At 54.8% G+C, this 282,218-nt stretch overlaps 2 protein-coding genes across 6 annotated transcripts; both read left to right on the forward strand.

Moving 5' to 3' along the window:
- The first annotated feature begins 6,756 nt into the window (after positions 1 to 6,756).
- On the forward strand, positions 6,757 to 237,972 carry ZMIZ1 (zinc finger MIZ-type containing 1). 5 transcript variants are annotated; one of them, XM_033129777.1, is made up of 25 exons: positions 6,757 to 7,323; positions 54,472 to 54,590; positions 73,112 to 73,202; positions 94,128 to 94,208; positions 130,513 to 130,621; positions 136,609 to 136,722; positions 143,935 to 144,040; positions 203,488 to 203,632; positions 212,434 to 212,548; positions 213,545 to 213,762; positions 214,770 to 214,968; positions 215,930 to 216,220; positions 218,841 to 219,023; positions 219,942 to 220,019; positions 220,693 to 220,867; positions 221,359 to 221,500; positions 223,004 to 223,214; positions 224,326 to 224,431; positions 225,369 to 225,529; positions 226,605 to 226,672; positions 226,980 to 227,048; positions 227,526 to 227,770; positions 229,069 to 229,235; positions 232,629 to 232,886; positions 234,382 to 237,972. In XM_033129777.1, exons 5-25 carry the CDS (start codon positions 130,562 to 130,564, stop codon positions 234,487 to 234,489), a joined length of 3,219 nt encoding a protein of 1,072 aa, XP_032985668.1. In that variant the 5' UTR covers positions 6,757 to 7,323; positions 54,472 to 54,590; positions 73,112 to 73,202; positions 94,128 to 94,208; positions 130,513 to 130,561; the 3' UTR covers positions 234,490 to 237,972. The 5 variants fall into 5 exon arrangements, with proteins under 5 accessions (XP_032985668.1, XP_032985667.1, XP_032985671.1 ...); XM_033129776.1 differs by lacking the exon at positions 73,112 to 73,202; XM_033129778.1 differs by lacking the exon at positions 73,112 to 73,202 and having other exon boundaries at positions 6,758 to 7,323; positions 215,948 to 216,220.
- Positions 237,973 to 269,740: 31,768 nt separating this feature from the next.
- PPIF (peptidylprolyl isomerase F) lies at positions 269,741 to 276,651 on the forward strand. Its single transcript, XM_033131182.1, has 6 exons — positions 269,741 to 270,029; positions 271,297 to 271,327; positions 271,871 to 271,959; positions 273,619 to 273,715; positions 274,279 to 274,354; positions 275,626 to 276,651. Exons 1-6 carry the CDS (start codon positions 269,838 to 269,840, stop codon positions 275,759 to 275,761), a joined length of 621 nt encoding a protein of 206 aa, XP_032987073.1. The 5' UTR covers positions 269,741 to 269,837; the 3' UTR covers positions 275,762 to 276,651.
- Positions 276,652 to 282,218: the final 5,567 nt, after the last annotated feature.

The following is a 282,218-nucleotide window of genomic DNA, read 5'->3' on the forward strand; positions in this document are numbered from 1 at the left end:
ACAGCCCTCCCAAGTGGCATCTGATTTTTGCAAAGAGGGTGAAGGCAGCAGGAGGCTCAGAACCGGGGCCAGGGAGGCAGGTGCAGAGGGTGCCCATGGAGGGGCCACAATGACAGCCCGGGCCTCCAGTGGAAAGCAAAATAGAAAAGCCCTGTGTCAGCAGCCAGGCCCCTGGGCAGCCGGGCTCTCGGCTCCATTCTGTTCCGTGCGATTCTAGTTGGCACCAGCTGCAGTTAGGAACAATGCCTGGATTTCTTTCTTTCTTCTTTTTAAAAAAATTTTAATAGAGGGGAGAGAAGGACCAGAGCCACTCATTGAAGAGCTCAGCATCGCGGAGGCGTCTGGGCCCATGTGTCCTTGAAAAAGAGCACAGCCGCAGGAGCCCCACAGCTGACTGCAAGGTGCAAGAAGGCGCAGCACACTAACTGCCTGCGTCCCAACCTCTCTGCTACCTCATACTTGCTGTGTGACCTCAGGCAAGTCCATGCCTCACTCTGGTCTGTTTCCGCATAGTCCCCACCAAGTTTGTGGTCCACAGCCCACTCGATGCCAAACCCTCTCCTCCCCCAAAGATGCCCCCCACCTGGCATTTAGTGTGGGCAGCCAGTGAGCTCCTGGAAGACTGGGTCTGGTTCATCCTCGTGTGACCCCTGCACCTCCCAATGCACTTGACCATTTATCAGTGATTCAGGCACCATGCTGGGTGATGGGACAGAGGGAGACATCCTATGCCTGCCGTCTTGGTGGGGGTAGGGGAGGGGGGGGCATACCAAAATAACCTCCTGGACTAGTGAGGTGTCACGCTGGGTAAATAAAACTCCCTCTGCCTCATTTTCCTCCTGTGTAAAATGGAGAAGTTTCTACTACTATTAATTAGCTCGTATGAAGATTAAAGGAGTTCCTGTGTAGGAGATACACCTGGCACATAGTAAGAGCTTAATAAGTAATTACTATGATGATAATGATGATGCCAGAGGCAGGGACAGCAGCATATGGGGGTTGAGACCAGGTAGACAGCACATCTGCTAGAGTTATCAGGGTAGGCTTCCAAGCAGGTGGCTGTAGAGGTGGCTTTGAGGCTGGGAGGGGTATGTACCAGGAGGCAGGAAGAACATGAGGAAGTAAGAGCATGTGTACTGTATTTATATATGTCTGTGTTTGTGTGTGTGTATGGATGTGGATATATGTATGTATGTGTGTATATATATATATATATATATATATATATGTATATATATATATATATATATATATATATAGAGAGAGAGAGAGAGAGAGAGCCAGAAAAATGTATGCACATTTTAAGAAAGGAAAACCGTATTAAAATTGTAATAATCAATATATGCCAATAACAAAAGATGAATACAAGTCACGTTTGACTTCTGCAATTACAAGAGGTGCTCAAAGTGGTTACCATCAGTGTCTGGACACTTCTGATTATGGCGAACTACTGCTTGCACAACGCTGACCAAAGCGTCCACTCGTATACATTTTTTGGCACCCTTGGTGTATAGATATCTCTGGCAATTATGGGAGCCACCCAAAAGGGCTGCATGCCAGCGTCAGGGCAAGGGGGGATGAGCCTTGAGGTTGGAAGACTGCTGTCTAGGTGAGGAAGAGAGATGCTGAGGCTATGAGAGATTCTGCCACCCTCTCCAATGCCAGAGAGGAGGGACCCTCCCTTCAGGGTGCAAGAACTGTCAGGACAGAGGAAGGAGGCTTGATCCTCCCCTGGCCACTTGTTCCAGACTTAGCCCCAGCAGTGCTGGAGGTACTGGCTCTCAGATAGCTTCTCTGGCAGCGCTGGTACAGGGGAGAAGGTGATGGATTATGAGACCTGGTTCTTGTTCCAACTCTGGTACTTCCATTTGTGTGGACATGGGAAAGGCACCACCTTCCTTTGGGGTTCAGGTTAATCACCTATAAAAGGGCCGCTGTGAGGCTCAAAAGATGAGAGGTACACCGTGAAGCAAGGCGTTAGGGTCCTTACCTATTCCTAGTCCTGGACAGCCATAGTCTTGCACAGCACCCTCTGTGTACCTGTTTTCCCGTCCCTACCTGGCTAGCGGCTCTGAGGGCACGCCCCAAAGCAGGGCCTCCTCATGCCCTGAAGTTCACTGTACTTCAGTCCAAGTGTTGAAGGCTCAGACCTATACAGGCACAGGGCAATCAGAGGCAAAAGTGCCACTGGACGTCCCTTGTGTGTCCTGTACTCTCTCACTTGGCACACGGAGAAACAGAGGCACAGAGAGTCTGTGCTGTGCTCAAGACACACTGACAGTCAGGCAATGGTAGGCTGGGAGCAAGTGTCCCAGCTCCTGAGGCACTCTGTCAGTCTACTCTTTGGGACCTCCCCTTGGAGGAAGAGGGTGGTCTGGGACCTATGAGAAGATAGCATGCTTGGAGGAAGTGGCTGGGAGAGCCAAGGCCAGGAGGCTGGGAAGGCGTGACCTCAGAGAATGGAGGGGCGATGTGATTGGGATACAGGTAGCCGGTGGACCAGGGCAGCCGGATGTGCTGAAGGGCACGTCCACTTTTGGCTGGACCCAGCCCCCTACCCTGGGAGGCAAAGGCCTCCAAGCTGGGCAGCAACCGTATATCTTCTCCTGGATCTACCAGGGTTAACCCCATTACCATGGAAGGGGGCCCCGATCATTCCCTGGGAGGTGAGCGTGGGTCTTTACTCTACCCCAAAGTACTCAGATCATCTTGTCTGCAACATAGCTGGTGCTGAGATGAAGGCAAGTCCCCATTCTGAACACTGAGGCCCAGCCCAGACCTGGACCAATCCTGGCTCCAGCCAATGAATTGCTGTGAGATCCTGAGGAGGTCACTTAATCTCTCTGAGCCTCTTTCCTCAGGAGGGAATTATACTTTCTGGCTCATGGAGAGGACAAATGAAAGAATATTTCCAAAGTGCTTGGTGTACTGTGAGCACTCAAAAAATGTAACTTTCCTTTAGCCCCTTCGTCCTCTGACTCCCTTTTGGAGAGTGAGGGGTGGAAAGTGGAGACAGAGAGGCAGTTCTGGAGAGGCAGGAATCTACCCCCATGTGTGCCAATCCCCCGCCCTCCATCCCACTGACACCCCACAGGCCGAGGAGGCCATACTCACTGCACCCTGCACAGGTCCTCTGCTTTGCCTCAGGACCACTGCCTTCTTCCTCACACCCTGGACTTCCCGGCTCCCTGCTCCCCAGGGCCCAGGCCTACCAACAGCCAGCTTCCCCACTGAGAGCTCCCAGAATGCAAACTAATTAATAGCATTTGAGTCTGCTTTCCGAAAGTGGGTGTGGGCCAGGCCCTGCATTAATGCCCACAGGCCAGCCCCATACAGCCTGCCCCGTCCTGATGGGCACTGAAGCTCTCTGGAGCCAGGTGATTTATAGGCCTATACTTGCTGAGTAGGACCCATCTTCCAACTCTCAGTGGCTGGGAAGTAAAAGCACTTTCCTCTCTGCTCAGACCTCCAGGCCCACAGAGGCCAGGGCCAAGAAGCTTGGGGCTCACGACAGACAATCCCCAGAGAAGCCTGACCATGGTCATAGACCTTGCCTTTGGTTTACAGAAGCCCAGAGAGGTCTAGCAACTTTCCTAGGACCACACAGAGAGTCTATGGATGAGGATTCAGAGCTGGGGCTGGAGAGGCCAACAGAAAACCTTGTTAATGAGAGACTGAGTTTGAATCCTGATTGACCTTAGGCAAGCCACTCACAGTGCAGTTTTCTCTGAAGGGTGGATAGTCATAAAACCTAATTCCAGGCAATGTGAAAATTCCAGGCAATGTGAACTCTAATGCTAAGAGGCCCTCACCACAGTACACAGCACACAGTAGGTACTAAATAAATCATAGCTTCTTCCAAGGCCCCACAGGGATCCAATCTGTCTTGTTATTTTCCTGAAAGATGAATAAAGACAGCAAGGGCCTGAGTCCCAAGGACTGGAGCCCAGGGTCCCCAAGAGGCCTGGGCCCAGGTGAGATTTCTGGGACTTGCTGCCATCAAGTGCCATGTTTGCCTAGCTGGGAAGAGCTGAAATTCCCCCTGGCTCCATGCTACTGAGTTGCGTCTGATTTGTGTGCTGAGCGTGGCTCCTTGGCCCTCTGCAGTAGCTTCCTAGTTTTCAAAGGTAAAGGAAACTGAGTGGGGTGGGAGTCCTCTGGACAGGAGCTTTTGAAATGACTGGTCACCCCCAAGGTCACCTGCATCCTCCACTTCCTGGAAGTGGTGAGCCCTTGCCATCCACTGAGTAATGTTCAGGGGATTGAGCATCCTGACCTAGGTGGTCATCAAGGCAATCGGAACTGGCCTAGTTCTTGGCTGAGGCTGCATTCTTACTCTCCAGGTCCTTAAACATCAGGAACTCTGCCCTGAGGTTTTGGACCTAAGAGGGGGGTGGCTTTGTGGCTGCTGCAATGCTATGGATTCCTGGAGGTGTGGAGGAGGGCTGGGGTAGCTGTGGCTCCAGCCACCATTTAGCAAGCTGAATTCCCACCTTCCAGCTCTGGGTCAGGACTTCAAGGATTTCTCAGGTTGCCCCACTTAGGAACCTGGGCCACCCAGATGCTGAGGTGGAGGGGATCCTTCCCACAGGGATGTGCTGGGACCAATCCTTTCTGGTGTCCCTAGAGGTCTAGAAGTGCTGTCATACCATCCATCCTCCCCAGGGATGCTCAGCTGCCACCTGTGGGGGAGCAGCGTGATAATAGTCCATGTGACAGGTCAAAACACTGAGGCCCAGAAAGGAGTGCCTTCCCTTGCACCTAATGGCATAGGGAGGCAGAATTTCCCCAGGGAAAATCAACCAGACTCCCGGTTTCCCCACGCCCCCCACGTCCCCGTGGACCTGAGCTGCAGTCCTCTGAGCCCTCAGGAATCCAGGCTGAGTTCGCTGGCTGTCAGACTAGTGCAGCTTTGAGAATGAATTCGGGGCTGGCAAATTCATTTTGCCTCCTCTCTCTTGGTGGTGGAAGGAGTGATCTCGCCGGCCCTAAAGGAGTTCAAGCCGAGGTCAGAGAAGCCCTCTAAAAGATGTTCTAAAATGAGGGTGAGGGGGGTAGTCCGGCTTGCTCCCCGCGTTGGCCCAGCGTCGGCGCGGATCACTACCAAGGAGGCCGGAGACGATCCGCGAGTCTGCGTGGCACGTCCGCTCTCCCAAGCCGGCCTCGTCAATCAGGCAGCGGCCCTGGCCAAGCCGGGACGTCTTCCGCTAGTCTCAGGCCCCGGGGGAGACCCCCGCCCCTGCTGCCTCCTGGTGTCCGCCTCCGGCGGTGTCATTGTTCTCTGACGTCACGCTGCGGCCCCGCCTCTCGTCCCCCCCCCCCCTCTCTCCCCCACCTCGGGCTCCTGGCGCCTGAGACCCTGCAGCCTCCAAAGCTCGGGTCGAGTAGGGCTCCCCCCGCCGCCCGGCCGGGGCTGCGCCCCCTTGCGCTCTCCCCAACTTGCCTTTGTTATTCCAGCTCCCTTCCTCGCCTCGCCTCCAACACCGCGGCGGACTGCAAAACACGGAGCGCGGAGCCACCGCCACACCTGGAATCCGCAGCGGGCGCCCGGCCGAAGCCTCCCCCGTCTGTGCCGCAAGGGGAGCGCGTGCGGGCGCGCTTGTGTGTGTTCAACCATGCTGCGCGAGTGCTGATTATGATTTGGGACTGAGGGTGCCGCAAATCATGAGTGGTGGGCTTGAGGAAGGGGTGTGGAAAAAGAAGGGAGGAGGACGTGTGTGCTTGTATGTGTACGTGAACGTGAGGATTTAGTGCACAGGGTAATGTTTTGTGTTTTGAGTGTATGTGCGGTTGGTTGTACAGTGATGTGTGTGCGTAATTGCATGTCTCTGTGAGAGTGCTTGCTATGGCAGTGTACACGCATATTTGGGAGGGCAAGTGTACGTGTTTGTGTGTGTGTGTGTGTGTGGAAGCATGTTTGTAATACTGAGTGTGGGCGCGAATGTGTACGCTGTTTGTGTAGGAGTTTCCGTGTGAGTGGCAGTGGACCTGAGCCAAGGTGGGCGCGCACTTAGATGCTATCGGGGGTGGGTCTGCGAGGGGAACGCCGCGAGTGGGCGCACTCAACTGTGCCTCGTGAGTGTCTTCTCTCTGAGCGACCCGTGGGGCAGCGCCCAGCTCCGGCACTGGGCCCTGGTTGGGCCGCCCCCACCCCGCCCGCGCGGTTTGGGGCCAGGGCGCTCGCCGCCAGGGCTCGGAGAATCCGTGCGCCTCTGGAGGCACGCGTGCTGGGGACAGACCCTGCGCACCTCTCCTTCCCAGCCGTCGGTGTACCTCGCTCCAGCCTCCACCAACATCGCCCTTGGTGGTGGGGGTGGAGGGTGGGGTGTCCTCTGTTCGCTTTGGGAAGAAACCCAAAGCCCCCCCCCCACACACAGGGCGAGGCTTTGACGATCCTGTTAACAACTCGCTTACACCCAATTCGGGTACCTGACCGCGTTCGCAGCCCTAAGTGCACTCCCGTCGCGGGCATGCGAACTAAGGAGGGCATCCAGTGAGCTGGATGATTTTAGCCCCCTCCCCAACGTGATCCCTTCCAGAGCTCGGCATTTCTCTCCTACTCCAAACTTGCTGGGTCGGAGGGGGCGGTCAGAGAGCGGGGGGGGGGGCGGAGAGCGGGTGGGGGAGAACAGAAGAGGGAGGTGAGTGGCGGGGCTGGGGTTGACGCGCGAAGCCCATCACAGCCAGAGAGGGGAAAAGCTTGGAGAGGGTCCAGACGGAGGAGCGGGGAAGAAAGAAAGCAAAGGAAGAGAAAGGAAAGGCGAGGAAAGAAAGAGGAGAAACGGAAAGAGAGAGAGAACGGTGAGATTGCAGAGAGCGCGCGAGCAGAGCCCAGCCAAGCGCTGGTGGCGGCGGCGGCAGCGGCGGCGGCGGCGGCGCTGTGCGCCGCTCCGTCCGTTACTCCGCACCGGCTTTTGCAGGCGGCCGGCGGCGCGGGGCCCTTTGGAAATAGAATAGCCAATGTAATCTGACACTTCAACTTGCTCGGCTCCGGGCGAGTTGATTCACTTACTCACCCCCTAACGCCGAGTTCCTTTTCACTGTCTGTGGACATTAAAAAAGCGAGCGGCGGCGGGCGCCCGGGAGAGCGAGCGGCCGGGCGGCGGGCAGGCGAGCAGCGGTCCGGCGGCTAAGCGAGCTAGCAGCGCCAGCGCAGCGCGGTGACCCCAGCCCCGGTCGGCGTGGAGCAGGAGCAGGAGCCGGAGCGGAGCCGTTCTCGGCGCCCTCGCAGCGCTCCTCCCGGCCCGAGCCAGCCCTGCCCGGAGGCGGCGGCGGCGGCAGCGGCGCGTCCTCCAGCGGCGGCAGCGGCGTTCGCAGCGCCTGGTAAGTTTGGGGCCAGACCCGGGATCCCGCTGGCCCTGGGCCTTCCACCCGCTCCCCCTGGACTCTCGGGGTGCGAGCATGGGACACCGGGTGCTGGGGCTTTTTCCTTTAAGCGTCCAGCGGGGCCCCGCAAGCTGGGCGAGTGGCCGGCGACGGGGCTCCGCTGCGCTCCCCTTGGTGGCAAGGGGCCGAGGCCCAGGCAACCGGAGAACGCCAGGCTGCGCGGAGCCGGCTTGGGCTGCGCGTGGGGACCGGGGCTCGTCGGGTGTGCGGGGCGTGAGTGCGGTCGTGCGCGCGCGGACCTGCTGTCCGCCTCCTGCCGGTGCGCCTCCAGCCCTCGTTCTGTACTCTGGGGGCCGGGCAGGACCGGGATTCGGGGAGGGAGGGAGGGAGGGAGGGAGGGAAGGACCCGGCTAGGACCACCTCGGTCTCCTTCGCCTCCTTTGGGGAGACGCGAAGTTGTGCGCCTGTGTGTACGAAACCGCCAGGGACGGCGCCGGATTTCTGGTGGCAAGGGGTGGTGGTGTTAAGTTGAGCATCTGAATTTTCAAGGAAAACACACACTTTTGTAAATGGGAGGTGGGGGGCGCGGTTAAGTTGTTTGTGTGTGAATTGCCCCGGGAGACGCGGCGCAAGGTACGAGCGGGGAACACCGAAAGGTGTGCGTAGGGGCTTCCTATAGGTCTTTAGAAGGTGGAGGGGCGTTAAGGGCAACGCCTGCACCCGGCTGCCCCGGCCAGGAGGGGAGCCGGGAGGGAAGATGTGCGTGTGTGTGCGCGCGCGCGCGTTGCAAATACGAAAGTAATTTCCCCGTGTTCTTTCTTCCTCTTAGTCTCCGGCGGCGGCGGCGGCGGCGGCGGCCCCGGGGGAGTGGGAGGCCCGCCGTGGTGGAGGTTGGGGGGCCGGGCCGGGGCTGGAGCTGGGGTGGGGGGGCGGGCTCTGGGAGCTCGTTTCACATTCCTGGCGTCTAGGCTGGGGAGAAAACAGTGGGGAGCGCGGCCTCGATGTCTGGGGCGCGGGCAGCGGCTCGCGACGCCCCCTCGCCGGGGACATCTGTCCAGGAAGCCAGCCGGGCGGCGAGAGGGCGCGGTGCGGAGGGCAGGTTCCCCGCCCGGCAGCAACCGGGGCGCGGGCGAGGGGCGGCCGCCTTCCTGGCTATTGTGCGCCAGCAGATTTTCACGGGAGACTGCCCCAGAGCCGCTGGAGAAGGCCGGGAGCCGGCCTCAGCCCCGGGTTTAAAAGACACTCCAGGAATGTAAACAACCCGGGCGGGAGCGCGCCAGGGCAGTCGGCCCGGGTCCCCCACCCCTCCCCGGGGGACAGTCTGACGGCGGGGCCGCCTGGACCTCCCCCTCTACCTGCAGCAAACTTTTTCTTCCTCTGCTTCCCTTCCCACCTCGCCCCGCCGGCGGGGTACAGAGCGAGAGCCTGTCTCTAGGCGCGGACCGAGGGCATCTGGCACTCGGTGTGGGACCCCGGAACCCTGGAGGTCTGGCCCCTGCCTGGGTGTCCGGAGTCCCGGCTGCGCCTGCCTGGGAGCAGCCTGCATCCTGGGCAGGCAGTGCCCGAGTAACTGGGGCTCCGAGAGCCTGCTCGCCTACCTCCCTCCCTCCCTCCCTCCCTCCCGCTGCTCCTTCCCCCGCTCTCCCCCTTCTCCTCTCCTCTGACTGCTTTTCCAATGCCCTGACATGAGGGAGGAAGATTTAACTTGGCAGCCCAAACAAATGTTCTCTCAGAGGTCCTCCAAGAAGCTGGCGGCTGGGCTGGCAGGGTGAGGGCACTGCTCCGCCAGCCTTTTCCTCCTCCCTGCTCTGCCATGGTCATTTGGAGCCTCCTGAGAGGACAGCCCAGGGCCTGGGAGAGTAGGGCCCAACCCCACAGATTTAAAAGGACAGTGGGAAGGCACCTATGGAAGCTTCTGGCTTGGCTCTAGGCAAGACCAAGGGTTTTCTGTAGGACTTTTTTGAGCAACAGTTTGTCTCCCTGCTGCAACCCCAGGACAGGGCCTGGTAGACCTGAGGGCTAAACCGTGCGGACTCCTCCCCCTGTGGGTGTGAGGACAAGCTGGTTACACAGGGCAGGGCAGGAGGCCAGAGGCTGTTCCCAGAGGTGCCTGGGTTTGCTTATTTTTGTTTTTTTGAAGGTGGAGATAAAGAGGCAGGCACTGTGGCTGCAGAATGGGTAGCTTGGTTGGTGATGAACTCTGACTTGCCTTCCCTGGCATTTGTATGGTCCCAGGAATTTAAAAGTTGCTTGTAAGCTATCTGGGAAATTTAGAAGAGGGAGCAAGCCCTTAACTTTCTCTGTCCTGGCTGCCTTTAGAGGGGGTCCAGAGTGGGCGGAATTCCTGGCCCCTTGCTTGCCGGCTGCCTGGCCCTGGTGGTGTGGTTTGTGAATGCCCCAAGCCTTGTGCTGACCTTTCTTTCTTCAAGTTGAGGATGTTGAAACACCAGCATCAAACAAAAGACACATTGAAAGCTGTATCTGCCACAGAGCACGTGTGACTTTGGGGCCAAGGGAATGCATTTGGAGGGAGATGGTGTTTTCTTCTGAGTTTTTATGATTTCAGTTGGGTTTTGTTTTTCCCAAAAGGACAGAAGCATCTCCTTGTCCCAAGTCACGAGGTTATGAAATGCTGTTTTCACATGTAAATCTCCAAACTTTAGACTTCTAAGGGTTGGTGGCAGTGACTTTGGGGGGCCTAGGGGGAGCTTTAGGGAGATTTCAGAAGTTTTAAATGGTTTTTGGATTGAGTTTTGAGTTATTCAGGGTATGGCTCACAGAGGAGTTGGAAATAAGAAATTGCTGGACTTAGGGGAAAGTTTGATAACTAGCCCTGCCTAGGCAGAAAAGGATTGCTGGCTTCTTTGTGGGGACAAAATGTCCCTTTTTCCTCCTAAGGAAGGAGGGAAGGCGGATCCTCCTTTTCACAGCCAGGAGCAAAGTGAAGAAAGGTCCAGAGACTGGGGTTTGGCCACGGAACCACAGTTTCTCTCTCTCTCTCTCTCTCTCACACACACACACACACACACACACACACACACACTTTCTCCCTCTCCCTCTCTCCTTCTCTCCCCCCTCACCCTCCCTTACCTTCCCTAGTGACAGTCACACAACATTGTGTCCATTCCTGGCCCCCAGAGATGTGCCCCAACTGGACAAGTGTCCACTGTCAACTCATCCTAGAAAATTGCAGAGGGAAGGACCCAACTGAGAAGAGCTGCAGACTTCACTTTTTTCCTGATTGACAGAGATGGGAGGTGGATAAAGAAGGAAAACACTTTGAGGCCTGCTGTGTCCAGAGAATTTTGTCAAAACGGTACCTGTGTGTGAAGTCACCAATGCTGAGTTCTCTGTGGCCAGCATCCAACAGGCAGCTGTTACCCCAGTCTTAGGGAGAGATGTTGCTGTAAGAAATCCGGGCACCTACAAGTTAATTTCCGGAAGCTTTTCTGGGCACTCTGTCACGGAACCAGGAAGCAGGGCCTGCCAGGCCGCCACTGGTTCCCATACGTTTTCATTCATAACTTTGCCCCCCGGGGCCCTTGCCTGGCTCCTATCACTGCCTCATCTTTATGAGGTTCCTTAGATTTTGTGTGGACAACAAAGGCCGGTCTGCTGTAATTACCCTGGACACTGCTACAGCCTTGCCTCGTGATTACTCTGACCTCTCAGCAGGACACAGTGGCCTCAGCCCCCACATTGGTGTGGGGGGCTCTTTGTCCCTAGAGCCCCTGAGTTTGGGAGGAGGCAGAGCCTGACCGGGCTGTAAGCTCTACAGCTTCTGAGGTTGATTCTGAGGTTGGGCCCTGCCCTCAGAGAGAATGAAGGGAGGCTGAGAAAACCAGGCACAGGCTTTGGGAAGAGTCCAGAAATCCATCATGATTATGTGGGTCTTCCCATTACCTGAGGAGATGAGGGAGAGGTGTCAGGAGGCTGTAGCTGGCTGGCTGCTTTGGGCCAGTAGATGCACTGTGTTGGGCCTCTGTCTCCTCGTCTGTAAAATGGGTCCAAAGGCAGAACCCCTCCTATCCACTTGGTTGCTGTGATGATGAAGCAGATGTTACGAGAGCCCTCGGCATGTGTCCCCTAAAGGCCTGGCAGGCTCTGGGCACAGAATGGATTGAACACAAAGGGGTTGGATTGGAGGTGCTAGAAGCATTTTCCAGAAGCTGCTCTCCCATCCAAGCCTACCTCCCTGACAGCTTACTGCCCTACCTTGACTTGCATGCCCCCCATGACAGGGTACTCACTACCTATGGGCAGCTTCTGCCTTCTTTGGACAGCTGGCTGTGAGCATGCTCTACTGCATGGCAGACTTTCTGGAAATCAACCTCTCCTGATCCTCACTCTGGTCGTGAGGTACCGGAAGTCCTCTCGACCAATGCTCGTTCTTTCCTGAATGATCACTGAAGATCAGTACTCCCATACTGATGCTGGACGGGGGTATACCCTCCAAGTGGCTACTTCCAGACCTTATTGGGAGTGACCTATGGGGACTGGGGAGGGGCTGCCTGAGGGGCTCACCATGGTCTGTCTTTGTCTGCTGGGTTCACCTCTTGGCACTTGCTCTCCTTGGATTGGGTATGAGGAGAAGGAAGGAGATACATAATGGGGTGAGGTGGGGTCTGGGGCCCATTCCTGAGAGTCCACAGTATGAGGACCATGGCCTGTGAGAGACCCAGAAATGTATAAGACAGTTCCTGTACCTTAGGAGTGTACAGTTCAGTCAGAGCAGGAAGAGCAGTCCAAATAAATAATTAACCACCAGCATCTGGCCGCCTGCCATGGGGCGGGCACACAGTGACAGTAATAACCAGCACCCCTCGCCTTTGGGTAGCACTTGGTGTATTTGGAAGCACTCTCCAACTTTTTTTTTTAACCCCACTAATAACAGTGTACGCTAGCTACGATTTGGAATTACCCCATTTAACAGAGGAGAAAACTGAGGTTCACAGATGTGAAGTGACTTGTGGCTAAGCCAGGACTCACCCTCAGTCCTTGCAGATGCCAACACGGGGCTGCCGCCTTCCCAGTCCACCAACAGAGGACAAATGGATTGTTAAGGATTGTTACAATACAAGCTCTTTGTACTTTCAGTGTCATTTTTTGGTGTCTGACAAAAGTGGAAACTGCACCCACCCCCATTCTTTCTACCCCCCTTATCATTTCCCAACAACTCCATGGACCCTGAGAATGAGGATGGCTGCCTGAGGTTAGGGAGGAGGCGCTGTGCCCAGGAAGGGTCACAGATGGGCTCTCCCTGTCCCCGTTCCCCCTCCCAATTTTGGCAGCACATGACCCACACCTTTCAGCAGCTGTGCCCCCTGAGCTTGCTCTGAGCCCCAAATCCTGCCATGACTTCCTGGGCACACATGTCTGTACATGGGCCTTCACCCCCATCCCTGGCCCTGGAGCAGGAAGCAGAGATGTTTCTAGGCCCCAGGTTCCTGTGCAGCCCAAGGCTCTTCCCTGGGCTGCAGTGGTTTCTATAGATACAGACATTGACTCAGCCTGCCTCTCCTCTGGCTGAGTCAGTACCCGGGCTGTGTGGAGTAGCCGCCCTGTGCGGGGCCCTTGAGTTCCTTCTGCCCCTTGACACAGCCCACCTGCTGCCCATGATCTGTGCCTAGGTTTCTGAAGCTCACCTGAGCTCCACCCCAGGACAAGGCTGTAGCTCGTAGGGTCCAGAGCAGGGAGCAGCTGGGCTGGCTGAGCTGGCACCGCCCCAGGAAGCCTGGCCCAGCCTGGCACACCTGTGCAGGTAATGACTGTAGCCTGGGAGGGCCCCAAGTCCCGCCTGTCAGGCCCAGCTGCCGGGGTTACTGCAGGATCGTGCTGGGGGAGGCTGGGGTGTCTGAGCTAATTAGATTTCTTAGATTTCAATGCGCCCCTAATCCTGTTAGCCTGGCTGTAATTGTAACCACTTGAAGGTTTCAGCCGTGGCAGGCTGTTGAGGACAGACGGTGTAGGGACTCCACTCTGCCCCAGCCCAGCCTTAGACAGCCGGCTGGGGACTGGGGACTCCCTTCCCAAACCTCTGGGGTGGGGGCCTGAGTGATGGTAGGTGGTGTGCTTTTCTGTAGAATCTTGGCATCACGGACGATCAGAGCAAGCACGGCTCTCAGAGATCATTGGCTCCAACCCTTCACTGGGCATATGGGGAAACTGAGGCCTACAGAGAGGCAGGGACTGGTCCAGGACTTCGATGGCTGGTAGAGGCAAAGTGTCAGGGACTTGTGGTAGAATGACTTTGTGATTTTTGCCCCTGGAGACTTCAGGGCAGGTCTGGAATTGCCCAGGGACTGGTGAACCCTCCAAACATGTCTTCCCCCAGAAATACGGGCTCGGGACTTCATTTGTCTGAAGCCTACTCCCCAGTTGGCATTACCTCTCTCTCTTCTCTCTCTCTCTCTCTCTCTCACACACACACACACACCCTGGAATTCTGGGGCCCACAACCTGTGCTGGCCAGGGTTTCCGCTGAGGACAGACACCTGCCTCCCCCAGGACTCCCAGACATGGAGGTTTTGTCCCTCCTGCCCCACCAGTCTTTCCCAGATTCTTGATTTCTTGGAGGGTCCAATTCAATGCAGATGATTGCTTTGCCAGAAAATGTCCAAGTTATTCTGATGGGGGGTGGGGGGTGCAGATTGTTAAAATACCAATCTCTTTGTGTTTTCAGTGGCTCTTCCAACATCATTTTTTGGTGTTTGACCCAAATGGAAACTGCGCCCACTCCCATTCCTTCTGCCTCCCTTATCGTCTCCCAACAACTCCAGGTGTCCGCCCACAGAGGTTGGCGCTTGCGGGGCTTGGGGAGTGGGGGTTGGGACGGCTGTGCCACTTTCAGGACCCCTGCCCAGGAGGGTCCTACCCAGCAGTCACATCCTGTCCTCTTCGCTCTGGAACAGTGGGGTGAGATGTTTGAAGCCTCCTTCCAGTCCATAATGTCCCAGGCTTTGTGTTTTGCCCCCCCTAATCATGTAGTGTAGAATTGGGAGGCCACAGGCTTTACCTCGTCTGATTGATCCTTTTCTAGCCTGAGAAACCAAACTATGGGAAGAAACAATGGGACGTATTCAAGGGCAGCAGCGACTTAGTGACAGAGCCAGGCCTGGAACCCCGTCTCTCCAGCCCATTAGTTCATTAAACATTTATTGAGCATGTACTGTTGGCCAGGCGCAGCCCCGTTAGCCACCCTTCAGAGCTCATAAATAAATGCTGTTCTGTCTTTGACTTGGGAAGGGCCAATGGAACCTGGGGTAGGGGGGGAAGCAGGGCCCAGTCTGAGCTCTCAGGGTAAAGAATAGGATGGGATGTTTGTAGCAGTACCCACAAATCTATGCAGCATTAGAGCCCCAACCCAGCGGCATATTTCTTGAAAGGTAATAGTAGGTTGGTTGTATTGCAGATTTGAGGGAAGTAAAACTGAAACCCTCTAGGTAGCGTGAAAGGTTTCTCATCTGCCCAGGCCTGTTTAGTCCAAGAAGATGGGTGCCTCCTTCTGCCTGCGCCCTACCCCCACCCAACCTTCTACATGCTGTCTTTTGTCCTTTGCAGGGCTCAGGGCCCCTGCTGCCTTGTTCCTGCAATCACTTCCTCTGTGGATGGAGAAGCAGGGAGCAAGCCCTCTTGCTCTGCCCTGGGAATCACCTGCCTCAGGCCCAGGTGACGGCATGTGAGGAAGAGCCAGCAGGCTCTGGACAGGATGAAGGAGGAGATGCCAGGTGCCTGGACCTTGCCCAGTCTGCTGGCTCTTGCCCAAATTCCCACCCTGCTCCCTGGTGGATTTGACTGAAGCTGGGAAAAGGCAGCCGGCTCCGACCAGCCAGCACCCTGGTTGAGGGACAAACGGGGCACAGAAACCTGTGGGAAAGCGTCCTGAACCCCTTACTTGGCATTTGCAAGTGGGGAGGGCCCTTCCAGGCTCTCTGTCCAACCATCTTGTTTTGCAGGTGGAGAAACACAAAACCCAGAGAGGTGAAGGGACTTGCCTCAGGTCACACAGCAAAAGAGCTCCCCTGTACCCAAGTGTCTCACCAAGGAGGACTGAGTGGTCTGGGTGGGAAGGGGTAAAATGTTCTGTTGATGTGGTGCTTTGAGGCTCCTGTTGTTGTTTATATTTTTTAAACAACTTGCCAAAGTCTACCATAACTATCACAATAGCCAGAATTTCTTGGGCAACTAATTTGTGTTAGGCTCTTCTTAGATTGCCTGGGTTCAACTCTCAGCTCTATCCTTTGTGATCTCTGATTTGAGGCAAGTTATGTTTAACTTCTCGAACTTTGGTCTCTACATCTGCAAAACAGGCTTACTAGTAGTATAAAAATAGCATACTGTCTTCCCCATAGGTTGAGAAAATGGAGTAGAGACAGTGCCTGGCGCATAGTAGGTGCTCAAGAAACGGTAGTGTCAGTCATTATCCTGACCATTGCTCCCATGATGCCTCGTGCAGCTATTAGCATTGTATTACCTCCAACTTATAGATGAGGAGACTCAGGGCAAGTGGATGGCCCAGTGCCACCTGGTACCTCAGCACCAACCACAGCCAGTCCTGGGATCCAGGCTTTCCTGAGCCCTAGCCCCTGCCATGATCCGATTTCCCCTTTTAGCTGGAAGGGCTGGCGGGTTGTCTCTGATAGGCCCCTCCTCCACCCCTGTGATAACCCAAGTTCATTTTAATTCAACCTATCCTTGAAGCCTATTCCCCTTAGAGAGGTGTTCAAAAGGGGGAGATTGGCATCTGGGTTCCTGCCTCACAACTCTGTTTTCCTCACCTGGAAGTTGAGGCTAATGATTATACCTCCTTCTCAGGCTCTTCCTTTGGGGCGCAGAGGAGAGCACGGGGGGGCCAGGCCTTGTCAACCATAAAAAACTGTTGTGCAGAATCGCTGTGAACAAGAACTGATTATGGGACCTTAGGGTGGCCACAGACTCCTCTGGGCCTCAGTTTCCTCATCTGAAAATCGTGAGCCGAGACCACTGCAAGGTTTCCCCGAAGTGGGCTCTCAGCCACACCATCCCACTTCTGGGAAATTGCCAACCCTGTGCCTCACCCAGCATTTCCCAAACGATGGGACACTCCTCCTACCTCCCTTTTTTATGCAAAGTAACTACTGAAGGTACCAGTGAAACATCTTGGGAACTGTCAGGCTAAATGATCCCTTCCAGCTCTGGCATCTATGGTGCTGTCTAGTGAATGCTTTCCCTAAGAACCACCTTCCCAGGTGGGACTGCTCCTGCTGGAGAGGACGAGGACAGCTTCCATGTCGACACACGTGTCCCCCAGCCTACTTTCTTGGCAGTTCTACCTGACTTCTACCCCCCTCAAGCCTGCAGTTCTCTGTCACTTTCTCTGGCCTCCTTTTTGTTTATTGTTACCAGACCACAAATCTTTTTGTGGTTGGGCAGTCCTAAAAGCAAGGGCAGCTTGGCAGAGGGGTGGGTCCTCTGCCATGTCCCGAGAGATGGGCCTCCAACACTTGTCGGCTGTCAGATCAGGAAGAGCCTTGAACCCAGCCTGCAGGGGCCATGAGCCCCTGAACCTGTGTGCACACCTTGGCAAGCATGTATTTATTTGGAGAGATGGCCCACGACTTTATTGAAATCCTTCGATCAATTTGGATGCCTGAGAGCAGTGTGAGAATCTTGGCCTTCATCCAATGGTCTAAAATTACCCTGGCCCTGAGTGGAACAGGGCTGTTGTGTTGTCTTTCCCCACCTCCTGCCCACAAACCTTTCTGGCCCAACTCACTTGTGTCACCCCCCTAGCCAGGGAGGCCCTGTGTTTATAACTCCTGCTTCTACTCCAGCTGGACGTGGGCTAGTGAGGAAACTGAGCCCAAGGGACACTGAGGCCGAAGGACCTGATCAAGGTCACTGACAGCGGTAGGCTCCTGGGACACACGCCCAGGGAATTGCCTCCTGTGCTGGCTGAGCTCACTGCTGAAACCATTCAGTTTCGTCCTCTGTGAGATGTACTGGAGCATCAGGATCAAACCTCCTGAGCAAGAGCTAGGTAGGGATTAGGGTAAAGGGAGGAAGTTCCTGCCCACTCCCTCTTCTAGGCAGGCGGGGCAGGACTGGTTTAGGGCTGACCTCCTCTGGGTCAGGAGGCCAGTTTCAACCCTGCTGACTGCACTGCCTCTTCATCCTGCTCCGGTTAATGTTTCGTCCTCTGGGCTGTGGCACCCACTGGCATTTACACACAGAGGAGCGCTCAGTAGTGGTGGTACGAATCAGCTGTGAGCCCTTAGCTGGGGTGGCGTGCCGCTGTTAGAGACAGCCTGGGGCCCTGAGGGGAGCTCTGTCCCGAGCTGGGTCGCCATCCTGGCAGACCCACTGTGTGACTGTGGATGAATCACTTCACCAACCTGGCTCCCAGTCCTCACATCTGATTTTCTGGGATTCTGAGGAGTGGGCTCTGTGGGAGTGGGCCTGGGGACTCCTTGGTCATCAGCCTTCCTGCCCAGTTTGCTCAGCCCCCTTGAGCCCCAGGACCCCTTCCTTTGTGCTTCCAGTTCTGGAAAAAGGACCTCAGGTGTGATTTCTTGCCTGGTGTTTGGCGGTAGGGCTCCGGCTGGGAAAGGAGCTTCCTTGAATCTGTGCGTTCAGTACTGATTTATTTCTTGCACAAGGATGCTGACTCCTCCCACCCAAGCCTGATTGACAGCTTCATTTTTGCCTGTGCTTCATCCATTTAGGCAGAAGGAGTGGAACTGCTTTGAGGGTTGGAATCCTTGTGGGCCCCAGAATCCTCAGAGCTTTCTGCTTTGTGGACGGCTGCCCTCCTAGCCAGCTCCTTAGAGGTGGCTGGGCCAGCATGATACCAACTCTTCCCGCCCTAGTCCCCAACCCAAGGGCTCCAGATACTACTATTCCTGGTATTCACGGGACCTTTGATTCTCAAGATCACAAGGGAGCTTGGTGGCCACCTCATCTAATGCCTGTAACGTAGCATCCCCACAGAGCACCTTCCGGTGTGGACTTGCATGCCTCCAGGGACAGGCTGCTTCCTGCCTCCCAGTGATCCCCTTCACCTAAGAGGTTCCACCTTCTGTGGAGCTGGAAAGGATGCCTCCCCCTAGTTCTCATCTCAGGACCGTGTGGAATATGGTGAACTCGGGTCTCGGGAATCCCCTTCCTTACTCTACGTCAAGGAAGTATCCCAGAGGCCTCTCCTCTCTAGGCTGAATCCAAGGCTGGAGTGGGCAAAGTGGACTACCTGGAGGAGGCGGCCTTCTTCTATCCCCTTATTATCTCTGCCTCTAGTAAGAGCCTGGGCAGCTTGGAGACCTCAGGCCTAACCTAGACACGGTCTAACCCAGGTCATCAAACACGGAAGTAGGCTGTGGAGATCCTAACAGTGGCTCATTGGGGTCCAAGAGAAGGAAAGTAGCCTGGTATCTGTTTGTCAGGTAGGGTCAGACATGCTGGAGGGTTCAAGAAGGCAGTCTTATCTTCTTGCCTCTCCCAACATGCTCACCTGCCACTGGAACTGGGGTCCCTTGCTAGGAGGGGAACCAGGGAGCTTTAAGTAGTACTCCTTCCCCGTCTGTCTCCACTCACCTCCTTCCTGAGCCCCTCTCTGTCCGACTTTGCTCCCTGCCACTCTGTCAGGGAACATCCTGCCTGTGTGTCCTGAGGCCCCAGAGACCTGGGATGTCTGCAAAGAGCACTGGATTTGGAGTCAGAACTGGTGGCGCTGCCTCTCACGGATGGTCTCCCTCGGGGCTGTTGCAGGAGTCAGAGGGGAGGGCCCACATTTTGGATGCCACACAGTGTCTCGGCGGCAAGGAGTGTAATGTTTTATTACCGTGTGCGGTGATGATAACGTCAGCACAGGGAGACCATCCAGGCCAACCCTCTCATTTAGCAGCTGAGTCTGACCCCAGAGGGGACAGAGGCCGCCCCAAGGTCGCAGGGCAAATCCATGGCAGAGCTGGAGCTGAAACTCAGGCATTCTGACCAGCCCCTGTCTTGTCATTGGACAGAAATCCTTTGCTGGAGTGAGACACAGGGAAGTGCCTGTATGGCTGTGGCAATGGTGCTTGACTGGCTTGGGCCTTCCTGTCTGCATCTCACAAAGGATCTGGGCCTTACGCCCTGGCTGTGCTCATGGAAGTGCTAGGCCCGGGGTGGGAGGCTGGCAGGAGTTCCCTGGGGTCCCCATGAGACAGCTAGCTCCCCCAGCCTGGGCCCCACTGCCTGAGGCCCCTGCCCTATGTCAGGGCACCCCCTTCACCTCTTGGCTCAGACTGGGCTGCCTTGTACTCTGCCAACTATGACTGTGGATGGGAACAGGGTCTCTAGGATCCTGCCTGAGACCCCTACCCAGATGTCTGGCCCAGCTGAATGCACAATGTTACCCTGGCCTGGGACTGTGGCTTGAATGTGTGGCCCTACTTTCAACCTGGTGTGACCCCTCCCAGGACTCTGAAGATCCAAAGGTGCCCGGGCAGTAGGAGTAGGAAGGACCTAGGCAACCAGCTGTTCTCATCCCCATTTCTCAGACTAGGGAACTAAGGCCCGGAGAGGGAAGGAAGCCAGCTGCAGAACCAGCATGATACCAACTCCTCCTGCCCTAGCCAGCCTGGCCTCCTTCCATCTCCACTCCCTGAGGTTGATTCCTTGGATGTTCCGGCCTAATGTGTATGGAACAGGGACACTGGGCAGAACAGCAACTGCTGCTTTTCCTTCAGGGCTCCTCTAGTCCCTCAGGCCAGGCTCTGATTCCCTTCCAGGTTGGGGAGGTATGGGGAGGAGGGCACCCCTGGGAGGGCAGGACGTTTCCTGCAGGTGGGTCCTTTTGCCAGCTTGAGAACAAAGTTTTCTGTCTGGTCTGGAGGTCCCAGTGTTCTGCCCCTAGGATCCTTCTGGACCTCCCCTGGCCCAGCTCCCCCATTTATCAAGTTGATCAAGCATCTACTATGTGCCAGGCACTGTTCCAGGCCCTGGGGATACTGTAGTGAATTTGACAGAAGCCCTGCTTACGTTCTCGTAGGTGAGACAGTCAGTAAGTCCACAACTTAATGTGTGATGTCATTCTGAGTTATGACTAGTATTTTAAAGAAAAATAAATCAGGATAAGGAGAGATGGGTTCGGGAATTGGACTTCTTTAGATGGAACAATCAGGGAAGGCTTCTCTGAAGAGGCTGCATTTGAGCAGATAGATAGATACCTCAGAGAGGTAAGAGGGTAAACCTATGAACATTTGGGAGAAGAGCACTCCAGACAGATGCACAGCACGTGCAAAGGTCCAGTGACAGGAGCATATTTGGCATGCGCTGAGAAAGACAGGGAGGCTAGTGTGGCTGGATGGGGGAGAAGGAGGACGATGGAAGAGTACGTGAGCAAGGTAGTGAAGGACCAGGCCACAGAAGGCCTTATGGAGCATGGCAAGGGCTTCTGACTTCATGCTTCGTGATTTAGAAGCCACTGGAGGATTTTAATTACAGGACCGAGACTATCTGATGTGCTCTCTAGCCAGGTCCCTCTGGCTAGTGAGCTGAGAATAGACTGTAGGGCACAAGGGTGGAAACGAGGAACCAGCTGGGCAGCTTTTCCAGTAACCCAGATGAGGATGCCAGTGGCTTAGACCAGAGTGCCCAGATCCGGGATGTATTTTGAAGGTTTATAAGGTTATGCCCAGAAGCCCATGGGGAGCGCCTGTCTACCTCCGCAAAGCAGGCTGAGAAGTTGGGGTTGGAGAGCTGGCCTAGGTCTCCAAAGTCCTGTGGGTCAGAGCACTTTTCCTTTTATGCCTGTCACCTCCCATGTAGCCATAGGCTACTCTGTCGTAAGGTGTCCATTTAACAGCTGGACAAATAGAGGCACAGTGAGGTGTTCCTCATACCCTAGTCTACACTTGTAATTTTGCCATTCTACATTTGGTCTCCGTCATGAATCTCTTCCATTCTTCTCCTACATGTTTATATCCTCTATTCCATGCACTATTGTTTTCTCACATGCTGGCACTCTCAAGCCCTGGGGACTTTGCCTATGTCAGTTTCTCCATCCACACAATTCTATCTGGTTAACTCCTATGCGTCCCTAAGAGCCCAGCTCAAAAGCCGCCACCTCTGTACTCTCTTCCCTTGTTACTCTCAGGCACGGGGGATTTCTTCCTCCACTGAAAATTCTCTGGTTTCTCTCCCTTTTGCCCTCCATTGCTTGGGATCAACCGGAACGGAGGCTTGGTCTGTGCCTCCCTTCACACCCCCTCTTTCTTTCCGCTCTGTGTCCTCCCAGCCTGGCTCAGGGCCGCCACAGAGGAGGGAACAAAAACATTTAGTGTATTCCTGGAGCAGTAGCTAGTTACTATAGAAACAAGGAAGTGTTGCAACTTCCCTCACTTTTGAGGTCGGGGTCACAGAGGGCAGCTCTATGGTGGCCCCACAGGATGAACCCAGGATGACCATCCTAGGGTTCTGACTGATTCAAAATCAGCTTTGCCATCCCTGGGCCTCAGTTTACCCATTAGTAACATGAGGGGCATTGGGATTGCTTGGCTCTCTAAGGTTGTTTCCAGCTCTAACGTGCCATGTCTCTGTGTCTCTAATCCTACATACATAACCCTCGGCCTTCTCCGAGCCTCTGTTTCCCCATTTTGTTCATCTCTCTCCAAGAAGATACCTGTCTGAGGCAGGCCAACTCTAGAATCCCAGAGTTTCAGAAGCCAGGTGGCCCTTGGTAACTAAACTGGCATTCTTGTGACTTGCAGAGGCACAAAGAGGGAAGTCCTGCTTCTCAGGTGGTAGCAGGGGGGTACAGGAAAGTGGGTTGGTGGGGAGAAGCCAGGCCAGCTCGCTCTGGTCTGAACCTGCACAGGCCCTTGGGTTTCTCCTTCCCTCACCTTGAAGGTGGCTGGAGCCAGTGTTTGCTGGGTGGGTCTTCCCTCTGCTGGACGCTGTCCACTCGGCATTCTGGTGCTGAGCAAAGGAGCTGCCCCGAAGGCTGCCCACAGCGGTGAAGCTGAGTGGGTGGGCAGTGCCTTCTGGCTGTGTCTCTTCTCTCTCCACTTCATTGCTCAGAAGCCAAGAGTTAACCGAGCACAAAACCACAGCAGGGCCGCTGGCACCCTCCACAGCCCTGCAGCACCCAGGCAGGGTGGTTCTGCGCACTCCACACTAGCCACACAGCGCTCAGACTGGTGAGGCCAAGGGTCTGAGATGCCCAGCATGGGGCCAGACCCTGAGCCGAATCCCCGCCTGCCATTTGCGCCTTCCATTGGGCTCAGTGGGCAGAGGCCTCAGCCTGGTACACTCCACCTGAGTCCCGCCTGGCGCTTAGGAGTGGTTAGCCGTCCCCACCAAGCCGAGAGAGTGACTGGGGATAAGAAGGCCTCTGGGGTGCTCGGGACCTGCTTGCTCCTCCGTAAAATGGGTGGGGCGTGCCTGCCACCAGGGCTGCGGGGCGGGGCGGGGAGGCTGAGGAAGGCAGTGTGTGCCCTATAAAAACACTTGTGAGGCTTGCCAGCTGGAGGTGAGCACAGGCCTCCGCCAGAGGATGCCCCTGTGGACATCTTGTTCGTGAAATGAAAATCCGAACCATTTAAGAATGAAAATCTGGCTCTGTGTATGAGAAGTACCTCCTGCTCTGTTCTGAGCAGTTCCCAGTGGCCAGGGACCCAGGTAGCCATCCAGCTGTGCTTTCCCTGCCTATCACTGCTCCTTTTGTGTTGCGTGTTGGGCTGAATAACACCCCCTGGGCACTGGATAACAGCAGCCCTGGGCACTGGAAGGGGCCTGGCCAGGGTCAGGAGACCCACTTGCCATCTGGAACACGGTTCAGCTTCCTGACTTGATCAAGCCCCTGGCTCTCTCTGCCCTCAGTTTCCCTATGTGTGCATTGAGGCCCCTTCCAGCCGGGACTCTTCATGGAAGCCTATGTGAGCAATTTTACTTCCCGGTGAGGGCCTTCCTCCTCCAGGCCCTCAAGATCAAATGTTGTCTATCTCACCTCTGCTCACCAAGTTCTCACTCTGTTCCGCCGGGGGCTGCCAGCTGTCACCAGGGCTTTGGCCTTCAGCATGTGGACAGTGGCCTGAGTCTCTCAGTCCCTCCTCACCAGCGTGCCTCAGTTTTGTCAATGCCTCCTCCTGGGGCCTCTCAGGTGTCCCCCTCTGTACTCACCCAGGCTGCTGGATTCCCCCCACTGGACTGTCCCCTCCTTGAGGGTACCAGCTGAGTCTTATTCCTGTATCCAGATGGCAGAGCAGAGGTGTTCAAGAAAGCCCCGATAGCTAAATGATGGAATGGAAACCCTCAGCTCTCCAGGTAGTTCCAATTTTCTCAGCACATGGGTTTCACTCTGCTGTGTTCACTCGCCTGGAGTTTTGTTCAGTCTATAGGATCTTTTCTTAAAAAATCAATTTTTTAGTTCGCTCCAAGGCCAGAACTGCTTTTCTCTACTTTTGGCCAATCCCCATCTTTCAAAACAGGTGCGCTTTCTGACTTGCATTTTTGCATTTCCTTGATTTACCTGTTTTGAGCAGCTATGTTTTCCTTCTTGGATTCCATATAGTAAATAATGCCGCTTCTCCTTTATTCAGATTTGTCATGCTCCAAAGTCAGGGAGGGTGAGTAAACATTCTGCTTTGCTTGTTCTCTGCTTTGTTGTGTTTTTAGCTTTGTGTACTAGATTTTTATCTGCCTTTTCTTCCTGCGTGAACCCCAGGCCTCCGACAGACACTCCATCTTCCCAATGCTTGTTCAGTGGTACTGTGCCTGCGAGGACCGCCAAGTGGGATAGTGCAGGGACACACTGTACAACGTGGGGGACACCGACGCTGCAGGTCCCATAGGTTATACGTTTTACATAAGCTCCTGGCGAATGGTGGCGAAGTATTTTGAGGAAGGCGAGCCTTGTAAAGCTACGGTGAGGACCAGCTTCATAACTGCCGCTGGCACACTGCCCCAGCTGAAACTTGGGAGTCATCCTTAACTCCTCCCCAGGACTGCAGCCCGTGACCTCGGGTTTCCATGTCCCCACTGCCCTGCCCGGAGCCTGGCCATGGGAGGCCACAGTCAGCGAACTGATGCCTCTCCACTCCACCTTCCACAGGTTTCCGAAGGCACCTGTCCTCTCCACCCCATGCAGCAGCCTTTTCCCTCAGCTGTCGGCCTTCAGCCTCCCCTCTCCTGTCCTCCCCTCTCCTGTCCTCCCTCCACTGGGCCGGCTGCCAGTGTGACCTTGATAAAAGGCACCTCTGATCCTGTTACCTCCTTTGCTCTACTTAAAACTCCTTCGTGGCTCCCGAAGACCTGCAGCCGTCACCCAGGGCCCTTTGCTGTCTGGCCCAAGCTGAACTTTCACTTGTGTGCTTCGCACATTCTGTTGTCTGCTCTGTCTGCCTGGTGAGCTTCTAGGCAGCCTGCAAAGCCCTGCTCAAGCCTTGGCTTATCTTTGTGCACCAGTCAGATAAGTGGGTTGGTCTCTGCCTTTGCCCCAGTTCCCCCAGCACTGTTTTCTGACCACTGTTGCCGTCCTCCTCTGGCAGGATCACAGCTCCCTTCAGGGTATCCCGGCCAAAGTTAAGCTCTGACTCCCTGGCACCTAGCTCCATGCTTGGTATCTAGCAAACATTTCAAAATGCTTGTGGAATAGGTGAATAAATAAATTATAGCTACACTTTACATAGAGCTGGTAGGTTTTGTGATTTGGATATACCAGGGGTGCCAAAAAAATGTGGACACTGGTCAGCGTTGCTCAAGCAGTAGTTCGCCGTGATCAGAAGTGTCTGGACGCTGATGGTAACCACTTTGAGCACCTCTTGTGATTGCAGAAGTCAAACGTGACTTGTATTCATCTTTTGTTATCGGTATATATTGAGTATTACAATTTTAATAGTGTTTTCCTTTCTTAAAATGTGTATACATTTTTTGGCACCCTCTGTATATATATTTGCACTCTAGATGGCTGCCTTGGAAGCCACACTGTGCTTGAGAAAGAATTAAAAACTTGAGTCCCGGAGTCACAGCTGCCCGTGTACGTGGTCTGAGCCCTTGGCCCCTTCTTTTGCCCTTCACCCACCCCCTCCCCAGTTAAAACCAGAGGGATATCTGGACCGGCCCGATTTCCAGGAGCACCTCCTGGCAAGGGGCGTTTTGCCCAAAGCTACCGGGGTCTGAGGCGGCCTGGGCAACCTCTGTGCCTGTGATGCCACCCTCTTCAGCTTGGCTTTCTGGGAGAATTGGCTCAGCAGCAGGAGCCTAGCCAGGCCACAGGGCCTCTTGGGCAAGACTCCGTGGGCAGGGCCAGGGTCTGGAGCTTTGTAAGCACAGCCTACACACCAGGCGAGTCTAAGGGCAAATGGGCTCCAGCTTGCCACAGTGCAGGGGGAGGGCAGGAGGCAGGGCCACCCTTCTGTTGGGTAAACATGAGTGTTCAGGCCTGCCTAGGCACATCCCAGTGCTATATCGGTTAGAGACGCAAGACAGCATTTCCCTGAGCTGGGAGTCGCCAGGTGTCAGCCAGAGGGTGACAGGGAGGGACACTTGAGAGTCTCCACAGAACTTACCTAGGGCTCGGACTCTCCAGTCTTTGCTAGAAGCAGAGCAGAGGCTGCAGGAGTTTTGGGGTCCCCAGGCCAGTCTGATGGCTACCCTTCCCATCCCTGACGATCTTTTCTCCATGTCAACGCTGGCAGCTCCCCAGGACCTAGGAAGGGTAGGCAGACCACAAGCAGGTGACTTCACAAAGCCACGACTGAAATCAGAGCTCCTATCTAGCTGTCCCCACTGCAAATGCATTTTAATCTACGTCACTTGAGGCAAAGCTCACATCCTTGGGAACACCCACTGTGTACCAGGCAGGGTTCTTTGGGGTCTCATGGTTGTCACAACAGCCCTCAAGTGGGTGGTGTTACCCCATTTTAACCAGGAGGTAGCTGGAGCTCAAAAGGGTGAAGTTGCTTCAGGCCCCACAGCTACTAAAGGGACTCTGGTCTCTCTCTCCCTACATATGGCCCCTTCTCGATTTTTCTTTTTAAAGCCAAGCCCATTGGTGCAAATGAGTAACCCTGTGGCCATAGTTACCAGCCCTACTTCTGACTGAAGAGCCTGGTCAGGTTCCTGCTGCCCTGGAGGCAGTGGACGGCAGCTGTGGAGCCTGGAGCAGCTGGCAGAGTTCATTGTCGTTGAGGAAGGAGTCTCCGTGATCCATGGCTGGAACATTGGCACATCGTGTTAGTCTCACCTCACACAGCTGGAGCCGATGGGCCCGCTTCGGTGGACGGTGTTCCCTGTGCACTTGTGTCAGCACAGAGTGAGGGCCATGGCACTGACGGAGAACTCGAGATGCCACCCGTGAGCCCCGCCTACTGAGGGCAGGAGTGTCGCTCGCTTTCTTTCTCTGAGATGAACTTGGCTGAGGGTTTCTTGTCTTTTCTGACTTCCTATTGGAGTCCCTGCCTCATGCCAGGGACAGCAGCAAACGCCTCTCCATGGGCCCTGAAAGCCTAGGGCCTTGGAACTCTAGGCCTGTGATGTTTGATCAGACGGGAGTCAGGTTGCAGTTAGGGCCGCTGGACTCTGTGGGCACGTGGGGTGCGTGCGGCGAGCTCTCCAAAGGTGGAATCCCATTCAGGGCATGTCAGCCATAGGTGTCTTTATCTGTCAATGGGGATAACCCCTGGCTTTGGAGGGCTGCTGGGAACGTCACCTCCATAGGCTGCACCTGGAACAGGGAACCACTGGTCCTTCCCAGGACAGGGGCCAGACCTGCCTCCTCCTTTGTCCCTCTCCCACTGCCCATCGCTCCCCCCCAGCCCCACTCAGTCACCTGCACCCCTTTGCCCACGCACATGTCCACGTGTGCTCACATGAGTCTTCGGTGTTCGGAAGGGAAGGGCCAGGTTGTAGAGAGACAGGGTGAGCCCAAGTATAATTTTATTTCTGTGGCTCTTTCAAGCTGTCACAGTAAATCTATTTTACTTGTCACTTTGTAAATCATTATGCAGGACTAAGCCTGTAAGGCTTCTGCAGCTATCGACAACCTCACCTCTTCCCTATTCCGCCTTCTGAACGTCTGTCACTGGTCTGGGCACTGGACCTACCTTCGTCTCTTCAAGCATAGTTGGAATGAAAGTGGGGACCTGGGAGACAGCTCACCCATTTCCCACTTTACTGATGGGGAAACAAGTTCAGGAGGGACAGGGACGCCAGGCCCAGTGCCTGGCATTCTTGATTTTTTTTCTGATGCCCCTGAAGCAGTGGGGAGGGAAGCCACTGACAGAAACATGGGGCACTGCATTTGGAGGGTTTTTCCTCATCACCCATGGGGGCCTGGACCCACTACCCACCCTTGGCTGTGCCGGACTGCTCAAAACCCACAGAGAGCTCCAGCTTGGAAGAGGTTTTGAAGGGCAGGGTTAGGGTGGGCTGTCCCCATGTGCTTGGAGCCAGAGAAGGACCTTTTGCACCCTCCTGGGGTGCAGGGCCAGGGACACAAGCTTGGGTGACAGGGAGCTAGAGGTGACAGTGTGGTTGGAAACCACACTGGCATGTGGGAACCCAGTATTTATTTCTCCAGAAACCCATGCCCTTCTCCAGAGAAGGCTTCAGGATGCAAGAACAATGAAACCATTCGCTGAAATGTTCAGAGTTGCAGACAGTGGCCTGGGCCTGCTAGGCCGAGAGCCAGCAGTGTGCATTGGTGCGTTTCCCATTGCAGCCCATCTGGAGAGGCCTGCTCAGAAAAACAGGGGGAAGAAAGGCGCCCACCCTCAACACTGACACACATTTCGGGAGCTGAGGCTCAAGGAGCAGTGGCTCTGAGGGGCCAGGAATGGATGTCCCCCCCACCCCGCCCAGCCCTGGTGGGTCGGGGTCAGCCCTACTTCTCACTGCCGTTTCCTTCAAGGTAGACAGGCCTACCCCCCAGTCCAGGGGATTCATTCTCGTCACTCGGGTTCCAACACTTCCAGGTTCCAGTCTGATGGTGGAGGCCCGGCCATAGAGACCAACACTTGCCCAAGCTGCTTCCACTACTCCCCCACCCAGACCTCCTTTGTCTTGAAACCTGACAATCACTCGCCTATAATTTCAGTCCACCAGGAGGCCCGCTGGAGTGGCTTCTTGGGGTAGAGCCCTGTGCTTGGCACGGGAGGGCTCCCTATGGAGAACAAGAACCTGACTGGGCAACTTCAAGCAATGTTGAATGAAAGTGGGGACCTGGGAGAGAGCTCACCCTTTTCCTACTTTCCCTGTCACAGCCCCCACCGTACTGGGGGAGAGGGGGGCGGGGCAAGGGGCAACTGCCAATTTATTTTCCCGTTTCTAGACTCGAACTCTTAGAAGACCAGAGCCTTACCTCTTGTATCCCCTAGCAGGGGGGTGGGGGCACGGGGGCACACAGGCTAAGATCAGATTTCTTGAGTGGAAGGATGGTTAAACAAATTTCCTGAGACCCTGACTTAAAGGAGTTTCACAATGTAAATTGGAAACCGAGCCTTGGCTACTTGGCAGAATAGGCACGATACATACTAAAAGCACCAGAGAAATTGGCTAAGAAGTTCCAAAGAGAACATGAAAGAAGTGAGACATGAGAATGGGCTAGAGTGGTCAGGGAGGGCCTCCTGGAAGAAGCAGCCTTTAAGGGTGGGTGGTGTTAAAGATGGAGAGTCTTTAGCTAGAACAATGCAAGGAGGAAGTGAAGGAAAGGCACTACTGGGACGTGGAAAGGCCTGAACAAAGAAAGGGAAGTACCGTGTTTCCCCCAAAATAAGACCGAGCTGGGCAATCAGCTCTACTGTGTCTTTTGGAGCAAAAATTAATATAAGACCTGGTCTTATTTCACTATAACAGAAGACTGGATGTTTATACTATAATATAATGTAATGTAATATAATGTCGTATAATACAATATAATACCGGGTCTTATATAATATAATGTAAGACTGGGTCTTATATTAATTTTTGCTCCAAAAGACGCATGAGAGCTGATTGTCCAGCTAGGTCTTATTTTCGGGGAAACACGGTATGCCTACCAGGGTCTGGGGGAGCTCAGCCTGTGCTCATATCTCCAGGGGAGTAATCTGGGTGCAGCTTCCAGGGATGGTTGGGACCCCAGAGGGAAGGCAGGGTCAGGAGAGGACCCTTATACTAGACAGGGGAAGGGCATTGTTTTAGGAGATCAATCAGGCTGCAGCGGGTTCTCAGACAGGTAAGTGGAGCCCCTCAGGTGCACTTCAGGACCACCCACCTTGTGCTGGGTGGGAGGGCAGGCAGAGTGGCACTGAGGGGGCTGGCCGCTCCTCCCACCGGCCCCTCCATACTGAGTGGTGAGGAGTATGTGGGAGCAGCAGGGGTTTTGAAGGTCTGGGTGCAGGGTTGGCCCAGCTACTCCCCTGGTGACATGGCCCTGAGCCTCTGTCCTCAACCTGCAAAATGGGGAGATTTAACGCCCCCCACCCAGCCTGTCTGCCCAGCTGCTATGAGGAGTGAGGCACAGGGAAGGGACGGTTTTTGTGAGCTGACATTGTCAGGTTTCAGCCGGTTCTGGAAAATCGGTGGCCACCGTGACATGGCCATTTCATGGCTGCTGGCCTCCCTTAGTTCTCCAGATTGGAGGGGGCCTGGGCACCTGAGTTTTTTATTACCAACAAACCCTGTGACCTTAGGTCAGTCACTTCCCCCCTTCAGGCCTCAGTGTTCCTTAAGTTCTGCCTCCCTGGGTGCTAAGAGTCTTGGTGAGAGCGTGCTGAGTACACTGTGGCTGGGCGTCCCTCTGTGGGCAGGGCTCCACCCTGCCTGGCAAGCCCCGTTGTCACGACAGCATCGTGACGCCTCCTTCTGAGACTTGGAACCTCCTCCAGGATTTTCCCGTGCGTGTCTCTTGGTCTCCGGCGACTTCTGTGTCCATTGTGTGTTTCCCCTGCACTTCTGCCCACTCCCTGGAAGCCCCGTATTAGTCTAGTGGGCAGTGAGCCCTTATCGGATCCCCCCACCGCTCCCCACCCCACCTCCAATCCCTGAAATACTTGCACAAGTGATGCTCCTGGCTGTTTAGAAATCCTGACACCAGCTGGCAGAGGGGCGGTCAGGTAGCTCGCTTTCCTATAAGATGGGGTGGGGTTTTTTTTTTTTAGAACAGATTTCGTTTTTCTGATAAAAGAGCTCCTGAGAGAGTGAAGAGACAGGGTTCCTACTGGAAACAGCACCCCCAAAGCTGTTTGATTATGATGCAGGCAGTGGAGGCGCTGAAGCTACCAGCCAATAAGACAGGCTCCTGGGGTCTTTACCGTGGGGGAGACTAAGGCTCAGAGAGCTAAAGGGACCATCCTGAAACCTCCACCAAGAGCGACTGGTCGGCAGGTCCAGACTTCAGATAATAATGACGACAGTCATTTCGTTTTTCTTCACCACCAATGTTCTGGAGATTTACTAGGGTTTCAGCACTGTGCCCGGTCGTCCGTGCACATTATCTCATTTAATTCCCCAAAGAACCCTCCAGAGGAAGACATCATTTTTATCCCCATTTAACACATGCGTAAATGAAGTGGTGCTCAGAGAGATTAAGGTCACAAGGGTGGAACGTGTCAGAGGCAGAATTTGAACACAAGTCTCAGGCTCTAGAACCTTCTCTCCCACTGCCCTCCACAGACCCCCTCAGATTTCCCTGCATGCCTCACGGAGGGCCTCTCCCTGGGCCAGCCCTTGTGAAGTGTTGTGAAGACGGTTTCCTCTTTCTAGGAGGTGTGGGTGCAGAGGGCTTTCTGTATTGGGGAGATAAAAGAGCCCGTTTGGGATGATTTTATCAGCTTGAGCAAGCCAGTTTGACTTACAGGAAGAAGCCAATTTGCATTTTGGGAAAGAGCTGAGTGTAAAGGCCGTAGTGAGCACTGGGTGGATTTATAAATAAACAGTTGACCGAGGGCATTGTGTGTCCCCAGCTGTATAATGCTGGGCTCATATTGACACCACAGACCTGTTCTGCACGTCACAGCTGCCCTTTGGACAGAAAGGGCCTAATTGAGTAACAGCACACTGCTAGAAATGCCAAGCAACCGTCTTCCGACCTGGCTTCCCCGGGCACAGGCAAGCGGGGTGAGTCCGGCTGCAGCCAGTCCTGTGTTCCATGGCTGCTGGCATTGCAGGTCAGGTGCAGAGCCCACCTGTGATGACACGTGGGGACTCAGAAGGCTGGGCAGCCTCTGTTCTCCCCACAGCTGGGAGGGAGTCTCGAGAGCCAGGTTCCAGAAGTCTGGGCTGGTGACCAGACAGCCTCCAGAACTGGTCCAAACCCTCACTCTGCCACCAGCAGTCCTTTTGCTTTCTGGAGACTAGATTCCTTGGCTGTGAATTAAGTGAGGTAAAGTCAACAGTGAACTTATCAGTTGTCCTGGCCTTGCCCTGCGAAAGCTGGGTGCGTTGGGGAAAGTGCAAGGACTCCTGGGCTTCACTTTCCTCAGGAAAGCAATGAGTCTGGATGATGGTCAGGGGCCTGGGACCCTCCTGCCAGAGGCCCCACGGGGTCCAGGAGCTCCAGCGCCCAGTTCCCAGATCAGCTGGATTCACATTCTGCATCTTCCACCTGCGAGACCTCAGGAATTCCACTTCCCCCCCAACACCTCGGCTTTCATGGGTATAAAGTGGAGATAATGGAGCTTGTTAGGAGGGTGAAATATAATAATGAATGGTCAGTGCTTAGCATAGAGCCAGGTACATGGTAAATGCTCATTAATAAATTATGGCTGAAATACCTATTTCAGGGGAAAAATCCATTTTCAAATCAGAACATTATCTATCAAGACAAATACTCTGATTTGATTCCCGATAATGACAATAATAGCCATAATACCAATAGTTAGCAGACCGCCCCTGCACGACCTGTCTGTTCATCTTGCGTGCTTACAGAACTTCCACGGTAACCCCTGTTCACTGCCTGTCCAACTCTCTGAGAACTTCACCAGTTCTCACCTGGCCTTTCAGATTTTCTGGAGTCTAGCTCCTCTCTGCTCCGATAAGGATCATCACGCCGCCTCTTATCTGACTGCTCTGAGGGCAGATGTGTTGCTTCCCCTGCCCTCCGTGGGCCTGTCTGTTGCTTTGGTAATGGAACACACCGAACAAATTCCACTGCATGAACTAGGACCCTTGGGACTGGTGTGCCCAGAGACCCAGAGACACCGGCTTCTTGTCCCCGTTTTGCAGAGAGATAATCGGGCAGAACTTGGTGCAGTTCGTTAAATCTCCGCTTAAGTGGCGAGGTGGGCATTTGAACTTGGCTCCTGGACTGACCTCAAGCCCTCGGCTTCTCACTGGCCCTGTTGCCTCTGAGGGTTCCTGGAGGATGGGTTGTGAGAGGGGCAAGAGATGTGTGCTGATGGGCAAATGTTTGCAGAAGGAGCTAGAAGGGAGAGGGCTTCCCCAAACCTCTAGCCTGGAGGTCAGGGGTGGGAAGAGGAAAACCGGCCCTGAAACAACAGGCCATGTTCTTGAGAACTTCTTGACCCAAACGCTGCCTTCAGGGATTGACAGAAGCTGGCTCTTTCGGTCTCTGCCAACTCTCAGATGCATGTGTTCATTCCACATGTGGGCATGGGGGACCTGCAAGGAGGCAGCACTCCGTGAGGCTTTGGGACCATGACGGCGACCAGAACAGATGAGCTCCCTGTGTGCAGGGAGCCAGAGGGAGAAAACGTCAATAAGCTGATCAGCGCCTCTTTTATAAATTATGATAAGTGCTAAGAAAGAAACAAGTGGGATGCTAGCTGGGGGAACACTAAGGGGTCGGTGTGGGGGGCCTGTAGGCAGGAAACCTTTCTGAGCAGGGCCATGAGATGATGAGAGTGGGGAGGAGAGAACCTGCAGGCGGAGGGAACAGCCTGTGCAAAGGCAGGCCCTGACACTGGAAAGAACTTGGCATGTTCTAGAAACTGAAAGGAATCTCGTGTGGCTGGAGACAGTAGACAAGAGGTCAAGTGGCCTGAGAGGAGGTGGGCACCACCCACATCTTCCAGCTCATCCTGGGTCTTCCACTTGCCCCTGAATAGCCAGCGGAGCTGCCAGGCTTGTGTGGGCATGGGCCCACGTCTGCTCTAGAGTTCCATACGGGACTGGCCCCCTGCCCCAGCCAAGGGGCAGATGACAGACGACGTCAATAGCAGCTTCTGCGTCTCACCAACCACCTCCATCTTTGCTGCATGAATGGGAGGCCTGAGCTCTTGATCTGTCCTCGGCTCCTCTCTCCACGGGGATGACATCGTGCTTGCTACTGTCCACTACCTGGTGCTTCAGTGACCCTCCTGCTGTCATGGGGAGAGGAGAAGGTGGGGGTGGTGGCTGTCACCCAGGGTCCCCAGGACAAGCCCACGTTCTCCCACCTGAGGTCAGCCCTGGCCCTGCAACCTGTATTTACTTTGGTCCTCGCTCAGAAACTCTGGTAGCAAACTGCCTGGAATGAAATGTGAAGAACTCAAGATAATAATAAAATCAATTGGACTGTTTCCCCAGTAATTCTAGAGACTGATGCATCATTAATGTTGGTGATACAGTGTCTGTCAGATCACAAACTTCTCAATAAATGTGCAGCTGGCAAGCTCTGGTAGAAATTGGAGGCAAGCAGAGAATGAGATTTGGGGCCTTTGATATATGGGGTGTCAGCAGTGCGGTGAAGTTTTTATCAATTTCTGTCACTTTGGGCTTTTGTGCTCACTACATATGTGGTCTTCATGGCACCTCTCTGCGGGCTCCCTGGATGCTAACTGCCCCCCGAGTAGTGTGAAGAAGAAGAGCTGCTCGAGGGGCCTCAATGATCCAGTCTGGAACATTCCATAGGGCCTCGTTACCAAGGGCTTCCCAGGCAACCTGGCTGGATGGATGGGCAAAGCCAGAGGCCTTTTGGACCTGACCCCATGGGTCACTTAGTCACTCCACAAGCATTTATCAAGTCCCTGCTGTGTCAGAATACTACTGGGCTCTGCCCTTGTGGGTTCTAGGGCCTTTGATCGAAGCCTGTGAAGGGGGGGCAGGGGGAGTGGCCAAGGGTTCATTTCTACCTAAAGGTCAAGGGTCAGGGGAAACTGGAAGGAGTACCCGAGCTAATGTGGTAATCAGTGTCTGCCGAGCAGACCGGGGAGGAGGGTCTGTTACTCAAGCCCAGAGCATGATGCACCCTGGAGTTTATGGGGGAGCGAGGCAGTGGGCAGGGCCAGGCCCCAGCAGCAGTGCAGAGAAGGAGCCCCTTGGAGGCAGCAGAGCGTGGTGGTTAGTGCGTGGGCTCTGGAGCCTGACCGCTGGCGCTGAATCTTAGCTCCCCTACTTATCAGCCAGGCAACCTCGGAGAAGTGACTCAGCTATTGTGTCTCAGTTTCTTCGTCTGTAAAATGGAGGTATGGTAACAAAAGCACCTTACCTCGGACGGATCTTGTGAGCCTACATGAATGAATGCTGGTATGGAATTTAGAACAGGACCTAGTCCATTGAGAGAACACCTGACCAATACTGGCATTGCTTTTGCACAGGGATCTCGGTTAACCCTACAGTGACCTGAGAGCCATACAGATAGGCTTCAGAGAGCTGGAGAAAGGCACCCAAACTCACACCACTTGTAGGAAGCAGAGCTGGGATGCAAGTCCCACTGCTGCGGAGGCTGGGTTGGGCACAGGGAGAAGAGGTGGTGTGGGGCCAGGGCTGACAGTTCATTAGCAGGGAGGTTGATTAGCAGGCTGGGCAATGGGTGGGCTCAGGCTTTGTTTGTTGGTAGCTTCTGGGGGCTGGAGAAATTCTGGGACTCAGTACTTACTTTGGTGTGGAGCATCAGAGTTAGCTCCTGGGGTTCGCAGGAAAAGGTGGGCTCTAGCCGGCCAATGAGCCGAATGGGAAGCCCTATGTTAGCAGATCCCAGCAGTGGACTGGGGTTCAAATGCTCCAGCTGCCCCCTGCCTTGGAGCAGGCCCGGAGAGCCAGCAAGACCTGCAGCCTCCTTGACACCCACCCCAGAGCCATGGCCTCCTTGGAAACCAAAGCTGGCGGACCCCTGGGCCCTGGGGATGACCGGGGGCTTACAGTCTGATGCAGCCATGGCTGCCGCAGACCTGCTGGGGGCCCACCCTGAGGGCTGGGAGTTGAGTCACCTGTGCTGGGAGGCCAGTACTCCTTGGGCACTGGACACCCCGCCCCACTGGACAGGGGTCCTCCTTCCCCCTCCCCCTTCTTCCCCCCCTTCTCCCCCCGCCCCCCCCTTCATAGAAGAGAACATGGAGTTCTCTTCTGTGGCTGCACGGGAACTCCAGGATTTACTCACTGGTTCTTTATCTGTGTTTGCTTTGAAAGGAAGGCTGGTTGCGAGGCCCCATGGGGCCTCAGGAAAGAGGAAGCAATCTTGTTAGACTGGGGTGTGGAAAAGACAGAGGGGCCTGCACTGGGAGGTGGTGCCTGGGCCAGGTCTGCCCTAGGCTCTCTGCGTCTCTGTGATCCCTATGGGCTCTCCAGGTGCTGAGCCCGGGACACTGCGACTTGGTCTAGGTTAGGGAGGGTGGCTGGTCCTGCATTTCACAGGTGGCTTGCCTGAGAGGAATTTCTCTCCATCACCCCACCTCTCACCATGGCTTGGACTTGAAGGACGTGACCTCTCCCACCCAGAGAATGCTCAGGCCCCTGTGAGAGTGGGGGCTGGAGGAGACTGTGAGAGAAACTGCAGGCCCAATAGCTCCGGGGGCATTAGAAGGCGGAGCAGGTGGCCTTCTTTTCACTACCTGAACAGCCTGGTCCTGGAGGCAGGTAGAAACATGGGTGCTGGCTGGTTCTACCCCGAGTGGGTCCCACCACCACTGTTACAGGACCGGAACAACTCCTCAGCCCCTCTGAACTTCACTTTGCTCATTACCAAAGTGGAGGTCCTCATGCCCACCTGATTGTAGGTACGGTGGGCCGTGCCCCGTGGTGCCCGGAACACATCTGTGCGTGCCAACCCTGTACCAGGCTCTGAGTCACTGATCCTGGTTTCACCTAGGAGCTCAAAGCCTCACTAGGAAATAAGACAGGCCAGCAACTTCCTACAGCAGCAGAGCCTAGTGGCCATGCTGAGTGCTCTGCAGAGTAGAGCAGCTCAGGTCAGCCTGCTGGGAAGGGCATTTGGGGAGGGCTTCCCAGAGGAGGTGACCTTCAAGTCGCACCCCAAAGGATGAATCAGGGAATGCTCAATAGAAAGGAGACAGCAGAGGGCATCAGATCTGGGTAGGCAGGAGGTAAGGCCAGGGAACTCAGCGAGGGCCTGATCACATCTCAAAGGGCCTTAAATGCCACCTGTGCCTTAGAGTTTATCCTTGACACAGGGTCAATAAAAAATGATTTGGGGGTGAGGAGTGACATAGCCAGATCAGATTTATAGAATGGTCACTGTGGAAGCTGCTTGGAGGATGTTCTCAAGAGGCCCCGAGAAGTCCTGCCACGGTCCCGGAGAGAGGACGTGAGGTCCAGTGCTGGCAGTGGCCTAGGCACAGGGGCAGTGGGCCCAGCAGTGCTACATGGGGTGGGGGTGGTCAGCGTGGGTACAGGGTGCTGTGGTATCCGAGGGGAGTGAGTTCTAACTGCCTTGGGGTACGCTCGGCCCTCGGGGTACGCTCGGCCCTCGGGGCTTTTGCATACAGAACCTCCTGAGCTCTTGTTTAACCGTGCAGATCCCAGGCCGCACCCCAGCACATCTGGGCAGGTGTATTTAGAAACCTGGTTGAGAAGTGCGGGTCTGATGAGGAACACACAGGCTGGGACGCTGAGGGTCCCGAGAGGACAGGCGCCGCTGAAGGAAAGTGGTGGAACTGATTGCACATTGCAGAATCTTGAAGTGCTACATGGGGGTGCTGCAGGGGATGGACTTGGCCAAAGAGAGGAGAGGAGAGGACCGAGCCCTTCCCTTGAGTTAATTCAGCAGACAGTTAAAGAGCACCCTTCCTGTGCTGGCCCTATGCATGATCAGGGCAAGGTCCTTGCCCTGGGGTTGCTACTGACTGCCTAATAAAGGGGGGCACATAGCACTGTCAAAGTGCTGAACTCACTGCTGGAGGAGGCAATGGAGTGAGTCCTGTGGGATGCGAGGGAAACCCCCAGGCCAAGAAGTGAGAGAAGAGCACCTGCAGAAGCTCAGGGTAGCAACCGTTGTCAGAGGGGCAGAGTCCTTAGTCAGACCAGTGGGCGTGGACTTTGTTCGCATCTATGGGCAGCAAGTCAGAGAAGAAAAGCCAGGGGTTACCCTCTGGAGCCTGGGAGGTCTGACGTCCTCACCCAGTGGCCTTTTCGGGGTAAAGGGGAAAGTCAGAGCTGGCCAGGCACTGCCTGTCCTAGGAGGGTGACTACGGGATGTGCCAGACCTCTGACAGCCTGTATTTTTCTTCTTGGCACGGACACACTCACGGGAGCTGTGGGGTCAGAGAAGAGCCTGTTTATCCAGGAGGAGGGGCCCTCTCCAGGCAGGTGACTGGCACCTGCCCCTCCGGTGTTAAAGTCCATCTGGGTGAACCAGGCCAGGGAAGGAGGGAGGGAGGAGGGTGGCCAGGTGACAGCCATCCTGGCAAGTGTGCCCTGTCACCCCACATGAAACAAGCCATGGGGCCCCAGGGGCCAGTGCTGTTTCTTGCGCTGCTCTCCCTCCCCCCGCCACAAACACATACACACAGTGAGGATGGACCCTCAGCCCTCCACACTCTGGGGACACAATGTAAGAAATGAGGTATCAGTTATTGACCACCAGCTGCCACAACACAGAGAGGTGACTGGGGACCAGAGAGGGGAAGTGGCCTGCTGCCATTCACATACGTAGGGAGTTGGACCACCAACCAGCTCCCAGGCTCCCCCATGGCACCACTGTCCCCCAAGCTTTGGGATGCATAGGTTGGGCCCCCTCATGGCTCCGGATCTGGCCACCTTCTCTATAGCTCCTGCCTTTCTAGCATCTCTGATCCCCGAGAGGAGGAGCTATCTGCCAGCAGTAAGCTCTCTCCTCGTGAAATCACAGCTCAGGCAGCTTTCTTCACCTCCCTCCACCCAAAGAAACAGACCCTGAACGTCCTGGTCGTCGGCTATGTTGGGCCAGTCATTACCAGCCAAGTAGAAGATGTGCGGTGAGAACGTGGACATAGTGAAGTCCTGAACCCCTCCTGACAGGGAGGCAGAAACCCCAGCTCTGGAAGTGTGTAAACATGGTTATTTTTAGCCCTTGGAGGGCTGTGGGCACAGCAGCGTGACCTGCATTTGGCTCAGCCCCGCCTGCCCCACCCAGAAGAGGAGGCCTCCTTTGCCTCCCCCCCCCCCCCCCCCCCCCCCGCCCTGCCTTCTCCCCCATCAGCCTGGGGGGTACACCAGTGAATTCCAGACCCTCTAAGAGAAAGAGCTGGTGGGAGGTTCTCAGCAAGGCTGCCTATGGCCGAGCTGAGGCCAAGGCCAGCTCACCAGGGGCAGGATGTGGTTTTCAGAGAAGCGACATTTCAAGCTGCAAGAGAAATATTGGAGCCACACAGTTTCATGCGTTTTCCAGGGGTTCTTATTCCCTTAATCTTTGTACCTTAATCCCTGATCGAGGTGTCAGGAGGCCTGGTCCCGTGTGAATGTGCTGCCACTTTCACTGTTGTGTGAAACAGGAATGTGGGGGGCACCTCTCAGCGCCTCATCCGTGCCGTCCCCTGTGAAGTGGGGTAATGCCCACCCTTGCTGTTGAGGAAAAGGGGTGAGCTGATGAGATCATGGATGTTCACTCATCTGTTCATTCAACAAACACTTACGGGGCCTGGATTTTGTGCCCGACACTATTCTAACTATTGGATGTAAAGCAGGGAGCCAGCCTGACAAGGGACTGACCCTCCTGGGCCTAATCTCGGGAGCGAGAGACGGATCATAAGTCTATCCATAAATGATAATCATGTCACAGTACGTTCACTACAGGAATAACATGGAGTGGTATGTTATGGGGTGACTGGGGTAGGGAGGGGGCGTGCATTTTAGACCATCAGGAAGGACTCCCTGAGAGACTTAAATAAAACAGAGCCAGCCACAGTCGGGGGAGACGATGGTGAGACGGAAGCAGGTGCAAAGGCCCTGGGAGCAGGGAAGCCAGTGGGTAAGGAGGTTAGCAGTGATGGTAGAACAGGCAGTGTGCTGGGTGAGAAGAGCTGGGCTCAGATGCACAGGCTGTGTGGGCTGTGGGGGCTGCCTCGGGGAGGGCTATAAACAGGAAAAGATGTACTTTGCAGCTACAAGGAAGAGCAGGAGGGAAGTGAGAGTGGGAGGCCAGTGTGGGGCTGTTGCCATCGCCTAGGCGAAGGAACTGGCAAGAGGTGGGCAGCTTAGAGCACAGGAGGGGTGGACATGGAAGCGGCAGATGGCTTGGCTGAGAGGGAGCATCAGAATCAAGGATGATGGCTCCTTGACTTTTGGATTGGATGCCTGGATTGGGGGTGGCGGGGAGAAAATTGATGCGGAAAGGGCCAGTAAAGGGTGGAGGGAGACCAGGATCTGGACGACGGAGGCTATGCTGGACACATGCATGTGTGATATCTGTCAGCCTTCTAGTGAACAGGGTTGCTCAGGGCACTGGCCACAGGGGGAGCGCCAGGCCCCGGCCTGGCACAGCTCTCCTCTGGAGGCTCTCTGCCAGCCACAAGCCAGGCTGTGTGGGCGGGTGATCCTTTGGGGCCTGGCCTGGGGTTTGTCCCAGTGCATCATGGATGAGGGCCTTCTGGTCCCCTGGCTTGTAGGTGGGTGTGGGTGGGCGTGGATGGGTGGGGGTGGGCAGTGCCTGTAACCTTGGTGCAGAGGGGATCGAAGGCTCTGCCTGAAAGGCTAGGCTGGTCAGAGCAGAGGCGCTCTGCGGGGAGACATTGGCGAACCGTTTGCCTTTGGCTGGACCCAGGCCCTGGGTGTCACTACCAAGCTTCCTTCTCAGCTGGATTGTTGTGAAGTAGCAGTGATGGCTCCTCATGTATCAGGACCAGGGTGCCGAGAAAGGAGGGAGCTGCAACACGTTTGGGATTTTTAACAGTCAACTCTAGTTCCCTTCATTTTGTCTTCAGTCAGCTTTGTGACACCAAACATATCCCCTCCCTTGTCTGGGCCTTGGAATTCCCACTTGAGACCCCAGGATGGAGCAGAAGGTCCTCATGGTACTTCAGTGACTCTGCTTAAGACACTGCATTCTGAAGACAGGTTTGGCATTGAGAGTCAGGGTGTGAGAAAAGGCCTGCAGGCTGGACTGTGGAGGCACTTTGCAGGGCCATGGGGAGCAGATGGCATAGAGGCCACTTGAAGGGGGGTCACAGGAAATGAGGTGGGAATGCCAGGGTGCCTATGGAGGGTCAACAGGACCGGCTTACCATATAAGCAGTTGTGCCCTGGGGAAAATCTGTTGGCTTGTTATAGCCTCAGTTTTGCCATCTGCAAAATGGGAGTAAGAGACATCACTGACCTCAGATGGATGAATAACTACTGAGGTATAGTGAGGAGAGTGACAGGCTCAGTTCCTGCTCGTAGAATAACTTTGATTTCTGGAGATTAACTTCTCCCTGTCCTCACCAGTTTGCTGCTGGAATCCAAATTTCAGGGGGAGGGCTCATTTGCTGCTGGGGCTTCCTGTGAGAGCTGCAATCCTGGGCCTGGGAGTCCTGCCAAACCCAACCCTGGAAGCAGTGAACCTCACCGTGGCCTAGGGGACTGACCCACTGGCCATGGCTTTCTGAGCATGAGCCTCAAGTATGGCTAGCAGAGGCAGTGATGATCTCGCTGAAATCACACCAGTTTTGTGCTTTATTTCTCAAAGCTGGGCTTTGACTTCCTATCAGCATTGATGTAGTTGTTGATGTGTTGTTGTTGTGTGTGTGTGTGTGTTTTAACCGCTCTGGGCTTTAGAGCTGTGGTGGAAAGTGAGGAAAATAGCAGATGCTGTATCCATTTGCCACCAAACTGTCTTGAAATGCTATAAATATTTTCTAAAAAGACTAGCTTCCCCCGCCCGATGTGTTAGTTACCTCCTCCCTGAGAAACTCATTCCCGAAAATTAAGACAAATAACCTCTTAAATCACAGTTGTTAACCTCAGGTGTAAAAACCGTTACCATGCCAGCTGCGGGTCAGAGCGACTTCGCTCCGCCTAAGTGACTCCGTGTGGCATTGAGACGGCGGTGGCAGCAGCAGCAAGGAAAGAACCTTGTACTCAGTCAGGAGGCCTGAGTCAGATGCCTGGTTCGGCCACTTACTGCTATGTGACCTCGGGCTGGTGGGCCCACATCTCTGAGCCTCTTGTTTCTTCATCTGTGTAACAGAAACACGTTACCCGCCACCTCTCGGAGCCAACAAGCATCACCGAACTGTGCTCGTGTACCTCAAAGGTACACAAAGGTGCCTGTCAGAGGTTCGTGTGCTGCACTAATCATGACTGAGCAAAGTCCTCTGCCCCAGTCCCCTCTGCCCTCTGTCTGTGTCGAGGACAGCGTCCAGTGCCTGGGATGCTTGCTGGTCTCCATTTCGACAGAGAAAGCTGGTGTGGCATGGAGCTTCCAGCAGGCATGCACCAGAAAAATGCTGTTGTTTACTCTCCTGCGTTTGTTTTCATGTTTGACTTCTATTCATGGCGAGCGAGGCTAATTTTGTATTTAAGGTTATACGATAAAGTTTTGTAATAAATGTATTTTAGCAAAAATCGTGAATTGATTTTAAGAAAAATATTAACCAAATGCCAGTCTAGATGGCAGGAGGAAATGACAAAACCAGGAAGCTGGTTAGGGAAAGTGAGGGGCTCTGCAAACTAGATTTCCCTCTTCTTCTGTGAACCTCTGTGAACTTTTATCTCCTTCACCTTTTATCTCCTCATAGAGGAGTGAACAGGGAGGGACTCCTGGAAGGACATTTTGGTGAATTGTCTTCCGAAGGCACAATACTCAGAGGTGACACTACACCCCCTACCATGGGGGGCCTGCAGGAGTCCCACTGCCAGGGTCCAGGCCTTACCTCTGCCCAGTGAGACCGACCTCTGGCAGAGTATAGTAGTTGCCCTACTGACAGGGATGTCAAACACTATAGGTTTCGGAGTGACAGCCTAGAGTGCTGTTCAGAAAAGTGGTTCTGAGGTCACGTTCAGCTCTGAGTATAGGGATTGATTGGCAATGTCTGCCATGGGTGTGGGACGGAAGCTCGGTGACACACCTGCCTATCTGTCATTGGGGATCTCCCCCAAGCCTGTGGCTCAATTCTGTCCGCTTTACACCGGGCATGGTGGTCAGCCAGTGATGGAGCCAGAGCTCCTGTGTGAACGAAGCAGGTGCTCCTTGGGCGGCCCTTGCCCCTTATGTAGGGGGCATCCCCCAACCAGGTCACAGGCCCTGGAGGGTCAGCACCCTGCTCTGTGCTCTTGAAGCCCATCAGCTTCCCATGCACCCCACTACCATGGCTGGTCCAGGGCTGCACCCGGGATAGCTGCCCAGGTACGCTGACCAGACCCAAGAACAGTGGATGTCCTGCCAAGGTTTCAGATCCCTCGTTGGGGCCATTGTTCCCGGGGTCCCTGGCAGAGCAGCCCTGCAGGCATCTGGCTTGGAAATCCTGGCTGCCTTATATACAGACGTCATATACAGTGGTCATGCTCTGTCACTGTCCTCAGAGAGCTCCTTCTAACATTGCCTTCATATCTGGCCAGCAGACCAGGCAGCCCCATTTCCCCCATTTTATAGGTGAGGAAACTGAGGCCCACGGTTGGCAAATGAACTTGCTTGAGGTCACACAGCCAGTCAAATGAAAAGACCTGGCCTGAATTCACTACACTCATCTCCTGGCCTTCCTGCGTTCCATTCACAAAAATAACTCAAAGGACTTTATTCATCCTGGTGTTTAAACTTCATTCATTTGTTAATTCATTCATTCGTTTGGCATCTTTGTAGCCTAGTGGGTAAGAACTCTGGAGTCAAATGGCCTGTTTTGCATGTCAACCACGTCCTGGCCTTATGACCTTGGGCAAGTTCCTCTCTCTTTATGCTTCAGTTTCCTCATCAATGAAATGGGCATAAATAACCACGAGCGGCTATTGTTGTGATTAACAGATTAACAGTGCCTGGCTCACGGTGAGGGTTCTTGAGGGCCAGCTGGGGGTGTTCACTCCTTCCCTGGGCACTGAGGAATCATAGAAATGGGCCAACAAAAGCAGCTCACAGTCTGGCGACTGTGAGGTGAGAGCTGCACGTGCACACCAAGAGAGCATTTTCGGTGGACAGATGAAGTCAGAGGTGTGCCAGCCACCATGGGGCAGTGAAAGGAGGGACAGCATGCCTCAGTCCCACTGCACAAGGGGGCACTGAGAAAGGCTTACCCCTCAGGGGGAGGCCATTGGAGCAGAGGTTGCAGAAGACAGAGACGGCCTGCCAAGGTCCCTCAGAGGGACCTGAGTGTACAAGTGCCTGAAATGGGGGGTGCCCTGGGTCCAGTCCTAGAGTGCTGGTGCTGGGGGGCTGGCCTGGCCCTGGCAGATGACAGCATCGGGATTCTCTAGACAGAGGAGCCCCCATCCCCACCCCCTTGTTACCTCCTGCGACTGAGGAATCTGGGCTCCACTGTGGGGTGGAGTGAGGGTTGAGAAGTGGAAAAGCCAAGTTGGTTTGTCCCAGTGGTAGGCAGCAAGAACACTGCCCAAGAGCCTTGGCAAGGAGTAATTAATTGTCTACTGTTCATCGTGTGACGAACCAGCTCCCCACCGTCTGTCTGTCTGCCAACCTGTCTGTCTCCTGTCTGCAGTGCAATATAAACAACCCCTCCCCAATCACAGCCGCTAAGATCTGCTTGCAGGCCTGGGGTTGCCACCCCAGCCCACCCAGAGACCATTTATTCTGCCTCTGGGGCATGGGGCCCACTTGTAATCCTCCTCACTCCACCACGAGATACAGATGGTTGTATTATTAATAGCCATAATTAATCAGCATCCATGGAGGATCTTTTCCCTGGGCGGCAGGTCCTCAGGCCAAGCAGCCACAGGAGGTCCCTTTCCAGTCCTCACTTACAGACGGGATGGGAAGCCAGGAGAACAGAGGTGACTCATGGGAGGTGCAGCGGGGAGCGGCCCCAGGCCTAGGTACGTCCCAGACAGTACCCCAGTATTCCTGCCCAGAAGTGGACTCTCCCCCACCTCACTCCCACTCCCAGCCCCAGCACACCTCGGTCTTAGGGTGCTGGTCACTGGGAGAAACCCTCAGCATTGAGGGTAGAAGGGCAGCACTTAGCTTGGGGGTGAACTCAGGGGTCTTGGGCAAAGGATGAAGGTGGAATGGAAAGGCCAGAGGGAGGCAGGGCCTGGTGGGCAAGCAGGACCGGGATCTGAGTGGGGGCTGAGGGTACCGAGGTAGATGGTGGAGTGGACGCCAAATACCAGGTACCCTCTGGCCCCGCCCAGACGGTGGGTCAGGGCCTGATGCCGGCTGCTTCTGTGTTCTAAGTGCCGTGTGTCAGGGGTGGTGATTTAACGCTTGCGACAGGCAGCTTCCTGGTTTGTGCGCCTGCTCTGGACAGGCCTGCCTCCGCGGGCACAGTGTCAGGGAGGGCCTCCTCGCCCAGTTCTGCAGACGGCTGCCCTGCTCCCCTCACCCACTCTCCCGGGCCCTGTGTGTGTGTGGGCATTGGAACTGTCCATGTCCCTGCTCAGCAGCCCCCAGCCCCCCGAATGCAGGTGTGTGTTGTTCTGGGTGTGAGCATATGGGCAGATGAGCACATGTGTGTGCCTGGTGCACACATGTATGTGCTTGCATACACTGTGGAGGGCAGTGCACACATCTGTGTGAGTGTGTCTGGATGTGCGTGTCTGTGTCAGGGTGTGACGGTATGTGCCTGTGGGCAGGCAGCCACCACCTCATCCTGTTTTCCTCAGATGGATGCCATCTACACTCACCCACACACGCATGCACACGTGGTGACTTGTGTGGTTGGCTGAGACGTCCCGGCCTCCTCAGGAGGCTCTTCAGTAAGATTCCGCCATGGTAGATGAGCACAGAGAGCCCTGGCCCAGGACCTGCAGGGCAGTGAGGCCGTGGGCTTGTCCTGAGAACATCTCTGGCTTATCCGTGTCGGGGGACGCGAGGGAGGGAGGGAGGGACACAGCCCCCGTCTGGGCCCCACGCCGTGCTCCTGAGCCATGCCTCCCCACCATGCCCACAAGCCCACACTTACTCTGTGCCCAGCCTGGGGGATAGCCCTGTGTCATGGAAAAAGCCCCACTGGGAGTCGGGCAGAGCAGGGCACAAACCCTGGCTCTGTCACCAGCGTGTGGCAGCTTCCTCTGCCTCTCCCATACTCGGCGTTTTGCCATCTGCACAATGGCTTTAACAGCAGCCACCTCGTGGGCTTGTGGTGATTAAAGTGGTGTGTAAGTTATGGTTAATCGGTAAGTCCAGGCCCTTCCCCGTCAGGCCTCAGTGCCCCCATATGTAACATGGTAGTGATGACCCTCACTGGCTATTCCACAGGGCCGTTTGGAGGATCAGATGAGAAAAGGGCTCTCTGAACGCTGTAGGGTGGTGCTCACAGCCCTTATTCCGGCTCCGAGTGTTCTAGCTGAGGGGCTCTGGTCACGTGGGGGTGGGTGACGACTGGGGGCGCCTGGGTCAGATGCTTTCATCTGATTGGCCAGCTGCCACACTCTGGCCTTGGGAGGTGGGTGTGTCACTTCATCTACATCTCTAGGAACTGTGGATTCCTCATCCTTCAAAAGGGCGTATTAATAGTATGTACCGCGTGGTGTGGTAGAAGGGTTCACGGGTAATGTGTGTTGCATTTAGCACAGCACTTGACACAAAGCAACTGCTCGAGTCAGCGGTATTTGTTAGTGATTTTGCCGACCTTGTTGCGTTAGAGGTGGACGCTAAGTTTGGAACACAGGTGACTGCACGTGCACGCTGTGTTGACATCACGTTACAGTGTTACCTATGTTTCCGGACTTCGTGTCCATCAGTCCCCACCCCAGAAGGGCAGCTCAGAGGGGCTGTGGTGAAAGCGCTCCCCCGCCTGCAGAATGGTGCTCTGGGGACAGAGGGGGTCAGTGCTCACCTCTGTTAGGTCCTGGGAATCAGGGTGCCAGCCCCCCCCACGGCCTCCTGGCTCCCCAGTAGCAGGCCAGTGGTCACCCCTGCCCCTGCCTCACTCAGCTGGCCTGAGGCCTGACAGGAGGCCCAGAGGGGAACGTGACATTTCACCTGAGCCAGGTCCTTCCTCCTGCTGGCTGCAGACGGAGCCCAAGAATAACCTCATCGCTTGTGGGCTCCCTAGTCTGTGCGCCCCCTCGAGCCAGGTGTTGGGGTCCCGACCAGGTGCAAAGTCCCTATCCTGGCAGGAACGTCACTGAAGAAATGAGCCCCTGGTGTCCAGGCCAGGGCTGGCAGACACAGCCAGGGCGGAGAGGTGTGGGGACCAAGGTGGGTCCAGATGGGTGGGGAAGAGAGGCAGGCCAGGTTAGAGCCAGATATTGAAGGACAAGGGGATTTAGCTCGCTAGAACGGACAGCGTTCCAAAAGGACAGAAGTGTGTGGGCAAAGGTTTGGAGTCGTTCCTGGGAAAGGGCGTGCCCTATCCCATAAGACATCTGGGCTGTTCTGGCCCAGACAGCCTCGGCTCTCCATGGCCAGTGACTGTGGGGTGAAGCAGATGGCCTGTGGCGGGGTGGGGCCACCCGCAGGCCTGAGCCCAGCCAGGCCGAGTGGCCCACACAGGCCAGAGCCTGAGACCTTGGCACCAGCCACTCGGAGCGCTCAACTCAAGAGTTAATGATTAATTTGTGGCCAATTCCTGCTGGCCTTTGCCTGGAAATTCCCAAGCCTGCCCCTTCCCTTGGCTCCAGGAGCTCCCAGAATATATCGTCTCACTTACACTTGGCTAAGCACATCTCATCCACTCTCCAGGGAATGGTTTTTAAAATTATAGCAGGAGCAATGCAGGTTAGCTGTTAGGAAGAACTGATGCTGGGCCGCAGGCTGAGGGCCGAGGTGGTTGGTTTTAGTGTAGTCAAGTTAGAAGCCCCTCTCTGACTTTGGGTACCAAGTGCTGAGGGAAGGAACCCTGTTGGTGTTTGAAGTGCCCCCCATTTAGTTCAGAGCAGATGTGAACAGAATCCAGGCTGGTGTAATGTGGAAAATGTTGCAATAGTTACAAAGGGAGAAATAGAGCTTGACCCAGAGCAGGACGTGGCTGGGTAGAGAAAGCAATAACACATGCAAAGGCCCTGGGGCGTGGAAGTCCAGGGGAAGCTGTTCAGGGAGGTTAAGTTGTTGTGGTATGGCTGAAGTCTAGAGGGTGTGAGAGACTTCTGTGAGTATGGACACAACTCAGAGGTGAAGGGCTTAGAAATTTGGCAGTGGGAGGTGCTGGCAGTGGGGAGTCAGAGCTGGTACGTGAGCAGGGACAGGTGTGTTTGATTTGGATTTTTGGGTTGTTTGTCCATTTGTGTCTTGATTCTATGGGTCAGCACACCTGCCTTGACAGCCCAGTCTGTACCAGCTCAGGCCTTAGCCCTGCACAGGTCCCTGTACCTGCGTGGAGGTGGACTAAAGGGCAGGGGACATGTGTAGCAATCCAGGTGAGGGGTGACAGGGACCCAGCAGAGCCAAGTGCCCTTGGTGTGAGCACCGGGCTGTGCAGAGGCAGCAGGGGTGGCCCTTCGCCTCAAGTCCTTGGGTGACTGTGACAGGGTGTTGAGGCAGCCTTGAAGAACTGCATGTTCCTGGCAGACTGGACAGACCTCCTGGAGGTTACTCTGTCCTGTGAGATCAACCTGGTCGTACCGAGTCCATGTGTGCAGATGAGCAAACAGAGGTCCAGAGAGACACAGCTCAGGGTCCCCCGCCCCATTCCTAGGCCTGGCTAGTGGCACACATATCCCCCCACCCTCCCTCAACCCCCTGCAAATTTAAGAATATTTCCCCAAACCAGGCAAAATGTCCAGGGGCTTGGGCCGGGGCTTTCATTTTATCTTTTCAACTTTGCAAATTTCCTTTCTTCTGATCATTTCTTGACAGTCCCAGGCATTGGTGGTAAACAACCACTCTCCCCAGAATGTTTCCCTGTGACAGCAGCTTTCTCTGGCGAGGGTGCTATATCAACACTTGGCAGGGCTTCTTCCCAGCTCCCTGCTCCTGAGAAGCTAGAGCTTCTGAAAGGCATTCAAGAATGTGGTGCCCTCCCGGTGTGCTTGCGGGGGCAGGGTCTGGGGCAGGCATGGGCTTAGCCCCTTTGTTCCCCGAAACCACCAGCAGCCCTGCCTGGCCTCAGAGCCTCAGATGGCCCCTGGTTGTGGATGGTCCCCAAGCGGAGGGCAGGGCAGGATCAGGTGTCTCCTGGTTCCTGCAGCCCTGGTGCCCAGGTCCTTGGCATGGCTCAGCAGTAGGAGGGAGTCTGTCTCCGCAGGGCAGCTCTGCCAGGCCTGTCTATGGCCGGGGACCTGGGCTGTCCTAGCCCTGCAGCCTCTGTGGTCTGCATCACGCTGGCTTAGGTGATCCGAGTCAGAGCTGCGCTGGGGTGGAGGTGCCACTGCCCCCAGTCCACACTGGGGGGTCGGGGAGTCCACTCGTTGGCCTGGCCTGGATTTGACCAGTGCCTGGAGGAGAAGCTGAAGTGACTGGACTCCCCGCTCCATTCACTCTCCCCAAGGCCAGTAACTGCCATTGACAAGGAGACCTGGGACACAGGCACAGCCAGGCTGCTGCACTTCTGCCGGGCTGGACCGCTTTCCTGGAAAGCCCTTCCAGACTCGTCTTCTGGGCAAGAATCTACTCAAGAGTTACTTCTTTGGTGAAGCCTTCCTGGGCAGCCCGTCCTGCAGCCGCCGCTGTCCCCTTTTTCTCTGAGCCACCCTCTGTGGACCTCCATTACAGCTCCTGCCCCAACATGTGTAACCACCTTTTCCTGCAAAGGGTTCCCATTTTTACTTGTGTGAATGCTTCGTGCGCCCTGCATCCCTGATACATAGTAGACGCTCAATAAAAAGCGGGCTGGATTTAATGAAGGGGGTTCCCAAAAGCATGTTGGAGAGTCCCTTTGTTAATGTGGTGAAGAGGGGAGGTGGGAGTTCGCAAGCAGAGAGGCTAACCCCCCTGTGCCAGAGCCCCTTCAAAGCTTTGGTGCCTGGGTAATTGCTGGGGGCTGCGGCGGCCCCTCCCTGGTCCATCCCGCCAGTGCCTTCCTCGTGTGCAGGAGCCAACTCCCTGGGTTGCCCGTGTGATCACTCTCCAGAAAACACCCCAGTGGAAACTGCATGAATGATTGATAAGAGCTGAGAGCTGTTTAATTTTTTCCCCCTGTTTAATGGCTATCAATAATTTAATACGCTCTCTGTATGTTTTTAAGAAATAGCACCCATTTTGCCGTCTCCGGTTTAGCGGGCTAAATGATTTAAGTGTTGGAAATGTGCTCTGAGGATGGAGGTTGAGCAAGTCAGAGGAATCTGGAGGCTGGGGGTGGGGAGAGGCAGGTTCAGAGCCAGCCAACAGCATCTTGGCCTGTGTGTGTGTGTGTGTGTGTGTGTGTGTGTGTGTGTGTGTGTGTGTGTGTGTGTGTGTGTGTGTGTAGGGGGAGGGGGACGGGGGAAGAGGGGGGGCGGGGCGGGTAAAAGCCAGTGCCTCTCTGCTAAGAGCAAGATAATTGCTTTTCCGGGTCTCACTGAGCAGCAGCTGAACAGCTGTCAGCTCACCCCCCCACCCCAATGCTGAGCTTTTCTGGATGACTCTGGGGGGGCCTTGGGGGGGCGGGCGAGGAAGGAGCTGCTGCTGGTACCACCATGGGCGGAGAACCCGCCTCCCCGGGACATCTTTGCCCCCTGGCGAAGCTCTTAAATCATATTATTTGAATGATTCAGTTAGTCTGCAGCATCTTCCAGATGGGGTAGTGGTGGTATGGAGTGGGGTCTCAGAATCACTCATCTCGGACCCCAAAGGGGCCTGGAAGGTCATCTGCCGCTGCTTCCCCAAACCTCCCAGATGCAAGGGATCACCTGGGAGGACTTATTAAAAATTTAAATTTCTGGGCTGCATTCCAGACCCACAGACTTCCATCCTCAGGGGAGAGGCCTGGGACGCTGTGGGTTTAACAAGCAGCCCAGGTGATTCTTATCATCAGAGGAGTTCAGGAAACACAGAGGCCAGCTTCGGTTCTGAGCTTATAACCGTGTTTCCTCGAAAAGAAGACCGGGTCTTATATTAATGTTTGCTCCAAAAGACGCATCAGGGCTTCTGCTCAGGGGACGTCCTCCTGAAAAATCATGCTAGGACTTTTTTTCCGGTTAGGTCTTATTTTCGGGGAAACACGGTAGTACCCAGGGCACCACATGGCCACACCCCTCTCTGCTTGCGTGCCTCTAGGGATGGGGTGCTCCTTTACTGTGAGACAGCACCCCCACCTGTGCTCCGGTGCAGAGTTCCTCCTGAGTTTGTCTGGACCCATCGGCTGCTCGTATGCATGGAGTTACCTCTCCTTCAGGACAGACTGCCTCTCCTGAGTTATCTTGACCTCTCTGGGAGCTTTTTTTCTTAGCAAAGTACTCTGGGGATGAGAGAAAATGCCCCAGGGAGAGCCCAGGCCTGGGGTGCGGAGGGACTCTCCCCTCCAGGCCTGGGCACCCCTTCCCAGGGCCGGGCAGGTGACATGGTGCTGTGTGCCCTGCCCCTGGTGGGCACTGCAGTGGGCACGCCAGCCTGCTGGCAGGTACCACCCCACTGGCAGCACAGTGGGGACTCTGAGGGAGGCAGAAACAGTGCTGAGCCTCAGAACTGTCTTGGCGTGTGGGGCCAGTTCAATCACAGGAGAGAAAAATGTGTCTCATGAGAGATTACTGACTAACCAAGATCTCTCAGATGACAGTGGGGAAACTGAGGCCACGGGAGACTCCCACAAGGTCACGCATTCATTGAGGATGGAGCTGGGACTGCAAAGATGAGGCAGGAGGCCCAGAGAGGGGTATCCTGGACTGAGGCCCTGGTGCTGGGGCTCACCTGAGACCTCACCCCAGTCACGTGAGGGCTGCAGGTGGGCTTTTACCTTCTGGCTCAGTGCTGATGGAGACCAGTCAGTACACTGAAGGGTTGCAGGCAGAGCCAATATCCGTCTCTCTGGCATCAGAGCTCTCCTTTGCTTTGCCTGGCTGTTCGCATTGTTTCAGCAGAGATGCACTCGCTGCCAGTCGGCCTTGCTATTTTATTTTAATGGATAATTAAGAGAGAAGGAATGGTACACATTTCATGGGTGTCATTGTCCACTGCAAAATGGGGGATCCCTAAAGTCCTCCCCTGTTCCATAGACCCTCTTTGCACCCTAAAATTCAGCCCCACCTTTGATGTATGTGGGAGAAGCCCGAGTCCAGTGAGGTGCTGGCCTACAGACCCAACTTGTAATGACCAGTCCGCCCTCCCCCTGTCCCCCCAAAGTCTGCTCTGATCATCACAGCATCACTGTAGGGGTCTCGACCCTGGGGGAAGAGAAAGAGGGGTGCTGCCTATCTCTGACAGGGCCCCCGCTTAGAGAGCTCCAAGGTCTTGGGAGACAGAAGGGAAAGACTTAACCCTACACTGAGGAAGACCCAGCCCCAGCGAGAGAGCTGTGTGAATATGGACACCTAGCAAGACCTGGAGAGGTCCGGGAAGGCTTCCAGGAGGAGGTCCTGCCTGCCCTCAGGCTTGAAGCACAATAGGAAGGGGAAGGGCGTCTTCCCGGTGCCCAGAGAGGTGTGAAGCGTTGCTGTGAGTGTGCAGAGGAGTGAGGTGAAGCAAGCAGACCAGGGTGGGGCTGGATCTGGTACACTGGGCGGACGGAGAGCTCCAGAGGGTTTGTTTGTTTTTCGCTTCTATTGAAGTATTATATCCATGCAGAAACGTGTGCGTATCCTAAGTGTACCTGGACAGGTTGTCACGAAATGAACACACTCATGTCGTCACCAAACAGATTAAGAAACAACATTCCATACTCCCTAGACATCCCCCTCCATGTGCCCCCGTTCCGGTCACTGCTCCCCTTCAAGGATAATGACTGTCCTAACTTCCAACTGCCTACTCTCAGCTCTCTATTGCTGCCCAAAAACCACCCCAAAACTTAGTGTCTTAAAACAAAGAACCACCGTTTACTATGTGTCATAATTCTGATTTGTCTGGGCCGTCCCTCTGCCAGTTTCCCTTGGGCTCTCATGACTCCAGTCACCTGAAGGGCTTGCTGGCCTGGAAGGTCAAAGAAGGTCTCAGTCACGTCTGCCGGTTGGTGCTGGCTGTTGGCTGGGGGGCCTCAGTGCTCCATCCCCCAATAAGGTGGACCCTCTTCCTTCCATGGCCAGGCAGCGTTCCAAGAGAGCCAAGGCCAGAAACGGCAGGATCTCTTGAGGCCTAGTCTCTGTAAGTTACAAAATGCCACTTTTACCAGATCCTAGTGGTCAAAACAAGTCACGAGGCCAGCCCAGATTCAGGGGTGACGAATGGAACCTACCTCTTGATAAGAGGAGCTGCAGAGAATCTGTGGCCATATTTAGTCCAGCACAGCACAGAGTCGTTTTGCCTGTTCTTGACCTTTATCGAAATGGAGCCGTGAAGTATGTTCTGCATTGTGTCTGGGTGTTTTGGTTAACATAGTGTGTTTGTAAGATTTCTCTCTATTGTTGGATATAGTTGCAGGTCACTCGGTCTCATTGCAGTGTGGTAGTGCATTGCGTGCATACACCAATTCATCCATTCCTGGGAAGTTTTCATTTTTCGGTTGTGATGAAAGGCACTACTATGAATATTCTAGTCCCTATCTTTGGGTGACCACTTGCCCATGTTTCTGTGGCAGTGGAAGTGCTGTGTCGCTGATAGACCACAGATCATGAGGTAGGAGATACTTGCAAACTGGTCTCCAAGCTGGTGAGCAGTGTGTGCCCCACCAGCAGTGTTTGCAAGGCCCAGGAAGGCTTTGTGGAGAGGAGATGGTCAATGGGGGTTTTAGAAAGGCCCCCAGCCGAGGATGGGTGGAGGGCTATCTCTGATCCTGGGGCTCTCTGTAATGTCCTCTCTGCCTCAGGCCTCCAGGCTGGGAGAAGTAGGATCCTCGGACCAGATGGTCCTATTCTGAGTGTGATATCGGTCCTTTTTCCTACCCCAGGGTCCTCCCACTGCCCTCTCTCTTTTACCCAGAAGCCGCCTTCCAGGGCTGTCCCGATCCCCAACAGGTAGGGGAGCTAGGTGCCTGCAGGAGCTGACGCATGAGAACACAGGAGCTGGGGGACTGCCGTTGTGCCTTCAGGCAGTGGGCAAAGCCAGAGACTTGGGTTCTACTTCTGGCCTTGCAGCTTTCTTGCTGCAGGACCATGGGAGGAACCCTTTCCCCTACCAAGGCCTCAGTTTCCTCATTTGTCCAATGACAGACAAGAGCCTCAACCTCACCAAATCTCTTTCCTCTCACCAACCTGAACCCTGTGTTCTAGATTCTCATGGGGGCAAGGGCATCAGGAAGCCCTTGGAGAGCTTAGCAGACTTCCTGATTTCAAGGCACCTGTCAGTTGGTCAATGTAGTTCAGCTTATTCACTGAATGCCTTTATTGCACCGTTCATCAGTCACTCACTCACTCATTCATTCATTCATTCATCCATCAAGCAGTCTCTGTGGGCTTGCTAGTCTCAGAGAAGAGAGAGATAAACTAGACCTCATTCCTGATGTCCAGCAGCTCTGCCCAGGGAGGAGACCTGCCCGTAGAAAGCTGGAGGAGACATGGACAGCCAGGCCCAAAGCTGCTGGGGGATGAACAAGGAAAGGAAGGGCAGGTTGGAGAGGACTCCCCAGAGGCATCTGAGTGGAGTTTTAACGGCCAGTGGGGCTTTGGAAGACAGATAAGTAGGGGGAAAGGGCTCCAGGCAGAGCACCTGCGTGTCCTGGGGCCTGGGGCCTGGGGCCTGGGCTGACTGCAGCGCTGTGGTGGGTCATGCCTGCGTGGCTGCTGCAGCCCAGGGTGCACAGGGGCTGACCACGCTGGGCGGTTCCGGCTTCTGCTGCACAAGGAGATGGGCCTTTATTGGGGGTTGGGAGGTAGCATCAGCTTGTAGAGTGGCTCTGCTTCTGTGGGCCAGCTTGGCTTTCCAGGAGGTGGCCAGAGGGTCATGGGAAGGTGGGACCCAGAGGTCGGTGAAGGGGCTGGGGCCACCCACAGGGTCAGGCTCGGAGCTCACTGCGCCCTTTCCTCTCTCCGTAGGACTTGCAGCTGTGTTCTGGCCAGTCGGGCTGCCGGGCCGCTGCCTCCTTCGCCTGCATCCTTTTCCTGACGCTCTCAGCAGCCCCTTAAGTCCTAGTCGTGGGCAGAGGCCTCAGCAGGTAAGCATCGTGGGCTGGGCTGTGTCTGATGGCTGTGTCTGATGTGGGCACTGTGTGTCTGATGGTAGGGGTCCCAGCCGAGTGGCCGGTGCTATTTCGGGGCCCGGAGCGCCAGGAACTACGCTGTCCTCACTGAGGAATTAGGAGAAGGGATTTATTTCTTAGCTTCCACTTCTTCCTTGCCTTCCTCCCCTCAAAGGGAGCCAGACAGTGGAGGGGGTGTGCCCTGGCCTGGACTTGGACCTTTGTTTTGATTCTGTTGCAACTCCCACTGTAGCCTTGGGTAGCCCTGTCCCTTCGCAGCTAGGAGCCTCAGTTCTCTCATCTCGTCCATGAGGATAATAATGTGACATCCTTTAACATTTTAAGCACGTAACTCTGTTCCCTGTGCTAAGTACTCGATGGTTATTAACTTTATCATCTTCACAACAATGCTGTGACGCAGGTGCTATTATCATCCCCATTGTACAGGCAGGAACACCGAGGTTTGTGGTTGGGAAGTGACTTGCCCAAGGTCACACACCTGGCTGAACCCCCACGGGGATCAGCTCCGGGTCTTTGTGGCTCCAGTGCACTAGCCCCTCTCCCTGGACTCTTGTGCCCTGGCCTTGCCCCCCTCTGCTGGCTTCTTCTGGGGGTGGGTATCAAAGCAATCTCGGATATCCTCAGAAGTGCTGGGTCCTTTCCCAACTTAAGTCAAAGGGAAGAGGCTTTTACAAGGTGACAGTGGCTGCTTGTTGCCTGGTGTCATGACTTATTTGTGGATGTGATGCGATATGAACCAGACCTGGCTTCCAGGGCCCCCGAGGTGGCACCAGGGCCCCTTCTAGAGGACGGTTATGTTGGCTGCCTCTCTCCCCCTCTGCCTCCCCAGTTCATTTTCCCAAGCTTGTATTAAGCACTTACTGTATGCCATGCCTGACTTCAGGCCCTGAGGTGCAGTGGAAAGAGTGTTGCCTCCTGTGCTCTGGGGGAGAAGCTGGGAGATCACAACAGATGTGCAAAACCCAAAGCTGTGGGGTACACAGGGTTCATAGGTTAGATGGGGACTTCTGGGGCAGGTGACTCAAAATGAGTAGCATTGCGGGAGACAGGAGCAGGGATGGATGGGGGAGCCTGGCAGGATGGGAGATGAGGTCGGCAAGGGGCTGGAAAGATTGTAAAGGGCCACAAATGCCAGGCTGGAGAAAGATCTCCAGGGCATTGGGGAGCCATGGAGGGTTAAGTTAGGTAGTGGCCTATTAAAGGTGGCTGCAATGGAGAGGCCCCAGCTGGAAGCAGGCAGACTAGTGGACTGTCCTAAGGGCCCAGTGAGAGGTCAGAGGCCTCACCTAGGGCTGGAGCAATGAGCACAGACGGGGAGTAAGAATCAGGAGACAGAGGCAGGGAAGTTGGCAGGATTTGCAGTTGGCTTGTGGGGGTGTGGGGGTGGCCTGAGGGTAGGAAAGCTGCCATGGTGTGGGATGACGGAGTTCTGAGTGAGTGTGGGGCGTCTGGAATCAGGAAGCCTTCTTGGAAGAAGTGGGCCAGATTGTAGGCCAGAATGTCTCTGAGAGGGCCGAGATTTTCATGAAGAAGAAGACGATTTGGGTGGCATTATACGCATAGTTACACAAAGGCATGATATTCTCATCTAGAAGGACAGATATATGTACAAGTTCCAGAAGATTCTCCCAACCCACAGTCATACTTATGTCCATGAACACATGTACACTGCATACTTGTACACACAGACACACATGTGCTTGTAAATCTGTCCGTGCATGCTAAGGGTAGACAGATGTGCGTGTGTATGTGTGCAGGCACGCACACACATGCACACGCACGAATGGTTGTATGTGCACAGATACATGCAGAGATGTGGAGAGGCACGCTCCTTCACATCATGCACGTGTACACAGACACCACTCAGGCATGTTACAAACATACACATGTGCACACAGATAACTTGCGTGCCCATACGCACTTACAAACGTTCCCAAACTTCTGTGTTGACTCGCTACACGGATACACAGGCACAAGCTGTCACAACACATGGCATTCTCCCACACATGCAGGGCTGCGCTCACATGCACACACAAGGGAGGATGTGTTCCAAGGAGAAGGGGCTGTTTAGGGCTGAAGTCAGCTCTCCACTCCCAGCCCTCACAGAGGAGCTGCCGCTGCTCCACAGCCCCTTTTGGCTCCCCACTCTCTGCAGGATCAAGGTCAAACTCTGGCACAGCCTTTGAGGCGCCCAGGAGCTGCCTCAGCATGTGCTTCCAGCTGTGGTTGAATGAATTTTCCTCACCAGTTGGATTCCTGACTCACCGCACCGAGTTGTACAGAGACCCCAGGAAGACCTGACATCTCTACTCTTCTGTGTAGGGATCCAGGTCCCTCCTCCAGGCAGTCTCCCCTGCCTGCCTCCTCTAGCATCAGGGAATTGCTGCTCCTCTTGGCTCCCACTGCCTTCATCCATTGATGGCATCCACCTGGCATGCTCTACTGGAGACTCTGTGCCCTCCGCCCCAGCCTGGAGCTGTGCTCACCCAGCTCCTCAAGTGCAGATTCTTTTGAATGCCAGTGCTGAGCATGGTACTGGAGCCTCATTAGCGTTCAACACACTCTGGTTGATGAAATGAATGGACCGCCAGCAAACTTAAAAGTACCTACCAGACAGTTTTATGTAGTGGGGAAAGCACGTGTTATGGTGTCAGATAAAATTGGGCTGAATCCCAGCTGTACCCCGATAGCTCTGTGACCCTGGGAACATTTCTTAACCTCTCTCTCTGTGCTCTGAGTTTCCTCATCTGCACAGTGAGATACTCCCAGCTTTAGAGTTGTTGAGGCCCTTGAGATCATTACAGTGTGTGACCTCTGACCTATTCTAGTTTTTACAGTTTCTAGTATCTGGTTTTACAGACCAACGAATAACTGCTCAGAGAGGGGCAGTGACTTGTCCAAGGTCACAAGGCAGGTCTGCAGCAGGACTGAGGCTTGAAAGAAAGTCTTGCTTAGAGGGTCTGCCAGAACAGCAGCCCCACCCTGCTGACCTAGGGAGTGTCCCACCTCAGGCTGGAATGACCAGTGGGCTGTAGACTATTTTGGTCTCCAGGCTGGGGTAGGGGTTGCAGGGTCAGGGCAGGCTGGGGGTGGAGTTATAGGCAACACATTCCAGGCAGAGAGACAGGGGTGTGCATTCTCAGCTGGCACTGAAGACTGACAGGCACGCCACATGGGGACCCTGGAATCCCGGCTCTGTATGGCCGTGGCCAGGCCTGCTGGAAGCTGGGCTTGGCATTCAAGGTCTTTGCAGCCAGCCCCAAACCTGCCTTGCACCATGTAACCCTGGAAGTCTGCTGACTGACAGCTGATGGCACATGCTGGCAGTATGAAACCACAAACCAGGAGCTAGCCAGGGACTGTGAGCGGCACCCTAGGTCCCTGCCCACAGAGCTCTCGTCACAGCTGTTTAGAATTGCCTCAGATGAAACCCAGATCTGGCCTAGCTCCAATCCCTGCTGTCCCCTACATCCTTTTGTAAACGGCGGTCCAACCGTGTTACTCCCTTGTGTGGCCACAGCCCTTGGGGCCAGGTCCATCACTCACCGCCCTCTGCCCGCCCACCATCAATCCATACGCCATGGAGCGCTCCCCACGTTCCAGGCTCATGGTGAGGCTTTGTGTGGCTGACTTCACTGAATGCCCCATCACTCAGTGAAGTAGGTTCTATTCTCATCACTATACAGATGAGGAAATGAGGCACAAACAGGTTACGCCACAAATCTGAAGTCACAGAGAGGAGTGGCAGAGCTGGAAAACCCCAAAGCCTAGGCCCAGAGTCTGTACCTTGAGTCATATCAGTGCCCTGTGCATTTACCCACCAAAGGGGTTTTGGGTGCCTTTTATAAAGTCCCAGACCTATGGGACATTTGTCATGCCCTCAGCAAGATACCCTCTCACGGTGTCCAGACTTTGCTGGATGTTAAAGCCCAGACCAGCTGGGGCCTTCTCACCTCTGCCTAATGTGGGACTTGCCCAAACCTAGGGACCACACAGTCTGCCTGGCTGGGGGAACTAGGCTGGTACCTGCAGGGAGGAGCAGGGCTGGGGACTTCTCGACTCCAGCTGGCCAGACCCCTGGCTCCACCAGACCCTCGTCAGCACCCCAGGCACCTCTGGGGCCTCTCCTGGGCCTGGGACTGGAGCTCTTTACTAGGGGAAAAAGCCAGTCTCCCGCAATACTGAAATCTGAAGCTGCCCAAGGTGGAGCCCAGGTGTCACCCTCTTGCCACCATCTGCACCCTTGCCTGAAGTGGGCCTGATCTCCGCCCAGGGGTGAAGTTAGAAGGGAGACATGGATGCACCTGTTCAGTGATGTGATGGGCACAGAGAGGCCCAGAGACCAGCCCAGGGTCACACAGTATCATCATGGCAGGTATAGGAGGTAAGCAGGCCAGGCAGGAGGCATCCTTCCGGGCTTGGGAGGGCACGTCTGGGTCCCATCCCTGGCTCCCCCAGAGTCCAAGGGTATCCTTGCCGATTGTGTGTGATCACCTGTGTTGGTGTGTGGGCCTGCACACGCACTCCAGGGACCCCTGACCTCAGCCACAAACAGGGCTCTCCAAGGACCCGGAATTGGTAAACGACGCCACGAAGGGTTCCTTGGGTGTTACCCACTGTGGGTGCTTCTCCCTCCTGCTGGTGTTTGCTCACCAGGCTCTCACTGAGCTCTAGAGTTTGAGGCCAGCCGCACCCATGCCCTGCGTCCCAGGTGCAAAGCCTTGGTGACCTTAGGGAGGGAGTAGACACTGGGTGGGGCTGCATGGGCCGCATCTTTATTTGAATCATAGTATTCTGGCTGCCTGTGGGTGGAAGGGTCTTCAGAAATTACCTGGCCCAATCCCTCATGGTACAGATGGAGAAACTGAGGCTCAGAGACAGGAGGGCCCACCCCAATGCAGCCCAGCCTGGTGCTCCAGGCTTGCAGCCGAGCTCCACTGCCACTCTAAACTGCTTTGGATGCGTGGCGGGTGTGGACGCTGACAGGGCCCGAGACCTGCAGGGGTGGTGGAGACCCGGGGCGTGTAGTGTTTGCAGAAAGGCAGGACTGACCCCTGAGGGGCAGAGTCCGCAGAGGGTAGGGTCAGGGAAGTTCTGGGAGTCTTTGGAGACCCACGGAGACCGGAACTGAGGACTATGTAGAGAGCCCTCCGACCCGACTCTGTTAAGCCTTGTTTGTATTCCACCTCCTGTAATCACCACCTCCTGCCATCACCACCTCCTGCCAAGCCTGCTACCATTAGGGCTTCTCCTCTTATGTGTTTACCCCAAGGGCCCCTTGAGGCCTGGAGGTTGCAGGCCTGAGGCCACAGCAGAGAGAAGGCTCTTGAGTCAGGGCCCAATTTGAAAGATGACATGATGCAAGAGGGTGGGGAAGGAAAGTGGACTCGGGAAACCGGGGGCCATCCATTTCCCGCCTCAGCCCCCTTCACCGAGCCACAGCCAGTTGCCCAGCTGTCTACAGTCTGGGAGGGGCATGGATGGCCCCTGGTTTCCCAAGGGGATCTGCGATATGTAGGACAAGTGTCTAGCTGTTCCAAGTAGAGGGCAGGGAGGGCTTCCTGGAGGAGGTGGAGCTCCCGCTGGTCCCTGAAGAATGAATGTGACTTTGAACTGAAAACTTTCCAAGCAAAGGGACCATCTTGGGCAAGGCCCAGAGGCAAGCGTACTTGGGCAGATCAGTGAGGCTGAGACTGCGCAGTGAAAGAAATGAGGTTGGAGATGCCCCCTAGAGGCCAGATAGCAGAAGGAGGAGGAAGTATGCACTTGGCTTCTAATTTGCTAAATGTCCCTGAGCAGATCAGAGCTGTACTTCTGTGCCTCAGTTTCCCTGGGATCTCTGGAGCTTCAGGCACCTGGGAGCCACAGCAGGGCAGTGCCTCAGTGGAAAGTTGTCTTTGGAAAGGGTGTGAGTGGGTGCCAGGGTCCTGGGCTCACCCCCAGAGTGGGGCAGCTGGCCCAGGATGCTGCTGCTGGACACAGGGCTTCTCTCTGGCTGGGGAGAGTTGACCTCAAACTCCGAAGGTCTTCCAGGAGTCTCCCCAACCAGGACTCAGGACGGGGCGGGGGGTCAGGACCCAGGATGGGGGGGGCGGTCAGGTCCCCTGGGGCAGACCTACCTATGGGTTATGGTTCTAGCTCCCAGGTAGACCCCCGATCTGAGAGTATAGGGTGGGCTTCCCCTTTTCCTTCCTGCTTCTGGAGAAGTGGGGGGTAGGTAGTGCTCCCCAAGGCTGTGGGTGGGCTCAGAGTCCCACAGAGAAGAGGTGACCCTTTGAGCCCTGCATGTAATACCAGTCCTGTGGTCTGCTTTGGGCCCCGTGGGTGCCTGGCGCCCCTCTGGGTGTCGGCCTTCTCTGGGCTTAGCCAGGTGGTGTTCCCTGTGCCTCCACTGACCTGCAGTGGCCTCTCTGTCACCCTCTCCTATCAGCAGAGTGGCATGGCAGCCACAGGCTCTTGGACTCTCAGTACCCATGATTGTGCAAGTCCCTCCAGTTTGCACAGCACCAGCTCAGGCCCTGTTAGCTGGGGGCTGGCCTGGGTTCCCGCACAGGAAGCCCAGACTTCTTTTCTGGAATAATACATAGCAGTCTCCCTGCAGCAGGAAGGGCAAGCCACCCCCATGCAGTGCCTCCGCATGTCTCTGGCTCCTGTCACCCTCATACTGTCAGGGAGGGTTAGCAGGGGCCCATTTTCTAGACGGGGAACTAGAGTCAGTGAAGAGAGGCGTGAGACTTGGCCAGGGTCACACAGCGAAGCCAGGACTCAAGCCCAGTATTCTAGGTGGCCGGTCAAGCTCCTTTTGAGACGGAGCCAGTGTTTCCTGCTCAGGGCACCAAGGCAGATGGAGAGGGCCAGAGCTTGAGAAGAGGAGGTAGAGGAAAAGAGCCCTATGGGGCGAGGAGCCCAAGTCCAGAGGCCCCAGTCACTGTCTCTTCTCCTTGGCTCCAGCTACTTTAATTAGCTGGGTCGGCCAGTGATACTGACATTTACCTGGTGGGGAGAAGGCCCTCCTCCCTCTTGAATCAAGATGCTAAAAATAACCAGGCCCAGCTTCCCAGGGCCCCTGCCCAGCCAGCACCTGCCTGCCTGTCTTGGCGACCTTTTTCCTGGGTGCTGGAAGCTAATTGCTTTGTGAGTAGTTTCTTGTACTGAGGACTTCCCAGGGGTTGGAGCAGCGATGGCATAGTATGCTTGACTCCTGAGACTGACGAGGGGTTCCCGCAAGGCCTACCTGCCCTCCCAGGTATTGGGGTGATGGGTTCCTGCCTGAACCCCAGCACCCACTCTCTTTTCTCCCTGGGTGCAATGTGCTGCTGGGCTAGCCACCCTACCCCTAGGTGCTTAGGCTCATCCCTTGAGCTACTAGAGTTTTTCCTGGGCTACCTGGACTTGAAAGGGGGAAAGAAGACTGTGCCCCTCACCCCCAGAGTTACCTTGAGTCCTGTACCATGCCCCACACAGATGTAAAGTTGTGGGCCCCTGCCCTCGTGCTGCGTGTAAATCCTGTTAACAAGCAGCCAAGAGGAGCCCAGACTTTGGAGTTAGATATGTTTAAGTCCGGCTGTGTGACCTTAGCACATCTCTGAGCCTCTGTATTCTCATCTCTGAAATGGGAAGCATAATTGACCTGGTAGTGTTGTTGCAGAAAGCACTGGATCCAGAGAGCTGAGCCCCTGGGGTGGTGAGAGGCATGAGTGCCTCGGGGGCTTTCTTTTCTCTTGCTGTGTAAATAGACCTTGGAAGCCTAATCCATTGCGTTGATATGTTCGGTCCAGGAGGGGTAGGTCTTGAAGACCCAGGCAGAGGACTGGGGACTCGGTCTTCCTAAAAACAGGGGCCCCCTGCCCGTTCCCATGTACCTCCAGGGTGGGCTGAGCCCCTGTGTTTGCCCAGTTCTTGCCCTGGGTCATTGTGACCAGAATTGTGTTCACATTGGCCTACATGCCCCTGGCTGTGGGATCAGCCCCGTGAAATTGGAAGTAGTTTCTGAACTTGCCCACTGTGAGAAGCGGGATCGGTGGCTCATGCCCTCCATGCCTTGGTTTCCCCATGTGAAAATGGGGATAAGAATGGCCCGACCCCATAAGCATTGTGAGATTAAATTAGCAACATACATACAGTGCTTCGCATGGGGTCTGGCACAGAGCAAGCGCTCGGGGCAGGTCAGCTAGTCCTCGTAGCCGTCGGTGGCAGTAACAGCGGCCACCTGCCGTTTGTTGAATGATTAGTATCAGACGCTGTGTCAGATGCTAAGTACTTTTCATACATCATTTCATCTTCATGACAACCATACGCAAGGTCCTCCTATAAGTTCTATGTTCCAGATGGGGAAACCAAGGCACAGAGGGTCACACTCAGTCTGAATGTGGTAGAGCCGAAAACCAGAACTCAGGCTCAGCCCTGCCGGGGTGACCCGCCATGCGGGTTTGCCTGGGACCGTCCTGGTTTTAGCACTGAAAGTTCCCCATCCTGGAAGCCTCTCAGTTCCAGACCTTCCAGGACAGTTGACACGCTGTCCCCATCCGAGCCCTCCACTCTTAAGCCCACGGGCCCCCCGACCCCCTCCTGGACTGCGGGGCTGACAGGTGCACTCTGGGCTGTGCCCACGCCCACACCTTTGAGATCCCTCTTCCAGCCCCGTCTTCCTTGCCCACCCTTGAGGCCTGGCTTTAGTATCCCCACCCAGCTTCTCTTCACTCTCCCCTCTGCCGGCTGGAGGGGCGTGGGTCATCGTGCCTGGTGGGTCCTGGGCTGCCCCTCATTAGCCCTCAGTCTCCCCGTTTGTGCCTCTGCTCCTGGCTCTCTAGAGACTCTCTAGAAAAGTCTTTCTTAAAAGAGGGAAGGCGGAGTGAGCCTCCGCCCCCAGCCCTGACCCAGGCAGCCGGGAGAGATTGCACTGGCCCTTCCGGTGCATTGATGGAGAGCACTGCTGACAAAGGAGAAAGGTCAGCAGGGGGACAGAGTGGACTTGGTGGCGGCTTGCTGGCCATCAGTGCCCTCCCCCAAGTCAGGGCTTCCTGGGGGGAGGGGCCCATTGCTCCTTGGGGTCCTGGCCAATTTATATTGACTCAGTCAGCGGTCAGCAGAACTGCTGGGGAGACCCCTGAGTTGCCCTTGACGCCTCCATCTCCCTCACCCCCACATCTGACGGTCGGTTCAAGCCTCTGAACCATCTCTGGCTCTGTGTCCCCCTTGCACCCACACCCTCTGCTGGCATTCAGGTCTCACCCTCTTCTTGCCTCTCAGTGACTGAATCCTTCCCAGTCCTCTGTTGCCCTCCCAGCTCCCCACTGTCACCAGAAATAAAGTCCAAATTCTGAGGCTGACATTAAGGCCCGCTTGAGCTCAGTGAGGCTGCCCAAAGCTGCCAGTCCTCCCCCAGGACCCCAGTCTGTCATCCCCACACTCAGACAAGGGCTGAGCCTCTCCTGGCCCTCTCTCCCTGCCTGGGCATCTCTTTCCCCCAGACATGCTTTTCAAGGACCTGCCCCACTGCCTTCCTCACCTGGGCTGCAGCATCAAGCCCACTGTGACCAGAATTCCAGTCTGAGCACTGCCACTCCATGTATTTCCTCAGACTCCTCCTTGAACTGCCCGGTGCATTTCCCAGCCCCCAGAGGGGCGGCAGGAGCTACCTGCCTCTCCAGCTAACAGGGAGGCCAAGCCCCCATGAGGGCAGGAGACGCAGTGGTTAGTGCACAGGCACTGGGGTTTGACCCTAGCTTCATCACTTATTAGCTGTGTGACATCAGGCAATCACTTAACCTCTCTGAGCCTCAGTGGTGTCATTTGTGAAATGGGGGTAATAATAGTCCCTTCTTCACAGGATGGTGAGATTCAATGAAATGGCACATGTTAATTGTTCCCAGGGTCCTTGAACATTTTAAGCATCAATAAAGTCAGCTATCATCATCATTGTAAGGGCAGTCGGGTACCATATCCATGAAATAACGGCCCTTTCCTCCAGATGGGCACCTCCTAGTTCTTTGGACCCTCCACTTCTGTCCCCTCACTGTCCCCCTCTTTGTCCTTTTTCCTGTCCCAGCACTCCTCTCCCACATTTCCTAAAAGCCCCAGAAGGCCAGCCCTCCCTGGCCTCCTGTTGTCACCTGCATACCTGCTTTACCCACCCCACCCCCACAGAATGCCTTCAGAGCTGGGGCCAGGATTTATTGTTTCTCCCACAGCCCCTCAAGGTGCTTGGAGCACAGTGGGCGCCTAGTAAGAGTTTGCTGGCTTGCACCAATGTCCATCGTGCCAAAGTCACCTCCAAGGACAACACAGCAATGACCAGGTGGGCCTGTGGGCCAATCTGCAGGCTGTTGAGCGGAATTTCTGAGAGCAGGTCTGAGCCACCTCGCACATGCCCACTCTGGCGTCCTCAGTGCCGGGTTTTGGGAGAGGTGGGGTAGGGCTGGAGGGGGCAGCGCTGAGGTTGGGCCTCCCTGTAGGAAGGTTTTTCAAGCCTGGTTCCTCTCCTGTCCTCTGAACTGTGGTGCCCTGTTTTGTTTGCGCAGGTCCTTTCCCTACCCCCACGTTCCTCTGTTAAATTGTGTTATTATATTTAAACAAATCAATTGCATTGCAGAGTTTTTCCTGTCCTAATGATGAGTTTGCAGCACAAATGCCATTGATTTCTCACAGCCCTGAAAACCAGTTGATGAATAGCACCGGGCTTGTCTTTGGAGAGGCACTTAGAGCAGTTCTGCGCAGCCCCTCTGCCCCTGCTTGCACTGTCCCCCGTCACTGCCCACCCCCACCCCACATGTCACTGCTGCCTGCAATGGAGCTGAGGCAGTGTGACAAAGGGAGACCCCCAGTGCCCGCCAAGGGTGGAATGTCTTCGCAAGGGGCCTCAGCCTCTTGTGCTGGTGAAACAATCATAGTGGAGATTTTTATTGATTTTGGCCAAAGGCAGAAGCACAACTTACAGAGCAGAGAGAAGTGGTACGGTGTGATCTTTGTCTTCCTTACAAGTTCAGAGCATGGTCCAGAGAGTGACGGCAGAGAACAGCTCAGATTTCTACACCTTGAAGGGGCTGCGTGGTTCCAGAGGTTAGAGAGCTGTCCACACTGGGGAATGGGAAACTTCCCTTTGTGAAATCCTTTGGAACCTCCACGTTCAAAGTCCTGGCTAAACTGCCAGGCAGGGCTTTGCCTTTCAGATCTCTGCCGGGAGCAAGGGCTTGTTTGAGCTTTCTAATGACTCGAGGGCTTGGGTGGGCAGGTATTACTGTTCCCAATTTAGAGACAGGCAGCCTGAGTCCAGGGCAGTCACGGGATGGGGGAAGGGCTGCTGGTTGTCCGAGACCAGGATTGCTCCAGGCCGAGTGCAGCCTCGGTGCTCCCATCTCTCTCCTGCCAGGGTACTGACAGGGGAGTTTCCTCTTCCTACCAGCCCTTCTGCTGCCCCTTTACCCATCACTGAGCTTTCTGTCTGTTGAGCCCAGGTTGTCACGTGGAAAGAGCTAAGTGCTCATCACCCGGGGGTGTCAGTTCAGCTGCTCGCAGGAGCCTGTGAATTGGGCTGGGGTAAGGCCGGACAGTGTGGCGGGGACTGTGGCAAACTGGACAGCACCCTCCTGGCCTAAACCCTTAAAAGTCACAGGGGTTTTAACAACCCCAGACCCTTAAAGCGAGAGGGCGTGGGGATGGGACTGTGGGCCTCTCACCCATTCTAATTCAGGCCTTTGTTTGGGGGACCAGAATGTGTGGCCTGGAGTTGGGAGTGGCTCTTCAAGGTCACTGCACAAGGCAGTGGTGGCACTGGGGGCCTGAGGGAGGGGTGGGGCCTCTCGGGCAGAGCGGCCTCCCCTTCCCCCAGGCTTGCCGAGGCCTCCCCAACAGTCAGGGTTGGGGCCAGAGTAAGAGGCGGGAGACTGGCCCCTCACTCAGGAGACCCAAGAGTGGCCCCGCGTGTCCCCCCTTCCCTTCGCCCTCAGAGCAGTCACCCTCCCTCCCTCCCCCGCAGACAAACCTCCTGTCCCTCGTAATCAGGTTAGCCTCCTGCTCCACGCTTGCGCTGCTGAGCTGGACCAGCTGCCTCTAATGGCCTGTCGACCTGGCCCTCTCCCTGGCTCTGGGCGTGGGGGAGGGGAAGCTAAGAAGAGAACTACGAGTGGGAAGGGTGCCCTACTCCCTCAATGCAGACCTTTCCACGGCTTCTAGGATCCAGTCTATACCCTTCGCTTGGCATCCAGGATCCGCTGCAATGAGGCCCTGCTTATTTCTCCAGCCTCCATGCCCCTGATGCACTTTCCTGCAGTCACAGGATGCTCTTTGCTACCTCCTTGCCTTTGCACATGTAGGGCCTTTTGCTACCTCCCACCTTCTCAGAAAACCCCTACGCATCCTCCAAAACCCAACTCTTGTCTCTCCTCGGGGTGCATCCTCTCAGGACTCCTGCCTCAGTGCTCCCACTAGGTGCTCCACTGGTCTGGATCTTAATCTCATTGTGTTTGGGTAAATTGTTCCTAAACCTGGTTCCCCTTGACTTCTTGGAGGAAAGGGAGAACATTCTAGAAGAATATGCCTCCGGGTGCAGCACAGAAAAGTGCTCGGTGAAGAAACAGGGCCAGCAAAGAAGAGAGAAGTGGGGACCAGGAGAGGGAAAGAGAAAGACAGGAGTGCACGGAACAGCTGATCCCAGCCTCTCCACACCACTCCAGCCTACTTCCTGCCAGGCAGGCCATTCTCAGCGACACATGCGGGGCCTGAAATAGACACATGGGGGCCTTGATGGTGCACTTCACCTCCCAACGCTAAGCACCTCCCCATTCCTTGGGCACTGGAGCTCCCTCTCAGACCCTGCATCTGAGACCTCTCCCCAAGCGGTGCCCAGGCCTCACCCCTCTGTTCTTGCTAACTTTGTTTTATAAATAAACTATATAAATAGGCTCCTCTGATTCCCTCGGAGCACAGTGTTGAAGGCGTAGGGCTCTGCTGCAGGCATAATTGTACTACCCGAATCCATCAGCTGCCTAATTACCATTCATTTTGCATTTATTTCTGCTAATTAAAAAGAGAGAAACTCCTAACAACTTTTACGTAAATACTATATTTGTTCTGTGTTAAGATGGGATGCTAATTTGCTGGTGATTAGCTAATTATCTAACTTTGTAGCTGTCACATAGGATGGCCTTGTGGGGAGCCTCCGCACCCCAGACACCACTGGAGGTCCCCAGTCAGGTGTTAGAGGAATGGGTCATGTGTGGTTAGAGTGTCTGTCTGAGGCCCAAGGGTCACCAGGAGCACTGTATGTACCTCGTTAGGGTTGGGGGACCGCAGTCGGACTGAGAGCTAGGAGGAACCTTTGGCTCATTCTGTACAAATGGAGAAACTGAGGTTCAGAAAGGTGCAGCGTCCCCCAGTAAGACAGTGGTGGAGACAGAACCCTGACGCAGTGTTTGGGCTCCGCCTCCAGTGCTCGTCCCACGGTATAGACCTATTGTCAGGAGGAATTTGCAGGGCGATGGCTTCCTCTGCAGCTGGAGAAATATCTGGACCAAACTCTAGCCCACGTAGAGGAAAGAAATAGCCTCGTCTGAGCCCATGGCATAAACCAGACCCTCTTGTACCCTTCCGGAAACCTCCATCTCCTCCCACTTCCCCACCCAGCGAAGGGCTGGGCTCCCACCGCCCCTGGCCACACTTCCCGAGGCTAGCCCCCTCAGCCAGCCCCCTCAGCCTCGGCCAGCCTCCCCAGTACCGGCCTGCGCCCAGCCCAGGGCCTCTCACACTGCGGACTGTCAGGACATGTGCAAGGTGTGAATTTCAAATCTTAATACTATGTACTATTTTCACGTGAGTTAGAAAAAAATATTAATATAGCAAACCCTTGATTTCACAGATGATATTGCTTTGGTTAAGTAAAAAGAAAGTGATTGGTTCAAAGTGATTTAAATAACAATACATCAATAATTTAGATGGCGCTTGGACGCTTAAAGTATCTAGTAACTGAAGTTGGGGACACACTCGGGGAAGGTATGACAACACCAGGCTAGGAGGCCAGGCGGATGAGGGCAGGGTCAGCAGCAGGGACCTGAGGGCAGGGTTGGCCAGTCCCTGGCCTGCAGGACGTCACTGCCCCACCGCATGCTGAGCCCGACAGTGCCCCTGGCTCATGGCCTTCTCTCCCCAGCCCTGCAGTCAGTAGGAATTAGCCCGCCACAGAGTAATCAAACAGAGACAGTTTAAACAGGACTCTGTTTCAGGGAAGTCAGGCTCTGCTCCATCTCACCCCAAGTGACCAGCTGCAGATGAGTGACTTCATGGGGACTCTTTGGCTGGACAGACACCCCCGGCATTGGTGGTTGAGACCCTGACTGACCCTTTGCTCCATTTTTTTCTAGATAATCTGAAAATGGCCAGTTCTAGATGTAAAGGGAGAATGGCTTCGACTAGGCCAGCTGTCATCTGGGTGGCCAGAGTGGGCAGGGCCAGGGTTGCACGGCCTATTGGAAATCCCAGAGGCCAGGGTTCCGGTGCTGGCTGTGCTTTCTGAGCCTCAGTCTCCTCCTCTGTAAGTGGGAGGCCTTTGTGCTTTGCTCCCAGGGTTGCTGGAATGAGCCTGAGAGCCATGTGCAAAGTGCCCCTCAGAGAAGCGCTCAGTGCAGCTGGTGGTAAGCCCGATTACCCGCCCAGGGCCCCCCTCGGCCATCCACCCGCCGCCATCGTGTCTGTGCTGGGTGACCCCACTGCCGCCAGAGATCTCCTGCTCATCTGCCCTTTTATCACCCTGCACACAATCAGGGGAAGCCTGGAAGGCCGCTGGGGCCAGACAGATGGAAAACAAAGAGAGAGAACAAAGGCACTGCTCTGAGGAGGCCAAAAGGCAGGGTGCCTCCTCCCTCTGCCGCCTGGCCAGCCTGTCCCACCAGTGCCAGGCCTTGGCCACCCCCAGGCTGCCCCAGGCTGCCCCACCCCTATAGAGACTAGCCTCAGACCTCTCGCTGGGTGAGCCTTGGCCAATCGCTTCTCCAACGCACCCTTTCCTTATCTGTAAGATGAGGGAGTTGGGCAGCATGCTACGTGAGCTTCAGCAAACCGCACGCCTTCCCCCCCCCCAGAGGTTCCTTTGGTGCTGGCCCAACCCTTCTCTAGGACACCCACCCCCCAGCCCCAGAAACCAACTTGGATGCCCACTTCTGCCCATAGAGAGGATCCAGCATGCCCTGGGTAGAGTGAGGCAAGCAGGAGGCAGTTTACAGCCAAGATCTTGGTGCTGGGTGCGTAAGCATTTATGTGGAATGAATGAATGGTTTAATCAGAAGGGGACTTAACTCAGTGCCGGCCCTTGGTGGCTGCTGCTGTTGGAGCCTCTGAGGGAGGGGAAACTCGGCCCCCCAAAGCAGTAGCAAAGAGCAGTGGTTGAGGGCTCAGAACAGCTTCAAGGCCAGGCTATCTGGGTTCTCTCCTAGCCGTGTGACCTTGGACTGCTTTCGTCCCCTTTCTGTGGCTGGGTTCCTATTTGTTAAAATGGGTATAGAACCTACCTCATAGATTATGGTGAGATTAAACGAGTTAATTCACGTAACATACTTCAAACGGGACCAGATAAATGTCCATTCACGTTGGGTACTATTACTATCTTCTGTTTCGTCACTATTATTGATTAGAGGTAGATGTGCTGGGACGTCCGTTTCAGCCTCCGAGTCCCTGCCCTGCATCTCAAGGGCGAAGGTAGGAGTTTTGCTGGCAGCTAGGTGGGGAGGGCGCCAGGTTGCTTCCAGGGGCACTTCTGTGTAACCATTTCTGGTGACTGTTTAAAGGGGCCTGACTTCCTAAGGCTCTAGGAATTTGTTGTCATTTCTTTTCTCGTTCTAAATATGTATTTGTAGTTTTACATATATTTCTAAAGAGAACCTCCAAAATAGTGTAAGCCTCAGGCCCTGCCAACCTGGACCACCCTTTGCTTATTTCTGTTACCCTTATTGGATTTCCAGGGCTGGCCCTGCCTGCCCCTGGGCTGCCCCCGCAGGAGGACGGCCTGGGCCTCGGGGCTGGAGGGACCTAACTTCTCTCCCTGTAGACAGCTGGGTTATGTGCAGGCCTGCCTCTGAACACCCCACACTTCAGTCCATACCCCACACCCCAGGTTGGGGGAGCCCTGAAGAGGGCAGGCAGGAAAGTGCGACCCTCATCGTAGGTCTCCTGAAGGAGACCCCAGACGTACAGGGGTCTCTGACCCTGTGCTATAGTCTGGAACCCTGACCCTTCCCTCTCCCCCCTCCCCCCACCCTGGGTGTGCCCTAGTGGGCAGGCATAAGGGACTGTTGGGGCCGTGGGAAGCAGGTTGCTGAGTTGGAACAGTTGCCCCTGAGCTGTCACCAGGGTGGCTGGCTATGTGCCAAGCCGCAGGTTTAGTGCTGTGTAGAAGCCCAGGATGGCCCCTGCCCTCAGAGCTCTTGAGGTATCTGGAACCACAAGATTCACACCTGGAAAGGCAAGGAGTGGGCAGGGAGTAGTGGTATTCGGCCCCTTTAAGGCTTTGGTGTATCAGAGAGAGGAGTCAAGAGAGCCCAGAGGTCGTGAGGGCCGGACACGGGGCGGGCCTCCTGGAGGTCGGGCTCCGGCCTGGGGAGGCCTCTGGAGGAGTGGGAGACTTGGGCCCTGGTGCCTCCGCTGGCAGCAGGGCCTCTTCCCCCGGGCTCTGACAGGGACATTTATAACTCACAGCTGTGCCGTCCTGGGCCCAACGGACTGTGGTAAACCGATCTGGCTTCAGGAAGTCGCGTCCTGAGGCCACTCCCCACCCCGACCCCACACTCTCCTTCACCTCCTGACACCACATCCTGTTCTCCGCAGGAGGAGCAGGCAGCTAGGGCATGGGGCCAGGGGCCCAGCCGGGGTCTCCAATCCGTGGGCAGAGCGGTAGAAATTAGAGAGGCTCAGTGAGGCCTGAGAGCTGCGAGGAGGGCTGGGATCACCAGGGACGGCCCCTCAAGACACACACAGGGAGACCCGGGCCACCACGAGAGCCCGCAGGAGTCGAGGACCAAGAGCTCAGATTGTGACAGGGGTGCATTCTGTGCTTCCAAATCTAACTAAGATGGGGTTACACTCCTAGCCCCTGCTGACCAACTCCAGCCCAGGGGAGCTCAATGGAAACGGCAGACAGGAGCCAGGGGCTTCAGGGAAGGCTGGGGAAAGATGCCGTTTTGGACGCTGGGCCTCTGCATAGCCCGCAGCCCTACATCGGGACACCCTATGCTGGGACCAAATTCCTCACAAGGCCTTGTGCCCACTTGCCTAGATTCTCAAAGCAGAGTTCACGTTTGGGGAAAAGAATGGTGTCTCCCGGTGCTGGCACGATAGGACAGTATCAGAAGCACCTAGTATAGTACTCCATGACTCGGACCCCTGACCTCCCTCGGCCTCAGTCGCTGATTCTCAGGTCCTGTGAACCAACCGATCCTCCCCATAGGACTGTCTTTCTCCTTTCATACACGAAGAGGAGACTGAGTTTGCCAAAGCTTGGCCTACGACGTAACTCTGGTAACCTGTGACAAGATTCTAGACTTAGTACCTGAAAGAACATACATTTTTGTTTCCTTGGCTATATATTTATTAGGAATGTATAACTAGCATATCAAACCAATTATTTCGTGGGTATGGTTGCTTTGGACAAGGCCAGATTTATTGAAGCTAAAAAAAAAGTGAGTTCAAGTAAAGATAAATATTAGTTAAGTCGTCGTACAGATGGGATTCAGCTAGGACCAAGATTCATAAAGGGTACAGGAGAAGACCTGAAGTTTGGGGAACGCAAAATAAATAATCACCAGGGCTCTTCTCTGCTTTAAACTCTGTTTCTGTACCTCCTCCATCATTTTTAAGCAAAACGTCCAGGCCTACATGCAGGAGAGGACATGGGGAATACAAGCTGGTTTTCCCCAGGAGGTGCACACACATAAAATGGCTCCAAATGTTGGTCAGAGGTCTGGTGAGCAATTCATAATGAGGAAAGAATTCAGGCAGGGGTCAAAGAGTGGCTTTGGAAGTGGCTGCCGGCCGGCCGTGTTAGATAATTCCCGGGAACGAGGCGCAGCACAGAGAGTAGAACATGGCAGGGGCTCGTAGACCCGGCTAAAAATACCCAGACAGCTTCTCCCTGTGCCCCCCCCCCCCCCCCCCCGCCCAACCCGTGTGTGGGCCGCACAGGAAGACCATGGCTTTTGCTTTTCTCACCAGGAAGAAAAAGACAACACAAAGCCCCTGAGCCCCAGAAGAAACAAAACTTAGATACATTAAAAAAATGTTAAGAATCTTACTAGGAGGAGTTGGCTCACTTGTTGGAGGCCAGCAGGCTGCGGAGACAGCCGGCTCTGATAAATCAGGCATCCCAGGGCGTGCTTAAGTGGCCCGAGAGGCCACTGAGATTAGCCCGGCGGTAGGGGACAGAGGTGGGAGGGAGTGGACTGCTGTCTGCGTCCCTGGCCACTCACACACGTCCACCTCTCTCCCTGTGTACCCAGGACGAGGAGGAGGTTGTTGGTGTCAGCCCGATGCTGCAAGGGGTGTGAGCAAAGAGCTGTCGTCTGTCACTCAGCTGCCAGGCCTAGAAAGGTAACACCAGACCCTTCCTGACTCAGGCTGCAGGCCTTCTCTGCAACTCCTTGTATGTGTCCAGCACAGAGGCTTCTGGGCTTCAGTTTGTCCATCTCTAAAATGGGTCTCCCACTCATCCAATTCTCGAGGATTCTGTGAATCTTTTAGGCCTGACCGCTATTTGAAATTAAGCCATCTTAGTAGTAGCCTGGCCCAGTTTGAACGTTGGGGGCATAGCCAGGGCTCCTAGTCCTTGTGGGTATAGCATTAAGGCCACAAAGCCAGCAGGGCCAGTCGAGGCTTGAGAAGAGATTTTCTAAGGTGCTCTTGGCCAGAGAGGTGTTTCACTAGAGATGTGGCTATGGCAGTATTTGTAACTCCAAAGTAATCTCCTTGGCAGCTCTGCGCAAGAATTATTATCTGCATTTTTAGACCACGAGACCAAGGCACAGGAAAATTAATGGGCTTGCCAGGGGTCCACAACAAGCTCTGGCCACATCAGAGCAGCTTGGCTGTATCCTATTTGCCGTATCAGCCTCTACACTTTTACTACACTACATTGGTCTGGCCTGTCCTCCCCAGACTAGTCCAGCTATTGATCCAAAGCAACGACCAGTCTTTTATTATGTGCCTGTGGTGGGGTCCATCCATCCATCCATCATTCATCTATTCCCCTATCCATTTGTCCACCCTCCCATCCAACCATTCTCCTATCCAGCCACCCTTCCATCTATCTATCCATCCATCTTCCCACCCAACCATCCTTTCATTCACTCCCCCGTCCATCTACTCATCTACCCATCCACCCATTCTTCCAATCATCTATGTACTCATTAATTCACACATCAGACACTCACTGCTCTTACAGCAGGCCAGGCCTCCTGCACTCTGGGCTAAGCTGTGAAGATGGATCAGATCCAGTCCTGCCCTGAGATGGTGCAGTCTGCAATGGAGGCAGACACATGATCCCAGAGCCAGGCCAAATTCCATAAATTCAGTGCTCAAGTCTTGTGTAGTGCCTGTGACTGCATGGGAAGCGGGGGGGAGCCGTGTGCTGGCTCTGCAGCCAGGCATTCAGGGAAGGCTTCCCAGGGGAAGTGGCATTGTTCGTTTAGTCATGCCCCAAATGTTTATTGAGAAAGTCTCTGTGCTAGGAACTACGTGATGTTTTGGAAACACAGCAGGGAGTAAAACTGACAAAACGTCCTTTCCTCATGGCGCTTACATTCTCATGACGAGACACAGACAATAAATACCCAAAATGTGATATACCGTATTTTGCCGGGTATATAATGCGCTCCTGTGTGTAACACGCACCCATGTTTTTGGCCCAAACTTTCAGGGAAATGAAATTAGCACTACCCATGTATAATGTGCATCCTTATTTTTCCCTCCCAATCTTGGGCAAAAAAGTGCACATAATACACAGTAAAATACAGTATGTCAGATGATGCTTTTAAGAAGGGAAGTTAGCCCAGTAAAGGATCAGAATCCACAGGGTGGGGTAAAGCATTCTTTGACAAAGGGTGCTCAAGAAAGGCCTCTGACGAGGTGACATTTGAACAGAGACCTGAATGCACGGGGCCAGTAAACTGGGGTACTTGGCACGTTCGAGGAAGTAGCAGGGAAGGCATGCGGCTGAAATGAAATGAGAGGTAAGAGGAGAAGGCAGAGAGATCCTGGGTGACCCATTCCTGTAAATGGGCAGGAGTGGAGCCAGGAGATGGCCGGGGAGCTGTGGGCCACATCCAGGCGGGGCCGTGGTGGCTTGCACTCGGGCTAGTAAGGGAGGAGATGGGAAGCCATCGAAACCGGAATCTATTTTAAAGACCTTGCGCACAAGCTTGCGGGTGGATTAGAGGTGGAGGATGAGAGAAGAGGGGGAGAGTCAAGGGAGACTCTTGAGTTTGGGACAGGTAGTCATTTCCTCAGCCAGGGATGGTGGCCGGGGAGCGCTGACGGAGCCCAGGAGGTGTATTTAGAGAAGTTAAATTTGAGACGGCTTTCAGACATCCAAGTAGAAAGACTGAGGAGGCAGTGGGATAGATGAGTCTGGGAGGCGGGATGCTTCCCGACGGGAGATACAGACGTGGAAGTGGTCATGTGTAGATGGTGTTACAAACCATGAGGTCACCCGGGATCCAGTGGAGATACAGCGGATCAGCCCCCTTACTCTGAGTCACTGGGCACCCAGCCCTCAGGGGGGGGAGGTGGGGTGGGGGCAGCAAGCAGACGGAGCGAGTGCAGCCAGCGAAGGAGGAGAACCGAGGTAGCGGGCTCTTCATGGATGAGGAACGTTTTGCTGGCAAAGAGAGGCAAGGACATGTCAGGCGGAAGGAACAGCATAACAAAGGCACAGAGGCCCCTATAATTGAGCCATGTGTGGAAAGAGATGGGAGGGATGGAGGCAGGAAGGGCCAGACCAGCTTCCCTGTCCACACCTGGCCACACAGGGGCCAGGGCTCATGGGTGTCTGGCAGGGCTGTGCGGGAGCCTGTGTCCGGGACCCTCCCTATCACCCTGGCCGGCACTCCCTGCTCTTAGCTGAGGCTCTTGCCCTGATGTCTGCATACTTTGCACTTTCTTTTATGAAGCTTCACCTACTTCTTCTGACCTTCCATCTCCCCTCTGGGGGGCTCCTGGGCCCCTGAGAGCTTCTTCCCCTTGACTGGAACACTTGTCTGAAAGCACAGGGCTCAAGGTGGTAGCTGCCTGCGGTGGGGAAGAGCACCCAGCAGCTTCCTATTGAATCTCTAAGCACTGCCTGGATCCTTGATCTTAAAAGAAACTGTAGAAACTTTGCTGGACTATGAGTGTGTGTCAGAGCTGTCCTCTAGCACTCAACATTTAGAGCAAACTCACCAGTTATAGCAGCTGAACTCACTGCTTTTAGTTGGCAAGCGTGTGCGTGATTAGGGGGCCAGGGTGTGGGGGGAGGCATCCACCTTTGTGCACCATGGTGTTTTGCACTCAGCTCTCAGCTCTCAGCTCTCAGTGGAGTGAATGGCCACAGCTCGGTCAGCAGAAAGGAGGCGCTGTCACCCACCAAGCCCTGAGGCTGGGCAGATGCTCACCATGGTGCTGGAGGTGGGGTAGGAGGTGTCGGAAGAGCATGCAGCCCACCAGGAGTCTGCAGCGGCACAGTCCATCCCAACTGCCCAAGCAAAAGCAGCCAGATGTGGCTGGGATATATCAAAGGCTCAGGAGACTTCTCCACCCTGAGAATAGGATGGAGTCCAGCAGGGACATGTTGACCGCCCCTCACCACCAGTCCCTTGGGAAATGCACCTCTGACTCTGTATGGGCGGCTGGGGGAGCCATGGGAAGCTACCTCCGTGATGCATGGGTCTAAGGCAGGTCGGTGGCAGGAGGCCATGGGTAATCTAGTTAGTGTGCCAGGCAGATGGACAAGTAATCCTTGCCTTAGACTCACTTTTCTTTAAGCCTGTCCCCACTCAACCTCTCCCTAAATCCTCCCACTGCCTGGGTGACGGCAGGCAGGAGTGGACTTATCCCCATTGAACAGATGGGTAAATCAAGGCTGGAGAGGAAGAAGCTTGCATGATGCCACAGCTAATGAATGACAGGGTGGAGCTGTGAACCTGATTGGTCTGAATCCCAAGCACTCTTACTGCTGTCCTCTACCATCTCCCAGGCTCTTCTACAGTATCCAGACTTGTAGGCACCTTCTTGTAAACCCATCTTTCCAACGTCCTCATTTTGTAGCTAAGGAAACAGAAAAGGTGAGACACTTGCCCATGGCCACACAGCACGTCGAGGGCAGAACCTATACCAGGATCTGACCTGGCCCACTGTGTCCACCTACACCCATCCTCATCATCAGGCACGAGGATCCCATCCTGGACCCTGCCCACTTCCTCTTGGAGCACCCACTGCCTTCTGTTCTCCCACAGCCTTTGGCACTGGCTCAGGTTGAAGGCACCAAGTTCCTCACCAGAAGGCTCCATTGTGCCTATTGTTTAAATATAGATTACTAATGAAATGGCTTTTCATTGCCTTCCCAGTGAATAGTTTTCATGTAAAGTTAATTTGCAGTGTTATGTAAATTCTGTTTAACTTCAATCAAGTTTCTAATTATGTTTTTACCGCTGTAATTCCCATTTGATTTGTCATCTCCTGTTAGGTGTTTAATGTTCAGTGGGCGGGTATGCTTTCCCTCTCCTCTGTCTTGGTTTTCCAAGGCCCTCTCCCTTCCTGACCCCCGTACCTTTCTCCTTTACTACTGCTTCCTCCATCCTCTGCCCCTTCCCTGTGGGTCATTTCCCACCTCCTTTCTTTTCTTCCTTCCTTCCTTTCTTCTTCTTCCCTTCTTTCAGCTGCTCCTTCTTCCCCTGTTTGCCTCTGCTCTTTCTGGCTTTGTTTTTTCCCCTCCCTCTCCTCCTCTCCCTCCCTCCTTCCTGCCCTGTTTCCCAGTGTATGTCTCCCATCTTCCTTTTCTCTCTTTTTTTCACTTTCCTCCTGTTTTTTCTGTGTCTCTCTACCCTCTCCCACCCCACCCTAGATTTCTCTCTCTGTCCTTATTTGTACTCCGTGGTCTTCCCTTCCCCACGTTTTCTTCCCCCTCATTTCTCTACCTCTTCCTCTTCCACCTTAGAGACTTCACAGAGGCTACCTGCAGGGGCTGCTCCGTGTGCCTGGTACAGACAGAGGATGAGAGGTGGGGCTGGCTGGGTATGCATCTCTGGAGGACCAGGGCCTGGCCGCCGACACCTGGTCACGAGCTCTGTAGACGAGGGGCCTACCCCTGCGCTGGGGGCCTGCCCCGCTACGGTGGAAACTGGTTAAGAACACGGACGCGAGAGGTGGACTCTGGGTACAGATCCTGGTCCATCTCTTACTAACTGTAAAAAGCAGTGACAACATTACCATAGGGTCGTGATGAGGATTTAATGAGATAACATATGAAGAAGGGCTGAGCAGGTGGCCTAGTGGAAATGCGTTTTTATTCAAGAACTCTTAGCCATGCTCCTTCATTTCTTTGTGGATTTCCTGAGGTGCCTCTACAGTGGATTGCTGTACTGCTTGGGGTCCTAGGGGTCAGGCCGGTGGCCAGAGCAGAATGGAAGCCAGCTACAGACTCTGGCAGAGCTGTGGTCCCCCTGGAGCCCGGGTACCCTACCTATCAAGAGATAGGACCTCCTTCTCCCTTAGTGGGCTGGTCTCAGGGCTATGATGACAGGCCTGCCATTCTAGGTGAGCATCTGAGGCACAGACCCCCAAAGCTAAAAGAATCCTTAACACCTCGGCCCACAGACCTTTCCCAAACAACAGACCAAAGGCAGAGCTGCTCCTGCCAAGTTGGACTAGACACCCCCTTCCCCACCCTTTCTTGTGCCCTGTACGCCCCCAGGGCTGGGCCGTGGAGTCCAGCTGCAAAACCGCTGCTCAGGGTACAAGGCCCTGACAGGTCTGCCTCTGCCTCACTCAGAGTCTCCTCCCTGAGCCTCTTCTCCCCTCCTGCCCCACATCCACGCTCTGGGCTCTGGGATTCTCCCTGCTGCAAAGTGTTTGCTCGGAGCGGCTGGGCAGCCGCAGTTTTCCAGCAGGCATCTGCCCTCTGGGTTGGGTGAGCAGAAGGAAATCACCAGACAGAGGGTCAGGAGGCAAGTGCCCCTCCCCCTTGCCCTCCCTTCTCTCCCCACTCCACTCGCTTCCCATCCAGCATGTCCCTAGCGCGTCCAGGAAGCAGAAAACAAGTGTTTGGAGAAGGCATTCTTCTGGGTGAGGAAAGGCAGGCCCGTCACTTGTCCTTCAGAGACACGAAACTTGAGCTGGCCTGGTCCCTCCCCTGCTGGGCCACATGACCACCTGACCTGCTGAGAGTGGCTGCTGTGTGTGTGTGTGTGTGTGTGTGTGTATCTGTGTGTGTCCCTGGTCTAGGAAATCTTAGCCAGTCACATGGACTCTTTCCCTGTTTGTCTAAGTAAGCAGTTTGGGCCGGCTGCAGCCAGGCAGCTGAGACATGGAGCCAGGGGAGGGAGCCACACTGGCGTGGGCGGTGAACATAAAGATCAACAGGGACAGAGCGCTATCCTGCTGTGGGTCCTGCAGTTCTGGGGCCTCTGTATTTGGTGTGAGGAAGCCTGGCCTGGGAATGGCCGTGCTCTGATCCCCTGCCCTCCCTGGACCTCCCCACCTTTGTCTGTCAAGAAAAGGTACTGGGTTTGCCAACCACAGAGAACCCTCCCAGCCCTGAAACAGACAGGATAGGCATCCTCTATCTAGGAGGAGCTCGAAGAGGTAGAGCCCTGGCCAGGGAGAGGCTCACCTGTGGACATGCCACTATCTGTCGTGTCCCCTCAACAGGAGAGCCCAAGCGAAGTCTTACCACACGCATCCAGCCGGCCCCTGATTCATTCAACAGGTTTAGCATCTACTGTGTGCCAGGACCGGGGCTGGGCAGGGGAGTAGAGTTGCCAGAACACAGACCTTGCATAACCTCTGTGGAACCCCTGTACCTGTGACATAACTTGCTCGTGTTGAATGAGCAGGGCCATTTTTCATAAAGACCCTGGGCTGTCGTCACGAGTCAGCCATGTCCACCACCACCACCACCACTGCCGCCACCACCGCTGTTCCAGGAGGGTGAAACCCCAGAGCTGGGCAGGGGACAGAGGCAAAGTGAGATGTCACTGAGTCCCTTGTGGACTGAGCAGAGAGGTGGGAGCCGGTTACTTGTCCTTCCATAGTTGATGTGGGCAGAGTGCAGAGGCCGGGAGCCCTAGACACCTGGGGGCCTTCTCCAAGCCTTCCTGGGCAGCAGAGCCCCAGGGGAAATGGACCTCCTTGGGCCTGTCTCTGGGTTTACCTGGCCTGCGCGGTGTGGCTCAGCGATAGAGAGCACAGTGCCCCTGGGGCCTAGAGAAAGACGAGGGCTGTGGTGACCTCAGGGAGCCCTGCTTCTGAGAGCCCAATTGCGTTTACGTGTCTGTTTGTCCCCCTTTCTCTCTGCTTCTGCCCTCCCTCCATCTTTGATAAACATTTCCTGGAAGCCATGTCTGTGGCAGGCCTATGCTCCGTAAAAGAAAGACACCTCCCTAGCCCAGGAGATGCTGACTGCCATGCCATGCCAGCCTCAAGCACCATCTCAAGGTGAGGCTAAGGTGAGGCCAGGAGAGAGGCAGCCACTGCGTGGGGAGCAAGGGTGCAGTGGACCCCATCGGCTGCCCTGCGTTCCGGGGAAGCTTAGGCGTTCTTTTCCCCAGATAGCCTGATGGCTGAGCACACCAGTCGCCCAGCATGAGGGGCACAGAGCGCTGGCATCAGGGCCACACAGAACGTTGAAGTATCTTGTCTCTCTTGTGATAGGATTTGGGGGTGTTCAACCTGGAAGGGTCCCATGGGCTCATGAGCTCAAGACTGTTACAGCTGGGAAACTCCTTACAGAAAAGTGATGGAGGTAGGTTGGCCAGTGGCTAAGCTGGTGACACCGGCTGGCCGTCCTGTCACCCTGACTAAATGTGGATTCTGGGCTAGGATAGCTATAAAGCCACTAGGCTAGAGTCCCAGAATGCCACCTAGGCCTGTGTGTCCCTAACCTTGGCTTGCATGCCTCTAAGGTCAGGAGGCTCACTATTGCACACGATTGTCTTAGAAACTCTTCCTGGTAACTTGTGCCCTGGCCGCCCACCAGGGCTGAAGTTTGGCTTCTGTCTTCCACTTTCTTCACCTCAGGCCCACAGACCTTGGGCCTTTAGCCTCCCTGACTGAGTCCCTTTCAAGATTTGCTTCCTCCAGGCAGAGCTTCAACCTGGATCCGCAGACACCCCCCGATTAGGGCCTGTTTGATTGGAGTGGTACGGATAGGTGTCCTGTGCTACACAGCCCCACCTTCCCAGCGTGACCCCCTGGGGCCATGGGCGACTGCTGTGGATTTAGCTGATGGTCTTCATGGGGAGGTCCCCAAGCTGCCTGTGGTGGAGGCAGGAGACCTGGATCCCAGCTCTGTCCCTGTCCCTGGGGTGATCTCAGGCAAGGCCTGCTCATTCAGCCCCAAACCACCTCCCATCTGGGCTCCTCCCCAACACTGAGCTATGAGAGGTTTTTGTCCATGGTAGACCTGCCCGCAGCTGCAAGAGTCCTCCTTTTTCTGGCCTGTTTGCTTTCTGAGGTGCCTGTTTGCTGAGCAGCCCTGAGAGAGCCCTGGGCTGCCAAGGCCTCCCATAGCCTATGCCCTGGGAAATCAGGAGGGGGAGAAGCTGAGGGCCTCTGTGCAAACCTCTCCCCTTCACTGGGCCAGGCCACCAACCTCTCCACTCCCAGCACACCCCACTGGTGGACAGGTGAGCCCCCAGCTCCTGAGGCACAGATAATGGATTGGAGATAATTACCTGGAGACCATGGGTGGCCCCATAGCCTCTGGGCCAAGCTCCCATCTCGCCCAGGCTCCTGGTGCTTTAAGGATCCAGGAATTCAAAGCTGGGGTGGGATGAAGGGGTCGTGCCTATGGTGTGACATCACGTTGTCTCCGCGTTGGGGCTGCCCTGCCCAGCTAGGATGCCACACCTCTAGGAAGTGCCACACTGCCCCTCATCTTTGACCATCTTTGACCACTAGGAAGTTCTACCTTTGAGGCCTGAAATGTGTCCCACTTCAGCTTCTGCCCTTGTCCTGGTCAGTTCGGCATGGCTCAGAAATGATACTGCCCCTCTGCCGAGTGGGGGAAGACGGTGATCTGATCCCCAGGGAGGGGTTGACCCCTGCTCCATTCTGTCTGAAGTTGTGAGCTCGTAGAGAAAAATTCCCAGTGATACTTGAGTCGAGACCTCTTACTGGAAAACAAATAGCCAAAGGTCTAGAGGTCAGAGGCCAAAGGCCACTGAGCAGGCTGGGCCAGGCTGTCCACTGCTGCTCCAGAAGACTTCGGTGCTTCTGAGGAGGTCTCCATGGGGACCTTCCTCTCTCCTGGGCTGGGTGGGGCCTGTGGGACAGGAAGCCAGGGCGGGTCTGGAGGATGGGACTCAGGGTGGCCTGGGTTTGAGCCAGGGATGAGGTGAAACCCAATGCTGGCCTGGCCTCAGGGCCACAGCCAACACAGGTCACTTGGCCTCAGTGAGTGGACACCGCCCCCACAACAGGAAACCCTGCCCAGGCACCCCCATGTCCCACCCCATGTTCCTGAGGGTGGCGCTTCTATTTCCCGTGGGAGTTGCTGCCAGGAATCATGCCCTCTTGAGAGAGGAAGCTGGACCTGAGTTCTGGGCTGCCCTGCCTCTGACCTGTTCTGACCCCCTCCAGTCGGTGGAAGCTCTGGGCCCACACCCATCCCTCATCCCACAGAAGCTGATGAATTATCTTCTCCCAGACAGTTACCTTTAGGGGCCTGGAAGCCCAGGGTCTGGGGCTTTGGTCTGGGATCCGCTACCAGCTTGCTGGTGCCCTTGGGCCAGTCACTCAACCACTCTAGGCCTCACCTGTAGGAAGAAAGAGGAGAGGAAGAAGCTCTGCCCAGCTGTGAGTATCCCATGAGATAAAGAGTGTGGGGGTAGGGTGATTTTATACCCTATAAGGACAGCCATGTTTGAGATGAACTGCTCAGACCCCCCAGCCGTATCCCAGACGGCTCTGTCTCCAGCCCAGCCAAGAGCGCTTTGTTTATGATGACCCCCAAGCAGGGAGGGAGACATGGGTGGCTGCCAGTGTCCCCATAGGGGATGGGTGATGCTGGCGTGGCCCATCTCTGGGTCATCCCATTCGTGACAACACAGGGGCACAGCTGGGCGTCTGCCTAGGAAAGAGCCCTCCCTTCTCTTTCCCTCCTCCCTCCTCCCTCCTCCCTCCTTCCTCCTCCCAGGAGCTGGGAGGTAGAACGTTCGAGATCCCTCTGCTCTATTCAGGCAGGTGGGCCAGGTTAGTGGCCTGTGGGCCTGAAACCAGGAGGGGGCAATGCCGAGGGGCAGGCTCTCCCACCACGGTCTCCCTCCCGGTAGGCGCTCTGAGGCATTGGGTTTTCTTTTGGTTTTGGCGTTGAGCCTAAGTTGCAGCGAGGAACAGGGTAATGATCGTAAGAGCTCCAAATGCTTCCATAGCGTCCTGTGAAGCTTCTGCTCTACTACGTTGTCTGCAGAAGTGCATGGTCACCACCAGCAACTCTGTGAGGTCCCTATTCCTGTTGTCACTCTTTCCAGAGGAGGAACGGAGGCACGTTGAGGCACGGAGAGGTAAATCGATCTGCTCAAGGTGGTTACACTGAGTTTTGCACTGCGCCGCTGGCCCCAGAGGCAGTGCTCCAGCCCCCCACCCTGCCTGGACACCTCCCCCAGCCCAAACCCAGCTCAGTAGCAGCAGGGGTTGCAGCCCAGGGTATTAACTATTTCCCACAGGGGGCCGAAGTGACGCTGAGGCGAGAAGACCCAAGTCACCAGGACATTGGATAGGTTAATACAAACTCAGGGCCATCCTGAGCTTGCGGACCAGCTGAAAGCTTGTCAGCAACAAGGGAGACCTTAGGTCCCAGCAGCCCAAGTTCCTCCCTGTGCTGTGGTGGCAGCTCAGCCTCCCGGTGCCTTGGACACATCAGCCCTTTGGGCCTCAGCTTCTGCATCTGTCATATGGACCTTTCAAAGCCCATGTCATAAGAATCCGTGAGGAATCCTTGAGATTCTGGAAACACAGTATCTGACCCCCTGTGGCCCCTCATGGGTATTAATTTCCTTCCCAGTGGGTCAGGCCACAGGGACGGAGGCATTCCTGGCAGCAGGGTTAACATGAGCAAGGGTGCAGAGGTCGAAGCTCAGACGTGTAGGGAAAGGTTACAGGTTGGAGTTGGGCTGGGGCTTTGAATATGAGGCTGAAGAGTTAAAATTGGGCCTCACAGACTGTGGGAGCCATTGAAGGTTCTTGGACGGAGGAGTAATGCATTCTCAGGGAGAGGAACTGGCGGCAGGGAAGCCTGGCACACTCATCCAGGTGTCGGGCCCGGATTCAAGAGGAGTCACGTGGCTAAGAAAGTTGGCCCTGCTGGGTCAGTGCTAGCCGGGCTGGGCAGGCCTCGCTTTTCCTGCTGTAGACTGGGGGTCCACAGGGTGAAGAGCTCACACAGGCTGGGAGTGTTCGGGCCCTGCAGGGAGGGGCAGGGGTCAGCATTCATGCCGCTTCCTCTGCGTGTCCCAGAGTCGCCCCTGCTCGAGGTTGTCTGGGTTTCCCACCCAGCCCTGGGTGCGGTCCCAATGCTTCTTCCTCCCTCTGTGGCTTTCTGGTCCTAAATGGGAGGCAACTCCCGAGGCTGCAGTGGGGTGTGAGCCAGGGTGGGGACATTGGCGGTGGGTGGAGTCACGGGATGGGTGGCCATGAGTCAGGAATTACTGGGCCTGTGTGTCATCTGGCTGCATGCTGTTCTGGTCGGCCTCAGCTCTCCACCCACATCTGCGCCTGTGGGCTGCTCGCTGGGGTGACCGTGCTTTGTTTCCAAGAGCTTAAAGACACAGAAGTCAAAGGACTGGAGACTTTAGGCATGTCCCCTCCCTCTAGGAGTTAGTTTCCATACTGAAGAGTGAGAGTGGACTTGGCCAGGGCTTCTCAGCCCTTGCTGCACCTGGTTAGCTAGGGCAGCTTTGACAGGGAGCCCACCCAGACTGGTTAAATCAGATCCCAGAGACAGGGCCTGCAGTCCGGTGAGAAACCTCTGGTCTGGATGACCTCGAAGGGGCTGCTTTCTGTACACCCCCGCTCCCACCCAGGAGGCAGGGCTGTGGACCAGCACATGGATACTGGAGCCCAGGGCCTGTACTCAGTCCAGCTCTGCCACTTCCTAACAGTGGCCAAGTGACTTCATGTCTCTGGGTCTCAGTTTCCTCATCTATAAAATGGGGGTAATATTACTACTTTATAGAACTGCTATGGAGACTAAGTAGCTTAACTATATAAAGTGTCTGTTAGAGCCAGGCCTGGTGTGGATGTGGTAAGCCCTGTGCAAGTGTCAGCTGCTGTGTTCTCTGATCTAAATGTTTCCATACCACGCCTCCCATGACTGGTCATTTATTCATTCAACAAACATTCTGGGGGCTCATACCTGCAAGCCCTGTGCTAGGTGCTATTGGCAATGGGCAGATAGATATCCATCAGGGGGCTGGTCTCGACCCCCCCTTTAGCCCAGCAGGGGTGCATTCCCCGCAGACAGGCTCTGTCAGTCCCCAGGAATGATGGTCAGGTGTGAGGGAGCTCCCCCGAGAATCTCGCTGAGTGGGTTGGCTGAGGGAACACCTTTTTCAGAAAACCCAGGGAAAACCCAGACTAAAGGGACAAAGAGGGGCACCCTCAGCTGGTCCTCACAGCCTTGGCTGAGAAGCACGTGGGGAAGTCCCCAGTACCTCTGGCGGGGGCCCTGGGACACACTCTTGGTATGTGATGGCTCAGACAGGGCGGGGCCCTGGGGCTGCCCAGCAAGGCAGGAGGTGCCAAGGCCAACAGTGTGTGGAACAGAACAAGGGACCTCCTCAGAGCCCATCACCAGGCGTGGCCATGTCTTCCCTCTCCTAGAGTTCTTCTAGCAACTTAGAGATTAGGCAGGCATCATTCGTCCCACTTTACAGACAGAGCCATGGAGTCTTCAGGTGGTAGGCTGTCACCTGCCCAGGTCAGGGAGGGTGAGAGGCAAAGGTAGAACTAGAACCTACCTCCATGTAAGCAACATCTGGTGGGAACAGTCGAGCTTCCCAGGGCGATTACATTGGTGGAGCGCCTTGGGACAGGTGGCAGTATGAGGATTTACACATCCTGCAGTCCCCTTCTTCCCCGGCTTTCCCACCAGATACCCTGTAGCCACCACTGGGCTATCCTTGGGGGGAAGACTGGCTTCCCTACAAACAGCAAGGATTCCTGTGGCCTTGCTCCTCCAAGGGCCGGGTGTTGGTCCACACACTTGCCCCAGTTAGACATTCTCCCTCCCCGTTGCACTATTGAGTAAACTGAGGCAAGGGGAGGCACAGGGACTTGGTGAAGGCCATGTGGCTTACAAGCAGCAGGGCCAGGATTTCATCCAGGCCTGGGTGACGTGAGTGCCGTGCTCAGACCCACCACCTCCTGCTAGCAAGAACAGTGCTTTCCTTTGTCCGGCATTTGTAAATCTGGGCCTCGGCCATCGCCAAAGACTGGCCTGGCCCACATGTGGCCAGAATCCCAGAGGGATGCCTGTTTGGAGAGGGTGACTGCCAGGAGGCTGGCCCCTGGCCCAGGAAGGGGGTCATCAGGAACACTTGGTGCTAGGCGGTTTGTGTATGCCGTTGGGAGTGTCCGTGCCCTTCAGCCTCTCCACCATCCTGCCTGTCTCCTCAAGGGGCGGGGGCACAGGGCCTGGAGTCCAGGCCGTCCCATGGAGCTGACAGCCAATGGTGCTGCAGCCATCATGGGTGTGGCGTCGGCTCAGCTAATCCTCCAGCCAGTGTAACCCCAGATGAAGCAACAGACCTGGAGGGACAGGTGTCCTGCTCTTCAGTCCAACCTCCAACTCCAGAGCTGACCTGAGTTCTCATCCCGAACTTGGGCCCATCTGTCATCCTCTGGGCTTATGTCCCCTCCTCTGTAAGGTGGCAGGCCTGGACTTAGGTCCTGTAAGGAATCCTCTGAGAGCCTCTGCCAGGCCCCGTTAATGCTGCGGGGATTTGGGATGGGGGCATCCCAGGGGTAAGGATAAGGGGTGTCTCTTCAGGGCGGCAGTGCAGGGCCAGGTGACAGGTGCCAGGCCACCACAAGCAGAGAGAGCAGAGGTGAGAGACGAAGCCCTTAAGAGGAGGCTGTTGGCAGAAAATTCTGTTTTGATCATTGGCATTGGGAGTCGCAAATGCCCAGGTGGGTGTGAGAGGCCCTGGTTTGGCCAAACTCAGCTGGGTGCCCCAATGGGCAAGACCCTGCCTCGGGGGTAGGGAGAGGCTAAGATCCATGTGGTCTGATGAGATGGTGGGTGTAGAAGGGAACACCTGGCACAGAGCTTATACCTGGAGGGTGCTCAGCACCTTGGCCACTCTGTGGGAAGGGATTGGGGGCCCCCCTTGAATATAAGAACCTAGAGCCACACTATGCACCATCAATCTGTGTTGTGCCCTCACCTTTGATTCGGGGAGAAATTCTTCATTTGATAACTTGGGGAGAGGGGAGACCCTTCCCTCTTCCTCTAGTGTGAGTGGGCCACGAGCCAGAGCCAAAGGCCTCTGGTTGTTAGGAGAGGTTGACTGGGGCAATCAGGAAAGGCTTCCAGGAAGAGGTGAGCTTCCTGTTCCCTCCCCCTTTCCCAGGTGGGAATCTGATGCAGACTCACAGGAAAGGAGAGCCAGTCCCTAACTAGGGCCTGAGTTCAAATCCTGGTACCAGTACTTACTGCTGTGTGAGCTTGTAGGTCCCTTCCTGTCTCTGGTCTCATTTGCCCTTTTGCACAAACCCAATACCAAGGAGCTAAGGTGACTTGGTGGGGATAAGGCACACACGTGTGCAGTGCGAGCTGAGCACCTCTGAGAGACAGAATGGATGGGCATCATTCCTTGGGCCTGGGCGATGCCCACAGAGTAAGCAAGGACTCACGGTCTGACAGGGTCTCTGGAGCAGGTGTCACTCCAACATGACCTTCAAAGCACAGCAAATCAGGATTGGGCATGGGGTGAAGCCTTGGAGGGGCTCCAGGGATCTGTCTGCATGTGCCCAGGGATGCTGTGCCCCCATCCCGCGAATGCAGCTGTCCTCTGCTCACTGATGCCACCTATAATTCTCTCTTCAGCCCACAGCTTTTCTTCTGCCAAGCCTCTGGACCTTTGCCCAGGAGGGGTGCCCTTCTGCCTGAGAGACTACCTGAGAAATGATGCCCCTGAGCCCCATTTTGCTTCCAGGCCGAGCTGAGCACACCCTCCAGCACTGTCCTAGAATTACCCGTGTCCTGGGTCTCGCCCACCTTGCATTAGACAATGTGCCAACATCCTTGGGAAGCACACAGGCTGGGCAACTGTACAGGTTGGCCTTTGGCCCTGCCTTCCCTCTCCTTACCCACCCACCCCCCACTCCTTTCTTCTCTTTCTTTTCCTCCTCTGGCAGATAATAGACACTGTCACGAGTCATTGAAAGAAGGAAATGGATGGATGGATGGATGGATGGATGGATGGATGGATGGATGGAATGAGTGAACAAATGAAAATATAGCCGCCTAGAAGTCAGTTTTTAGCCACCATTTTCAAAAAGAGGAGATCAGGTTTCAGAGGTGTCCATGGCTGGAGAGGACCGTTCTGGGAGCCCCTACCGTTCCCCAACACCTGCTATCTGGATCCCCCCAGTGTCAGGGTGTCACCCAGGTTTTCAATGGCCTTCTCCTGTCCTCTGGAGCTTTTCCCACACGGAGGCATCCCTGACAAGCCAGCAACAGACTTGCTGGGCCTACACTTCCGCGGCCTGGCATTTTTGCATCCCCAGCAGGTTAGCCGAACCCTGCTGGTCTTCCTTTCCACAGCCACTTGTGAAGATTCCAGAAGAGAGAGGGACGTGAGAAGCCGAGTGGCATGTATGAGGGTAGGGTCCTGGGCCCAGACACTAGGCTTCCCTGGGCCTGGGTGTGGGCAGGCTGTCAGAACAGCTCAAAATATTCTCAGAGAAAGTGAAGACAGACAGGATTATTGAAACAAGGGCACTTTATGATTCTCAGGCAGCCCTACCCAGGAGGTCCCCTCAAACCCAAACAGCCAACTCACTGGGGCCGCTTTCTTATCAGTTCCTTGAGGCCAACTGTAGCTTCTGTTCTTTGGTGGAAAGACTCAGGAGTTCAGCCCTCCCCTGAGCAATCAGGGCCACCCAAGCCCCTGGGCTCAAATCCACTGAGCCTGGAGTAAGTATGACAAGGGTCACAACTGAAGACATAATCAGGCACCCAATTTAATTATGCAAGGAGAAAGAAAGGAATGCCATCAGATATTCTGGAAGTTCAGAAAAGGGAAAGATCACTTGGCAGGGGACTATCAGGGAAGGCAGCCTGAAGGAGGTGGTCCTTTGGGCGTTGATGGGTGGACAGGGTTCTGATGGGCTGAACAGGTAATGCAGAGCTATTGAAAGTGCGATTTGGGGTGAGACCGTGCACGGTCTACCACTTCCAGCTCCATGACCTCTGGTCTCTGCTGGGCAGTTTCTTTATCTGTAAAGTAGACTTTACAGCTCCCTGGTGACAGGATTGTGCTAAGAGTAGAGTGAGGCAACGAGAGCCACTGGGGTTGAGGTGGAAGAGCCCTGGCAGGTGGGACAATCTGCCGCATGTGTGGCAGGCTGAGTGGTTCACTCCACGGATGAGAGAGAGAGACAGAGAGAGAGAGAGAGAGAGAGAGAGAGAGAGAGAGATCCGCTGCAGGAGTGAGTTGCTGAGGCCTGAGGCAGCCCCGCTGCAGGCGCCGAGGCAGCTTGGTGCAGCCCTTGCCTGCGCCCCCACCACATCACACCGGAGCCGCCCAGCCCCCTCCCCCAGTGACCCGAGGGTAGGCCAGTGCTCTGGCTGCTGTCCTACTGCTCTATAAGATCAGCCTGGAGCCTCCCCTAGTGGGTGAGTAGCTACAGGGAGAATTCGAAGGTGTCCTTTTTCCTCCTGGCCAGTGGGCCTGGCTTCCACCCAGACCTAGGACCCTCGGTCTGGCCCTCCTCCCCCCACCCCTCCCTGTATGCCTCCCCCACCACCCCCTAGCGTGGTGAGGTCAGGGAACATGTATTCCAGGAATGTGGGAGGCGGGGCAGCCAGCCCAATCTGGATAACCATCGGGGTAAATATTTGCCTTGCTTCTGGAGCCAGCACTGGCTGCCAGGGGAGGACAGGGGCCTATTCCCAGGGTCATGTAAGGGGAGGCTTTCCCGCGTGGGTCGGAGGTGGGGGAACCCGTGTCACCCCAGAGAGCCTGGGAGCTGGGTCTGAGGCCACCCTTCCTGTGCAGGGCTGGAGACAAGGCCCCTGGCTGTTTGATCCTGACCAGCAGCTATTTGGCCCATCTGTAAAATGGGGGTAGGGACAGCTGCGAGTACAGCTCAGTGAGGAGGGTCAGCGTGGCACGATCCAGTTCGAGTCAGTTCAGCCCGTGGAGTGACAGGGTAGACCTAGTTTGGGTAGATCCTCACATGACCATGATTCTGGCCCCCACTTGGCCACTTATGACCTTGAACAGTTACCCCTCCCCCAAACTTCAACAGTTACCATTCGCTGACCTGTTCCTTACTCTGTGGTACCTGTATCTACACACCCCATGTCTCATTGAGCCCTCGCAGCCAATAGGGCACGAGGGGCGCGTGCAAATGATTTTGCAAGCAGGTGGTGGGAGCCCTGAACTCCAGCTCAGAGGCGCCCTCAGACCACACTGGGTTAGTCGAACCTCCTCCCTCAGTGGCCTGTGGGTAGGTCAGTGCTCTGACCAACACCAGGCCCTACAGGGCGGCCTGGAGCCTTTCCTGGTGGGTGAGTAGCTGGAGGAGCAATTAGTCCCTGTTGAGAGCAGAGATGGAGGCTCAGAGATGCCAGTGGCTTTCTCAAGTTCACCCAGCAATAAAGGGCAAGCAGGGATTCAAACCCAGCTCTACCCAGCCTTTCCCTCGACCTCACCACTGAGGACGACGCCAGGGCTCCAGCCCAGAATGTGGGCTCCCAACCCTTGGCAGCTGTAGAGAACAACTAGTCACTTAGCCGCAGGCTAGAGCCACAGGCACAGAGCCTTCTCGGTGCCCCACATCTTGGACGCCCTGTGGCCCAGCCACTTCTGTCCTCCAAGAATCCAGGAGCAGCCTGCCTCTCTCTGGGCCAGCCCCAGCCCCAGCCCCAATCAGCTTAGCCTGGTGCCTCCACCCAAGCCCACACCCAGCTCCTCCCAGGGGATCCCGAGAGGAGGAGGGGTTGGGAAGGTGGGTGTGGTTGGGAGAACCCCTCTGGGACAGTCCCCACCCCAAGTGACCTCTGCTCCGTCCCAGACCCAGCCTTGCCACTCTCCAGCTGCAACACCTCCAGCCACCCTATCCTCCCTCAAAGCTCCGTGTCCTGCTCTGCAGAGTGGGCACCCGGTACTGCCCTGCCTTGCCCTGGGAACTCCAGGCACACGCGGTGAGAGTGAAAGCACAGTTCAGCCTGCGGTCTGCGTACTGCCCCTTCCTGCCCTTGCGGTCAGAAGCTGTCCGGGTTGTCAAGCCCACACAAGCTACAAGCCTCACTTACCTAAGGGCACCCAGGGGTGGGGGTGGACTATATCGCCTCTGTGTTCACAGCGTCCCCTAGGCCTGAGCTCACCACCTCCACTCCAGCCTGACTGGGCAGCCAGTGTGGGGGTGCCCGCATGGTGACAGGGGACCCTGGGTGCCCAGCACTGTCTGGTACAGAGCAGGACTGTTGAGCAGCTCCAGGGCTCCTTGGCTGGTCACCTGGTAATAGACAGAGTATGGGGCAGGCGGGGGGGAGACCTACGTCCTGGCTCTGTTCTTAACTAAATACTTTCTAGCTCCTTATTACCTGTGTGACGTTAGGAAGTTATGGGACCTCTCTGGGCCTTATGGGTAAATTGGGGATGCTAGCTTAGTTTCTACCTCACAGCATTTCACTAATGGTTATAGAAATATCCCAGGCAGAACTCCTCTGTCTTTTCCAGGTGGGTGACCAATGCAGGCTCATAGGAAAGGGGGTCGAGCTCATATCCTGGTGCCTCTGGTGTGGTGCCCTCACTATATGACCTCGGCCAGGTCTCGTCCCCTCTCTGGTCTCTTTGTCCCTTTGCACAATCCCACTCCAAAGAACTGGGGTGGCTGGGAGCAGCAAGGCGCACGTGCGCACGTGAGCCGGAGCACCTCTGAGAGGCAGGATGTGCGGGCGTCGTTCTTGGGGCCTGGACGGTGCTCACGGAGTGAGCGAGTACTTTCCGGCTCTGGCTTCTGTCTCAGCTGCCAAAATAATTATTTTCTCTTTGTCAGCGGGTCTGTGGGCCAGCTTGCCTTTGGGAAAGGCCTGAGCTAGGGGCGGTAGGGAAGCAGAAGGCCGACTCCCATTCTCCTCCAGCCACTAACTTGTTGCGAGACACCAGGATTGGGACAGTTGCTGCCCCTCTCCAGGCCTCAGTTTCCTCCTCTGTGAAATGGGAGAGTTGGAGTCCGTGAACCCAAGGGCCAGTTGCAACACCTCTGACAACCCTATCCTCCCTCAGAGCTGTTTCCTGCTTTGCAAAGTGGACACCCGTTACTGCCCTGCCAGGGCCAGAGTCAGAATGCAGTCTTCTTTCCTGTGCTGGTGTGGGGCTGGCAGCTGGCTTTGGAGCTTGGGGCTCAGAGTCCCAGCATACCAAGAGCTCAGCACCAGCCCCTACCAGGTAACTTATGCTTCAGAAAGTCCTGCACTCATTTACTTATACAGTCTGTACAACTCTGAAGGAGGTCCCCGTGTCATCTCTACATCCCCTCCCACAGATGAGGAAACTGAGGCACAGAGAGGTTTAAGAAACTTGCCCAAAGGCACACACTTAGTAAGAGGATGAAACCAGGACTTGAACCAGATTGTTTTTTATGACTGAGCCCACGTCTCCAGTGCCAGGCTGTACATGGTGCCTCTCACTCAGGGGGCACCCACTTCTCTCCCTGGGAGCCCCGCCTGCTGCACAGGGAGGTGGGGCCCAGGTCTGAGGCCTCCACTCGTCCCCCCAGCACATGTGGGAGCTCACATTTAACATGGCATGTACATTCCCTCTCCCACTGTTGGCCATGGGCCTCATTCCAAGCTGTGCTCAGCCCTGCAGTCAGGTTTCCCATTTCTAAAGGAGGGCACACAGTCAGGAAGAATGGTGATTGCCCGGAGCCACCAGCAGGGCACCCTTACAGACAGGACTCAAACTTGGGGCTGTAGGGCTTCCCATCCTGCAGCCAGGCCTTTGGATCTGCTCCTCCTGGATTGCCAGGGGGCCCTGTGGACGGTGGGGGGAGGGGAGAGTACTGGTGGCCTATTGAAAAGATGGGCCAGCTGGATCCTACCCAACAAGAACAATCATGCTCCCACCACTTCTCCAAACCCCAAGCCGCTGGGGGGTGGGGCGTCCAGGCCTTTTTCCTCCCTCTCTCACCCCCGCATACCCGAGCACCAGCAGGTCCTGCCACTCCTGTCCTCTCTGCTCTGAGCACCACTGCCTCTGGCCTGGACCTCTGAACAGTGTCCCTGCTGGTCTCCCTGCCTCCTCCTGGCCCTGCCAAGCCCTTCTTCCCCAGCAGCCATGGAGATCTTCTCCAACTAGAACTAAGGTTATGTCCTTCAGCTGCTCAGAGCTTCCCGTGACTCCCATCTACCTTCTCGACAACTGGCCCTGCCTCCGGCCCCCACTCACCCCACTCCTTCCCTCCCTCACTGCACCTGCCACGCCACCCATTCTCAAGTCCTCCACTGCACCAGGCTTTTTCCCGTCTTGAAGTCTTTATATATACTGTTCCCTCTGCCTAAAATACTTTTCCATGCATCTTGGCCTGCCTCTCTCTGGCTCATCCTTCAGTTTTACTTCCCCCAAACAGCCCTCCTGAACCTTGAGTCTATGCTGCTTAGCCCCTGTACTCATTTTTTCTAGCAGATACCATTTTAAATGATACATTGTTTCAGTCTTTGCCCATTATCAGGATTTCCACAAGGGCAGGGACCACTGTCCTGTTCACAGCTCAGGGTGTTTTTTTTAAATGTTTCTTGAGTGAATGAAAGAATGCCAAATGCCTCTGTCACCATATATCCTCAAATCCTCCCACAAACCCCGAGAGAACTATTGTGATCCCATTTGACATGTGAAGAAACAAACCCAGAGAGGCCAGGGGCATGTCCACAATCACATAGCCGGTAACTGGCAGATATGGGTGTCAGGGGGGATTTGGGTTCGCCTGCAGTAAACTTTCTACATAGCAAGTGGGTGGGTGGCCTGTGGCAGTATGCTCAGTCCACTCCCTGCCACGAGTGGACCCACTGACCACCCCTTCTCATTGCAGTAGGATGGAGCTCGAGTGAAGCGGAAGCACCGTGAGCTGCTGACTGGCACGTAGGACGCTGGTGATTCTTGGGTCGCTGAGGTAGGTGTGCAGCGAGGCTGGCAGGGGGTGGCTTGGCCTGGATGCTTGGGGAAGGGGTACTTGTGTCCTGAATGGGAGACAGATGCTGGTCCCACCACACTGCGCCTTTGCCTGGGGCCTCGGCCCTCATGGGCGGGATTGGGTGCGGCCACCCCTGCTGAGATGTCAGCCCCCCGAAAGGACCCCCAGGGGGCTCTTAAGCCTGGCCTTTCTCTAAAGTGGCTGCCAGGGCAGGGGTAGAGGGATGCACCCTGGGAGAGGGGCCGGTTCGGTCCCCACCTTTGGCCGAGCAGCCCTGTGTCTACCACTCTGAACCCCATGGCGTGTAGGCCTCGTTCACTGAGCAACAGGGCAGCCACGCAGAAGCAGCCTACGTGAGCAGAGAGACCTGTTCACGGACATGGGTGCTGTGGCTGCTCCACCTTCTTCTCTCCCACAAGTACACTGAAGCACGCACGTGAGCCCTCGCATATCTCTGGGCTCTGGGGTCAGAGTGCCTGCATTCACATACTGACTCTGCCTCTGGTCCACTATGACCTTGTGTGGTTCCTCTGTGCCTCAATCTACTTGTCTATGAAAGGACTGGGATCCCAGCACCTGTCTCCACAGATGTGCCGGCACACCTGGTATATAGTAAGAACTCAGGATATGTCAGCATTTTCCTCAAGGATGCTGGGACCGTTCCTTCTTCCCGCATCCTCAGGTCTTACCATCCCCTCCTCCCTGAAGGCCCACCAATGCCAGGATGGACACAGACTGGTTGTCCATCCTGAGGACAGGGCTTGGGCCTCTCAGGGAACTCCTGAGAGCGGCTGGAGCCAGGAGGTCCTGAGTCTGAGCCTCCTGGGCAGGCCTCTGGCCTGGACATCAGCGTGTCTTATGACCGAGCAGCGTTGCAGGGTTGATCACACTTGGCCCTGTGCTTGGCGCTGTTTGATCCCTTTCTGTGGCTCCCAACCCAAACCTGAGAGGCCTGCACCGAGATGCTGACTGGGGCCAGAGCCTTCTGTTCCAAGGCTCTGGGGCCCAGCCGGGGGAGCCAGAGTGTTCGCCCCAGCATAAGATCTTGCCTATTCACCTCCCTGCTGCCCTCAGCTTCTCTGCTAAAGCCCCACTGCCCCCAGGTGCCCACAGACAGGTACAGGTGAGCCCTGGGGATTCTCCGTGCTTCAGTGCAGCTCTAGAACCAGGGAGCAGGACCTGGTCTTCCTTCCTGCTGTCAGTTTTGTGACCTTGTGGTAGTCCTTTCCCTTCGGACAGTCAGTTCTCATCTGAAAATGAGGATGAGTATATCCGCATTGCTGAGAGGACGCTGTGGTGAGAATGCTTAGAAGCCTGGGGTGGTTTTAAATGTAACAGCTTGGTGAGAGTCTACTTTGTACCAGCCACGATGTGCCTTAAATACATACTTCTTCCCATAGTAACCCCCTGAGGAAGTGTGTTTAATGCCTCATTTTTCAGAGGCCCAAAGTGGTTAAGAGACCCATAGAGCTTAAGTGGTAGAGGGGGGATTTGAACCGTGGTCCATTGGAATTAAGCATCACACAACTCCTTAGAGGCCATGGACCGAGCCACAGGGCAGGCTCATGGTAGGTGCTCAGGAAACTACCTCCACTTCTACCTTGCAGCCTTTGCCCAGCCCTCTAAGCCTGGCTGCCCTCAGAGGCAGAGGGTGGCTCCTGAAAGCTGGCAACCTGCCCCTCCCCAGAGGGCTTACAGGCAACACAGGAAGGCTGGGGGAACCTAACGCTAATTGTGAGGTAACCTTTGAAATTCTCCTTCACGGTGGGTTCTCTTTTCGGATGTTTTTCAAGGTAATTCATTCCCTTTCCAGAAATTGTCAGTGGCAGAGCATTAGGCAGCTGGTAATTAATCATAGGAGCGGCTTGGAGCGTGTTCTTTAAAAAAAAAAAGAAGGAACAGAAAGCCTTGGTGGAAAAAGAAAAGAAAAGAAATCCACTCCAAGGCGAGGGTGGTAATCAATACCTCAGTGTCCTAGAAACGCTGGGGGCGGGGATGGCGGGCATGTGGCCTTCTCCCTTTCTTCCCGATGCTAGCAGATGGTCAGTGCCTGCAGCAGCACGCCTGAGGCTCTGCCTGGGACCACCAGCTTTCTATGTGACATTGAATAAGTCTCTGCCTTTCCCTGGACTCAGCTTTGCCACCTGTAAAATGGGTGAAGGGCAGGTGTCAGACTAGAACAGAATATTAAATGAGTATACTTGTGTTTGGCACACGGTAGGTGCCCAGTTGATATTTTATTAATTGTGTGAGGGAGTGAGTGAGTGAATGAAAGGTTATCTTGGGTCCTAGTTAGCCATCATCATCAGTCAAGGAGACTAGACACAGTTTCTCTAGTTCTGTTATAATTTGAATTATAGGGTGATGGGCCAGCCTCTGTCACTTTTCAAACTAGTGATGAAAGGACAGTCTTGCCTGGCGAACTCTGGCCAGCGGCTCGAGCCCCTCAGTGGCAAGCATGCTGTCCTCCTCAAAACCTCAAGTTTAGCTTTCCAAGAGTCTGAGCTGACTGGAGATTTTTTTTTTTTTTTCCAAGCTGCGTTCTAGGGGAGGTAGTAAGTTCCTCGTCAACAAAAAGTATGCAAGCTGGGAGCTGCACAGGGCACTCAGACATCCGATTTGATGGCGCTCAGAGCATTCCTGAGTCTGGGAGAGGGCGGGAGGCTCTCCAGGATGGACTCGCAGGAGGCTGGACTGGCAGACAGGGAAGCCTCTCCCCTCAGGAGCCCCTTCCCAGAGGTCCCCCAAGTAGGGCGGGAGGAGGCAGCTGAGAAGGGAGCTTGACCATGCAGGGTGTGTGGGTGTGGGCGGGGGCTGGTATGTGCCAACAGGTGTGATTGTCTAGCCACTGTATGAGACTGGAAGGTGTGTGAAGATGTATGAATGTGCAAGTGAAGGAGAGTGCCCACCTGTGTGAAGGAGTGCCACCACCCCCTATATGCAGCTCCCATCAGGACCCTAGCACCTCAGGCTCCAGGCTTAACATTCAGACTGGCCCAAGGGGCCCTATTACCCCAGTGACCAAGGTGGAGCTGACTACGGGACAGGGCGGGCTCCTAAGAGGCTCCGGAGAGGAAGTACACCCAGGCCAAGAGCACTGACCTCTTATCACACTGCTGGCCATTGCGGCAGCTCCCCAGGGTCATGGAAGGGCCCAGGCCTCCTGCTCTGGACTCACAACCCCTGAGTGTCTGGTCTGAAGTGTTTAGGTGGGACCCGTTCCCCCCTCGGAGGTGGGAGAGCCGGTCTCCTTGGGGGGTCCTCTGAGAAGCCTAGCATACTTGGCCCTAGTCATTTCTTTACTTCTTCTCTCCTCGGCCTCCAAACCGCAGCTCAGGGGAGTGAGTGAGGGACTGAGTGACTGTTTGCCCTTCCAGGGGACTGTGTGTCTCTCTCTGGTTCTCTCTGTGCGGACACCTCTCTCCTGCCTGCCTGCTCTTCTCACACCAGCCAGCCCCGCACTGCCTCCTCTCAGCTCAGGCTCTCTCTCCCGGTCCTACCAAGTCTGAGGCTCCCCCTGAAACCCCCTGAGTCCTGGGACCGTCTCAGCTCCCCTCTTCTATCCTGTGGAGACGCTCCTTGCCAGGTGTCCCAGCAGCACATCTGCTGTGTGTCATCACCCCCATCATCACCAGGACTCAGCAGAACTGAGACCTCCTGGGCTCCCAACCTGCCATCCTTCGCCTTGTTTATCCAGCTCTGGCCAACACATAGCTTCCTCCCACCCAGCCTTTGAAGGTGTCCAAGGCAGCGCCCCATACTCCCAGCTGCTTAGACGCCGTGCACTGTGTGTGGCCTTGTGCTGGTGGCAAGCACCGTCCCATCCCATGGACCCTCCATGCTGACTGCTCAGGATGGAGCCCGATGTCCCAACTCAGACATCTGCCCCTATGGCTGCCCTGTGCTGCCCTGGGCACGTGGGCCGCTGGCCACAGGCTTGAGCAGGGGAACAAGAGGGGGGCTGCACCCACTGACAGGGGCAGTTGGAAACCCGGTTTGCCTCCAGCACTAATGAAATTCCTGCTATAATTAGAAGTGAAGTGTCCAGAAGCTGGCTGCCTGGTGGAGCGGGTGTATGCTGATGAATAAATCAGTTGTCCTCCCGAGGGGAGAAGGAGCCAGCGGGTGGGCTCCTGGAGAACTGCTGGCCTGGAGATCTCAGCAGTCTGTGAGGTGGGCTGGTGGGCCCTGGTGGCCAGATTTGCCTCCAGTCACCTGGATGCTATCGGGGGAGCTCCCTCGGTCCCAGACCCTGGCCAGCCAGTCTTCCTGGAGTGCCTGCTCTGTGCCCAGCCGACTCATCCTGGCATTCGAAGCCTCCACCGTCTGGCCCCAGCCTCCGTTCACAGCCACGTCACACACTGGCGTCTGCCAGTACCCTGGGCTGCAGCTTCACTGCGCTCCCACACCCCCACCGGTATCACACAACCCCACTGCTGCTTGCTCTGGCACTTCCTCCTGCCTCGAAAGCCCTCCACCTTTGTTAGCGTATGGCTCGGACCTCTGGGAGTCTTCCTCGTTTCATCTCATGCTTTCTCCACAAGGTCAGATTGGGCCTCCATCCTCAATGGGCCCCGTCAGCCTCGACCTCTCAGAGGCCCTGGTCGTTTCCTCCCTGAACTCTCCTAAACTCGAAACCCTTCCCTTTATGCTCTTATACCCTTCAAAGTACTCATCAGACTGTCTGCCATATCATCTTTTATTTTGTATTATGTATTGGAATAACATATTGGCTCTTCTACATTCTATTCTCCTACTAAGTCTTTGAAGCCTGGTGTGTATTTAACACATTCACCACACTACAGACACCGGCGTTTAGTCACTGAATGTGGTATTGGACCGTGCAGTTTTGGCGGGCCCTTTCCTCCTTTGCAGGTGGGGAAACAGGCTGGGGAAGGCAGTCTTGCAGATGAGAGTTTGCAGAGCGAGTGCGCTCTCTGTAGGCAAGGCTGCCACTGTCCTGCAGTTCAGAATAAAGAACTCGGGCACGCCGCACTGGTCAAAAAGGTAAATCGAGGCAGGCAGGACCGTAGCTGGTACCCAAGTGACCGAACCTCGATAGGAATAGAGGGAAGATGCTGAGAAGGGTTCCATTCCCCCTACATTGGGTTCCAGTGCTCCAGGGCTTCCCCACCTAATCCCCGAAAAGCCCAGACCTAGGCGGCTGTCACAGGCTGAGCTACATGGGGTCATTCCCGCCCATTGTCACTCAGGTTCCCAGGTTCCTAATAGCAAGCACACAGCCTAGAACATAGCCTGGAGGGGCTCTCCAGAGATGAGATGTTTCTCAGGAGCCAGACTGGCAGCAGAACAGCCCCTCCAGAGCCCCCACCCTCCAGAACCAATTTCCCCTTTGTTCTCCACAGCCCCTCTGCTGCCTGTACGTTGGCAGACTCTTGTTTGTCTCTGCTTAACAGGGTGTTGGAAAGTCACAGAGGTGCTGGTTTGTGCTGGGCTTGTCCTCACTCCATGGGTGCCCTGGGTCCCAGGGGGAGCCCCCTCCAAATGGCTGCCTCCTCTCCTCAGTGTGGGGCTGCAGGGCTGTGTGTACTGAGCTAGCCTAGTGAGACACAGCCATCCACTCCCTCAGCCGTTCCTTGTCTCTTCTCCCCGCCAGGTAGCCAGCCGCCTGCTGTCTACCCTGCAGGACTGGAAGCCTCTTGCAGGCTCAGGCAGCCTCTGAACCATGTCCCCAGCACATCGCCTGGCATGCGGGTGCTGAATGGCAGCAGAAGCCAGCAGGCACCCAGCCCGTGTGCTCTGCGCTTCCTGTAGGGATGGCAAGGAGGCTTTATTCGGTATGCCAGTTCTTAATGTGCTGGGTAGGCCGTGTTAAGAAGGATTCTGAGGCTGTGCACGGGCTCTGTGAGAAACAGTGTCACGCTCTGCATGGCGTCCATTTGCCCTCAGTCCCAGCCCCTGTGTGTCAGGTCCACTTGCCAAGTGTCTCAGGTCTGGGCTGTGGCCAGTTTGGGCATAGGGAGGAGGCAGTGACCTCGGTGTGGTCCCACAAGGGTCAGTCCATCCTGGCTATTGAGGGCACGATGGCCCCCAGGTTATGGGGACTGCGTATACACGCCCCCACCTGAGAGCTGGTCAATAGGAATCTGTGGAAGCTTTTCCCTCACATCTGTCTTTCCTGGTAAGTGCTTCTCACCCTTCTAACGTTCCGGTTTGGGAAGCAGCACATCTTGCCTCCCAGCTGTTTGGGACCCTCCACTGCTTCCCTGAGGCTTCTTTGGAGACCTCTTTTGGAGCCTGTGGGAGCATCTCTGCTTCATAGCCTCCGTGGAATGCTTCCATGGTGCCCCCTCCGTCTGGCCCACACTCCGGTGGGACAGTCTAATGGGTGACAGCTCTCACTGGGTGGCCTGGTGAGCTCTCTCAGCCCCAGCCCCACCGCCACCCAGACTCCCCACCACAGCCCGCTACTCCACCCCCACTTCTCCCAGGCTCTTGTGCCACCTGGGAAGCCAGCCCCCTACACCCAGCCCTCTCAGCTAAGGCACCCAGGCATCCTCTGGCCCACAGCTCCAGGGTGGCCAAGAATTGAGCCAGGAAGATTTTGATGAACTGGAACCTGTAAATAATTTGGAACACTTTTCTCGGTGTGGAAGAAACACAAAGAACACCCTTGCGTCCTTTAGCTAGCTCAACCTGTCCCCAGTCACAGCTCCACGAGGGCTGATCAAGTTCACCTCATACCTGCCAGGGCTACTCTAGCTACTCCTTACACACCTCCACTGCTGGAGAGCTCACCACCACAGGTTCACTCGTGTAAATTTCAGTGTGATGTGTGGTTAAAGCATGGGTTTTAGGGACAAACAGTTTGGGGTTCAAATTTCTCCTCTGTCATCTATCAACTGGGTGAGTTTAGACAAGTCACTTTGTCTCTGATTCCCTCACATTCCTTACCTGTAGCATGGGAGAAGCCTGCCTGCCTGCAAGCGACGCTATGGGGATGGAATGCAGCACTAGCTACTCCAGGCTTCTCTCTTAGCAGTAGATTGACGCCCTCAGGGAGCCACCTGCCACCCCTCAGCACGAGGGCATCTGCTTACAATTGGCGTCCTTAGCTCTGGTACCCAGATAATTCCCTCTCCGGGGCCACTGGCCTCCCAGGTCCTCTCTGTAGCTCTTGAGTGGGAACTTTCATGATGACACTTCAAGATGGAAACACAGCATTTCCCCAAAAAGCCAACACATACAGTCCAGAAGCTTAGTTATTTAAATGCAGATTCTCAGGCCCCTCTCCTGGAGTCAGATTCTCTGGGTCTGGAGTCAGGCCCAGGACTCTGAATTTTTAACCAATAGCCCATAAAATACCTGTGATTGGGTCAGCCTAGGACACAGGGATGCCTGCAACGGGGAGCTGGCCTAGAGGGAGGAAGGGCCCTGGACCACGTCATAGCCTCACTGGGTGAGCTTGGTGAAGCCTGTCCCACTCTGTGGCTCGGTTTCCTCATCAATAAAACAGGAGTTGAGATGATCTATAAGGGCTCTTCCTGCTCCTAAAACCCCAGGAGCTTTCTCTTCATTCCCGTGGGGTTCAATTGATGCTGAAATAATAATAATAGAATGTAAAAATCAGAAAATCATTTTTTAAAAACTAGTAATAATCAGACCGACGTTCCCTGGTAGGCCCTCTGCTAGGCTCCCTGAGGCACATCTGTAGGTTTTAGCCCCATATCCACCGGCCATAGTGTTCAGGTCAGCAGCCGCCTTCCAGCCCCAGAGCCCCAGGGACAGAAAAGCTGTTCCTTGGGTGTGACATGCCATTTAGTGGTGGTTCCCCTGGGCCTTTCAGGAGACCTGAGATCTGCAGGCATCTGCTGGGTCCAGTCGGATCTGAGATCACTTCTGCAAACTGAGCTCAGCCACTGACCTGGAGTCAGCCGAGGGAGGCACGGGGGAGTGGAGTGGCCTGGCTCCTGTGAGGGGCCTGGGAGCCTTATTAGTTAACACACTTGGAAGCCTGGAGTGTCAGAACTGGGGGATGGCCCTCTGGAGCCTCTTCTCTTTATAGATGGGGAAACTGAGGCCCAGGGCAGGACATGCCCTGCCAGGTCACCCATGGAGACAGTGGGGAACAGGCCTGGGACCTAGACCTCTTGGCTTACAGTCTGGCCTCTGGGCTGTGCCCTGTCACCTGCCATTCCTAACCTGGGGAGTCCATCTGGGACAGGCAGCACCACCAGGCCTGAGCCCTAAACCAGCCTCTGCAGCACTTGGGAATGGACAGGGCCATCTCAGGACAGGGACCAAGGAGCCACCTGCTTCTGAACACTGGGCCCTCTTTGACCCAAACTGTCAGTCTGAATCAACAGCCACCGCTTGGCTCCTGGGCCCTCTTGCCCCAGCCAAGGCAGCCCCCATGGAAGTTTTCCAGGAATATCCACACAGAGGGCAACGTGCTCCCGAAATGAAAAAGCTCTCACTCCCTGGCTTCCTCCCATTTTCCACTCACTGATGCTGAGGGGAGTTAATAATTAAAGCAGAGGTGAAAAAGTGGCCCTGTCCTAATGAAACCTCCCTTGAGGCAGTAGGGCCCTGGCAGGTGGCAGAGGAGGAATTATTCACTGCCGAGGCCTTCACCCCTGGCCTGGGATGATTGTCAAGGTCTGGGGCTCAGGGTCTGGGAGGCACTGTCATTCCCACAGGGAACCAGCGCCCCTCTGACCACTGGCGTCCTGATTGCACAGCCGGCATAGGCGGTGGGCCTGGTGGGTGGCTCCATCTCTTCCCTGGGCTGGGAGCCCGCTGGGTCCTCCGTTCATGCCTGGCACCTGGTACAGGGCCCTGGCCTTTGCACAAGCCAGTTCCTTCTCCCCACACTCTTATCTGAAGTCAGTGCAGTATTTAGTAAGTACCTGCTATTTGCATGGGTCTGTGCTCAGCTCCTAGGGAGACAAGAAAGCAGAAGTTTCTATGCCAGCCCTCAGCTAGCACACAGTCTAGGCCAAGGCTCACGTTCACATAACAGAATTAGTGATACCCAGAGTCCCTGGAACCAGGGAGGTATTGAGATCCAGGAAGAGTCCTTGGGGAGCAGGGGTAATGGAAGCCTTCCTGGAGGAGGCTGATTGGAGCAGATTGACACAGAGGATTTCAGGAATTATAGGTGGGGCTAAGGATGAGATAGGGAAAGCCACAGCCTTAGGGCAGGCTGTGGCCCAAACCAGGACCTTGGATGCATGCCTGTGTTAATGTACTTTATATACACATTATCTAATATAATTTTTATAGAGCCTATTTTGCAAAGAAGTGAACTGTAGAACAGAGAGGTTAAGTAGCAGGCCCATGGTCACACAGCTACTGGGAGGTGGGGCCAGAATTTGAAAGCAGTTTCATCTGACTTTCAAGCCTGAGTCCTCAGCCAGACCCAAAGCACCCACTTCAGCTGTTGCAGGGGCAGAACCTCCTGCCAACCACAAAGATCAGAGGAGGCTTCCTGGAGGTGCATTAGTTTTGTCTCCCACAGACCTGGTCCCGAGCTGCGAATGGCCAGCTAATCTAGGTCAGGCCAGGTCTCCTGACTTCCCAGAGGCTCTTCCTCTTCATCTTAAAATGAAGAGAATAGAGACTCCTCCCTGGGGCCCGAGAGATTAGGCACGTAGTAGGTGCCTCCCCAGATTCAGCTGGGGTTGCTAGAGTGGCCAGCGCCTGTGTGGATCAGGCTTGCCCATATCAGGATGCGTCCCAGAGCTCTTCCCAGCGTCTACTCTGACGGTTCTCGCAGCCAGAGTGGGCTCAGCTGCAGGGACGCCTGGGACACACGGCTCCCACTGGGAGGGGCAGGGAAAGGCCAAGACAAAGACAGGGCACTGCCAATCCCCAGCCACCCAGTTGTTGACTCCAGAGAGGCGAGGAGAAGGAGGGGCCTGCGATGAGAACCCACGGTGGGTCACACCTCTATTTGATGAGTGGCAAAGAGCCAGAGAAGGTTTTGATCGGTAGGAAGACGCAGCCACATCATTTCTCACTGAGCTTTCATTGAAATCCAGCATGTTAGAGCAGAGGCTGAACGTGGGCAGGTAGGGGGTCTGCTCCCCTGGGGGCTGGCAGGGAAGGTGGTGCTCGTCTTGGGGAGCCCATTTGTAGCTGAGGTGACCTTTTGTAAGGCTGGGCTTTCAAATGCTAGCCCAGTGGGCTTCGGGTTGGAAGAGTTCAGAGTTCATTCAGAAATGGGGGTGAGGTTGGGAGGACGACACTGAAAACATGGAGCACAACTAAACATGGAACACAAGACGCCAACTAAATATGAAATTCCGGAGACAGGATTTTAGGGGCTGCAGCAGCTAAGGAGCCAACAGATCCCACCTCCTCTGTATGGGGTAAACTGAGGCCCAGAGAAAGGAAGGGCTTGTCCAAAGGGGTGAGTGCAGCAGCTCCCTGGGCCTTCCCACCTCCCGCTCTGTCTGACCTTCCTCCCCAGGCCTCTCCCTGGGCTCTAGCTGGAGGTGAGGGGAGGAGCTGAATGGGAGGGGAAGGGTCATTATGACCCACCTCGCTAGGCCTTGGAGGTCAAAGGGCAAGGGGGTCCACGCAGGACACAGTGGGGCCCCAGGGGCTCAGCAGCCAGTCGTTCTCTATTCCTACATGCAGACCTCACAGCACCCAGAGAGGGAAGGAGACTGCTGGTGGCAGGAAGTCTTCCCAGAAAAGCCCACCAGGGCTTAGAACTGCGGTGGGCTCCGTCTGTCCCACAGCCACCTTTGCACCTGTTGGTTGCTCCGTCTGCCTGTCTGTATAGCCCTTTCTCCTGCTCATCCTTTCACTCTCTGGGTCTCTTTCACACACCTATTTTGTCTATTCCACTTCCATGGGTCTCCTGTGTTCGTCCTGCCGGGGGCAGCTGCACTGCACAACTCCAGGGGGCGCCCTTTCCCCAGAAGCTCTCTGTCTCTAGGCCTTTTTCTGACTTCATTTCAGTGCTAGTTTGTCTCTTTTGCCTCCCTAACTTATGTCCCCTTTCTTACTAGGTTTCTCCCTCTTTGTTTCCCCCTCAATCTCTCGTTTTCCTTCTCTGGTTGTGTGCATACGTGTAGGTGTGCCTGTATGTCTGTGTCTTTTCCTCATCCTCATCCCACACATGTACACACACACATCCACACGGTCTGTCCCTCTGTGGAGTGGGCGCAGGTGGCTTCGGAGGGCAGCCCTGGTGTTCTTCATGCCGAGAAGGCTCTGTGTCCATGGCTAATGTGGGCCTCCCTGGCCCAGCTTGCAGGACGCCAGGGAGCCAACGTGAGCCTGGCCATCACCCGCCTGGAAAGTGGCTCCCGTTTGGGAACAGGAATGTCCTGGATGAGAAGAAGCAAGGAGGGGACAGTTTGTGGGGAAAAGAAAAAAAACACAAGCAAGGGATTATAATCCCTGCAAATGTGCCTTTTGTTTAGTGCTGGAGCCCAGTAAGTCCCAGAAAGTGAGAAGCAGGGCATGGGGAGGGCTCTGCACAGATGGGGCCTGTGATGGAGCCGTGGGATGGGGCCACTGCGCCCCCGGGCGCTTCCCGGCCAGGGAGGTGTCTCCTCTTCGCCTAGAAACAAATACGTGGCCAATGGGAAGAGCTTCCAGGCCTCTTCAAACCCACTGTGCGAAGAGAGCCTCCTACCCACCCAGCGCTTCTCAGTCAATCCACAGATGTTTAGCGCCGATCTACCAGCACGCTTCCGAGTGTTTGGGATGCCCCGTGAGCAAGAGATCAGGTCCCTGCCCTCATGGAGCTGACATTCTAGCAGGGGGAGAAAGAAGCATAGGGCGTCAGAACTCCGCAGCCTGGACATTTGTATAGCCGGGGGAGGGGGCCGTCAGCCCGAGGTTCTCCTGTGTGCCAGGGCACGGCCACCTGCTCATCAGTGGAGACCAAGGCCTTCAGTGCACGCTGGCTAAATGGACACCCTGCTGCAGGTATCACTTAGTTTACCAGGAATTCCCAGACGCACTCCAAGACGAGAGTTGCTGGCAGGTCCTACATGGTAGCAAGGCTTCCTGCCAGCCTGGACAAGGGCAGCTCCGAACACCAAGGAAGAGATGGAGAGGGCCAGCTTTGCAGTGCAGTCCCCAACTACCAACTCCATGGTCGCCAGTCGCATGACCCTAGAGAATTTCTTAAACCTCTGGGCCTTAGTTTCCTCACCTGTAAGGTATGAAGGTCGGATAACTCATGGGCTTGTTCTGTGGCTCAAATGCAGTCATGGCGCCTGGCCCATAGGTTTGTGGTGGAGGTCAGCTGTCCTCACTGTTATGAAGGAGTCGTGGGGGACGCAAAACTGTCCCACTTTGTCAAGGGGCTCAGTTGGAGGTCTGCCATTCTTTGTTGAGCTTGTTCTTCTTTGCTAATAATATGGTGGAACTGGAAGTTTCCTCTCTCTGTGGGCCTCAGTTTCTCTTCTGTCCAGCAAGGGGGTAGGACTCATGGATGTGAGAGCCAGGAGGCCAGGGATTGGAGTTTGGAGTAGAGTCACCAGGTGCACCAGTGAACAAAACCATATGGAGCTGTCCGGGAGCAAGGCCCCTCAGGGATCCCCTGGGGTCCCTCTGGGGCTGGAGTTCCACCGAGCCTGTCACAGGTTCCCAGCTGCAGTGGGGCCTGGACTTGCTCTCCCGGCACCGTCGGACTGCTAGGGTAGCGGCTGCTCTTAGTGCCTGGCAGGGACCCGTAAATTAAAAACATGGTGTTTCCTGTCGGAGGCCAGCGCAGGGCTGGACTCGGTGTGGCCTTGGAAAGCTGGCCTCACTCTCAGGAAGCCCTGCTCCCCACAGCACCGCCACAAAAACAGTGGAAAAGTGAAACCTTTTCAAGTCTGTGTTTCCACTGTAAACAGGGGATGAAAGCTGGCCCCTTGCCTCCTGGCACTACTCAGGCCCTCTCCTCTGCCCTGCGCCGGCCTGCCTGGTCTCTGGAGACACCTCAGCTGCCCATCTGCCCCAGACAGTGCCCCTCCAATCAGAGAAGCCCTGAGCCCCTAATTCACTTCCAAGTTTAGCTCAAGCATGCCCAGAACTCACAGGATGAGTCCTCGGCACCCATCCTGTGAGGTGAGAAGGGCAAGGGGAGAACACCAGTGCACAGAGAGGTACAGGACTCACCTAAAATCACACAGCAAAGTGACTTTAGCAGCCCTCGTCCCCGCCTTTCTACCTAGAGTGACCTCACAGAGCCTGCAGACCATGGAGAGAGACTCTCATGGGTGGGCATTTGTACCTAAGCGAGGCTTCTGTGTAAGCCAGCAAGAGTTTCTGTGACTGTCCTGGAGTGGGGCAGCTAGCACCAGAAGAATTTAGTGAGAGAGATTTATCTATTTTAAACTCTGATAATGTCCTTTTTTCCTTATTGTAAAAGTAACGTATGCTTGTTGTATGGAGTCTGGAAGTCACAGGCATGTTGAAAGAAGAAAACTAAAATCTTCCCAGAATCCTCCTGCTCAGACGTCATCCCGGTCAAAATTCTGGTGTATTTCTTTCTGGTCACTTTATAATTTTCTTTCTGTCTCTTTTGGACTTAGGTTATGAGCAGGTTTTAGGGTCATTCAATGTTCCTAGAAAACATGATTCTTAGTGGCCCCGTGGAAAGGCCCAGACGGGGGCCACGTCCCCCTCACAGGTCTTGTCGGCTCCTGGCCTTGTCGTGCTGGGTGTGATGTGCTATTGTTAAGGACATGGTGGGGACAGGACCCCAACACTGTAGTTCAAGGTAAAGGTGGTCTTGCCTGGACCCGGGGCTGGAGAACCCAAGTGGCTCTGATTTGCCCCGTGACTTTAGGCCTATCTGGTGTGTCTTCCATTCTGGGAGGTGAGCAAGTGAGTGAATGGGCTCCACCCAAGTCTTCGTGCCTAGTCAGCCTGCTACAAAGGCCCTGCTTCCTGGCTACCTGCAGACCCAGCAATGCATTCCTTCAGTCGGTCAGTCTGACATTGAGTGCCTACTGTGTGCAGGTGTCTGTGAGCCAACTGGACAAGAAGCTCCTGTTCCCGGCCCTGTTCTCTCCTTAGTGCACCTCCCACAATTCTGCCCCTCTTAACACACAAGCCCTCCTGGACCCCTTACTAGGTGGAGACGGGAGCCCAGCTGAGCAGGGGCAGCTCGGGTCCCAGGAGGAGCCATTTGTGGCCTCTTCCTCCCACCAACGTCCTTGGTGGCCCTAAGACAGCTTTATGGAGGACAAATCGAGGCTGTCTCCCTCCTGGCAGGTTTATTTCTTCATTTTTCAAGCCCTGCTCTGATTTTTCCATGTCTGCTTCCCTGGTCTCCAGCCCCCTCCCCCCCGCATGCCTCCCTTTTCTCCCCTTCTCATCTGTCAACCCAGCCAGGAGAGAGGGCCACTGGCCTCCAAGGTGATTGAATTATTTGGGGGGAGGGGGGGCGGGGAGACAGGCCAGGGTTTTCTGCATGAGTGCTTTTGGCTTCCTGCCCTTGGAGAGGGGTTGGGGGAGGGGGTGTGATGGTGAGGATTGTAGGCCGTGGGTTTCCCAGATAGCCCTGCTCTCCCGTCTGGGCCACACATGACCCCTGCTACTGATGGTGTGGGCTAGCTGAAGGCCACTGCTCTATCACCCTGCCCTCTGCCCAGCCTAACCCTGCTTGGGCCTCAGTTTCACCTCCAGCCGAATATGCAGGTCTCTATCCAGATGCAGGAAGGAAAGAGAGACTTTAGGACAGCTGTGACTGCTTAGTCACACATGAGAACTTCTAAAATATCTACTGTCTCTGTGCTGCAGGCCAGGGACCCAGGATGAAAAAAAGAAGGGTGGTTAGTTCTTATAAAGCACCTACTGTGTGTACCAGTAACTTTCATATGCGTAACTTCATGTAAATCCTGCAACAGTAACTCAAAGATAGGTAGCAACAGGTAGGAGTCATTGGCCTCATTTTTACAGCTGAGAAATGTGCCCAGTACAAGCTCCTCCTGCTAACCTGTGGGCTCCTGGAGGACAGGGACGCTGCTTGGATCTTCTCTGGACCTCCAGGGACGGCAAAAGGCCAGACACTCAGAAGGGACCCAATAAATGCTTGGTGAACGTGGTTCCAGTGATGTGAGACCAGAGAGGTGAAGTCACTAATCTAAGGTCACACAGCTAGAACTAGAGCCTCGCTGTGCCTGGCAAGCCACCTCTGCTATTCTGGGTGTTGGCAGGGAGGCCTGCAGTTCTAGCTGACATTGTCCATCCATATAGTTGCTGTGGTGGGCCGAGAACTTGGTGGCTCCAGGTCTCATTCCCTTTCCACTGGTGTGTGTGCTTCTGCTGGTCAGGCCCCACAGCCTGCCTCTTCCCAAAGAGGAGGGGCCGAGAGGGGAACCCCCCCTCCCCCCTGCTCTGCTCAACTCCAGCTCTTGGAAATGGAAAACACATTGGCTTCATTATCCCGGACTGAATGAGCAGGGTTGCCATAGCGACAGCCATCTCAGGCCTGTGAGGGGGCAGGGAAGGGGCTGGTGAGGCCATGGCAAGTGGGGACCTGGCAGAGGGTGAGCAGGCGCGCTGAGTGGACAGGCCGCAGGAAAAATTGCCACTCGTGGTACCTGCCTTTACACTGGGCCCCCTGGCTTCAGATCACTAGCGTTCGACAGAGAGAAGTAGGCAGGACCCATCCTCCACCGACTGGCCCCTCGTCCACCTGTCCTACCGCCAGTCCATCTGTCGCCTTCCTGGAGGGGCACCAAGGGTGAAGAAAGGCCTGTGCCTCGCAGCTTACTGGAGGTCAGGAGGGAGGGGAAAAGGGAAGGTGGGGACCAGGAGAGGGTGCTGGGCTTGTTCCCCAGCAGAGACCAGCCCGGGGCCCCCACTGGCAAGGCCTGAGGAAATGCCTGAGGATGCCAGGCTGTGCACACCTCAGCACTCCAGTGTCACCAGGATCATTCTGGTGACCCGTCCTCAAGCATAAGCCTAGTAAAAGAAGTTGGGTCTCCAAATATCAAACAGGAAAACAGGTGTGACGGTGGCTGTGGGGATGTCAGCAGGGAGTCCTGGCCCAGCGCAACCTGTGTCTGCCAATGCCCCAGGCAGGTCTCCTTGGCCCCGGCCGGAGCTGGGCCATCTCCATGGCCAGAGCCAGGTGCTCTGATGCTCAAATGGGCCCTTCTCTCCCCAGGGCCTGTGTACCACCTGCCCCATCGCCTGTCATGTTACCTACCATAGGGCTTGAGTCTGAGAGCAGCACCCCTGGCAGGCCCAGGTCCTGTCACCCTGTGTTCAGGCTGGTCCGGGGGGGCTGGCTGCACCCCTTCTCCAGGCTCCCTGGTGATGTGGGAGCCCAAGCAGGCCCTCTGGAGTGGCCCCAAGCAAACACTGCCGCCTCCTTCTGAGCAGGCAGCCTCAACCAGTCCGTCCCTCCATGTGATCCAGAGACATTGGGGCAGCTGCCCAGCGCCCCTGCTCGAGGTTATCGAGTGCCCACAGGAGACTTTCCTTTCAGACACTGCCAGTCAGAGAAACCCAGTGCTGTTCCCAACTGCACTTCCCACCAGGACCCTAACCCTGACCCCAGACCTAGCCTCGACCCCAGCCTCCTGGCCCAGCCCACCTGGGCACGTGTGCAGCTGCTCTCTCGCCCCAGCTTCCATTGAAGCCATTCCATCCCCCCTGAATGCTCTTCCCTCACTGCCTACACACCACCCCGTCCAGTCTCCTCCCGCTTCCTGTTTCAGATGAGAAAACCCAGGCCAAGAGAGGCCATGTGACTTGTTCTAGGCCACAGAGAGTTAGGGCAGCAGGGCCTGGAGTCCTTTTACCAGGAGGCCAAGTCTTCGGTTCCCCACTGAGATGGGCTGAGGATCCATGTGGCCCTGGATGGAGAGCACAGCAAGTCTGGGGGCCGGGTTTCAGCTCCTTGTAGGCTGTTCTCGGTGGAGTGAAAGGGCCCAGGAGGAGTGCTCACAGGCTGACCTCAGCCTTGCTGACCAAGCCTTAGTAAACAGGGACAGTCCTGCGGCCCAGCCCACAAATGGGCCACGTGCCTGTCAGGAGACAGGTGGTGCACAGCCGAGCTTGGCAAACATGGTCAGGGTGTCCGTGGCACTGCTGTGGCCTTTCCCTCCTACCAAATGGAGGTGGGTGCCAAGGGGACAGCAGCACAGACAGGAGAAACCCCAGCACCTCCTTGGGGCAGAGAAAATCCAGGGTTCCCAAGCAGCCACCAGCCATCCCAGAGGCTCATTCTAAAATGCAGAGTCCCAGGCCCTCCCAGGGAGGCAAGGGCAAGGCCCAGGAATCAGGGTGCTTGCAGCTTCCCAAACCCCAAACCGAAAGCAGTGCTGGCCTTTCTTCCTCCAGAGGCCTCAGCCTGCCTCAGGGCCTCAGGCCCTGTCCTTCTGGTTCCAGGGTCACGACCCCTTATTGACCCCTCCTAGGTCTTGTCCTGTAGAGGGCCCGCCTCAGACCAGCCCAGGGGCCTCGTGCCCGCCCCTCCCCCTCTCCCCTCTCATCCATGGTCCGCCTACCCCAAAGCCCACAGTCCCCATGGCATTTGTCCTCTGCCATTGACCTCCCCTGACTCGGCAGCTCTTTGTCCCAGGCCTGCCTTCCAGCCACCACCACGGCCACCGCCCAGCTCCCCGCCTGTCGGCTGAGGGAGGCCTCTGCACAAGGCTGTCATTTTCTCTGCCTGGGATTATAGGTTTGGGGCTGAGGGAGTCTGAGCTGGAGGAGGAGGAGCCAGGACTCACCCTGGTGCCAGGCCCAGAGACACCTCATGGAAGGGCAGCCTCGTGTGGAACGTTTGTGGGGCCACTATGGGGATTCCTGTAACCCGACGTCACCCCAGCTCAGTGTGTGCGTGTATGTGTACGTGTGCACATGTGTTGTATGTGCATACCTCTCAAAAGGGTCAAGGGATCTCTGGTGCTCATTTAATTGAATCCTCCCAATAACCCTGCAGGCGAGTCCAATCTATTTTCCAGATGGAAAAGACAAAAGTCAGAAAGGGCCGTGGACTGGCCTGGGTCACACAGCAGGTCAGGGCAGCGCCAACGCTGGGGCCTCCGTGTCTCAGCCTCCTCGCTCTGCCCTCACCCAGCCTCCCACCTGAGGGTTGGGGCAGCAGGGGGTTGGGGTGTGCTGCAGCCACCACACTGGCAGCTAGGGAAGGTTCTGGGAGGTGAAGTAGTCGGGAGACAGCGTGCGTCCCTTTTCTGCTCTGCCATCACTGTGCCCCCCAGGGCTGGGTTTGGTGGGGATAGTGTGAGCCACTAGGAGTGTGGAAGCACTGGTTCTGGGTCTGCAGAAGCCAGAAACATCTTCCAGGTTCACAGCTGTGGGAATTGGGTTGGTGTTGACCACTGATGAGATGGCCTCAACCAGACCCAAACCCGGGCCCTCCCGTTGTCCCATCTGGCGGAAATGGAGTTAGTGTGTGTGTCAGAGACAGGGCCGGAGGACCCTTAATGGGGTTTGAGGATTTGAGAAAACATGGTGGAATGATTCCCCGCTCAGGCTCTGGAATTAGGATGTCCATGTTCGGATCTGGGACCCAAGCCACGTAACCTTTCTGAGCCCTGCTTCTGAGGGTGGATGTGCTGATCACACGAGACGAACTAAAACACTGAATATAGATGAGATGCACCATACGTGTTCAATACATGTGTGCCACTGTCCTCCTCAGTTCTGGAGGTGCCAACGGGCTCTGCTCCCCAGCAGATGAGCAGTGAGGACCAGAGCGTGAGGGCTGACAATGTGGGGGACCCACTGGGGAGGTTCAGGTAACCTGTGCCTCATGGGGCGCCCCCAGGACCAGGCCACTCCGGAGCCAGCGTTTCTGATGAGCAGGACCAGGCCTCCCTAGGTGGTGGCCATTCCCATGGCTGAGCGGGCCTCACTGCTGGCCGCCAGAAAGACCTCAGAGCCCACCCACGGGTGGCTGGTCCCCAGGGTCTAGTCCAGGAGCCAGGAGAGGAGGGGAGCCAAGGCTGGGGAAAGTCTGCCTATTCTTGGGAATTCACGGCATGTCTGCATGTCACAAGTACCTCGATAGGGAAGATTTGTGGATGAGATTTGCAATTCTGTTTTCTCTGAGGGTTATAAATCAGCTGCATGCACACTCTGGATGCAGGCCTGAGGCGTGCACACACTCACGCTCACACGCACACACGAAATGCAGTCCAAGGCCGCCTCATGCTCCCCAGGGAGGGAGAAGAAGCTCTCCAGGGCTCTTCCTAAGCTGTAAGAAGGGAAAAACCTGGGAACCCAACTGCTGCCTGGTCTTACGCGATCCCAGAACCATCTGGAATCAAGGACTCAAGGCTGGGAGGCAGGATGTCCCAGTGATTAGAGAAACAGCTCATTATACAGGTTATAAGAATGAGCTCAGGTGCTTGAATGACTGGGTCCAAACCTTGGCCCTACAGCTTACTAGCTGTGTGCCCTTGGCCATGTTGCTTCCAGAGTTCTGTGCCTCAGTTTCCCCATCTGTGAAATGGAGCTAATTATAGCATGTACTTCAGAGGATGGTTGAGAGAATAATATGCATAGAGGGCTTGAAACAGTACAGGCACCTAGTAAGAGCTCAGGAAAATTTGGCTATCTTCATCATCATCACCATCGCCACGTCATTAGTTAAGACTATACCTGGATTTGGCATCAGACCAGGGCTTGAAACGTAGCTCTACCTCCTGCCAGCTGTGTGAACTTGGACGTGCTACTGAGCCTCATGTTGTTCACCTATAAAATGGACTATTACTACCTACTTTGTAGGGCTGTTCTGGGCTTTGAAGGAGGTAAATAAAGCTTATAAAGGCTGCACTATCGGGCCCTCAGGACACGTCAGCCAGTGTTCCATCTGCCTCGAGGGACTGGGGCCTCCAGTTGGGAGCCTCCAGGTGGCAGGTGGCTCTGCTCCAGAGGCCTGTCTTCCTGGGGAATGTTTAGATGTGGGGAGGGGCGGGGGGCCTCTGTGGACGGGAGAATTCCGGGAACCTTTTGCCACCCGGGGAGTAAACCGCTTGCCAGACCTGCTCTCCTCTTCCTGCCTCTGTCACTCCTTCTACCCTTCTCCTGAGAACAGGGCTCTGAAACTGGCAGGTGTGACTCACAGTTCTGCCACTCACTTACTGGGTGGCCTTGGGCAGGTCACTTAACCCCTCATTTTCCTCCAGCAAGGGATAATTGCGCCTGCTTCAGCGGGCAACTGAAGAGCGAGTTAAATGAAATAATGTATGGGGAGCGCTTAGCACAGTGCCCGGCGGCCCGATAAGTGCTCTGCAAATGCCATCACTGGCCCCCTCTGCTTCCTCCCACTCCCTCCCACACCTGATGCACGAAAGGCATCTTCCCAGGCCAGATGGTTAAATACTTCTCTCCGGGAAGATGGGCTCTGAACTCCACGAGGTGCCACTGGAGCTATAGGAGCGAGCCTGGATGGAGGGAGATGACTTCAGAAACTCAGACCTGCTCTTTCTGATACAGTTCCCCTGTGCCAACCACACGAGGCTGAAGCATGCTGGACATGACACTGGGCCCTGCTGGTCCGTCAGCCGCCCACCCCAGAGCCTTGCCTGTTCCCTCAGGGTCCTCAGGTGCTGTCAAACGCAGGCTTGCTTCCAAGCTGTTTCTGGTATTTTTACCTGTTCAACCATAGAGCCCTGGAAAGCGGTGATCTGGGGATAAGTAGCTGCTTGCACAAGTGTGGGACGGGTGGGGGAAGGGGCGGGAGGAGAGACGGGACCCAGTACCCACATTTTTGCAGAGCCGACATTTTTGCACCTCTCCCACCCCTCCCACCCAGCTCACTGCCCCTGTGACCAGGATGCTGAAGCCCTGGGGTGGGTAATTTTGGGGAGCATCCCAGGCCAGGCCTTGGTCTCGGGGCAGAACTTTGGAGTCTGGACCTTTTTGTTGCCAGGGAAACCAGTGTGTCCCCCAGAAAGGAAACCACAGCACTGTGGCTGTTAAGACACCCCCTCCAAAAAAATGAATTCCCTCCCAAAGTGATCCCCCCTGACACTGTCAAATCTGCATCATCCTGCCTCCTCCCTGAGCCTGCTGAAATTACAGCAAATGAAATCTGCCCCTGACCTTGTGCTTTTCACCTCTTTTTTAAACATTCCACTGTAGCACAAGGACATGTTTTGTTTTTTTCTTATTTATCTTCCTCCTATGCCAGCTGGGGCTCTAAGTCCTTCTCTCCTCCTGTTGACTGGAGCCAGAAGGGGAAGGACTTCCACATTTTTTTTTTTCGTTCAGCTGTCAGCAGAAATAAAACAAGCAGATTTATATTTGGAAAGCAGAGGGTCTCAGCCACCAGATCGCTATGTCCGGGGTAGGTCACAGCCTTTGTGTCCCCTCAGGGCAACAAGGGCTTGAAATTTGATCTGCAGATTTGCAGAGAGAGAGGAGGGTGATGGCAGCAGGCCTGCCTTTAACTCGCATTGACTTTTAAATGCCATTGGAGGAGCATGGGCCCAGGGCCTGGGAAGAGATGGTTCTAGAAAAGAATCCCCTGAGCAGTCAAGGTGTGGACAGGGTCTGAATTTCTTTCCCGTCCATCTTCTGATCCTGTGCAAGGAGGCAGGGAGCTTTCACCCCGTTTCACAGACCAGGCAGCTGGGCCTCAGTGGTGTTTTGAGATTGTCTGAGGAGTGAGTGAAGTCAGGATACATAGCCAGGTCCCAATGACCTCACGGTTAGGAGACAAAACAGGAAAGAAAGGAGGGAGAAACACGGCCGGTATGCACTTTCAGTGCCTGGATGCTTTGGGGGACACAGTAGAGAACGAAAAGGATGTAAAGAAACCTTGATCCAAATCCCAGACATGCCCCTCCCCCATCTTATGCCTGGGTCCCCCATCTTATGCCTGGGTCCCCCATCTTGTGCCTGAGTCCCCCATCTTCTGCCTGGGTTCCCCGTCTTGTGCCTGGGTCCCCCATCTTATGCCTGGGTTCCCCGTCTTATGCCTGGGTCCCCCATCTTATGCCTGGGTCCCCCATCTTATGCCTGGGTCCCCCATCTGAACCACTGCCTCAGACCTGCATCCTCTCAGGCTCCTCCCAGGTCTGCCCCACGCTCAGTGTTCCCAGAGCCACTTTGTTTTGGTGATCTGAGCAGTTAATTTTTCACCTAGAACTGACTCTCTGTTCCGTAAGTAATTTTAAACAAATTCTGTTCCTGTCCTTGCACTTCCGTGGGGGAAAAAACAAGACCCAGCTGGGTTTTCCACCATCCTCAGCAGATGAGGATTTGCAGGCAGCTTGCGCTTCAGGCCGAGTACTTGTTAGAGCCCCGGGCAGCATGGATCGAGGGGGCACAGAGACCCTCACTCAGGTCAATCAAATGGGTCCCCAGGAAGTATTTTGATGGGGTCTCAAGTCCTTTTTAGCTGCGTTCTGGATTTTCCGTGGAAATTTCTTGGAGATTCCTGAAACCCTGTCAGATCTTGCTATTAGCATGAGGCTCTTAGAGTGTAGAGTAAACTAATGAATTACAGCATGATTACACAGCACATAATTAACTTTGTAATTAATATGCAACTGCCACTTAAGCTAAAACACTGCTTATGGAGACGTATGGTAATAGTAAATCACAGGTCAGAAATAGCACTTTGGAATTTTCAAAAGAAGGAGTGTAAGCAGGGAATCACTTAAGGCAGCAGGGCAAGTTAATTAAAAAGCAGATGAATTGTGAGCGTCTTCCTTCATTTCAATACCTTCTCCCTTAAGAAAGACCCCGGTGCCACCCTGCCAGGCTGACTGACCAGGCCTGGGCAAAGGGACACGGGGCATGTGGTTTTATTTCCAAAATAAGATGGGCCTTCCCTGCCCCAGCCCAGCCCACTCCCACTTCCTGGCCCGCTGCCTAGCCACACAGCCCCTGCTGAGGGCCAGACCTCCTGGGCCTCAGGGCCTGGCGCTTCCAGACCCCCTCCTCCAGAAACCCTGTGGGGATGCCCCCAGCCCTGCCCTAGCCCCCATGGTGGGCACTGCCAGCAGGTAGGTTAGTGCCACTTGTTGGCCTACACCTGGATTTTAGGCTTCTGGAAGTCAGGGATGCCATCTTACTCTTTGTGTTTAACCCTTTCTTCCTCTATCCTCGTACCAGAGCATTAAAGCTAGAAAATGCCTTAGGAATCATCTCACCGCAGCGCCCATTTCACCAAGGCCAGAGAGTCGAGGGGCTGAGTGCCAAGATTAGACAGTGACCTGGGCCTGGCAGGAGTCCTTCCCCTGTTCCCTAGGCCTGCATCAGGCTGGGTGGACCTTTGAAATGACTCAGACCTGAGTTTCAATCCAAGCAACCCCACTGCCCTACGGTGTGACCTTAGGCAGGTTACATAACCTCTCTGGGCCTCAGTTTTTTCATGTAAAGTCTGAGCAGTGATGCCCACTTCCCTGGATCTGTGTGAGAATTAGATGAGATAACGTGTGTGAAAGGGCCTGGTACAGTGAATGCTCACAGAAAGCCCAGTGCCCTCTGCCATCCTCACAGATTTAGGGGGTGCAGGGAGACCTATGTCACATCTCAGCCAGCCCCATCCTTCAGGGGCTGAGAAGATGGGCCCAGAAGTCCAATTGTGTGTCCACAGCACTTGCACGTGGGCTAGCATGCTTAGGACCCCCCCAGGCCAGGAACCGTCTAAGGATGGACACCTCTCATCCACGTGTCCTACTTGGCTGTGCACAGCCGGTGCAGACTGGCATAGAGCAGGCCTGGCGACAGCTGAGCTGAAGTGCCTCCTTCAGGACGGCCTGGGGCCCAGCTGTCTGTGGCACAGGTTTCCCAGCCCCCAACCCCAGGATGGTGCAGAGGGAGCTTGGTTTGGGGATGGATGCTGGGTTTTGAAGTTTGACAGACGTGTGTTTGAATCCCAGCTTTGTCATTTTCTGATCTTGGGCAGGTTCCTTAATCATTTCAGTGTTAGTTTTCCCATTTGTAGCTGGTGCTAATCACCTGACCTTCGGCTATATTGTTATAAAGATAATTCATTTGAACTGCCAAAGGTGCTGCTTGACACACAGTAGATTCTTAATGACACCTGTATTGTTCTCATTGTTATTCAAATTATGAATGGAGAAATCCGAGAACTACACACCACCATGGCTTTAGCGAGAGAACTCTGACCATCTGGGCCCCTTTGGCCTGTGCCCGAGGGTCCTGTGGCTGTGGCAGCCCTGCCTTTAGGGTTCATGGCTTGGATGGGGCAGAGAAGGGGCCAGTCTGCCCAGCCAACCTAGTCTGTGCTTCAGGCAGCTCGTGGGACTTTCCAGCTCTGGCCTTTGCCCTTCCAGGAAGTGGCCTTGGGTCAGCCTTGCTGTGGGCACGGAGCCGAAGGGGTCCTGGTTGGTTAGGTGTATGTAGGTGGCGGTGGCTTCATGAAGCTGGCCATGATGTTGAATTCAGAATCCAGGGCCCCAGTCCTGTGGGGGAGGGGTTTGAGGTGTTGGTAAGGGTGCTCTGTGGCTTCTCTTCCTGCAGACGCTTCAGTTTCTGGCCTCCCACCCTGATAGGCACCCCTCTCCCAGCCTGCCAGCCTGCTCGTCTTCCTCTGCGTCCTCTCCCTGCTGTCCAGCCTCTCCACTCTTTTGCCATTCCCTGTAGGTCTGAATTTCTCAAAGTGAGTTCCTGGGAAAACTAGTTCTATGGGATTTTAAAATGTGTTTAGTGAAAAAAGTGTTTTGGGATCCAGTAAGTTTGGGAAAAGCCAAATTCTTTTAAGTCCCTTCACAGGCGATGGTGCTTCAGTAATCTCTGGGAGGAGGGAAGAATCTACAGCTTTCCCGCAACTGATCTGACCAGAGAATCCTTTATTCAAGGAAGATCTGACCTCAAGCAGCCTCGTGTGGGGTGTCCCGGCCACCACCCTCCTTTTGCCCAGAAGAGGCAGGTGTTCCTCTCTGGTCTCCCGGCCTCCAAAAGCGACACTGCCCACCTGGACAGACATCACTGGGCATCCAGGTCGCTGACCTGGAGGGAGCAGTGCTCAGCCTCACATATCCTGAAGCTCCAACCCTATCCCTCCTTCCTTCTGGAACTTTCCATGACTGGCCTTTGCCAGCAGGACAAATCCCTCCAGCTCCTCAACCCGGCATTCTGGCCAGTGGGTATGGCGTCCCTGCTGCAGCCACCCATGTCCTCTGAGGCCCAGCATAGAGCCCATGAGGTGGTTCCCAGAGATGCCCATATGAAAAATAGTGGAACGGGCAGCCTCACTCCCGCCCCTCCGTCCAGAATACAGCCCCTTTCATTGTTGCATAAATGGAGCTTCTGCAACAACATAAGATGTTGCAATGTTTTTTAAAAAGTTTTAAAAGTGGGGTTTAAAAAAAAAACAGAAAAAGGTTGAAGCTCAGTGTCTAGGATGGTGGCTTTTAACTTCCCTCCCCTCCCCTCAGCGAGTACCCGCTCCTCTGCCCAGTTTCCTCCTGCCTGTGATGGAGATGATAAGGCCCACCTGGGCCCTGTATAGAGCCAACGAGTGCTTTCTACTCACTACCTCACTCAACGAGCACAGCAGCCCGGGAAGGAGGCACTATTTTTATTGCTTCCAGTTTACAGAAGGGGAGCTTGAGGCACGCAGAGGGCAGCATTTTGTCCCAGCTTACAGAAACTAGCAAGTGGCAGAGTCAGGATTTGAACTCAGGCAGCCTGGTGTCCTTAACTGCTAAGCCATACTACCCATGTAAAATAAAGGGTCAAACGAGGTTATAACACCAGAGCTTTGTAAACTGTAGGATGCCTTGCATAGTTAGAGCATCAAGTCAGCACGCAGCTTTGGAGCACTTAGTGTGAAGTTTTGTCTCAGAAGACATCAGGAAGTGTGTTTTCAGGTTGCCTCTGGGGTGCACAGCTTGTCCTTGGAGGGTTCCAGGGATGAGACCCCCACTCCCAGCCTGGGGCGGTAGGTGGGAGGGGTAGCCTCACAGCCAGACTCCCTGAGTGCAGACCAGATGACAGGCACGGTGATAGCCACCAGATCCAGCTGACTCACTGCCCCACCCCCACCCCACCTCCCACCCCCTACACACAGACACACCCCACATGGGGCTTTCTGGAGAGGCGAGGGGGAATTTGTGGTGTCAGTGTGCCAGCCTCAATCTAGCTGGGATGGTGAAAATTTCCACATAGAACCATGGGGACCTTGTAAGGCTTTTTCAGGGGAAACCACAGGGGTTACCCAGTGGGAGCAGAGCCCCTGCTCTCTTCAGGCTTGGCACAGACTGTCACAGTCACCCTGTCCTACCCCACCCCTACCTCCAGGCTGCTGGGAACTCCACAAGGCAGACTCTGCATATCTGAGCTGTCTATGGCCACAGGCCTGGCCTGGGCAGGCATCTGCAGGGGGTGCCTGGATGCAGTTAGGGGCCGAGAGAGACGAGAAGTTCAAGGGTAGGCTGGGTATGGGCTCTGGTCCCCCTCCACTCCCACTTCTGCCGCAGGCCTCAGTTTTCTCATCCGTAAACAGGCCTGAGCAGATCCCCAGATCCCCTCCAGATCTAAGCTATGAGGACTGTTTTTTTTTCATCTTCCACTTTTATCTCAAATAAATAAATGTCTGCTTTATGATGTTTTTGTTTCCCTAATTTTTGATTTTTGAGAAATTAAAAACAAAATCTGAGAATTCATAGCATTTAACTAAAGGAGAAGGCATATACAGTTAGTAAAAATAAAAAGCTCAGGCTTGGGAGGAAAAGCTGCTGTCCTAGGTCAGCCTTACTTCCCTTTGTGACTAGGTAAAAAGTGCCCATCCACTGTGAGCCTCAGTTTTCTCATCTGCAAAATGGGCTAGTACTTGTCTGCAAGCTGCTGTGAGGCTGCGATATAAGGTTGTTGAAGTGTGGCTGGCTCACCAGAGCGGGCCATATGTGGGCTCTCAAGAGGAGCCTGGCTCTGACTCTCAGTTTAGGGGAAAGAGCACAGTCAGGAATCGAGACATCTTCATGCGGAACTCTACTCATGCCTTGACTGGCTGGTGACTCAGGCTAAGCCCTCTCCTCTCTGGGCCTCTGTTTACTCTCTTTGCAAAGATGGGCTGCCCAGAGGTTTCTTCTCATGTGTCCATACCAGGTAGTTAAGCATGGCTGGGCAGAAGGGTGTGTGGAAGATGGGCTAGGCACGTCCAGACTCAGGAAAGAGTGCGGTGACTGATTAGCCATGCCTGCCATGGGTGCGGGAGATTGGGGCGGTATCTAAGCTCTTGGTCCTTAAGGGCTCATCTAGCTCTGTGAGGCTCTCGCTGGGACATGTCATTGGTCCTGCACCTGTCTGGACCTCCTACTAAATGCCAGGTGGGTGGATTTGGAGCCTTGAAGAGCTGGGGGTAAGGAGGAGGCAGTGGGGAACACCTCTTTGTCCCTAGAGCCAGAGCACTAAGAATACCTGCAGGGTATTTGCAACTTTCTACAGGGCACCAGCTGGTAGTTGGGGCACCTGGCTCCATCTCCAGCCTCATCCCACCCCATGTCCTCCAAGGGCCCTCAGGGAACTGTTCCCACCCTCCCTCTTCCCCACGTCAATGGCAGGTGGGCAGTGAGCCTTTGGAACCGTAGACAAAGCCAGGCCAGGGCCACTGCATGAGCACGGCTGTCCTGAGGAAGGCTGTGGCCCAGGCCCAGCACCCACCAGCATCAGGCAGGACTGTGACTCCCTGTCTCTGCACCATCCTCAACACTCCACTTGGTGACAATCACTTTGTTCACGGGCAGGGCAGTTGGAGCCAGGGAAGAAAGTGACTACTTGAAGAAGGTCTGTCACTTTCCTGTGGAGAGCGTGATGTAGGAAAACATCCTCAGACCTGAGTTCAAGTCCTGGCACTGCCACTTCTCAGTAGTGTGACCTTGAGCAAGACATTGGACCTCTCTGAGCCTCAGTTTCTTTATCTGTAGTATGGTAACAGTAACTGGAACATCACGGCAGAATTCTGAGGCTTACTGTGAGGTGATATAAAGCAAGAACCTAGTGGCTGGCACATATAGGTTCCATAGTTGTTTAGTTTCTCTTTCCACTCTGAGGAAACAAAAAGCAGGGTCACAGCCTTGGAGAGTGACTATCCAGGGCTGAATCTGGTGACCTTGTCCAGGGCTAAATCTGGCCCTCCTTCACCTTTTGGGTAGAGAAGCTGCCAGAGGAAGTTCACTCTGAGGTCAGAGATTTGGAGTGCCACCAGAGGGTGGCAGGAGGGTTTGGCCTCAAGGGCATGGCCTGTGCCTGCTAAGGCATCACATGCCCCCAAGGGATGAGGGACACCTGAACACAGCTGCGGTTCCCAGCCTGGTGTGAGACGGGCCAGTAGACTGGCACCTTTGTCAGGGCAACATCAACACATGTTCTCCCAAGTAAATTGTCCTCCCTCTGGATTAACTTTCGTGTCCCAGAGCAGGCTGTCCGACATGGCAGTGTGGGGCCGGTCCTCAGGAAGCCCCCGCTCTGAAACACCAAGGGTCCATTATGTTGCCCACTGACCACCGTTGACCATGGATGTCCCTGTAGGTGAGGGTGGGTGCTGGGAGACTGGGTCAGGAGAGAAGTGGGTCCACCCTACCAGGCGCTCCTGGACCTCTGGCCAGGAGCTGTGGAGCCTTGTCAAGTCTTGGCATGGGGCACTGCCTGAGTTGAGGAGAGAAGAACTGGAAATGGAAGAGCTGTTGTCCAAATCAGAATTTCCCTTTTCAGAACACTGTCCCCTAAGTGACTTCACGTAGTCAGCTCTTCAGCCCAGTAGAGCAATGAGGGGAGACCCCTTCCTGTTTGACAGGTGAGGACACAGATTCAGAGAGATGAAGCGGCCTCTTACAAACTCAAACAGCCGGCAATACCTGACTCTCAGGGCCCATTCCCTACCCAGGGCCCACACCTTTCTCAAGGCCTCAAGCTGGCCCAAGGGCCTGTTCTAGCTGCCTGGCCGAGTGGGAGGCAGCGGGTTCTAGGCAACTGCCCAAAGCTGCTGCTTTTTTTTTTTTTAACTTTTATTTAAAGTGTTTTTCTAGGACTCATCAGCTCCAAGTCAAGTAGTTGCTTCAATCTCGTTGTGGAGGGCGAAGCTCACACTGGCCCATGAGGGGATCGAACCGGCAACCCTGGTGTTATGAGCATCGTGCTCTAACCACGGGGCTAACGGGCCTCCCCCTCCCGTTCTCATCTCCCTGACTTCCCTGGGATAGGGTATAAAGTCACTGTCTTCTGCCTGTCTTTGTTTCACTACACCCATCTTTTCCTCTGACTCCAGGCAATGTGCCTGGTGCAGGTTACCTAGGATTGGGAGTGGAAGAGTCATACGCTGTGTGACCATCAGAAGCTCCTGCACCTCTCTGAGCCTCTGCTCCTTCACCTTGAAGACAAAGGAGGACGTTGGACTATGTCAGTGCTTCCCTAACCTCAGTCACTTTCATCCCATTTATACTAAGTTTAAAATGATTCTTTAACCTACTTACATCTGCCATCGCCCCCTAATTTAACCTTATCCTAAATAATGATGTCCACAAGCTCAGCAGTGATCACTGTTCTAGTCCAAATACTTCACTGTGGATACGTAAAATATTTGCCCATGGTCCACCTGACATCATTCTTGTTCCACTGGTGGAACATGGTACACGCATTGGTTCCACTGGTACATGCATCCCTCTTTGGGAACCCTGGAGTCTCTCCCAGTCCCAGGACACTCTGATTAGGGCTGGGTCATGGGGTTTTCAGCTCTTACCACTCTCAGTCATGATGGCAGTCTATCCACCCATCCGTCCATCCATCTAATGAGTATTGCTGAGGACCTGCTGGGGACTGGGGACTGGTCTAGGCTTTGGGAATCCATAGCCGGATGACATCCCAGCTGATGGGGGTGATGGATGCAAAGATATACCACTGTCTACTACTGTCAAGATGGGGTATGTGACAGAGACACTGGGGACGTAGGAATAGAAGTGAGTGGCTCTGCCTGGGGAAACCAACAAAGAGGGTGACAGTTGAACCAGGCCTTTGATGAATAAAGGGGCCAGGCATTTTGGGTTGAGGGGCAGAGGCAGAGACATGGAGATATGCTCTTCAGAGCACAGTCCAGGAGACAGAGCAAGCCCACGTGGAAGACACAGGGTATCGCGGGAAGGGGTGGAAGGTGGAGGCCAGGCCAAGGAGGACCCGGACTGACACTGTCATGTTCAGAGTTGGCAGGTCACTGCTGACCCTGGGGCTTGTGACAGCTGCCCGTCCGACAGTCTGAGAGCTGGTAAAGGGGCAGTCCGGGATAAGTTTCCCCTGAGCCCCCAGGATCTCCCACCAGGAAGAGCAGTGGGCAGGTCCCAAGTTCGCTGGCCCTGGTGATGTCTTAGAACGCAGCCTCTGCTCTGCAGGCTGTGGGAACAGGCCCTCCACCCCCACTGCCAGCACCGCTCGCCCCGGGGGACCTGTGCTGCAGATGTGCATGGTGATTGAATCATTTCTGCACACCACTGCTCACACAGCTCCCCTGAGGACCCTGCCACTTGCCTGTGCAAGCTGTCACGAGATGTGTGTGCTCAAGTGCATCTGTGCCAGCACTTGAGTGTGTGCACGTACCTAGTCTTGAGCATGCAAAGAGGGACATATGTGTGTGAATGTGCACACACGTAAGCAAAACCTCTGCCCCAAGTGCTTATGTGTTTTGTGGACTGGTTACCTTGTTTGGCTTCAAAAGTGAAAAATAAAACACACTGGTTATAGTACAGCTGACGTGGGCCTGCCACCCTAGCCAGCTACCTCCAGGGCTCCATCCATAAACATGTCCATGAGGCAGCTAAGAGCACTCTGCTCCCCATGTCCAGAGAGGAGCCTGCCCAAGGGCCACGTGCCTCCTCCCACCTTTCAGACCAGGAGACATGCTTCCGGGGGACCCCGAGGCAACCCAGCGCCCAATAGCCAGATGGGTTCCAGTCCCACACGGCCCTTGTCTCCCTCTGTGTCCTAACCCTCTTTCAGCCCCTTCCTTTGATCCTGCCCTGTGAGGGCACAGGTCCAGGTGGTCCCCACGTGCTCTTTCAGCTCTCAGCATTCTCTGAGCAGCCCTGTGTGTGTAATCGCAGCTCACTTTTCTGGAACGCGTCTTAGGCAGAGCTCAGGTGACCTTGGCCAGTGCTATGCTAGGTGTGGAGAAGCGTGACCTGGAGGATTGGCCCTTCAAGAACTCAGCTAGGAGTTGGGAAGACTGGCTAACCCAGATGTCACCATCAGTCAGAAACTTACATACGTGCAGTTAAGCCAAGTGAGCATAAGATGCAAAGACAAGTATGTATCTGAGAAAGGGGCATTATTTGCCGTCTTAGGTTCCCCTGCAACAGCGGCTATTCAGGAGTTTCCTAGGCCTGCCTTGGGACAGGCTTGCTTTGCAGTCTGAAAGCCAAGTATTCTACACTTGTCGAGATGGACTTTTCCAAACAGCTGGAGCTCCTGACACAGAAATCGTAAGATGTTGGAGTTTGAAAGCCTGCCAGAGGATGGCTAGCCTTCATTTTACAGATGGGCAAACTGAGGCCTGTAGGAGGATGGCAGAGCAGGGTCCCCTCCAGGCTCCCCAAGCTGACTACCTTTGCACCTCCTACAAGGTCGAGTCTGCTCAGAACAAAGAGGGTGGGGAGCTTGACCCTTTCAGCCAAGAGGCAGACGGGGCTGGAAGGGCTGGGGCCATGGGTGCACCCAGTGATCTCCAGCTGGGAGGGAGAGCCGAGGTGGGCACTGGAGCTGCAGCCACGGAGGATTTATAGACTTGTAAAGGCTCATAGGAATCCAGTCTCCCAGGAGGGAGGCAGCAGTGGCCAAGCAATGCTCCCACGGTGGAGGGCGACCTCTGCTGGCCACTGCACGCTCTGCACTTCGCCGTACCGGCCAGCATGCGGGGAGCCCAGTGGCACAGGGATGGCCTTGGAAACAAGTAAATGGATTTGGGCAGTTTGGGTGGAATCAGGGCGACAGCTCTGGGCCCACTCACAACCTGGGGTGGGGACTTTCAGGAGGCTCTGACCTCCAGTCTTGGTAGAGTGGAAAGAACAACATATTAACAAAAAGGCAGAAAGTTTGAATCTCAGCCCAACACCTTCCCCTCTGTGTGACCCTGGGCAAGTCACACCACCACCTGAGACTTTTAGGACTAAGTAAATTAGCAATGCACAAGACCTGAGCTGGTGCCTGCATATAGCAGGTGCAGAGCAAATGGAAGATCCCAGACCGCCCCTCAGTGAGCTACCTCTGTCATGCCTCCTTCAGCTCACCCTCCTCTCTCCATGCCTGGGACTCTTGTCTTTCCAGGCCCTGAACCCTCTTGTGCAGGAGCTGGAGCTGCCAGCCCCATATATTCCTGATGTAAAGACCCCAATTGTCCATTGATCTCAGCAGTTTAAAAATGTCACCTCACCTGTGAGTGCCTCCTTGATCAGCCAGACATTTGTCCTTTTATTATAGATTAAGACACACACGACACACAGTTGTGATCTGTGACATCTCTCCTGCTAGCCGCCACCCACCCTCTGGGTCTCACAGGTGTCCCAGACCCAGCTATTCATTTCTTGGTTCCTACAACATGGAGCGCTAGCCTGGGAGAAGAGCCCTGTGGGACCTGGACCCAGCCTAGACGTGCTGTGTGGCCTTGCATAAACTGCTGTGGGCCTCGGGCTTCCCCAAAAAAAACCCAGCTGAATTGTCAGGTTGGTGCAAGGCCTCAAAGCACCTCTGAATATTGATACTCTGCGAATCTTTGAATCTGGAAGCCAACTATGGCTTCCAGACAGGATTGCCGTGAGCAGCATGGAGTCTGACCTGAACGCAGACAATTCTGTCCCCTCCCCCTTTTTCTGTTTGCTTCCCAAAGTGAGACCCTTGCCCACCCCCCAACCCCCTGCCTCTGGGGCCTGGATGGATCTGGACAACTAGTGCCTGCTAGGGGCGTCCCTGGGTGGGCTGAGCACCCCCAGGCTCCAGAACTGATCTATCAGTCATTCAGTAAATATTTTGTCAAGGCCCCACTAGGTCACTACCCATAGACAAAACGCTGTGCCCATCCTGGGCAAAGTGCCTCGTGAGACTGTCCAATCCCCACTCCTTACCATCCTCCTCTACAAATGGAGAAACAAAGGCCTAGAAAGCCAGAGAAGCTTTCTCAATGCCTCTCTGGTTGGGAGCACTCATTCTCGCTGCATTGAAGGAGGGCCCCCGGAGAGTCCCAAATCTCTCCTGTGCTGGTTTCTAACCCTCTAGGCACTTAGGTTTGTCGACAGTGCCCCCTCCTGGCCATTTGGGCCACCACAGGCCCTTTGTCCTAGTTGGCTACAGCCTGAGGACAGGGGATTGAGGCCTGCATAGGCCTGGGGTTTCTTTGTCCTTCGCAGGCTCCTCCCGAGCTGACCCAGGCCTTTGCGTAATGGGTCCCATCGGCTGGCTGTGCAAACTGTGCTCTGTAATTGGGACTCTGGCAGCCACTGTTTACCCATGCCCAGGGTGGGGGCTGTGGTGCGTGGGAGACCACCAGGGTCCCTTTGGATCAGATGGGTCTGACATCAGACACCAAGGTAGCCTCACTGAAGGTGGCACTGGCTTGCTCCCACCTCCGCTGTCCCATGTTCCTGCTAACCCCACCATGCTTTGTGCTGGCTGAGGCTCTGTGCAGGTAAACTCAGCCCCTGCTTGGGGGACCTCTGGATGTAGCAAGGGGGGTAACATCGTCATCACTTCCTTCTCCCCCAATGCACACGCCTAAAATACCACAGCAGCCTCCGGGAGGGACCCTTGGCGCCTCCCTAGTACCTGTGCAAAAGTGTAGACTGTAACGGGAAAGCCAGCTGCTACTCTAACCTCTGACCCTCAGTTTCCTCATCTGTAAAGTAGGGAGATGGTAACAGTGTCTATCTGTGCGCAGTACCTGGACCCATACCTGACTTACAGGAGGAACAAATAGTCGCCTGCAAGGTGACCTGGAGTGAATACAAGCTTAGACCACGAGTTCGTCCTTTGAACCTAAGAAAATCATTTCATTTCAATCCTCACGTGCCCATAAATCTAGCATAGGATTGGCACAGTGTAGACATTGAGAAGTATTTACTGGTTGAGTTAGAAGCACGCGTGGATGGGCAAGTGGAGACTTAAGATGTGTGGACAGACGCATGGGTGGGGAGATGGATGGACGGACAGGCATTTAGATGGATAAATGATGAATGGAGAAGTTGGATATCTGGGACTGTAAATCTGTGGTAGGTGGGGTGAATGGAAGGATGGTTGGCAAGGCGAGGATGGAAGAAATTCACATGGGGCACTACCCCCATGTCTACCTTTGGTTGCTTGGAGAGCTCCCAGATAAAGTGAACCTGGAAAACGCTTATTAAAAGTACAAATGCCCAAGTGACCAGTAACTCCACTTCTAAGAGTATGTTCTCTAGATTAATTCACACCTGGATGATCTGGCCAATGTAAAAGGCGATCCTGCAACACTGTTTGCAGTAATGAAATTTGGAGACAGCTTCAGGCGTCATTACTCAGGCTGGAGTGTAGCCCCCTGAGCGCAAGGATCGTGTCTCAGAACAGGCCCCAGGCCTTAGAACAGCGCCCCGTGGGGGAAGACATTCAAATGTTAGCTGAATAAATGATTCATCCGTACCTTGGAATACTGTGTAGCCATTAAAAAATGAAAAGGCTCTTTATGTCCTTATGTGGAATAAACTTGGAGATATTATTAAGAGGGGAAAAAGCAAGATTTAGATAGTGTGTATACAATGCTCTCGTTTTGTGGTGTGTATGTGTGTGTGTGTGTGTGTGTGTGTGTGTTTTAAGGGGTGGCACAGGAGAGTACACATAGATATTTGCTTCTCTGAGATGAGCCCGACAGAAGGAGACCGATGACTGGTTATCCCAGGAAGGGCGCCTGGGGACCGGGGACAGGCCAGCACTTCAATGGATACCCTTGTGGACGGTCTCATTGTTGAACCACACCAATGAGTTGCCTTTTCTAGCACAAAGTGCTCTAAAGGAGCTGCCGGTAAAGGACTCCTTGCGGAGGACCGGGGCTTTCTTCCTCAGGCTGTCGGTTCCCTGGGAGAGGGTGCTTGTGCTGGGGGCGCTCTAGGCCCTGGAAGGCGATGGGCATAAGGACACAGTTCTAGCTCCTTCTCGCCGTGTGGACTTGACAGCTCTCCGGACCTTAGTTTCCCCGCTTGTAAAAGAGATCATTCTAGTCTTACAGAGTGAGAAGGCATAAAGAAGAGAATTCAGGGGCCCAGCACACAGAAAGTACCCAGTAAATGGGGCCTGGGGTGATATGGCCAGAGATGAGGGCCCTTCCAGGGGGCAGTGTCTCCAGATAGCAGAGAAAGCCAGAGGCCATAAGCCTGTTTAGCACCCTGTGTCTGACCCACGTGTCTGCAGCCCGAAAGGCCCATTGGGTCATGGGACGGCAAACCAGCCAGCAACGGGACAGACTTCTGCTTGGCCCGAGGGCCTGGTGCACTGGAGCTAAGCACACTCTCCTCTGTCTCTGTCTCCGTCCCTGCCTTTATCGTCATGGCCTCCCTGGGGAGGCCTGGAGTCTCCAGGGTCTTTCTGGAGCGGAGGCAACTTCCTCCACTTCACTTCACTCCCTGGGAGGAAGTGGCAGTCACATTAATACTCCCCGGCCCCCCGCCCATTCAGGAAGAGTGAGCCTGGTGCCCAGGACCTCCACGTACCCAGACCACTGAGCCGTGGCCTGGCAGGCAGAGCCCGGTTCCTGGTTGGGTCCTGATACTGGCTCCCTGTGCCGCCCTGAGTAACTCCCTTCTGCTCACTGGGCCTCAGTTTCCTTATCTGGAAAACGGGGGTGTTGCTAATTGCTTCCCTCTTTTCCCACGAAGGCAAAAGGGAAAACTTGCATTGTGAGTGGTTTGTGAAGTGTGAAGAAACTCTAAAGTCTGGGGATTTGAGGAGGCACCGTCACAGGATTGCTGTTCTTACGCCGTGCGTGCAGGAAAGGTCATCACATGGGAAGATCCCCCACATGCACACGCACGCACGCGCGTGCACACACACACACACGCACGCACACATGTAGAAATTCTTGTATCTGAGTGTGCAGTTCAACGTCCCGTGGTGGACACACTCGCCATCACATTCGCCACCACAGAGAACAGCCCGGAGCACCTCCTGCCCTCACGCCCAGTGGGACTCCCCAGCCACGCGTGGGGAAGGGCTGGCTGAGTAGCTGGGGCCACCCCTCCAGCACAGGGCTGCCTGAGGCGGAGACCGCCATGGCTTGCAAAGGTCCCTGGAACCTGCCAGGAGCCACTGGGGCCAGCACGTTGGGGTTGGGGTTGGAGGGTGGCTGTGAGGCTGGCAGGCCCGGCACAACCCCAGTGAGACCCCCTCTCCTCTCTCCTCACAGGCTGGACAACGTTCATGGCTCTCGGGTAGAGCCCAGCGGAACGGCCAGGATGAATTCTATGGACAGGCACATCCAGCAGACGAATGACCGGCTGCAGTGCATCAAGCAGGTGGGCGTGTGGCGCAGTCCCCTTCCCCTGCCCGGCCGCTGGCGGGGACAGGGCAGTGGCCTGTGCTGTAGCTGGGCACCTGGGGCCCAGGTGGAGGTCCTGATGGGCACGAGCCTTCTGCCCGGGGTTCCCTGACCACCCCCCTCAGGAGAACATTGCTGGCATGAACCATCCTAACACTGGGATCACACACATCTGGATCCAAATATCAGCTCTGCCCTGTCCCAGCTGTGTGACTTTGGGCCAGTGTCATGCTCTCTCTGAGCTCTGCTGTGCACGCTGGCCTATTGTGCAGACGCAGTAAAGTACCTAATCTCCTTCCCACACCTAAGCTCCCGCCCCTCTGCTCCAGGGATTCTCTGTAAATAAACAGAAAAGAAAATGTTCTGGGTAATTAGATCATGTTACAGAAAAAGAAACCAAGGCACAGAGAAGGAAAGGGAGTCACCTGAAGTCACACAGCCCAGCCCCACTGGTGCTGGTAGCCTCCTCCAGAGAGTAGCGAGTTCCCCCTCCAGCTGACGCTCACACCAAGCTCAACAGGCTGTCTGCCAGCAACCCATCTGGATTGTTCAGAGGGGGGAACGCTCACAGTGGGGGGAGAACGCTCACAGGGGGCTCAGAGGCCCCCACTTTAAGAAGCTTGGTTAAACCTGAACAGGCGGGTGCCCCCGAGTGGTGGTCAGGAGGGATGTGCCCACCGACCCTCTGGGCTCAGGCCCCCTGCAGCCCTTCGTGGCGGTGGCCGTGGCAATGGACAGACTCCAGATATTATTTTACTCCAGGAAGGAACAGATATGGTGGAAGGAGTGTGGGCTTTGACATCAAACAGACCTGGGCCCAAATCCTCACTCTTCCATGTCCCCACAGTACTCTGTCCCTTTGTTTCTCTGAGTCTCAATTTCCCCACCTGTCAAATGGGCCCGTGAGACCAACCTCGTGGGATAGTGTGAGGATATTATGGGTGAAGCGTGAAGCACATAGCCCGGTCCTGGCACGTGGAGGGGGCAGGATCAGCTAATGGAAGCAGGGCTATTGTCTTCAGTGTCTCAGCGACAGGGAGAGGCGTGCTGGGGCGAGGCCCTGGCTTAGGCAGGTTTAGCAGGAAGCTCAGGTAACCAGCATGGGCCCCTGGCTGCAGGACCGCAGCCCACAGCGCCACCCCACACGGCTTGCCCTCCCCGAGGGCCAGGGCCCAGTGGAGCTGAGGCCAGTCCCCAGGAATGAGGGATGTGTGTGCTCTCATTAGCATCAAGCAGAGCAATCTCGGAAGCCTGTGCGCAGTCTGAGGAGAGGAAATTGAAGAAGACTTGTTACAGATTGAACTCAGCCCGAACAGCTCTCCCAAACGCCAATTACGCCTCTGTTCACGGTCACAGAATAGAAACCAGACGTGCGCACCCTCCTCCCCGCCTTCCCTCCTCCTCCTCTGCAGGGCTTTCTCCCGGCTCTGCCTTTGACCCAGTTTCTCCCGCTCATGAGGGATCTGCTGTCAGTGGCCTCCCCCTCCCACAACAATATAGTCAAGCCCCCTGTGCATGAGCCACTGTGTGCCAGGCGCACAGCTGCTCTTGAGACCCGCTCACAACTTGACCCCTCTCCCCACGCCTGGCTCTGCATCACCAGGAATCAGGGTGCCCTTTACTCCAGGAGCCCTGCCCTCTCGAAGCATGTCACACTGAGCTCAGATTTACTAGTCGTGAACCTGAGCGCAGCCCTCAGTAGCTACTTGACCTTGATTCAGCTGCCACTTTATCTCACTTTGTCTGTGAAATGGGCATGGTGATGCATGCCAACCAGTGAGTGTGAAGCCGCTGGAAGGCCACGGATCACCTCAGCTGCTCTCCCCCAGCCTGCCCCGCGCACCATGTGCCTGCACACATATTTAGAGCTCTCCGTTTGGGCCAGACTGAGGTGCATTTGTGAGAGTGAGCAGGCTGTCCATATGCCCCCCACCCCCAGGCCATCCAGAGCCCCCTGCATCCTCCAAGCCCAGTCCTACACTTCTGGTCAGACACAGCTTGGCACTGACGTCCGTCTGCTCCCCAGCTGCCCGAGAATGACCACGGCTGGCTGAAGACTGTTGATTCTCAGACATCTTGTATCCTAATTAGAAGAGAAAGGCGAGCAGGTCTGCATGCTCCGAGGGTGATGGATGTGTCGGCTATTCCTACCTCTGACTGGTGGGGCTGTGGGGCCTCACAGCCTCCAGCTCTCAACTTTTGTCCCCAACGCACTTCTGCAGCATGGGCTTCCCTCCCGCACCACCCACCCTGGTTCTCGCCCGTGCTATACTTGCCACCCCCAGCACCCTGCTGCCTGTCTTCACTCCACGCCTCTGACTCAGCCGCCTTTCCGCTGTCTCATCCTTGGCTACCCCGAGAACCAGTGCCCTCTCTCTACGATGCACCCCACTCAGAGGTCACAGGCACATCTGGGCTCTAGGTGCAAAGCTGTGCAACTCAGCTAATTCCCGCACAGCCGCCTCGCTAAACCCCAGATGCCCTCCTGAGCATCTATACCCCCATCTCTGAGCCCCAGTGTTTCCTGGGCACCCAGCTACTTCCCCAATCCTGCTCTTTCTCGCTTGAGCTATAGGCCCCACAGGGCATGTATCAGGCCTTTCATCAGCCTGTGTTCTTTAGGGGCAGAAGATGCACCGTGTTCATCTCTAAGTCAGCAGAGGCTAGTGTAGTACCCAGACCAGGGTGAGGCCCAAGTGTGCTGCGGGGAAGGAGGCGGGCGTGGACTGATGGATAACTCAGGGAATGAATCAATGGTGGACAGATGGACATATGGATGGGCAGTTAGGAGGGGGGTGGTTGGATGTAGATGATGGATGGATAAATGGGTGAAGGAAGGGATGAGCGGGTGGTTGGATAAGTTCTGGATGGATAGGTAGATAGGTAGGTAAATGAATGGATAGATGAGTGATGGATAAAGTAGCGAATGGATGAATGGGTGGGTAGGCAAGGGGATGGATGGTTATGAACTGATTCAGTTGTGGTTGGATGGAAGGATGACTGGCTGGATGGATGGATCATTTGATTCATAGATGGATTGACAGGAAGGTGCATTCATCACTTGGTCTGGGTAGCTAATCCCTGGTCTGGGCATTCGTTGGCGTCCCCTACTCCTGTCCCAACAGACTCAGTGGCCAGTGGATGTAGCCCAGATCTCCTGAGGAATTGTGGAGATGGCCAGGCTTTCTGGTAGGGGACAGGATATTAGTATCCAGTCACAGCCGCAGCCAGGGAAGCGTCTGCCTCTGAGTCAAATCTGTGCTCCCATCCCCAGACCATCAAAGGCTAGCCAAGCTCACCCACCCAGTCCTGGCCTCTCCATGTGCCACTGGGGACCTGTTCTGAAGTGGCCATCTTGAACCATCCTTTGGCCAGTTAACTGCTCACTGACCATTTCTGCGTGGGCCTGGCCTTGTGCCATTTAGGGTTCCAAAGGTGAACAGGGAGCTATTTCTATACTCAGGAAGCTCGTAGGAGAAACAAGAAACAGTGCAGAGGTCGCAGCATACAAAGCAATAACAGCGTTTACCTGACGTGTCCTCTGTAATGGGAATGTCATTAAGTCTACTGTTTCCACACCTTTCAGCAGCCCTGCAAGCTGTCATCACCCCATTTTACAGATGAGGGATCTGAGGCTCAAGAGCTTACCCAGGGCTGTGTGGCTCAGGGCTGAGATGGGATTTGCTCCAGGTCCGTCCTGCTCATTTCACTACATCACTCTGTGCACTACAAAGGCACCGAGAGGGGCAGGGGACGGGCCAAGGCCACAGAGTCATTGAGCAACAGCCCCTGAATGGGGTGCCGGACATTCTACCAGTGAGTTGCGCCCACAGGTGACCCCCCAGAACCCAAGCTGACAGTCACTTGAGCTGGCCGGGGTGAGGGTGGAGAAGCTCAGAGGTGGGCTGGCCCCATATGGAAAGCTGAGCGCTCAGAGGCCAGGACAAAGCTGGGCCACTGAGCCTGGCCTCAGAGGCCACTTGGGCCCCGAGCCCCGAGGGAGGGTGGTGCCAAGGGTGGAGGGGTGGTGGGTGGGCAGCTCTGAGAGCAGCCTGTGCTGGCTGATGAGCCTCCTAATTGGGTGTGACATCGTGTAAACAAACGGAATAACTCGGTTAGCAGAGGCAGGCTGCTGGGCAGGGAATTAGCTGGTTTGCTTGGCTTCCCACATGGAGCCCAGGTGCTGTGAGGCCTCGGAGGGGGCCCGTTTTAGAAAGAGGGCACGGGGCAGAGGTGAGAACCCACTGCTGCCCTCTCAAAGGGCGTGTTTCTATATGTGGAAGTTCCTCCTGTCTTCTGCACATCAAGTGCAGGAGCTCTGTCTTTGCAGAAACAGCGCAGAGTCAGGGCTGTGAGCTGCCGGGCTGCTGAGTGCAGCTGTGCTTCCAGGGGAGCCTCTGGGAGACAGTCGGGGCCAAGGGCAGCCCCACGTGGGAGCACCCCACGCACCAGGTGCTTTGCCCCGGGGACGTATAAGCCTCACCTTGTTTAATCCTCACCACGACCCCGTGGCAGAGGGCTGTGTTGCTGCCCACTTGTTCTCTTTCTTTCCTTCATCTCTCCCTCTCCTTATTCTCCCAGGAAAGGATGATATTCTAATTTGTTCCCCTTTCTTCCATCCAGTTTTAAGTCTTGCCTTGTACAAACCACATTGTGACAACAGTCATGTAACCCTAAGCAAAAGAAACAAACAGTCCTACCCCTAGCCTGTGACCTCCCATCCGCATTTTACGGATGAGGTTTGGAGAAGTGAAGACTGCCTTAGGTCAGCAGCTGGTTAGGCGGTGAAGCCAGAGTGTGACCCCCCAGGCCCTTGCCCCACAGGGGCAAGCACAGCGCTTCCTGCTCCCTCCCCAGTTCTGGGACCTGGCAGTTCCTAAGACCCCTTCCTGCCTTGGCTCTGAGGCCAACTCACGCTGCAGGTAGGGATGCTGCAGTCCCCGGGGGCAGCTACTGTGCCCTGTCTCTGCCAGCACCGAGGCCACGGGCACCTCAAAAGGTACCATCTTTCCCTTGGTAGCTGCTTACACTCCGGCCCTCGTGGTCACCCTGTATATGTCCCACTAGAGGACCCACAAGCCGTCACACCCAGCACTGAAATCCCAGCTTTGTCCTAACCTGCTCTGTGACCCTGGGCTCAGTGCCTCGCTCAGCATGGCCTGGGACGTCATGGATAAGTGTTAACGAAGTGAGGTGTGGCCCTGGAATCCGCCCCACCCTACCCCATCAGCCCTGTGGCTGGGGTTTGAAGGAGGATCTAGAGACCTTGGCATCAGTCTCTGCTGACTCAGACCCCCAGACTGGGAAGGGCCTGAGCTCAGGCCGGGACCTCTCCCAACAATGCCAGCAGCCCCCGAGCCGAGCCAAACTAGGAAATCGGGTCGCTACACCACGGTGTGACAATAACCTGACCACAGTGTGCTTTAGTCCACCTTCCCAGCTGGGTGTGGCCTGGACGCCTATCTCTGACCGCCCTGCTCCCACCCTGTTTGGCTGTAGCAGAGTTTGCTCTGAAGCCAGAGCTGGTGTGTATGTGAAGGTGGGGGCGGGGCGTCATTAAGAAGAAACCTCCAGGGCCAGCCTGTCCTGGCTCAGGGAGAGCCGCCTCCACGTATTGTAGCCAGATGCCACCCTCCTGAATCCTGCAGGTTCACCTCCCCCATTGGCAGCATCCAGAAAACACTACTATCTGCTGTCATTGCCTTCCTCTAGACCTTGGTTTTCCTATCTTTACAATGGGGCTGCTGATCCCCATCCTGCCAGGGATCCGGCCTGGGGCAGAGATGCAAAGGGAAGGGGCGGGGGGTGGGAATTGGAGGCAGCTCGTTAATCAGCCCGTCCCTTTCTGCAGGTCTCCTCCTGGGGAGGCCTGGGGTCTGCCCCACTCCTGGCCCCACTGCCCACTGCTGCCCGTGCTGACCTCGTTCTTGGGGCCTTATGCTTCTTCCTTTCCCTCTCCCACAGCACTTACAGAACCCAGCCAACTTCCACAATGCCGCCACAGAGCTGCTGGACTGGTGTGGAGACCCGAGAGCCTTCCAGCGGCCCTTCGAGCAGAGCCTGATGGGCTGTTTGACGGTGAGTCCACACGCTCCACCTGCGTGCTCCCAGAGAGGATGGCTAGGGTCTGGCACGCCCAGTCAGGTGTAGGGGAGGCTGCAGACGATGGGGGACCAGAGAGAAGAAGGCTTCGGTGCTGGAGGGCGTGGCCCGTCTGCGCACACCCCTGACATAGGCACCACGGTCTGATGGGGAGACAGAGGATTACGTGGATGACTTGGGTTCCCCACTTGGTGAGAAAGACAGGGCCTACTTTGGGGGAGTTCCAGGTCTGATGGGAGTAAATGTTCCATCATAAGCACAGCAGAGAGACTCTTGAAGGGTTTGCAGCCATCTACCCAGTCATTCATTCATTCACTCAGGTAAACATCTGTTGTTCATTCATTTCATTCATTCACTTAGGAAAACAGCTCTTTTTGTGGTCATCCACCGACTCATCCGTTCACATAAGCATTTTCTGAGCTCCTATTACATGTATCCATCTATCCAAATAAACACAGATTGATCCCTTACTTATCATGTACAATCCCCTCTGCTAAGTTTTGCGAGACCAACAATGAATAAGACTTTGCCAAGCCCGATTTCCTCTTTAGTAGGAGAGACAAATGTGGAAAGAGATGGCTGAGAAAATCGTGGACAAGGTAGAAATAGCACAAAGAAAGGGAGCAGTGTCTGCCTGGAAGGCTAGGCCGGTCGTGGAAAACTGACAGAAGGAGCCACTTACACACCTTTAGACATCTGATCCCTCCGCACAAGCAGCTGAGGATAGCAAGAGCATTCTAGATTCTAGGCACATGGAACGGCACATGCAATGGCCGAACTGTACACCAGAGCCCAGAGAACTGAAATTAACTCAGTTTGGTGAGGCTGTAGGATACACGCGTGGCAGAGGCCAAGGCCAGAGCTGGTGGCATGATTTGCCAGGCAGAAGCTTGGCCGCTGACAGCCACACGGAAGGAGCGTGAGGCTTGTGAGGGTCTCCAGCCACATGACCTGTATTCATAAGTGTGAGAACACCTCAGCCTCCAGCGAGGGCAGCTGCTCAGAGGGCCCTGAGTCAGTTTTGAAGGGAATGTGGGTAAACAGATTGCTAGGGAGCCTGGCTTCCCCAAGGCTTGCGTAGAAGGGGCCAGGATGGATGCCTGGCCAGGCGGGTACAACGGATAAAGTCCACGGGCACGGTGTTTCCTGTACAGCTGCCGGCAGGAGGGAGGCGGACGGCCCGGGATGGTCCTGGCCTGAAGTGAAAGGAATGGCAACAACAATGTGGGCCAGCATTACCAAGCACGTCTTCTGTGCCTGACACTGAGCCTGGCCCACTGGACATGCCTTCTCACTGAATCCTCTCTGTGCAGCTGCGCCTGCATCTTCCCCACTTTATAGAGAAGGAAACTGAGACTTGTGACTGACGTCCCAAGGTTACACAGCCCGTGAGAAGTAGACCTGGGATTCGAGCCGAGACCCATCTGCCTCCAGAAAGGATGCTCCTGGCCATTAGGGATGCCAGGCAGGGATAGAGCCAAGACCCTCCCAGGCTTCTCTATTTGTCCAAAGCCGACACCATCTGGCCCCCATTGGGGCCACTGGGCCAAATCAGGCAGCCACCTGCATTGCCCAGCCCTCCTCATCCTTCAGCCCACTGGGCGCTCCCTCCCCAGCTCCCTTAATCCTCTTTGTGGGGATCCTGGTTCAGGCTAAGCCCTGTGGGCAGGGACAGATGTTACCAGAGGCCCCCTCACTCCCACCCCAGCTGCAGGCATCCAGAAGTGAAGGAGGAGGTAGGGATCTCACACAACACATGGCTGCATCAGACAATGGCCCTAGCCAGGCTGGATGGGCAGATGGGCATGAGATGATGACCAGGAACTGGCTCTGCCCTGGCCTTGTCGTTCATTTATTCATTCAACAAACATTCATTAAGTCCCTGAAGTGGGCCAGGCCCTGTGCTGGGCACCACAGGGAATACAGTTGAGCACAATGGACCGCTCTCAAGCAGCTTACTTTCCAGTGGGAAGGCTGGCAGCAAACACCGTGCCCCCTCTCAAGGGTGTATGTCCTTACTTACACCCGTTGAGAGGGGGCAGGGTGGTGGTCAAGGAAAGTCTCCCAAGGCGGGAACCTCCAGCTGAGTCCCTAATGGTAGAGTCAGCTAAGGGAGGAGGAGAGGAAAGGATCCTCTAAGCAGAGGGAACTGCTAGTGCAAAGGCCCTGAGACTTGATTTGTTCAAGGAACAGAGCACAGGAATGGGAGAGGGATAGGAGATGAGGCTGAAGTGGGAAGCAGACACCAGCTAAGACAGGGCCTGCAGAGCAAATGAGAAGAGCTTAGATATTTGAAGGGCAACGCGGAGCCTTTAAAAGTGTCTTAAGCAGGTGAGTGACGTGATGTGATTTGTGTGAGGCTAGGAGCTCTTAAGGGGAATATCCATGGAGGGTCAGATGCAGGGATTGTGGGGTGCTCCCTGAACGAGGAGGTCCAGGGAGGACCCTGTAGGATCTGACAGGACAGGGAGTAAGCTGTGCTTTCCCAGGCAGGGGAAACTGGACAAAGGCACGCTGCCAGCTCTCCTGGGCCTCTCCTCATTGCACCCCAGGTTAGGGCATACCCTTGGTTAAAGGGCCAGCTTTGCCCCCAAACCCTCCAGCCTGCTGCTTAGCCAGAAAGATGCCCTTGGTTCACTGGCCACAGCTGCAGAGACCTGAGTCTGACTGTTCCTGGGAGCTCACTAGAACCAGTGGCAGGAAAAGGTGGAGTCATAGAAGCCCAGGCAAGTGCCTTGGGCACTGAGGGTGTCACTGTCACCTTGCACCCTGCAAGGTGGGCAGGAAAGGGATCATTACCCCTGTTTTACAAACAAGACAACCGAGGGGGTGGGGAGGGGGGCAGCTTGCTCTAGTCCCAGGCTGGTACACTGACTGCAGCCTCACCCCCCAGCCCCAGGGCCCTGTTGCCAGCCCTCCCCTCCCCCGGCATCCTTACTCCCCACCCTGCCCCGTGGGGAGGGAGGTCAGAGACCCCCAGGGGCCTAGCCTGCGAGCCTTTCGAGCCCCCCAACACACGCACCCCCCGCCCCATCCAGGTGGCAGCCTGAGCACTCCAGGTTGCTGCAATCCCCTGGGTGATCTCGGGGAGCAAATTCCTCTGGATCCGGCTTACTTGGAAGATATAAATTAAAAACCACTTAGCCTCGGGCAGAAAATGGACACGTGTGCCATACCAGCTTCTAAGCAGCTCGGACACAATTCAAGTAAGAGGCTCTGGACCACCAGGCTGGGCCCTGGGGTGAAGAGCCCTTCGGGCCACTGCCGGACTCCTGTCCCACCCTCCCCTTCACGTCCTCTGCCCCCAGGATGCAGAAGTGCGGGAGCCCAGGGCACCACTTCCTCCTCAGGACCAGGTTTCTCCTGATGATGCTGGCGCTCGCTCTCCTGGCCCCCTCCGTTAGCAGCAGAGCTGAAACCCCTCTCTGGTGTCCCCCTCACAGTCCAGCCTGCTGGACATCCTCCCTCTTCCTTCTATAAGAAGGCTCAGGTGGTCAGAACACAGGAGAGGGGAGTCGGAAGAGGAGAACAGAGACCAGTTAGCACAGCGGCAGGGTCCTCAATCTCTGCAGTGAGGAATTCCCCACAGCCCCAGAGACTTCCCTGCTGAAGCCCTGGGTGTACATTCACATACAGCCCTCGCTGAGCTGCGTGCCCAGTCCTGGCTGTCACTCTTGCAAGAAGGGCATTTTGTACCCATTATACTTATGAGTACACTGAGGCCCAGAGAAGTTAAGTCTTGAGTGAGATAGAACAGCTAGTAAGTGACAGAATCGGAACCCAGTCTCATGCCTGACTCCAAAACAGCAGTAACAGCCAGTGCAAATATCAGCCTACCCCTGCATTGAGATTGGTAGCAAAGGGAAATGACAGTTCTGCCCTAAGGGGTTAGGGTATAACCATGAGACAGAACTGGGACACATGGAACAGCCAGAGCCATTATACATAACCCTGCAAATGTAGGACATTTGTAGGACCCTGCAAATGTCGAACCTTTACAGGAGAAGAACCTGAAGTTCAGAGAGGTTAAGTAACTTGGCCTTAGGTTGCACAGTATAGGGTGGAACAGGATTAGAGCACAGGCCCACCATGCCTCCAGTTACCTTGATTATCAATCAGAAAGGGCTGTGGGTCCAGCCCCCTGCCGGCAGCAGAAACTCCCGTAGCATCTCCCAGACAGCCTGTCCTGCTTTCTGGCCAGTAGGCTCAGCACTTTTCACCGCAACACACTGGTTTTATGGGACTAACGAACTTGCCATGTGACCTTGAGCGCGCCCCCCCCACTCTCACGTGTGGGCTTCAGTTTCCCTTGCTGGGCATGTGTGGCTGGGCTCCCTGACGTGTAGATCCCCCTGGGCCCCAGGGTCTAGGTCTCAAACAGCCAGGTCCTGCAGGACAGCCTGAGGAGCACAGAGTCGGCTTGGCTGAGCTGGCTGGGCCTGGGCAGCCAGCAGAGGGCAGCAGCGCTGCAGCCGCTCACCTCCCGCCTTTATGGAAGAGGGGTCTTCCTAGCCCACAGGACCTTCCTTGAGTGTACCATGCCCATTGCACTGGGCACGTTACTTGGGCTGTTACTCTCCGAAACACAACAGGCTACTCAACTGAGCTCACCCTCCCCACCACTGTCAGTCAGACCCCACCCCACAGGACTTTGTTGGGGGTCCTCAGACTGGGCCAGAGGAAGCCAGGGGTGGACATGAGGCCCTGTAGGGTCACAGGGTCCAGCTTAGCCCACTCTGCCACACCTGTGCTGTGTGATCTTCCGCAAGGTCCCACCTTCTCTGGGCGTCAGCTTCCTTGTCAGTGAAAGGAGGCTGTTGGAGCCAATGAGTCTTCTAAATGCTGGTGCTCAGTGGACTTGGTGACAAACAGACACTCCCTGCGCCTCTGCGGGCCAGGCCCAGGCCTATAGGACAGCCCTTGTACCAGCACCAGTCCCCTCTTGCTCAATTTAACTCGTTGTTTTTTAAACCAGAGCAACAGGATTAGCCAGTATTGGCCAAACAGAGGGACCTTTGCCTTCCTGCCATCAGCCTAGGGCCTGAAGCTTCTCCAGGCCAGTTGGGAGTTATGGCCTTAACCCTTTGTGGGCTGAAAAAGAACCCCGATCCTGTGGCCCAGCTGCGTGGGATCATCCCGGCCCTCTCACGGACAAGCTTTGGAACCTTGGGCTGTTATTCATCCTGGGTTTCCTCATCTATAAAACAGATGCTAATACCCCCTTATGGAGCTGTAAGCATTTGGTGCTTCACTGCGTCCAAAACATTTACTTAGCCCGTAGCACCTGGGAGCCAGCTTCTCACTGCACTGCTCATCCGTGTGGATGTTCCCCACAAACAGCAGCCTCACTGATGGACCAGGCCAAACGGACTGTCTGTGCTTGCTTGAATCAGTCCACCCAAGTCTTTTCTACCAAAGGGGGAAGGCACCGTAGTCAGCATCTGAGTGAAAAGACCCTTCTGGAACCCTCTCCCCTCTCTGTGGAGTATCTGTCTGCCATAAAGAATTAGGGGCCTTAGTTTTTCTGCTTGGACAGTGAGACTAGCGGTGAGGACACCCCCGCCCTGGCGTGGCCCAGAGACTCTGGAACATGGTGTTTGCGTGGCGTGGGGGTGCATGAGGACCACAGTACAGGGGCACGTGGAGCCTGTGGGAACCAGGCCTGAGCCGAACAGGAGACGTCTGGGTCAGGGGCTCCTGTTTGTCATAGAGAAGCTGAGTAAATGTTCTAACCTGAGAAAGTCCCTTTTTCCTCCCTGCACAGGGGGTTCCCAGTGGATGGGGTGGGGGGACCTGTTCCAAGAGGCTCTGGTGGTCCTGGGCAGAGGTAGCCACTGGCTCCTTCCTGGTTCCCCATATAGACGATGTCTGGGCCTCAAGTGTCTGTGTTTGTTATATGAGAGTGTTGGCCTAGATTAGTAGTTTTGCCTCCCTTTTAAGGCCTAGAGACCTTATAATGAACCCCTAAATATAAAGCTGGTGATGGGGAACTATTCTAATGGCTACAGAGGCCAGAGCTCCCTGAGGACCTCCAGCACCTCTGGAACAGGTGGTCTCTAGGGGTTTTCTCCGAAGACAAGCCCCACATCTGGGAGAACTCCTTGCCCAGTGAGCCATAACCGCCCCAGCTGCTTCCTGAAACGACTCCATTTTCCAAGGTCCTTCCTTCTTAATAAGGAAACCTAATTTGCCTGCTGTTAACGAGGAAGGCAGGCAGGAGGGAGCAGAGCTAGCAGCCTTGGGACACCTGGGAGTGGGCTGGGAGGGAGTGAAGCCTGATGGGTGTGGGCCTACAGAACCACATGGGACCCCAGGAGCACCCATTCCACACTGCACCCTGGGGGGACTGCCAACCCTCCCAGGCCCTTGCCGTCCCCCTTCTGAGGCTCAAAGAGATGGGTGGCACCTCCAGGGTCCAGGTACACAGCTGTTGGTCAGCCACCACCGACACTCTTATGGAAGCCTCCTATGTGTGCCGAGCCGGGGCTTGGCGCAGAAGACAGACCCTAGGCTGAGCGTGAGAGCCCTGCACTTTCTGGGCTGGGGCCTGAGGGGCTGCACGGGTGCTTGCCCGGAGCTGAGCACTGAGGAGCGTTAGGTGTGTCCATCTGGGGAAGCCTCAGCAGTCCATTGGACAGCTCCATGGGAGCTGTGTGTCCTGTCAGTGCTTCTTACCTGTAAACACAGACTCAGGAGGGGCCAATGCTCTGGGTGGGGCCCTCCTTGGAGTAGTGAGGGCAGCGAGTGAAGGACGGGGGAGAGGTGGTAGGCATGGGAGACTTCCTGGGGGCCAGGGACTTGGAGAGGAGTCTGAAGAACTGCTCTGGGGGAGCAGAGCCCCGGGCCTTCAGCACATGTGCTACATCGTCCCCAGCCAACTGCTGGAATATGGCCAAATTTGAGTCCTTGAAAGCAACAGGGCCTGAGCTTTGGGATCAGGCCCACCACCTTACTGGAAAACCCCTGAGGGCAGAGGCCGGGATCCCAGAGCCGTGTGTGGAGAAGGGCCTTGTCAATTTTGCTGAGTGACTGAATGAGGTACAGTTAGAGTCCCCGCTCTGCCTAATCTTGGGGACCTGCCTTAGCCTGCCCGCCTCGCCTGGAAAATGGATACATCCACCGCTCTGGGCTCAGAGGCCGGGTGAGGGCAGTGACTCACTGCTGCTCTTTCTCCCCCCTTGGCGACAGGTGGTCAGCCGGGTGGCAGCACAGCAAGGGTTCGACCTGGACCTCGGCTACAGACTGTTGGCTGTGTGTGCCGCGAACAGAGACAAGTTCACTCCGAAGTCTGCTGGTAGGTGACCACTGAGGGCTCCACAGATGTCACTGGGAGGTGGGAGGGAAACCGGACTCGAACCCAGGGCTGTCGGCCACCCCTGTTGGCTGGTACCTCAGTTGGTCCAGGTGTGCTGTGAGCCTGCAGAAACAGCAGCTCATCCACCGGGCTCCAGAGCCCACAGGTGAGTCTTGTCCCTCGTCTCAGGAAGTATTCTTACCTGTGGGGCCACTTCAGGGCCAGCGAAGGGCCCAAGGCACACCACACCCCAACAACAGGCTAAAGAGAGCCATGCGTCTGTCTCATTTTATTACCACAGTGATCCCTGCACATAAGCATTGGGGTCATTCCCACTTTATAGGTGAGGAAACTGAGGCTCAGAGAAGCTGGAGAGATTTCCCTGGGTCACACAGCTGGAAAGTGGCAGAGCTGGAATGCAAGCCCATGCCTGTGCTCCAGAGTCACCATTATTAACCCTGACACTCCACGGTATTCACTGAAAAATATTTTATTTAACATAAAAACTAATCCATACATTCAGGGTTCTAACAGCCTGCTCTGCATAGTATCCTCCGTTGCAACTTTGTTGCTGAATGAGACCTCATGACTTCACATTAAACAGGCCACGGTAGGTGGCAGGCTGCATTCTGTCTGGGAGGGTTTTAAGCTCACGAAAGATAGAGTGGCACATTCCCCACCATCCTCATTGCTGAAGCAGAGGCTGAAGCAATGTAAGCTTTAACTCCGACAGACCTGTCACAAGCCAGCCCTGTGACTTGTGGAGCACGTGGTCTCTGAGCCTCAGTTTATCTCCCTGGGAAAGCTTGAGTGACCATGAGACCTACCTTGCAGGGATCACTGTAAGTTCTAGAAATACATACAGTGACTACTAGCACAGTGGCTAGATGTTGACATGCTTTATCTGTCGGAACAATTCATTGAGAAAGAAAAACATCAGTTATTTCCTCCGTATAACAATAAAACAGACGTTTTCTCTGAATTCGTCTATCGGTTCTTTGGAGTATAGGTAGAAACAGCCTTAATGAAAGTGTTTAACGGACGCTTCACGGTGTGTTTTCCTAAGTGTGCTCCACCCCTGACCTCTTGAATGTGGGTGTGGGGTCCCCTCCACGTGTGTGGTGGTCTGTGCACAGAGACTGTGGGGCACCAGTAAACAGGCCGTGAGGTCGTCTTAGCCGTTAGCTACTGCGCATCAGCTGCGGCATTGACCCGCTTGCCAGAACACGGTCTTGGAATCTCACAAGTGACGCCTATTCCTGATGGAATCTGCAGTTTTCATAGTAACTGAAGTCAATGCAGTTTTGACAAGGTAAAAATTGCTCCTTATCCAGAAACCGTCCCCATCCGTGTCTCTGTTCAGCACCTGCTCTGTGCAGGCGCCTGGTCAGGGACAGGTGACAATGAAGAGGAAAACAGACGTGGCCCCGCCTCGGGAAACCTACAGTCTGGAGCAGGGGTTGGCAAGATTTTTCTGTAAAGGGCCAGACAATAAATAGTTTAGGCCTTGTAAGCCGTAACAAAGCAACCGTAGACGATACGTAAACAAACGAGTGTGGCTAGTTTCAATAAAACCTTCTTTATGAAAGCAGGTGATGGGCTATAGTTTCCTGACCTGTGGTGTAGAGTGAGAGAAAAACATTGATCAAATAATCACAGAGGTGTGTGTGTGTGTGTGTGTGTGTGTGAGAGAGAGAGAGAGAGAGAGAGAGAGCTGTGATAAGTGTCCTGAAGGAAAATCCAGGGATACCATGAGACCACTTGGGGGTGGGGAAGGCTTCCCTGAGACCCAAAGTTTGAGTAAGAGTTGAGGAGGTGAAGAAAAGGAGGAAGAGCTTCTTCCCAGGTCAAGGGAACAGCCCGAGCAAAGGCCCCGAAGTAAAAGGAAGCATGGCTTTTGGCAGAACGAAAAGAAGGAGCAGTGGTTCCAGAGTCCAGAGGCAGAAGTCAGCAGCAGTTAGACACACAGGGCCTGTCTTGAGGGTTGTGTCTTCGTCCGAAGAGTAACAAGAACAGAGCTAAATTCTCATTTTGTGAAGATCAATCCAGCCACAAAAGAACAGCTTGCGAGGGTTGTGGGCGGGAGGCAGCGGCCATGTGGATGCAGGGAGCCGTCTGACAGATTGCTGGGAACATCAGGGTGAGGATGCCAGTGGCTGGCCCAGAAAGGCTTCCCTTCTTGTGGAGTGGGGTGAAGACAAAGGGGTGAAGCTAGGGGATAGGTAAGAGGCAAAACCAAGAGGGGAAAGCGTGGCCAGAGGGATGGGGGGAACACAGGAGACTGGGCTGTCCCAGAAGGCCCAGCTCCTCCCCAGTGGGGGAGGAGAGGCTCAGGGCATCGTGCAGCCCCCCCACCAGGGGTCTTTCATTCCCCAGCTGGTATGTGCTGGGTGCTCTCCCATATCTTGTTGCAGTGCCCAGCTTTGTGAGCCCCAGGGTATTATATACATTTATGGATGAGGAAAGTGAAGCTCAGAGAGGTCATGTGACTTGCCTGTTGTCACACATCTGGTAAATGACAGAGCTGGGACTTGAACTCATGGCCTGATTCCAGCCCTAAGGCTCTGCTCATTCCATCACAGCTGACTCTGGGGCTGGTCAGGGACCTAGATTTAGGAGGCCTCTGTTCTTCTGGACCAAGATCTGGAAAGTTGCTCCATTGTAGAGAGCCCTTCATTTCGTGCAAGTCTCTACAGCATGGCCCTGCCCTCCTCTAAGTGGTATTTCTAGCATCACTTCTCCTGAAACAAGCGATTTGTTCTTTCCTCCATCTGCACCCCCTATTGTACACAGCTCTTTACAGTTTATAAAACCTTTCCCCTGCATTGTGTCTATTAAGTCACATGATGTGCCCTGGGCCCCTGAGGTGAATTCTCGGCACACCCATTCTGCAGATGAGAACACTGAGGCCCAGCAATGCCTTTGGCTTAGCTATCACTTGAATTTTCCTTATTAGGAGTCAAACCTTCATCAGCACTGACAGCAATGACTAACTACCTTTCACAGACCACCTCCAACCCTCAAGAAGATGGGCCTTGCAGCTTTCAAGATACCAGCCATCCGATACTTGGCCTGTCTTCTGGGAAGGCCTGGTGCCAGTCTGAAGGGGGTGGCTTCAGCTGCTGGTTTCATTGGGGATAAAGGGACTGCCGGGGGCAGGCTGGACCACGAGAGAGGTGGAGGCCACAGGGAGCAGAGCAGTGACCCCCAGTTGCAGAGGCATCTCCAGCACTGGCTCCTGTGTCCCATGTTGCCCACCTCCTAGAGCTGTGGCCTCATCTGTAAAGAGGGATTATAATGCCAATTTCACAGGCTGCCTGTGCGGGTTTAATATGATTCCCTAATCAGGCAAGCTAGGGGCTCAGCTAATACCTGAGGCATAGTGGGTGCCAAGAAAATAGTACTTTTCAGCCTTCCTTCTCTGTCTCTGGCTGTCTTTTCCCCAACATGGTTCCCAAATTCTCAAGGCGCTTTCTGCCCCAGCAAGGCTGTTTCACCTCTGCTCTCTTTCCTGAGTCTCTGTGGGCACAGGACCTACTGTAACCCCACCTCTGGCTGCAGCTGTGAGGGTCCCTGTGGCCTCAGCTGTGTGTGTAGGGGCCACGCTGACCACAGCTGGACCTGCCAGTTCTCTCCCAGCCAGACCTCTGCATTCTAAAACACGCTCTGTCCTCAGAGCTCCTGCAGCCAGCCTGTGCTTCTTCTCCGCCCTCCTGTCTTTCTGTCTCTGTCTGGGCTCCCACTCTGTCTGACTGGCTGGTGCAATTTGTACCCTCCCAGTCTCTCCCCCTGCTTTCTCTCTGAGGGTCTCTGATGTCATCTATCTGTCTGTCTGTCCTTCCCTTCCCTGCTGCCTCTCAGACTTTCTCCGTGTGTGCGCACACGCGCCCACGTGCACGTGCATGTCTGTGTGTGTGTTTCTGTGTGTGCGTCTCTCCTCGCCTGCCTCTCCCACCCCTTCTCCTACTTCGTCTCCCTGTCTGTCTCTCTTGTCAGGAGGCCAGGTTGGGGCCAGATGAGGGCTGGTGGGATGAGATCATGCAGCAAAGAGCGGTGCTTTGTCAGGAGAGATGGCGGTGAGCTGGGCTGGGCTGTGCGTGCCAGCATTGGTGGGCTCTGGAGCAGGAGCTCAGGCCTGGGGGGCAGTGCTGCTCAGGGTGTGTGTGTGTGTGTGTGTGTGTGAGAGAGAGAGAGAGAGAGAGAGAGAGAGAGAGAGAGAGAGAGCAGACGCTGCAGCAAACCGCCAAGTCAGGCGTCTCCACGTGGGCCCCTCGGATACCCAGCCCCCAGCTCTTTGTTCTGGTGCAGCCTTTAGCTTGATGCTCGCACACGAGAGTACAAGCTCACGCGCTCACGTGGGCAGGAGCCTCCTCATCGGAAGGTCCTTGGGGGCGACGCTGCTCCCTCCTCTGCCTCGGTGCAGAAGGTCACCTGCCTCATCCCCCAAGACCACGGCATGCCCACCCACCCCACTGCCACTGCGTGCCAGCCTGCAGCAACTTGGCAGGCAGTGCTGAAATGTCAGCCTCCTCGGCACCGAGCGGGCCCATGCCTGCTGGCTACGTGGGCGCCAAGCACCAGGCAGTCGCCATGTCCAAGGTCCCCAAGAGCCCTCTACATGCCTCTGCTACTGTCCGCGCTTGAATGCCTCTGTGTCCCCTCAGCTGACCTCTGTAAGCAGCCCGGCGGCGTGTTAAAATAATAGAATAGGGAATGTGAGAACCCAAGGGATGGGGAAGCTCAGGACCCAGAGAAGAGGGGACCTGCCCCAGGTCACAACAAGGCAGGGCAGAGCGCACACAAGAGCTTGGGGTGCCTGGTGCCTGTCCTTGCACCCCTCCTGTCCCCCTGAGGTAGCTCAGTGATGGCTCTGGGCGCTCGTCTGGGAGGTGAGAGGCATAGGGCTGTTGGCAGAGTGGAAAATGTGGAAAGAGCAGCAGGTACAGGCAGTGCCAGGGTGTCCTAGGGGCATCCTGGGAGAGGCGACCCGTAGGCATTGGAGAAGGGAGCAGAGAACTTAGGAGTGAGGTCAGGGACCTCTCTTAGGAGAGAGGTCAGGGACTTCCTTCCTCTTCCAACTGGAAGAGGAAGGAAGTCCCTGAAACCTCCGAGGAAGAGGAGACTAGCCTTCCTTGGTGACGAGAGGAGGGCGGTTGTCAATCCCCCACCTGTGAGCTGGATGTGGCCTAGAGACATCTGAGGTCCTACTGCTTGCTGGTGTTTTAAAATGCAGATTAGTTGCCAACACTTGCTCTTGGGGAGATTACAGGTTCAGTTAGATGCCCGGCTTCCTTTCACTGGGAACCTTTGGGCATGACTGACTGAAGGGGGCTGACCCCCACCCCACCCCCCATTGTCTTACATCCAAGCATTTCTCATAGTTGGAACCCCCCCCCCCCCGCGGCCCCCGGGCCCTGTGGACATGTGCGTTTCTGACCTCTGTTCTAAGCACACGCTCACATCCAAACACAGCAGCCTCAGCCCAGGACCAGGAGGGGAAGCCCAAGCAAAGTGGATCGCTTACTTTGTGTCAGGCAACATCTGCTTGGTCTGTTTCTCTGATGTGCTGACAGCCCCCGGAGGAGCTGACTGCCGACCCTGAGAAGGGCACTGAGGCACGGCCTGGGCCCCCGCCAGCCAGGGATGTGAAGAAGGAGGAATGGCATGGGGCGCCTGCCTTGCCCCTCCCGGTCTGGGGTCCACACAGGAGGGGCTCGGGCAGGGTTCAGTCCTGCTTTGGAGCCCTCAGTCCCAGGGAGCCTTTAGAGCAACTTGTGCAGCAGTCCCAGGACTCAGGGACAGACCTCACCCCCAGGTGGCTCTGTGGTGAGTGTCCCACCTCAACCAGAAGTTTGGGATGGGACCCAGGCATCAGAGGCCAGCCAGGTCATTTCACCGCCTCTAACTTAAGCAGAAGGCAGGTCATAAGCCGTTTCCCTCTGTCTTTGAAAACAATCCTTCCTGCTCCCACCTGGCTGAATGGGGTCTCTCAGACCTCCACGGTGGTGGGGACATTCCTGGCCTCCCGTCTCCACCCTCACACCTTCCCCATGGCCTCTGTCCACCCCTCTCTGCCTTTGCCCACCCCAGAGCCTGCAGGCGCCTTCCTGTCACCATCACCGGAGAGGACAAATGGCCTCATTCAGGGACACCCTGCCAGATCTGTCTCTCTAAGACAAAGCTGTGAGCAGCTCTGTGTGAAAAACGGCTTGCGGCTGCCCAGCGAGCGGGCGGGATTGCTGGGTGCAAATTGCAGGGGATTTGTTAAAGCCTGCCGGCTCCCCCAGAGACAGTGAACAGGCGGGCCCTCGCCCTTGAAATGCCAGGCTGCCTGGCTGGGCGCCTTGTCAAGGCCAGGACAGACTTCCTCCTGCATACCAGTCCCCACCCCCTCATCTGAGCTCAGCAGAGCTGAGAAGTGGGGGAGGGACTCGCCTCCCTTCCTCCCGCTCGGGCCTCTGCACTCCAGGTCAGGTCCTACTCTGGAAAGGGCTCTGGGTTTCATCACTAGGCCCCTGGGAACCGACTGGCGGTCAGCCCTGTTTAATGGACGAAACCTGTTCACACACTCACCTCCCACGTATTCACCACCGTGGGAGAGCCCACTGAGGCTCTTAACAGCATGCCCATTTTATAGAGGAGAAAACAGGCACCAAAAGAGAAGACGCAGAACCAGGTCGCATGGCTTCCGGGGCTAGAAGCAGGACTTGAACCTCTAGATGGTAATATCTGGACCACAGGGAGCCATCCCCCTTCTGAGTGACCCTGAGTGAGTAGGTGGGGTCGGAGGTCCTGGGCCAGTGGCCCCTGGCTCCCCTCTCCTCTCCTCCCCCAGCTCCCTGAGGGCTGAGGCCTGGGAGCCGCTGGCCTCACTTTGTGCTTGGAGGGAAAGAACAGTGGAGAAGAGCCCACGTGACGGAGGGTTTGTGGACACAGCGTTCCCAGGCTGAGGAATTGGGGGGAGGGGTGGCTGTGATGGTCCCCGGGGTGTCCAGTGAACAGTGAGGAGGGCGCAGTGCCATGGAAGAATGAGAGAGGGCAGATTTAGAAACAGCTAAAAGGCCCTGGAAAAGGGAGCTGAGTATTTCAGTGGCCACTCTACAGCTGTTGAAAACAAACTCTCCCAAGAATTATTACTGTATGGAAATGCTTATGACATAATATTTTTTAGAAGGGTAACAAAATAGTATATATGTTCACTATGACCTCAACCAGGTGCAAAAACAAAACATAAATTTATTTAGGCACAGGAAACAGAAAACAGGGAATATACCAAAATGTCACTTAAAAGTAATGACTCTCTCTGGGTGGTGGGGGTGACTGTTTCTGCAGGCAGCACGGATTCTGTTTTTAAGCAGAAGCAGCGAAGGTCGTTGTGGGTTGTTTTGGAGTTTGGCTGGAGTGGCAGGGGTGGTGTGAGACAAGAGCGCCCCTGTGTCCAGGCCAGCTCAGCAGTTTTCCCCGCGTAGCCCTCTCTGGTTCCCTGAGAGCCCCCGGGGGCAGGCCTCTGCTGGTGAGGAGGCTCTTCTTCCTGTCTCCCTGTCTTCTGCGGGATTAGCTCATCACTGGCTCCCCCACAGAGCCCGGCTGTGCAAGGACATCGCTGCCTAAGTCCCAGCTGGTAGATACCTGCTTTCCAGGTCTGTCCAAACTGATGAGAGGGGGTGTGAGGATGAGAGTATCGGCCCGTGGCAGTAGGGCCTGGGGGCCAGGACGCTGAGAGGCAGTGCAGAACCCTCCCAGGATAAGGCTGCTTGTTGTACCTGGAGCTTGGGACTCCTTGCCCAGGCCACACGATTGGGGCAGGGGTCTGCGAGATGTGGGAAGGCATCGAGGAGGCTTGGGAAAGCCAGGCTGCTGGAGGAGCCTCAGTGAAATGATGTGTCTGCATCTGGGTTCCCCCAGATGCAGACCCTGCAACAAAGATTCCAGTGCAAGTGACTTTTTAGAAGCATGCCAGAAAACACTGGTAGGGAAGCAGGGAAATGAGACAGGGAAGGGAAGGAGGTTGATGAAAAGTGTGTTGTTAAGCAAGTTACCTGCTGTGGGCACCTGCGGGGAGCTCTGAGAGACAGGAGACCTTGTCCTCAGCCTGAGAGGCAAGGACAAGGAGGTATTTATTCAGCATCTGGCATCCAGTGTTGGTTGAGGGCTGCTTGGGACCAGGGCATGGGTACACCCCACAGCACTTGCCTGGGTGAAAGCCGCCAGCAGTCACAGTGCACTCGGTAAGCAGAGGGCAGGGCGTGTGGTGAGGCACGCACAGAGCCTGCCACAGGCGCTCTCCCAGGGTCAGACATCTCCCAGCCTCAGCGTCCCTGCCATGTTCTGGTCCCACTCATATTGTGATCACATTCGTCACATTGTTCCTCGTTCATCATGACTTCAAGGTAGGAATTTTAAAAGGCAACTTTGTATCTTATATCACTACCATAACTTGCAGACCAGTCTCCCTTGCCACCTTTAGAAACTAACTGTCAAAATAAAGACAATAGAGGCCCCCCAGTGTCTGGGTTTAGCTACAGGTGCCAATTCCATGAGCTCTTCGCCAGTTAAAAAGGGTGGTGGCTTTAGGAAACTGAGACTTCCCTCCTTGAAATAACAACATCCCAAACGTGGGAAGACAGCTGACCTGACGTTGGTTTTCTCACGGGTCCCACGACCACCCAAGCCATCTCAGGGGCCACAGTCCCTCGCCTACACTTGAAGGTGCCTCAGTCAAAGGGGACGGACCAATGAGACCCCAGGGGGTTGGCTGCCACCCGCTACCGCCATCTCCCCTGGGCAGGTCTAGCATCAATTTCTTCCCCAGTCCAATGCATCTACACCATTTCTTTACCTTCACGGCGACAGAAAGACTGGTCTTTGACGTGAGAATACCTCTCAAAAAATACTAAAAAGGAATTTTCAGGGCAAGGAATGATTAGCATCTTGTGCCAGGCCCACTCTGCGCTCAGCATGGGGGCTACAAATGCAAATAAATGCACCACACACAGTCCCTGCTCCTAGGGTTTGAAATAAATGAATGCCCCCATTCTGTAAGGGACAAATGACAGTCATCTTACTCCACACAAATACAGCCCTTCACGGCCGTCCTTGTCCCAGGCACATGAGATTCCCGAGGCGGGCTGATTCCCATTTAAAGAAAAGGAGACTGGGGCTCTGAGGGGAGGTAGCCCTGGTAGGGGCAGAGGTGGGACCAGAACTCCCTGCTTCTCTGCAGGTGTCGTCCCCCCCGCCCCCCAGAGCTGACAACCTCTGGGGAGATGCAGAGCCACAGGGTCAGAGCCCTCTAGCCACCCAGATGGTCACCCTACAGCCACAGTGCTACCTTCTGCCTCCCAGCCCAAAGGTGCATCCAAGACAGAGGTCCTGCCAAAACAGTTCCCACCAGCCCAGGGTGCCCTGAAGATGCCATGTCTGCCCCTGAGAAGTTAATAAAGCCATTGGCAGCAATTAATTCTGCAGAACAAAGAGCCAGGTAAGAGGATTAAGAAAACCAGAGCTTTGGTTTTAAGATGGAGCTTAGCATTCTCACCCCCGGAGGAGGGATGTCGGAGGATTCTCAGGTGTGAGAGTGAAATGGAGCAGGGACTTGGCAGAAAGTGGTTCTGGAACTTTAAAAGCAAGCATTGCAAGCCACAGCCTTGTAAATACCTTCTGGGTTAGACAGACAGACAGGAATTAACGATGTGCAGGTTACCAGCAATCTTGCCTATTTCGACTTACAGGGCAGAGCAGGGCACCTGGATTAAGAAAACGTCTGCTGAAAGCGAATACTTGGTCAGCATTTTTTCAGTACCCGGCACCATGAGGAGCATCTGTGAACTCACTCACCCACATGATGATTCTAGACCCATCTCTCCCCTTCCCACAGATGAGGAAACCGGTGTTTAGGAAGATTGAGTACTTTGATCAAGGCCACTTGGCTACAAAGAGCCGGAATTGGGATTCTAACAAGAATATCTGACCCTGAAACCTAAGCTGCCCATTATTCTCTTTGAGCAAGCTGAAAAGAAGTCCTGGGAAAGGCTTGTTAACGGCTCAACAGCTTGTCCAAATCACCTGAATTGCTTGCAGGTGGAGACATTTAAGTACAGTATTTGACCATGCTGTGTCCTTGGTAGGTTAAACACCCACCCGTCCTGGAGCTCGTTCTACACTCGAGAGTCCCATGGACGGTGAGCAGCAGAGCCTGGCCCAAAGTAACCATTCAGGACACGTCAGCTGTTACTGCCAAAATTTCCCAGTCGGCCCCAATTTCAAATATATTTTCTAGAAACCATTCAGCTATTTCATAGAAGCAGCAGTTAAAAGCTTGCCTGGGTGTGAATCCTACCCAGCCTCCACTCACCAGCTGTTTGACCTTGGAAAAGTCCTTTTACCTCTGAGCCCCACTTGCCTCATTTGATAAAAGGAGATGATAACAATGCCGACCTCACAGGCGTGAGTGAGTTCACATACCTAGCGGCGTAGAGTAAGGCCTGGCGTACAGTAAGTGCTGTAGGCATGTTAGCAATCTGACTCCCGTATGTTGGCATTCACACTTCCTTAGGGTGCCTCTCGTACCTGGAGGTAGCTAAAAGCCCCGTCTGTGCCTGACCCTGGATGGTGGTTTGTGTTCTAGGATAATGTGGAACCTCTGTGTATAGGTAGGGCCAAGGTAAGTGCCAACCACATTCACCTCCCAGTGAGGAGACGAGTGGAATCCTGTTAACTCAGGTTGGGGAATGGCCCCTTCCTGAGGCTCCAGCCTCAGAAGCCCACATCTGTCTTTAAGACAGCCGAGGCTTACGTAGGACTAGGAGTGCATCTCCTTACCCCCAAGCAAAGTAGGCTGGGTTTCAATGGGGGAATGGAGAGCAGAAAGCTGAGGAAGGCTGGACGGGACCAGCAGGACCCTGTCTGTCTTGGGCTGGGGGAGTTTGAGGGCCTCTGTCTCACCAAGTCTCCCAGCAACCCCTCCCAGAATTCTTTCAAGAGAGACAGTAACATTTAAAGTGCCGTCTGGTGGGCTCCTGCTTTATTCCAAGCACTATGCTGGCTGTTACGAACATCAGCACTGATCCTCACAATGGCCCAGCCCATTGTATAGATTGGTAAACTGACAACAAGAGATTTATTAACTTGCCAAAAGTAACTCAATTCCTTTGTGCGAAAAGGCAAGGGATGAGTGGATAGATGGGTCTGAATGGATGGCTATTTGCACAGCGGAGACCAAAGAGGAGAAGGAAAGAAGAAAGAATGAGGGAGGTAGGGTGTGGACCAGGAGGAAAGGGCCTTCCCCCACTGCAAGTACTTGCTCCTTCTTCTGGAAACTGTGGTTCTCAGCCTGCAGGCCCCAGCCCTCCGGGCACCACACTTCAGTGGCCCTCGAGTCAGATCCAGCTAGCTGCTGGTACAGGGTTGGCCTCAGGACATGCGCAACTGAGATCTGGACACCAGAGTGGGGACAACATGGGACAGGGGTCCAAGCTCAAGCTTCAGGATCAGGCTGACACGCGCTCAGCTCGACTCCACCACTGCCATGCCATGTGTGACCCCAGCCTCTCGTGAAATGATGGGTACAAAGTACTTAACACAAAGGGCTGCATGCATAATTGTGTTGATTATCATGTCCTGCCTTGTAGTACAGGTTCTGAAACCTACTTGCTGTGTGACTTTTTGCAAATCACTCTAAGCTTGGGGTCCAGCAGATCTAGAATCCCAGTCTCCTGGCTGGAGAGGCAGCAGTTCCATTTCCATGGCAACCCAGCTGCCTCTCAAGGGACCATCTGGATCACGTCACCCTAGCAAGGTGCTGCCCAGGCAACCAGGTGTTTGTGTTTGTGGAAGCTCTGCAAGGTGGTAATTCCCCTCACTGGAGACAGGGTGGTGGCCGGGCAGGTGGCTGAAAGGAAGTATGGCCACATGGGCCACGCCTGCCCTTGCTATTCCTGGGCTCAGAGAGAAACAGACCCCAGTCTGGCCAATGACTTTCCTTGAGGAGCGATTAACAGTTGCTTCATTATATTCCTAGGCACATTTCCTGGCTTGTTGAGGCTGGCCAGGTGGAAAATGGTGCCTGGGGCTGGACTCCTGTAGGGAATTCCAAAGGATCCAGTCTCACCTGTTTGGGATGAAGAGCCACTATTGTCTCTAGCAGGAAACAGGAATTATTAGGATTAGGAGGTCTGCCTTTCAAATGGGCACATAACTATAACAGCAAAGACTCAGTGCAAAGGATAAACTAATTCACCGTTTCAACAATGGTGCGTGGACACCTGTTTATATGCAGACGTGGTGATTGGCACTTAGGAAGCCCTAGAGATTGCCTGTACCCTCAGGAGCTCACAGACCGGGATGTGCTTAGGGAAAACACAAAGTCAACAGACCTACATCAGCAAAGAGGGGAGCTGAAGAAGAAGGGAACCCCCTGGAGGCCAGCTACTTCCACCCGGAAGCTCCCAACCCAGAGAGGGTTGGAAAAATAAGGGACAGTTCAGGCACAGCCCTTGCTCTGCCATCACTTCGCATAGGGGAACCCCTTGACTCTTACAGCTGCCCACAAGGGAGAGCTCTGTCCCCTTTCTCAGACGGGAAGACTGAGGCACAGCAACGTGGAGTTCATGCCCAGGGTCTGGGCTGGGCAGAGATCAGAACTGGGTCCCTCTGCCCCCACAGTGCACCCTGTAGGGGGAAATTGCTGTCCCGTGGGCTGTCTGGGGAGACGCCGTTTCCTAGAAGCCTGAAGCCTCTCTAAGCTGAGTGAAATAATCCTCTGCCTCTCTGTCCTTCTGTCTTTTCCTCTCCTCCCGCTCTCCCTCTCCCTGCTTCTCTCCTCCCTCCCCCTTCCCTCTTTTCCTCTCTCTCCCTCCCCCTCCCTCTCTTTCCTTCTCTCTCCTGCTCTCTACTTCATTGCCATAGTCTCCCCTTTCCCCTTGGGACTGCAGCTCCATGCACCACTGGTCCCCGCTGGCTGCAGCTCAGCTCTGCCCTAGAGTCACCTGCAGACTCTCGCCCTAGGCCTCCGGCTCACTGCCCACGGATGCCCTGTCCTGCGCCAGCCCAGGCCTGGGCTGTGCCCCACAAATGCCTGCTGTTGTTTCCTGCTGCCCCCTCCCAAGCACCCTCAGCCGAGGAAGTGACATAATTGCATGTATTGCCATTTTCTCCAGGCGTGTGGTCTTGAGCCCACTCTCAGATGTGTGCCCCAGATGTTTAGAATCACTTCCTCCCAATTAAGCTTCTGCGTCTGTGGTGGGGGGTGGGGGCGGTGTGGAGACGTAAGGGGCCCCTGTGTGAAGGGCCCAAGTCTGCAGACAGGGCTTGGGAGACAGAAAATGGGAACCTCCCTCCCTGTGCACAGATGGTGGGGAAATGGGTGTGCTGCTGTGCTCTAGGGAAGCCAGCCTCTGGGAAGTGCAGCCAGACATCCAGCCCACTTCTCCATGAGGCACGTGGAAGTGAGCCTCCTGGGTAGTCTCCAGGGAGAGATTGGTGTGCCCACTCCCTGGGGACAGGGCTTTTGCATCTGGTTCTTTGCCTCCCACTGTAAATGGGGAGAAAACTGGGGGAGGAGAAAAACAAAAGAGGAGGAGAAAGGCGCTGCCCCCTCTAAAGAGAGAGAGGACTGGGAGTGCAGGGGACCCCACAGGTCAGGGTCTGTTTCCTCTGAGGCGCTAGTGTCCTGGGCCCGTCAGGGCTAAGCTTTGGGGTCTTGGGGGCCCTCCCTGTGCAGAAAAGCCTGCCTCAGCTCCTTATCACAGACCCCTCATGTGCACCCAGCCAGTAGGTGGTACAAGGAGCCGTGGCATCCAGGCGGAAGACAGAGGGTGGGTCTCGGGGATGGGAGGGCCCAGCGTCCCCAACTTGGCAACCAATGCACAGGGGACCACCTGAGGCCATGAGACCCATGCCCAGAAATACCAATTCTGCAAGAAATCTTCGGAGGTTTTTAATGTTTTCCCCACCTCTTATTTAAGACCCAGTGCTGCCCAGTCCAGCTATGACTGAGGGCTCTCAGGTGGCCAGTTCTCCAATGGAACTTAAATCATTGAGGACCAAGGTGGCGACAGATGGACCCGTGAGTTATAGGAGGAGGAAGGGTCAGTCTGTAGAGTGCGTGGGACTGTGTGGTCTTCACCGAATACAGAAAGAGGTCTCCTGCCATGTCAGCAGGGGCGGATTGGTACTGAGGTGTACCTGAATTTAGCTGGGGTGGCAGGGGGTGGGGGACAAGACCCTTTGAGGGGTAGAAATCACCCGCATGGTGAGTGTCCAGCCACGGAGGTAGGCCGCTCGGGGCTTACATCCTGCTCTCCTGCTTTCAAGTTGTGTGACTTTCGGTAAGTGACATCACCCCTCTGAGCTTTAACTGTCGTAGCATCAGGAAATGGGGTTAACCATACCTCCCCCCAGGTTGTTTGTATTGAGGATTAGATGCGCTGATGGCCGGGAAGCTGTGCCCTCCCGTGTTGTGAAAACTTGTGTCGTGAAAATTTGGTATCCATTTGCCACATCGCAGTCACCGGGGCAAAACTGGCAGATGAGAGGACGCTCCCCCCAAAGTATCAGCTGTGAGGAGAGAAGGCTGGGCTGGGGAGGAGGATACTGTGTGCTCAAGAGGAAAGGGGAAGCAGGAGGACAGTGTACTTTTAGAGAGCATGAGGTACATAATAATATAAATAATAAGCGTATATAGTAGTGTTGTTTTTATTGCCACTGTTACTCTCAGAGTACAGAGGGTCTTTGGGGATCACCTGGTCCAATCCCCTATTTTTATCTGAGAGGAGACTGGCTCAGAGAGAGAAAGAGAGAGCAGTATCCCTCATCATACCAGGAGTGGGGTGAAGTGATGTGATACTTACCACTAATACTCTTCCCATTACCACTGCTAGTACTAGTACTCCCCGAAGTGCTACTATCCCCGTTAATACTACCGTTATTAATATTGCCAGGCTAAACTTCTAATGCTACCATTACTGTAACTATCCTGAATCAATTAAAGAGGTAACTTGTACTGAGTCCTTACCATGTTCCAGACAATGGGCAAAATACTACATATACATCCTGTCCTTTCATCTTTACAAAAGTCTTGTAACAAACTGAGACCCAGAGAGGTTGATGACCGGCTCAGGGCCACACAGTGAGCAAGTGGCAGGGCTAGAATTAGAGCCAGGCGTGCACATTTGGGGACCAGGTCAGACTGCCTCCCAAAAGGAAGTGGGGAGGCTTGACAAGCCCCAAGTCCTGGATGAATGGAGGCCTGATGCATCCCGGGAGCAGGGCTGCCTTGTGAATTGGCCCAGTGGGCAGCTGCCTTTGTGGGGGGATCCAATCATCTCTGTCCTGCCTTGTCTCATGAGCCCTGAAATTCTACTATTTACAGGATTCTCTTTGGATTCAAGTACTTGCCGCTCTGTGAGTTATCCTCGTTCGTTCACTCCGTCAATGGAGGATGGCAGTGAGGGGTGGTGAGGCCAGGTCGCAGACTTTGGCAGGCCTGGCTTCCAGCTCTGGCTTTTTGCAAGCAGGGTGACCCTGGGCCTGTCCCTTCGCCTCCCAACGGTGGGATCTCGTATCCGAAGCTCCAGCTCAGGGCCTCACACAGTGGACCTGCTGTCCATTCGTCCTGGAGGCCAGTGTGTCCCTGCAGGATCACTCTAGCTCTCCTGGGACACTGAGGGACTCCTGGCACAGCAAGGAGATACCCTGTACCCCAAGGCCCAGGCCAGTGATGGCAGGAAACCAATAGACCGTGTCTGGAAAGGACCCAGGATTTAGAGGTTATTTAGCCACTGATTCGGCAGACTTGTACTGAGCACTATAGTGTCCTGGCCCCAGGCTGGATGCTGGACACAGAATGAGTGAGGCGGATGTGGCCATCGCCCTGCAGGAGCTCCAGGCTTGGTGGAGGGGACAGACTGGGAATAAACACCCTCCGCCGATGATGTCATCACTGTGATAGGTTCAACAAAGGACAAGTGGAGGGGATCATGAGCCTGGGAACTTAGACAAGTCTTTCTTGAGGAAATGACCTTAGTAGGAAGACATCCAAGGAGAAAATCTACCCAGAGAGGAGGGCAGAGAAAGGCATTCCAGGCAGAGGGAACAGCATGTGCAAAGGCCCCAGGTACGGAAGGAATGTGGGTGTAAATTTCCTCTCTCCTCCTTCTGACATGGTGTACCTGTGTAAGATGCTTCTCTCTGAGCTTCAGTTCCCTCACCTGTAGAATGGGGACCGTGCCACCTGCCTCCCAAGGTTCCCGGCAGCCAGGAGGTTAAGGGATAAGAAGCTCCTTGTGCTCCGCCCTGCCTCCCTGAGTGCCGAGGGAATCTGGAGGCTGCCGCTGGGCTCCTGGCTTCCAACCACCGTCAACCCGAGGCCTCTGTCAGTACTGGTTGTTCCTCAGTGCAATTAGGTAATTAGGCCAAATTCAATTACACACCACACTCCCAGGTCTGTCTGGGGCCCGAGGGGGGTGTGAGCTCCCCTTGCTGAGGGGGAGCAGCAGGAGTGTTGGATTGGTTCCCAGGGCTGTACCTTCCTACCATGCATCCTAGAATACTGCCTGCATCCCAGATGGGGAAACTGAGGCGGGGAAAAGGCAGTGTTGCTTGTCCCCAAACCATAGCATCCCCAGGGCTGTGAGCCCCAAGGCTGACATTTTTCCTTCCTTAAGTACCCTGAGCCAGGCTGCTGGCCCGCGGCTTGCCCTGCCTCTCAAATTCATCAGGGATGTCTGGTTCCTCATCCCCCTGGAACGGGGCCCAGGTTGGTGGAATAGGGGATTCAGCTTGCCTACTACCCTTGGATTTGTAGCAATTTCCCTTCCCGGCTGCAAGCTGGCACCCAACCACTGTTCAACTCTTTGATTGGCAAGTGAGTTTTGGGGGAGAATACACCTCTAATAAATTTGGACAAATCAGGGATTATAAATGCCTTTGAGGAACTTGCTGGAGGCATCCAAACAACAGCAGCCGAAGTTGAGGGTAGCAGAAGTGCCCTTGTAGAGACCATGCATGAGACTCCCAGGGCTTTGAATGCCGATCTAAGGAACTCAAACTTGAACTTGATTCTGACAGCACTGGGGAGCCATGGAAGGCTTTAGACAAGGGAGTGACATGGTCAGATTTGCCTCTTGGAAAGCCTCAGCAGATAGAGGAGGGACCTAGGAGCCAGAGGCAGAGAAAACACTTTGGAGGCTATTCCAGGTACCCAGACCAGAGACTGCAGGGGTGGAATTGTGCCACGTAGAGGGAAAGAGATGGACGGTGACTCTCTGGTGGTGCCGTTGCCCTTGTCCTGCTCAGGCTGCCCACAGGCCCGGCCTTGGAGGCTCAGTTGGGTGCTTGATTCTCAAATTATTGGCTCTGAAGATGGTGCACAGCATCTTTCCGGAGGAAAAAGTCTTAACTTTGGATTCATTTAATTTGAAAATGAAAGTGGTTTTATGGGGTGCTTATTTCTTATCACAAAAATAATACATACTTCTTGTAAACAATTCAGGCATACAGAAAATTCTAAAAAAAGTAAGGAGTAGCTGAAATCCCACTACCATGGGGATAATAGCTAGACGAAGAACCACTATTTAACAAATATTTGTTGAGCACCTACTGTGTGCCAGGTACAGGGCCACCACGGATTTGACAGTGATCGAAACAGACAAAAGCCCTGCTCTCACGGAGCTCCCAGTATACCAAAAATGACAGGCCTACAGATCCGCTGCCAATAAATTTACAGAAATGGGACCATGACGGGCCTCACTACGTTGGACCTGGCTTCTCTTGTCTCAAGAGGATTGTGTATATCGTAGGCATCTTGCCTGGCCTGCTGTGGCCTCAATAGGAAATCAGTGGAGGTCAGTTCAATAATGACACTTCTTGGGGCCTTGTCAGCCAGGCTTGGGGAGACCAGTGCTCCCCAATGGCAAAGAGAGATCCAGCATCTGCACTTGATATTTCCACTGGGTGGGGAAGCTGCGGCCCAGACAGAGGCAGTGACCTGGTCTTGGTCACACCGCAAGCCCCAAGTCTCTCTCCCAGGCAGCGTCTATCTCATTCGGAGACTTGGCCTCTGGGCGGAGGAGTAGGGGCTGTTCCTACCTGCCAAGTATAGCTCTGCAAATCCTGATTTCAACATCAGGCCTCCCACTCCTTGCCCTGCCCTGGCGGCCACTTTGGATTTTCCCCAGACAGACATTCCGATGTGGCCTGTCTGCTCACGTCCTGGGCCCCAGGGGGTGAGGGACACCTGGGACCACACTGGGGAGTGAAGGAAGCCACCAGATCCCTGGGCCGCCATGGGCGGGGAGCAAGGGGCTGGAAGGGAGCAAGCACTTGAGAGAATTTTGTCTGACACGGGACAGTCAGGAGAGAGGCGAGGGGAGTGCAGCCGGTGATGAAGGAGGCTTGTGAATTTTAGTGGGCTTGGGAAGTTCACACACCTGCTGTACTGCGGCCTGAACACACCGAGGGCTTTGCGCATGCGTCTCAAGCACCCTTCCTCTCCTCTTACCTATCATAGCACCCCAAAGCAAAAAGGGCTTGCGAAGCCATCAGCCTACCAGTGTGGGATGCCCTCTGCGACTCTCCGTCCTCAGCCTACACACCTTGGGTGACAAGGTGCTCCCTGCCACCTCTGGGCAGCCCTGACTGTCAGAAACTCCTTCCTTCTTTGGAGCCCACACCCGATGCCCCCGCTCCATCTTCCGGATGTCTGACTCCCACTGTGGATCAGGAAAGAAGCTGAAAGGTCCAGGGTCTGACCCCCAGCCGCTCTGTGAGGAGGAAGAGGAACAGAGTAGGGCGGAATCCCACCAGCTCCTAGAAAGAAGCAGTTGATGGACATGAGAATAGTAAGCCCTCGTGTCTGTCTAGCACTTTACAGTTTGGAGAGCATGTCCTTGACACTGCAGTAGGTGGGAACACAGCCCTGGGAGAGAGGGAACGAGCCAGGAGTTCTGGTTCTAGTCCTGGCTCTACCACTAATTCACTGTGTGACAGGAGGAAGCCCTGGCCCCCCTCTGACCCTCAGTTTCTTCACTTGAAAACTGAGAATAGGGCCTCATTACTCCAATGCTAAATGAGTTAATGGTTCCAAACGGATAAGTAGAGGCTCTGTAAGAAAAGGGGCCGGACATACCAGGCCATGCAGGATTGGGGGCCCACTGGGGTCAGATGGTGGCTGCGGCAGCCTGTATTCCACCCAGCCAGGCCCCCCAGCCTTGGGCTAGAGTTTGTGGGGCCTTAATTCTTCTCCTGCCTGAGCCCCATTTCTTCCTCTGCAAAGTAGACAGCACTCTTCCGGGGCCTGCGTGAGCCTTTGTCTGAGGAGCATCAGGAGTGGATATCGGCGGCCCAGCCCAGACGGGGGGTGTGCTGCACAGCCGGGCCTGCAGACAGACAGACAGCTTCAACAGGAAGGGAAATTGCCTTTCCAACTGCAGGGAGCTTATGTCAGTCCTACCCTGGGGCTGTCCGGAAGCCCAGTGTCAAAGCTGTGTCTTGGGAGAAGCAATAAAACCCCAAGACTGCTGAGGCACGGACATTCGAGCTGCCTTGGCCGTCCCTTCCCTTCAAAGGAGACTCCAGAAATCAATGGGAAAAGATTCATTAGAGGCTGGGTGGTGAGCTCCCTACCACCTCCGGCAGCCCCTTTGTTAGCAAGCCTGAGCTTCCTGTCTGAGCAGGCTGCCTCCACCTAGAAACAACCCAGGTTCTTCCAGACAGCAGGTCGGGGACCTCATCCCTGGGGGGCAGGCGGGGGGAGCAGGGCACCACAGACCCTACTGTTCACTCATTCAGTTCTTGGCTCCCTCACTCATTTAGGCTGTTGGTCCTTGTTTTCATTCATATAGCAAATATCATGCATCTGCCTGGCATATTTTAGATACTGTCGCTTATAATACATACAAAATGGACAAAAGTCGCCGTTGACATGGAGCTTGCCTTCTAGGAAGGAAGACAGTGAACAAGAGAAATAATTGAAATACATCAGTCAGAAATGCGAAGGGGAAAGCTAAGTCAGGAAAGAGTCATAGGAAGTGTTGGAGCGGCTGCAATTTAGGGGAGTGCGGCTGAGGAAGGTTTCCCTAGGAGGTGTCACCTGAGTAAAAATCTGCAGGAGGTGGGAAGTGAGCGTGGTACCTGGAGAAGAGCTGCCTGGCAAACCTCTGAGGGTGCATTTGGGGCACTGGCAGGCAGAAGGGCAGCAAGGCCAGAGCAGGGGAAACCAAGGAAAAACTAGAAGGAAATGAGGTCAGAGGTGACAGGGGCCAGGTCATGGAGGGTCTTGTGGGTAATAATAAGGACTTGGGTTTTTACACTGACTGAAACAGGGCCCCTGGAGGAAGGGATGTAAGCAGAGAAGTGATGTGCTGCAACTTCATTTTTAACAGCGTCACCATGTGTATTCATCGCTAGGGCTGCCATAACCAGGAACCACAGTCCGGGTGACTTAAACCACAGAGCTGTATTGTCTCACAGTTTTGGGGGCCAGAAGTCAAAGATCAAGGTGTCGTATTGACATGGTCAGATGCCTGCGGAAGGCCCTAGGGAAGGGTCTGTTCCAGACCCCTCTCCCAGCTTCTGGAAGTTCCCTGGATGTGGCAGCCTGATTCCGGTCTTCACATGGCATTCCCCGTGTGCATGTCTGTCCCTCTGTCCAAATTTCTGTTCTTTGAAAGGATACCAATCGCTTGGGATTAGGGCCGACCCTCATGACCTCATCGTGATCATCTGCAAAGACGTTTCCAAACGTCACATTGACAGGCACCGGGTGTTAGGCCTTCAATATATTTTGAGGGATACAGATCAACCCACCACACCACGGCCTCCCAAAGCTCCGCATCACCACTGTTACCTCCTTTGGTCCTCCCAGGACCTGGTGTTAGGTGTCCTCCCTCCCCATGTTACAGAGGCGGAGGCAGAGGCCCAGGAAGCCTGGATGACTTCTCCAGGGCCACTGGCTAGTCAGTACATGTTTCCTGAGCCTCAGCCTCCAAATCCAGGCACGTCACCCCACCTCCACAGCTCACCAGCCACAGGGGACGTGGACAGTTCCTTCCTGTCTCCACTCCGACCCCTGCCTTGCCGGTTTCTCTATCCACAAGACACGCTGGTGGCTGAGTGGTGATGGGCAATCCTGTGACATGGGCAGGTAGCCCCGGGGCAGCCACCTTCCCGTCTGAGCACGTCGTCAAGGGGCAGGCAGCTCTGGAAGACGGAAGCCCCCTGAGTGAGCATTTTGTGCCTGGTCCCTGGGTTCCCTCCCCATCCTCTCCCCTCCTTCAGCCTGGCAGGAGGCTTTCCTGGATCCCCAATAACCTCACAATTATAGGGCTTCTCGAAGGTGCCAAGTGTGGGTGTGGGGCAGGGGTGGGTTTTGTTTTCTTAATGAAAGATTATAAGATTTGGGCAGAAGCCAAATGCAGACTTCTGAGAATGCAGTCTGAGTTTGACATGAGGACCCTGCCGGTAGATAAATCCAGGAAAGGGGCGGGGCGCGGTCGCCTGTGGAGGATCCAGGGAGGTCTCCACCACCATGTCCCAAACCCCCCTCAGGTGGAGCCCCAGCCAACCCAAGATGTCAGGGGGATGCTAAACATGAAAAAGAAACACAAAAAAGAAATTGCTTCAGTACTTGTAATGTGGTGTGCTGGAAAGAATATAAAACAAGAGTCAGGTGGACACAGCTCTCATCACAGCTCTAATTTGCTGTGACTTTGACGGTCCCTGTCCTCTGGACGTGGAGTCCCATCTTGGAAATATAGGATGATGGTTACTGATGCACTTCTCAGCCAGATTGCTGGGTAGTTTAAATCTTTTGGCAAGTTGTCTGAACCTCTCTGTGCCTCAATGTTATCCTCTGTAGAATAGAAATAATAATCACACCTTATCAGAGAGAGCTGTTGGTGAGGACGGCATGTTGATACTTGGAAAATGCCTGGAACCATACCTGGCAACTAGCAAGCACACTGTCACTGTGAGCTCTTTATTATTAGGGACAGAGGAGAGGCCTGCATCCAGCTTGGGGCCTCAGCTCTGTGTCCCAAGTAAGAGTGTGCCCTCCTGCTGTCCTGGTGTGTGGTAAGGGCTCTGAGGCCTAGCGGGGACCCCTGCATTGGCCAGGAGCTGAATCTCAACTGTGCCTCCCTTCTTCAAGACTGTATGTGTAGAATTGAAGACGTTGACCAGGGTGGAGGAAGGAACAGCGTTATCAAAAGACAGGAGTTTGTTCCCGGACCCCTGAGAGGTGAGAGGGCAGAGGCCCCAGAAGGTGTCTGGAGGCAGAGCCCCAGAGACAACGTACACCCGGAACAGCTGCTAGAGCCTTTGTGGGGTAGCTGAGCTGTCAGTGAGACAGATACTCCAGAGCTGGTTACTCTCATTATTTGTGTGTCCTTTATTGATGCATTCCTGGCCTGCACTCCCTTCCAGGCGTCCGGAGAAGGACCAGTTGTGTGAAGGTGGATGGCCCAGCGCCTGAGCTCATTACCTGTCACACTCATCCACAGACCTGCCCAGGGCCTTCCTGTCTATCTCACTCTCCCTCTGAATGCGCAGGCCTCCATGGGTGACATATCTGAGTCCTTGGGACCCTTGTTGAGACCTGCTGAATCAGCAAGGGCTGCTGGAGGAAGACAGAGCCAGAAGAGCCACCAGGGGTTCATTGTTCTGCCTCTCCTCAGTCTCAGGGGAGAGAGCTTGGCTTTTGTATGCCCCCATGCTTCCCACCACACAAAGCTTTGCACTAAGCCATTTTCGACTCCTGGGTGACCTACATCCTAGGTGGCTTTGCTCTTTTTCCGCCTCACTGGCCTGGGCTGGTTCAGAGTCCGGGAGGCCCGCCCCTCTGTAGGTAGCTAGGGGAGGCTTCTCCCGCACCCGGACTCCACTCTAGCAGTCCCCTCCCCCCATGGCCCCGTTGGTCCTGCGAGGTGGGTTCCGCATCACAGGCTCCCCCAATTGGGGGAAGCATCCTCCCTCCTGCGCCCTCTGCCTTCCGGCCGCAGCGATGTGATTTATTGGCAGCTCCTTCTTGCCAGGGCCCATGGCAGGAGGAGTTCAAACACCCGCAAGAAAAGCCACCGGCTATTGATCCCCGCGTCAGGCTTCCCGAGCGCGCACGGACATTCATCAAGGAGCCCGGGCGCCGGGGCCGCTGCTCTCCTTTTTTTCTTCCTTTCTTCTGCCTCCCAAGTCATTTCCCCAGGCTGGGCCCCCCTCGCCCGAGGTCACTCGGAGAGCTGGCGGAGTGACTGAGCACAGAGGTGGAAAGAGCCTTTGTCTGCCGCCCCTTTCCTGTAGACTCTTATCAAGGCAGGCGCCCAGGGGGTGGAGCGGGCCACTTTGGGCCCCAGGCTTTTGAGCAAATCTTTGAAAGTTGGAGTAGTGGAGTTGGAATGTGGAGTTAGTCGGGAGAAGCCCTCCCTTCTGAAGCAAAAACGGGTTGCAGTACCGGTTTCTGTCGACTCGGGCGGGCGGTATTAATAGGAGCTTGCTACCAATTGGGCCTGAGAGGGCCGTGAATTGGGCCGCGCAGGCCTTGAAATTAGCATGTGAAAACCCTAGCGTTGGCCCGGAGCCTTTCTGTGGTGGCTGGTGAATGGAGGCTGGAAAACAATGTGTTTTCCTAATTACTTAAATCTGCTAGTGGAGAGTGTGTGTGAGTGTGTGTGTGTGTGTGTGTGTGTGTGTTTATTTATTTATTTTTGGCCTACCTGGGGAATGTCAAAAAAACATACAACCCTGTCCTGAGAAGCTTACATATTAGCCTATCACTGCTCTTCTACCCCAGATTGGGTCCCTTGGAGCGGGGGTGAAACGGGTGAGGCTGTCTTATGAAATGTTTCCCAGGCGGTGTGCGTCCGGTCTGTGTCGCTCTGGTGTAAACTTCTGCTCAATTCCAATACAAATTCTGGCTCCATCTATACCTGCCGTTTTTCTGAACTCACTGCCTGGGGCTAGCCACATGGCACCAACACATACAGAGTATTTCAAGAATGAACCTGGGGGTTACAGACATTTGGGTCTTTGGTGACTCCGGAGGCACTAAGGAGCAGATTACTATTGTGAACGTTGCACAGAACTTCCGGGAGGGGAGGATCCGACACAAACGTGACCCAGGGGTTTGAGGTCTTGGCTGTTTGGATTTTGTATAATCGAGGTCTGAGCCCTGACATGTTAAAACCAGATGAATGTTAGAAAGTGGGTCTGAGGGACATCCATCGCAGTGGTTTCTTCTGAACGGTGGGCCAAACTGTCATGCCCATCTGTTTCTAGGTGTCATTGGCAGAGCACTAGGTTTTGGAGTATGTTGTCTTAGGGATCTGCAATCGGGACTGGGCCAACCAAAGAGAGAAAGATAGGAGTCTTCACTGGGCCACAGGGCTCCTCCCTCATGGGATTCCCAAACCCCTATGGGGCTGCTTGGGAGGGCAGGGCCCCAGTGACTGTCTCAGTGAATAAATGACAGTCCTCAAGGAAGCCATGCTAACCCAAGATGTGGAAAGGCTCCTTAGAGGAGGTGAAATGAGCAGAGCCTGGAATTTGTGCAGAGCAGAGAAGTCCTTCCCCTCCCTAGCTGCTCCCAGCTTGGACCTGCAGCAAGGGGATGCCAATTAATCTCTCTTGCAGGAAGCTAGTTCTTGTCCAAAAGGCAGTAAGTTATGAAGTCTGAATTAATCCATTTAACCAGCTCCTCGGAGGGAAAGCCCCATGACAACTGCATTGCCAAATGCCATCCCCAAAAGTGATATTTCAAGTGGCAGCGGGTGGGATTAGAGCCTGCTAACCGTTTATGTCAAACAAGGAGCAAGAACCTAATTTCTAGATAAGTGATTTGTCTCAGCCACTTACTTCCAGGCGGGCAGTAGGACAGACAGGAAGGTTTAGGGGCCGGAAGCTCAGACTCAAAAGGGTGGGGGTGGAGTGGAGTAATCAGGGAATGAAATCTGGAGAAGCAACCACAAAGGCTAGTGGATCTGGTCAACTCCCCTTGATGGCGAGGAGAGCAGTGCAGGGCAGTCCAAAATAGAGATTTTAAAGATAGTTCTGGATATCTTTACTTAGGGTGAATGATGAGGCCCCACTTACCTTCCTAATTGTTTGTGGCAGTGAAGTCACCAAGAAACTTTCACTGGCAGGTGGGCGGGGCTGAGGGAGGGGTCTCTAAAATACAGTTTCTCCAAAGAGGGTGGTAGTGATGGGAAGTACCCACGAAGGGACAGGACAGCGGGCTGGCTTCCTGGGGTGCCTGCGGAGCGGAGGGGCAAACAGTGGGCAAGCTCAGCTCAGTCCCCGGAGCCCATGAGACGGACAGGCTGGAAGGAAGAGGCCGCGGCCACCACAGGATGCAATGTCAGGAAGGCAGCAGCTCCCGGGGCGGGGCGGGGCCGCGCTCAGCAGCCGCCCGCGGCCTCCCTACCGCCTCTGGCTCCAGGGCACAGGAACTCCCGAAGTCGAGGAGCTCCAGCCTACGTGCGCCCGCTCACCCTTCCCCAGGTTCCACGCTCGGGGAATCCCAGGGGTGGCTGGATCCCCGATGCCTGGGAAGATGCCATGCCTGCCGCCTGCTTTCTCCGCCCCTAGCCGGTTCCGAAAATCGTTTAAACCGAGGTCTCAATCCGGATGCCCTAGTCGTGCCCCGCCCCCTCCCCTCCCCCTGGCTGAGGCCGCCTCCAGGCCAGCTCCCTCCTCCGCCCCCACCCCGCGGAGGACCCTCATTAGCGTGACCACTTGGGAAGATTCGCTGGGGGCGGGAGACACCCGAAGTCATCCACCGGCAGCGCCTTCCCGGCGGCCCCCTCGGGCGACAGCGCTCCGGGAGCCCCACTCGCACAAGTGTTGCTTCCAATTAATTGCCCGGGCGGGGGAGGGAAAGGGGCCTGGTCGCCGCCCCCGCCCGGAGGCTGGAGCGCGGCTGGTCGGGCGTTGCGTTTGCTCCGCGGCGGCGTGCAGCAGCACCACCCCTGCGTGCAAGTTTGAAATGTGAGCTGCCTCCGATTCATACTCGCTCGCGCTCCCTCGCAGCAAAGTGGCTGGGCCGGCGGTCTACGCGCGAGTAAGTGCGGGCTGGGGGCTGGGGGCGGGGGTGCGGGCGGCGAGGCTCGCGGGGCGGGGAGGGCGCGCGCGAGCCTGGGCTCCCTGGAGACGCCGAAGCAGGTCTGCTAGCCTTTCATCTTCCTCCCGCGCTCCTCCTCCCTCCCCTCCCCCCGCCGCGGCGCGCCTGGCCTCCCCCGAGCCCCTAGCCCCACGCGGGCACACGCAGGGTGGGTGGTCGCGCCGGCGGGGTCCGGGCACGCGGCGCAGGGCGCGGGCCGTGGGAAGTTGCGCTGGCGCGCCCAGTGCGCCCCCGCCCCCCGCGCGCCCCCGGCCCATCCCCGTCCCTGGAGGGCTGTCGCTTGCGCCCGGGCGCGCGGCTGGCTGCCTTCTCGGCGGCGGCGGCCCCATTAGCTGAGCCTCCGCCTGTGATTGGCTTCGCCTGGGAAGCTGGAGACGGGCGATGAATAATTGATGTGTGCGGTGCGGTAGCCGGACGGCGGCGGCGGTGGCGGGCAGCAGCGAGCCGGAGCGCGGGAGCCGGAGCGCCCTCAGAGCGGGCAGCGCGGAGCGAGCGGGCGCCGCAGCCGCCTGGGCCCCCGCGCCGCCGCCGCCGCCGCCCGGGCGCGGAGCGGGGATGCAGGCGGCACCCGCTGCCTGCGCGCAGCCTTTGTTCAGCGCCGGCTGAACCCTTCCCGGAGTCGCTCGCCGCGGTCGCCCCCAGCTGGGCCCCAACCCCCCGCAGGCGCCAGGGCGGGACCGTGGCCGGTGCAACTTCCAGGTAAGTGCTTGGCTGGAGGGGTCGGCGCCGGATCGGCCGCGGCCGGGCCCGGGCTCCCTCCCGGAGCGGGGTGAGTGTGCGTGCCTGTGTGTGACAGAGGAGGGCCGGTGCATTGTGGGTAGCGCCGTGTGCTGCATGGTGTCAGCCCGAGGCTTGGCCGCGAGAGTGCCACCGGCGTGCACCGAGCCCGTTTTGTGCGCCCACAGAAGGGGCCTTCATTTCTCTTCAGTGCCCGGGGCCAGGTGCTCCCCCACACCCCCTTTCTGAAGGTGAAGTGTTGGCTCTCCAGCAGACATTTTACAAGGCTCGGTCCTCAATAGGCTCCCATTGCAAAAATAAGAATGGCCAGGAAGCTTTCCGCGGAGGTTGCCGCCGAGGGTTCTTAACTTCAAACGGCTCCTTTGTCAGGATTTGGCCTTAATGCTAAAATCACCTGGAGACCCCCACGAGGGCTGGTGATGCCACCGTTGCGGCAGGGCGCGCTTCGGAGAGGCGGTGGGTGCAGAACAGACTTCTGACAAGTGTCTGCTGGGAGGCTGGCTGGAGGAGAGATGGGTTTGCACTAGAGGGCAGAAAGGAACCTTTCTGGGGTGCCTGACCCCAGGTTGTAAATATCTTCTTTAAGACCTTGGAGAGGGGGTTTCTCAGAGCACTGCCCTGTGGCTACAAGGTTTGAGGCTAAAAGGTTTGTGGCGCGTGGTTTTGGTGTTGGGATCTTATAAGCCTTGGTGCCCAGAGCACTAGCTAGGTCCCAGTTCCTGGGTCCAACTGGAAACCAGCTTTGGGGGTGACTTTCCCTGCCCTAACCCTTGGCACCAGTCTGGGGAGGTGGCACCTTCTTAGATGGGCTTCAAGAGACCTTCATTCTCAGGATGGGGGCCTGGGTCCCCTACCCTTGACCATCAGGCTGGACTGCCAGATGGGCACTGGGCATGGCTTGTGGCTCCTCCAGCAGGAGGTTTTGTGAAGCAGCTGGCAAGGAGTTGGTGCCAGAGTGCTTCTTAATGGCCCATCCTTAAGAGTGCCACAGAGGGAGCCAGAAATCTGGCCGGGAAGTGAGTTGGATTGGGCAAGGTGGTGCCACCCTGAAATCAGGGTCACCCTAGATGGTGTATAGGGACTCAGGCCCCTTCAGTTCTGGGACTCTGGACATGAACCCCCTCTCGTATCCAGTACAGAGCAAAAGGCCCTGTCCCACTGTGTGTGTTGAGGGGCAGGGGGCAGAGTCTTGGGGTTCACGTGTCTACTAGTGAGCTTGTTCCCTTTTTTGTGTATTAGCCAGGCAGTGACTACCCCCCAACTTGCTGGATTCAAGTCCCCTCCTGAGCTATTTTTACCCTGAACTTCCTTAGTGAGAAAACACTAAACAGCGATGCTTTGGTGAGAATCTGGGTCTCTACCGGAAGCAGCAGCCTGCATGGAGTTTGAGACTTGCTTCCTAAGCTATCCCTGCTCCTTGGCACAGCCTCCCCGTGCAGCAGAGCTCCTAGACCTGTCTCCTGCTCTTGGTTCTCACCACGGCCTGTGCACTTCAGATGGGAAGACTGATGGGCTTGAGACAGACAACCCAGTAGGGGACTGAGGAAGCCAGTCCTCCCTGTGCTGGAGTAAGACCTTGACTACTGTGTTTTCCTGAAAATAAGACCGGGTCTTATATTAATTTTTGCTCCAAAAGATGCATTAGGGCCTTTATGTTCAGGGGATGTCATCCTGAAACATCATGCTAGGGCTTATTTTCCGGTTAGGGCTTATTTTTGGGGAAACATGGTATGAGCTCCATGAAGGCAGGGCCACTGTGGTACTCATCACCGTCTACTCCCATGCCAACCACAGTGCCTGGTAGGTGGCAGACGTTCAGCCACTGCTGAGGGACTGCCTGAGCAGAAAGCTAGTCCGGTGCTGCTTTCACTATTGACGTGGAGAGGTGATGGAGGGATTGAAAGCGAGTCTGGATTTAAGTCAGTGTTGGCTGAGCACTAAGAAGCCAAGCTGGGAACTCTAAGATGAACCCCTAGTCTGGTGTCAGCCAGTCAGACTGAGAGAGGTGCTCCCACAGATGTTCAGCCAAAGTCCTGCCTGGGAGCTTTCTGAAGGCTCTTTCTGGGTCACGCCTCAGAGAGTAAGGATGGTGGAGCTGCATACAGAGCTCTGCAGTCCAGTATGCTAGTCACTAGCCACATGTGGCTGTTTATAGACTTAAATTAATTAAAAGTTCCGTTTCTCATTTGCACCAGCCACATTTCAAATGCTCAACAGCCACGTGTGTCTGGTGCTACCAGACTGGGCAGCTCAGATTATAGAACGTTTCCACTGTAGCAGAAAGTTCCACTAGACAGCTTTGGCCTAGAAGGATGGAGATTTAGGACAGAAGTGAGCTGAGGACACACCCACAGGTGTGACAGTTCAGGATGAGTCCATTCAATAAAGGCACCTTCCTTTTTCTTAGCACTTTATTTTCTGACAGCGTCCCAATGAGGGCTGTATAGATAAAACAGGTGTTTCCACTTAGCAAGGAGAAAACTGAGGTTCAGTTTTGCCCAAGGTCACCCAGGGAGTGGCTTGAGCCCCAGGTCTCCAACTCCTCTGCCAATGCCTTGCCACCCAGCAGAGGTCAGCCAGGGGGCAAGGGTGGGCAGCGGTCCCAGGAGCAGCCTCAGACCTCCCTAAGGACCAACTTGGTGCCCGGTAGGCGTCAGTCTTTGTGAAGTCATCCATCGATCACGCGGGAGAGCCAGCTCAGCCCTGGGTCCCTGGGAACAGAGAGTTCTCTGCTGGCAGAGCTGCAAGGAGAGGGAGAGAGGCTCTCTGGGCAAGGGAGGTGTTTACCTTGATCAGTGCCGCTTTGGTCCTGAGGGAGATTCTGGCTCTTCTCTACAGGGAAGGACCCTGTCAGTGGGCCAGTGGCCAGGTTCGTCAATACCACCCCAGAAAAGAGGTATGCAGGCCCCAGCCCAAGGGGAAGAAGAATTTGGGGACATCTGGCTGGCACTAAATGCCCTTTGCTCCCACCCTGCCTGAGCCTGCTGCCCCTCACGCCACGGGCCGTTGCTGTGCCATGCTTCCCCCAGAAGCCTCAGCTGCGGGAGGAAACTCTCCCAGGGCCTGACAGAGAAGCAGCAGCCTCAGGAGGGAGCCTGCTCAGAGAAAAACAAGGCCCCTACCCTGGAGGCACTTACAGCTTCTCAGGGAACTCCCAGGTCACTAACCACAGGCAGGGAAGGACAGTGAACCCACCGCGGAGGTGGGCAAAGGGACTTCTGCCCCAAGGTCACACGGCAGCGCAGGCCTGAATGGAGCTAATGCCCTCTCATGGTCCACCACAAATCCCAGTCTCCCGTTTTGAACTTGACCTATAAAGAAGATGTGATTGTGCGTTGCTCCAGTGTCCTGCTCAGCCTTGAGACGAGGTCACTTTGTCTCTGGCCTTGTCCTTCTGTCCTGAGGTGCCCACCTGCCCCCAGCAACAAGCCTCACTGCAGCTTCTAGCTCCCCTTGGCTGTGAGCTGCTCTGAGGGGAAGGTCTCAGTAGGGGGGACTGTGTGCCAGGAACCCCAGCACACCTGAAGGGGGTCTTCAAGGCCCATCCAAGGTTCCCAGTCCCCTGGAGGGAGGTCGGGGTGGTGTGCATGGCCCCTGCACTGCACCTTTTCCTGAAGTCAGGGTGGGCTGCCCTGGGTTCCCCAGAGTGCTGTGTGCCCTTCAAAACTGACTGACAGAGCCGGGCCCTGACCGCCACCCCCGTAATCCCCCCTCCCACTCAGAGCTTTAGGCTGGGACTGCCAGGCTGTCTGCCGCCCTCTTGCCCAAGCAGGCCCAGGAAGTGGGCCTTACCTCCCTCTCAGTAGCCCCAGACATGGCACTGACTCCTGCCTGGAGTCAGCTGCAGGGGCTTCTCCAAGACCCCATGACCCGGCTGAGTTCTCCCACTGCCCCCGCCCACCCATGGGACAAGGCCAGGCCTTATGAGTGCCAAGCCTGGGGTAACAGTGGGTGCTTCATACATGTTTGGTGAATTAGGGGCTTTAGCTAGGATACCCACATTCCAGGAGGCCAACATTCCCCAATCAGCTTGGGGATTCAGTAGTTCTGAGGTAAGGCTTTTTGCTCTGGTTTTTGTAAAGCTCCCCCAGATAATTCTGACATTCTTTGTGAAAGCGTGGCTCTCAGGGCCTAGCTCTCAAGTGCTCGTATCTGTCATCTGGTGCCAAATTAGTGTGTGACCTTTGGCAAGTCACTTCCCCTCTGGGGTTCTCTGTTCTCATCTCTGTACTGAGAGGTTGCTGTGTTCTCATCTGTAAAAGGGAGACTGCACTCCAGGAGTTCATCTGCTCGTCTTGTGCTAGAGGGTATGTATGATGGGGAGAGAAAAGACAGACAGAGCTTTGGCCCTGCCTTGGGGCGCTGTCACCCGCATATGCAGATACAGTGGGAAATAGGAAGGTACAACAGGGCCCGGAGAAGTGAATGGGCAGGGGCCCATGCTCCACACCCTAGGAGCTGTAGGAGGAAGAGGCGGAAATGGTGACTCGGGGGCTGGAGTAGCCTGCAACTCTTCCCAGGTGGAACTCGATTTTGGAAGATTTGGGTCTTGGGCAAGAAGGGGAATGAATGTCAGGTGGGAGGGCTAGTAGCTGCAAAGGCTGGGACATCAGAAGCGGTGTGGTGGCACTTTAGGAGAAGGGAGGATGAATATCCTGAGGTGAGCACAGGAAGTGGAGCCATTGCTGACAGCCCATCTGGGGAACACAGATTTTATCCTGGGGGCAGTGGGGAGCCATCAAAGGCTTTGGAGCCACGGAGACCAGTGGGTCTCCTGGGGCTTCCGGGAGTTGGACGCTGCTGAGTTGCAGGCAGGAATCATGGAGGCAAGTGCTGGAGCCATGCGAGGTCGGAATTCTGCTGCGGGAATATCCCTGCCTCTGCTGACGCAATGGAAAGCCTGTCTTGTTGCAGGGTTCCTGTTTTGCGGTTGCCCATGGTGGGGGGCGAGGGCAGCCAGCTCGTCTTCTGAGAAGCTCCGGGAACTTAGTGGAACTCGTCCAGACCTCCCCTTGGCACCCTCTGTGCTCTCCTGGACAAAAGAGCTGTACTTAGGGAGCCTGACCCCAGTCTCTCAGGGGTTACAGCTAGGCCCAGAAGATTTTAAATCACTGTGGACAGTTCCCTGGGGTTGGGACTGGAGGTGACGGCACAGCCTCTGGGCTTGTAGAGTTTGGCCTCACGCCCTTGCTCTCGCACTCGCAGTGTTTCCTCGGCCAGAGCCTGATGTGGCTGAGATTTATAGGCACCCTGTCCACCTCCCAAGGGTGTAATCTGGTTGGCAGATTCACAATGTGTACAGATTTAACAGGGTCTGGTTCAGCCCCTACGTGAGGGAGGGCGGGCTATGAAAATGGGGGGTGGGGGCATATTTTAGAGGGGAGAGAAAAGACCCAAGGATGCCTTCTTTTCCATCTTCTCTCCATCTTGCTGCTTCCAGGCCCTCTTCAAATGTCACTACCCAAGAGCCTTCCCTGGTCCCCTTCCCTGAGCTCACGCGCGTATACACACACACACACACACACACACACACACACACACGACCCATCTGTCGGCATTCCTTTTCACTCTTTCATATGTCTGACACCCAAAACCTTACGTCAGTCCATTTTATGTGGTCACTTGCCACTCAGGTGTCGGTCATACTAGGTTATGTATAATGGAACGGGACATCCATGACTTTTCTCAGTGTTCTCAGTGTGCTCAGTAAGTGTCTCTTAAATGACCAGCCCAGGGCATAGGTAGGTGACGGCAAAGGCAGTCACCCAGGAAGAAGTGGAGAGGCCTGAGTTCTTGGCCCAGCTGTGGCTTCCCAAGTTGACCATGTCACGTGCGGGAGCCCTAGTTGGGACCCCAGCTGTAGGAAGCAGCACTGGCCCTGCTGTGCTGTCCTCCAGGATGGACACCAGCCACCGGTGGCTATTTAAATGTATATTAGTAAAAATTAAGTGAATTTAAATGTTCAGCCCCTCAATATCACACTGGCCACATTTCAAGTTATCGGTAGCCCCCGGCGACACTGCGGTGGTTGAACCTTTCTAGCATCACAGAAAGTTCTGTTGAACAGCGCTGCACCTGAGGGCAGCAAGGGCCCTGGTAGCTCTGGCGCCATGGTTCTATATGGAGGCAGGGTCCCAGGGCCTGAAAGATGGAGCGCTGTCTGCCTCCCTCTTGGCAGCTCTAGAAGCTGCTCCTACCGCCACTCCCACCCCCATGCACAGGGCCCTGGACTTGCCCCACCTCCTGGGGCTCTCAAAATGGGGCCGCACAGTGTTCTTTTTAAGACAGTGTTGGGGAGTAATTATGAAACCCACATCTGTCGTTTACTGGGTGACTTTGGCAAGTCACTTAACTTCTCTAACTCTCTGTCTCCTAATCAATAAAATAGAGCTGCCTGTACCCGCCTCTGCCTGGCAGGTTTGCAGTGGGGCATAAATGGGAAGGGACTGAGAGCGCTTAGCTCAGTGTCTGGCACATAATAATTGCTCAGTAAGTGGCAGCTCTCATTACTATCAGGTTGTCTTGATTCTGCACAGCAGACATTGAGCTCCCAAGCCAGCTGGACTTTTAGTTTCTCTTGAGTGCCCAAGACACTGGGTTCTTCCTTGTCCCAGATCCATGTCGAGCCTCAGTTTCCCTGTCTGTAAGATGCTGCTCACACGGTGTGTTGTGACCAGAGAGATCTTGCTGTGTAGTGCGGAGGACGAGTCCCCCCTCCTGCGTGACCATGACTGCTGCGAAGGCCAGTGGAGGAGAGAGGGGTGCGAGTGTGCCTGTCCCTTTTCTGCCCTGACGAGAAGCTATTGGTCTGCCCCCGTGGCAGCCGCCTGGGAGGTCCCAGTGTGTGTCCTAGCCCCAAAGGAAGTATGCATGGGCCAGCACACACACCCACTTTCATTTCCCTCTTGGGGAAGGATCTGTCAGTCTGCACCTTGGGCTCCTGAAGCCCCCTGGGTGATTTGCACACGAACTTCTCTCCTCAGGTTCACAGAGAATTTGTTGGGGTCTGTGATCCCCCAAATTGTGTGAGGTGCCTTTTCTGATCCACGAGCTGTGCCACGTTGAGGTGGCTCTTAGGGTAAGGCCCACGAGGCCAGGCCTGGCTTCCAGCTGACTCAGTGCCAGGAAATTCTAGGAGTTGGGGAGAGGTCGCAGGAGCCTGTGTGCGCTTCCTCTCTCACCCGTGGCTTTGAAACCCACTGTGTGCTTGGTGCTGGCCTCTAGGCGGCAGGAGGGAAGCAGCAGCAGTCTCAGGAAACAGAGTGCATGCAGGGAGAGTGCAGGTGCATTTGGGGGTAGGGGCAGGCACTTACCAGGAGGGTTCCCCTCAAGTGGGTATGGGGTTATTCCTGGTGGGGAGGGCATGGCCCTTTTGTGACTCCCCTTATTAGGAGCTGGAGCCCCCACCCCTCAAAGGTTTCCCCTCCCGAGGCTTGCTCACCGTCATCTCTTCCCCTCCTCTCCTGTCCATACATTGGGACCTCTAACCCTCTCCAGGCCTCAGTTTCCTCATCTGCAAAGTGGAATAGTACCTATCTCACCGGGTTGTGGGAGCTTTAAAGAGTACGTATATTCCAGCTATAGCTTTGAACATAGTACTAGGACCTAGTCAGCCCCGACAAAACGTTAGCTGCCCTTGCTGCTCTGTCGTGGGTCTCCTTGCATTTGTGCAAGGCCCATTCCTCTGGGGATATGTCCTGCTTCCCTACCTCATAATTCTCCGAACTTGTCCCAGCGCCCCCACCTGTACTTGGCCCATGACCTGCGTAGGGCGCCTTCACTCCAGTACAACCCTGAAATGCCCGCCTCGCCCACTGCCCAGCCTGAAAACTCCTGAAGGCGGCAGCCACCCCTCCCTCGCCTGTGGGGCTCCAACCGCTCTTGCCCCGAGGCTCAGGGCTCACTCAGCGTTTGCTGAGAGAAGCTTGTGGCTTTTCTGAAGGGCTTGGGGACAGCCTGTGTAACCTTCAGGTATGTCTGCTTCTCGTTTGCCGATGACAGGCCTCAAACACTCCTGGTCAGTCCCAGGGGTGCCCTGGGGATGCCCAGGATGGAGCACAAACCCCACTGTCCTAGGAGCTCAGGACAGTGGCACCCAAAGCAGCGAACACCCGCCTCCGCACACACACAGCTTACTGGACCCAGGGCAGCCTTAACCCCTGGGCCTCTAAGGACTTCTGGGTGCCTTCTCCCCACCCTGGGGTGGCAGCCCAGGCCAGGAAAAGGGGCAATGGCCACACATTTGCTTTCCTTTGAGAGCACAGGCTCCGGCTCCTGCTGTCAGGCCGCTCTGCCCCTTGAAACAGCAGTGGGTCTTCCCCCCACTGTGCCCCTGCCCAAAGGCACTAGTGGGCAGCAGGCCGCTCTGGTGGACAGGCTCCTATTGGTGAAGAGGGGTGTCCCCGCCCAGCACACGCCTGACCCGGCACCCCCACCCTACCTGATTAAGCCTCCCCAGGATCAGGCCCATCAGGGGATGATAATCCTCTCAGAGCTTTGCATGGTGGTGTACCTTCGAGAAATAACATTCAATGACCTGGATAAGATCTTTGTCCTCTGCAGTGGAGATTTCTTCCCATGCTGTGGCTTCCTGATTGTCCCCTCCTCTCTTGCAGGAGTGTGGGGTGTCCCCTTGGTGTCCTGTGGACTCTTGCCCAGACAGAACCAAGCCTCTGAACAGGCCTGGCCTGGGCCAGCTTCTCTGGATGCCTCCCTGGTCTTAGATGCCTGTTACGGACAGACTTGCTGGTCCTCCACCCAAGTGATCTGCAGTTTGAGACTTCCCTCTGCCACTTGAGTTGCCTCTTCTATAAATGGGGGTGCCCTCATCTCGCGGGCCTATTGGAACAACAGGAGCTACTGAGTGTGTGCAGGTGTCCTGCTGAGGGTACTGTGTGCAAACCCTCCGTGTTTGCCTGCGCACTGATACCTGTGCCCCTCCGGGTTCACTGTGCAGTAATCGCAGCACTCGGTACAGCCCTCAGTTGTGCAGGAACATTGTAGTTCAAGTTTGTGGCTATAGCTCATTCAAGTTTGTATATTCCAAATCCAAATGTACACACACTAGTACATTCTGATATGTTTTGAATGAGTGAATAAACAAATGAAGAGGTGGTTCTGGGTGGGGCCCTGTGGGGAATGTGAAAAAAGACAGGTTCCCTGCCCTCTGGGAGATTCCAGTCCCCAAATGAAGATGTCGGAGCTGAAAGCAAGGCTCTGGGTATGCAGGGCTGTACATGTGCCTGGGAGTAAAGTGGGGTGAGCCTGCTCAGGGTGTGCGTGTTGGAGAATAGAAATATAAGGGGGAACGTTTGACAATGTGATACGGGGTGTGTGTCAGCATATGTTGTTATATCGGGTTCCCATGCAGCTGAACATGCGTCTGTCCATGTGGACGTGTGCGCGATGTTTACAAGTTGGATGGGTATCTATGGCCGTGTTCTCATGGGTTTGTGCAGATTTGCAACACAGAATGTTGGGAGTGTGTCCGGCGTGGGAGCTGCGTGGTGTATGTGTGTAAAAGTGAACACGTCCTGATTCCTCTGGGGCGTGCAGGCGCCCGCACCTGCCCTCCCCAGCATGTAAGGGAGAGGCAGGGCCAGGCTGTGTGTGCCAGCCCCTCACTCAGCAGTCGTGTGACCTCGGGCAGGTGTTCAGTGCCTCAGCCTCCACCTCCAGAGACAGGGATGATACTAGCAGTGACCTCGACGTTGCTGCGAGGACCCACCGAGTCCACGTCCATGGCACAAAGGATGCGTTTCAGAAACGTTAGCTGTTATCACCATGCTGGGGTAGGCGGGATGGTCCCCTGACTGCCCTGGGGGCCCAGGACTGCGAGAAGGGGTGCCAGGACAAAGGTGTCACTGTACCTGGCCCTGCCCTGTGCCTTCCCCAGGGCAAGCAGGTCCTTAGCCCACTCAAACCAGAGGGCAGACCTGAAGCTCTGAGAGGGGGCTCACCCGACGGACTGCACATTTCTAGGGATGGCCTCCCCCTCCCCCCGAGAAAGAGGGCCAAGGACATCCAGCGCAGCAGCCTCTCTCACTACATCACTCCAAGGACTGGGGGAGGGGCCTGGGCCAGCTCGCTGGAGCTGACCCCAAAAGGCCCTTCCCATCCTCGGGAAGATGACTAGACCCTCACAGACCTCCAGGAAAGGGTGCTCCATGGCTTCCCAGGGAAACCTGGTAGCCACAGCTTCCTCTCTGCCTGTCTCAGGAATGGCAGAAAAGTTCTGTGAATATTCTCAGTTACCTGCGGAGAGAGACTTTCAGACTGTTGGTATATCAGAGCACTGCAGAGTCAGAGGACCACCTTCATTCCACCCCTCCTGAGAAGTCACTCTTCTCTCAGGACCCTTACTTTCCCCATCTGAAAAATGGGGTTGTTGATTCCTGTCCTACTTAGGACTAGGATTAAAGGACCTGGGGTAGGCTGGGACTCTGAGCCCTCACAGCCCTGTCTCTTGGACACAGCCAGCGGCTCTCCCGGGGGCCTGATGGCCTGGCTCCCTGACCTCTTCCCACAGAGCCTCTGCACCCTGCCGCCAGCCGTGGGGGGATTGGTGCAGGGGCAGAGAACACCCTGGCCAGATGGCCCTACCCTAAATTCCCCTCCCAGGGACCTGACTTCAGGGTGCTAAGTAAACAGAGGTCAGGGGTCGTTGGCTGTCCCCAAACTGGAGGTTACACGTTAGAGCAGGAAGTAAAAATATCTGATGTTTCTAGAGCTCTTCGGAGTCCCCTGGGAGGGAAGATACTCTCATTACCAATACTGGGGAGACAGGGGAACTGAGGGTGGGGGTGGGGGAGCTTCAGGGTGGGGTTGAGGCTCCACCTCTGACCTTCACCTTCAGAGTACAAGTCATCAGTGCCCAGGAGACCTCCTCTCATCTCCATGACAGTGCCTGGGCTAGTGTGGGGTCCAGACCACAGGATCCAGGGCTTGGTTAGGGCCCCCCCCTGAGCAGAGTAAAGATGAGACTGTGGCCCCAAAAGAGACACACTGCTGAGCTTCCAGCATGCACTGTGTAGACGCGTGGGCCTGCGAAGGCTGTCACACACACATGCACATGTGGACTCCCCACCCTGGGGTGTCGCTCTCTGTTTAGACAGCTTCACTGTAGCGTAAATTCTTGCTTTAGCCAACCTTGTTGTAAGTGTTGAACGACTGTCTCTTGTTTGTATCTACTTCAGAAGCACAGTCCCTGGGGTGGGGTGAGTGGGTTGTCTGTTTTCTTAAACGGAATCCTGGAAGTCCAATTAGGAGTGATTGTTCCATATCTAAGGTTTTCCATCAGCTGCCTGGCATGCCCTGCTGAGCCCCTAATTAGGCAGCCGGGGCACCCCAGTTCAGGGCACAGCCCGTCTGGGGGTAGTCTGTTGGAGGGCCAGGCTAGGGCAATTCAGGGCCCGAACCCAGATAGGGGAAGACCTGTGGGGGAAAGGGGGTGGTCCTCTTCTCCATTCAAGGAGGGCCGAGCTCACTGCCCACCATCCCAGGGCCCTGGCTGTTTTTGAGATGACCTGCAGGGCATGACAGCAAAGTCGGGGCGCTCTGGGTTGGAGGGAAGCCATGTCATCAGGTCGGGATGGCCTTTGTGCCCACGTTGAAGCTGGAAGGCTGCTGAATGATGTTTGCGCTCTAGCCATTGGGAGGTCACCCGTGATAAGACACAGCCAGCACATCCCCGTTTACTGTTGAACAAAAAGGCTCAGAAAACTGAAGCAAGCTGCTAGAGTCACTGAGCCTGGTCCGTGGGCCACCAGAGTCCTGCATCACAGTCAGCATGACATTCGGTACCATGGGGCCCAGGAGAAGAGGGTCCAGTTGGTGGGGAAAGGCTTTCCTGGAGTGGTGAGGTAGAGCCATGAAATCTGGAGGGTGGTTTAGACTGCTAGAGAGGGGCAGGCAATATAAGGGGAGCTCCAGAGGTGAAGGGCATTAAGCCTGCAGGCTTTGGAAACCAAACACCTAATATTTCTCACCATATTTGTGATTTTCAGTACTTGCTCAGTGGTCTCCATGCACTTTGGCTGGGGAAGAAAGTTGCATAGTTGAAAAAACATATGCCTTGTAGCCAAGCTCAGCATGCAACCTAGAGGTGTGCCTGAGCTGCACATAACAGCTGGTGCCTGCTCGCTGCCTGCGGGGCCTTGGCCTCCAGCCTGGGCTGGCGCAGTCCTGTGGTGCCAGAGTGCCCGTGGCTGCCCGGGGAGGCGTTGCCCCTCACCCAGCCCGGGCCTGTTCCCTATAGCCTCTGGGAGGTTCGGGTTTCTGCCCGCCAGGTGGGCAGCTCCCCCTGTCCCCACAGCAGCAGCTCAGCTCACAACACTGCCCTGCTCCTGCCACCTGAGCCCCCCAGGTACCATCTGCCACCCTATTTTCAGGCAGTCTTGGGGCAGAGGTGAGGAGAAGGCAGGCAGATCCCAGATGGGGCAAGTAGGGGACTCCAGTCCTGAGAGGTAGGTAGTGCCCAGCCTGCCACCTGGCCCCTGGATTGTCCCCACCTCTCGAGGAATGGGTGACGGCAGATCTGGTAAAGTGTGGTGTGTGTGTAAGGGGGATCCCCTAGTATCTCTCTTGGCGTCTCTGCACGTATGAGCAGTGGGGTCTCTGGGCACCTCTGTGTGGATCTGCGTACCTGACCGTGTCTGTCCCAAGCCTGGCCATTCCTTAGGCTTTCCTGCCACCTCCCTGTGTCTCTACCCACTTGTGCTCTGTGCCTTTCCACCTGTACCTTCTATGTCTCTCTTGTGGCCTGTGCATCCCTGCCTGTCTCTGTCTCTCAGTTCTGAACTGAGGAGCGTGCCTCTGCCGCCAGAGCCACCACCCCCACATTGGGCTGCTCTACTTAATTTCATTTTCCCGGGGCTCCAACTCACAAAAATAAACCCTCTCTTCCCACCCCTGCACTTTTTTGATTTAACAAGCCTGCTGGAAAACAATAGTGATTTCCGCATCGATCATAAACAGAAGTGATTACCATACAATTACAGCCTGAACCATCAGCCTTGATGCAATCACTGAGCCGTATTGTAAATCGGAAGACAATTGCCTGCAGAATTACCCCCAAATTGGTTTAAGTGGCAACAAAAGAGTGTCAGCATTTTGGGGAGGGGGGGAATGCTGGTGATCCTAGCAGCAGAGGGTCCCCATTGGGGAGCTTTTGAGGGTCTTCCCTTAGTGGAGGTGGCTTGCTGCAGGGAGCTACCTGCTACCTTCCCCCCACCCCATTCTTTTTCCTGCAATTCCTGCTCCTTGGCACCGTTTGTTATCAACTCATTTATACTAATGTGTGAGTGGCTAAGTGTACCTTCAACTGGGACGGCAGAGAAGGGTGCCTCTGGGGGAGGGGGTGTTCCAGGGAGGCCTCCTCAGCTCCCCTGGTGTTCTCCTGTCCCCAACTCCCATCTCATCTCTGGCTCTTCCAGGTCACCTCATCCCTCTAGGCCAGGGGTGTCCAAACTTTTTTCAACATTTTTCACCAAGGGCCGTATGCGGTAAAATATGCAAACAGCCGGGCCACTCACTCGAGGTGAAGTACATATTGCCTCACCTGGTGTGTTTAAGTCAACTAAATATATTTTTGGAATTTGCTGCGGGCCAATAAAAAATGGATTGCGGGCCGCAGTTGTCCCTCGGGCCGCAGTTTGGACACCCCTGCTCTAGGCTCTTCTGGTCTGGCTCCCACACTGCCACCTTCCTTCCCCGTCTCCCAGCCGGGTAGTGAGCTCCCGCCAAGAACCTCCTACATTCCATCCAGGGCAGCCTACTCCCTTTCGCAGCTGCCTCCAGCTGCAGGCCGCAGTGCCCAGCACAGTGGGCTGCTCAGCCCACTCCCAGGAGCCTGTCAACACCAGCTACAGCAAGTCACGAGCGCTGCTGGTGACCTGGGCCTGTCTCTTTCCAGTCTCTGGTGTTACGAGAAGTCTGCTGCCAGCAGGACATCTCACAAGTGTCTGAAGACTGGACTTCTAAGCTCTGTCTGTTTCTGTAGGAGGCTTGTCTTCGCATGGGGGGGCGATTTCTCTCCAGGGTCAGGCTGCTCTGAGGTTACCGGGAAGCCTGCTCATTGGCACACTTAGATTCTATCAGATTTGCTCAAATCCAGGTTCTAAGTGCTTTCACGTGTCCCATCTTATCCTCACCAAAGGGTTTGAACGCGCTTGTGATTTTCTGATTGTTTTTGATAAAGAAAAGAGGCCCCTGAGGGTGACTCGACTTTGTGCTAGGTCACACAGCAGATCCCTGAAGAGTGGGGTGTCAGGCCCCTACTGGAGTGCCGCCGCTCCTTGCCACCCTTCCCAGGCCTGCGTGATGCAGGCTGCAATGGAGGGGGCGGGGAATTCACCTGGTCTCCACCTGCCCTGAGACCTCGGACAACACCAATAATGTGAACGAGCACTTGCAGGGTGTTGTGTTCTGTCCACACATTTGCTAGCGCCTCTCGTCCCCACTATAGTCCTGTAAAGGGACTTGACTCATCCAGAGCCATCATGTTCCTGGTTCCAGAAGCTGGTCGGAACCCACATCTGCCAGCCTTCCAGCCTGTGCTCGCTGGCACCATGTAAAGCATGAGGAACCCTGAGCTCTACTGCTCCAAGTATCCCCTGAGGCTCCCTGTTTGGTTGCCCTGGTCGCTGTGAAAGCCTCAGGACAGGGCCCATCTAGAGTTGGTATATTTGGAACCCCACATTCTGTCGGTTGCCCCAGCTCTGCCCTGTGCTCGCGAGGGGCCTCTGTGCCACCCTGGGCTTGGCCTGAAGGGCTGGGACATGCTGGGAAGGGCCTGGCTTGGGGGTGACTCTGGCGTACCTCTGTGGCTGGCATTCACTTCCTCGGCTCTGGCATTGAAAAGAGACAGTCCAGAGGAGAAGCTGGTCAATGCAGTGGCCACAAACTGGTGGTCGGGGAGAGGCTGCTGCCCCCCCTCTGCCCAGCAGACCTGTCCTCACGTGCCCCATCCCAAGCCTTGCTCCTGCTGTCTGTCTCCCAGGTAGCCAGGTGTTCAGTGGCTGGATGGGGTTCAAAACCACAGACTCGAGTTCTGTCTCTGCCACTCCTAGGTTTCTGCCATCTTCACCTCTGAGCCTCACGGCTTTTTCTTTACTATGGGAGCTTGCTGCCCTAGTGGACTACGAGACAGCAAAAGTGGCTGTGTTACCAGTGCAGGATTTTCAGTAACTTATCCTTGGCCTCAGAATCCAGCCCGCTGAGAACGAGGTGGCCTAGCCTTCGGTGAGCACTTACCGCGTGCAGAGCTTTGCGCGGGGCACTCGAGGGCTGCCTGGCTGACCCTCCACTGCGACCTCGAAAAGGGAGCAGCCATGTCCAGCAACGGAGCCGGAGCCCCATGTGGCCATTTACTCTTATATGTCATGAAGTAAAGTTAAGTACAATCGAAAACTCAGCTCTTCAGTCACACTAGCCTCATTTCAAGTGCTCGATAGCCACATGTGGCCGGTGGTTCCTGATTTGAGCCATGCAGATAGAGGACATTTCCATCACTGCAAATGTTCTGTTGGACAGCACTGCACTGTTATCCCGTTTCCCGGTGCGAGGTTGAGGATTAGGTCGGTCAGGGACATGTCACACTCAGGGTCCCTGCAGGAGGAGAGGAAGCTGGGACGAAAACCTGGCCCCAGCAGCTGTATGACACACTGAGCTCTCCCTCACGGCCAGCTCAGCTACTTCCTCTTTCACATGCCCTCCGTGGGCTCCTCAAGGGCAAGGACTGTGTTTACTCTGTTCCCCGCCCCCCCGTGCCCAGCCCAAGGCCCACCCCAGGGTGGGCATTGGGGGCAGCGTTTGTGGAGTGGGTGATGGAATGAACGATGAGTGAGCACTGCCTGCTGAAACTTGGGGGCACACTTAACCCCCTCCTGCAGGAGGAGGCGCACGCACAGCCAGCTGCTGAGGAGTGATGGATGGCCCCTCTCCCGAGATAAATGTTGCAGTCAGGGTAATCGGATTGTGTGTGACGGTCTAATTTGTAGGCGAGGGTAGGAAGCGCCCAGCCATGCCTCGCCCCAGCCGCCCATATTAGTTTAATCAAATGCCCAGTATCTAAATGACTGGGCTCCAGTGATGGATGATGTGAGCTTTGTTAAATGCTCTTGCCCTGTCAAGCCAAACTTCCCAAGGCCCTGCCAGGTTCTTGGGCTCTTTAATTTGTTTTTTCTTGCATGGTTATCTCTGCGTGGGGCAGGGAGGAGGGGGGCTGAGGCTCTTCTGTCTGTCTTAAGTCTCTGATTTTTCAGGGAAGAGGAGGAAGAGGCAGGGCTGAGGGAGGAGTGAGATGGAGTTACCTTCCATCTCTTTTGAGAAGCCTTCCTGGGTGGCTGCTCAGTCTTGGGGGGCCTGATGCCCTAGAGCCCCCGATCTGGGCCTGACCGTGCCCTGTGCAGCTTCTGTCTCTCTCGACTCTCCAGTCACCCTGGGCTAGCCTTTTCACTCTCCTAATGGGGTATTTTGGTATACCAGGAGTTGTTTGCTTTCATGTTGGAAAATTTGTCAGCTTTTCCTTAGGCTTAGTGCTCGGTGTGTTCTCTTTGAGAACCTTCCCCAATCCGAAGGTCGTGGAGATAATCTCCTGTATCATTTTACAGACAATGTATTATTTTGCTCTTTTTTTTTTTTTTTTTTGGGTCTGTGGTGTGAGGTAGGGAGGGGTGTCAAGTCTCCGGTCCAGTCATTCTGAGCATCTGCTGTGTGCCCCAGACCAGGCTGGCTCCTTGGGAAAGACAAGATAGAAAAGGCACCGTTCTGTCCTCCAGGGGTCACGATCCATTTGAGCTGAAACGTGTATTCTTAGCAAGGAGGTTGAGAACAGCCTGTGTGACATGCCACCCTTTGTGCCCGTCCATGCCTTGCCCGGGTCCGCCCTTCCATGGGTGTTCACGGGCGCCCCAGTGTCAGGGATTGTTCTAGGCACTGAGGGTGTGGCAGTGAATGCAGTACTGCAAACGCCTGCACTGGGAGAGCTTTTGCTCCAGTGAGGGGAGTGGGGCATCAGATGAGAAAAAAACGTAACAAGCAGAAGGTAGTAAGTGCTGTGGGGAAGGATTAAGCAGGGGAAGGAAACGGAGGAAGACGGGTAGCAGGGGAGGTGTTGCCATCTGTAGACTGGAAAGGTCAATGGAAGCCGTCACTGAGTAGGGACAAGCTGGGGGGGGGTTCATCACATGGGCATCCAGGGCAAGAAGCTTCCAGGCAGACTGTGCAAGGGCCGTGATAGATGTAAATGACAGAATAACTCTGGGAGAAAGCAAAGCCACCGGCGTGATTCCCCTGGTGGGAGGACCAGGGGAAGCAAGACTGGGGTCGGGGAGACTGTTTTTCAGTACATACTTGTTTTCTACTTCTCTGTATTTTTAATCATTTTCACACGTTACTTCTTCAAAATAACATTTAAAAGTTAAGAAGGGAGTGTGGTGAAATGTACAGTGAGGTGGAACCATCAGAGGTAATGGAAAAATGTGGGCCCTAATCCCTCTTCTGGTCTCTATCTGAAATATTAGCTGTCTAAGGAGAATGGATTTGTGTATTACTCATATAAGTAAAAAGATAACTTCGTTAATTAAAAATAAATAGATCCCACTTTGCCAGGTATTTTGGTTATTTTGGCTGGTTTTCCTTGAGCAGGTTCCTTAACCTCTCTGAGTGCCAGTTTCGTCCTGTGACATGGGGGTAGGAATCTCCACTCCACAGGGGTGTCAGGAAAAGGAACAGAGAAGAGGGATGTGTCAAGTTTCTGCCTGGCCTGCAACTGACCTTCCAGGGGCATGTCCCTGCATGCCTGGCTCTCTTCAGGGCAGAGACAGAAAAGGGATTCCCAGCCTCAGATTCTCTAAGGGCATGACAGCCCAGGAAGGCCCAGGCTCTGCATTCTAGCTTCGTCAGAGGGAGTCGGATTTGCTTTAGACCCTCAGGCTGACAGCCGTTCAAAACCCTGTGGCCCTGCTGGGTGGTCAGTCGTGTGACCAACAGGCCCTTCAGAGCCCCCTCGGGATCCAGGTTGTCCGACTGGTGCCTGCTGGACCGGGGCCTGCTGGTCATCTGGCTCTGATGGCCCTCCCTGCTCTGGTGTTTCCTTCTCTCTGGGTGCTGTGTTAATTTTTCATGGCCTCCATCAGAGGCAGAAGGCAGAGAGCTGTTTCCTGCAGGGAGAGAGCAGGCGCTGGAGGGGGGAGGAAGGCAGGAGAGCTTCGTGGTGATTAAACACTGCAGAGGCCTAAACAAATGACGCTCCCTCCCCCAGCTGCTCTGGAAGAGAAACGGGGAGCTGGCCTGGACTGCAGATGGCCCAGGCTGCTGTCTGTCCCTCGTCTGCAAGCACAGCTGCCCTGGGGCTGCTTCCTGAGAGCCTAAGCAAGCTGGGCGAGCCCTGCAGGACCTAAGCAGTCTTTACAGCGCTCTGTGAGGCAGGCAGACCCCGAGGCCGAGGGTGCAGGGCCACTCAGCTGACACACTAGCAAGTAGTGGAGCTGAGAACTGTCACAGGGAGACAGTAGTAGTTACCTCACAGAGTGTATGCTTGAAGGAGACATGCATGCAGAGTGCTCAGAACAGTGCCCAGCCCGAATCAAGTTCTCCATCCACAGTAGCCGCTGTCAAGTTTGCCCCATTACGCCTTTCGAGCAACTAGATGAGATAGGTTTACATGAAGAAACTGGTGCACAGACATGCCAGTGTCTTGCCCAAGACCACACAGTTGATAGCGAGTAGATAAAAGCTGGGCACACCCACTTCTGACTCCCTGCGCAGTGTTCTTTCTCCTGGACCACGGCCAGGAGGAGAGTCCAGACGCAGACCTCCAGGGCCTTGAAGGCAGAGGTCAGGGGAGTCAGCGGCACATGGTGCTCCTGGCCTGAGAACGTCTGTGTCTTCTGAACCCAGAAGGGGGTAGGGACAGAATTGTCCCCTCCCCCTCTGTTCATGCAGCACATGACCACTGAGCTCGCCTGTCATTCTAGAGCAGTGGTTCTTAAAGTGGGGTCCCCGGACCAGCAGCACAAGCATCGTCTGGAAACTGGTTAGGAATGTACAATCTTGGGCTCCACCCCAAACCTCGGAATCAGACACCCCACTGGGGGTGAGGCCCAGCACTCTGTATTTTAACAAGCTTTCCAGATAATTCTGATGCACAGGTAAAATTGGGAACGCCTGGCCTGGAGACCCAGGTGGGTCAGTCCTGCCTTGGGACCTCACCATGCAGGACCCAGATTTACCCAGACGTCACCCAGGTGTGTTGACACTCTTGAGTAACAGTGCAGCCAGGAAACGCTAGATGTAAATGGAATCCTTATAGATGATTCTTATTTTCATTGCAACAAGGCAGCTGGATATTTAAAGAAACCTCACAGAGAATCATTTCATCACAAGAAGGAGCTTCTGCAAAGAGAAAGCTCTGCTCTTGTTTCCTGCCCCACACTCCGGGTGTTCTATAAATTCAGTCTGTGTGTCAGGTTTTGTTTGCATGGTTGTCTACCTATACATAACTAAAACAAGTAGATCACGTGCTAAAAGAATAACACGTAGTCTCCAAAATGCACAGATACCTCTGCAGTTTAGGAGAGCCCAGTGGGATGAATGGAAGCCAGTCTGGTGTTTTGCAGCTGGGTCACCCATTGCCAACCCCTGCTGGGCACGTGGAGAGGTCTTAACAGCTGGGCATGGGTGGTTTCCAGGGCTCCTTCAAACATCCACACTCAGGGTTTCTTGGGAAAGGAGTGAAGTGACCACCAAGGAAGCCAAGACATGGAAACGTGAAACGTGTAGGAGATGCGCTGTCTTCCTGGGTAAACGGACAAGAGAGGAAACCCTGCCACGTGGTTTTGGGTAGAGAACCCGCTGGAAATTGTCATTTCCCATATTGCGGGGTCAGGAAGGAGCATCTGAGTTGGCTACTAAATGCTCGTATGGGGCCAGGTCCTGTGTGCCCCTGCCTGGTGCCCAGAGTGACTGCCACTGGAGCAGGAGCCTGGCTGCCACCTCTACGCCAGCTGCCTGTGGCTGGGCCTCACCCTTACAGGCCTGCAGTGGAGAGGAAGGAATTACCATCTGTATTTCTTGCACCAGGAGCCTGAGATTCTAAGAGGTTAACCAGGTCACTCAGCCGGGGGAAGGCAGCAGAGCAGGAGGGGTGGGTTCGGGGGTGTAAATGGTTGGAGGCAGGAGAGCTGGGGGTCCAGTCAGCAGGTTTTTCCTGAATCTGCTCCTTCTCAAAGAGCAGTGGCCTGAACCCAACTCTCAGTAGTGAAGGATCACCTGGCAGAGTCCTGCCCACCCCAAACCTCTCTTCGGCCCCTGTCACCACAGCACACATCCCCTCAGGTACTCTTTAGGGCTGGCAAGTTTTCCAGACAGTACTGTTATAGAAACAAAGGTGCCTAGGACTGGCACCGCCCCACGGCTTAGTCTCCAAACCAGAATCCCAGGAAGATCCCTGCTGTCTTCATGAGCCCAGGCTGGGTGGAAGGAAACCACCATTTTAGAGAGTCCCGGGGTTTGTTGCCGGCTCCCACAGAAATATCCGAGGACGTGGGGTTGGACATGGGGGCCGGAGTGAATGGAAGGAGGGCACAGCAAGGCCTTTCCGCCCTCTTGCTTTCCTCGAAGATGGATGGCCATGCTGTTTAGACTGGGGGGTCTCATTGATCCTGAGAAGGGCCTGGCCTCACTCTGACCTCTTCTTATGCTGGATGCAGGACTCCCCCAAACTGTGAGCACCCAGCTGGGAAGCCTCAAAAAAGTCAGTTACCCAGGGAGAAAATTGGTCCCTGCAACCCCTCCTTACCTCTGTGGCTCCCAGAGAGCAAGCCACAGGCAGTGGGGGTTAGCCCGCAGGAGAAACTGTATGTACAGAATAGAAAATAAGCTCTCTGGGTGGGACCTGCTGGAGTGAGGGGCTCTGAGGTTCTCGGGACATGGCTACAGGTGTGCAGAGGCAGGGTGGGTATGGCTCGGACGCAGTGGGAGTGTGTCCTCAGGACCAGCAGCCTGCCGAGAGCATCCTTGGTACCTTGGAGTGAGATGGAGGTGGGAAGACTCTTGGCTCTTGGCACCGCCACCCCTGCCCCCATGGATATTCTGGTCAGTCCTTGGGTAGCCCAAAGGATCTGTCCTGTTGGAACCCATGTCCTCTTGGAATATGGGGTCAGCTGCACAGAGGCCGCCTGGCCTCAATCTGTTGTGGGGATGGCTCAGCGCCCGTCTCCCCTCTTCAGCACGCTTGCTTTGCTAGTAATGCTGTGTAATTTTCAGTGGAGGTACTCCAGATTCCCACCCTTGCCCCGCTGCCAGCAAATATCCCAGGACGGAGGAGAAGAGCCTGCCTTGGTCCTGGCCTGCCGCAAACTTAGGTGTGTCCTGAGCCAGGTTAGCCTCCTTCCCTGTGCTCACCCCTCGTCTCTAAAATGGGGGCTGTGGTACCCTCACCACTGGATGGCTTGTGAGAGTCCAGGGGCAAGCGGTATGTGAGGCGGCCCCTTGAGGGGGCACAGTGCCTACCCAGTGGCAGCTCCCTGCCATCTGGTCTCCTTGGATGGCAGCACTTTGGCCAACAGCCCTGCCCAGGCCCCTCCTTCAAGCTGAGGAGTACCAGCCAGAGGAAAGGAGCATCCTCTTCCTGATGAAAATGTCCCCTTGAGCTTGTGTCGGGTGTTTTTTCACTTGAATCTGAGTTATCCAGGAAGGCCCAGGTAGGCAGGGAGTTTTCCAGCCTGGGATTTTCCTAAAGCCCAAGGACAGGCTCAACCCGTCTGACATCTCTTGGGTCCAAGCATCCTGCCCGCAGGCCCAGCCTCTGCTAGGTCAGGGACAGCCAAACCGGTTTGGGAATCAGCCCTGCCAGCTCCGAGGTCCCCGGAGTTCAGTTCCCAGGGTGAGTTCACACGCCTTGAGACTCCTAGCTCCTGCCAACCCGGGAAGCCCTTGGGGAGAGGGGGTGGGAGTGTGAGAGGAGTGTTGCAGGAGGGAGGGAACAGCCCAAAGGCCCTCTCCGGCTGGGCTGGACCTCAGGACCTGAGATGGCAGGACCTGCCAACCACTGGGAAGCAGGTAGGGCCCAGGGGATGGGCTGGGCCGTGAGCCTCCAGGTGCATCCTGGGCCGACCGCCATCAACCTGGTCAGTCTTCTCTGCACATGGGGCCTGAGCATGTGTAGCTCGGGGGACAGGTAGGAGAGCGACAGGGTCACTTGCAGCTAAAGGGCCAGTAAGTGATACTCCTTGTTTTGACTTTCTTAACCACTTAGTAATGGGAGATGACAGAGTGGGGAACAGAGTGTGGGAATGATCTAGAAAAACTAGAAGCAGCTGAAACTCAGGACAGTGTGCTGCTGCTGCTGGTGGTAGTGCAATGATATGGCGATTTTGCAGGAGAGCAAGATTTTCCCGCAAGGAAAACATCTTTGGTTTTATGTTCCAGGAGTCAGCTGACAGGGCCCCCCCAGTCCAACCTACACCTTCCAGAAATGATGTTTCCTGTAACCAGGGGGAAGTCCTAACCCCTCAGCAGCCCCCGCACCTGAGGCTGCAGCGTCCTCCCCTCCTGGTCCCCGTCACCCCTGGGTCCTACACCAGCTGTCAGACCTCTCATGAGATCCACTCCCCCCACTCTGGGCTTGCGACCTTAGTAAACGGGACACCTGGGCAAGGTGAGATCCTGGAGCCCCTTCCATCTATAGCCCATGCTGGCAGGGGGTGGGGAACCCGGTCATGGGAGTGTCCAGGCCAGGTGTGAGGGTGGGCAGCTCATCCCACAGCACGTGCAGGATAGAGAACGGGTCAAAGCTGACCTCGGCCTTGAGAGCTATGACCCCACTGTGAGGCCAGGGCTGATTCACGGGCCCTCAGACTTCGGAGAACTCGGCGCCCACTCACTCCTGCACGTAGATCCAGAGAGGAGGAAGTTGCCCGATGTCCCACAGGAAGTTGGTAGCAAACTGGAACAAGAAACTGGGATGGCGCTGAATCATGGGAGTGGAAGGTGGGCGGGAGGTGCAGAGCTGTCTCCTGGGGACGTGCCTGCTCTCAGATACGTGACATCACAGACTTGTGGGGGTGAGAGGGAAACCATTCTGGACCAGCGGCAGAGTCTCTGCTGTGGTGAGACTGGGTGAATCACCCCTTCTTGGGCCTCGATTTCTGCTTCGTGAAACACAGACAACCTCATCTTTGGCCAGCTCCCCACTAGGGGGTTGTGAGGCTCCAGTGAGGCGGAGGGCTCCAGGCAGTTGGGGAAAGTAAAGGGCTGTCCGTATGCCCTCAGGACCCCGTTAGGTCCTCGCTGTCCACAGTGGGAGATGCCATCCCATTTCACAGGCCTGCGTATTGGGCACCACGGGGCGGAAGCCTGCTTTCCTGAGGCTCAGCAGCCACTGCCCCGGGCTCCCGCCTCTCCGTGGTCATGTGCATCCTGTGCTGTTTCCTCCTGGGAGATGACCTGAGAGAACTGGCGGGGAGGGGACCCTTTTTCCATGTCTGGGGGCACCCAGCAGAGGTGGGCCTACAGAGGAGGACAGCTGAGCACCAAATCTGTGGATAGCTCAGCTCCCAGGGGTCACAGGTCAGACCACCCATTCCTGCTGGGAGCATAGGGGTGAGAGCAGGGATCCTGGCCGTGACTCGGGTCCCCATCCCAACTTCTGCTGGACACACAGAGGATGGGGGCTGAGGAGGGACCAGGCTTCCCGGCGACCCACCCCTTGTTTGTGGCCACTCTGTTGGCCCAGTACGGAGAGGATGGCTGCAAAGTCCACCCCAGAGCCCCACACCCAGGTGCTGTGAGGAGAAGGAATCTGCCCAGACGGGCTGCCTGCGCTGCATGGCCTGGGAGCTGAGGTAGCAGTGAGCAGCCACCAGGGCTTAGTTTTATGGTGCCTGGGGTCCACCCCGTGCAGAGCGCCTGGCAGGGAAAACATTGGGTATGGGTACAGCTGGGCGCTGGGGAGCAACTCTGCCTGCCCAGAGAGTACCCAGTGTGGAGGTACTGCAAGGCTGGGCCCAAGGCATGCAAGCACTGTGATGCTCTTGGAGATGGGTGCAAGAAATTGTATTGTATTTGAGCAACAGCATGTAGATGGGAGACAGAGACGCCTCTTAATCCTAAAAGGATATGTGCTCAGTAACAACAACAAAATAGCAATTTATCCTTATGTACTCCTTCCTCTGTGCCAGGTATCATACTAGCATTTGATGTGCATTAGCTTGGCTAATCCTCGTGACAGTTTAGGAGGTAGGTAATATTTAGCATCCCCATTTTATAAAAGGGAAAACCAAAGCTCAGAGAGGTTAAGGAACTCACCCAAGCTCACACAGCTGCCGAATGGCCGAGTTGCAATTTCAGCCTCTGGGGGCACAATTGGAAAGAGGTGAGCAGAATGCACTGCTGGAAGAATTCCTCTGGCCGCCTTGCGGAGTATGGGTTGGCAGGAGGCAGGTTTGGAGAGTGAGATAAATTATAGTACGTGATTGTCATAATTCCGGGGAGAACGGATGTGGCTGCAGAAGGTGTTTGGAACAGGCAGGAAGCACAGGGGACAGCCTGGCTCCAGAGTCTGTGCTGTTGGCCATTCTGCCTTTAGAAGCAGAAGGTCATCAGCATTGTGTAGCGTCCAGGTTCCCAGCTGAGACTCGTTGGACTAGACTCACCATCTCTCACATGTGGTTTGAAGCTCAGGTCCTTCCTTCATCTTGGGACTCCTGACACGAAGCCGGAGAGCAGAGATTCCTTCTGTTGTCTCCACACTTTACAGATGAGATGGAGAGACTAGCCCAGGCCTATATGGACTCCCCCCTTCGCCCTCCCCTCCTGCGCCCTAACCTCTCATATGCACTGGTCCCCAGGTGCCGGCAGGAGCCTCCACTGTCTCTGACCCCCAGTTTTCCCTGGGCAGTGGTCCCAGCATGCCATGTGTGGGAGATGAAGAAAGGTCATAGGGTAGGAGGTGTGGCCTGGGCTGGGGAGGCAGGAGGGGGAGCAGCAGCAGCGTCTCCAGGGAGCCCTGTGGGACAAACACCATTAACTCACACAGCGATGCCAGCCCATGAGCAGAGGAAACCCAGGAGTGCAGCTGCCTCCCAAGTTGTACTAAGTGACACTGTTTCTGTGTGCTGTTTACCTTCCATTCCCCATTTTGGCATGGCCTGCCAATAGCTGTGCATGTCACGAAACAGGTTGTAGATTTTATTTGATGACAGCACCCATCTCTGGACACAGCCATGATCGGATTCCTTTCAGGGTTGATGCTCCTGAGGCTAGGTCCCTGCCCCCAGGGAATGGGAAGCTGCCTGCAGGCTGAGACCACAGGGTGCCAGGTCGCAGGTATTACCAGGCAGCCTGGGTCTCGGACAGTGTACCGAGTGTCTGTCTGACTCTCCCATCCTTTGCATATTGGGTTATCTACCTGTGATTCATTTCAGTCCCTTCGTCACATGTCAGCTGCATAACCTGTGCCAAACACCGTCCTGCCTGCCGAGCTAGTACAAATGAGCCCCTCAAATCCCGTCGTGGCCCTCAGGGCTCCTGCTCTTGCTATAGAACATTACAGCTTTCCTCCAGATAGCAGGGTCGGTCATTCCTTCTGCATCCATTGGGCATCTGCCGTCCACCAGGCCCAGTGCAGCCTCTGGGGACACAGTTGGAAAGAGATGATCAGAAAGCACCGGTGGAAGAATTCCTCTGGCCGCCTTGCAAAGTATGGGTTGGCGGCAGGCAGGTTTGGAGACTGAGATAAATTATAGTACGTGATTGTCATAATTCAGGGGAAAATGGACACGGCTGCAGAATGTGTTTAGAACAGGCAAGAAGCATGGGACAGATTGCAAGGACAATCAGGCCTCCATGAACTGCGGGTTGGGCAGAGCGGGGGCCGGGGGGGGGGGTGAGTCTTCCTGAGGTGGCTTGAGGTGCTCCTGGGGAATGGAGACAACGAGCACAAGAATGTGTCAGGAGGCAGAGGGGAGGAGCCCAGCCTGGATGCCTGGCTCTTCCGCCTGACACCCCAGGCAAGGCTGCCCCGGCCATTGGGGAAATGGGACCGCCACCCTCTACTGCTACCTCAGAGGATCTTGTATAGATTTAGTGAGCGGATGGTATGGAAGCGTTTGAAAATGTGTCTTTAGGATTTTTCATTGACAGTGAACCTCACTTCTGTGCTCCCAGGACCTCTTTCCGCCTCGTCTGCCCAACTCTCCTCCCCCCGCCCCCAGGGCATGACTTGAGAGGCCAGTGCTTGGCAGGCTGCCACCTGGACACCCCGAGTCCTGCCTGGCCCTGGGTCTCAGAAGCCCCTCCCTCTCTCCCTCTCTCCCTCTCTCTCTCTCTCTCTCTCTCTCACACACACACACACACACACTGTCACACACTCACACACACAGAGTTCCTCTGTTCTCCAGCCTTTTAGCAACTGAGATGCTCTTTGATACTTAATACTCCTCTGTTTCGTTTGCGTGCGGCATCCCCAGGCTGCAGCACATTTGATAATTCTGCTTGGCCCTTCCGTCCAAATGTCTGTACCCTCCTCCCCGATGGCCTTTCATCCTCCCCACCCCCCACTGCTGCTCCCATCCCTTCCAAATGCGCAGACCTTGTTGGGAACGAGCATTTCCAGGCCACTTAGTGTCGAAACAGCCCCCTGCTTGCCGCCATAGGGAACAAATCGCCTTTTTTCCTGTGGCCGCAATGGCTACCTCTGGTTTCTGGCCCCTTTTCAAGCCTGAGTCCAGCCTGGCAAGGCTCAGCCTCTCACACGTGCCCAACAAGCTTGTCCACCCCTTTGATGCTTCAACTTTCAGACTTCACCTCTGCCTCCCCTCTGCCTCCGACTGGCTCATTGTCTGCTGGCGATCAGTCTGGTCTGGAAAAGGCAGCTCCACCCTCCTTACCTGGAGCCAAGCAATTCCCACATCGCGAATGCAGCCTCTTCCTTCTGCTGCCTCTCAGATAAAACCAGAGCCCTCGTGCTAGTCCATCTGGTCAGCCCGTCCAGGGCGTGCTCTGCCAGGAGCTGCAGGCACAGAGGCAAATGCAGGGCTGGACACTGTCCCCAAAGAGGGCACATCTGGGACAAGCCCGGTCTAAAACTCCCCAGTGGTCCACTGTAGACCTGCCATCACTCTTCCATCTGATTTCCTTTTCCTTGTCCCTGAAGGACACGGGTGGCTGCTGGCTGTAGGGGAGCAGCCAGGAAGGTGCTGGGGAGCACGTCAGGTCCTGGCTCTCCCTTGGTGCCTTCCCTCCGACCTGTGTCCTGCAGCCCTGAGTCTTAGACCCACCGCGCACTTCCATTTCTCGCCCAGAGGAGTTCATGCTGCCAGAGCTGTGGCATCTTCTGGTGCAGGGGCCCCCAGACACATCTACTGGGTACCATTAAATAGAAGATGTCCCCCGTTGTCACACACACCATGATTTTACGTACCACCAGGAAGGAAAAGCACACCACCACCCACACCGTGACACAACGTCTACTCTACCGTAAGATGTGTACTGAAGGCGAATGATCTTAGTTGTTTAAGTCCATGGTGGGTCTGGAATGGAAACCCTGGTGCCCTCCTCCCCGCCCCCTGTGGTTTCCTGGATAAACTACAGAGCTAAGTGCAGGTAATGGGAGCATGAAAGGTCAACCCGTCGTGTCTTCTCCCTGGCTGGAATCCCTCAGGACTGTTGCTTCCCCTATGGACGTGACCTTCTGAAATTTGGCTGCTGAAGACCAGGGCTCTAGACGGTGCCAAGTGGATGCCTAGGCCGGGGGCTTGGGCTGTCCTGGAGCCTAAGAAACCTGCCCACCCCACCCCCATTCATGATACTGCCATTGGCCTGGGGAGCTGCGCTCTGCCCTATGTCCAGGGAGGCCCTCAAGGAGACCTCACAGAAGCCAGGACACCTCCCTGCCAGGGCCACAGATGCCTTTCCATTGGCTGAATTGGAGGCAGAGCTGCCTCTGAACAGGGAAGTGATTTTTGCTTCCTGTGTCGCAGGCACACAGTGTGTCCTCATTCTGCCCTTCAGTGCCCACCTTGGTGGCTCAGATGGGTCTGCTCTGCAAAGCCTGTGGCCGAGGGGACAGATGGTCCTGGTCGTCCCCAGGGGCCTGGGCTTACAGACACTCAGCACCCCACCCTGTGAACTTCCAGAGCTACACTGGTCTCCAGTTCATTTGTCTCTGTGCTCTGCCATGTGGTTCAAAGTAGACAGAGATGCCAAGGCCTCGTAACCGTCCTGTGGTCATCAATCTCCCAGCCAAGGTCAATAACACTAAAGGTCATTTTGACAAACACGTGTAGCTCCCGCTGTGTTGCCTGGTGCTGTTCCTGTGCTTCATCGGGATAACTCGGCTTATCCTAACAACTATGAGTTGGGAGCAGAATTACCACCACCCCATTTTAGAGATGAGACAACTGAGGCACAGGAAAGTTAGATGAGTTGCTGAAGGTATCGCATGGCTGGCAGAGACAGTTCCGGGGTTGGTGCCTTTCCAGTTTTCCCAATATTACGTGATGCCGTGGTGGGCGTGGCATCGACGGGCTGCTTTTCTGGGGCTGCTGTGGGTTACAGGGTCCCTTGGTCTTCACCTGCTCTCCCTCCCTTTCTGGCTTCTGCTTGGGTACCCCTGCAGTTGATTGACAACATTCATTTACAGCTTACGTCCACTCTCTGAGGCGGGCAGCTGGGGAAACTGGGACTCCAAACTGTGAAGCAGCCTGCGTGAAATCTCAGAGCTAGACACTGGCAGAGCACGATTCGAGGCCCGTGTGTGGGACTCCAGAGCCGGGCCCGCCCGCTATTATCCCTACTGCTCCCCTCTCCTGAGTGTTGTGGCACTGGTACCCATCAGGGCTGCCGTGGCACCTTCTGGAGGGGCCTGGGATGGCTTCCTCCTATTCGTGAGGCGGTTTACTGCCTGCAGAGAGCAGAGCCCATTTGCAGATGTCCCCTTGCTCTCCAAAGACCACACACAATGCTTTCAGGGACTCCGTGTTTACTATGCGCCAGATGCTGTTTAAAGCACTTTATAGATGTTGGTGTCACTTAATCACAGTAATCCTAAGGAGTGAGCATTAGTTTTATGCCCATTTAACAGATCAAGAAACCGAGGCCCAGAGAGCCTCTATAGTTTGCCTAAGGTCATGTAGCTCTAAGTAGTGGAACCCAGATTATCAGGGTGAGTGGTGCTTAGAGGTTGAGGTGAAGGGTGGCCTCAGCGGCTGCCCGGGCAGTAGACGGACACTCCTGACCCTGCCTGCTCAGCTTAGGAGCACTAGTGTCCTAGTGTCGCCCTGAAATTCTTCCCATCCTTCCCACCCCATCTTGGGACTCTTCATGCCTGGTACCCCTTTCTAGTACCAGAGCCTGTGCTCAGTGGTCCTTTTTCATGCCCTGTCCCACCGAGTACCCAGAGCAAAGACACACAGGACCAACGAGGCATGCAGGCAGGACCTGCCTCATCAGAGCAGACGGGCCTAGCTCAGCTGTGTCTAGACAGCCAGGGCCAGACACATACGCAGACACCCATCCCACTGGGCTGTCTGTGTGATCTCTACCTGCCTCTGTCTGTCTGTCTGTCTGTCGGTCCTCCTCTTGCTGACAGTGCCCAGACTCCCTTTTTGATCGCAACTTCCTACATGTTGTCATTAAGCAGCGTTCGCCTCAGAACAGCCTGTGTTGGTTTGCGCCATGCTGAGAGCATGCACTGGGTCTGTCCGCCACGTATCCTCCCGCCATGTGTCTGCCAGCCTGGCCTCTGTGTTTGCCGGTCACTCAGGCCGACGGGCTGAAGGGTGGTGTTCCCTTGCTCCCCGTCCTTTCCCTCTAGGTTGTAGGAAGGTGCTGTCCTGGCATCTGTGTTGTGCCACGGCTGCCTGATACACGCATCCCATCTGCGCACAGCATCCCAGGCCCTGCTACGCCACCAGCCTCCCTTTATTTTATTCTCTTTAAGGAAAATCACTCCGATGGTGATGGGAACACGAGGGCTGTCCTTGGCCAAGCAGGGGGTGGCCCATGACATTGGAGAGAAGGTCTGAATGCCCTCATGGTGCCTCCCATGCCTCCCGCGTGGCAGGGTGGCCCCCAGGAGAAGCGGAGGCTGGGAGGGCAGCGCGGGCAGGGCAGGCAGCAGGCGCACCATCTGTGGCCGTCCTTTGTGCTGGCAGCCGAGCGGGCCCTCCATCGCTGCGATCCAGCGCCTCGTGCTTGGCGTGCAAATGAGTTTCCAGATGCCCAGTGCCCCCCGCACAAGAAGCGGTAACTAGGGGCCTGGCAGAAGAATGGAGCGATCTGGAAATTCATTTCTATTTGTTCTAGCCTCTCTGAATAGGCTGTTCCACCCCGACCCCCACCTCCAGCTGCGGCAGATGTGTTCTGGGCGCCTGCTCTAGGGGCGTTTTGCCACAGTTCCTGGGCAGAGACATGCCAGGGTGGGGCTTCTCCACTCCAGCACTCTCCTCCCTGTGCAGTGGTGGTAAGGTGAGACCCATGGAGAGGGACGGTGCATTTTATAAGACACAGCTCACTCATCGGCACCTGCTCTTGGAGAGAGAAACAGGTGTCCTTTTGGGAGCAGGCACAGGCTGGACTTTGGCCCCGTGTGCCTTCTTATTCATTATCTTTGCACACCACACATGCTGAACAGATGTACCCAGCAGCCCTAGTGGGACCCCTCACCACCTCGCCCCATTCCCTGCAAGAACCATTGCCCTTCCCTTGCCCTTGGCCCCCACCTAGCTGCTGGGAAAGTGGGAACCTCCCTTCCAGCCAGCTCACAGCAGAACTGGATGGACGGGGTTCTGCTGGTTCTAAAAGCTTCCTCCTGGCCTTTACCCACTCAGTGAGGGGCAGGAAAGAACCTGCTTCTCCCCGAGGTGCTGGTCCCACTTGCTCCCCGCTAGCTGGCCTGGGCCATGGGCAGGGTAGAGCTTGGCAGGGTCTTACAGGTTCCCCAGCCCTCTCTGGGCCCCAGGCTGACAGGGGACCTGGGGGAGGGTTGAAGTGGCAGCCCAGCCCAGCCACTCCAGGGCATTGTGTATCTGGCCATCTTCCCCTAGTGCTGTTCAAACAAGGCCTGAAGGGTTCCTCCTAGAATCGGAGGTGATAGAAACCATGCCACTTGGTTTTGCTTTCTGAAGGGTTTCATCTCCTCCCCCACATTCTAGTCCAGCCTTGGGCTCTACTGCCAGGGTGTGGAATAAAGACACCATCTGTGTCTCGGCCCCTCTCTGGTTGTGGTTACTGTGAACTAGCGACTTCGCCTGCCTGGGCCTCAGTCTACTTATCTGTAAAATGGGCATAACAGCTGATATCCTGGATCAAGCGGGGCATATTGGAGGAAAGGATGCAGAAGCATGTTGCACGGCATCCAGATGTGATACCCTGGAAATGAGGGAGTGGGCTCTGTGTCCAGGCAAGTGGCTGAACAGTCCTGGGTTCAAAAGGCTCCTGGCTGCCTGACTGGGTTGAGTACTTCCAGAAGAACTATCAGATCAGTCTGGCTGAAGTACTCATGGCAGTAGTGGGGCATTGGCTAGGGTGTGGTCACCCCTTTTTGCTTCTGCAGTCTCAGAGGTTCCCCCGTCTGCCCCTCACACAGCCCTGGAAAGAAGGCAGGGCAAGAGTCATTACTCTTCTTCTGTAAGCAAACTGAGGCCCAGAGAGGGTCTGTGAGCTCCTTAGGGTCACACAGCAAGATGGTGACAGCCTCACCTTCCTGACTCCCCACTGTCTGCCCACACCTCAGCTACTTTAGAAGGACTGGCCGGACACACTGACCTTGAGGGTGCTTTTGGCCCCTGGTGGCTGCACTGGGCCAGTGAAGGATGAAAATTTCACTTTCCCACAGCATCCAGTGAATTCTAGCTGCTTTTCTCTTGGTTTTTAAGGCCTGGATGTGTAAGGGTCTCGTGCACTCCTGCTTTTGGTGCCTCTGGCAGACTCTAGCTTAGCCCCACCCCTCACCCCTGAGCAACCCTCTGCCCTGGAAATCCTCTGTCCTCCCAAGCACTGTGCGCCGCCGTGCAGGGCCCGTTAAGTTTTGACCAGAAGGTGTGTGCGCACAAGCTCAGTGCTGCCCTTTGTGGGGAGGAGTTTCAGGGAGGGCCCTGTGGAAACTCCTGGGCTCATCGACAGCCTCCAGGAAGGCTCTGGATTTTGTTTGCACCTTGTGATTTTGGCCCCACCTGTGGGCAGAAGCCATGTCAAGCTGCTTGTCCAGAATCCAGGGGGTGGACTTCACTGAGAAGTTTAGGGGTGGCTGGCAGTTCCTAAACTCGCCCCACACGACGTCTTTGGCCCCTTTGGTTTCCCGTTGGCATCATCTCTGCCATCCCCTCCATCGTCTTGACTCTCCTCTTTGCCGGTAAAATCCGCCCTCCTGTGATCTGTGCCTACAGCGACAGAAGCTTTTCAGTCCTCCTTTGGAGGTGTTAGTCCCACTTGATAGAAGGGAAAACTGAGCAGGCTCAGTGAGTCTCCTGGTGTCGCACAAAGGTGGGAGCAAGGCCAGCGTCGGTGACGGCCCCTCTGGCAGGATGAGGTGGGGCAGGCATGTCAGGGTGAGGCTGGTGGCCGAGGTTCCCACTGACCGTCCTGTCCTTCGTTGTAGCCCTGCTATCCTCCTGGTGCGAGGAGCTTGGCCGCCTGCTGCTGCTCCGACATCAGAAGAGCCGCCAGAGCGACCCCCCCGGGAAACTCCCCATGCAGCCTCCCCTCAACTCCATGAGCTCCATGAAACCCACTCTGTCGCACAGGTGAGTGGGCATGTGCCCCTAGGACCAGGCCAGGGATCGCTTGGGTGGGCGCTGGGTAGCCACCCCTCAGACCCCAGATCTCCTTGGAAATGCCCTTCAGGTGGGGAACTTGGGTGGAGGCCTCTGAGCAGCTGTGGGGATGTTACGTTTTCTAAAATACAGTTGTTTAAATCCTTGTGGGTGGACACAGTTTCTCCCCCATCAAAACAGAGGTTGAAAGCGCTGGTCTTACCCAGCCTGACTGCTTTGTCCCTTCCGGGGAGGGCCATCCCTTCTTCAGGTTCCAGACTTCTGGTGGAAAGTTAGCAGTCCTGAGCCCTCTTTTCCTCTCCTGAGCAGGATACTTGGGGCTGGAGGGGGCTCAGGAAGGTGTCACAAGGCTGCTGGTCCCACCTCAAGTTGGGGCCAGAACCGGCCCAGGCAAACCAGGCAGGAGTCAAGGAGGCTGGGTTAGTCAGCAAGGGGCGGGGCTGCCAGAAGCCCACGGTCACAGGCAGGAATGGGCTTGCCAGAGGCCACCAGGCACCGAGGAACTGGTCAGCCCACTCTGCAGTAGCCTCAGAAGGAGCCCACGGTCAGGACGAGCAAGTTCCCTGTCAATTTACCTCACTGGTCCCTTGCTGAGCTGGGTGTGCTCTCTCCTAGTTCTCTGCGGGCTGACCCTGCAACAACAGGGCCTGTCGTGCTGTCTGCTCTCCCCATGCGGGTCCCCATGGATGGGTCCCCCCTGATGACCAGCAGGAGCATTTGCAGTCAGAGCTCGGTTCATGCCCCAGTCTGACCGAGCCACCCACAGTCCAGAGCTCACTGCAGGAGACCTGGGTCGCACTGCTGAGGTGCTGCCTGGAAGTGGGGTACTGACCATGTTTTATAAATCGAATTAGAGGCAATTGACTCTCAGAGCCGGAAGGGACTTCAGAGCCCCTGGAGTCCAGCATCCTGCCCGGGCAGGGCGGCCCTTGACACATGGCCCCCTGCCTACGTCAGAAGCACTCTGCGTGGCCAGCCCTTTGCTAGGTCTTTGTTGAGTTCAGCTAAAGGCACGAGACTGTTCAGTCCTAGGGTTACACAAAGGGTGTCCATGCTGCAGGGGCAGAATCCCATTCATTGGGAAAATAGGATTCAGTGAGGCAAAACTGGGAGCTGGCAGATGGAGGCAAGGTTAGGGCTGGGTGCCACGCAAGCTTGGCCGCAGAGTTCAGAAGAAGGAAGACGGCCACGCTAACAGAGGACAGCTTGAGTAATGCAGGTTTGAACTACACAGATCAATTGAAAATCCACTTTAAAGTGGATCCATGCTGTTCAAACCCACGTTGTTCAAGGGTCAGCTATACTTTCACAGATGGGAAGCTATTCTCCACAACTCTATTGAGTGAAGAGTGACTTGGAGAAAGCAAGCTCCTCTTGCCTTTTCATTAAGAAGACGTTGAGTTTGGGGGCCCTGGGATACTCAGGATTTGGTGCTCAGAGGTGCCCAGCTATTGGAAGACTCAGGTCCGTGTCTGAAGGCTTTGAGGATAAGCAGACAGGAGAGGGTGAAGGAGACCCGGAAGCTTGAAGCCCCAGGCTGTTTTGGAGGGTACGTTATAACTGTTGGATTGCTGTAGCTCAGGCATCGCACTCACGTCCGTTATAGGCCGTGGAGGTCGGTGCCACAGCACCATGCTGTGAATTGGGGCCTGTGCCTCCAGGCAAAACCCCTGACTGGGCATGTGGTGGCATTCAGCACCATAAGGAAAAGGGCCAGTCAGGCTACTGCAGCCCCACGTGTCCCCGAGGGTGCCAGTGCTCAGGAGGAATCCTGAGTACCCACGTGCTTGGGGCGAGCATTAGGGTTTGGGGAGCAGTGTTTGGACCAGCTCCATGTTCGGTCCTGCCCATGGAGATGTTGGTGGGCTCCGTCCTCGCCACCACAGAGGTGCCCAGAGCGCTGCACAAGGGAAGACAGGTCAGTCGAGGGCAGGAAGGGACTCGGGCCTGCTGCCAGGGAGCAGGACCCCTTCCCGGGCCCTGCAGTGACCCAAAGTTGATGCCAACAAACAATTCTGCCTTCCGCTCCCAGATTTGTAATGAGTGGTTAAAAAAGAAAGCCATTTGCGATTAGCACATTGTCCGTATGCAAATCAGTGCTGCAAAGGTAATTAAAATCCTAATAAATCTTGTTTACACTCTTAATTTGATTACAATCAAAGCCTGCAATTGCTGGGAAAGAAAGATTCTGAAACCAAGGGCTGCCACCCTTCCTCTTCCAGTTGAGGGGTTTGCAGCCCCCAGAGGAGAGGCTTCTGGGCGGGGCCCTCTTGCTCCCCTCTGCAGAAGGTAGGGGCACAGCCCTGGAGGCAGGCTGCCAGGCGTCAAGTGTCAGCTCTGCCATCTTCTATCTGGGTATTTTAGGGACAGTTTCATAACCTTTCTGTGCCTCAGTTTCCTCTTCCGTAGAAGTAGAAAAACAGCAGCGCAGGACTTACAACATGCTCATGACCAGGCCTGGAACACAGGGAGCCCCCACAAACTAGTCGTGATTCCCTCAACCTCAGCTTGGTGCTCTCCGACTTTGATGTGGTCCTTTGTGGTCAGCTAACAAAGAAGTGGTCAGTTAGAACTGGTCCCCAGTCTTCTCCTTCCCTTGGTCACATCACACCACCTTCACACTTCATTTTTAGCTCTTTTGGCACAGCTATACCTAAAGCTCAGTTTGCAATTGACCCTTCTTCCTTCTTGCCCACAGAAAATTTAAAAAAAAAAAAAAAAATCGGGGATTGAAGGACTCATAAATCCTACTCCATCAATTCCAGATTGCCAAGAAGCAAGGATCTTCTCCTTTCCTCCTTCCTATTGAAAAAATTTTAAATCCTCTAATATGCAGTTAGCTTCACAAGTTCCCCTCTAAGTTGCACCACAGGGAGGAAAGGAAGAAGTTCCCAGTAATTGTGATGATGGAGAATACGGTTAATGGTTCCCCTAAATTAAAGAGGGTGGGAGCTTCAGCTCCGCACTGGCTTGTGTTTCCTTAGTGGTAACACTGCAGCCTTGCACGGAGATGGGACCAATATAGCCGGATCGGGGAAATTCATTAGGGTCTGACAATACTCTTATTTGGAATTTGTTATTTCTCCCAAATAAAGTGGCTGTTAGAAGTGCAAGGGAAGAAATAACTCAGCCCTCCCTCCTCCTCTGTCCATAAATGTCTATAGACACTGCAACAGACACTAGGGAGGTGCCCAGGAACCAGGAACCATCCCTCCCTCGTTCTGGGCTTTACTCATTTCCCCACATTTAGCAAACATCGATCACTACCCATGGAGCTTGCAAACAGACATGAAAACTGTCTAACTGCAGTGTGACGAGCTCTATATCATATATATGAACAATATGCTGAGGGAACTGAGGAAAATGCCCTTGGTTCTGCTTAGGAGAGTCACAAAAGGGAGTATCCAATGTACTTCAGAGGGCTTTGAAGTATAGGCAGGAGTTCACTAGATAAAGAAGACGGAGGAACACTGAGGAAAGCCTCAGAGGCTTGGAAGATAAGCAGGAAAGATAATAACAGCCCATCCCAATGACAGCATGTTTGCAAAACTTCTAAGCACCATCATTGTATCATCAAGTAAATATGGATACCTACATGGCAGCCAGGCTGGAGCAATGGAGAGAAACATGTAAGTACAGCTGAGCAGGGGCTATGTATCAGGCACTGTGCTAAACTTTCCTTGTATGTTTCAATCTAGGAGAGTGTTAGTCCCACTTTACAGATGTGAAAATTGAGACTGACTTAAGTAACATGTCCCAGATCATAGAAATCATTAGTGGCAAAGCCAAGACTCCCCAAAGAGACTAAGTTCAGATCCCAGAAAGCTAAGTAAGCACTGTCCTGCAAGACCTCCCTCTGCCATTTGAATATGACCCTCAAAACTGTTTACTTGGAGTCCATGAATACTTGCCACACTGAGTCCAGGTCAAAGCTAGTGATTTGATGTATAGTGTTTTATTTCCTGGGACACTATTTGGGTTTTCTCTGCAGCCAGTCTTCGAGGCCAAACTTGACATATCTCCTGTCTCTTCACACTGGGTGGATTCCCAAGATGACTTCCCTGAGAACACCTGAGAAACTCGACCCCTTTTAGAATTCTTGTGGGCTTCTGGATCACCTTTGTAGCACGTGTTCCCTTGTGTTACAGACATCTTTGTATGCGGAAGTGCTACCTAATTGGATCCTAAGCTCCCTGAGGGTGGGATGTGGCCAGGCCCACCTGGCCACCTGGCCCTTAATGAGCTCTGGGACCCTCTGAGCCTCAGCTCCTAAGACGTGCTTCTGTTGAGCCCACTTACAGAGATTAAATGAGTTTTTAGAAAAAAATCACTGCACATAGTTCCTCGCATCTAGAAGCCACTAACAGCATCAATAAATCATAACAACAGCGTCAATAACAGCAGCGAACAATTTTAGGGTGCCCAAGATGTGCTGGGCATGGTACTTTTGCCTTACACATTTGAGCTTGCTTAATCCTCATGACAATCTCTAAGAGAGGGGCTATTATGCCCATTTTACAGATGAGGCACTGAGACACAGCGAATGAGTGATGGCTCTGTTAGCTTTCCTCTGTCCCTCTCCCTGGAGGGCAGGACCTCCCACTTCCTGGGTGCAAGTGCCCATGTGGTCACAAGTGCCCTGTAGGTGGTCAGCAATCAGACTGAAAGCATGGACATGTGCGTTCATTCTCAGGCAGTCCTCTGAGGGCAAGCACGAGTGGTGCTGTTTCTCCCTGGCAATTTGGTTAGCAAAGGTTCCTGAGCCCTGTAGGTTTGTGAAAGCATCTTTTTTGCAGGCACAGGGAGCCTGAGAACTCAGGGCTCCTGGGGCAGAAGGAAAAAGGCAGGAGGGCTCATTCAGACCCCAGGAACATGAGGAGTAAGTGGACCTCAGGCCAATGGACATGGCAAGGGCTTCCTGGAGGAAGTGGCCTTTGGAAGAGGAGGAGCCTAGAAAGGATTAGTGGCAATTTTCAGGGTGGGGACGAAGCATCCCAGGCTGAGAAGAGGTGCAGAGGTGGGAGAGCAGCTGCCCCCATTTTAGAAAGTGATTGACAGGAGAACACCACTGAGATTCCAAGAGGATTCTGGCACTGGTGCCTCTGAATAGGATTCTGGGGGCAGTTCTGGCTGGACAGGACTGTGGCTGAGAGCAGCTTGTGTCCTGAGGCTGGCTCATGCTGGATTGAAGGTGTACAGAGCTGGGCAGAATTACTGAGAGTAGGATTCTCAGATCCCAGGGGTTCTGGCCTCCCTGTGCAGCCAGGTTTGATGGACAAGGAGAGGGAAGTAGTTCCCAGTGCGTGGCCTGGGACGCCAGGGACCTGTGACCTGGCTGAGCACATCTGCTGGTTAAATATACTTGCCAGAGGAAAGAAGGGGCCTCAGGACACCCCCCCACAGACCTCTAGGTCATCTCTTCCTCACCCTGCGCCCTCTCCCACCTTGGTGGTGCCCAGAGGCCTGGCTTGTCCTTGAAACTTGGGCACAGGGAGCTGGGCAGGCCCCCAGTGGTGAGGTCTGAGTCTGGGCAGAGACATCAGCAGGGCTGACTGCCACGCCTGTGGGGGCGAGAGCCTTCGCTGCTACAGCAGGAGCTGTCTCCCCAAGAGATGAGTCACAGCCCTGTCGGTGCGGCTGCCACTTCTGCTTCTGCAGCAGGTGTGAGTGGAGGCGAGCAAGTCCCTGAGACTGCCTGTGTGTGTGTGTGCCCATGTCTTCCCCCACGTGTGCATGCACACACAGGTGTCCCCCGGACACACGTGTGCACACCGGCGTGTGCCTGGGCTCTGGAGTGAGTCTTCCCGCCAGATAGCGGAATGCCCAGTTTGGGAACATTGGTTAAGTTTGCTTCTCACCGAGTTTGAGGTGGTGGGGGTGAAACAGGAAGGAGCCGTTTTCCGCCCACAAGGCCCACCCACGGAGTGGCAGGCAGTTGGAGCTTGTTTGTGGGCCGGTGAAGTATCCTGGTGAGCTGGGGGCCTCCCCGCCCCTGCCTGAGGTGGTGAGGCAGCAGCTGCTAGCCCCGGGAGCTCAGGAGGGGCCCTGCTGGGCTCTGGGGGCTCCCAGGGGGCTTTGCTTCCTGAGTCTGCCAGGCATCAGAAGCGGAAGTCAGCCTGCAGGGTTGATGGCAGCTTGTAGGGCGGGAGTTCTGGGGAAAAGGACAGACTCTGGCTTGTGCTCTGTTCCAGTTGCTGAGAGTCCTGGATTCAGTCCAAGTACACCTAGGCCCAGGGCCTGGCAGGAGAGCCAGTGTCCAGGGCCTCCTCTTTGTCGTTCAGAACCGTAGCCTGCAGGGCCTTCCTTCCAGACTGGGGAGTGCCAGCCTTGGGACCAGGCGGAGCCCCCAGCCCAGCTGCCCTGAGGGGCAGGCCATGCTTGCTTTGCTGTGCTTCTCCGCCCCACCATGCTCTCTTGGCTCCCAAGTCCCCAGGCAGCCTCCCCACATGCGGAGTGAGGTCTGTCACCTTTGGCCTGTGCCTCTGGGCCTCACCCCCTTTCTGAGGACCCACACCCTGTCTGGCCGACAGGGGGCAGGCAGGAGGGCTGGGTCCCCTGAGGACAGCGCTTCTCCCTGCAATTCTAGGCCTGCTGTTTTCTCCCAGAAGCCATGGGTAATGCTCAAGTTGGCGTCACTTTCCAGTTGAGGAAACCTTTTTGTCTGCATTCTCATTTTTGAGCCACATCAGGTTTATGCCATCCAAGCCTATGTTATGTTGTTCAAACCTACTTGACCTGCAGTAAAGACGTATATTACACTGTGACCCAGGGCACATGCTTGTACATGAAATCAAGACGTCCGTTCAGGGATAATACTCATCCTTACTGTGTGATCACACTTGATTGCTTTGTTTTATTCCCTCTTTTTTCTCCTCATGCTGGTTTGGTGTCATGACCTCATAACCAGCTCATGTTTCATAACCAGCGTCTTGAAAACAGTGGGTGTGGGGGCAGGGAAGGTGCCATTCTTTTGCCGATTTTTATAAATGAAGAGACAGAGTGCAGTCAGGTTTGGGAACTTGCACCTGGGCCGTGAGCCAGGAAAGAACAGGTCCAGGATAAGGACCCAAAAAAAGCCAGAGTAAGAGGAAAGAAAAGGGAGTGGAGCGGGTTGCTTTTATACCAGGAGGTTGGGGCAGGCCCCTCCAAGGAGGTGACTTCTGAGCAGAGACAGAAGGCAGCCCGGGCTGGCCAGGCAGCGGGGGTATCCAGGCAGAGGGAGAGCCAGCGTGGGCACACAGTGATACGGTTCTGCCCTCCAGTCGGACCACCCAACTCAACCCACATTGCCAAGGGCTCTGCCCAGGAAGGGACAGGTACGAGACGCAGACCCCCAGCTCCCCTCCATGCCCGTGACGCAGGACAGGCCTCCCTCCTGGAGGTTCTGACCTCTGGGCTGGCTCCCAGCACCTCCGCGCCCAGTCTCCCCAGACTCTAGAGCCTCAGCTGGGGTACAAGTTCTCCAGGTACAAGTGAAGGTCTTTGCGTTCTGCTGACTTCCTGTGATGAGGGCACAAGCCAGACAGAGGCACGAGACGCTCTCCCACCAGGCCGCCGTCCTCCAGAGTCCCCCACCCCCAGTACCCAATAGTACTACTCGTAGACCTCACCCGTCGGGTGCCGTGGGCTGAGGTGGGACCGCAGACGTGGGCGCTCTGCTTTTCTGCCCTTCCTGAGGCGTGTCTGGGATTTTATCTCAGTGCGAGGTGCTGAAGAGTCCGTAGGGACGAGGCAGCTCCAGCCCGGCAATCCCAGGGGCCGGGACCCCACCATCCCCTTCTGGAGCTGTGCCCTCGTCCTCTCCCTGGGGTCTGCCAGACCTCACGCTCCACCTGCATCATGGCAACTAACAGGAAGCCATTATTGAGCACTTGCTGAATGCAGGGCAGGGCATGAGGTCTAAGGTTAAGTCCGGGCTTCTGATGTTTGGGGGTTCCTTGGCAGATGTCACCAAACAAGGTGGGTACTGCTGGGCCTAGCAAGGCGACTGGGAAGACATGGGAGTGGCTGAGGGAGCTGCAGGATGGGGGGAGCCAAGGCGGGAAGCAGGGTGAACATTCTGCGGTGTAAGTTTGGAAGTTGCCTTGTAAACACTGGAGCCCCTGAAGCTGTCTGATTGTGCCCAGTGTCTTAGGTGCTAGGTGGAGGTTAGCTTGATGGGGGTGCACACAAGACGAGGCTGGGAGCAGGGAGGCAGTGCATCAGATAGGCCTGTACCTGTGACCCGGAGTTGGGAAGAAAGGAAGGAAGTTCCTTCCAAAGGCCAAATCAGTGGGGCTAGGCGGCCAGCCTGCCATGAGGGTTTGGGAGGAAGGGGGAAGAGCCAACACTCAGACTGGGGGCCTTCTGACCTTTTCTGAGAAGGGACTGGGAAGTTCCGAGGGGAAGCTGGTGCTGGGGAAGGAGAGCTCTTTCTGGAGAGCCACTTAGTCAGAGCGCGGTTGAAGGAGGAGCTTAGGTTGAGCCTGCAGTTCTCTCTTCTCTTCTTCCTCCTCCACAGCGTGGCCTGTGGACTTTGGGCTAAGGTGAGACAGACAGCCATGGGGGTGACACCTCTGCAGTGACGGGGGTGGGGGGAGAGGTGGTCACTCTCACACAGTCTGTCACCATGCAAGGTGCACCTGTTCTGGACTAGACGCCATGCCAGGCCCGGGGTCTCCAGAAATGCCTAGACTTGGCTGGAAGCCACGGCGCATGGCAGGGTGACAGGGCATGCCTCCGCCTGAGTCTCTATGTGCAGACCCTGAGGCCCCCCTCTGTCTCCTCTGCAGTGATGGGTCATTCCCCTACGACCCTGTCCCTTGGCAGCAGAACACCAACCAGCCTCCCGGCTCCCTCTCCGTGGTCACCACGGTTTGGGGAGTGACCAACACATCCCAGAGCCAGGTAAGAGCCTGTCCTGCCCCTAGCCACAGCCCCTCCCAGGTGGGACCATCTGTGGAGCCCCAGGGCCCTCGGGTCACCATGCCATGCCACCCCTGCTCTCCCAGGCTCTGCCCAGCTGGAACGACCAGCATTCAGGGCACACCAAACTGTGGACACACCTCCACCCAAAACGGGTCCACATCTGCCTTCTGGGGGGCAGCAGCTGGCCCTTGGGCACTGCCCCATCCTAGGGCCTGTCTGGGGGAATGGCTTTCATCTGACAGACAGATAGCAAGAGGTTCTTCCTAACCCATGTTTACTTTGGTTGGATAAACAGAAGAACTTCCTGAGTGTGTTGGGCCTCGGGGCTCCACCATATGGGGTCTCTGACCTGGGTGACCTGCATTAGATTTCAGCAAAACGCTGAGCCTAAACTGTAACAAGTTCCCAGTCAGGCCTGCCTGCCACTCCTGTGCCTTCCTCTTTCCTCCTCTCCCCCACTCTCGGTCTCTGCCACTGCCATGAGGAAGGCTCAGGGCTGGTTGCTGCCCAGGAGGGAACCACTGGGCTGCCCTGTGGTCTCGGGCCACGGGGCCGCCTGGCCAGGATCCTGCTGCCTTCCACTGCTGGCATGTTTGCTCGTCTTTGCCCTCACAGAGCAGCCACCAGGGCCTGTGTGCGGCTGACGCTCTGGCCGTCCAGGCCTCTTTGCAGGCAGGGAACGCTCAGAGGTCCCGTGCTTTCCCCCCTGCCACCTGATACAGGCACAGCCTCACCTCATTCCATGGCTGCCTTAGGTTGTCCGTTTCTGTGCTGCTTGCGTCCAGGCTGGGTTACCCCCTCTGTAATCATTTGTACACTCTGGGAGCAATAAATGACCCCCATGTTTTTCCTCCTCCCTTTCCTCTCTCGTCTTCCCTGTTTCTCTTTCTCCACGGCCCCTCCCCTTTTCTCCTCTTTCCTCTCCATGCCATTTGTGGTACCCGCCTGGGTGACAATCACTCTCTCTGCCCACAGGTCCTCGGGAACCCTATGGCCAACGCCAACAACCCCATGAATCCAGGCGGCAACCCCATGGCCTCAGGCATGACCACCAGCAACCCCGGCCTCAACTCCCCGCAGTTTGCTGGGCAGCAGCAGCAGTTCTCGGCCAAGGCTGGCCCCGCACAGCCATACATCCAGCAGGGCATGTACGGCCGGCCCAACTACCCCGGCAGCGGGGGCTTCGGGGCCAGGTGAGCAGGGCTGGCCCGGGCAGCAGCCTTCAGAAGTGGTGGGCAGCCCTGCCCTTCCCCCATCCAGGCAGAAGGTCCGATTTAAATCCCAGCACCGCGCTTGCCCGTGTGGGCAAGCCCTGGCACTGACGTCATCTTCAGTCATCACGTCATTTACAGGGACAGTCATCCCCCGTCCTTGGAGCCCGTGCTCCCGGGCACTGCAGCATTGGGTGGTATTTTGAGCGCCGTCAGGCCCCCCCGGGGTAGGATCCCATTCCTCAAAATGACCTTTGTCCTCTTTGTATTTTATACAGTGGAAGACACTAGGAGAGCTGGATCAAGGGGTTCAGTAGAAGCTGCAGATGCAGGGGAGATCTCCCCTGCCCTGCTGGTTAGGGAGGCAGAGCTGTGCACAGGCTGAGAACCCCCGTATTCAAGAGGAAGGAAGGAAGGGCAAGGAACCCCAGGAAGGCGCTCCTGGCATGGGGGTGGGGCAGAGGTGCCGCAGGCCTCCTCTTGCTGCCCTGTTCTGTCCAAGATTACCTGCTTGGCCTCACGCCTCCCCAGCTCCCAGACTGACCATAGCTCTGCTGGGTGTCTGCGCAGTAGGGCCTGATGGTTAAACACAGGTGCCAGACACAACGGAAGCTGCATCCCCAGCCTGCCATCCACCTCTGGAGGGCCATGGGCATGTAGCTCAGGTTCTCTAAGACTTGGGGTCCTCCTCCAGAAAATGGGCAGAGCCAGGAGGCCGAGGTGCAGTAATTTAGTGCACATGAGACTGAGTGCCGGCCGGCACCCAGCCAGGGCTCCAGGAACACAGCGGCTCAGTGGTCATGAAGAGCTGCCAGCCCAGAGGAGGCCCCTGTCCTCTCTGGCATCTGAGTCTAGACACCTCCCCGATCTGTGAGCTGGGTGCAGGATGTCCTGGAATGGCCTCATCCTCCCCCTCCCAGCCCAAGTCTTGCCATGGGTTCATCTCTATATTCAGGCCTTCTCTAACTCTTCCCTTTTCTCCCTCACAGTTATCCCGGGGGCCCCAGTGCCCCTGCAGGCATGGGCATCCCTCCGCACACCAGGCCGCCTGCTGACTTCACTCAGCCGGCGGCCGCCGCAGCAGCAGCTGCGGTGGCAGCAGCGGCAGCCACGGCCACGGCCACAGCCACGGCCACTGTGGCAGCCTTGCAGGAGACGCAGAATAAGGATATAAACCAGTATGGACCGGTAAGGGCCCCACTAGTCCTGGTCCAGCCTCGCCCAGCCAGCCAGACACACAGCCCCCGGGGAATCAGAGCTGGGGTGTGGGTGCCTGTGGGGCCGTGTGTGCTGAGGGAGCTGATGGTGTCAGGGTACTTTTGGGTTTTCTTGGAAGCACATGGAGGTTGTGTGTTAGGATGTGGATGTGTCTGTGATTGGGTGCGGTATGGGTGGGTGTTTGGGTGCTTGTGTTTATTCTGCGTGGGTTGGAGGCTCGTGCATGTCTGTGTATGGGCAAAGAGGACCCACATTGTTCTCGGGGCCCCTACTCACTGAAGAGCCGGCTAAAATAGCCTTGTCACCAGTTTGTCCCCAGAGTGGCCTCTGGCCATTGCTCTCCTAGTCAACCTGTCTGTGAATTCTGCCCAGATCCTAGTTCTGCTCCCCTGACTTTCAGAAGGACAGGGTGGGGTGGGAGGAGGGGTAGCCCCACAGGAATGCAGGACAGGTGTGGAGGTTACAGGATGGAGACAGCAGGGCAGGTGGGCAGAGGTGGGAGCTGGGGCCACATCAGACTTTGTGGGTGGAGTGTGAGTCTCCATTGGCCAAGGACCAAGGGCGGGCCAGGGCTTCCAGGAAAGGGGCTCCTGCCTCCATCCTCATCCACCTCCATCCTCCCATGCCCCTCCCCGCCCCTGCACCCTCTTCCCCACTTCCTGCCTGCCTCCCTGCAAATGCCTGTGCGTTGGAGTGACCACGCCCCACCCCTTAACACCTCTTGGGCTGCATCTTTCCGGTGCGGCCTGCAGAGGGCAGCAGTGAGCCCAGGAGGCTGGCAGCCCCTAGGGGCCTGGTCCCCAGTCGCAGCCACACAGGAAAGTGTCCCCCACCCCACCCCCAAATCCCCCACCTCCCCACCCTTCCCTCCCTGCACTTTCAATGCATGTGGCATTTTATTCTTTTTTTTTTTCTTCTTCTCCCGTTGAAGGTCTGTTCCTCTTTCCAGATGGGTCCCACCCAGGCGTATAACAGCCAATTCATGAACCAGCCCGGGCCTCGGGGGCCTGCCTCCATGGGGGGCAGCATGAACCCTGCAAGCATGGCGGCTGGCATGACACCCTCGGGGATGAGTGGCCCTCCCATGGGCATGAACCAGCCCCGGCCGCCGGGCATCAGCCCCTTTGGCACGCATGGGCAGCGGATGCCCCAGCAGACCTACCCAGGCCCCCGGCCCCAGTCCCTTCCCATCCAGAGCATGAAGAGGCCGTACCCGGGAGAGGTGAGTGTGATGACAGCAGCTGGTGGGCAGGGAGGGAGGAGGGAGGATCCCGGGGCTTACAGACGGTTGTGGGCAGTACCTTAGAAAGGGCCTGGATTGACCTTTGCATTGACTTCAATGAGGAGACACATACATGAAACGCTTCGCTCTGGACCAGTGTGGACGGGCACTTAGGAAGAAGCAGTAGCCTCTGTCAGTGTTTTCTTTTGTCTCAGCACAGACACTAGCTGGGTCCCTTTGGGTGAGGAGCTGAACTTGCAGGGGTCCACAGTCTTTATACCCACACGAGGGCTTCTCCACTTCCCTCCAAGAGTGAGAGGTGAAACAAAACCCTGTAAATATCTAAATGCTGGGCACATCAGAGACGTGATTGGAAGGCAGACAGTGTGTTTCTTAGAGCTCGTCTCCATCAACAGTCAGCTGCTCTGTCGGGAGGAAGGCTACCTCTCAGACTGCCCAGCCAGCTCAGCCAAGGTAACGGTGAAGATTTAGGGAAGTAAAACACACCTTCTGTCCTCCGGGAACTGAGACGTCAGCAGGAAAGATGAGGTCAAAGCGGGAACCCCCAATGGAATGATGCACTGCGTGTTAGGTCAGAGGAGGACTTCCTGGAGGGGGTGTCACGGGGCCTTCAGCGAGCACTCGGAAAACAAGTTGGCAGCACGTGGCCTGTCTGGGTCAGCTGAAGACGACACAGGGACCCCACAGTCCCGACCTGGCGCTCACTGTTCGGGAAGCGTGTCTTGATTTCTTTTTCTTTTTTTTTTCCCTGCCTTGATTTCTCACCTGAACAAAGTCCCTTCCTTAGCATTTCTCCCAATAGCCCGCTCGTGCACCCATTCTCAGATGGGCTTCACCCCTTTTGTCCCAGAGCTGTGGCTTTCAGCTTGGGCTCACAGTGAGTTCCTTGAAGGTCTGTGGGCTTCCCGTCAGCTTCTACCCTAGTTCGGGCTAGAAGGGGGCTTGGCCACTAGGGGAGATGTCCTTAGTGCGGGAGGGGAGAGGTCAGGGGCCTCCACAAACACCCAGGAACCTGGGTCAAGCCCTGACACTCCTTCAGGTTGGCGGCACCAGTTCAGGGAGGGGCCCGAGAAGGAAATTGGCTCGTGAGGTCCCGGCTGTTCTCGGAGGACCTCAAGCTGATGGCCCCCCTCCCGTGCACAGCCCCCGTTAGAGTTCAGTGCCCTCTCTCAGCCCCCTCTGTGTCCAAACTCCCGTCATCCCCGCTGGCTGCTGGCACATAAGGGGGTATCCATGGAGACGGCACCAGGTGCCCCAACGTTAGTCAGACGTCAGCCCTGCACCTGCACGAGTGTCATGCTCCCTGGCTACCGCTGGCCTCAGCAGGGCACACCAAAGGCATCATCCTCTTCCTAGAACACTGAGCTACCCAACTACAAAATGCCTGAGTCTGGGCTGTGACACTGGGTGGGCACAGCCTGCAAGGCCTGACCCTGTCTGGGAAGACTGGCCTCACCTCCAGTGGCATGTTCATAGAACCTTCGAAGTGTTGGACCTTTCGGGTGGGGACTAGAGTCAGGTTGCCTGGTCCCTCTCAGAACGCCCTTCTCTAGTCTGGTGGGCAGGCCCCCGCCGCCACTTCTACTCCAGTAATGTGATGGGAACCTCACTGTCACATAGAGCAGCCCCCGTGTCACAACACTGAATTGGACAAAGTTCTTCAGCACTGATGCAGAAACCTCCCATCCTCTGCCCTTTATCCCAGGTCTTCCCTTCATTCATTGAGCGAATATTTATTGAGGGCCTGTTCTGTGCAGACGATGGGACAAAGCCATGTCCTGGACCTCTGAGGCCAGAGGGCAGGAGACAATTCATACACAGGAGTTGCAGGAGTTGCAATAGACAGGGCAGAAGAAACCACCGACTCCATGGGATGTAATGGCCTGGGGTGTTTGGGGGCAGCTGGCCCTGAGAGTCACTTGATCTTACAGATGGGGAAGGTGGCGCAAGGGTGGAGACCAGCAAGAGCAGAAGTAGTAGTATGTGTCATCTCATAGATCTCCACAGTGACCCTGCCCCTCTCCCTCCCTGGAGTTGTCTTCTCTTCTCTCTCAAGTGCCTCTCCCGAAAGGGCTTGTCTTGGCCCTTCCCCAGCCTGGTTCTCCTGACCTCTGCAGGGATGGCCCAGAATGGACGTCAGTGAGTTCTGCACAGTGTAGGGTACAAGGGCAGTACCTTCCAGACTCAGCCTCAGAAGGCAAGGATGGGGGTCCCCTTTTGAAGGCACAGCCTGTTGACTGTGTCCTCCTGTCACATACCAAGCCCTGGGAGACACACAAAGGGGACTTTAGAATCAGGCCCCCTCATAATGGCATGAACAAGAGGCTCTCACAGCACCTCCAGAGTCCAAGGGCATGGTGCTTCAAGAAAGACAGCTTCAAGCCCGATGGGCAGCATGTAATGTCACTGGGTATCAGGCAGGAAGGGGCTCCAGGCATCGTCTGCTTTAGCCTCTTCCCTTTCTCGGTGGGGAGGGTGTTTTGTGGGTGGAAAACGGTTGGGACAAAAGAGAAAAGGTGAAGCAGTCCTGGTATTCCAGTGAGAGGCGCTGCTCTGAGACTCTGACGAACTTCTCCTCCTCCTTTCTCTGCCGCCATAGCCCAACTATGGAAACCAGCAATATGGACCAAACAGCCAGTTCCCCACCCAGCCAGGCCAGTACCCCACCCCTAACCCGCCACGGCCACTCACCTCGCCCAACTACCCCGGGCAAAGGATGCCCAGCCAGCCGAGCACTGCGCAGTACCCGCCCCCCACGGTCAACATGGGGCAGTATTACAAGGTGAGTCCCACCACCCGTGCCCCGACCTGCGTCATCTAGGCCTTGAGTGTCCCCTGAAGTCACGAAGGGGCAGGCAGAGATTTCTGGATGTGTCATTCTGTGCTCAGAGCTATGGATACGGTGACCAAAATGTCAAAGTGACTTTTCTTGGTTCCTATTCGCATGAGTTCAGATGATTTTCCTTCTTTTACTATTCCGGGTACACACAAGATAATATAACAATAAAGGAAATACACTTTTTAAAGAAAAGCACTCTGAATATATTAACATTTCACTCGAAACCTTGTTTCTCTCTACATGCATGTGCACACCCCTATACTGTGTAGTTGTTTTGACTAATTTTGAATCTATTTGTTTCACGTGACATCGTAAGTATGTTACTTCCTGCTACAGTGTCTCCGTCGTTTTCACTTAATGGCTGCCCAACATTTCACTGAGATAATCGTGCCACATTTTGTCCTTCCCTTTCTTTTGTACATTGGTCTTTTTCTGATTTTTCACTTTTGAAATAATACTGTGATCAGTATCTTTAGGCGCTTAGCTTTTCCTTCTTTGGGGATTATGATAAAATACATTCTCAGGAATGAAGAAGAATGAAATATTTTACATTTATTTGCCAAGGAATCATGCCAACTTACATGACCACCCGCCAGGTGGGGTTACTATTTTTGCTCCAACTTTAGCATACTAAGTGTTTCTATTTTTGTAAACTCTTTTGCTCCATTAATAGCTATGGACAAAACCAGGTGAAATGCTGTCCCCAAGGGGTGACCTGCTCTACCTTCGCCCTGCTCCCCGGGAAGGGGACATCTTCAGCATCCCCTATACTCCTAGCAGATTTTCATTGCAGGAGGGAGAGCAGGCTTCTGGTCGCTTTTCTGCCTTCCACTCACAGCACTGTTTATCTTGCTTTAACAGCCGGAGCAGTTTAATGGACAAAATAACACCTTCTCGGGAAGCAGCTACAGTAACTACAGCCAAGGGAACGTCAACAGGGTACGTTCCAGTTTTCGTCTTAGGAACTGTAACCCACCTGCCGTTCCCACCCCAGCCTCTGGACCTTAGCAGAGGGTGTATGGGCCTGTGCTCTCGGGTCACCTGCTCGGGGGCACAGAGATGCCTGAACGAAGAATCCGCAGGGTGGGTGGGCCAGGGGCAAGTACGGACCTGGACACTCCTGGAAGAAACAAAGGGGGGGGGCTAAGAGAGAAGGGGAGAGGGGCTCCGGGGGAGCCATCTGCCCGTGATGCTGCAGGCCTGCCTCCATCTGGGGACCCCAGTGGGCTGGGTTGGGGAAAGAGGTGTGGCCTACTGTCATGATGTGGGCGGGCAGCAGGAGCCCTGAGCTTGGTCAGCTCTCCTCTCATTCCAGGGTTACATTAGACAAGTCCCCCCTCACCTTGCACCTGGGTCCCCATTTGTCAAATGGGCCAGGGTATCCTTACCCCACCAGTGAAGGGTGGGGAGATCCCAGACCCTCCTGTCTTCCAGTGGGGGCAGAGGCCTGAGTACAGCAGGAAGGAGGGAGAGGTTTCCTAGGGGGCTCTCCTCTCCCAGCAGAGCAGGGCCACAGCCCTAGGGCCCTGGGATGGGTGGTATATGTCCACAGCCGTGGCCCCTCCTATCTCTGTGACCCTATAACCTACGTGTGGTTTCTCTTTCCCTCCAGCCTCCCAGGCCAGTTCCTGTGGCAAATTACCCCCACTCACCTGTTCCAGGGAACCCCACGCCCCCCATGACCCCTGGGAGCGGCATCCCCCCGTACCTGTCCCCCAGCCAAGATGTTAAACCACCCTTCCCGCCAGACATCAAGCCAAATATGAGCGCTCTGCCGCCACCCCCAGGTGAGTGCCCCACTCTCCCTCCCTATGTGTGGCAGGAGACGGGTGTTAGAAGTCTGAGTACCCGTGCAGCTCGGCATGTGGAGAGGGTAGGAGGGCTTGAGAGCAGGTAGACGCCGCCCAGAAGGGAAGGCTGAGCCGAGGCTGGGCTGCCAACAGCCCTCATTGCCTGCCTGAGCGGCTAGGAGGAAAAGCAGGCGGGAGGGGGAGCCTGTGGGTGAGAGGAGATGCAGAGCCCAGCTGAGTGTGGGAGTGGGATGCAGGGATGGTCAGGGTGGGTCACGTGGACTAGAAATGCTGGGCTCCCTTGTGTGCTTGGCACACAGCCCAACTTCCGTGGCCCTGTTTGCACCCACACCTGTGTGTTCCTCTGAGCGTGCAGTCAGGGGTGCGTGTCCTGTGGGTGGGTGAGCCCCACCTGTGGCCTCAGAGCCCAGGCCTCTGTGCCCACGGTGGCCAGGGGCGTGTGGCTCACCGCCTCTTCCCCCGCCCAGCCACCCACAACGACGAGCTGAGGCTCACGTTCCCCGTGCGGGATGGCGTGGTGCTGGAGCCCTTCCGCCTCGAGCACAACCTGGCCGTCAGCAACCACGTCTTTCACCTGCGGCCCACAGTCCACCAGACACTGATGTGGAGGTGAGTGTCTGGGCGGAGGCACAGGCCTCAGGTGTGCACAGGAGGCCCCGGCGGGACATCCCCGAGCCCTGGCATTGCGCTGATGGGAGCAGTATCAGTGACGGAGCCCTCTGTGCGCAAGGCCCTGGAGATGTCACGGGGAGCCCGCAGGGACAGGGAACACAAACAGCCTCGGCATCATGGCCAAAGGCAGGGGACAGCTGTCAGTCACCCTTGTCCTGACAGAGTGGTCAGGAAAAGGTGGTTAGTTCAGACCTGACGGCTTAGCAAGACTGTGTTCCAGCAGAGGGTGTTCCAGCAAGAGGAACCTGAGCATGGCTCGATGTGGCCCGAGCGGGGAATGTGGAGCGATGAGACTAGAGTGGAAACAGGGCTGGGTCGGGCAGGACCAGCCAACCCTGCAGATGACAAGGAGTTAGTCACCAGGCTGGGCTGCTACTCACACACCAGACAAGCCAGAGAGCAGTGGCTGGAAGTCCCCGGCTGGACCCGGCCCTGTGTCCCATGCCTTCCAGTGGACAATGCTTACCCCGTTGATGATGAGGAACCTGAGGCCAGAGAAGCTGGGTAGCTTGGGGCAGCTCCCAGCTAGCGAGTGGCAGAGCGGGGACATGGGCCTGGGTCTCTTGGATGTTGGAACATGATGGTGTTCCCACTCAGTCCTTCCTCCTCAGGCACGACTCTCACTGCCGAGCCGCGCCGCGCCTGTGACCAGAGCCCCTCAGCTGCCCAGTGAGCAGCTTGAAGGCATGAGATGGGTCTGAGCTAGGCGTGGGCACACACACAGCTGACCCATTGTCTTGACCACACCGAGCAGGCCGCAGTGAGGGCCCGAGACAGCTGGGGTGGGCGTGAGGGCATGGGAGCTCCCGCTCAGGCGGGAAGGTGGAGACCGCTGTGCTGGGGCCTTGCTTACCCTCCCTTCCATACCCAGGTGTGTCCTCACCTGGGAGGCTTCCTGCGGCCCTGTGCACTGGCCCTGCTTGGTTTTCATGCATATGTGGTCACTTGGGGGTTCATGTGGACTCCCTTTAGTGCCATGTCTTTGGGGTCCACGGCGGGGGGCGGGGGGCAGGACTGAACCAGACGTGACCCTGGCCTGTGGTGCTTGTTCCAGCAGGAGCATAATCAGCTTCTCAGCTGGTCTTGTCACATTAGTGTCTTTTTGCTCCTCTGTCCCTGTCCTGGGGAATAGGCGTCGTCTTTATAGGTGGAGGGCCCAGGGAGATTGCGGCCGAGTATGGGGGTGGCTGCAGAGAATAGTACGTGGGAGTTATGAGGGAAATTGGGATGTTGGGATGGGTTTGATTACAGGTGGGTACAGGGGACAATATCCAGGGTGCGAAGAGAGCTTGGGGAAGCTGGGGGAGCCGTCACGGCCAAGGGTGGGTCCTGAGGGACTCACGGGGCTTGGTGAGTTAGGGGTATGTAGCCACCCATCGTCGAGGCCACAGGCAGCCCCCGGCAGAGCCAAGCTGAGCCCCACCCCTGCCCCCCACCCAGGTCTGATCTGGAGCTGCAATTCAAGTGCTACCACCATGAGGACCGGCAGATGAACACCAACTGGCCGGCCTCAGTGCAGGTCAGCGTGAACGCCACACCCCTCACCATCGAGCGCGGGGACAACAAGACCTCCCACAAGCCCCTGCACCTGAAGCACGTGTGCCAGCCGGGCCGCAACACCATCCAGATCACCGTCACGGCCTGCTGCTGCGTGAGTGGGCGGGCATGCGGGCACCCCGCCGGGACCCTGAGGTCCTCGGTCCCCTCAGGTCCTCAGCCTCGTCCTTAGGTCTTCGTCCCCCATTCCACAGCCACCCAAGTGACCTTTCAGAAACATTCTTCAGAAATGTGCAGTGGTCCCCCAGGGCTGTGGAATAAAATTCAAACTCGGTGGGTCTCCAGAGCCACTGCTCTCGCCTCTTCCCCGGTCCTGACGCCTCCCTCTGCTCTGCACTGTCACCTCCACTTACTCCTGTAGGCCCGTCCTCCTGGACACCTCCCCTGCCACCCCATGCCCACCACCTCCCAGCTTCCTCTGCTGAAGCTCTGCGTCCCTCAATGCTAGGCTCTGTTCTGGCCACATTCACAAGAAATTTTTATATCCTAATCACCTTTTCCCCTAGACCCAACTCCAAGTCTGGAGTTAACGCTCCCTTCTTCACCCAACCCACTGTTTTAGAATCACGTATGTGTGTGTGTCCCTCCAACCTATGACTCATTGCCTTAGGGCCATATCTGAGCCACATGTCCGTCCCCCAGAGATCAGGGCCTGGCACACATTGCTTGCTTGGGGACCTGCACGAAAGTATATTGCCTTACCCTGCTCTGCTGGCGTCTCGGGGGGACAGACGCAGGAGAAGGAAAAGCTCTGATCCATCAGGAGTCACAGGGCTGGGGAGGCTGTCAGAGTGGGGAGACTGTGGGGCCTTGGCTGGGGTGCGCAGTCCTGGGAGGTGTCCTGGAGGAGAGGGACGGGGCTCTGCCCTCTAGCAGAAAGGTTGGAGGATGCATAGTGGGGCGCTGGCCCAGTGTCCCATAACCAATCCGGGGTGTTCTGGTGTCATAGTCTTGTTGGCCTGGAGCAGAGGCAGGTGTTCTCAGGTGGTGAACCCAGTCTGGGTCACCTGGTCACAGGTCGCAGGACATATTCTGGGCCTCGAAGGCTCTCTCTCCCAGGTCCTGGGAGACCCACTCCTAAAGTGCATCAGTTTGGCCCTGGCCTCTGGGGACCTTCGGGCATGGGGCAGCCTGGGCCTGCAGAGGCTGCGGTGGGGCTGGCTGTGGGGGCCACTGCAGGGCCTGACACCCGCTCTTCCTCGCAGTCCCACCTCTTCGTGCTGCAGCTCGTCCACCGGCCATCTGTGCGCTCCGTGCTGCAAGGCCTGCTCAAGAAGCGCCTCCTGCCCGCTGAGCACTGCATCACCAAAAGTGAGTGAGGAGCAGACCCCGGCCCGCGGTGGTCCGCCTGCACCCGGGACTGACCTGTGGCTCTGTGCACGGCACCCCAGGGCCCTGAGTGTTCCTTGGCACCGCCCCCCGTCCCCGACTCCTGCCCCTCCTCTGCGTCTATGCAGTTGACCAGATGAGTGCTGCCCTTTAAGACCAAGTGGGAATCCAGACCCACCTGGCTCCCAGCACAAACCACCGTAGTGCAGACAGTCCAGGCAGGCTTCCTGGATGAGGTGATCACCTGAAAGGGTGGGAGGAGCAGGATAAGGAGGGTCTTAGTGGGAGGAAGGTGTGGGGTAGATCAGGCTGGCCTCCCTGCTCCAACAGCGCACACCTAACTCTAGATGAAAAGCCCTGGCTCAGAATCCACTCCTTTGGAGGAGACCCCCCGGTAACAACAACTCTGGGGAGCACCGTGCAGGCCATGCGCCACTGCTCCCTTCTTCCATTGTGCTTCTTCACACCGTCTGCGCCCTAGAATCCCAGCAGGCAGATGTCCATTTCCGTTTCCACACTTGCAGAATTAAGTGCAAAAGTGCCTGAGGGGGCTCTGTTGACCCAGAAAATCAGTGGACAGGTGCCAGGCGGGGTTTCTGCAAGTTTTGCAGAAAGTCCTCTTTCTAGTGAAGGTGAGGCCTGTTCCACAGAGACTGGGGAACCAACATGGCCACCTCCAGGGCCACATGAGCTCTCCGCATGTCCAGCGTGGGGGCTCGTTCAGAGTGCCACCGGCCTGGGGCACCCGGCACGCCAGACTCCCCTTTGACCAGGCGACGGTGTGCTGGGCATTCCTGTGACCTCCCAGTTTTGGGGGTCGGGGGGAGAACGAGGGTGTGTTTCAGCCACATAAAGGAGGGGGCGGGGGCATGTGCAGCACGACCCTGCTCACCACCGGCGCCTCCCCTCCCCACTACAGTCAAGCGGAATTTCAGTAGCGTGGCGGCCTCATCAGGCAACACGACCCTCAATGGGGAGGACGGCGTGGAGCAGACGGCCATCAAGGTGTCTCTGAAGTGTCCCATCACGTTTCGGCGCATCCAGCTGCCTGCTCGAGGCCATGACTGCAAGCACGTCCAGGTGAGCCATCCCGTGAGAGCCACCTGGGGTCTGGCTGTGATGGTAAAAGGTAGGCAGAGGGGACAGCAGGCCTGTCTCTGACCCCCAGACAACGCCACAGCCATCGGCAGCGCTCCCACTTCAGCCGTCATTTATCCTTTTATCATCTTCTCTGCTTGCTCTGGGCGAGGGCCCAGAGGGCTGCAGAACTAGATGTAGGCAGTCCCCACCCTGGCAATGTCAGATGCCAGCTGGAAATCTGGCACATGTGGCCAGGGCTGGTTCGCGACGGAGAGCAGAGATGCCTCTTCCTGGTCACTGCTGTTCCTGCAGGGCCTTGCCCTGAGCACGTGCTCAGGACATGGGTGGAATGAATGACGGTCACAGCCTGGGTGGCTACAACAGAGCACTGTGCAAATGTGGGCAGCCCAGGGCAGGCTGGGGCTGCTCAGGGAAGGAACCCCAAAAAAGGGGTGTGAGAAGCCACCCCTGAGGAGCCTGGGTGTGAGCCTGCAAGGTGGGCAGGAGGGAGAAGAGGCTGCAAGGCCAGGCCGGCTGCTCCCTAAGTCCCACCCTCGAACACAGCCTCCCGAGGGCCTCCTCGTGGGGCAGGAGCCTCCCTCACTCCCTCCGGGAGAACGTTGTGGGCACAGTGGACCTCTGGTCACTTTATGTGATACACACTGATGAACTGGATTGCATGTGTCCTCGGTACCTGGGCTGGGCTGGTGGGAAAGCTAGAGTTTTCCATACTGACCCAAGCCTCAGTGAGAGGGGCTGTCACAGGCAGGATCCGCGAGGGGCAGCTACAGGGGAACCAGAAAGGCTTCTGGAAGGATGTAGGCGTGGGGGTGGTGTGAGGAGGGCCGGCAGAGGAGGAACTCAGCATGGCCAGTTTGCTGTATGTGCAGCAGAAAAGTGGCACAATCATCACACTACCCAACAACCAGCCTGGGTCTCTCCCACCATCTGTCTCCCTCCCTGGTGGGAGGTCTTCATAAGAGTCTCAGAGGCAGTAGCGATTGCATCGAAATGGTTTCTGACAGTCCTGATATCATCTGTCTGTCTGTCTATCTGTGTCTGTCGGCCTCTGCAGTGCTTTGACCTGGAATCATACCTGCAGCTGAATTGCGAGAGGGGGACCTGGAGGTGTCCTGTGTGCAAGTGAGTGACGCCCACCCCAGCAGAGCTCTGCTAGCCTCCCTCTGGCCCTGCTCTTTGGGGTTCAGCCACCTCCACCTGCCCTAAACGCAAAAGAGAGAACCCAGATACAGCAGAGGGCTTCAGATGACCCGAGCTGTACAGAATCCCCTGGTATCGAGCTGTCCCAAGGGCGCCCTCTCCTGTCAGTGCTGTAGTAGTAACCGCGGCAGGAGCAGGGTGTCTCACTGACACCGTGGGGAGGGTGGACTGTGTCCCCACCCTCGAGGGTCTAGGAGCAAAGACCAAGCCCTTCTCTCTCCTTTTCCAGTAAAACTGCTCTGCTCGAGGGCCTGGAGGTGGATCAGTACATGTGGGGCATCCTGAATGCCATCCAACAGTAAGTGAGCTTCCCAGGCGAGGGGCACATGGGCTGGGGTGGTGGGAATGCCAGCCTGGAGTGAAGGAGGCGGGCACGCGCACATGCCTGACACCCCCAACCCCTTCCCCCCACCCCGGGCTGGGAGACCGCATACCCACATCTCTCACCTTCCTGTGACTTCACCTCTGGGGTTTCTGTACCTGGGGACAAAGGAACTTTCCAGAAAAGACTACACAGTTCCCCTGACAGCCACTTCCTGTGTGGGAGGCCCTAGGGCCAGGTGCCCTGTGCCCAGACACTTGCTAATCCGAGCCTCAGTCTCTCCACCTTTCAAAAGATGTAAAAATCCCCCACAACTCTTATCGTGGGTAGAGCCTGGAGCAGATGGGGGCAGGGGGCCTGGGCAAGGAGACCTCAGTATCTGTCGGAACTGGAGGCTCTTGCGTCCGAAGCTCAGCTCCCTAGAGCCTCAGCTCTGCCCTCTTGCCCCGCCAGCTCCGAGTTCGAAGAGGTCACCATCGACCCCACGTGCAGCTGGCGGCCAGTGCCCATCAAGTCAGACCTGCACATTAAGGATGACCCCGACGGCATCCCCTCCAAGCGGTTCAAAACAATGAGCCCCAGCCAGATGATCATGCCCAATGTCATGGAGATGATCGCAGCCCTGGGCCCCGGCCCGTCCCCCTACCCGCTCCCGCCTCCACCTGGGGCCACCAACTCCAACGACTACAGCAACCAAGGTGGGTGACAGCAGACAAGGAGGGCAGCCCCAAGTCCCACAGGGGGCACAAGACTTCTGTGCTGATGGTGGCAGGTGCGGGGTCGGGCGGGGGGGATGTCATGTAAAGGCACAGAGGTGACGTGCACCCCTCAAAACAATCCCACATCACGGGACTTGTGGGTACAGTGGCCCGTGCCCTGCCATCGTCCCATCTCCATCCAGCCCTGGGGGTTGGCATCCAGCTAGGAAGCTTGAGTGAAGAGCTGCCGCATGACCCAGCCTCCTGCCTCTCCCATCCCACCCTGCCCAGCCTTCTCTCCTCACTCCGGGAGCTCCTGGGGACAGCTCCTTGCCTCCGGGCAGGCAGGTGCCAAGCCCAGGGGCTTCAGAACCTGCTTTGCTGGGGACACAACTGCCACCTCTTTCCCAGCCTGAGTGTTCACCAGTACCAACAGCAGTCACCTGGAGTTCTTGGCCCTTCCCCGGCCCTCCTCCTTCTCTGTGACATCAATATTGTTCCTGTCCCTGCCACTCTCGCACCCTCCCAGAGACAGAGTCCAGGGGCTTGGAGCTCCAGCCTTGGCCACCAAGGTCACTGTCACTGCCCTCTTACTCTCTGCTGCCCACACGAAGCTTCACCCATACTGTCCTTGGTTCCTAGAAGGTACCCAGCCCCCTCAAACACAGAGGGCACCTCCACCCTGGACCCTGCTCTTGGGTGTGCAGAGCGCCCGGATGACTCCCGGCCCAGGGAGGTCAGCCCACCCCACCAGCGTCCCACAGCACGCTGCGGGCCCCAGCTTCCCAGCACGCTCGTCCTCTGACCTCTTGCCACGGCCACACGATAGAGGGGGCAGCGGCCAAAGAGGCCAGGCAGCTGGCTTTTAATCGTGTCGTCTTGAGTCGCACGCGGCTTTGTTCATGAACTCGGTCGATTCTGACGTCCCCGTCTGGCCTTGGGTCACCCCAGTGATGAGGTGCAGCCCTGTGGGGGGAGGCCTGGCTAGTTCAGAAGACCCTGTGGAAGGCGGAGACTTGGGTCTCATCACATGTCCTCCCACCCACAGGAGGCAGGCCCACCCCTTTCTCCCCCCGGCCCCTCCTCGTAGCCGTAGAACTGCACATGCCCTGGGGACAGAGGCCCAGTGAAGAAGGCTGCATCGCTGCCCCATGGCACAGCCCAGAGGCTAAGTCTGCAGGAGCCAACTCGAGCCTCACAGGAGGGCAGGACTCAATTAATTTACACACGGCCTGTCCCCCGGGGATGGCTGTCTTCCCTCAGGTGACCCCTGCTCCTGCCATCTTGTTTCCTCCCAGGCAACAACTACCAGGGCCATGGCAACTTTGACTTCCCCCATGGGAACCCCGGCGGCACGTCCATGAATGACTTCATGCATGGACCCCCCCAGCTATCTCACCCCCCGGACATGCCCAACAACATGGCCGCCCTTGAGAAACCCCTCAGCCACCCCATGCAGGAAACTGTGAGTACCTGTTCCTCACCCCCACGTCCCCCACGCCCTAGCCTCTGAGTTGGGCAGAGGGCCTGTCTGCTGTTTCCCTAGTTTCCCCCCAGGCAAAGAGGAGGACTGAGAATTGGGTCTGGGGGCTCAGGAGGAAGTGAGAGGCCTGACAAGCTGGGTAACAGCCCATCAGCGCCCTTGGACTTAGCCGTTTCACCCAGGATATCGGATTCTCAGGAAACGGGGGAAGGTTCGGGCTGTTCCCTGCACACACGTGTGCATGCACAGCCCCCAGGTACACACACACGCACACACGCAACTCCCACCCTCTCTGTCCCCACTTACACTCTTACCCTGACTTATGTAACCCCAGCCACCTAGAATTTTGTCTCAAACCTAAGCACTTACTCCCCCAAAGGTCTGAATCCTTGGGGTATCTCCACCTCCTGCAAAAAAAAATGCTCGGAAGTCCACTTATCCTGAGAGTATTCCCTTCTTGTCCTGTTTTACGTATGAACACATACCCTGTGTTGCTGAGAAAGGCCCTCGCAGGTAAGGTGTGCTGGGCCGTCCAGAGGCCTCCGTTCCTGAGGCTGTGGCGACAGTGGTAGCGGCCTGGCCACCTCCCGAGTCTTCATCTAGTGAGCGCTGGATAATTCTACTCGATTTAAGAGGTGTTTCCTGAGCCTGTGCTCCAGACCGGGCCTTGTACCAGGTACAAGCAAGACAGGCACGGGCCCTGTGCTAATGGAGCAAAACTTCTGGCAGGGCCTGGATGGAGCAAGAACAGTTGGGGTTTCAAGAACACCAAGGCCTGAGGGCTGAAGTGTGAGGCCCAGTGATTCTGTCTGTTCCTGATCGCTCACCCTACGAGAAGGAGAAGTGGGAGGGCCTGGCAGAGGGCCCTGGGCCACACCAGCTAGAGCGAGGGTTCAGAGCTTCCAGAGAAGGTCCTGTATGGCAGCAGGGTTGGATGGTCCTACACCAGGGGGCGCCACTGAGGCCCTCTCGTCCTCCGTCCCGTGGCCTGGAAGGAAGGGGCCTCTGGATTGTACTGTGTTCCACTCCCATGACATGAAGTTGCCTCTGCCTCTGCCTCTGGCTGGGCCAGGGGCTATCATTTGGGCCAGAGCTACCTGATTCTTAGTGACAGTGGCAATTAACCACAAATCTAGGTGAGGGGCACTGTAGCAACTTTCCCTTAGGACCCCAAATGCCAAATCAAAAATATCTCCTTTCACAGACCTTCAGCCACATTTTTGCAAGTTCCTTTCTGCCCCGTGGGGCTTCTGACTTCTCGGGGCATCGCTCCCAATTCCCCTCCCCCCCGCCCCCTAAAACCCCAGCATCCCACAACCCCCCACACACACTCATAGGTTGCACCCTGAGCCCTCGTGATTCCTAACCCTGGAGAATGGCAGCGGGATGCCGTGTACTTCTGTGTTCAACAAGGCTTTCTCCTGCCTGCTCAGCCCTGCACCTGGGTTCTTCAGCGGGACCCAAGCCTATGAGTTGACTTCACAACCCCCAGGATGCCCCCCAGATATGCACTGCCCTTACCTTTTCTGGGCTCCCTAGATGACAGCTGAACCCAGAAGTACAACTGTGCAAGGTAGGGTGGTCAGTGACAAAGTCCCCTCACACCTGCCCAACCACAGCAGCCTGACCCCAGCAGAGCACATGTCTGGGAGGGATTGCCATGCGTGCAGGGACTAGTGAGAGGCTCCCACCAGGGCCTGCTTCACCCAAGGACTCTCCCGTGCAAGGTGGCAGGTTGACAGGTACATCAGCAGGTCCCAGAGAACACCTGCCCCTACGGGTTTCGAGACATTCCAGCAAGATGTCAGGGTCAGAGGGGACAGCTGTGTCAGATCCAGGGACTGTCCTGTGCTTGGCTGCCCCAGAAGTGTGGAGCCACTCCCTGTACCCCAGAATGGGCACCGTGGGGCATCCACAGGCATGGGTGGGAGTCAAGCTGGCCTCATACTGACAGCAGTGGTAGCCGTCCCTTCAGCCTCTCTTGGTCCTTCTTACCTCGTGTGCGTCCCACACGTGGTACCTGAGGGTCACCAACCCCATGGTGTGTGGTCATCCCGCCATTCTCAGGGCCCAAGCTGGAGGGGCACTGTGCTACACAGGGCCACCTGGACCGTGGGCAGAGGCCAGCCCACAGCCCCTGTGGGAACAGCTTTTAGGAGAAACAGAAAGAAGAACTAGGGACTAGAGAAAATCAGGGGAGGTGCAGCTGCCGTTTTCAAACCCACAAAGGGAAAAATTCATGTTTCTGTGTGGCCTCGAAGATGGGGAGGGAAAGGGTGTACTAAAGACCAAAGAGACATTTGGTCACGGGCTACCCTTTCCAAGCAAGTAGCCTGGCAAGTCACTGAGCTCCCTTTAGGTAGTAGAGTGTGAGTGGGGCTGGGGGCCTGTCAGAGACGCTGGGAGGGGGGAGAGGGCTTGGACTAAGCCTTTCCCTCTGAGATCTGAGCTCAGAGGGAAGGGTGCTTGGAACAGCAAACACACTAGCAGAGGAAGTTTAAATCCCACCCACCACGTGCCCCCTGCCCATCTACAGCCTGTGTTCGTACGTATGTACATACTGGGAGGACTGGGGTCCTCTAGTTCATGTGTCAGAGAAGCACCACCTGCCCCACCTCAGCAAGGCACGCCCTTGCTGAGCCCTTGTGCCCTGAGAGGTGTGGAGGTGCCTGCCTTCCTCAGCTGGAGCCCCTCGTGGCTAGGAAGAAGAGCCTGGCAGTGCTAACAGGCCCCCATTCTGTTCCTTTGACCTCAGCTCAGTTCCACCCTCCCCCGGGCAGCAGGCAGGGCTTGTACCGAGGCTTTTGGAAGAAACCTGTGGCCCAGCACTGCCCCTGCCCAGGGCCCACGTGGGGGGCGGAGACCCACTCCCGAGCTGCACGCCTGCCCCATGCTGTCTGTCCGTGTCTGCTCTCCGCCACCCTGGCCCTGGGGGCCTGCACCACGCTGCCAGCAGCACCCCTCCCACTTCCCCGCTCCCTGGAAACATGCCCATTTTGCTTTTCCATCTTGCCCTTGCTGTTGTTCATTGTGATGGTGGTGTCCAGGCTGGGGAGGCGGAGGGGCTCCGGACCCCTCTCTCAGCGTCTGTGCTTGTCTCAGAGCCCCTGGCTACCTCCGTCCTGGCCCACGTGGCCTCAGAGGCCCCTTCCCCTGCCTTCCTCTCCACAGCCCTCCCTGACTGGCGGTTTTGGGGAGGATTTTGTTTGTTTCTCTGCCAAAGGAAAAAAAAAGCATTCAGCTTTGTAAAGGGGTGGCTTTGTTTTGGGGGTTTGTTATTTTCCTGGTTTTGTTTGGTTTTCATTTCTCCAGGCATCTCGTCGCTGTACCTCGTCACCTCACCTTTCTTTTCTCCTGCTCTCTCCTCCTCCACAGATGCCACACGCTGGCAGTTCTGACCAGCCCCATCCCTCCATACAACAAGGTTTGCACGTCCCACACCCCAGCAGCCAGTCAGGGCCTCCATTACATCACAGTGGGGCTCCTCCTCCTCCTTCCCAGCCTCCCCGGCAACCGCCACAAGCCGCTCCCGGCAACCATCCACACAGCGACCTGACCTTTAACCCCTCCTCAGCCTTAGAGGGTCAGGCCGGAGCACAGGGAGCATCCGACATGCCGGAGCCTTCGCTGGATGTAAGTTGGGGTCCCCACTTGCCTCGGCCTGGGGCTAGGCCTGGCACCGGGACCTGCCCAAAGAGCAGGGGTGGGTGTTGAGGGCTCAAGGCCCGGGTGGAGGAGGTGTAGTTGTGAGGGGGTGGGTGGGTGGGGGATGGGCCCAGCCAACCTGCCTCCCCTGGGTCCAAAACCGAGGAGCCCCACAATGGGGGAGCCTCACTGAGGGTCCAAGCGTACCCTCCCCCACCTGGCCAGCCCCTGCCCCCTGTGCCCTTGGCTACAGTTCTGCAGCCCAGCCTCGCCCCACCTTCCCCCCAGGCCCTATAGACTCCCTCTGGGGCTGGGTCTGGAGGCTGCGCAGGGAGCTCCCTTCCCTTCTTCCCGCCCCCCATCTCCTTTCCCTGTCCTCCCACATTGAGCTTGCCATCTCCGTGTCTGCCACACACTCTGGCCCGAGGCAGGGGAGGGGCTGCAGGGACAGGCTCTCTCTGTCTCGCTGGTGTATGTCTGTCTCCAGTTTCTTGTCCGTGTGTTATCCATGCCCTGTGCTTCTGCTTGCTCCATCGCTCACTCTGAGAGAGGCCCCTGTCGGGGGTGATCGTAGGATCAGCCTCGGGTCACCTGGGGGTGACTGAGGCGGAAGTGGGTGGCTGAGATTCGGGGGTCTCCCGCCTTGAGACCTGAATGGTCTGGAACGTGGGGAGGACGCCGTGAATGATGGGAGATGACTGGGCAGCTGGCCAGGGCTGGGCAGGGAGGGATGTAGAGCTCGCCCCTCCCATCCCAACCCCTGGGCTCTAGAGTCCCAGAAAGGAGGCCCGCCGTCTCCTCAGCCACTTCCGTCCCTCACGTCCCAGGCCCACTGTCAACCCTTGGCCCCCAGCGGTGTCACTCTTTGTGGTAAATGGGGTTCACTCAGTTGTGCGGCCGTCTTGGCTTCTCAGCCCAACTCCTCCCCAGAGCAGGCCAGGGGCAGGGGTCCTTTTAGATTCATGAGGATCTCCCCCCCCCCATATGACAGAAAGACTGCAAGGATCTCACGGTAGAGGGCAGGGACGGTCTGCAGCCTCTGCCCAGGGGCCACAGGGAAGGACGATGCTATCAGCCAGCTGCAGGCTCACCAAGTAGCCATTAGCTCTTGGGAGAGCTCCAGGGTGGTGAGAGCTGCAGGCACCGCCCAGCCTACGCACAAAGGCGTTTCTGCTGGGAGGCCCACTTGACGTGCAGCTCCTTGGGGCAGGGTGTTGGGGCCAGAGGAACGCTGATCATGAGAAAGCCTCTTGACCCACCATGGGCCTTCCTAACTGTTGGGCTTGAAATAAATATTGGTGTGCCCCAGACCAGCATGGTGGCCTAGATGCGTTTGGGGACAGCCAGCACCGGTCGTTTCCCGTTTGGGCCAGGACCCCGGGAGGCAGACAGAGGGCAAGCAAACAGGCGTGGGGGTGTCCCTGCATTCCTCACCCAGCCCCTCAGCCAAAACCTCATCTGGGCTTCTGTACTTTTTTTCCAGCTCCTTCCAGAACTCACAAATCCTGACGAGCTCCTCTCGTACCTGGACCCCCCCGACCTGCCGAGCAATAGTAATGATGACCTTCTGTCTCTCTTTGAGAACAACTGAAGCCCCCTCTGTTGGGGCCCTCCCTCCCCACTCTGCTCCTTCCCTGTCTGTCCCACACACACTTTCCCGCTGGGAGCCTATGTCCTCAGCCCCTGCTGCAGCCTTCTCAGAGCAGAGGGGCGGGAGGGTGCATTGTGAAGGCTGTGTGGGTCTGGAGCCCGTGCCCAGAGCAGGCCCCGAAGATAACCCTCACGATGGAGAGCCAGCCGGTGAGGGCACACACTGACGACGGTTTCTCGTCCCTCTTTGCTGATTCCAAACCACCCTCCAGTGACCCCCAGGTTCTTCCAGTTGCTAAACGGTAACCCTGCCTCCCTGCTTCCTGGCCCAGAGAGCCTCCTTCAAGTGACTGAGCCTGACAGAAGGACCCCCCGACACCCAGGCGGCCCTGAGCCCTGAAGGAGCAGTGACAGTTGGCTGCAGTGAGAGCAGCCCGCCCACAACCACCCACCACAGAAAAGCACAAACCTCTGGGAAAGAGAATTCTCTTAGGGGCCACGGTCGTCACTTTGACCCCTGACCTCTAAGCCAAGATACCCTGTAAACTCTCAGAAAGCAGAAAAAAAGGACAAGATTCTGTGTTTGAGAGACGGTGTGCCATTCCTGCTTGGGGACTGGTGGGAAAAGGGGTCAGGGTCTCCTCGGAGCCAGGACAATGGAGCAGGTGGCGACCTTTGGACTCGGGCCTGGGCCCAGCCTTGGGGGGCAGAGAGCGAGTACCCAGCCGAAATGATCGCCCTTAGTTGGGGGGCAGGGGAATGCCGCCAGGTGGAGTCAATAGGAATGGCAACTTAAAACTTTGCTCCAAGTCACTCCCTGTTTTTAAACAATTTAAAGCTATGAAGTCATCAGGAGAAAAGGAACATTGGACTTGGACAGCAAGCAAACCATTTCTCCCCGTGCGTCCTGTTTCCTTCCTCCTTACCCACCTCTCCCAGACTGTTACACGGGACACCCACTTCCCTCTGTACTCGTTTCCCTCTGTCCCCCCAGATGGCAAGGTGGGATGGTGGAAAGGCCTAGGAGACCCCGGCATCAGGATCTCTCCAGCCCCTCTATCCGTCTGTCCCAGTGCTCAAGGCTGGCCATGTGTGCCGGGATGTACCCACAAGCGTCAAGGGGTGTTCCTGTGACCACCACAGACGCCCCAGTTGGCTGCCAGTCTCTCATTCCCTCTGTGTCCCTCTGCCCTTGATAGCTCGCTCACCCCACACTCCTGCTCGCTCAAACAGAAGCAGCCTCTGGTTTGCCCTCCACCGCTTCGCTCCATCCAGCTTACTGCTCTCCGAGTCTCCCGGGTAGCTTGTGCATCTTTTTCAGGCTCCTCGTGCTTCCCTGAGCCACATGGCCTGGGGTACCGCTGAGCCATCCAGTCACTTGGGTTACATCTGTAAATTTGTTGCGCCCCTCCCTGCTGCTGCCTGGGGCCCTTTCCTGCTCTCCTGTCCACCATCTGTGTTCTCAATCTCCGTCTCCCTCTCTGTGGCGGGTGGTCCCCAGCACTCCTCTGGATTTGACTGGAACTGTGGCCCCAGCTGTTGATTTCCAGTCACTCTACCAGACAGCCAGCACAAGGTTTTCTGTAGGAAAGCTGCCATTGTCCCCCCGCCTTTTTTCCTTTGTCCCGTGTCGAGGTTTTTTCAAACAGTGTGGTGTTCAGTATGCAAATCAATTATTTTAAGAATTGCTTTTGTAAATACCTTTGTGAATATTTTAGTATTGTCTTTGATAATATTCAACATTTTCATGACCTGGTTATAGCCTTTGCTGGTGTTTTTAAAATACCTTGACTCAATGACAAAGACCGAGTCTTTTTTTAAAAAAAACAAACAAGAAACAAAAACAAAAAGCAACCAGGGCTATTTGTACAGATGAAGGGACAAAGAGCATGGGTGGCTGTACTGTGAGGTAGACGACCAGGCCTCCCACTGTTTAGAGCCATCCCCAGTTGTCTGGTGGGGACACAGTGGCGCCAGGTAGCACGGGGTCATCCTTGCCCAGTGGCCGATAGCCCCAGCAGGTAGCCACACTGTGTGGGGCCATGTGGGAGTGTTCTGCCCCAGACAGACTTACAGATGCCTTCCGTAGAAGTTCCTGCTTCCTGACGTGCTACTTTTCCCCAGGAAGGCCCCGGGTGAGTTCTGGTTCTTATCAGGTTGTCCCCACTCTGCTCATCAACCTGTCCATAGCTTTCTAGTGCAGAGGGTCAATATGTTCCCCGGGCTCTAGGCACCTCCCTCAGCCATCACTGTGGAAGCCCTGGTCTCAACACCTGAGAGGTTTCCTGGATCCCCTTTCAGGCGAGCCTCCACCAGCAAGTTCAGCAAAGAACTTTCCTGAATCGTGCCTGAAGCCCGTGCTCAGGGCATGTACTCTTCCAGAGTGATTTTGGAGCCAGGCCAGGGAATGAGGGAGGCACAAAGGCATCCGGGGCTGGAAAAGTCCCAGCTGGTGACAGATTCAGGTGACAACAGCCTCTCCAAGCAGGGGCAGTTCTGAACTCGGGAGATGCTTCCCTGATCCGTTCGGATGACTACTTGGAGCCATAAGTAACCTCAGCAAAAACGAGGCCTCAGCAAGCCCCTTCTCCATGGTGGGCATCCACCCAGGCCATAGGCACGTTTCTGCTGCCACTCCACAAGATGGGCAGGACGCCACCGGGCAGGCGGGAAAGCCCAAGTACAGGCAATCACCCCTTCTTGGTTTGAAGCTTTACCCATGTATCATGTTCCCTGTAGCCATTTTATTTTTTAAGAAACTTCTAATACTTTCTCCCTAATGGAAGCCCTAACCCCCCCCCAGAGAGCTGCACGTCTGCTCGGCCTGACCCATCCAGATAGGGCAATGTCAGCAGCAGCGACTCAAGGGACGTGTGTGTATATATGTAAATGAGAAATAGAGACATGTTAACAGATGCATCCATTTCCCTTGGAATGTGTATTGTTTTTATTTTACAAAACGAAAAAAAAAAAGGCTTGGAATCCATCTTAACGTGGAAAAAACTAGATCCTGTTTGTTAGCGTTTGTGAGGTCTCCGCATCTGTCTCACCCCTGTAATATACTCTGACCCTGTGTGGAAAGGATTTTTTGTTCTGTTTTGTTTTTATTTTATCTCCATGTACTATTTAGCTTCAGTGTACTAGTCCTGCCACCTGTGTATTTTTAGGGTGCTATGGAAATAATGAAAAGAAATGGGGATTTCAGAAGAAAATCGTAACCAAATTCATACTTTGTATAATTTTTGATATCATGATCGCAGGTGATTCCCACGTACACACATACACAAACCCAGAGTGCAGCCTGAAGTAACTCCCTCAGAAATTGTCATCGTCTTTGTACATCTCTGTACAATGCAATCATTTCATACTTTAAACTGGTCAGAAAAGTAATTGTGATTTCTAGTCTTGCAAAGCTGTATGTAGTTAGACGATGTGACAACCTCTAATATTTATCTAATAAATATGTATTCAGATGAAACCTGTATATTAGGTGTTCATGTGGTTATTTTGTATTTAAAGATCAAATTATTTGACTATTGCTAGACATTTCTATACTCTGTTGTAACACTGAGGTATCTCATTTGCCCATGTTAATTTTTTTCTAAATAAATTGACAAAAACGAAGGTTTGACGAATTATAGCTATTTTGTGAATGTTAAGGAGTGGTTTGGGTGTTTTTGTTTTTGCTTTTAAACCACCACCCCTGCCTGATAATCCTGCAACCACCAAAAAAAAAGGCAGAAAGGAAAGAAAGGTGGTCTGGATGTTGAGTTGGAGGAGCCCCTGCTATAGGTAGCTGTTTCTGAGAGGGCCCTGCAACCTGGGGCCAAGGGAGAGTGTTAGAGCCCAGCGCCCTCACCTCCTGGGGGCACCCTGGGCTCCAGTAAGCCCTGTCCCTGGCAGGGGAACAGGCAGGCGGGGAGCGGGGGCCTGAACGGGCCAGGCCCTGTGTGGTGTGCTGGGGACTCGCATGTGTGCGATGCTGGCCAGCCTGGTAGCATGCATCTGTGTAGTTTCTGAGCTGAAGGAACAGGAGCCTATTCCTCCTGTTAAGCCCCAGAGGGCGTTCACTGTCCAACAAAACATTCAGGAATGAAGAACTGGAAGCGCAGGCTGTACAGAGCCTGGAGTGTTACTCAGCTGCTCTGCCTGTCGGCCACCTCTCTACCATCTCTACCGTCTCTCTGGCCCTCCCACTTCTGAGCACCCCTGCCCCCCACCCCTCTAAGGGGACCTTGGGTTCTCTCTTTTATGTGACCACTTTACATGGCGTTCTCTTGCTCCAGCCCCTACCCAGGCCTCAGCCCCCAGCACAAACCATGTCTCATTAAAGGTCAGGGAAGTGAATCTGACTCTCAGAGCCCACCGCCAGTCGCCACCCATCATGCTCCGCTCAGTTCTGGCTTCCTGCGATAGGAAAAAAAATGTGGTTACTGTGGTCATCCCTCCCCAGGGACTGGGTGAGGGCAGGTCCAAAGAAGGAAGTGGAGGCCCATAGGCACCCCAAAATATATGCCCCGAAGTGTGTGTGGTTGTGTGTCAGGAGAGTGTGGGGGGTGTGTACGTGCAGGAGCGAGCCAGGGTGAGGGTGTGGGGTCGCGTCAGTGACAACTGCCTGTGGCCGTCGGTGCCCGGAATTCCCCACCTCGGGCTTCTCCGAGGTGGCCGGTTTCTTTTTTTTGGCGGAAGGTGAAGGGGAGAAGGAAAATTTACATTAAAACTGGAATCCTGGTCACTGATAAACTGCAGGCACTGTCTGCCAGCATCACCAGGGTAGGAAGCGTTTTTTCTCTACCCTGGGAGCATCCGGGCGAGCTTCCTTAAAGGGGCCACCTCTACTCCCTGTTGCCTCAGAGCAGTGCTTCTCCACCAGCTGTCGTTGAGTGACCTGTGAGATCGGTTTGGTGGGTTGTGACTTTTAAATGACAAAAGGTTAGAACAAAGAAGAAACATCATGAGCACCCTACAAAATAAGGGTGAGGATTGCATCATGAAACTTGTTGCAGTTGTGTGTGTCTGCTGAATCATGATGTAAAATTAATTTCTTACTTGTGGGCTGTGGTTAAAAACAAAAAGTTTGAATGCCATTGCCTTAAAGGCAGGAAGTGGGCAGGGGGTGGGGAGAGAGAGGCAGGGCAGTGTGCTCTCTTAACTTCACAATAAGCAAATCTTCCTGGTGTTCTAGCTTTAGAGCCTGAAACCAGGGATGCAGCTAACTGCTAGCCTGGGCCCACCTTGCAAGGCTGCGTGGAGACCCCGCCGGCCACCCCACTGACTCCTCCTGAGACCTTTACTTCCTCCTGTGGGCCTGGAATGAGACAAGTCCATGGGAAAAGCCCAGCCGAGGGCCTGGCTCCGAGCAGCTTGCAGTTCAGCAACCCCCAACCTGGGGACAACATATCACATCCTCCAGCCATTGAGTTATCTTGGGTTTTTGTTCTTCCCAACTCGCCCCACAAAGCTTCCACCCTGAATCTAAGAACTGTCCCCCCACAGAAGGCCAAAGGGTGTTATTGGGGAAAGTCATTCGGCCCCACAGGTGGATGCCTGGACAAATTAGGCTCTTCAGCCTCACTGAGACCTCAAGGAGACCTCAGGGCATGGTCTCCCTACCCACCCACCCATTCCCCTTGTCCTGTGCTCCAGCGTCCTGCTCAACCATGCCCACCTCACTCTAAGCAGGTTATCCAACCATCCCACAAACCCTAGTCACTCCCCCACCCACCCACAAACCTACCTCTCTCCTCCCCTAGCCTTATCTTCTTCTGCCCAGGCCCACAGGATGTGGTGTCCCTTGCCTGGTCAGGGCCAGCCCCTCCACAGCCCCTGACACCATCACCTCCTCTTCTGGGAGGGAATTCACTCCATCAGCCAGCCCCTTTCCTGTACCCTCCCCTCCTCCCCGTCCCCAGCTCTGGAGCTTTGGGCCCTGGCTGTGTGGTCTCACAGCCTGCATCCCCACCCTTTGCTGTCCAGCCTCTGCTTGTCAGGCAGACTCCTTTGGTTGAGAACACTGCCCATGCTCACTGTCTTTCCTTGATCCCTCGTCATCCAAGATGCCCAGTGGGCTGTCTCTGAAGTTCTCCGAGACTTCTCTTGCAAGCTCTCCTAGGACCTCTTGGTTACTAAGGTCCATGCTGCCTTTAGAGACTGGACATCACAGCTACCTTTCACTGCTACCGTTTCTTCCTTGAAACTCTCTTCTCTTGGGTTCCAAGACAACACCCTCTTTTGGGCCTTGGTTCTCCTTGAGTCCCTCTGACTGTGCCTTTTTTGTCACCTTCACGAATTCCTGTAATAATTAAGTACTGTGGAGCTCCTCTACCCGCTGGCACACCTCCCTCCCCTGCTAAGGGTATTGGTGGCCAGCAGCTCACAATTTCTCTTCACCAGAGGCGCGTGCACACATTCACGCCTGCCAGGAGGCCCACAGCCTAAAGGCCATCAAAGGACAGCTCTTTGCTGCAGTGGGTTCCAGAGTCTTCCCCGTGGATCAGCTCGGGGCTGGCCGTCACCTAGGCTACATGCTTGCTCGACTCTTTCCCCTAATCCCAGGTTTCTCCTGAGAGTACTGCCTAATAAATCACAGGAAACTGAAGGCCTGTCTGAGACTCTGCGCCTGGGAGCCAAAGACAACAGGTGCCAGTCATAGGTAGGGTGGCAGCCTCTGAGAAGAACATGCTGGAAGCAGATCACTGACAGGTGGGAAGAGGTCCCATCATTGGTGATAGTTGCCGGCATGGGGGAGCCATGCATCTGCTCTGACGTCCACCTGCAGTGAACTGGGATGACACACAGGTGACAGGGCTGTGCCAGCTGGTACAGTGTCTCGGGCATTTGAGAGGTCGGAAGAAAGGATAACTATTAAGACCACGGAATTGAGCAGCTATTGCTAAATGTCACTGATTCATTAAAGAAAGGAAATGACAGTCCCAGATCTCAGTCAGTGACTTAAAACAAAGTGTGAGAGTTCGAGAAAACCTCTTGGCTGGAAGCATTGGAACACGTTTGTCTTCTGCAGCTGGAGGGCAGAGTGAAGACCCCTAAGGACTGCATCATTAAGAGTTGCAGAACCTCAGAAAGCGCTGAGTACTCTGTCAAGACAGGTCTCCCAAACCCAAATCAGTCCCTGGTAGGGAAGGAGTGAGACCCCAAGAACTGGGCTGGGGACAACTGCACCAATACCTACCCCTTGGCAAATATCTATTGTCACATGGGCGGTTTGTATAACCAGCTGACAGAGAAGGAAATTTTCTGAGCTTGGCTCACAGCTGAGGCAACTTGGTTACTCAGGCACAAGCCACAGATGGGCTGAGCCCGCCCTGCGTCTGCAGTCCAGGGTGGCCCTGGAAGACTGTGGTGAGGGGCAGCCCTTCCAGTAAGCAGAGAGGGGACAGTGCACCTGGTCTTCTACTTGGCAGGAGAGAGCAGTGCCCTGAGAAAAGAATGTACACGCACCAGTGGGCAATGGCAAATGGCTTAGCTTAGCTGGTCGATCAGAGGCCTAGAAAGAGCAGGATTAGACAATCAGGGACAGGAGGACTGGGAAGGTGGCATGTGGATAGATTGTCCCCTGTCCTGGAATGCCATACTAGACTTCTGGGAGCGCCTGCCCACTCTTACCCTCCTACCCTGGAACTGCCACTGTCACGCGGGGCGGCCTGCGGGGTCTCTGCTCCCGCTCGCCACATAAGAGCGCAGGATATGGCTAGGCCAAAAAGGAACACCCACGGAGCCATAGGTAGGGGAGACCACTATGGTCTCACTGGAGGCTGGATTCACACCACGTGCGACCTGCTGTCCGCTTTACTGCCTGCCAACCGACCAACTCCCCTCAACTCCACTCCCCAGCGCAGCCACGGCAGTTATATTAGTGGCCAATGGCTCACGGGTTACAGCTGACGGCCAACCAGCCACAGCTGACGGCCATCTACTACCTGACCCAGCACCTTTCCATGTGAGGCCGAGAGCCTGGAAACTGCTCTCTGGGGCTCTGTCCCCACAGCCACCTACATCTGCTGAAGGGCTGCCATGTTTAGCCACCTAGACCAGGATGGACACACGACTCATAGATGGCCAGTGACAAATCATATTATTTTCCTCACTCAGGAATTTGGCCTGAGGTGAAAAGACTGCAGGATGACCACCTGGGGCCCCAGTTGGGCCAGAAGCCTGGCCTCCTGTCTGAACTCTTCCTGCTTCTAAAGGCTGCTGTTAGGCTCCATGTTTGCCTGGGACTTTTTCCCTTCCCTCTGGACTACATGTCTACTTGTTCCTTCATATGAATTGTCTGATATCAAAAGTCAAGTCTTCTGACCCCTGTCACTAGACCAAAAGAGATGTCTCGCTTTTAACTAGAAAGGTGCCATTACAATGGGAATACATGTTAAACAAAGACAGGGCCCCAGCTTCGGTGGACTTGAGAGACTCTGAGGTCGCCCCAGTGGCTCTCTCTCCCTGTTACTACTCTTCACTGTCCAGGACCCAGTGTCATTCCTGCGAGGCCAGAGACTGACCCAGCTAGAGCGCTGCTGGTGAGGAAGCACACGGACCCACAGGCTTTGCCCTTGGCAGCTCCCCAGACTCTGTCTTTGGGTTGTTTTGCAGTCTGGCACTCGAGGCGGCTCCTGGCTCCTGGAGTAGACATTTAATGCCCTGCCAGCCAGCACCCCTTTCTTCTTCTGGGCACAGTATTAGCTTCTTTTTGGGAATCACTCTGCTCCTCTCTCTGCCCCCCTCTGATATGTGAGCCGGGCTACACTGCTGTAATAGATAAACACTGAACAATCAGTGTCTTCATGCAACGATCGTGTCTCAGCTCAATGCACGTGTTCCTGGATGGGCACCGTCTGTGCGGTCACTTACAAACGCAGGTTCTTCCCCTCTGGTAGCTCTGCCCTCCTCTACCTCCTAGAGTTCTCTACATTTGGCTGCAGATAGGGAAAGACAAAGGGGGCCCCACTAGGAGTGAGTTTGTGGGCCAGTCCCACATTCCATTGACTGGAGCTCAATCACATGGCTACGCCTAAGTGCAAACATACCAGGAAAGGAGCTCAGAGAGAAGAGAAATCTAGTCTAACTACTTTAGACCTGAAGAGAGAATCCTAGGGAAACATTCTGATTGGTCGATCGAGCTGAGTTCTGGGCCTGCTTCCTGGACTAGTCACGGGGGACTGGAAGGCAAGGTGTGTCAGTTCACATGGATTTGATGAATACTTCGCCAGTTAACTTTTCCTGCATGACAAACAGCTACTTATGAATGTCTTAAAACAACTGTTTGTTTTTGCCCATGAGTCTGTGGGTTGAGTGAGCAGGTCTGCTGATCTGGGTCAGACTCATTTAATCTGAGTCGACTGGCTCATGTGCCTGCAATCAGTGGACAGGTTAGTTTAGAATGGCCTCACTCACCTATTTCGTAGTTGGCTTGCAGTCAACTGGGGTTGATGGAGTGAGTGATTGGGCCATATGTGTCTCATCACCCATCTGGCTAGCCTGTGCTTCTTCAAATAGTGGTGGTAGGTTCTGAAAGATAAAAAGGAAGTATACAGGCTTCTTAAAGCCCAGAATTGATACACTATCACTTCTACCTCATTCCATGTATCAAAACAATTCACAAAACCGCTAGCCCAGACTCAAAGCATGGGGAACTAGACTTTATCTCTTGATGAGGAGAACTTCAGCATCACATTGCAAAGAGGTACGAGTAGAGGGAGAAAACTGCAGGGTACACAACTGCAAACCACCACAGCCAGTTTCTGCTACGTGGTTCCATGGAAACTGACATAACCCTACTTTCCAGTCTATAGTGACTGGTTTGGGGGCACTCCCAGAACCCAGCTGGACCAATCAGAATCTTTCCCTAGAATTTTTCACTCTGGTGCTAGATGGAAAGACCACATACAAAGAGAGAGATGCCCTTGCAGATGGAGAAACTATTTTCCTCTGGCCATGAAGCTTTGAGGATGTGAGTTTGAAAGTAGCTAGTTGCCATGTCTCAGACCATACGGAGACGGAGGCCTGCAGTTAGAGACTCTGAGACTGCCATTCAAAGGGTAGCAGAGAAGAGTGACAGAGAGAAAGAGGCAAGTAGCATGGAGACCTTAGTTCTCATATTTCCCAGTCATATCCATGTCTTCCTCCGTTATATGGGCCAGTGATTTGTCTTTTTTCTAAGCTAATTTGAATTTGGTCTATGCCAGGCACTGCTTTATCCACTGGAGAAACAATCTGACAAATGCAGCCTTTTACTTTTTGGTTGGCCTAAGCCAATAATTACTGCACTGATGAGGGCAGGATAAATTCATGAAAGAGCCATGAGAGAGCTATGGACTTGTGTGTGCCAGCCAACCATTCTCCTAGCTGTGCTATCCTCCCCCCAAGAAGAAGGGTGAGTTCCCTGAGGTCCATAGGAGAGGGGACATGGGGTCTTGGAGATTGTAGTGTCCAACTGGGTAGAGTCTCAGGGCCTGGGATCACAGCAACCATGCCATGGGATCCAACACCCCGGGCTTTTTTGGGTTCCTGTACGCAGAGTTCATGCTCAGAAAATTCCATTGTGGCTGCACAAAGAGAGACCACCAGTGTATATGTCAGCCAGGGAGTTTTGGGTGGGAAGGAACAAGGCATTTGTTGATAGGATGTGGGCGAGGTGAGAGGTTGGGAGGAAAGAATGGAAAATGAGCTTATGACACACAGGAAGGAGTACTGCTCCAGAATGGCTTGGGATCAGAAACTAGTAGCTTTATCAGGCACAACGGCAGGAATAAAATGAATGAATTCCAACTGTTTTTCCTGTCCTGGTGTCACACCCTACTAGAGAGCATCTGATTGGTCAAGCTGAGGTTGCAGGCAAAATTGTCCTCTACCCACCCCCCCGCCACCACGACCCCCCCCCACAGGCCTCTGAGGAAGAGTCTGGTGGAAAGTGCCTCTGGTTTATACCAGGGGCCTGCAACCAACAAGTCCGGGGCCAAATCCAGCCAGGCTCCTGTTCTCAGTTCCTGTGAGCTAAGAACGGTTTTCATATTTTTAAGTGATTACGTTTTAAATGATTATGTAAGTGCCTACGTCATAGCCTTGATTTTGCCTCTTGACCCACAAAACCTAAAGTATTTATTATCTGGCCCTTTAAGAAAAGTTTGCGGTCCCCTGGCTTACACAGTAAGGCACATTGATTCACAAGGACAGTTGTAGAGGGAGAAAGATTTCTTCCAAAGGAAGTCTCCAAAAGTGTTGTTAGGAAGGGGGAGAACTGTGGAAGGCTAGACGTAACAAAGATCTAGGGTGTGTGTGAGTGTGTGTGCGTGTGTGTGTGTGTGTGTGTGTGTGTGTCTTCAAATCGAGATGTCGCTCCTCCAGTTCTGTGGTCTAAGAAGAAATCCAAGAATTAAAGGGCAGTGATTTGGATAGCATACCCTTCATTGTCATTGTTAACAAGAGGGATGTGTTGCAATGCAATTCAGAGCAGGGAGGAGTGGGAGCTGTCTAAACATCAAGTATCGTCAAGGTCACTGTCAGGAAAAGGTCAAGTTCATATAAGACGCACAAACATCAACATCTCTTATAGGTCGAGGACCCTGCAGCCACCATGTATCCAGGTATCTGAAGCTGCCACGTGGAAGGACCACACGGAGAAACCACATACAGAGTGAGAGATGCCCTTGCAGAAGCCCAGCTGCTCCAGCCCCACCTGTCTGAGTCTTTTCAGCCCAAGTACTAGACATGGGAGTATGGAAGCCTTCAAAATGACCCCAGGCCAGCCATCATCTGGCTGAGGCCAGGAGACCCCGAGGGGGAACTGCATAAGTGGGTCCAGGCAACTCCCAGATCCATGAGGAGAATCAGCAATAGTAATTGATTGAAACTGCTCTTCTGGGCTGGTTTGTCCTGCAGCCACAGGTCACCAAACCATCAGGGTGAAGGGAAGCCATCTTTGCTGTGCAGGATGTGTGGACGTGTCATTATTTTAGAAGAGCACAAGCTCAGGAAATGGGGATGGAGGGAAACTTTCGTCATCCCCCCACACATCACCCCCAGGACCAGTCTGGACAGGACCCCGGGACTCCAGAGCAGTGCAAGGACTCAAGAAGGGCCTGGGTTTCATTGTGGCTTGGTGAAAGATGGGATGTCCCAGGAGAAGGGTAAGAGAGAAAGAGGATGGTGAGAAGAGAAGGAGATAGTACCACGAGGTGCCTGTGGGCAGCTTTTCAGAGGCCTGGAGAGGGTCCCTTCTCCTGTCTGTGCGAGACAGGTGTCAGCACTATCATACTAGGATGGGCAGTGCCTGATTCCTCGTCCTACCACAAGGGCTTTGAGACTTCGAAACGTTCACCCAACCCGTTGCAGCACATTCACAGGGGCCCCACACGTAGGAGAAATGCTGCTGAGGGGCTGCAGCTATATAACCAGAAAAGGTATCTCCTGGGTCCAGAGAGGTAGCAGCTTCTCCCTCACGGCAGCCTCTGAGCTGAGCAGGGCACCTGCCCCCAGTGGTGTGCAGATGGAGAAACAGGAGTATATCCTGTGAGCCTTCTTTCTCTAAGCACCGGAGGGGCTGGAAGGAGACACCCTGACCCAGGGTTCAACCTGCGGGACCCAGGGCTCAGTGCCCAATGGAAGAGGGAATAGCCCCAGGAACTACTGAGTCTGTTGGTGTAATGGGAGCTCCCTGCCCTCCTGCTGCAACAGGAGAAATGGGGACAGTGACAGGACTGCAGGCAAGCGATGCCGCCAGCCTTTGGGGGCCTGACCCCAGGCAACCAAAGAGAAATGGGCCGGAAAGGTCCAAGAATGCAGGTTACAGGGAGGTCTCAGTTACCCACACTGCTTCCTGGAGACCCTGTTGCTGCCAGAATAGACCAGAAGGAGCCATGTACAAAGAGGAGCCAAATGTCTGCAAGGCCATGGAGGAGATGTCACCATGAGCAATGCTTTGCGCCACCGTCACCACCTTCGCATTAATCACAGCATTAAGGAGGCTGCCGCAGGTCCCTTTGCTGTGGCTCGCCTTGTAAACTGCATACCTCCTGGGAGAGAAAACACAGAGGATACCTTCCTGCTCAGGTGTTTGTGGCTCACCCGAGCCAGGCTGAGAGCGAGGAAGGAGGCGCAGGAGACACACTGCTGCTCCCTGACAATCCTTCCGCGCGATGCCCCCGCCTGAGTAAAGGAAATGCCCACAACCAGCTCCTGCGCCAGGCTCCCAGCTGGGCCCGGAATCACTTCCTGGTGTGGGGACACCAATCCTTGGCCTTCAGAGCTAGTCAAACCCAGGGCAGAGAGAGAGAGAACGCAGCTGCCGGTCGAAGCTCCACAGACAGCTGTGTGACCTAATGCAATCCAGCTGTTCTCCGGGGCTCAGTTACCCCATCTGCAGTGGGCATCCTTCCTTCTCACCTCCTGTTCACAACTCCTCACGTGCTGAGTAGAGGAGGTGAGCAGATGAGACGGGGACTGCGTGAGGGACGTGCATGTGGAGGAGTCATCATCCTTGATCCGATGCCCAAGAGAGCTAGTCCTGGGTCCCCAGCCCACAGAGCCCCCGACCTGTGCGAGAGGCACCCCCACCATTGACTTTTGAAGGTCTGAAGGGGTTAGTGGTAAAACAGAGCCGCGCAGGGCAGGGGCGGAGACACAGTCTTCACATTTACTAAGTGCTCCGCTCGCATTTGTTTGTGCAGACAGCCACATCTCCGTGAGGGCTGTGCTCTGGGCTTTTTGCTGGTGTATCCCCAGTACCTAGAACAGGTACCCACTGGTGTGCATCAGATGTCTAATAATGACCTGTTGAATGAATGAATGGAACAGAAGAGGGTTAAGAGAAGGCTGTCAGGTGAGCTGGACCACAAAGAATGAGTCAGAATGAGGTGGAAAAACATAGGAGAAGAAACAATATTTGCACACACTCAAAGACATGCTGGTACACAGCGCATCTGAAAAGGCCGAATTTCTTGTTTGTAGAAGAGGGTGATGGTATGGACGAATCTAGGTCTGAGAATCTGGGTCTTTACCTTGAAGACACAGGGGAGCTACAAGGGTTCTCTGGCTAATTAAACATTGGTGGGTTTTGTTTTGGGGTTTGTTTGTTTGTTTGTTTGTTTTAAATTCTTATTGGGGAATATTGGGGGACAGTGTGTGGTTCTCCAGGGCACATCAGCTCCAAGTTGTTGTCCTTCAATCTAGTTGTGGAGGGCGCAGCTCAGCTCCAAGTTCAGTTGCCGTTTTCAATCTTAGTTGCAGGGGGCGCAGCCCACCATCCCATGTGGGAATTGAACCGGCAACCTTGTTGAGAGCCTGCGCTCTAACCCACTGAGCCATCTGGCCGCCCCTCCGGAAGCTCAGAGGCAGCTCACTATCTTCAATCTAGTTGTGGAGGACGCAGCTCACTGGCCCATGTGGGAATCGAACTGGCAACCCTGCTGTTCAGAGCTCATGCTCTAACCAACTGAGCCATCCGGCCACCCCAACATGCTGAGGTTTTTCAAACAGCTTTATAGAGATGGAATTCACAGACCATATCATCTCCCCATTCAAAGTGTACAATTCAAAGGCTTTTAGTATATTCACCGAGTTGTGAGTCACCACGATCAGTTTTGGAACACTTTCGTTACTCCCAAAAGAAACCCCACGCCCATTAACTACCTTTCCCTAACCGTCCATTCCCTCTGCCCCGGGTGGGCACTAACATACTTTCTGTCTGTATAGATTTGCTTATTCAGGACATTGCATATAAATGCAATTATATAATATAATACATAGTCATTTGTGACTGTCTTCTTTTTCTTTTCTTTTTCTTGTTTTATTTTGAAGCTCTAATTGACTTTATTAAGGATTCCTGAATTGGGCATCATCCCATTTAGCAACTGAAAGGGTGCTCCAAGGGGTTGTACTAAATGGAAGGGTTTTTTTTGTTTGTTTATTGTTTTTTTAATTTTTAAAAATTTATTTTTCAATTACGGTTGAGGTACAGTACTACATTAGTTTCAGGTGTACAACATAGTGATTAGATAGTTATAGGAGATCATCTTAGCAAGTGATCCCCCTGATAAGACTAGTACCCACTTGTGACTGGCTTCTTTTAGCAGAATGTTTCCAAGGTTCACTGTGTGGTCGCATGTCTGGATGCTTACTTGTTTTTATTACCAAATAATATCCCATTGTATGGATTTACTGCATTGTGTTTATCCAATCCATTTATCAGTTGATGGACATTAATTGCTTAGATGTGGTTTTTAGAAAGATCCTCTGATGGCTAAAATGAACGAGACCGACAACATCAAATGTCGACATGGATCTGGAGCAACCAGAACTCTCACACTTTCCTGGTGAGAATCTGTACTGGTACAACCACTTTGGGAAAAGTTTGGCAATAAAACTTTCCTAAAGATAAACACATATTCACTATATATTTACTACATATTTATTACATACCATAGCAACTCAACTTGTGGGTATTTCCTCAAGAGAAATGAAAATATACGACCACACAAACACTTGTGGCGTTTTTCATAACTGTAAAAACTGGAAACAGTCTACCTGTCCATCAACAGGGGAATAAACAAATTGAGTTAAGTTCATAAAATAGAATCTTATCCAACAAGTTACAAAGGATGGATAAGGGTCAAAAACATTACGTCAGTGAAAGAAGCCAAACATAAAGTATAATTACTGTGAAATTCCATTTTATGTGAAATTCAAGAACCTACAAAACTAACCTGTGGGGATAGAGAACAGAATAGAGGTTCCTTTTGTGCATGGTGGGTGAGTGGAAGGGGGTACAAGGGGACTTCTCTGGGTGGTAGGAATGTTTTGTATCTTGATTGGGGTGCTGATTGCAGAGGGATATACATTTGTCAAAATTCTTCAAACTCTACTGTTAAGATCTGTGCATTTTACTGAGTGTAAATTTTACTTGAAAGTCAGTGTGGGAGTGGCTTCTCTCGGAAGCACTGAGGAAATTGGAGTGAGGGGCTCAGGCTAGAGCACATGGAGGGGCCTCCTGCAGTCTCTAAGGTGAGGGGCTGTGGCCTGGACCCAGGGCAGGGGCCAAAGCATGAGGAGGGAGGGTGAGGGTGGATGAGAGGGACTCTGAGCAGGTGAAGAGGCAGGAGGATGGAGAACGCACTCCTCACTTGCAGGAGTGGGGACAGTGGGGAGAAGGATGAGGCGTGTGACTCACAGGTTCCTTTCTCTGCACCTGTCACGGGTTAGCACCTGTCACGGGTTAGCCCTCAGCTTGTTCCACTCCATCCCGTGAGCTTCCTGCCTGGCAGCTTCCTATGTGCTGTGCTTGCCGTGCTCTACTTCTGGTTGTGTGAAGGGCCCTGCCCTGACGGGAGGCCTCACTAGCTGTCATCCGTGTCAACACCTTCTGATGCTCCCTGACTCATGGGAGAAGAAGCACAGATGACTTCAGCTCTGTGAAGTCAGCAGAGTGGAGCCCTCAGGCTTTCCAGGTGTGCTTGCTGCCTGTGGGGCGGAAGGCGTGGCCCTGGCCTTATACCCCCTTTCCCCCCAATCCCACCCCCAAAAGTCCTCACCATGCTGACTTCTCTCACCATAGATTAGTTTTATCTATTCTTGCCTTTCTTATAGATGGAACCATACAGTATACACCCTGGCTTTTTCTTTTTTTTGGGGGGGGGTACATTCAATATGTCTGTGAGATTCACCCACCTTATGGAAGTAGTTTGTTCTTTTTTATGGCTGAGTGGTGTTCCTTTGTATGGCTGCACCACGTTGCATGTATCTCTTGTACTGTTAACGCACACTGGGTTGTTTCCAGTTGGGGATTTTTATGGACATCCATATAAAGTATGTATGTAGACGTTCATATTCATTTCTATTGGATATATGCCTAAGGAGTGGAATTTCTGGGTCACAGGTAAGCATATCTTTAGCTTTACTAGCTAACTGCCAAACGGTTTTCAAAAATGATTGCACAAATTTACACTCCCAGTCACGGCACATGAAATTCTAGCTACATCACATCCTCACCAACCCTTTTTATTTCTAGCTGTTCTCCTGGCTGTATGACGGTATCTCATCGGGGCTTTAATTGGCTTTCCCCAGATGACTAATAATGCTGGGTGTCTTTTCACATGCTATGGGTCGTTTGGATACCCACCTCCCTTGGTGTGTGTGTGAAATGCCTCTTCAAGTGTTTTGACCACTGTTTACTGGGCTGTTTGTCTTCTCGTGTTGATTTAGAGAAACTCTGTATATGTCCTAGAAATGAACTTTTGTCATATATAGGTACTATGAATATTTTCTCTCATTTTGTGGCCTCACTTCTTTATTTCAATTTCCTAATGATGTCCTTTGATGAGCAGAAGTTATTAGTGCTACGTAGTGAAGTCTAAGTTACCCATCTTTTCTCTTATATTTCGTGCCTCGTGCATCCTCTGTAAGAAATCTTTGAGAAGCTAGGCTTTGTGCTGGTAAGAGACATGCTGGCTTCCATTCTGGCCCCCTTCCAGTGCAGGGTTCAACCAGTTATTTACTCACCCAGCCCTGAACATAAAGTCAGCTATTTATGAGTTTGCCCAACCACCTAACCCTGCATCCACGCACTCACCCCCCATCCGTCCTCTGCCACGGCATTCATCCATCCATCTACCCAATGAGCTAGCCAGTATTTATTGCCAACACGCTGAGCTTAGTGATGACGACAGGTAGTAAGAAACTGAGATGGTGGCAGAGATATTGAGATAAACAAGACCCCCAAGGAGCTTATGATCAGTGGAAAAAGTACATCATACACAAAATTCTTGATAGATTTCTATCCTCATGCTGTCCTCACTTCTATCCTCAACCTGTAGCTTTCATTCATTACTCTCTGAAACTTCCATTCATTTGTTCTTGGTCTGTGACACTCCTTCAAATATCTGTAGATAGTCTCACTGCCGCAAGTCTGAGCTACAAATAGCAAAGGTGATTCTCACCTCCCTCATTTTAGATGCTTGGCCTTTATTGATGCAGCCTGAGATGGTCAGCAGATGGTCCATCTCTGGCTTCAATCCCACTTGTTCTCAGAGACGTATTCTTCAGTGGGGGCAGGGGTCACCTCCCCCAGAGTTGACTGGCCATCAGTGGATGTTTGAAGGCTGGGCTTTTGGGATCAGTAGGTGGCCCAATCTGGAAGCAGAGAGGAAGGCAGTGGGCCTGAGCAGGAGTTTCAACAATCAGGTAACACTGGCCAACAGGGAAATGGGGGTTGGGGTGGGCGTGGAGGCACAAGCAGAAGGGTGGTCTCCTTCCAGGCTGAAGGGAATGGACTCTAGCTCTCTGTTGCCAGGCCTAGGGCTTGAGGTGAGGCCTGGGGCTAGCAGTGGGGAGGGTAGAGAGCCTGTACCCCTTCTGGGGGGCCCTCATCTAGCCTCTAGCCACTGACTTGGCAAATACAGAGGGTGCCAAAAAAAATGTATACACATTTTAAGAAAGGAAAAAACTGTATTAAAATTGTAATATTCAATATATACTGATAACAAAAGATGAATGCAAGTCATGTGAATACATTCTTTGGGTGCCCCCAGTATGCCTCAGTTCCCAGTCTGAGCCTCTGCCTGCCTCCCTCCCCTGACCTCTTCCTAGGGACACTGGCTAAAAACCAACAAAAACAAACGGAGACCCTGGTGGCCCTGGCCCCAACCAGCGGGCCCTGGTCAATTCTCTGTGATCTGACTGCCCAGAAACCCTGGCAGGCCTGGCTGCCAGCCTGCTTACACAGCACCTGGCCTCCGGAGGACACTGGCCCTTTGTTGGAGGAGGTGGCTTGTGGGGACACCCCTGAGAAGGGGCCTCGCTGAGCAAGCCAGACTGGCGCCAGGCGGGACCAGGGCCCTCCACAAACAAGGCCTCCTACACAGAGTCCTACGGGCTGGGGGAAGGGCCGATTACCGAGCAGCAGTCAGTCCAATCACAGTGCCAGATAGGACTGGAGCAGGGATCAAGGGCAGGGGAGGAAATCCCCAGGCCCCAGCCAGGACCTGCACCAGCCCCGTACCAGTCACAGAGGTTCTTCCCTCTCCCTCTCTGCCCTCACCTCTCTGCCCAAGCTTGGTCCCTCAAACAGTGACCCTGCCAGGTCTGGATCAGGAGACCACATCCACTCCTGCCAGGTCCCTCAACAGGCAAAGAGAGCCTGAGAGCAGCACCTCTGCTCACTCTCCTCCCAGAGATTAAGGGAGACAGAGACCCCCTGGCCTGAAGCCAGCCCCTCGTGGTCTCTGTGGCTGGGCTGAGACGCAGGTCTGGCGTGAAAAGAGAATTTCTGCCTTTTCTCTGTGCCAGGCACAGCACTAAGTGCTTTACTTACAGCATTTCCTTGGCCCCCGGAACAACCTTCAGAGGAGCGCGAAGAAGAGCAACGTAAAGTGACTCCCTAAGGCCACCCAGGTAGTCAGCATGGGCACAGGTGTGAGTCCAGAGCCTGTGTCCCTGCGGTGGTCGGCGCAGCAGTGGAGGGTGTCAGGTGGGAGGGTAGAGGCCTTGATGGCCAACTCAGGAATTTTCTCCTTATCCTGTAGGTGACGGGAATTATCAGGGGATTTCACAGCAGAGAGATGTGTTTTAGAATGATCGGTCCAGGTACAGTTTGGACAGATGGACCAAAGTGTGGCAGTCTTGATAAGGCAGGTGGTAGCCATGGGGTGGGGGCTCTGGGTTCTCCCTTCAGGGAGAATCTGCATTTAGTTGCGGAGAGGAGTGAGCTAGGAGGCCACCTCCTCTGGGCAGTCCCAGCAACTGCGCACAGTGGGGATAGGAAGGCCTGGTCATTTGAGCCCAGTGGGGCTCCTTTAATAGCCACCTGTGGTCCGGAGCTTCCACTGGGTAGGCCCAAGCTTGGGCAGATGTGCAGGGAAGTCTGGAACTCTCCCTGCTCTGTCTTCTTACCAGAACGTCTTCCCCAGGAAATGTCTGTCTCACAGGACCCATGAGACCTCAGCCGCAGTAGAAGGGAGGGAGAGGGCGTGGATTGGGAAGAAACTGCATCTCAGTGCTTCAGCTTACTAAGCGGAACCTCCGGGAGCCCACTCAGCCGCTCGGTGCTCTGGTTTCCTCATCTGAGGAATGAAGCGAATGATCCCGAGTTAATAATCTCTTCCTCGGGGGTTTATTACAATGGCCGAATGAATGTGAAACACTCAGCACTGTGCTTAGATTAGTTAATGCAAACAGGTATTAACATTTTAGCATTTGCTCCACTTGTCATGAATAATTTGCTTTACCATAAGCTTCCTGGGGACTGGGACTAGGTCAGTCTTGCTCTCCAGCAAGTGCGCAAAGCTGGTACAAAGCTTGACACAGAATGGGTGCTCCCTAAAGGTTTGCTAATGAATGGATGAATGGGGGCAAATTAGATGGGACAGGTCAGGGAGAAGGAAGAATGAAAGGGGACGCCTGGTTGGTAGCTGGGGTCCCTGGGTGGATGGTGGTGCTGTTATCTGACATCTGGAAGGAGCAGGGGAGGAGCAGGAAGGATAATGGCCTCACTGGGCCATGGTACCTGAAAATCCTGTAAGCCCCCTGGGGAGCTACATGACTAGCGCTCCTGTCAGCTCTGTCAGGTGTCCACCACATATTCCCACCAGGTATTCTGTTGAACTCTAGCTGCATAACTACCCCCCAAAAGCTAGTGGTGTGAAATAATGGCAATCATTTATTACTATCATCTCTTGTGATTCCTAGCTGGCTAGGCTCAACTGGGCGGTTCTTACTCAGGGCTGTATGGTGGTGGCAGGCAGACGGTGGTTGGGGCTGGAGTCCTCTCAGAGGCTTCCTCATGCACAGGTCTGGCAGGTGGGACCTCATCAGGGGCTGTCCGCTGGAGCACCTTCCTGTGGCCTCTCCATGTGGTCTGGGTTTCCTTACAGCATGGCAGCTGGGTGTCAAGAGGAGTCAGGGGAAGCCACGTTGCCTTTATGGTCTAGCACAGGAGGACATGCCACTCTACTTCTGCCACATTCTACTGGTTAGAAGTGAGTTACTGAGGCCAGCCGAGATTCAAGAGAACGGGAAAGGAGTCCACCTCTTAGCGTCAGGAATCACAATAAAATTGTGGGCATGTTTTACAACTACCACAGCAGAGAAGCACTGGGAGCTTAGCCCCACAAACTCTAGAAGATGCTCTCACATTTGGACCACGCCTGGTCTCTCAGCCTTCTGTGTGTCCTAGCTCTATGTCCTAACTGTGCTGGGCCATTTGGGCTGTTAGGCTGGAGACCTGCCTCACTCTCCCTGGAGTCTGGCCCTGGTCCTGGCCCCAGGCATCTGTCAGAAACCCTGTTATGGAGGACCATCATCTGCCAGTGGAGACTCCAATCAAGTCTTCTGCAAGACCCTACCGCAGATCGGTCAGGACTTGCACTCCTGCAGGCCTTCTCAGATGCCAGCTGATGGTTTAGACTCTTACATATCTGCCCATCCAGAGATGCTCAGCCTGGCTGGATTTCCTCCATCACTGCCGCATCCCAAGGCCCCTCTGAGACTGCTCCTCAAGTGCCTGAAGAGTTGGGAGCCCTGAGCTTGAGAAGTTGAGAAGGTGAGAAGGAGTTCAGAGTCCTGGGACAGGGTGAAAGTATGGACAGAGAAGAGACCAGACAAAAGATAAAGCCCTGGGAAATCCACACAAAAGGGCTGGGCAAGTGGAGGTAGGACGACAAGGCTGTGAGAAGGGGCGGTTGGAGAAGTCAGTGGGAAACCAGGACAGCCTACTGTCCAAGAGAGCAGATTTGACGAGATTGTATTGAAAGGAGCCAGCAGCTGCAAGGACGACCTGAGGAGAAAAGCATGAGTGGGGTAAGGAGGTGAAAGCCAGTGAGCTGAGGAGTGAGAGGACGTGAGGATGCGAAGAATCCTCATGCTAACAACTCAGCTGGCGTCTGGGAAACTGCCCACAGAACATGCAGCCCCGAAACCCTGAACTTTCAAAGGCAGAGCCCCCAGGAAGTTTCTCCTGTTGGTGAAATCACAGCCCAGAACATTCCAGGCTCATGTGGGTGTTTCTCCAGAACAGACACCAACAGAGGCCAAATTCCCTTTGTGAGCCTCTAATAATGGCCTGAGTCCTCAAGTCAGGGAAGCGTGCAAGGTCTCCAGGTCCTGAGTGACCCCCTCACTGTGCCCCTCATCGCTCAATGGGACCCCAGATGCTCTGAAAGTTTCCAGGCTACAAGTCTTCAAGTTGTGCAGGTGAGCAACCACATGTTCCATGCACAACAGGGGAGAGAAGCAATGGAAAGCTGTTACCTATCACTGCGGACATCACCAGGTGACAACAGTACTGGAAATAGGATGGTGACAACTGCTATGCATTGAGTGCCTAGTGAGAAGTGCCTTCAGATATCGTCTCGTAACAGCTCCTGAGATTGAAAGCAGACATCCACACGCAGGCTCCATCCAGGTCTACGTGTGTAAAACTAAACTCTGAACCGGGTTCCCAGCTGGCATCTACATGGGGTTTGACTGTGTCTGGGGCTGTCTGGTGACCTGGTCGGCCTGACCGACTGAAGTCCTCCTCATAGGAGGCTGGAGAACCTCCTGGGTAGGGACTGGGGCCAGCTTGGTCCAGTAAGAAACCTGTCATCAGAGAGAAGGACAATTCTGAATTCATTCTAGCATCTGTAAATGGGACTGGTCCCCTAGTCTTGTCTCTAGCGGGCTCATGACTGAGTCTTATAGGGGTTTAGGAGGTTGTAAGTGCATAAAGGAAAGAGAGGAGAGAGCTATTTCACTAAAACCTTTGTAAGACATTGAGGCCCAAGAAACCCTGCCACGGGGCCGTGTTATGTGGATTGAGTTGTGTCCCCTCAGAATTCATATGTGAAGTCCACCCCCTGTACCTCAGAAGATGACCTTATTTTGAAATATGGTCATTACTGTTGTAATTAGTTAAGATCAGGTCATTGGGGTGAGCCTTAATCCAATATGACCAGTATCTTCATAAAAGGAAAATTTAGACACAGGATAGACAGGGGAGCCATTGTGAAGAGACACAGGGAGAAGACATTCCTCGACAAGCTAAGGAGAGGCGCTCGGATCAGATCCTTTCCTCAGAGGCCTCAGAAAGAACCAACCCTGCTGACTTCTTGATTCTTCTGGCCTCCAGACCTGTGGGATGAATTTCTGTTGTTGACGCCCCTCGGTTTGCGGTACTCGGCAATGGCAGTTATGGCAACGCTAGCAAACTAATCCAAGACCGCCAACAAGTGAGAGGGATGTCTTCCTGACCATTGATGGGGCCACCCAGCAGAGCAGGGACAGCCTTCAGCAGGAGCAGACCAGCTTGGGGTACATGAGAAACCTCCCTGGGGTGGGGTAGCAGAGGCTTGTGGGGAATGCAATTATAGCGGGTCTCAGAATCTGGCCAGCAGGTAGAGTAGAATCTGAGCTATCATCTAGAATCTTCTTTCTCTGGCCCCCCGGTGAGGTCTGGGTAGACTGCACTATACTGTAAAAGCACAGAACACCAGCATTGTTCAGGGAGGGAGGACGCTACAATCTGGCAGCGTGGACCCACATGGTAATAGCGCAGTCTATGGAGAGGAGCCGTGGTCAGGTGTTACTTGGACGTCTTCAGAAAGCAAATGCTAAGACAGGAACAGATGTGAAAGATATGTATTAAGGGAACTACCTGTGAAAGGAAATGGGGTGGAGAAGCGGGAGGCTGAGAGGGCTGTCAGACTGTCAGTCAAGTCTGACCTTGACTGAAGGAGAGCGGGAAGAAAGGAGGGAGGAACAGAAGGAGGGAGGGAAGGAGGACAGTTGGTTGGATGGAAGCCTCTTGCACAGCCCTTTGGGGAGTCCTCTAGCCAAAATCAGCCATCAGAGGGGTCCACCTCTCCTAGTGGGAGGGACGGGTGCCTTAGCACTCCTGTCACACTCAGTCATTGGCTGGGAACGTGGTTTAGGGGCAAACGTGATGATTGAGTTCAGAGCACAGTACCTTGTGCCAACTTCCTGCAGGCAGAGATCTGAGCTATGCTTTCTCACAGCTTCCACACTAGGGCAGTCAGGAAAGGAGGTGTGGACCACAGGGGAGGATCATGAAAAAGCATGCGGCATTTGGGCGTAATTGATGGACCAATGCTCAAAGCTGATGGTGCTAAAATGATATCCCACACCTTTTATGGATGTTTCTTCCATCATTTCCAGTGAGTTTCAACATTCTTTTTCTTATGATGACTGGCCTTTATATTTTGCATTTTGTGAACTGCCTAATCATTTTCTGTTGCGTTGTTAACATTGTTCTGGTTGATTTTCATGAACCATTTTAATACTGATGTTGCACATACATCACAGGTATTTTTCTGGGTTGGTTGAAAGCTCTTTAATTATGTAATGGATATGAATTCTGGTCCACAAATACAAGTAGGCAAGAAGCACAACTAAATTTACTTTTCTATAACTAAATTTAATTCCTTTTTCAAGCTCCCATTTTGGCCAAATGGTAATTTTGGGGAAGACCCTTCTCCTGTCCTTTCTCTCATCATTGCCTCTAAGTCCCTGCGGGCTAAGGGGTGCCAGGATAGTGGAGCGGGGACACCCGTCAGAGCTGCCCTTGTCAACCCCTGGTGTCTACTGAGAGCCTCATTTCTATCTGGCTACTGACCAGGCCCTAGCGTGAGCTCGTCCAGGCACAATGCCTCCAGGTCTTCCGGCTTACTGGTCAGCTGTCACTCTGGGCCCTCTTGCCCCTCCCCCAGGGAAATCAGTCCATTGCTGCCTGTGCCACACCACGGCTGGGGAAAGATTTGGAGGCCCATTTGCTGAGGCACACCATGCACTGGTTTCTTACTCCTTTCTTGGGCTCTAGTCAGAAACACAGCTCAGGATGCCCCTGCTTTCAGATTCCTCCATTCATCCATAAGTTCTCATATTCCTCTGGGAGGGCTTCACTTACTTGCTTCCCCTCCACAAGCTTTTTCCTCCAACCCTGGGAGTCCTAAGTCAATCAGGGTGGATGAAGGTGGAGGCTGGATGGGAAGACTGGCTGAGCCGTCATGCATATTTTCCAAACCAAATGGCTGTGTCCTCAGGGTGTTCTGGAAACCTCACAGCCAAGTATTGACTTCTTGGCCGTTATTTCTGAAACCTACCTGCCCCAAAGCAAGGGGGGAAAGGGCAGCAAGAAATACCTGGGAAAGAAATATAAGTTACTGTGCTGCTGTTGTGCCACGGTGCCTTCTGAAGAGCAGATGTTTAAAATATGTATGTCACCGAGGGGTTCCATATTTTTCTTTACAGTTCCTTCCATTTGCTTCTATATTTCCGACCATTTTGAAACCAGGAACCATATAACACTGTTCTCTTCTGGCTGTTATAGTTTCATGTTGCATGTCACTCACCAATATGCCAATACATGCCTTTGTGCTCTGCTCTTCTTGCTCCCCCAAGCTGCCTGTACCTAAGGGGATTAAATCAGAAAGTCTCAGAATCGAAAGGAACCTCGTGAGTCAGTTGGACCCATCACCCACCCAAGTAGGAAGCTTCTCTGTGGCATCTCTGCTTGGTGTTTCTCACACACCTCCAGTCAGGGGAGCTTACTACTTCAAAGCATTGTTAGGTGAGATCAGTGACTGACAAAAAGCTTTCTTATCTAAATAAGCCCAAATCTGGCTCCCTGCTGGTTCTGCTTTGGGACTATAGAGCCACACCATGTTCTAACCATGACAGTCCCCATCACCCTGGAAATGGTATCCTGTCCCCCTACCTCCCCGACCCCCAGTGAACAGATTTGTTAGAATGGCTCCATACACCCTTGAATCACAGGGCCTTCTGCTCCCTTTCCGGGCTGCACCTCCTGCTGAATTTGCTGGGCCCATCCATGAGCGGCTGAGGCCTACGTGGTGATTTCCTGATGCTCTCAGACTAGCCCAGCATCAGGGCCTGTGACATGGACACGCTGTCTTTGGAATGCAGCCTGTCAGTCGATCAATTTTCTGAGCCTCTGCTCACCTAAAATCTCAGGTCTTTGTTACATAAATTGAGGCCTCTCCCAGCCTGAGCTGTACCTGCTGACCTTTTGTACTAAAATTCAGCAACAGTAGTGATAGAGGAGCCAAGTTCTGGGATTAGGCAGAGTCAGGCCAAACACAGGCTGCTTGGCCACTTAATGCAAGGGAAGGCCGTGGTAGCTTGGGCAGCTTAGATAACTTCTGTCAGCTTTGGAGACCTCATTTATAGAGAGCAGCTAACACTAGTACCTGTTCTTAAGGCCATGTGAAGATTAAGAAATAAGGTGGTAAATTCTTACCACAGGCAGTTGATTAATTGTGCGATGAATGACAGCTATTTTCCTTATTGTTATCAAGCATCTAAGACTGTAGTGCTTATTTTAATTAAAACACAAACACTCACCATCAATGGTGGGCAACATCAATTAGAAGGTAGGCAATGCCAATTAAAAAGGGATTTATTCTAATGCAAGAGGGAGAGGTATAAGTGTTGGTAAGTAGACATGAAGAGGGTCAAGCCAACAGATTCAAGAAAATTACATGGGTCAACAGGAAAAACAGATCAAAAAAGGGAAAAGAGACTGAAGAATAGCAGGCTGTTTGCCTCCTTGCAATCACAGAGCTTAGATAAGTTCTGCCCAAGTAACATTTTAGTCTTGGCAAAGGCTCAAGCCCCGCTCCTGGGGAGCCTGGCAGTGGAGGCCTCTCTTTAGGATGATGATGCCAATTTGTACTAGTAAACAGAGGTGGGGATGGGGCACAAGCAAAGGCGAGCTGGGCTGTGCTTGAGAACCTCTTGAGTCCTGCCCACCAGCTCCTTTTCCTATTGACTCAGGGCAGGAATTGTGTAAATAAACTCAGTGTTTATATGCTGCTCACCTGTACTAGTGGATGCCATCCCTGCAGGGCTGGAAGCCAATGGTAGATTCTCTTGGGCAAGAAGGCCCAACCAGAGTGGGGTGGGGGCAGTGCAGGCTTGGGAGTCAGCCAGACCTGGGTTCAAATCCAGTTCTGCCACCTGGTATCTGTGTGGCTCTGGGCAAGTCATGGGCTTCCTCTCAGCCTCAGAACCGTCATCCATGACATGGAGTCCACAGCCTCTCCCCTGCAGGGTTATCACAAGGATTAAATGGGATTGAAGATCTGAGTCACCAAGCACGGTGTCAGGCTAGCTGGAGGAAAGGCTGCATGAAGGGAATGATCTCTGGCCTAATCCAGCTAAGAGGCTCTGCTCAGAGCCCACAGCTCCTGAAGGAAGACACACAGCCCAGGGGAATTGGGAAGAATTCAGTCTCCACTTCGCACTAGAGTGACCCTGGGCAAATCGCTTACCCTTGCTGGGCCTTCATTGCTTCATTTGTAAGAGGTAACAATCTCCATTTGGCAGGGTCCGCCTGAGGATCAGAGCAATGTCTCCAAAGTGCTTAGTGCAGAGCCTGGCATGGAGTCATAGAGTGAGGTACCATCCCTTTCCAGAGGCCACTGAGACCCCAGCTAGTCTAGCTCAGACCCTGTGAGCATTTCCTACCAGCTCCTTTCCTCTCTCAGGCTCCATGCATTCACCTTCAAAGGAACAAGACAAAAAAAGCCCATTCCGTGTATTCACCAAGACTGGTCGGCCCTGTCTCTCAGGGCCAGTTCTTCCTGACTATGCCCATGAGGTCTTTGCCAACGACAGCTAGTGACACAAGCCAGCTGAAATGTCAGATCAGTGACAGGCTGCGTGTGTAGCAATGGGATGGGCGTTGGCCTTGAAAGGGCGCTGGCTGAGGGTGGGATGTCCGTGTATTAGTTATCTATTGCTGCAGAGCAAATGACCCCAACACTGAAGAGCTTAAAACAATAGACATTTATTACCTCAGAGTTTCTCTGGGTTAGGTGTCCGGGCATGGTTTAGCTGGTACCTCTGGCTCAAGGTCTCTCAGGAAGTTGCAGTCAAGCATCAGCCGGGGCAGCAGTCACCCCAAAGCTCCTCTGGACCTGCAGGTCCCCTTTCTGAGCTCGCTCAGCTGCTGTGGGCAGGCTGCAGAAGATTCACGTCCAAATCCCTCGCAGAGTGGCTGGCAGGCCTTGGTACCTCAACACAGAGACCCCATAGATTGCCTGAGTGTCACAATATGGCAGCTGGTGGGTGGGGACGGGGGAGAGAGAGAGAGACCCAGCCCAAGGCAGGAACCACAGTCCCTTTGTAACCTAACCTTGAAGAGGCATCCCACCATTTTTGCCGCATTCCGTTCATTAGGAGGGACTAGGTCCAGGGTGATGAGCACCTGACTGATTAGGTCCACCTCACATTCACGGCCAGGGGACTACGCCAGGCCGTGACACCAGGGCATCACAGGGGCCATCTTAGAGACCACCTGCCTCAAAGCGGTAGGAGGAGGGAAAGGTGCCATTAGAACTCTTTTTACCGAGTGTAAAGAGCCCAAACCCAATATCCCCGGCTTAAACGCAGGTTGTTCTGTGTAGCCTGGGGCTACCAGCCACCGCACTGGTTACACCGCCCCAGCCTCCTCCTCTGTCAAATGAGATAACAGCCCAACCCAGCTGACCTCACAGGCTGTTTGTGGATCAAAAAACATTGGTGGCTGTGATGATACTTAAGGAAGCCTCCAAATATTACACACCAGTAGTTGTAAGGACGGCATTATTATATTATTAAGGGAAGTCAAGGGTGAAGAGCAATAAAAACCACCCATAAAACTCCCACACAGCCGTGCCTTGGGGCTCATATCCATGGGGCACAATGTCATGCACTTGAAATCACCTTTCCCGCCACGACTGACCCTTCAGTGGGCCTGGGTCAGGTGGTGTGCATTCATTCATTCATTCATTCACTGAGGCCCTAGTATGTTCAAGGCCCTTCACCGTGTCACTTTCCTTAATATGAAAACTTCTGTGACATAGGCATCATTAACCCCTCTTTACAGATAAGGAAACTGAGGCTCAAAGAGGCCCAAAGCTACCTCTCTGAGCTCATACAGCTGCATGTGATTTGGTCCACGTGTTTCCTCCTTGGTCAGGCCATAGGGACGTCACTCATAAAGTGCCACTCTCACCCCAGTGACTCTACAGCACACCACTTGGCTTCACTGTACAGAGCACATACAAGGGCTGAAATCATCTTTCTTCTTTTCTTTTCTTTGTCAATTGTTGTTCTCTGTCTTTCCCATGAGACTATAATGACCAGTGTATTGCCAGTGTCTAGTAAAGTGTCAGCACACTGCAGGGGCGCAGATAACAGCTGTGGAATGAATGAACAAATGAGTGAACGAATGAAACGGGAAAGCAGGTCTCCAGCTGAGTTCTGCCTGACTCCAAAACCTGCACTTCCAGGACACAGTGCTGGTTCACAGTCGCCCCTTTCCCCAGGGACTACCTCCCCAGTCCTTCCAAACTCTTCCTTTGGTCGCAGCTTCTCAGGAAGACTTCCTCAGCACCCAAAGCCGCTCAGATCACAGTGGGCAACACATACACTCAGAGGGCAAACTTCCACTCCACTTGGTGGCCAGGTGGGCTGTGCAAGAACCAGGTGGCTCGGGGAGTGAGCCCTGCCCTGCCCTGCTCTGCCCTGCCTTGCCCTACCCTGGTGTCTGCCCCACCCAGTGACCCACATGGCTGACTGTTAAAACCCAGCTGGATGCTGGGAGTTTCCCCAGACCTTTCTCTTGGGGGCTGTCTCTCCTCACTGTACCTATCCACACCCTGGGACTTGAAGGAAATTTCCCCTGCCTGCCCCTCCCTGCTTCCCACTGTGCTCTAATCAGAGCGTGCTCTGCACTGTGGTTCCTGGAAGCCCGGAGAGGGAAGCTGATGCATTCATACTTACTTTGTAAAGGCTGGTGATGCCACAGGGGACACTCCCAGAGAATGCAGCAATCACAGTGGCCTGTTAGCAGGCTCTAGCTCTGCTGATTTCTGAGCTCTTACACAAGAACCTCTCTTCCGGGTTCCCTGTCAGATGCCCATGCTAGATGCTCTTCTGGACCCCGCCTCCAGTCCCCTCAAATGGAACTCAGAGAGATGAAGTCCACGGCCTCCTTCTACGTACGGCACATGTGCTAGTGACTGACACTGGCAATGATTAACCATGAAAACCCCAACCCGTGCCCATCCCTTCCTGGAAGGCTCTCCAGGACACCTGGAGCTTCACAGCCCAGGACAACCACGACATTCACCACTGCGGTTCACCTGGGCCACCTGGGAGAGGCTTGTTCAGCTGCACTGTACCTTCCTGTCCCCGTCTGTGTCCTTCTGTATCGCCAGGCTGAAGCTGAGGCCTGGCATATAGTGGGTGCTCTGAAAACATGTCTGCTCATTGGATCTTGCAAAAAGGGCCCTGGCAAGAGTGAAGACGGGAGTTTGACGACAGTCCCAGTACTTTCTGGCTATGTGACTGCAGGCAAATCCCTGTCCCTGTCTGAGCTTCAGTTCTCTCATGTACAGTGGAGATCAAAGCTTGCAAACTACTGGCCTAGAAGCCCCACATAGGTAGTGAATATGTTGTTTCTGGTTCATTCAGTGTTTAATTTTATTTTAAAATTAGTTCCCAACATTTAAAAAGTGGGGAAATTTATATTAGGTTGGTGAAAAGGGAATTGCGGTTTTTGCATTGTTGAAATTTGCTGTTTGATATTGGAATACATTCTTAAATAAATGTGGTTATGTTATACATCATTTTAATGCGCATTTCTCGCTTTACGTTTTTTTGCTAATGACTTATTACTTACTGTTTATTTTAGACTATGGAAATGATGTTAGACAAAAAGCAAATTCGAGTGATTTTTTCATTCGAGTTCAGTGTGGGTCATAAAGCAGCAGAGACAACTCGCAATATCAACAACGCATTTGGCCCAGGAACTGCTAACAAACATACAGGGTAGTGGTGGTTCAAGAAGTTTTGCAAAGGCGAGGAGAGCCTTGAAGATGAGGAACATAGTGACCGGCCATCGGAAGTTGACAACGACCAACAGAGCAATCATCGAAGTTGATGCTCTTACAACTACACGAGAAGTTGCCGAAGAACTCAACGTCAACCATTCTGCAGTCATTCATCATTTGAAGCAAATTGGAAAGGTGAAAAAGCTCCATAAGTGTGTGCCTCATGAGCTGACCGAAAATTTTTAAAAATCGTTATTTTGAAGTGTTGTCTTCTCTTATTCCACGCAACAACGGACTATTTCTCGATCCGATTGTGACGTGCAATGAAAAGTGGGTTTTATACGACAACCGGTGACGACCAGCTCAGTAGTTGGACCGAGAAGAAGCTCCAAAGCACTTTTCCAAAGCCAAACTTGCTTTGGTCACGGTCACTGTTTGGTGGTCTGCTGCCGGTCTGATCTACTACAGCTTTCTGAATCCCAGCAAAATCATTACATCTGAGAAGTATGCTCAGCAAATCGATGAGACACACTGAAAACTGCAACGTTTGCGTCGAGCATTGGTCAACAGAAAGGGCCCTATTCTTCTCCACGACAATGCCTGACCATAGGTTGCACAACCAACACCAACACTTCAAAAGTTGAACAAATTGGGTTACAAAGTTTTACCTCATCTGCCATATTCACCTGACTGACCTCTTGCCAACCGACTACCACTTCTTCAAGCATCTCGACAACTTTTTGCAGGGAAAACGCTTCCACAACCAGCAGGATTCAGAAAATGCTTTCCAAGAGTTCGTCAAGTCCCGAAGCATGGATTTTTAGGAATAAACAAACTTATTTCTCGTTGGCAAAAATGTGTTGATTGGGGCCGGCCCGGTGGCTCAGGCGATTGGAGCTCCGTGCTCCTAACTCCGAAGGCTGCCGGTTCGATTCCCACATGGGTCAGTGGGCTCTCAACCACAAGGTTGCCAGTTCGATTCCTCGAGTCCCGCAAGGGATGGTGGGCTGCGCCGCCTGCAACTAGTAACAGCAACTGGACCTGGAGCTGAGCTGCGCCCTCCACAACTAAGACTGAAAGGACAACAACTTGAAGCTGAACGGCACCCTCCACAACTAAGATTGAAAGGACAACTTGCCTTGGAAAAAAGTCCTGGAAGTACACACTGTTCCCCAATAAAGTCCTGTTCCCCTTACCCAATAAAATCTTTTAAAAAAAAAAAATGTGTTGATTGTAATGGTTCCTATTTTGATTAAAGAAGATGTGTTTGAGCCACGTTATAATTATTTAAGATTCACGGTCTAAAACCACAATTACTTTTGCACCAACCTAAAGTTTTTGGCTGTCATTGAACAATTAAGAGACTTGGCTGCACTGGACCCGTAGTCTCACATCAATAATTGGCTGGTGTGCGCAGCAGCTGCCCCTTTCATTGGGGTGTTGGACACAGGGCCGCCTCCCCTCACTCCTCAGAGCCTCATCTAGCATGCTTCACTCACGTCTGTCACCTGCTGGCCCCCATAGACATCTGAGGTTGCAATCCCTGAAGGTCCTCTCCGAGCGCAGCACACCTGACTGTTCTTTGTCTCTGTGAGGTCTAAAGGCTGGTGTTACGGGATCTCCAGGTGATGGAAACCATTAACACGGTGGATAAGAAGCCCTTGGGCTGAGTGGTAGAGAAACTGCTGTTTCTGAGGATGACACAGAGTCTATAAATAGCCTCAGAGCCAGGTGAGTACTGATAACTGCCTGATCTCACCTGGGCCAGAAGTCCTTAAGGGCTGGTTTCAGTTCACAGCTCAGCCCAGGAATTGTCACTCTTCCTGGTGCCACTGAGGACAGTATAGGGAGATGACTTTAAAGCTGAGCCAGTGGAGGGGGTGGTACGTTTTCCTGGCTTGGGCAGCAAGGTAGTGATGATGCTTGATTTTCCAAAGAGGGTAGAAGGAATAACATGAGTGAAGGAGGCTGGTTCTTAGTCCAGGGTCCTGGGGATGAAGACATTGCACCATCGAAGGACCCCCAGTTCTATCCAACGTTAGACCTCAGTCTGGCCTTCAGGGACCTCTATGATTGCCACCCCTCGCCGTTACCAAGCCTTTCAGCTCATGGTCAATATCTCAGCTTTTCCTTGAAGGTGCCCTGACTTCTCCTAGATCTGGGCTGGCTTTGGCTCCTTCCCCCTCTGGAATCTCTTCTCCACATCTTTGTGTCTCTGCCACTCAAATGCAGTTCTCTCCAGGCTGATCCCCCAGGCAGACATTTTCCCAGTCCCCATCTTCCAGTTAGAAACTGTCTAACTCCTCAGTTTCTATCTTGCTGTGTTGTCTGTTCAAGCCTTGCCTTTCTTACCCTTCCCACCCTGTCCCAATAACTCCTTGATGATAGTGAGAAGGGCTTGACATATGCATTAATCCCTGATCTTGGAGTCAGACAGACCTCTCCCAGCTCCAACACTTCCCAAACTCTTGAGGGCCTTGTTTCCCCATCTGTAAAATGAAACCATCTAGCCTGTGGTAGAGAGCAGACAAGCTAAGGGCTGGGGAAGGGCTTTGAGAACTAAAGAGGTTAAGTGAATGAAGGAAGCTCTTCCAGGATAGGGCTGTTCACGCTTCAGCGAGGTGGGGAATAAACTGAGGGCCTCCAGGAACAGGCTTGAGGGACAATAGGGTACCACCAATCCACTTGGGGTGGCTAAGGGCTATGTGAGCTGAGGATCTAGAACTGACGCATGGGGTGACTCCTCTCTTCCTCTTTTAAATCTACAGTATGTACCGACACGGGGGAATCTGGGAGATGTGCTGAGGGCCCAGATGGGGCAGGGAGTAAGGTGCTCCCCATTCAGGCCTCTTCTACTTCACGGCACAATGATAAGAAAGGAAGAGTCATTCCCCAGGACAGAGTGAGGCCCCATCCTGAGCTGGACCTGGGGATGCAACTGGGGCTTCACTGAGAGATCAGGCCTTCCTAGACCAGAAATACAGAAAAGGTGACTGTGAACTTCCAGAAAAGGGCCAAACCAGCGTTCTCATGAGGCTAGGTCACTCTATTCTGATCTCATGAGTTTGCTGGGGCCAGCACATTGCTGCCCATTTCCTTCCAGCTGATTCAGTCTGGGCAGGAAAGCCCAGAGCTGGTCCCAGCTCAAGTCCACCTGACTCCACGGTCCAGCCACCATCTTCTTCTCTGGCCCTTCAGACCTCTGAGCCCCTGCAGCTGAGACCCACTGCTGTCTGAGCCCCAAACCCTGAGCAAAGACCATTCAGACTCTGTCCATCACTGATGCTCAGTACTTAACAGCTGATAAATTCCTCTGTTTCTTGTTCATTTTATCCTTGGAACAGGCCTGGAAAAAAAGTACCCTTATTCTCCAGAGGGGAAACCGGGAGGAGTGGCACAGGCTGATGGTAGGGAATCCAGGCTTCTCCTATCCCTGGGCAGTGCCTTCCTCTCTCTGGGCCTCAGTTTCCCATCTGGAGGGTGTAGGTGTTGGCCCAGATGCTCTCGGAGGACCCCTGCCTGTTATTCCCTTGCCTCCCATGCCTCCCAGGCTTCTGTGAAGCCCCCCTCAGCCTGTGGAATCAATCCCCATCCCCGTGGTTCCTCCCACTCTGTCCCTTCTTTTCCAGTCTTGTTTTTTCACTTTTCCTTGCACGCCCTATGGAATGGTCCCTGTGCTGTGTTACCAGCAGATTTGGTACAGTCCGTGGGAGGTCTGTTTCGGGGTGAGTGGGGGTAGAGGGGAGCCAGTAGCTGGCTACCCTGGTTGCACCAAGACTGTCAGTCTGTGGGGTTAAGGAGAGGGAATCAGACTCAGTCCTACTGGAGGGCTGGGGTCTGTGGGAGCATGAGAGGCCCAGGCAGGTTCCAGTCTTGTAGGAAGAGAATCTGATCTCTATAAGCAACTGCAGACAGGCCCAGGCTAGAATAAGCCTGTGGTCACCGTGGGTGAGATGTCTCTGCCTGTCTCCACCCCTCACTCTAATTCCACCTCTCATCGCCACCTTTCTTTCACTCTCAGTGCCACTGTCTCTCTTGGTCTCTGTCTGCAGGGCCTATGGGGGGGAGGGGAGGCCTATACAAAAGGCTCAAACATAGACTTTTCTAATATTCAAATAAAACCATAACCGATGTTTATATTTTGGAGTTAACCACGTTTTAACATTTTTCCCCCTTTTTTAAATTTAATCTATTGGGACCCTCACAAAGAGGAACCGGCCTCCTTTAGCAAGGTCACGTCTGTCCCTCAGGTGTCTGGCCCTCGTGAAGTTCAAAGGACTGCACGCTCCGCCGCTCCACCAGCCCCGCTGAGTTGCCCGCCCCGGCCGGCAGGGGTCGCCCGCGGACATGTCCGGAGGGGCGGGGCGGGGGGCGGGGTCTTGAGGCCTGACGGGCCAATAAAGGCGGCGGCGCGCGGCCGCGGAGCACTCGACCCTTTGGGTGCCGGTGACCTCTGCTGCCGATTTTTCCGTTCGCTCTGCCAGTCTCCCGCCCGGACTCGACCCGCGCCGCGATGTTGGCGCTGCGCTGCGGCTCCCGCCTGCTCGGCCTGCTCCCTGTCCCGCGCTCCTTGCCGCTGCGCCTCCCCACGGCCCGCGCCTGCAGCGGCGGCGGCGCCAGCGACGCGTCCTCTTCGGCTGGGAACCCGCTAGTGTACCTGGACGTGGGCGCCGACGGGCAGCCGCTTGGCCGCGTGGTGCTGGAGGTGAGACCACTGCACTGGAGCGCGCTGGGCTGCGCACGGGGGACGCCCCTGGGAAGCCCTGAACCCTGGCCGGCGCTATGCCTGCACTCTGGGTGTCCTTGCCTCCCACTTCCGGCCTCTGAGCCTCAGTTTCCCCATCTCTAAGAAGGGACATTGGATTGGTCTCTTCCAGTATCCCCTCGGAACTTTGGAGTAGTAGGGAGGGGAGAGCACGTGAAGAGGAGAAAGCTCAAGGTCACATCGTAGACGATGATGGCCCGGCTGGCCGGCATGGGAAGGGGGAGGGGCTCCGAGACACCACGGCTTCGGTGTCCGGACCCGAACTCTAAGGTGGAGGGTCCGGAGGGTCCTGTTCCCCCCGGCCGGGCCGGGCTGGGTGCTCACGTGGCCGCCTTTGCCTAAGGCGAGCGGGGCACCCCCCCCCCCCCCCGCCCCATGGGGTCAGCCGCCGGGCTCTGGGGAATGAGCTAGTGGTTTTGGGCCTGCCGCTCTGGGCAGTGAGGGCCCGCTGGGCAGGCAGCGGGCTTCAGCGACGAGTCGGATCTCTGATGGCCCTCCTGGGAATCTGGGCAGTGTGTGTGGAGCCCTTCATCCCAACTCCAAACCCAGCCACCCTCCGAGGGCGACACTCAGTTCCTACCGCTGAATCTTTGGGACTTTTTAAAAAACAAAGCAAGAAGTAAATAGTGGGGAAGGTAACAGAGGAAGCTGGGTGTAGTCTTAAAGCTCGGTGCTATTTGCAACAAAGAGGCCTCAGTTTCCTTTTCTGGAACATGGAGAGCAGCCTCCCGTTTATTTTAACGGTTTGGTGCCAGGGCAGCTTTTGAAGCTGGGAGGCAAGAGGCCAGCTTGGATGGGGCTCCAACCTCCCCTTACCCCCACCCCTCCCGCCTCTCTCTGAGCCTCAATTTACCATCTGCGCATTGAGGAACTTGGACTGGTTCCTCCCTGGACCCTCTCTCCAGGCCCTGAGTCTGATGCTTTGGGCCCAGCTGTAGTAGCTCTGCCAGTTCTGCCTGAGGAGGTATCCAGGATGGCATTGTGATCTCTTCCGACAGATTAGGAAACTGAGGCTGCCTTCTTCCAGCCTTCCAGGTTCGGGAAGCAGCTGGCAGAAATGATAGCTGCTTAGGCTGCCCCCTGGTTAGGGTTGGGAGTAACAGGAAAGGAATGGCACCTAGTTGGTTTTCAGTCCCCTTGGCCCCTGTGGAGCTTGGGTGGTGAAGAGGTTCCTTCATGCTCTCTTGTCCCTCTTCTCTCCCCACAGCTGAAGGCAGATGTCGTCCCAAAGACAGCAGGTAAGACAGGGCCTCGGGCCCCATGAATCTGGTCGAGGTGGAAGAGAGAGGGGCAAGATGAAGTGGGTGGGCTGGCGAGAGGAGTCTGGGCAAGGAGACCCGGGACCAGACAGGAGGACTGTGTGTGGCTCAGCCACTGTGTACATTGGGGCAGCCTTCTGTCTCTCCGGGCCTCAGTGTTGGCCGTGCCCACCTGTCTGGTAGTAGTAGCCTCAATATCAGTAGAAGGCACATGTGAATTTCCCTGGGATATCTTCCTCGCTCCTGGTGCCCAGTGTGGCAGTGTGGTGGGTCACAACCCTCGGACTCCCTGCCCTGCTGACCTGGTACTGGAACAGCCATGAGTGTGTGCTCTGCCACTGAGGTCAGAGAAGGAGATGACTGGTCCCATGTCACACAGCCAGAGCAGACCCAGGGCGCAGGCCTAGGGTATTCCATGCCCTGCTCACCTGGGGGGTTAGAGGGGGGTGCTGGTTGGAACGAGGTGTGACCCCTGGAGTTGAGGCCTGGCCCTGTTGACCTGCCTCTTCCTTCCATCCTCAGAGAACTTCCGTGCCCTGTGTACTGGGGAGAAGGGCTTTGGCTACAAAGGCTCCACGTTTCACAGAGTGATTCCGTCCTTCATGTGCCAGGTCTGTGGCCCTTTCTGTGCTCAGGTCCCTCTTCTGTAAGTGGGGATAATAATGGGAGCCGCTTCTCAGGAGTGTTATGAGGATTAATGAGTGAGCACGTGCCTGGAATTTGGAAAGTACTGAATGGAGGGCAACTGTAATTCCTCTCTGAGCCTGTCCTCTCACCCTGAGAGGCTGGATCTTGTCTGAGCTGCCATAGCCCTTCCTGGCCCCAGAAGTTAAGCAATAGGGCAAGTGGCAGGACAACCCTACCCAGCTGGGTTGGGAAAGTTGGGTTGGAGCAAGCACTGGCATTGGGTATGGATGTGCACGGGGGTAGATTTTAAGGCGTATTCAGACAGTCTCTGACCACGTGCCCCTGTGTGTCACACTGAGCACTTGTCATGGGAAAAGAAGAGGAAGAAGTGGAAGGAGAGAGAGAGGGCACAGACAAGAAAATACAGGTCTGGACTTGGAGTTTCTCTCTCCGGAAAAGAGCATGTCCACGGTGAAATGAATGTGTTCTTTAGTCACGTGTCCTGTGTTGGTCGGAAGCATTCGTATTGCTGTGTCAGAGGTTTGGGGGTTGGTGTTGACAGCAAGCGCCTTCCCAGGGGTCAGGACCTGAGCTATACTGGGTGTTGTGCTCTGTTAAGTCAGACTCTGCTAGGCCAGGGGCTCGTGTCCTGAGCCAGCAGACCTAGAGCAGGGGCATGGATGTCGTGACCTTTTTGAAGTCCTTTCAGCCCGAATTCTCTCTCCAACCCTTCCACCCTGCCCTGGTGGCTGTCATCATATGGTAAGTGCCAGTGGGTTGGGGCTGGGCCTGCTGACATATCGACTGGAGGAGCAGGCAGGGAAACTGGTGTGGGACAAGCTTGGCCATGCCCTGTGGCTTTCTGCTGCAGAGGCCCCCAGCTCTTCTGCGGCTGTGGATGTAGTAGGAGCTGAAGTGGGTGTCCTGAGTCGAGCTAGGGACGTCCAAAGCTGGAGGGCTCTCTGAGGCATGAAGTGGCAGCACTGGGGGCCCCAGGCCAAGGTTTTGAACGTCCCTTTTTGGGGACCTTTTATTAGCATTTGCAGATGCTTCAGCCAGGCTGGTCAGATGAGGATTCCATCTCAAAAAAATGGCAACATGGCCTTGGCTGGGGCTGGCAGCCTCTGGGCTCTTCTGGCCATGGAAGCATCAGGCGAGCCCTGAGGAAGGCTGGCAGCCCTGGGTGGACTCTGTCCTGGGAATGCAAAGCAGAGGGAAGCCACTGGGCCTGGTGAGGGGAGATACTGGGACAGGGAGGGGGCTCAGCATAGGGAACGAGCCCTGTGCCAGCTGCTGCTGCTCCCCACAGACCAGATGTGGGAGGGGGGCCCCGGACACCTCCCTGTTTATCCTCTCAGAATTGTGGGTAGAAAACTCTGGGTCACTAAGAATCATGTGATTGGCTGTTAGATCCTTTGAGGATATTTAAAAACTTGCTGTGACAGAAAAATGAATGATTCGGAAACCAGGACAGTTATTGTGGCAGAAAATACTTAAGCTTTATTTTGGAGGTTTTTGATGTCTGCTTGAAGGCCTTCTACCAGGGTGGGCCTCTGGTGGGTTGGGGGCCCCCCAGTGCTGCAGCACCACCCTCCTGCCAGCTGTGGTGTGGCAACAACTAAGAAGGTGCTCTGTGCCTGCAGGCTGGCGACTTCACCAACCACAATGGCACAGGAGGGAAGTCCATCTATGGAAGCCGCTTTCCTGATGAGAACTTCACCCTAAAACACGTGGGGCCAGGTGAGTGAGGGGGCCACCATTCCATGGTCTGAGTGCCCAGAGCTTTGACCCAGCCTCTGCCACACCTGGCAGGCCTGGGAGGCTGCCATCTGATCATCGATTGCTCAATATATGATGATGCACCTTCCTTCCTTCCTTCCTTCCTTCAGTGCTCGGGCTGGTCTGGGGTTTCCCTAGAACTTTGTCATGCTGAGCTTTCAGTTGAAAAACAAACTATCCTTTGGGGACATGGCGGGGATGGGCAGCTGTAAGCACGACCCCAGCATTATGTCACCTAGAAGACCCAAGGTACAATGTGGAAAAGTCTAGAGTCAAGGCTTGGGTCCCGTTCTCTGGCTCTCTGGCTCTCTGGCTCTCTGCGAGAGCCACCACAAGTCCCTTTTCTCCCTGTGGCTTTAGAGGACGGGCCCTGGGGAGCTGCTCATCCTCTGATCCCTGGTTCTCTTCTGAGCTCCAGGATTTTCAGACTCGAATGTCCTGATGCGGTTAGAGCCATCTGATCTGCTCGTTGGAGTGAGATGCCTTCTGGGACAACGTGGCTCACCCCTTGCTTGTCTTTGCAGGTATCCTGTCCATGGCAAACGCAGGTCCCAACACCAACGGCTCCCAGTTCTTCATTTGCACCATAAAGACAGACTGGTGAGTTCCCCTGCTCCTGGCTCCAGGCCCTCTAAAAATGAGGGGCAGCCTTGCCCTGCGAGAGGGTTCGTGTACTTTCAGAGGAAAGTACATAGTTTGAGGCTGGACGATCTGCTCTGGGACAGTTGCCCTCATCAGGGCTGTGTGAGAGGGAGAGAAAGTTCCTGAAAGGATTGAGGGAGAATATGGGCTGTTCTTGCAACTCTGTCTTAATTAGGCTTCCTGTTGCTGCTGTCAGTTGGAATTTTCTCAGCGTGTTCTGCACACACACACAAAGTATGTTGGGAAATGCTGCCCAACATATCAGACGTAAGATGGCCTGTAGGAGAAGCCTGTTAGCCTGGTTTAACCTGTTGTTTCCCAGGCTTATCTTCACCGTCGAATGCACCTTGGGAAACGCTGTGGTTGACATTTGGATGTCACACTAGAGTTTTTATCAGGCATTAACACAGGCCTGCAGATACCCCCAGCCCCTTCTAGCCTCTTTTCCACATGCCCATGGATTTTAGGGATGTAGTCCCTGGTAAGTATTCCAGTAAGGGATAAGTTTCTCTGCCCAAAGTCCCTCGTGTCCCAGCCCTGAGGCATCTGGGGTTCAGGGGACAAGAGCTGGCCAGGAGCTAAGACTTAATAAAACCCGTTTCCAAGGACTTTATAGGGAGACCCAGGTGATGGGTGGTTACTAGCCGTCTCTAGCCTCCAAGGCAGAAGGGACATGGACGTCTGGGCTGGCCAGGTCGTGCTTGGTTCTTTCCCCCTAATGGTTCCTGCAGTTCTGCCCTTGGCTATAACCAGTCTTGGCCTTGCTGGCACTGGACTAAGCTGCCTTTTAGGTCCTTGGAACTCAAGTTGAGAACTGCTCCAGACTTACATAGTTTCACCACACTTGTTATCTTGGCTCTCACCTTATAATTCATGAATGTTAAAATAGTTCCATTTGCACAGACCTTTCATTTCTTCATAGTTCAATATCCTGTTATCTCCTTGAGCAGAACAAGAATAATTCAGTTTTCATAGATGACATTACCAGGCAAGGTCATACAGTGTAGGGGAGGCAGAATGTGCCCTGGAAGGGAGGCATCCTCCAGTGAATTTGGGGAGCTCAGCAAGGCTTGACTCCGGGAGCTTTGGGGAGTGCATCCAGCTTTTCAGTGTGAGCTCCTTTCAGAATAGCTGTTTTTGGTAGGTAGCTCCATGAACAAGTGATCATGACGTTGGCTGACATTGCATTACTCTCATTTTCTGCTCACCTGGCTCCCCTGCCCTTGCAGGTTGGATGGCAAACATGTTGTGTTTGGCCACGTCAAAGAGGGCATGGATGTTGTGAAGAAAATAGAATCTTTTGGCTCCAAGAATGGGAAGACCTCCAAGAAGATTGTTATCACAGACTGCGGGCAGTTGAGCTAAGGCCCTGCGGCCAGGTGCCAGGCCGGCGGCAGCTGCGCGTGTGCTGACCTCACCCAGGTGGCCGCCTCGGGCTCCCAGCGGCACCTGTGCTTGTGCCACCATCACCGTGAGCTTGAGGAAGCCCTCTCGGGAGGGAACATCAGACCTCAGGGCCCCCCAGGATCGACTGCTTCCTTACCGCCTCCCCTTCCTCGTGACCCCGTTTCTAGACCCCGTCGTGGACGTCCTGTTACTGTTCCTCCCCAGGCATCGGCTCTGATCGTCCAGCCCACGTGCACCTGTGCCTTGGATGTTGGCGGGCGGGGGTTGGGTTAGCTTCCAGGGCAAGGTCCTGCCTTTTCCTTGACCTCTGTTAGGTCAAGGGGGAAAGCCAGTTGCTGCAAAAAGGGCTGTTACGTATCTGTTTAATGGTGCCTTCCTAATTGGAATGATTAGATTAACAAGACTGCCTGGAGATGAAGCTGTGACACTAGCGACTCCATGCTGCGGTGTGACCTGAGTTGGTGGCCCAGGTCACACAACTCCAGAGCTTGGCCTCTGGAGCACAATCAGGGCTTTTGTGAAGGGTCTCATGTCTAAGGCCTTTGATCCCAGCCACTGAATCCCGTGGGTTTGCTGCTGTCGTTTTTTACAGAGAGTCTGTGTGGGTAGAAGTAGATGAGCCTGGGGACAAAGCCACTGTGAGCTGTGCCTAGTAATGTGAATCCCTAGTCAATGTGGAAAACGGAAATGGCCTGTAAGTGCTGTGGGCTCAGGAGAAAATAGACGTGTATTTCCTGGTGGGCTTTGATTTTTCTGTGTTTAATAACTTAAATCTACTGATTAGGTATGTAATATACTTCAGCAACGTTACTGTGTTCACCTTACATGTGATAATAAATGCTATTTTCTATAAAGGCTGGTGTCGTGGTTTGAGGAAGCAGTGTCTGTAACCCAACCTTTATCGAGTTACCCTGTGTCTGGTGCTAGGCTGAGGGCATTTCCGTGCAATGTCTTATTTAATCACCCCAGTCACCCAGGAGGGTATTATTATTGTCATTGTGTTTTACAGGTGAGGAAATGCGTTCAGACAAACAATCTCAGCACCCACAGTCTACCCATGAGCACTGGCTGTCCTCTGAATCCCAGCTCTGCCTCTTGGCTAACTCTGAGCCTCAGCTTCGCCGTGGGGTAACAGTGATGCCCACCTCACTGTTGTGAGGGTGGTGAGGGCCAGATGCAGGCGAAGAGCATAGCTGAGTGCCTGGCACCGTGGTCTTAGTAAGCACTCCGGAGTGATAAGGGTGCCGACGGCATTCCCTGTGTGTCAGTTTAGAGGAGAAGGCTCTGTGGTCATCCAAGGTTAGGCGTGGATTTTACTATCCTAGATGTGCCATTTAAATTTGGAATTAACTTCCAGGTGTTTCTGAATTCACAGGGAAGGCAGATTAGGGGATAAGAGGAAGATTCAGAGCTTCCTTATAAACGGATATGGCGCAGTCTGGATAACAGAACCATCACGTCCAGTCAATGTGAATAGAATTATTTCACACTGGGGTTCCCTGAGTCAGAGTATGTGTGGTCACAGGTCCTTGTCATTCTGAGGTCAGTGGCTGGAGCTGGGTCATTTGGAGTATGGGGTCCGAGTCAGGTTTTGTGAAGTCACAAATCAATGCAGACGCTGAAGTCATGGCTGGTAGGGTCCTTTGGAGTCATGGAGAATTTCCATGAAGTCAGTTCAGCCGCATGGATTGGGAGGGAGCTCAACCGGCCTAGAAGGTTTTAAACAATTTTCAAGAGCCTTAGGGGTCCTCAGAGTAGAATAAGGGGGAGATAAGAAGCATGGACCCCTAAACCCCGTTTTCAGTAAGATAACCTCCATTTTTTGTTATTGGGGCTCTGCAAGGAATTTCATTTGAAGAACAGGATCTTGAGCCAAGTGCTAATAACTGGTCATCGTTCACCCAGTCCAACGTTTTACAGATGGGTAAACTGAGGACCCAAGAGGGTCCATGATCGCCCAAGGTGAGCCTGTGAGTCAGCGGGCAGAGTGAGGGCTGGAACGCTGGACCTACCAGTCCAGAGGGTTTCTGTTAGAGGCCTTCCAGAATACACAGGCCCCTTTGTCCTTGGATCTCACCTGTTCTGAGGTCACAACTTCAGTCCCTGTGGAGTTTGCTCTTGACCTCTAGGGAGGCAGGGGTGCTATTGACAAGTTTGAGGCACAGCCCCTTGAGATAAGACCTGCTGGCCCTGTGATTTCTAAGGGGTCTCAGGATCACACACAGCCTGTGGGTCTTGTGTTTCGCTTGCAGGGCTCTTCCTTTTTAATGAGTGTCTGTGTGTGCGTGTGTGTGTGTGTGGTGTCCCTCCGTCTAGTGGAGTCTGATGTCTGGGGACAGAGCCGGTAGGCAGGAATTCCCTAAAAACTGTTCCCTGAAAACGGGGCCATTTACTGCAGTTTTCTTCCCAGCGGTCTGCACAAGAGCCTGAGCCTGGTCTTATTTCTGACAGGAAACAGGAGCCTAAGGAAGATGTTGACGTGTTGCTGGCACATGGTACCTAATACATGAATGAGGGGTGAGTCATACACAGAGATGTAATCACACGTGACGCCCTGTAAACACCATGTGTTTAAATATCTGAAATACTTTTCTCAAAACAACATGTGATAGCCTTGCAAAATGACTTCATTGTGGTATAATTTACATACAACAAAATCCACACATTGTAAATGTACAGATCAATGACTTGACAAATTCATACGCTGAGTCACCACCACCAAATCAAGTTAGAGAACATTTTCATCTCTCCAGAAAGTTACCTCCCTGCCCCTTCCTAGGCAGCTACCGAATTCTACCACTATAGATTAATTCTGCCTCTTCTAGGACTTTTGACTGATAGAATCCTACGAGATTTACTTTTTGTGTGTGACGCCTTTAGTGTAGCATGTGTGAGACCATGGAGAATGTCCTACCCTTCTGGGCTCTGTAGAATGCTGCGCCGTGGAAAGGAATGTCTGTACATATTTCCCGGTCTGCTAAGGCCTAAGCAATGCTTCTCCTAGGAATCTTGGGGTGCTGGTAAAGCCTGGAGATTCCTGGGTCCCCCTCTGAGACAGACTGAATACAGACTTCTGAGGGTGGGATCTAGGAATCTGAATTTTAAAATAAGAATTCTGCTAAAGTGTGAGAACTGGGTGTAGGCCAGAGTGGACAAGATTGAAAAGGGAATCTTGGCTCACCACTTGAGTCATTATCTAGTTCTGGACACATTTTTTTGCCAATGCTCTGGGGATCTGCATGAGACCCTCCACTTACAAAAGATGCCTCACTTGAGGAGTCTGCTAACTCTCGGGTGGTGTATGGGGGCAGCCCGAGATTTGTGGGGGCTGGTGGGCAGCTATGCTCTTCCATAGTGCTGGGAAAGGCAGCTTCCCACTGCCTCAGCCTACGGAGGTGACTTCAAAGGAGGAGCTCCCATGGTGGTGGCCTCAGCTCTCTCTCTGCCATCCAGGAGGAGGGTCCGCAGGAGAGCATTTCTCAGCGAGTGGCTGCTGGGGGCCATTAGTCAGATCCATGTTCAAGGTTCACTGGAACAGAGTAGTTAGAGAAAGTCTTGGTTCTATTCTGCCTCTCAGGACAGTCGCAGCCTTTAGAGGCTGTCGAGAATTATGATGGTGGTATGATTTTTATTTTTATTATATCATATTGTAATGGTTAATTTTATATGTCAACTTGACTGGGCCATGGGAGCCCAGACATTTACTGAAATATTCTTCTGGGTGTATCTATGAGGGTGTTTCTGGAGGACATTAATATCTGAATCAGTAAATTGAGTAAAGCAGATTGCCCTCCCTGATTTAGGTGGGCTTCATCCGGTCACTTAAAGAGCTGACCAAACACAAAGGCTGAATAAAAGGGAACTCCTCTTGCCTGTCTGAGTTGGGACATCAGCCTTTTTTTTGCCTTTGGACTCAAACTGAAACATCAGCTCTTCATGCGTCTTGAGACTGCTGGCTTTTGGACTGGAAATTACACTATTGGTTTTCCTGGGTCTCCAGCTTGCTGACTGCAGAGCTTGGACTTCTCAGCATGAGCAGTTCCTTATAACACACACACACACACACACACACACACACACACACTCACACACACGGTGTGACAATTAAGTTTGAGAACTTATTGCAAGGATGTTGCTAACCTTTTTTGATATCAGAGGGATTATTCATTCAGAATTTGTATCAACTGGACAGTTAACTGAGTTTGCTATTTGGAGGTGTTGAAAAGGCTGTGGGAAAAAGTTAGACGACCTGAACTTTTCACCAACAATTCATGGCTCTTGCATCACGACAATGCACCAGCTCACACGGCACTGTCTGTGAGGGAGGTTTTAGCCAGTAAACAAATAACTGTATTGGAACACCCTCCCTACTCACCTGATCTGGCCCCCAGTGACTTCTTTCTTTACCCGAAGATAAAGGAAATATTGAAAGGAAGACATTTTGATGACACCCAGGACATGAGGGGTAATATGACGACAGCTCTGATGGCCATTCCAGAAAAAGAGTTCCAAAATTGCTTTGAAGGGTGGACTAGGCACTGGTGTCAGTGCATAGCTTCCCAAGGGGAGGACTTCGAAGGTGACCGTAGTGATATTCAGCAGTGAGGGATGTAGCACTTTTTCTAGGATGAGTTCTCAAACTTAATTGTCCAACCTCATGTGTGTGTGTGTATGTGTGTGTGTGTGTATACATACATATATACACACATACACACACACACACAAACACACCCTATTGGTTCTGTCTTTCTGAAAAACCCTGGCTAATACACAGTCTCAAGACCCATGAAGAGCTGATGTTTCAGTTTGAGTTCGAAGGCAGAAAAACGCTGATGTCCCAACTCAGACAGGCAAGAGGAGTCCCTTTTATTCAGCCTGTGTTCGGTCAGCTCTTTAAGTGACTGGATGAAGCCCACCTAAATCAGGGATGTCAATCAGCTTTACTCAATTTATTGATTCAGATGTTGATGTCCTCCAGAAACACCCTCATAGATACACCCAGAAGAATATTTGAGTAAATGTCTGGCATATCTTCGTTGTTTTTCTAGTTACAAAACCAAAATGCACTTATAAAAATTCAACTGTTACATAAATATGTAATATAGAAAATTAAAAGTACCCATAACCCTATTTCATCGTCAGTTTAGGTTTCTGCATTTGCTTAGGATATAGAAATCTGCAAAAGCCATCATTCCTACCTCAACAATAATAAAAAGCTGAATAAAGGATAAAAGCATAACATCTGAATTCATCAGAAAGGCAACCAGGTGAGGTGAGGTCCAAACAGGGACAAAGTCCTGGAGATGGGACATCAATGGGACGGAGCTCTACCAGAGCATATGGCTACAGAGCACATGGGTGAGGTGAAATCAGGTGAACTTGAATGAATTCTTAAAGGCAAGGAGGGATAGTGTGTCCATCTAAACCAGCTGGGGGGCCCCCGCACATAGCGGGTTTATACTCACCTGTGAGATGTCTCACCCAGCCTCAGTTAGACGCTCAGGAGAAGGACGGGTCGGGCAGAGGACCCTAGAGAGCCTGCCTTGGAAGAGACCTGCGGGGATCTTCAGCTCCCGGAGAAAGGCATGAAGCCATGCTCACTTTCTCAGATTCTTCTCTCCTAATCTGCTGGGGGAAGGGCAATACCCTCGTCACCCCCAAGAAAAAGTAAAAGCTCACGGCTGGGGAAAGGGAGAAAAACAAAATCCTGTAACCCTTGAGGACGGGCAAGCAACCATCCAGGGCCCAAGGTTCTATACTGCTACCAACTGGAAATCGGCTACTCCTGGGGAAAGGGGCAAACGCACACCCAAAACATGCCTTAGACTGAGGCCGGCGCAGGACCACAGAGAGCCCTCCTAGCCCCACGCCAAGCATAGTCTACCTCGGGGGGAGAAGGAAAGGTGTGGAGAGAGCTGAGAGTGGAGTTCAAACACAGAAAAACCCTTCAGCATCCCAGCTCCACCGCAAGCATTAGGCAGCATTTGCCCACCATTGCAGGAATTTGCACCTGTGGGCTCTGCAGGTAACAACAGCAACAACAAAACCTCAAACCCAGCTCAACTGGCAAAACAAACTCAATTCCCCACAATAAAGAGCTGAAACAAGAAGCAGCTCTTCCATTTTCCAGTGTGCATATCACACCATGTCTCTTCTATTATAAAATAGTGTTCAGCATTCCATGCAAAAATTAAAAGACACAAAAGAGAAAGGGAAAAAAAACATTGTTAGTAAGTAATCAACAGAATCGGCCTCAGATATAACTGTCAGACGGGGACATTAAAATAACTATGACTAATGTATGCTAAAGGATCTAGTGGGAAAGGTGGACGGCATGCATGAACAGACGGGGAATAATTTTAGCTGAGAAATTATAAGAGTCTAATGGAGATGCTACAAGAAAAAGATAAGATAC

Source organism: Rhinolophus ferrumequinum, chromosome 16, assembly GCF_004115265.2.
Source record: "Rhinolophus ferrumequinum isolate MPI-CBG mRhiFer1 chromosome 16, mRhiFer1_v1.p, whole genome shotgun sequence".
Classification (NCBI taxonomy): domain Eukaryota; kingdom Metazoa; phylum Chordata; class Mammalia; order Chiroptera; family Rhinolophidae; genus Rhinolophus; species Rhinolophus ferrumequinum.

Bases quoted from the DNA above. Each gene is read 5' to 3' on its own strand.
- ZMIZ1 (XM_033129777.1), top strand. From the start codon at position 130,562: ATGAATTCTATGGACAGGCACATCCAGCAGACGAATGACCGGCTGCAG. The intron at 225,530-226,604 runs GTGAGCCATCCC...CGGCCTCTGCAG, and splicing joins ATGACTGCAAGCACGTCCAG to TGCTTTGACCTGGAATCATA. The intron at 226,673-226,979 runs GTGAGTGACGCC...CTCCTTTTCCAG, and splicing joins TGGAGGTGTCCTGTGTGCAA to TAAAACTGCTCTGCTCGAGG.
- PPIF (XM_033131182.1), top strand. From the start codon at position 269,838: ATGTTGGCGCTGCGCTGCGGCTCCCGCCTGCTCGGCCTGCTCCCTGTC. The intron at 271,960-273,618 runs GTCTGTGGCCCT...CTGTGCCTGCAG, and splicing joins TTCCGTCCTTCATGTGCCAG to GCTGGCGACTTCACCAACCA. The intron at 274,355-275,625 runs GTGAGTTCCCCT...CTGCCCTTGCAG, and splicing joins TGCACCATAAAGACAGACTG to GTTGGATGGCAAACATGTTG.